The sequence below is a fragment of the Rhinoraja longicauda genome, chromosome 33, assembly GCF_053455715.1.
Source record: "Rhinoraja longicauda isolate Sanriku21f chromosome 33, sRhiLon1.1, whole genome shotgun sequence".
Taxonomy (NCBI): domain Eukaryota; kingdom Metazoa; phylum Chordata; class Chondrichthyes; order Rajiformes; family Arhynchobatidae; genus Rhinoraja; species Rhinoraja longicauda.
The window spans coordinates 13,146,384-13,414,859 of record NC_135985.1 but is presented as its reverse complement, the minus strand read 5'-3'; the positions used below and the strand labels follow the sequence as shown (position 1 = coordinate 13,414,859).

The 268,476-nt window shown below is 42.4% G+C and overlaps 2 protein-coding genes and 1 non-coding gene across 6 annotated transcripts in view; all 3 read left to right on the top strand.

Annotated features, from left to right (window-relative positions):
- The first annotated feature begins 54,117 nt into the window (after positions 1-54,117).
- On the top strand, positions 54,118-174,102 carry LOC144609059 (uncharacterized). Of its 2 annotated transcripts, none has more exons than XM_078427405.1 (12): positions 54,118-54,153; positions 67,322-67,351; positions 80,086-80,185; positions 84,493-84,610; positions 90,725-90,848; positions 92,978-93,045; positions 100,358-100,433; positions 110,035-110,179; positions 135,066-135,191; positions 145,712-145,993; positions 170,525-170,588; positions 174,007-174,102. In XM_078427405.1, exons 1-12 carry the CDS (start codon positions 54,132-54,134, stop codon positions 174,010-174,012), a joined length of 1,161 nt encoding a protein of 386 aa, XP_078283531.1. In that variant the 5' UTR covers positions 54,118-54,131; the 3' UTR covers positions 174,013-174,102. The 2 variants fall into 2 exon arrangements, with proteins under 2 accessions (XP_078283531.1, XP_078283530.1); XM_078427404.1 differs by lacking the exon at positions 174,007-174,102 and adding an exon at positions 172,345-172,453.
- A 789-nt stretch (positions 174,103-174,891) lies between these two features.
- On the top strand, positions 174,892-175,055 carry LOC144609164 (U1 spliceosomal RNA). Its single transcript, XR_013549294.1, has one exon. It is a non-coding gene; the product is annotated as a U1 spliceosomal RNA (small nuclear RNA).
- A 54,206-nt stretch (positions 175,056-229,261) lies between these two features.
- unc13c (unc-13 homolog C (C. elegans)) overlaps positions 229,262-268,476 on the top strand; it is a 247,857-nt gene continuing 208,642 nt past the window's right edge. For 2 of the 3 annotated variants that reach the window (XM_078427403.1, XM_078427401.1), the window contains exons 1-2: positions 229,262-229,971; positions 237,888-241,121. In XM_078427403.1, the coding sequence (XP_078283529.1) occupies positions 238,145-241,121 (2,977 nt within the window). In that variant the 5' untranslated portion in view covers positions 229,262-229,971; positions 237,888-238,144. Of the gene's footprint in view, positions 229,972-230,142; positions 230,161-237,887; positions 241,122-268,476 lie in introns of all 3 variants that reach the window. The other variant, XM_078427402.1, reaches the window with a different exon arrangement.

Genomic DNA, 268,476 nt, shown 5'->3' with positions numbered 1-268,476 from the left:
CATTGTTATATCTTGTTGTATGGTCTCTGCCATTCTTGTTATTTAGTTGAAGACCCCTACCATCACGAAACACTTTGTTTATTTAATGGCACGTGTCACAGTGAGTTTCCATAACCACAGTTATCCTTTCTTCAGGATAGCCTTGGACATGAGGATGATTTGCTTCCACTCCAGCTCATTGGGTTCTGAGGACACTCGTGAAGCCAATATCAGGCCCGAAATGCTGCCACGGACAGATGGAGCAGGAACTGTTTGAGGGTAATATGAGAGGTTGTGCACACTTTCCACTGTTGATCTGGACACCAACTTGCTCCTGATGATGGTTGTAGGTGCCATTCCAGATGTTTTGCCATTATGACCAACCATGGGCCAGCAATTCTATCAAACTATCCTTGAAGTATTTCCAAAGTTATCCAGGCAACTTCTTCGTGTGACTTGTCATGGGGGCTTAGTATTAGGTTTGTAAATGTTGTTGTGTGTCCAGGTAGGCTGGAAGAGTGGGATCAACATAGAACAGCACAGTACAGGGACAGGCCCTACTGCCTACAATGTCTGTGCTCAACATGATGCCAAATTAATCTAATCTCCTCTGTCTGTACTGAATTCATATCCCTCTATTCCCTACATATCCGTACATATCTAAAAGCCTCTCAAATGCCCCCACCAACACCCCAGGCATCGCTTTCCAGGTACTTGCTACTCTCTGATAGGGTGCAATTAAGTTGACAGTTTAAGAGTCAAGAATGTTTCAATCCAAAATCAAGAGCCCCAACAATATTTTATTGTCAAGTGCACTGGGACCAGAACAATGAAATTGTTTCATGCTGCAGTTTTACAGGCACATTAAATGCAACATAACAAATAAATATACAATAGATTATCAGTTACATCATGTGAACTAGACCATAATAGTGCAAGCTAAACTACGCAGTGCAACCTTCAGTACTACAAACTCCATAGTTGTTTGGTGCTGAGGTAGGATTGTGGTTTGGATTGTGGAGGGTGGTTCAAGAGCCTGATGGGAAGAAGCTGTTCTTGAACCTGAAGGTAATAGTTCTTGCACTCCTGTGATTCCCCTACTGTGGGGAAAAAGACTATGTCGGTGGCTAATTAGTAAGTTTGCAGACAACATGAAATCAGCATAGTTGTGGATACTGAGGAAGATTATCAAATGATAAGCAGGATATCGATCAGTTGCTAATATGGTAGATGGCGTTTAATCTGGAAACAATGTGAGGTGTTGCATTTTGGGAGTTAAAATGTAAGAGGAAAGTATACAGTAAATGGCAAGACCTTTAAGAGTGTTGATGTACAGAGTTTCGCATAAACACAATAACATAAATGTCATGTTCTGTGCCTGAGAATTATATTTCAAATTTTTCATTAGCTTAGCGTTAACTGATTTTAACATTGCTACAACATACACAATATTACATCCAAGAAGGATTCCTTTCCTTCAGACATATCAAAGGAAACATCATCGATAAATCAGCTACAGAGCATGGGAGAGCTCAGGGATGCTGGATGTCTGCAATATATTAGTTTGCAAAGAAAGATCAGTTCATTTATCAGTTCACACATGGATCATTTGGGACAATACCAGGTGATTGATGTTGTGGAAAAAGTTGGTGCTTATCTGGTGATCGCCTGTAACCTTGCCCCGACTTTCTCCGTTGTTTGGCCATCTACAATATAGGAAGTATGTAAGCTATGAGCCACTGCAATTACACTGCAATTTAAGAGAAATTGCTGGAATGCGGAGGAAGGGAGGGCAGATATCATGTTGAACAGAAAGCTTTGCATCAGCAGGTTCAGGAAAGGGAATATTCCATGTCCCAAAGATGGTAGAATTCTTGAGGAAATATATTTTCTCCAGTTCAGGGTGGGTAGCATTTAACTGATCATTGACTGCAGAGTCCAGACTATTAAAAGAGTGTTGTTCAAGAATGTTAAAAAAGAATTTCAAGAATGTTTTGGCATTTGCTATGATTTATCCTCAGCCATCCCTAACTTTTTGGGAGGAGTTTTGTTTTATCATTTCATCCAAGGTGTAATGGCAGTTTCTATACCTTCTCAAAGTCCAACTCTGATAGCCATTACTGCTCGGGGATGGAATGGAGGTATAGCTTACGCACACACCGCACTCTGAGATAACAAAAACAAATCTTCCAAACGCTGTTTCTTGATTAATTGGTCTTTATTAAAGTAGCACAAATCAAAAGAGTAATTCTAAACTTTTCGTTCTTATCAACTGTTTCTTCTTCAAACAATACAATAAAGATCGTGAAGTCATTACCGTGTGGTCGTGGTTGTTGTGGCTGTGGCTGGCGTGAGTGACTGGTGTGGTAAAAAACTGTATTCTCTCCATCCTCCGAGACTAAACTGACCCACAATCTCTGTGGCTACGTGAGCCTCCTCAGATGTAGATACTTCCCATTACGTATCAAATCACACCTGCAAGCATGCAAAAAAGGCAGAAACTAGAAATATTAAACATAGCCATAATACAATGACAGTAACTAATTTAAGCATAAATGGCTCCTACACAAGGTAAGTTCCAAGATTTATTCCAGAGTTTTTTTGTTTTCTATTTCTGCATCACTAACTGCTTCTTGCATGGTTTGTGCAGATACGATTTTTATCAATAACGTGGAAAATAAAAATCGGGAACTTTTGGCAATGTGTCAGTTAATAGATGCTTAATTTGGACTTCCTGGAAAACTGCATTTGGTTTTCCAAGTTTCATCAGGATTGAAGATAGACACAAAAAGCTGGAGTAACTCGGCTGGTCAGGCAGCATCGCTGGAGAAAAGGAATAGGTGATGTTTCGGGTCAAGCCCCTTCTTCTCGATCCGAAACATCACCTTGTAGGGACATGGGGATTGGCTGGAAGAGTTCGAACCCTCGGATTGGCTAGCGATGTCACCAGGTGTGCCAGCGCGGGAGGGACAAGCAGTCTAGTGTTGAACTCCGTTTAGAGAAGACGTTTTGTTAGTTGTCTATAGTTTTGGGTGTTGCGATTGTCACGGAGGTTTTTGCCCATGCAATAAACTCTGTCTGCAACACTAATCCGCTTCCAGACCTGCTACATTGGTGACCCCGACGTGATCAACGTTCACAAGAACATGTCGCAAGAAGGAGCGAGCAGCGGGCAGCCGAACGCGGTCGGCGTTCACCTGCCTCCGTTCTGGGCCCATCAGCCGCACCTGTGGTTCGTGCAGGCAGAGTCCCAGTTCCACATCAAGAAGGTCTCGGGGGACCAAGAGAAGTTCCACCACCTGGTAAGCTGCCTACAGCCCGAGGTGGCCGCGCGGGTGGGACGGTACCTGACCAGCCCCCCCCAAACCGAGAAATACGAGGGACTCAAGAAGCTCCTGCTGAGGACTTTTGGGCTCAGCCAAAACCAGCGGGCTCTGAAGCTCCTGCATTTACCGGAGCTAGGGGACCGGCTACCGTCTGTCCTGATGACCGAAATGCTAACCTTAATCGGCGACCACCAACCTTGCATGATGTTTGAGGCGGCATTCCGGGAGAAATTGCCTCGGGACGTCAGGTTTGTTTTGGCGGACGTCTCCTTCGAAGACCCGGTGGCGTTCGCGGAGAAGGCTGACGCGCTCGTAACAGAGGACTCGGCGGCAGACGATTCGGTAAATCGGATTTCAAGGCCTAGGAGAGACCGGCCTCGCGGCCAAGATGGCGGCGCATTGGCTGCCATTTTACAAAAAGCCCGCCAAGACGGAGCGGCAGCGCCTGCCATTTTGCAGCGGGCCCAGGCAACAGAGCCGCACAGGCGCGGCTGGTGTTTTTTCCACAAGCGGTGGGGCAGTGAAGCCCGAAATTGCAGGGCCCCGTGCACCTTTTCGGGAAATGCCTTGGCCGATCAAATATAGAGGCAGTCTCGGTCGGCCGCAATTGCCGCTTCTACGTCACGGATCAAGATACCGGCACCGTTTTCCTGGTCGATACGGGAGCGGTCATTAGCATTGTGCCTCCGTACGGCTGCGAAGTTCGAGCAGGTAGGAAAGGCCCGTCCCTCATTGCGGTCAACGGCAGTTCCATCCGCACCTACGGCAAGAGGGCCATGTCCCTGTCCTTCGGGTCAGTGACCTACCATTGGGATTTCATCGTTGCCCGGATCATGCGCCCCCTTTTTCAATGCCTCGCGGGTAACCCCGCTGAGTTGGTCTGGACCACAGCTGCCGAGGCGGCCTTTGATGCGGTCAAGCTGACCCTGACCAACGCCACCATGCTCGTGCACCCCCGCCCCTCTGCCCCCACGGCCCTGACGGTGGACGCCTCAGACGTGGCTGTGGGTGGGGTCTTATAGCAACAGGTCAATGGTCACTGGCAGCCCCTGGCATTTTTCAGCCGGCAGCTCACTCGACCGGTGCTGAAATACAGTGCCTTCGACAGGGAACTCCTGGCCCTCTATTTAGCTGTTCGCCATTTCCGTTATTTTTTGGAGGGCTGCTCTTTTGTTGCCTACACGGATCACAAACCCCTCACGTTTGCTTTTTCTAAGGTTTCTGATCCGTGGTCGGCCCGCCAGCAACGGCACCTTACCCTCATTTCGGAGTTCACCACAGATGTTCGCCACATCGCGGGTAGGCTTAACGCCGTTGCTGACGCCCTGTCCCAGCCGTCCAGTTCCTCTGTAACTGCGGTGGGGGGGCGAGGTGGATTTTCGGGGGCAGGCGGAGGCTCAGCGCCTGGAAGATATTGCCTCAGCGTACGCCTCCACCGCCTCAGGGTTGCGGTTGGCCCAGGTGGCGTGCGGCCCTACAGGTACCACACTTTGGTGTGACGTTTCCCTTCCCCGCCCTCGCCCGGTTGTGCCGACAACCCTGCGGCGCAAGGTTTTTGAGGCCATTCATGGCCTGGCACACCCGTCCATTCGGGCGACCTCGGCCATGGTGGCCGCCCGATTTGTCTGGCACGGCCTGCGGAAGCAGGTGGCCGCCTGGGCCCGCGCCTGTGTCCCGTGCCAGACCTCCAAGGTCCACCGCCACGTCCAGCCTCCGTTCCAGAATTTTGTGGTTCCGCCCGCCCCTTTTTTCCACATTCACGTGGATTTGGTTGGTCCATTGCCTTACTCTAGGGGCTACGCTCATCTCCTGACGGTGGTCGACCGTTTTACTCGTTGGCCGGAGGCTTTTTTGTTGTCGGACACCTCGGCGGCCTCCTGTGCACGGGCCCTGGTGTTACATTGGGTTGCCCGTTTCGGCGTCCCGGCCATCATCACTACCGACCGGGGCACCCAGTTCACCTCATCCCTGTGGGTCGCGCTTGCGCAGCTGTATGGGTCTCGCTTGCATTAGACTACCGCCTATCATCCCCAGGCTGACGTTTCCACCGACAGCTGAAGGCGTTCCTCTGCGCCCGGCTGACCGGCCCTGATTGGGCTGACCAGCTGCCTTGGGTCCTCCTCGGCATTCGCACGGCCCCTAAGTCTGATCTGGGTACTTCCTCGGCGGAACTCGTCTACGGCTCGCCCCTGTGGGTGCCGGGTGACATTCTTCCCTTATCCTCCACCCTGCCGTCGTCTGTACCGTCAGTTTTGGCTTCTCTCCGGGCTCGGGTAGGTTCCCTGGCCCCAGTCCCGGCCTCCAGCCACAGGAGTCCCGCAGCGCACGTACCGGCAGACTTGCATGACTGCGAGTTCGTTTTCCTCCGGCGGGATTCCCATCGCCCCCCTCTGCAGCCGGTCTACCTGGGCCCGTTCCAGGTGCTGAAAAGGGGGACGGTCACCTTCACTTTACAAGTGGGCACCCGACAGGAGCTCGTCTCTGTCTCCCAGCTGAAACCGGCCCACTTGAACCAGGACCGTCCCGTGCTGGTGGGCCAACCTCCTCGCCGGGGCCGCCCTCTGGCCGGCCCACCTGCTTCCTCGGCTTCGTCTCTACTCCCACCGCTCGGGCCTCCGCTGCCCACGGCCTTGTTTCCTCTGCCCCCTCCAGCCGCGCCCCCAACGCCTTCACCTGCAGTGCCCTCCCTGCCTTCCCCTCCGGCGGCGCCCCCATCGTCTTCACCGGCAGGGCCCTCCCCGCCTCCTTCGTCGCTGGCAGTACCGGCCTCCCCTCTCCGTACTCGTTCAGGGCGGGCGGTCCGGGTGCCCGTTAGGTACGGTACCGAGGGTTCTGGGGGGGTCATGTAGAGACATAGGGATTGGCTGGAAGAGTTCAAACCCTCGGATCGGCTAGCGATGTCACCAGGTGTGCCAACACGGGAGGGACAAGCAGTCTAGTGTTGAACTCCGTTTAGAGAAGACGTTTTGTTAGTTGTCTACAGTTTTGGGTGTTGCGATTGTTACGGAGGTTTTTGCCCATGCAATAAACTCTGTCTGCAACACTCATCCGCTTCCAGACTCGCTACAACCTATTCCTTTTCTCCAGAGATGCTGCCAGGACTCCAGCTTTTTGAGTCTATCTTTGGTTTAAATCAGCATATCATATCATATCATATATATACAGCCGGAAACAGGCCCTTCGGCCCTCCAAGTCCGTGCCGCCCAGCGATCCCCGTTCATTAACACTATCCTACACCCACTAGGGACAATTTTTACATTTACCCAGCCAATTAACCTACATACCTACATACATACCTACATACCTACATACATCTGCAGTTCCTTCCTACACATTTCATCAGGATTGAAGTCCCTTTCTGAAGATGAAGTGTGTGGGTTCAGAAATCTTGCATGACAGAGCAATGGTAATGGGTATGTTTGAGGTCTTCGTTAATGGAGATTATTTTATTTTTTTCAATTGACTGGACCTCATTTGGAGTTGCTGCATTGTGGAGAAAGGATACAGGGGTTATGTGTGGACTGTGTTCAGCTAAGATGCCGGGCATACTTGAGGCTTCCAGTGACATACAACTGTGCGGTATTCAAAGTGATGTCAACAGGTCAAGTTAACCTATTGTTTTAATGGCCCTCAGCTATAGAGTACGCGGGCTGAACATTGATGTCCATAACACTGAAGCTGATGCTGATGCTCCTCATTATTTTTTGGATTAGGTTGATCTTTATCTCAGTCTTGGCAGCTTTGTCCGGTGGTTGCAACAAAGCACTATGTGATTTTGTCACTTTCCAAATCAGAGGTGTGTGTTCAGGGATAGACACAAAAAGCTGGAGTAACTTAGCAGGTCAGACAGCATCTCTGGAAAAAAGGGATCGGTGACATTTCGTGTTGTGACCCTTCTTCAGACAGGGATTCATCCCACCAATAATCATCAGCCTATCTAAAACAGAGATTGTGGACACATATGTGGGCAATGTGTGTTTAACACATGCATTGAAAAGCATTAGCACTTACAATCCTCTGCACAGCCCTGGGCAATGAGCAGTAATGACGTAGAAATTTGCTGCAATAAGTCCCATCGAGATAACTAACCAATGGTTGTTCATCAAGGTTTGACTTGTGTCTCAATTTCTGGAAATACCTCTCCATGAAACTTGACTATTAAAAGAATAGCAGATCTCGAAACAAATACAATAATTTCCATGTTAATTCAACTAGCAAAAACTCAATGTAGCTTTACCACGCAGCGCCTTAGGCCCACGTTTGTTTTTTGTCATGTGCTGTGTTTACTGATTTCAGCTGCAGTGGCTGCTACTAATTAGTGTACGTTGCTATTGCTATTACCCCTCATAGTTTAGATGCCAGCTGAGTCCTTGAACATGTTTGACAGTGGTGTCTTCCTCAAATGGAATGTCAGCACTTGTCACCTGAGGAGCATATGAAGATCATCCTCTTGTTAAAGACATTGGCTGTTTATGGAACTGATCCTCGTAAGAGAGAAAGGGACAAAAGAAAAATTGAAAAAGAAAATGCATTCCCTGAAATATTATCTTCACTGCTTCCAAAGAACCTGCACTGAAGTGCAATCTACAGTGATAAGCCAAAACATTATGACCACTGACAGGTGAAATGAATAACATTGATTATCTTGTTACAATGGCACCTCTCAAGGGGTGGGATATATTAGGCAGCAAGTGAACAGTCAGTTCTTGAAGTTGATGTGTTGGATGCAGGAGAAATGGGCAGGAGTAAAGACGTGAGCGACTTTGACAAGGGCCAAATTGTTATGGCCAGACGACTGGGTCAGAGCATCTCTGAAACGGCAAGGCTTGTAGGGTGTTCCCGGTCAACAGTGGTGAGTACTTACCGACAGTGGGCCGAGGAGGGACAAACAGGGTGTTGGGCGTCCAAGGCTCATCGATGTGCAAGGGCAACGAAGGCTATCCCGTCTGGTCCGAACCGACAGAAGGTCTACTATGGCACAAGTCACAGAAAATTTTAATGGTGGTCACAGAAGGAATGTGTCACAATACACAGCGCATCGCACCCTGCTGCGTGTGGGGCTGCGTAGCCGCAGACCGGTCAGAGTGCCCGTGAGGACATTATGTTTTGGCTCATCAGTGTATATCTCAAACATTATGATTAAACTCGAACAGAGCAAATGTTTTATTCCAATTGACCACAATGATCTTTGTTGGCAAATGAGAGTATGCACCCTCAACATTTTACAAAAGATGCATTTAAAGGGGTTTCATACACACACGCATGCACACGCACCCACACTCTCCCTCTCTCACTTACATACACACTCTCACACAAATGTTTACTGCAGTCCATTTACCAAAGGAACGGATACTTAAAAATACCTATAATGTGGTTAAATGTTTTTGCACATCTAAATGTTAATCTTGTAATTTCACCTGTTACCTGTTGATAGGTGAGCTATGCAGTACCTTTTTTGGGCCATTTTTTGCATTTCCGGTAACCTCAGTCTTTGCCTTTTAATCGTTGCTGTTCGATTTGTCTTCTCTCCTGGGAATGCTGCTCTTGAAATTCACCTTTTCCCTTCATCATTATTGTTGTTTGTTTTTTGCTCCCTTGTACTCTCACTGTTGTTGATTTCCAAGAACAATTATAGGGAAGGAGGCAGTCATTCAGCCCAGCATGTCCATACTAGTTCTCTACAAAACGACCCTGTACTTTTATCCCAAGCCCTTTGACCTTAGCCCTGAAAGAAATCCTTCAACACATATTCTTCGAATTCCCTCTCAAAAATGAAACTTGTCTCCATCACAACTGAAGACAGGGCATTCTGCATTTCCTTCTCCAATATTATCTTCTGACAGTTGCCCCTCATTCCAGCAACAATCGTCCTTTATTGGCCCTCTCTAATGCCTTCACACTCATCCTCCGAGGCAACAAGAATTGAGACATGGCTTTAAGCAGGACCAGTTTTTTAAATAAAGGTTCTGTATGACTTTCCTGCTTTTCTACTCTATGCTTCCTCTGATAAAGCACATTCACCATGATAATGTGGGTGTTACTAAGCCAACTTCGTATCCATGATATCAATATCCTTTTATGTCATGTGCTGCAACATTTCTGATAAAAACTGTTCTGCAGTACCCTATCCAGAGCCTTCTGATACACCACATGAGGGAACATAGAACAGTACAGCACACAAACAGGACCTTTGGCCCATGATGTTAAATTAAACTACAGCCACATCAACTGCATTATTTCATCAACTATATCTGTTACCTCATGGAAAAACTTCTATAAATTGGTTAAACATAATTTGCTCTTAACAAATCCTGTCTTGGGTCAATGTTTCTAAAAGCATTCCCTGCACTAGTCTTGAGCTTACCTCCTCTGTATCAAGATTTACCGTTGAACTACTGCCAGTGGTTTTGAGCAGAACATTAGCCCTTTTTGTCTCCTTGTAATTAGACTGAGTAAGTTGCTATTAATGAGCCCCAAGCAAAGGTTTCTGTGGCACTATCATTTTACACACCAAATCCCTCTCTCCAACCTACTTTTGTGCACCAAAATGGTACATTTGTAGACCCATTGTCTTGCGTCTTCACCTCCCTGTGCGTGATCCTGACCTCCATTGCTGTCTGTACGGGGTTTATATATTCTCCCTGCAACTGTGTGTGTTTCCTCCAAGTGCTCCCGTTTCCTCCCATATCCCAAGGATGTGCGGATTGGTTGGTTAATTGGATATGGAAATTTCCCTGGTGGGTATATGAGTGGTAGAATCTAGAGGGGTTGAAAGGAATGTGAGGAGAATTTTTAAAAATTAGATTAGTATAAATTATCACTTGCCAGTTGGCATAATGGCATTGGGCTAGAGGACCTATCTCTGTGCTGCATTTCTCCATGACTCCACAAGTATTATCTTGATTTATTTCTTCCATAATATCAGCTGGGTTTATTTCCCAGCTGGCTTTGTCCCCAGACTCAGATCATTGCCCATCCTGACTGTAACAAACAACTTCTGTCTTCCTTTAAGGTAGCGAGCTTATGAAACAAAAGCACCACTTGGTTCCAGCCATTTCCTAAAAATACCTTATTTGCACATTGATTTTTTTTCCTTTGAAAGTTTTCTTGGGTTCCACAACCTCCATCAAAGATCTACCAGGAGTAAGAGATATGGGTTCATTCCCATCCCCTCCACAGCAAACTACAATTGAGCATTGTTTTCCTGCTGTTTTCTTTTTGAGGCAATCTTCTTTTGTGATTCAGGGCACTTTGAACTTTAACTTTTCAGATCATGCTCTGGTTCCTTACCTTTGGGAACTACTGGAGAAACTTGTCCTCAAATAAATTTCCACCCATGAGATTATGATCGACCCTGCAATATTGGCATTCCTGAGTAGTTCAGACACCTTGATTTGACCACCAATTTTTTTTCAAAGTTGCTAACTGCAAATTACAGATTAATTCAGATATTCAAAATATCTTCCAGTTTTGTTTCATTGCAGATGATTATTTTGTATTATTGGATAATAAATACAATTTTTTGATGGAAGATTTCATCATAGATTTACTGACTATGTTGTATTTGAACCCACCACCCCACACTCCCATGAGGAAGCAGACCCAGCGCAGAATAGAAACATAGAATAATAGAAAATAGGTGCGGGAGGAGGCCATTCGACCCTTCGAGCCAGCACCGCCATTCATTGTGATCATGGCTGATCGTCCCCAATCAATAACCCGTGCCTGCCTTCTTCCCATTTCCCTTGATTCCACTAGGCCCTAGAGAATATAGAACATGGAACAGTACAGCATGGGAACAGACTTTTCAGCCCACCATGTCTGTACTGCTCAGAATGCCTATCTAAACTAATCCCACGTAGCTGCACACCTATATACTAAAACTCCTGTTTGTTTGTTTGTTTGTTTGTTTGTTTGTTTGTACCCGAACTGCAGCCAAAGCGGTACATGATAGCGCGCCAATTTTAAGCCCACTTTACTCACCGTTGTCCCTTTGGTGCTAATGGAAGAAGTTTCATTGAAATCGGTGTTATATTTTAAAAGTTATTCACATTTTTAAGTTTAAATCTATCTCCTAGAGAGGGAGGAGGAAGGGAGCGGGTGGAGGGAGGGAGGGGGAGGAGGGAGAAGGGGGGTTGAGGGGGGAAGGAAGGGGGATGGGGGGAGAGGGTGCTGCACCATTGCAGGAGAGGTTTGGGCCCAACGGGTCCACTTGGTCTAGTACTTTATATTCCTCTGTTAATGTGCCTATCTAAAAGGCTCTTCAACAATGTTTTCATATCTATTTCCACCACTTCCCCTGGCTATGCATTCCAGGCTCCCGACACTCTCTGTGTAAACAAAAACGTCTTACAAATTTGTTTTAAATGTTCATGCTCTCTCCTTTAATCTATCCCCCATTGTATTTGCCATTTCTATCCTAAGAGAAAGACTCTGACCATTTACTCTATTTATGCCTCCCATAACTTTATATATTTCTATCAGGTTACTCCTCTGCCTCCAGTGCTCACGAGAAAACTATACAAGTTTGTCAAAACTTTTCTGACAGCTGATACACTCCAATCCCTTCAGTCTTTGATATTCCAGAGAAAACAAACCCAATCGAGGCAACATTCTGGTGAACCTCTGCTGCAACTTTTTGAAGTCTCCATTACCTTCCGTGGTGACTGCTAGTCTACTTAAGAGAGCTGCCTTTTGTGCAGGGAATACCATGCAATAATTCTGATTGAAAACACAACTGGGCTAGTCATCCCTTCTCCCGTCCACTTTCTGCAGAAAATATCATACCCCTTGCCTGAATTATTTTGACAGAACCCTAAATGTCCCTTGAGGTGAGGCATCCAAAATAATTCCCACCCACCTAGTTATATTGGCAGTCTTTTCCATTTTGGGGGGGTTTAAATCCAGAGTGTGCTGACAGAACCTCGAGGATTCATTTGAGATTGTCTAAAAACATGACAGAAACTCGGTCAAAACAATTTTTTTTATGCTCTTAAAGTTTAAATCTCCTCAATTGCTTAGCCATATTAAATTTAATGAAAATGGCAATGTGGCAAATGGAACCATTGTTGTGAAACTTGCCAAATGGATCAGATCTGGACTTAACACTGCTCTCAGTCTTTGACTCCAGTGGCTCCATTCTCAAAACAGCTCAGTCTATGGCACAACTCTCCCTTATGTTATCATCCTGAGCTTTCTACAATGTTTCAACTCAAACCTTACAAATGACGGGTTTACATCTTAGATCGAAAATTCCCACCAATTGTCAAGGCTGTTAGCTGAGAAATTAAAGACAAAGTTTGAATGTGAGGAAAATTCTTGTGGTAAACTAGGAATGCATCGTATTTTTTAAAACATAATATATTATCTGTGTATATTGCATTTACAGGACTTTTTAAGATGCTGCAGTAAGAATTTCATTGTTCGATTGTCAGTACATATAACAATAAACATTCTTGATTTGAATCTTCACTCTTGAATTCTTAATCAGATGGGGAAAAGCAGCTGCACCAGTCGTTCCAGCAGCAACCCAGGAGCTACAGTGGTTGCCTGGCAACAGGCCGAGGAGAAGTAGTTCATCTATTGCACTTCAGGTTTATCAATTTGCAGCCCAGAGATCAAAATTATACAGATTTATCTAAAGCTGATATGTCGGGCTATCGCAATCGGATACAAGTTCTAAGTCCAATCTGTTACTTGGGTGGGATAGTGGCACAGCTATGTTTTAGGTATCATGTTAGATATCATGTCCACTACAAAATACCTACATTTCCTGAGCACTCTTTTTGCCACCTGGATGCGCTGACTTTGGTGAGTGTGTAAGGCAACCACTCTGCGACCGAATTGTAAAGAGCACTGCACCACCAGGTTGTTTAGCCAGCAATGCCCACAAGCCAAAGTTACATTTGACATCCAATCATCTATTTATGGACACAGCGCCACCTTGGGCCAGACCATCTAAACATCAGCCTGAGAATCTCAGTAAGAGATTCTGGCCATGGCTGATCAAAGATTCTGGACAATATCTTGTTAAGAAATTCCATTTGGACAACCATTTTTGTTCTTTGCATTTCTCAAGAGGCTGACTGCTGCTGAGCAGCAGTCAAAAACAACTGGAACAGGGAAGTCAGTTTTTCCATCCTGAGCCTGTGGCAATGAACCAAATAACAGAAATCTAACTTGTCAATAAACTCAGCAGAACCATAAATCTTTTTCTTATCTGACTTTGGCTCATTCAACAAATGGCACAGAGGGACACAACACTTCTGTTTTAATGATAATGAGACTACAATCTCAACATCCAGTGGTGGCTATCAGTTATTAATGGCAAAAGAAACAAAGTTAATGCATGCTTTGGGATTTTGTGGCTGTCCCACCCTTCAGTCAAGGTTAATGGAAAATAAGCTCTGCAGAACCATCCTTAGTAATATTTTGAATATACAATATTGAAAATGCACATTAGAAGTTGTATTTTTGCAAATACAGTGACAGGTTTTGAAAACTGCAATTACTTTAAATGCATTTAACAGTAGGTATTTTACTGTCTTATAAAGATATAGAGAGGGACAGCATGAAAAAGGGTCTTTTAACTCACCAAGTGGGCGGTACAGCGGCGCAGCGGTAGAGTGGCTGCCTTACAGTGCCAGAGACCCAGGTTCGATCCTTACTAAGGGTGCTTGTCTGTACGGAGTTTGTACGTTCTCCCTATGACTTGCGTGAATTTTCTCCGGGATCTCCAGTTTCTCCCACACTCCAAAGATGTGCAGGTTTATAGGCTAATTGGCTTGGTACAATGTGTGTAGGAAAATAACTGCAGATGCTCGTACAAATCGAAGGTATCATAAAATGCTGGAGTAACTCTGCAGCTGAGGCAGCATCTAGGAGAGAAGGAATGGGTGATGTTTCGGGTCGAGACCCTTCTTCAGTCTGATCTGTATTGTCAATTGTAAATTGTCCCGTGTGTGTGTAGGATAGTGATAGTGTGCGGGGATCAGCACTGACTCAATGGGCCAAAGGGCCTGTCTCCACGCTGTATCTCTAAACTAAACTGAACTAAAAGTCCATGCTGACCATCAAGGACCATTTTTTCACAAAATGCACTCAAACCCATTTTATTCTCCCCACGTTCCCATCAATGTGCTCTCAGATCTTACCATTCATCCACATCCTAAGGATAATTTGCCGTGGCTAATTGACATATCAACCTTCATCTTTGCGATGTGTGAGGAAAATGGAGCACCTGGAGGAAATACACATGGTCACAGGAAGAATGCAAACTGCACACAAACAGCATCTGAAGTCAGGATCAAACCTAGGTCATTCTTCCTTTGTTTCAACTTCATATTAAGTCCACTGTATAATACTTTGAAGGTAAGATTAACTTTGCAAGTCAAACTGTCATGAAAGATTTATCCTGAGAAATGAGGAATCTGTATCTTGTTAAAGGGAATGCCTGTGGCCTACGTATTGTATACTTCAGCATTCCAACAAATCTGCTTGTTCATTCGGAAAGATGTACTTATGGCGAGTCGTAGGCGAAGTACGTTGAGGTAGACGTTTATTATAACATTAACAACCGTGACAATCAACGCATCAAACGACAGACAACCATAAATCTTACTGTCTCCGCTGGAGGACTAAACAAGACTGCCCCGTTCCCTTTACCTGCGTACCACCTCACCTGGTCTACCAATCAGAGGGTTCGATGGTCTGGACCAATCCCTGTGTCCCTACATGACCCCCCCCCAGAACCCTCGGTGCGGTACCGGGCAGGTGCCCGGACCACCCGACCGGAGCGGGTGCGGAGAGGAGAGGGGGGCCCTGCCGGGGGTGGGGACGGGGAAACCGGCACCGCGGGAGGAGGGGAAACTGCCGGAGCCTGAGGGGGCAGTGGCAAGGAGACCGGGGGAAGCGGGGTCCCGAACGGGGGCAGCGAGGGGGAAAACTGCTGTACAGGAGCCACGGCCGGAGGGCGGCCTCTGCGAGGAGGTTGAGCCGCTGTGACGGGCTGGTCTGGGTCCAAATAGGCAGGCTTAAGGCGGGATACCGAGACGACCTCTTGTCTTGTAGCCACTTCTAATGTGAAGGTGACTGTGCCTCTCTTCACTACCCTGAACGGACCCTGGTAAACTGGTCGGAATGGGGGGCGGTGAGCATCTATGCGCCGGAAAACGAACTCGCAGTCGCCCAAAGCTGGCGGGACGTGTGAAGGGGGATCCCCGTGACGAGAAGCAGGGACCGGGGCCAGGGACCCCACCCGCGCTCGGAGTGCAGCCAAGAGTGCTGTCATGGAGGGAGGGGGGGTGGAACATTGGGGGAGAACGTCGCCTGGTACCCGCAGGGGCGAGCCATAGACCAGGTCTGCCGAGGAAGCTCCGAGATCGTGCTTTGGAGCCGTGCGGATACCCAGGAGACCCATGGGAGCTGGTCGGCCCAGTCGGGGCCGGACAGGCGGGCAGTGAGTGAGGCTTTAAGCTGCCTGTGGAACCGTTCCACCATCCCGTTGGCCTGGGGGTGATATGCGGTGGTTTGTTGTAACCCGGACCCGCACAGCTGGGTCAGAGCCACCCACAGGGATGAGGTGAATTGGGCGCCCCGGTCGGTAGTGATGACGTCCGGGACGCCGAAACGGGCAATCCAATTTAGTGCCAGAGCCCGCACGCAGGAGGCTGCTGAGATGTCGGACAACGGGAGCGCTTCTGGCCACCGGGTGAACCGCTCGACTACCGTGAGCAGGTGGGTGTAGCCCCTGGAGTGGGGTAACGGGCCGACGAGATCTACATGGATGTGGAGGAATCGGACTGCGGGGATCATGAACTGCTGGACGGGGGGCCGAGTGTGTCGGTGGACCTTGGAGGTTTGGCACGGAATGCAGGAGCGGGCCCAGGAGGCCACCTGCTTCCGCAGCCCGTGCCAGACAAATCGAGCCGCAATCAGAACCGAAGTGGCCCGTATGGACGGGTGTGCCAGGCCGTGAATAGTGTCGAAAACCTGGCGCCGCATGGAAGTGGGTACTACCGGGCGGGTGCGCGGCAGGGAAACGTCGCACCAGAGTTTAGTACGCGTGGGACCACAGGCTACCTGTGCCAACCGCAACCCCGAGGTGGTGTGGGGGTACAGGGATGGGGTGTCTTCCAGGCGCTGAGCCTCCGCGAGCTCCTGGAAATCCACCCCGGAACTTACCTCGGCAACCGTGGAAACCGCCGGTCTGGACAGGGCATCCGCGACGGCGTTTAGTTTTCCCGCAATGTGCCGAACGTCGGTGGTAAATTCCGAAACGTAAGTGAGGTGTCGCTGCTGGCGGGCCGACCACGGATCGGAAACCTTCGAAAAAGCAAACTTCAGTGGCTTGTGGTCAGTGAAAGCCACGAAAAAGCGACCCTCTAAGAAATAGCGAAAATGACGGATCGCCAGGTAGAGGGCCAGGAGCTCCCGATCGAAGGCACTGTAAGCTATCTCGGGGCGAGTAAGCTGGCGGCTGAAAAAGGCCAAAGGGTGCCAGAGGCCGTTAACCTGCTGTTCTAAGACGCCCCCCACCGCCACGCCAGAGGCATCGACGGTGAGGGCAGTGGGGGCAGAGGTGCGCGGGTGGACGAGCATGGTGGCGTTCGCGAGGGCCAGCTTGGTTGCTGCGAAAGCCGCGTCGGCAGCAGGGGACCACACGAGCTCGGTGGGGTTACCCGCGAGGCATTGGAATAGGGGGCGCATGATCCGGGCTGCTGCCGGGACGAAGCGGTTGTAAAAGTTTACCATCCCTACAAACTCTTGTAACCCTTTGATTGTGTCGGGGCGGGGGAAGGAGCGGATAGCAGCCACCTTCTCGGGCAAGGGAACGGCACCTGCCTGTGTGATCCGATGGCCCAGGAAATCTACTGAGGATAGTCCGAATTGGCATTTGGACGGGTGTAGGATCAGACCGTGGTCCTGCAACCTTTGGAATATGGAGCGCAGGTGGGACCGGTGTTCGTGAGCCGACCGACTTGCCACGAGAATATCGTCGAGATATATGAATACAAAAGGCATACCCCGACCCACATGATCCATAAGGCGTTGGAACGCCTGGGCGGCGTTTTTGAGGCCGAAAGGCATCCGCAGCCACTCGAAAAGCCCGAACGGGGTGATTGTGGCAGTCTTAGGAATGTCTGCGGGGCGAACCGGGATCTGGTGATACCCTCGGATTAAGTCCAGTTTTGAGAAAACCGTGGCACCCTCTAGGCTGGCCGAAAAATCCTGAATATGCGGGATCGGGTATCGGTCAGCCGTGGTGATGGCGTTCAGGCGTCGGTAATCGCCACATGGTCTCCACCCCCCCAGATGCTTTTGGGACCATGTGTAACGGTGAGGCCCACGGGCTGTCTGACGGGCGTATGATCCCCAGTCGTTCCAAAGTGAGGAACTCTTCGCGAGCGACTGCCAGCTTATCGGGGGGTAGGCGTCGGGCTCGGGCAAAAACAGGCGGTCCCTCCGTGGGGATGAAGTGTACGACTCCGTGCTTGGCAGCAGGTGTGTCGAATCGCTGGACTATGAGCTCCGGGAAATCAGCGAGTATCGCAGCAAATGGGTCGGAGGTCGTAGTGACGGCCTGGACGGTCGGGGTGGATGACACGGAAACCGAAGGAGCGGGGGGGTCAACGCTACTGGACGACGGCTGCAGGGTCTTCCCGTGGACGTCAGGGATTAACGAGAAAGCCCAAAGGAAATCCGCGCCCAGGATTGCCTGGCCTACATCTGCGATGATGAAAGTCCAGTTGTAGGTCCTGGAACCAAAGGACAGGGACATGTCCCGTGTTCCGTAGGTACGGACAGGGCTGCCGTTGACCGCAATGAGTGGGGGGGCCGGTCTTACCTGATCGCGCTTCTTGGCAGGATGGAGGCACAATGCTGACGATCGTCCCGGTGTCCACGAGGAAAACGGTACCCGTATGTTGCTCCGCGATGGTTCTGGCCGATCGAGATTGCCTCTACATTTGATCGGCCGAGGCATTTCCCGAGAACATGCAGGGGCTTCTACAGTTGCGTGCCGCTGCTCCCCATTTTCTATGAAAGAAACACCAGCAGCGCTGGTGTGTTTCTGTGTCGCGGGCCTGTTTCAAAATGGCCGCCGTCGACGTAGCGTCTTGGCGGGCTTTTTGATAAGTGGCGGGCGGATGGGCGCCATCTTGGCCGCGCGGTCGGTCGCTCACCTGTGTTGAAACCCAATTTACTGACCCGGGGCGCCTCGCCTTTGCCGCGACCAGTGCATCCACCTTTTCTGCAAAATCCATCGGGTCCCCGAAAGTAACGTCTGCTAGGACTACGCGGACGTCCTCTGGCATCTTTTCGCGGAATGCCTCCTCGAACATGAGGCATTTGGTGTGTTCTCCCGCTAGAGTCATCATCTCCGTCATGAGGACCGACGGCGGTCGGTCCCCAAGCTCAGGTAAGAGCAGGAGTGTGCTGGCCCGCTGTTGTTGGCTGCGCCCGAAGGTTTTCAGCAGCAGCGACTTGAGGCCCGCATACTTATCGGTTTCTGGCGGGTCGGTGACGTACTGCGCGACCCGTGCAGACGTTTCTGACGGCAGGACGCTCAGTAGGTGGTAGAACCGGGTCGCGTCCTCCTGTATTCCCCGGAGGTGGAACTGTGCCTCCGCTTGGGCGAACCACAGGCGTGGTTGGTGGGCCCAGAATGGGGGCAGATGAAAGCCGACTGCGTTTGGGGTCGATGCCTCCCGTTGGGACATCTTGGTGATCTGTGATCACGTCGGGGTCACCACTATGGCGAGTCGTAGGCGAAGTACGTTGAGGTAGACGTTTATTATAACATTAACAACCGTGACAATCAACGCATCAAACGACAGACAACCATAAATCTTACTGTCTCCGCTGGAGGACTAAACGAGACTGCCCTGTTCCCTTTACCTGCGTACCACCTCACCTGGTCTACCAATCAGAGGGTTTGATGGCCTGGACCAATCCCTGTGTCCCTACATACTGTTCATTCAGTCTGATTTTACCGTCATTCTTTTACTTCTGGGATCTTGAATTGAAGTTCAGTTTTGATTTAGATTGTATGATAATTTGAATCTTGTAAAACAAATGTATCAAAATGGCTTAAAACATTTGATCTAGATGAAAAACTTGACTATTTGGAATGTATGTAATTAATGTATCATTCGTTTTAGAAAATCTGAACTGACTTTTATTCAATTCTTTCTTTGGAGCTCCTCTCAATGGTTTTAGTAAGTAAGTGCAAAGTGTGGTGTGATGTTAAATCATTTCATAACAAGTCAGCGTTAATGTAGCAAAATATTCCAAAGTGCAGTGCAAGAAGAAAAATATAATAACTGAGCAACATGGGGAAATAGAAGACAAAATACAGTTGAAAATTTGGGTCTTAAGGAACATTTTACAGATATCCACTTAATTGTGCCTTGGAATTGCTAATGTGCTTTCATACCAGTGAAAACTTTTGAAGGACAGCCAATTTACACACAGCAAATTTCAATAAACAGTATTGAGACATTGATCTGATAGCTGCTACCTTTTTAGCTGTGCCGATTAAGGAATACAGTCAGAGCATTGAGGATTGATGTCCTGATATCTCCTTCTTCCCCTTCTCCACCTTTCTCTGCACCATAGAATTTGACATCTCATTCTTCCGGCTCTAATGAACAGTCATTTAATAATAATAATAATAATAATAATAATAATAATAATAATAATAATAATAATAATAATAATAATAATAATAATAATAATAATAATAATAATAATAATAATAATAATAATAATAATAAATTCCTTTATTCGTCCCACACCGGGGATATTTACCTGAAGTATTAACTGTTTCTTTTCATAGATTTTGATGCTAATCAGCATTTTTTGCTTTTATTTGTAATTACATCCCCAAAGTCCCATAATGATGAGGCAAAGGGAAACGGGAACCTATGATATATAAGTCAAGTCAAGTCAAGTCAAGTCAATTTTATTTGTATAGCACATTTAAAAACAACCCACGTTGACCAAAGTGCTGTACATTTGATTAGGTTCCAATAGAAAAAAAAATGAAAACATACAGTAGCACGCAAACAGTTCACAGCGCCTCCTCAATGAGCCTCAAACGCTAGGGAGTAGAAATATGTTTTGAGCCTGGACTTAAAGGAGTCGATGGAGGGGGCAGTTCTGATCGGGAGAGGGATGCTGTTCCACAGTCTAGGAGCTGCAACCGCAAAAGCGCGGTCACCCCTGAGTTTAAGCCTAGACCGTGGGATAGTGAATAGCCCCAAGTCGGCCGATCTGAGGGACCTGGAGTTAGAGAGGGGGGTTAGAAGATTTTTGATGTAGGGGGGGGAGTGTCCATTTAGGGCTTTATACGTGAATAGGAGGAGCTTGAAGTTGATTCTGTACCGTACAGGGAGCCAGTGGAGAGAGGCCAGAATCGGGGTGATGTGGTCCCTTTTACGGGTACCCGTCAGGAGTCTCGCTGCGGCGTTTTGGACCAGTTGCAGGCGGGACAGGGAAGATTGGCTGATCCCAGTGTATAGGGAGTTGCAGTAGTCTAGGCGGGAGGAAATGAAAGCGTGAATGATTTTTTCTGTGTCGTCGAATTTGAGGAAAGGTTTGATTTTAGCTATGGTTCGAAGTTGGAAGAAGCTGGCTTTTACCACAGCGTTGACTTGCTTATCAAATTTTAATGCAGAGTCAAATATCATGCCGAGGTTTTTGACATGCGGTTTGACTAGGCAGGATAGGCTTCCAAGACTGCCTGTTATCAATTTGATGGAGTCGGGGGGGCCGAATAGGATGCCCTCAGACTTGCTCTCATTTAATTGGAGGAAGTTCTGTGCCATCCAACATTTTATGTCCTCAAGGCAGTGTGAGAGGCTGTTTAAATTTGACTGGTTGTTGGGTTTCAGGGGGAGGTAAAGCTGAGTGTCATCGGCATAACAGTGGAAAGAAATGCCGTGCCTTTGAATGATTTGGCCAAGGGGGAGCATGTATAGAGAAAAGAGAATGGGGCCTAGGATTGAGCCTTGTGGAACTCCGCAGGAGAGGCTAGCTGGAGCAGAGGAATAACTGCCTATGTTGATGGCGAAACTCCTATCTTTGAGGTACGAAGCGAACCAGCTCAGGGCAGTGCCATCAATGCCAACCGCGTACCGGAGACGGTCAATAAGGATGGTGTGGTCCACTGTATCGAATGCTGCGCTGAGGTCGAGAAGGAGCAGGATTGCACAGTCGCCGGTGTCGATGGCGAGAAGCAGGTCGTTGTGTACCTTCAACAAGGCAGACTCTGTGCTGTGGTGGGCTCTGAAACCTGACTGGAAACTTTCCAGGATGGTGTTTTGGTGCAGGTAGGGCACTAATTGGTTAAGGATTGCCTTTTCAAGGACTTTTGACAGGAATGGCAGTTTGGAAATGGGTCTGTAGTTGCTAGGCAAGGTGGGGTCTAGGTTAGGTTTTTTCAGTAGGGGCTGGACCACTGCGTGCTTGAAACTGGTTGGAACAGTGCCAGTGGCCAGAGAACTGTTGATAATAGAGAGGAGTCTTAGGCATAATAGAGAGGAGTCTTAGGCATTCATAGAGCAACCAGCTGAGTGGTGCCACCTATTGGAAATCTAAAGCAAAAGAGAAAGTGGTTGAAGCATTCAGCAAATCAGGCCGCATCACTAGGGAGAGAAATAGAGTCAAGGATATGTCATAAAAACTGGAACCACAACAAATGTATGATGGAGAGCATATTGACTGGTTGCATCATGGTCTGGTTCTGAAATTTGAAGGAGGCTTCAGAAAGTGATGAACATTGGCTGGTCCATCACTGGTACTGACTTTTCTTTCTTCGAAGGGATCTACAGGAGGTGCAACACTTCATTTTCTGTCCAGGCACATTGCAGCATCTGGGACTCAAGATCCTTTTGAGAGCTTTGAGTTGCTATTCTACCTTTCTGTCAGTACTGGGAGTGGACAGTTCTGCTACATCTGCGATATTACCCCAGCCCTTATCTCCACAATCCTGCTTGAATTGCTGGGCTTTTCCCAGCATTCTTCTTTGTGTTTGGTGATGCAAATGCTCATCCAAATGCTTGTTATCTTTTGTGAGAGCACCTGTTTTCACCACCTCAGACAGTGTGTTCCAGATTTCAAACTCTGGGGGAAAAGAAATCTTCCCCTTGATCCCTCTCAACTTCTTACTCCTCACCTAAACCCTATGCCCTCTGGTCATAGATATCTCTTCCATCGGAATATTTTCTTATTAGCTACCCTATCTATTCATAATTTTGTACACCTCTTTTTGGTTTCCCTCAACCTCCTCTGCTCCAAGGAAAACCCACCTATCCAGCCTCTCTCCAGTGCAGTCACATCCTTTCAATAAATGGTGATCAGAACTTATACATAATATTCCAGCTGTGGGTTTCATAACGTTGTATCAAGACCTCCCTGCTCTTGTACTGTCTGCCTTAGTTAATGAAGGCCAGCATCCCTTTTGCCTTCTTCACAATCCTACATACCCATGCTGCCATCTTCAGGAATCTTTACACATGCACACTAAAATCTGTTTGTTGCTCAACACCCTTTCGGGCCCAACCATTCATGGTGCATGACCTACCCCTATTTGACCGTCAAAATGCAAACCTCACACCTGCCGTAATTAAATTCCATCTGCCAATGCTATGCCCATTTTACTAGCCTATCAGTGTCAATATATGACCAAAGATTGTCCTCTTCACTATCCACAACACCACCAATTGTCCTTGACATTGCTTTTAAAGCTTTAATCATTTCTATCGCCTGGCATTCATTTTTCAATAGAAATGACCCAATCATTTAAGACCTTTTAAAGTCCTAGAATAGAACTATATCCACAATCTTTACACTTGGAGGTAAAATTATTACCAGGCAAAAAATTGTAAATGTGCAAAGACGCCACCAGCTGGTTCTTTAATGGAGTTGGTAAAAGGAGTTTCTCCTGAATGCTCTTTGGATTTATGGTGACTGGTCTCCTACTATTCCTCACACTCACAAAGGCAAAGATCTCTGCACCTTCCTTATTAAACCTATTCACAATCTGGAGAAAAGAGCTGCATATCTCCTTCCTGACGGGTCGTAACTTCCTAGTTCTGCTGTTATTCTAGTGAATCCTTATTGTTCATTCTCCAGTATTTCTATTATGATCAGGATTGTTTAGACATCCCTTAATGTGATCTAACTATGATTTAATTAAAAAAATATATAATATCAGTGCTGCCGGCATTGAAATCTTTGGAATCTTTTAATCCTTTATCAGATAACTTCAGTATACTTAGTCCATCGTGTCATTCCCAGTGATCATGCAAATGACAATAGCCATGGACCTGTGTCAATAGTCAATAGTCAATAGTCGTTTATTTGTTACATACACATAAATGTGTAGTAAAATGAAACATTACCCGCAGTTGAACAATAAGACCAATAAGATTAATCAATAAAAATGCAATAACACATACAATCACAACTAACACCAAACAAAAAGAAACATCCATCACAGTGAGTCTCCTCCAGTCCCTCCTCACTGTGATGGAAGGCCAGAATGTCTTTTTCTCTTCCCTGCCGTCTTGTCTGTAATCTTGTGTTTAAGATCACAAAATACCAGTCAATCCAAGGGTGACAACTTTAACGAAGTATCAACATAAATAAATGGTGGAAATAGTGTAAGTTGCTCCTTTTAGCATTCTGTTATAAGAATAATTTCTATCTTTACAATATTTTTCTAAAGCTTGAATATAAGTTGTTATAAATCAGATTGTTTTGTCTTTGATGGCTTTACAATGCAGACAATCCAATAAGGGAAAAATGTCTTGAAAAGTCAAATTTTACGCTTGTGTTTCCCCCTGAAGGAGTAGAAGCAGAAATTCGGGTTTTGTTTCTCTCAGCTTGCTGTGCACTTATTTTTAATTCAAATGCCATATTGCTATCATTAATAGTTCTGTCAATCATTTCCACTCCATCGTGTCCACCTTGAATCCAATATGTGATTTACTAAACTTACAATTGGAGCATTAAAACATCCCACTCTGGTCACTTATCTGATCACCCTGGTCACTGTAAACGATGCTAGGTCTGCAGCCAGACTGATCTCAACTGAATGAATCCACCAAAGGGATTAGTAGCTTCAGTGAACAGCAGTAATTGAGCTCTTGATATCAAGCAGACCATCCTATTGGCTTCCTTTGCCAAGAACGGTAATACATTTTAACTAGTGTTAAAAACCATGTTTATATTTCTGCTAAAGTAACATATATTTGCAAAAAAGAGTAGCCACAATAAAATATAACTTATTGGCTTTAAAACAATTTGAGGCATAATAATAATAATAATAATAATAATGCATTACATTTATATAGCGCTTTTCTAAACACTCAAAGACGCTTTACAGGGTTTACTAAAACATAGAAAATAAAATAAATAGATGAATAAGTAAACGAACAGAAAAGGAAAAATAAGGTGAGGTGACGGTCAGTGGTTGAAGGCAGTGCTGAACAGGTGAGACTTCAGTGATGTTTTGAATGTGGTGAGTGAGGAGGAGTCTCTGATGGTCTGAGGTAGTGAGTTCCAGAGTGTGGGAGCAGCGATGGAGAAAGCCCTGTCCCCCCAGGATCTGAGTTTGGTCCGGATGGGGACGACGACAGGAGGTTAGCAGCAGCAGAGCGGAGGGTACGGGTGGGAGTGTGTCTGTGGAGGAGGTCAGTCAGGTAGGATGGGGCCAGGTTATGGAGGGCTTTGTAGGTCATGAGGAGGATTTTGTACTGGATTCTCTGGGGGATGGGGAGCCAATGGAGCTTGTAAATGACGGGGGTGATATGGTCACGGATCGGGGAGTGGGTGAGTAGACGGGCAGCGGAGTTCTGGATGTATTGGAGTTTATTGATGATTTTTGAGGGTGAACCATAGAGGAGGCTGTTGCAGTAGTCCAAACGGGAGGTGATGAAGGCGTGGATGAGGGTTTCTGCAGCTGTGGAGGAGAGGGACGGACGGAGATGGGCGATGTTTTTGAGGTGGAAGAAGGCTGTCTTGGTGATGTGTTTGATGTGTTTGTCGAAGGTGAGGGTTTGATCAAAGATGATTCCAACATTCCGGATGTGAGGGAAGGTGGATACTGGGAAACCATCAATATTGAGGGTGAAGTTGTGGGTGGATTTGGTGAGCGTTTTTGGTCCAATGATGATGATTTCAGATTTGTCGCAGTTGAGTTTGAGGAAATTGAATTGAAGCCAAGATTTTATTTCAGTGATGCAGTTTGTCAGGGTAGAGTGTGTGGCGGTGGAGATTGACTTGGCGGAGATGAGGAGCTGGATATCATCGGCGAAGCAGTGGAACTTGAGACCATGACGGCGGATTAATTGACCAAAGGGGAACAGGTACAGGATGAAGAGGAGGGGGCCGAGAACTGAACCTTGGGGGACACCTTGGGGGAGGGGAGCGGTGAGGGATTTGCAGTTATTAATGGAGATGAACTGGTGCCTGTCGGAGAGGTATGATTTGATCCAGGATAGGGCTGTGCCGGTGATGTTAAAGGTGGTTTCAAGTCGGGTGAGGAGGATGGAGTGATTTATGGTGTCAAAGGCGGCGCTGAGGTCGAGTAGGATGAGAATGTTGAGGTTGCCAGCGTCAATGACATTTTGGTGGCAAGCCGCTCAAGACAGGAGCATGCTACCCATCTCCGCCAGCTGTGCCTGCGCCTTAGCGATCATGGGCTGGCCATCAACATCGCCAAATGCCGTTTCGGGGTGTCGTCCATCAATTTCCTGGGCCACCAGGTGACCCCGCACGGGGCACTGCTGCTCCCGGACAAGGTGGACGTTGTGCACCAGTTTCCACGCCCGACCACCATGAGGGGCCTCCAAGAGTTCGTTGGGATGGTGGCCTTTTACCACCGATTTGTGCCGTCTTTAGCCCGGATCATGCGCCCGCTGTTCCACCTCATGGCGGGAAAGCGCAAGGAGGTCGAATGGACTGACGTTGCGGTGGCGGCGTTCCAACACGCCAAGGAAGCTCTGGCTACGGCCATGATGCTCGTGCACCCACGGGCGGATGCACCCACCAGCCTGACGGTCGACGCTTCGGATGTGGCGGTTGGGGCGGTGCTAGAACAGCAGATTAATGGGTGTTGGAAGCCTCTCGCTTTCTTCATCAGGCACCTCAGCGGCGCACAGCGAACTACAGTGCCTTTGACCACGAGCTCCTTGCCCTTTACCTTGCTGTCCGCCACTTACGCCATTTCCTTGAGGGGCGAACCTTCACCGCGTACACTGACCACAAGACCCTCACCTTTGCGTTCGCCAAGTTGTCCGACCCGTGGTCAGCTCGCCAGCAGCGGCAGTTGGCTTTCGTCTCGGAGTACACTACCTCCATCCGTTTCATCGGGGGCAAGGACAACAGAGTGGCCGACGCCTTGTTTCGACCCGCGGTCCACGCCGTCCTGCAAGTGGCCGATGGCATCGACTACTCAGCCCTGGCGGCGGCCCAGTTGACAGACGATGAGATGTCCGCCTATCGTACCGCCGTTTCGGGCCTGTGGTTGGAGGACGTTCCCTGTGGCACTGGGGGCGCAATGCTGCTGTGCGATGTGTCCACCGGGCAGCCGTGCCCCATCGTTCCCGTTGCCTGGCGGCGCCGGGTGTTCGAGGTGCTCCACGGGCTGGCCCACTCTTCCATTCGGGTGACGACGACCCTCGTGGCTTCCCGTTTCGTGTGGCACGGGTTACGTAAGCAGGTTGGACATTGGGCGCGCACCTGCATCCCGTGCCAAACTGCAAAAGTACAGCGGCATGTGCGAGCGCCGCTCCAGGAGTTCCCCGTCCCTCAACAGCGATTCGACCACATCCACGTGGACATCGTGGGGCCGCTGCCGCCTTCTCGGGGTTTCACCCACCTCCTGACTATGGTGGACCGTTTCACGCGGTGGCCGGAATCAGTTCCAGCCGCGGCCTATACTTGTGCCCGTGCGTTGGCGGCACACTGGATTGCCCGATTTGGGGTGCCACTCGACATCACGTCCGACCGGGGGCCGCAATTCACCTCCGAACTGTGGTTGGCCATGGCTCAGTTACTGGGGGTTAACCTGCACCGCACCACAGCGTACCATCCGCAGGCGAACGGCCTGGTGGAGCAATTCCACCGCCAGCTCAAGGCTGCCCTGAAAGCCCGGCTCGTTGGCCCGGATTGGGTCGACGCATTGCCGTGGGTTTTACTGGGCGTCCGTACTGCGCCCAAAGAGGACTTAGCCACCTCCTCGGCTGAGTTGATGTATGGGGCCCTGCTGACAGTGCCCAGTGAGTTTATTCCATCAGCCCAGGGTCAGGCAGAACAACCGTCGGCCGCCCTGCAACGCCTTCGGGAGACGGTGGGCAAGCTGGCACCGGTACCGACGTCTCGCCATGGTTCGGTTCAGTCGCATGTCCCTTCCGCTCTGCAGGACTGTCCGTTTGTTTTCCTGCGCCAGGATGCACACCGGACGCCCCTTCAGCGTCCGTATGAAGGACCGTTCAAGGTGCTCGAGCGTGGCTCTGCCACCTTCGTTTTGGACATGGAGGGTCGTCCTGAGACTGTCTCTATTTCGCGGCTGAAGCCGGCGCACGTGGACATTAGCCAGCCGGTCCTACTGGGTCGTCCTGCGTCCCGGCCCTTACCCCCAGTGTCCCCGCGGTTGTCTTCCCGTGGCGGGGTGGTTCCGGTTCCTGCGACCGCCGTGGTGCGCGCACGGGCTGGTCGTCTCATACGTCCCCCTGTCCGTTTCGTGCCTCCGGTTCTTGGGGGGGGGGGTCCTGTGGCGGTGCCCGGGGGTTAGGCCACTCTCTGGGTCATTCCCCTCAGCACTGAGTGGACAGGGCTGTAGAGGGGTCTGGTGCTACGGGGTTTGCTTGAAGGGGCTAGAGTTTACTCGTGCGGGAGACTGAAGAGAGTGGATGTTCTGATGCTGCATTAAAGTTATTGTTAATTCTTACCTGGCGTCTTCCCTGATTCCTGCCGCGTCCAGACCCACTACACTGGGACTGTTATAGTGCCAAGGACTTAGACAGGGTGGAATTTGTCAAATGTGTTCAGGAAAGTTTCCTCAGGCAATATGTAGAGGGCCCAACAAGGAAGAGTGCAAAGCTCGATGTACTCTTAGGAAATTGAGAAGGGAAAGTGACTGAAATGTCCGTGGGCTAGCCTTTTGGGAACAGCGACAACTATTCTATTAGCTATAATATAGTTACGGATAAAGACAGGGTGGGCCCATAAGTTAAAATTCTGAATTGGGGCAAGGCCAACTTTGATGATATTAGACAGGAACGTGGAGTAGGTTATTTGCGACAAAGGAACATCCAGGAAATGGGATACTTTTAAAAATATGGCAACAAGAGTTCAGGGCATGCATGTTCCTGTTCGAGTGAAAGGCATGGCAGGTGGGAGTAAGGAAGCTTAGTGATGAGAGAAATTGAGGCTCTGGTCAGGAAAAAGGAGGTAGAGGGCAATTATAGGCAGCTGGGATCAAGTGTATCGCTGGAGGAGTTTTGGTAACTGAAGATCCTACTTAAGAAGTATACAGTTGTATAAGATGTTGGTGAGGCCTCATTAGGAGTATTGTGTTCAGTTTTGGTCACCTTGCTATAGGAAAGATGTTGTTAAGTTGGAAAGGGTGCAGAAAAGATTGATGAGGATGTTCCCAGGACTTGAGGGCCTGAGCTGTAGGGAGAGGCAGGGAGGGCTAGGACTTTATTCTATGAAGCTTAAGAGACCGAAGGGTAATCCTATAGAGGTGTATAAAATCCCGAGGAGAATAGTTAGGGTGAACGCACAGTCTTTTACCCAGAGTAGAGGAACCAAGAACCAGAGAACATAGGCTTAAGATGAGAGGATAAAGATTTAATAGGAACCCGAGGGGCAACTTTTTCACACTGAGACTGGTGGGTATATGGAACGATCTGCTAGAGGAGGTAGTTGAGGCAGATACTATAACATTTATAAGACGTTTGGACAGGTACATGGATCTCAAAAGGTTTAGAGGGATATGGGCCTACTGCAGGCAGGCAGAATTAGGGCAGATGGGACAAATTGGGCCAAAGGGACTGTTTCTGTGCTGTATGACTCAATGACTCTAACTGTCACAGCCTGTTAGATGAGACATGAAGAGAGGTCCCTATCTACCCTTGCAGGGGAACTTAAAAGTTCTTGCATGTTAATGAAGAATGATGTCAGTATCCCAGGCAAAAATTGGTGGTGTTGTGGATAGTGAGGAGGATAGATTTAGGTCACAGAATGATATTGATCAGCTGATAAATTGGATAGGGCATTTGCAGGTGTAATTCAATCGTGATAGGTGTGAACTGATGTATTTGGTTGGATGGGGATGGGATTTGGAATCTAATAACGGTTGGATATATACAGCATGATGAATAGATGAATGCCTAGGAGCATTGAGCAGTAAACAAACCTTGGTGTACCAGACCAGAGTTCCCTGAAGGTGGCAGTACAGGTAATAGGATGGTGAAGAACACATATAGAATACTTGCATTAATTTGCCAGGGCCTAGAGTATAAGAGCACAGAGGTCATGACCTGATTCATTATTAGGCCACAGCTGGTCACCACACTATTAGAAGAATGTGATTGCAAGAACACCCTTCTTCAGAGGAGCATCATGACCCCAAGTACTTTAATTGTACACAATAATCTCTTTGAAACTCTTCTGATTCTTTAAATCCACTGGTTCTCTGTCAACTATACTAATTACACCCTTAAATTTTCCAGTGTATTTGTTAAACTTGATTTTCTTTTCTTAAAACCACATTATCTTTGCAAGTTGCTAACTATTTTCCCTTCCCATTCCCATACTGACTTTCTGTCCTGGACCTCCTCCCTTGCCAGAGTGAGGCCACAGGCAAACTAGAGGAACAACACCTCATATTCTGCTTGGTATCTTACAACCCAATGGTGTGAACATTGAATTCCCAAAATTTAGGTAACTGACCTACAAACACCCCCCATTTTCCCCTCCCTCTCTTCCCTGTGTCCCACTTGAATGTGCACCCACTTCTCCCTTGCCACTTTACCCTGTCCCATTCCTTCTTCATTCCTTCTTCTGGCTTCAATTTTGTGCCTCTTCTACTCTTATCTCACACTTTTTGACTTTTCATTTCTGGTCTTTGTCCAACCATCTACCAATCAACCTACCCCTCCTCACCCATATCCACCTATTATTTACCAGACTTTGTTCCACCCATACCCCCTCAACAATCAGTCTGAAAAAGGGTCCCGATCCAAAACATTGCATATCCATGTTCTCCAGAGATGCTGTCTGACCCACTGAGTTACTCCCCTACGTTGTGTCCTTTTTGTAATACCAGCATCTGCAGTTCCCTGTGTCTTCAAGCAATACGGTGTAGCAGAGGCACTGAATGATTGTTCTCTAAAAACTGGGCATGAGAGAAAACTATATAATCAATATGTATCTTTAACACACTCTACTTTGCTGCAGATTCTGCATTTGTTTATTTCAAAGGTCTTTTATTGTCACGTGTACCAATTAAGGTACAGTGATATGCGAATTACCATACAGCCATACCAAAAAAAGCAACAAGACACACAACTACATACAAGTTAACATAAGCATCCACCGCAGTGGACTCCCCACATTCCTCACTGTAATGGAAGGCAATAAAGTCCAATCTTCTTGCCTCATTCTTCTCCCACAGTCGGGGCAGTCAAACCATCCCTCGGGGAGATCGAAGCTCCCGCAGCCGGCAGTCGAAGCCTTCGCATCAGGGCGATCGAAGCTCTGGCAGTCGAAGCCTCTGCGTCAGGGCGATAGAAGCTCTGGCAGTCGAAGCCTTCGCGTCAGGGCGATCGAAGCTCTGGCAGTCGAAGCCTCCGTGTCAGGGCGATAGAAGCTCCTGCGTCGGGGTGATTGAAGCTCCTGAAGCTTGGAGTTCGTGAAATTAGTCTCTGACCAGAAACTGCGGACTCCACGATGTTAAAGTCCGCAGGCTCCCGCGGTGGAGCTCAGAGGTCAATCCCTGGCAAAAGGGATCGCGGGCTCCACGATGATGTCCACAGGCACCCGCGGTGAAGCTCTTGAAGTCGGTCTCCAGCAAAGGCTGCCAACTCCTCCATGTTAGGTTGCAGTGCGACGGAGATACAATACGGAAAAAATCGCATCTCCGTCGAGATAAGAGATTAGAAAAAGTTTCCTCCAACCCCCTCCCCCACCCCCCCCCATATAAAACGAGCTAAAGATCACTAAAAACATACATTTAACACACTGAAAAAATAACGAAGAAGAAAGGGACAAACTGACTGTTGGCGAGGCAACCATTGCTGGCGCCACCCGGTGGTAATTTTGCAGCTGTTTTCAGCAAAGCAATAATGTAACTACAATATTCATTGTCATCAAAGTTCATTTTAATTTTGCAGATTGTATACATTCATTGTTGCTACACAGCACTAAACCCTTCGGGCTTTCTACTACTTTCATTCTAGTCTGCTTTTTATTCCGACTTCGACTTCTCTGCCTCTGCCTGTCACACCTTCCTGGCACCTTGACTTGTGACTGTCTCAGTGCTCATGTCCTTGTGCATCAATCTTTCCTAGCCAGAAACACTGCTTCTTTTAATCATGTTTTAGCTTTATGTTGTGTAGTATAGATGTGGCTAGCAATCCAATGAACTAGACCAGTGATCATAAACCACCCTTCACCACCACTGATGACGTGTGAAATTTAACTTCTGTTAATAATCTGAAATTTGAAAACAAAAATAGCATTGGAACTGCAAAACTGCAGACCGTTGTGATAAAAACATTTGGTTTCTCTAATGCCCATCAGGAAGGATCTTGCCATTCTTACCTGATCCGTCACAGGTGTGACTCCAAACCTATGAGTGTGCTTGGCCTAACAAGCATTTCATTTTTAAGGAAGGTAACTAGCCAACACATCATCAAGGGACGTTAGGCTATAAATAACGCCTTGCCGGCAATGACCCAATCCTGAAAATTTAATGAACAAATAATTAGATGCTTTTCCCTCATGGCACCTACTACTGGATGTCTCATAGACTCATCTCATTTCTCACCACTGTCCCTTCACCGATAGTTGTTGTAAGTAATTTATTGTCTGATCACTCCTTCGACTTCTATCGACAGAACAAAACTCGGAGCTTGCTGCAGTGTGTTATGTACTGAGAATTCTCTGTGTAAAATTATTTTATTTAACTTCTTTAAATGTTAACTTTTCTCAATGGGACCTGTGGAAAGCAGCACTTAGACCTTTCTTCTCCAATCTCTTCTTCAATACACAAAGAAATAAACACTGGTGCAAAGACCTACAAGCAGGGCCCTAAAGACTGTGCTGGTGCAATAGATGATGGGACACCTATCATCAACATCACAAACTAATTGGTCGCCTTGTCCAAATTAGATACATGAAGAGGCCAAAATGAAACAAGAAAAAAAGATTGTGTTTACAAAGCAATTTATATGATCTGAAGATATCCCAAAGCAGTTCCTACTGATTAGAGAGTAACGATTTATAAAAAGAGTGAGAAAAAAACAAGGAATAGCTGACCCATAGGTATAACATCAATGAGAGCAAAATGCTGGAATCTTTGATAAAATGTGTACTAACAGAACAATTAGAAAGTCTTTTTACACCACAGAGTTTCCTATATTGTCTGTCACCGAAAAGTCGCTGTAATCTATTTTTATATCATACATGAATGTTTCCTTTGAACAAACATTCTCTCAAAAAGTCGAAATATCCTCTCTGAGATTTTCCATCTGTTAATGGTGTACCCATGATTTCTCAATAAATCATCAGTTGTGGGAAAGTTTTGGGATATTTCACCTCTTGTCTCTATACATGTTGCAAAACAACAAGAAAAATCCAAGTAATTAATGTTCACTGCTCCCTTTGGTACATTATGTAATCTGCAGCAGTCTAAACATTAAGGCCTTTGTTTCAACAACCCATATGTCTGCTCTAAATGGCTCTTGCCTCCCTCATGTGTCTCATTACATGCAGTTTCCTCTGGGGAACAAGACTAGCAAAGTGGTGTCAACAACCAAAGTTTCAGCATGTATGTCTTGTCTCCCAGGAATCAACTTAGTAAACAATTGGCACCTTCAAAATCTATGGACAGGGTGTAGAAGGGTTGGAGAGCAATCAAGGGAAGGAAAAGAACTGTCATAAAAGCACTTACACAATATTTTTGAATTCATCTATGACTATTTGTTTTGGTTGGATAGCAGTTCAATGTGAATCAAGTAATATTTATTTCTATTTATGAACAAAAATTGCTATCTGCATAGGTGCACAAAATGACATGTAAATGCCAGTGAGGCCCTGCCCCCAGGGGATGTCATGGTTGTTAGAGCAAAATGTTTTTGACTCCAAAAACATAGCAGATTGACTGAAAGTAAGGGACTGCTGAATTAAGGGAGGCAGCCTTGGTAAATGCAAAGAACTGAGTTAAAATGGGTGCTAAGGTTGTGAGCATTATGTTTCAGCTTGAGACAATGGCAGGGAAGGGAACTGGATTGGAGTTTAGACTTTAGAGATACAGCGCAGAAACAGGCCCTTATGCCCACCGAGTCCGTACCAACCAGCGATCACCCACTACACTAGCACTATCCTACACACTAGGGACAATTTTACCAAAGCCTATTAACCTATAAGCCTGTACATCTTTGGCGTGTGGGAGGAAACCGGAGCACCCGGAGAAAACCCACGTGGTCACAGGGAGAACATACAAATCCGTACATCACGTGTAGTCGGGATTGAACCAGTGTCCCTGGCTTGGTTGGGCACTAAATCTACCACAGCGCCACTGTGCCTCACCAAAGTTGAGGGAATAGAATTTGTGGTTGAACAATGGCATTGATGTGATTGGCCATAGCAGACATGCTGTGACTGCCCCATCTCCCACTTGCTTCTCCAGGGCAAATCTGCCCCAAATTGACCCCACTATTTGAAACAACTGTCTTATTGGAAACTATCTCTTTTAAGAGATTATGTTTCAATGTTCATAATTCTTGCATGAGTCATGAAATATGAGGGTTTCTGTTTGTGGTGGCATAGAAAGTCTGAGATTCACAAGACTTATTCAATCTTGCATGCTGTGAATGTCAGTAAATTACTGCCCTGCTACCTCACAACGAGCCATTTAGCACATGTTTGAAAGCACTAAAGAATATTTGGACTATTATTGCTGCATAAGTTTTCAGCAATAAGAATCATCTTCCCTAAACAATCTATGTCATATCAGACGGATGATGAGATGAATGAGTGCTCATTATGCGATAAATCAACACCTTTTCCAATATGTACTTGTTTCTTTATCTTCTTCAAATTCCTGCTGACACTATTTCATAATCACTTTACCACTAACCAGCGATTGTGTAATTATTAGGTGTTTTTTCCTGTTTCTTCCCCTGTTCAGGGTCAGCTCACCAAGCTGTGTCAAACTTTTTCAGTCAGAGAGTTGTGAATCTGCGGAATTCTCTGCCTCAGAAGGCAGTGGAGGCCAATTCTCTGAATGCATTAAAGAGAGAGCTAGATAGAGCTCTTAAGGATAGCATAGTCAGGGGGTATGGGGAGAAGGCAGGAACAGGGTACTGATTGAGAATGATCAGCCATGATCACATTGAATGGCGGTGCTGGCATGAAGGGCCGAATGGCCTCCTCCTGCACCTATTGTCTGTGTCGGCATAACTCTGCTTTCTCACATTGATACTATCTAGACGTTTAGGTGTTGATCCCTTGCTTCAATTGTTCTGCTACTCACTACAATATTAACCTGTAATGTGCATAAGGTAAGCATGTTAACAAAATCTTCCATTCAATTTTGTATTTGTCACTCCTTATGAAATTATTTACAACACATCTCCCCATGCAAATGACATTTCATTGTTTATAATGTGAAGCCATGTCATATTTGTTATCTTCCAGCAATATCAGGATGGGCTAGATATGAGAGCATAACCCGTTGAGGAAAACATAACTATTATGTTTTACTGGCGTAAAACACCCACTTCTTAAAGTAGAGCTAGGATTAAAATCAGTCATATCAGCTGTGCATTTGGTGGTCAAACCCTTCATACATTACATGGTGGTGCAAAAGCAGCAACAGAAGAGTTGGGGACAGCATGGTTAAAGAGGAGGAGTACTTAGACAGCAGAGCAACATTGAATAAAAACATTCCTGACTCCATGATAGTATAATAATAATAATAATAATAATAATAATAATAATACTACTAATAATAATAATACTACTAATAATAATAATATTACTAATAATAATAATAATAAATTCCTTTATTTGTCACACTGGGGAAATTTGCAGTGTTGCAGCAGCAAAGTGGTTAGCAAGAGACATTCATTATAAATAAAAATAAAGATAAGGATAATTGTCATCACTTACTGTGTTTTTTTTAACTGTTACTGTTACTGTTAACTGGTCTGTTGACTGGTCTGCTGGGAGTAGCGCTGGTTGTGCAGTCTCACAGCAGCAGGAAGGAAGGACCTCCGATATCTCTCCTTCACACACTTGGGGTGAAGGGGTCTGTCACTGAAGGAGCTACTCAGTGCAGTGACAGTGTCCTGCATGGGGTGGGAGTCATTGTCCAGCAGCGATGTTATCAGACAGAGGAAAATATTCCATTGACAGAGGTCAGAATAAAGTGTTTCAGGAATCTGTTTTGGGCATGTGACCAGAACCCACTCAACGTCCTTAAATGAGAATAACTCGAGGCTTAATGCTTGGAAGTTGGGCCAGGAGAGGATGTTGACATTGATTCACTTTTCCTTCCTTTGAATTTGGAGGATTTTACAGAGAAAACATTGATGATATTTTTCCAGTGTCTTGAGTTGCCTGATATAGACTATTTTTTGAAAGAATGCAGGAGGGCTGAAATCATTGTTGCCTGGTAGACTGTGAATTTTGCACCAGGTTTAAGTTTTTGATCTTAAAATATCCTAGTCCTCAACTAACCAAGAATCCTCAGTGATGACTTTCCTTGAGGACAATAGATTATTTGTACTGAATGCAATCTATTTAATGAATCTGTGCATATGAACAATATACCTGTATCCATTGTGTTTTGTTGTGCTCACAAACAATTATTTTCAGTTAAGTTAAATCTTGAAATAAAAATTTACAAAATGCCAAATCACATTCATTGTTATTGCTGTGACCGCATATTTCACATGCTAAATTTAATTATGAGACAAATAAGTCTACACAATCTATTACATACTTATCTGTGCGACATTTCATTGGAACATCAATTGGGACCTAACATGTTGACCACTAAAGTCTGCTATATTTCCTCTGGAACCTTCAAGCAACAGGAAACAGAGTCATACAGCATGGAAACAGACTCTCCGTCCCAACTTGTCTATTCTAATGAAAGTCCCACATGTCTACATCCGGTCCATATCCTTTCAATCCTTTCCTCTCCAAATATCCTTGTATCTCTCCAAATATTTTAAATTCCATAATTGTACCCACCTCTACTACTTGCTCTGACAGCTTGTTCCATATACGCACCATGTTCGTCACCACGTGAAAAAACTGGTCCTCAGATCCCTTTTAAATCTTTCCCTTTCAACTTAAACTTATGCCCTATAGTTTTAGATTTGCCAATCCTGGGGAAAAGATTTGGTTACTCACCTTTTCTACGCCCCTTGTGATTTTATATACCTCTATAAGTTCACCGCTCAGCCAGTGAAATTAGAACCTCTTTTTTTAACTCAAAGCCTTCAGACCTGGTAACGCACTCATGAATGGCATCCTCCCTTTCACAGGACAACTCGGACTATACACTGAACTCTAAATGTGGCCTGAGGAACGTTTTTACAGTTGTAACATGATGTTCCAACTTCTTTACTCAATATCATGACCTATAAAGTCAAGCAAGCCTTCATCTCAGCCTTGTCTGCCTATGTCGCTACTTTCATGGAACTATGCACCTGCACCCCTTGGTCTATCTGTTCTATAGCACTCCACAGGGCCCTACCAATTAGTGTCTTACAAAAATGCAATACCTTGCATTTATCTGAATTAAACTCCATCCATCATTCTTCAGATCATTGGCCCAATTGATCAAGATCTCATTGGAATCGTAGATAACATTCTTTATCGTCCTCTGAACCATTAATTTTAGTGTAATCCACAAAATAAATATTTATTGGCCCACTCCACATTTAGTGGGTATTTTCAGAAGGTCGGTATAACCTTTGATGGTCTGTGGGAACTCAGTGAGTTGAAGGGTCTTTCTGTGTTATATGATTCTCTGGCTTCTAATTATTAGGCTGGAGAACCACTATTTTACCTGTTGGTAGCCAGCATGCTTTCTAAATCTTTATATATCACCAATAAGATCAGGCTGTGTGGTATCTGTCTTTACATTTACACCCAAAATAATATTTTTTTAAATGTGCCAGACTATCCATTTTACAAAATGCTGTGCAGTTTTTTCACAATTTTCAATATCTAAAGTGGCCAGATAGGAATACACTCACTGTTGTTTCATATGAAACATAGGCATATCTGTTTTCATTATTACTCTATATAAATTATAAGCTTTTACTGGAATATTTATCTAATAAAGATCCTTCCTGCCATTACCACTACTTCTCAACATGAGGGCTTATTTAAGTTATGTTCATGAAAAACAATGTATTAAAATGTCATTTATCAATATATGAGACAATGTATTATGATGGTTAAACTGGGCAATAAATATAATCATCCTGTTTCAACCAGGTCCTGCTGAAAATGGACGATGGTGTGACTACAACTAGTGCACTCCTTTTATACCCAATTAACATATATCAATATTTCATGGATCATAGAACTGCACAGAATCATAGCACAGGAACAGGTGCTTCTGCTCATGATGTCTGTGCCAACTATAATGCTAATCTAAACTAATCCCATGTGCCTGCATCTCCCTCTATTCCTGCATGTTGATGTGTCTGTATAAATGGCTCTTAAATGTTGCTATTGTATCTGCTTCCACCACCACCCCTGACATTGCATTTTAGGCATCTACCACTCTATGTAAAAAAACACGCCTCACAACTATCCTTTGAAGTTTCCCCTTCTCACCTTAAACCTTTGCCATCTAATATTTGACATTTCCACTTGGTCCTTTATTTTTCATACAATTGGAATTCAATGCTGAATTAGAAAATAGGGTATTGAAGCGCATCAAATAATCACACAATCTGAGTTTAGGGCATTACTCGTCTTATGAAAATGAACATGTAATAGCAAGGGTAAATGCACCTGTTAAAATAGCTGCCAATTACACTGACTCAAACCACTGACCAATCGTCTTAGGGATTTTTTTAACCAATGATTGAACCCATTTAGTGTCTTCCATATTTTGATATTTATTTCAATGATAACACAAAAATAACTAATTCTAATCAATGTGCACGCTACTAATACAAAAAAAGTATATATGTAGGAAAAAATCTGCAGATGCTGATTTAAATCAAAGGTAGACACAAAATGCTGGAGTAACTCAGCGGGTCAGGCAGCATCGTTGGAGAGAAGGAATGGGTGATGTTTCGGGTCGAGACCCTTCTTCAAAAAGCATTTTTGTTAACTGGTATATTTTAGGTTAGATTTTCACCTCTATCACATCAAGTATATATTTAGAATCATAAAAATGGATGAACATATAGTGAAATCTAGTTTAGAGTCCCTGTACAACATTGGGAAATCATAATGCTTTGAAATGATTTTTTAAAATATTTCACTGGAATAGCATGGAATAGTAATATGTATATTATAGTATACATATAACTGCACGCATTTCCAGTAAAATCGATTAATATTATAATACACATATTACACAGATGTTAGTAAATAACTTCCTTTATATGTTTAACTGAAACCATGTACATCGTTGGAATATATTTATTTTCTATGTATCCTTTTCCCAATTATACAATATTATGACCTGGACCTAAACTCAATATAAGCACTGCTAACTCGATGCATACGCTAATGGGGAAAACTCAAAGTAGAGTGCAAACTTAATTTTTGTAATATTTTATGTTGTACAAGCTTGCAACCTACATTTATGACTGCTTCTTGGCTTCCAAAATATCAACATAGACCATATAATACAATTAGTTCTATCAGAAGAAAAAATACATTTTTAGATAGGCTATTCCTTAAATATTTCCATTTTGTGAAAGTATTTTTTGAAATCAAGATATTCATTATGCTTAACAAACTAATATTCAGTTCATTAATCATAATTTCCTCTTTATTAGTTTAAATCTTACTTGTTGTAATTCTAGTATTACAAAATAATTTAAAGATATTAATTAGAATGGATATTTTTACAATAATGTACTAATTATTCTGATTCTTTTCTATGGAAACTATGTCCAATTCATCTTAAATAATTAACTTTCCCAAAAGCTTTTGATTCCATTTATAAAACAAACTTCTTCACATTGAGCAGGAGACTTCTTGCCTCACAAAACTTCTTCTACCCTTGAACAGTGTCATCTAGAAGTTTCCCCTCTTTTTTGATGCATATTACTGGGAAAATTTAACACCATTTATAGATGAAAATGAGTTTCATAATCACTAATTTTATTACTGTTAAAATGTAATTACTGTCAGCTGCCAAAGCAAGTACACTCTCTTGTGTCAATAATAATAGTCTGGTAGAAACTAACCATACCACTACAATGGAAAAACCAGAGGAAGGATCAATGATTAATGTGTTGATATCTTCTGAAAAATGCATGAGTTACCAATACAATCCAGAAAGTTAACAATTATTAACACGGTGGAATGCTATATATAGTTCAGAGCTAGAACAGATTCAACTCTCCTGCCTTGAGCTAGAATAGTTTCAATACAATACAATACAATACAATATATCTTTATTGTCATTGTACAGGGGTACAACGAGATTGGGAATGCGCCTCCCATAAGATGCAATAAATGAATTAGCTGGTCAGTATTAATTTAAACAACCCAATGAAACAAATTAGAACAGTTTAAAAACAGAATAAAGTGCAAGTAGATCTGTGCCGGTTCACTGTGCGATGTGACCATCCGGCTCAGCAGGACCGGTTCATAGCAGCTATGGCCCTGGGGATGAAGCTGTTCCTGAGTCTGGAGGTGCGGGCGTAGAAGGCCTTGTATCGTTTGCCCGATGGTAGAAGTTCGAACAGACTGTTGCAGGGGTGTGAAGAGTCTTTGTGGATGCTGGTGGCTTTTCTGTGGCATCGTGTGTTCTAGATGCCCTCCAAGGCTGGTAGCTGTGTTCCGACAGTCCTCTGAGCTCTATGGACTACCCGCTGAAGAGCTTTCCTCTCTGCCTCCGTGCAGCTGAGATACCACACAGGGATGCCATGTGTTAGGATGCTTTCTATGGTGCAGTGGTAGAAGGTCGTCAGCAGCTGTTGGGTAGACCAGACTTTTTCAGTGTTCTTCGGTAGAACAGTCATTGCAGTGCCTTCTTGACCAGCGCAACAGTGTTAGTGGACCATGTTAGGTCCTCCGAAATGTGAGTGCCCAGAAACGTGAAGCTGGACACTCTCTCCACACTGTCACCGTTGATAAAGATCGGGGCGTATTCCCCGTTGTGTGACCTATGGAAGTTGATGATCAGCTCCTTGGTCTTGGTGGTATTTAGGGACAGGTTGTTATCCGAGCACCAGTCCGCCAGGTTCTGCACCTCCGCTCTGTAGTTTGTTTCATCACCGTTGGTGATCAGCCCGATCACCATTGTGTCATCTGCAAACTTGACAATGGTGTTGATGTCGAATGCAGGAACGCAGTCGTGTGTGAATAGGGAGTAGAGCATGGGGCTCAGAACACAGCCCTGTGGTGTGCCGGTACTCAGGGTGATAGTGGATGACAGGTGTGGGCCCATTCTCACTGCCTGCAGTCGCTCCAGCCTTGATGTAGATAGTTGCTGATGTGAATAGGAATAGTGAATATCTTTCTATGCCTTGCTTATTTAAATGTCTGCCTGAATGCCTCTTAAACATTTAGGGCCACTAAACAATGGTGCTTGTATTTGATTCATACATCTCCTTTGGCAGCACACTCCAGAGATCCACCACTCTTTGTTTAAAAGATTGATTGCGTGTTCAACTCCCATTTAAAACTCCATTCTCTCACCTTAAACCTATGCTTCATCTATATATTAAAACTCCCGTTTGTTTGTTCCTGAACTACAGCCAAAACAGTACACAATAGCGTGACAATTTTAGGCCCACCTTACTCACCGTCGTCCCTTTGGTGCTAATGGAAGAAGTTTCATTGAAATCGGTGTTATATTTTTTGTTATTCACATTTTAAAGTTTAAATCTATCTCTTAGGGAGGGGAGGGAGGTAGGGGGAGGGGGGGGGGGGAGGGAGGGTGGAGGGGGAAAGGGAGGGAGGAGGGAGGAAGATAAGGGGGGTTGAGGGGGATGGAGTGGGTGGGAGAGGAAGGGGGGAGGGGGTTGAAGGGGGAGGAGAGAAGGGAGGGGGCAAGGGGAGGGGGACAGGGAGGGGGAGGGAGGGAAGGGGGGAGGGGGTGAGGGGGTAAGGGGGTGGGAGGGGGGGAGGAGAGGGTGCTGCATCAATGCAGGATAGGTTTGGGCCCAACTTGATCTAGTGTTTTTTTATACCCCTAACGTGGGAAAAGGATTTTGACTATCTACCCTATCTATGACTCTCATAATCATGTACACTTCTATTAATAATAATAATAAGCATTTATTTTATATAGCGCCTTATCAGGTGCTCAAAGCGCTTTACATAAACAATCAAACATAAAAACAAACAGACAAACTATCCTAACGGAGAAGCGGCGAATAAACAACGCCAGCGTCCTCTCACGTCACGGTACGGCAGTAGAGAACAAAAAGCACAGGACACACAGATACAATTTTTACACAATTTTTTACACAAACAGCCATCACAGTGATTGCTCTAGGCAATTAGATCACCTCTTGGCCACCTCTCCCCATAACTAAAATATTTTTCATGCAGTATGCATGTGTAATGATCCTGATCTGATAAGGGGACTAGAGGTAAAAGAGCCATTAGGAGGCAGTGATCACAACATGATAAGTTTTACTCTGCAAATGGAAAGGCAGAAGGGAAAATCGGAAGTGTCAGTATTACAGTATAGCAAAGGGGATTACAGAGGCATGAGGCAGGAGCTGGCCAAAATTGACTGGAAGGAGGCCCGAGCAGGGAAGACGGTAGAACAGCAATGGCAGGTGTTCCTGGGAATAATGCAGAGGTTGCAGGATCAATTTATCCCAAAGAGGCGGAAAGACTCTAAGGAGAGTAAGAGACACATGTGGCTGGCAAGGGAAGTCAAGGACAGCATAAAAATTAAGGAGAGGAAGTATAACATAGCAAAGAGAAGTGGGAAGACAGAGGATTGGGACTCTTTTAAAGAGCAACAAAAGTTAACTAAAAAGGCAATACGGGGAGAAAAGATGAGGTACGAGGGTAAACTAGCCAATAATATAAAGGAGGATAGCAAAAGTTTTTTTAGGTACGTGAAGAGGAAAAAAATAGTCAAGGCAAATGTGGGTCCCTTGAAGACAGAAGCAGGGGAATTTATTATGGGGAACAAAGAAATGGCACGCGAGTTAAACCGTTACTTTGGATCTGTCTTCACTGAGGAAGATACACACAATCTCCCAAATGTTCTAGGGGCCGGAGAACCTAGGGTGATGGAGGAACTGAAGGAAATCCACATTAGGCAGGAAATGGTTTTGGGTAGACTGATGGGACTGAAGGCTGATAAATCCCCAGGGCCCGATGGTCTGCATCCCAGGGTACTTAAGGAGGTGGCTCTAGAAATAGTGGAAGCATTGGAGATCATTTTTCAATGTTCTATAGATTCAGGATCAGTTCCTGTGGATTGGAGGATAGCAAATGTTATCCCACTTTTTAAGAAAGGAGGGAGAGAGAAAACGGGTAATTATAGACCAGTTAGTCTGACATCAGTGGTGGGGAAGATGCTGGAGTCAATTATAAAAGACGAAATTGCTGAGCATTTGGATAGCAGTAACAGGATCATTCCGAGTCAGCATGGATTTACGAAGGGGAAATCATGCTTGACAAATCTACTGGAATTTTTTGAGGATGTAACTAGGAAAATTGACAGGGGAGAGTCAGTGGATGTGGTGTACCTCGACTTTCAGAAAGCCTTCGACAAGGTCCCACATAGGAGATTAGTGGGCAAAATTAGAGCACATGGTATTAGGTGTAGGGTTCTGACATGGATAGAAAATTGGTTGACAGACAGAAAGCAAAGAGTGGGGATAAATGGGTCCCTTTCGGAATGGCAGGCAGTGACCAGTGGGGTACCGCAAGGTTCGGTGCTGGGACCCCAGCTATTTACGATATACATTAATGACTTAGACGAAGGGATTAAAAGTACCATTAGCAAATTTGCAGATGATACTAAGCTGGGGGGTAGTGTGAATTGTGAGGAAGATGCAATAAGGCTGCAGGGTGACTTGGACAGGTTGTGTGAGTGGGCGGATACATGGCAGATGCAGTTTAATGTAGATAAGTGTGAGGTTATTCACTTTGGAAGTAAGAATAGAAAGGCAGATTATTATCTGAATGGTGTCAAGTTAGGAGGAGGGGGAGTTCAACGAGATCTGGGTGTCCTAGTGCATCAGTCAATGAAAGGAAGCATGCAGGTACAGCAGGCAGTGAAGAAAGCCAATGGAATGTTGGCCTTCGTAACAAGAGGAGTTGAGTATAGGAGCAAAGAGGTCCTTCTACAGTTGTACCGGGCCCTGGTGAGACCGCACCTGGAGTACTGTGTGCAGTACTTGCTATTGAGGGCGTGCAGCATAGGTTCACTAGGTTAATTCCCGGAATGGTGGGACTGTCGTATGTTGAAAGGCTGGAGCAATTAGGCTTGTATACACTGGAATTTAGAAGGATGAGGCGGGATCTTATTGAAACATATAAGATAATTAGGGGATTGGACACATTAGAGGCAGGAAACATGTTCCCAATGTTGGGGGAGTCCAGAACAAGGGGCCACAGTTTAAGAATAAGGGGTAGGCCATTTAGAACGGAGATGAGGAAGAACTTTTTCAGTCAGAGAGTGGTGAAGGTGTGGAATTCTCTGCCTCAGAAGGCAGTGGAGGCCAGTTCGTTGGATGCTTTCAAGAGAGAGCTGGATAGAGCTCTTAAGGATAGCGGAGTGAGGGGGTATGGGGAGAAGGCAGGAACGTGGTACTGATTGAGAGTGATCAGCCATGATCGCATTGAATGGCGGTGCTGGCTCGAAGGGCTGAATGGCCTACTCCTGCACCTATTGTCTATTGTCTATTGTCTATTGTCTATTGTATGTACTGTACATAAATCCTATCCCTCAGAATTTTCTTCAATAATTTTCCTACTGCCTTATATTTGCTGCCCTTTTGTAAAGGAATTATATTAACTTTCCTTCAGTCTTCTGGGACCTTGCTTGTGTCTAAAGAAGATACAAGATTATCCACCAGGGGCCCAGTAATCTCCTTCCTTGTTACCCATAATGTTCTAGGATAGACCGGCCTCTGAGTGTATTGCCCATTGAACTTCCTTGACTTATCCTCTACAATTGGGTCAATCACTCCATCTGCCAGGCTGTCACTGAGTTTCCTACTCACATACCAAATTAGTTTAAACCCTCATGAGTAGTGTGAGCGATGGTCCCTGTGGGGATATTGGTCTGCTTCCAGTTTAGGTGCAAATTGTCCTTCTTGTATAGGTCTCTCATGCCCAACCAAGATGCCAATCTAATTAATACTATCTGCCTATTTGTTTTACATGGGCTGTATCCCTCTATTCCTTGTCACGTATCTGTCAAAAAGCCTTTTAAACATTGCTATTATATGTGCTTTTACCACCTCCCGTGGCAGAATGTTCCAGGCAACTAACAAAGTTTCCTGTTTATTGTTTTAAATCTTACTCATTGTAATCCCAGTATTAAAAAGTCATCCTAAAATATTAATAGGAATGTGTTTTTTTAAAATTTGTTTTGAATTATTTTGATTCTTTTTCTATAGAAATTGTGGTGTGGTTAATCTCAAAGACTTCACTTTTTTGTTTCCAGTTAGAAATTAATTGTCTTCACCCTAAACTTCACCCTGACATTTCTGGTTTCATTTGCTGAACTCCTTTTGCACTCAAACTGCGTCACCTAGACTCTCACCTCTTTTTGAATGCATATTACTGGGAACATTTAGTTTGGATAAATTTGCACCTTCATAATCACTAATTTTATCTATATACTAAAACTCTCGTTTGTTTGTTTGTTTGTTCCTGAACTACAGCCAAAACGGTACACGATAGCGCAACAATTTTAGGCCCACCTTACTCACCGTCGTTCCTTTGGTGCTAATGGAAGAAGTTTCATTGAAATCGGTGTTATATTTTTAGTTGCTCACATTTTAAAGTTTAAATCTATCTTCTAGGGAGGGAGGGGGGAGGGAGGGAGGATAAGGGTGGTTGAGGGGGATGGCGTGGCGGGAGGGGAAGGGTGGTGGGGAGGGGGGAGTGGAGGGGGGATGGGGAGGAGGGAGGGGGAGGCGGATGAAGAGAGGGGAGGGGTGAGGTGAGGAGGGAGGGGGACGGGGGAGGGAGGGGGAGGGGGGGAAGGGGGGAGGGAGAAAGGGGAGGGTGGGGGTGGGGGGGGGGGGGTGGAGAGAGGAGGGGGAGAGAGGAGGGGGAGGAGAGTGTGCTGCACCAATGCTGGAGAGGTTTGGGCCCAACGGGTCCACTTGGTCTAGTTACTATTAAAATTTAATCAGTGTCAGCTAAGAAAACAATAAGTTCTCCTGTGTCAATAATAGTGTAGCCTTGTAGCTGACTAACCACGCCAGTCAATGGAAAATCAAGAGGAAGGAACAATGATTGATGTGTTGATAGCTTCAGAAAAATTAATGTTACCAATAAAATTCAGAAAGTTAACAGTTATTAACAGGATGGAATCCAGGCACCCAACATTCTCTGTGTAATAAAACTTGCCTTGCTTAAGGTTGTCTTGGCAAAACCTTCCAAATCCACTGCCAAGATAAGCAAACTTACATCAACATCTTTATCAACAATTAAGGCCTTAGTTAAATTCAGTAGCCTTTGATGGGCAGGCCACAATGTTTGCATGCCTAACATCAGAGTTTGAAAATAGTTCCATCATGGCAAGAGTTTACCAGGACGAAGAAGGAATTGATTCAAGGATGTTCTTTGTCTCCTTGGAAAAAATGTAACACTGGGATTTCTTGTCCATGATGGTTCAGAATGAAAGAGAATCAAACAAAGTGTGTGTCTCCAGTAAAAGCTGAAAATGAGTGCTCCCCCTTCTATACTTTCTACAAATCAGCATTCCTCCCAGTTATTATCATGTGCCTCCTGCTTCACCCATGGCACAGACTGCAGTCTGCAAATCTCACATCGGCCAGTACTGGAGTGCAAGCAAGTCAACAACTTCTGCTTAAAAAGAAAAGAAAGCCTATTTCTTCAGTCATCCTCTGCTTAAAAAGAAAGGATTGCTGAGCACAGTTTCAGGATTTCTGCATTAAACTATGCGTTGCTCTTCTGACCAGGGGAGAGATTAACATAATTAAATTGCACATGCCAGTGAAACTAAGTGGGACAGACAACATATGTGGAAGGAAATAGACTGATGACATTTAAAGGTGACCTGCTCAGATCTTCCAGCATTTTATTTTTTGCTCACAATTCGCGCATTTGCAGTCTCTCAAGTCTCAATTTCATTCAATTGCCAATTTTTTTTTGTGTTCACACATGGAATACAGTGCAAGACAGTTGCATTTTATTCTTCAACGTGATATACAATTCACCACAGATTTTCCGGCAACTGATTTTCTGGAAGGTCTCACGAAAATGTAGCACCTAGGCTGGGTAAGGTGACCGATCTCGACCTCATCGGGACTTCCACGGTTGGACTATTGATCAGCGGGTTGAATTTGCTCCTTCCGGCCCGTGCTCTGGAACTCCGACCCGACTGGAGCCAGCAGTTCTATTGTATAGCCGATTTCCGAACCCAACCTTGCGGGCTGGTATCTTGGCCACCCGGCTGTCGAGGCAGACTGTTCCAGTACCATTCAACATCTCTCGGAGATCGTGTTGGTCTGGCAAGATGGATAATCCGACAAAGCTCTGGAACCAAGGGTGCCTGAAAATCAGTGGTGGGGCTGTACTATCTATCACATGACCGACTGCGCCCACTGTGTGCTCACAAGGGAGTATAATGTTGAACATCAAAAAAATATTGAATGGATTGCCACTTCTTTATTCAATTATAACTTGTTCAGCATCTCTGGACAACTGGTTTATTTGCTACATTTCAATTTACCCATCTGTATTTTACAGGTGCCAGCTCATAGTTCTAGCATCTAATGAATTTGCAGGTTTACAATACACAAAGGAAAGAAAACAATTACAGATTTTCCATGAAATCAGTATTATTTTGCTTAAATATTATGATGAGAATTTAAGCTAAAGGCGGTTGGACATCCAGCACCTTTATTAAACAATCCATAAAGTTTAATCATATGAACATGTGATAGCTCTCTCACCTGGAGAAGTAGGTCTCCATATGTTTTTTTTTCCAGAGTTAATGAGTAATAATGGAAAACAGGGATGAAATTGCATTTCATAACCTGCTTTTTCATCTCTTTAGAACTAGTTGTCTGATAATAATGTAAATAAGTACATGGTGTAATTTAGTTTTGAAAACAGCAAGGGTTGTACTGTGAAGTGAGCAGATAGTCTGTAACCCACTCAATAACATCAGGCATGCAATTCTTAATTCCCTAGGATTCACTGGTATACTTTTCCGTCCCAAGTGACTGTTTTCCCAAATGATTTTAAACACATAACAGCTTGCGTGCGGCTGTGCTTTGCTTCTATGGATTGTAAGATGTAGAAATGTACTTTTAAGGTACCTTTTTCCAATTTAGCAATTATTATCCAACCAATCATAGTTTTCACCTTCAGTATACTTTATAACGTCTTTCCACGGTTTGAAGTTAAGGTATGAAAGCTAGACTCCAGTATTAACTTCTTCAGGTGAAGAATACAAGAGGCACAGGGATCTGAACTCAACCAACCTTAATGAAGGGTCCAGACCTGAAATGTGACCTATTCGTGTTCTCCAGAGATGCTGCCTGACCCGCTGAGTTACTCCAGCACTTTGTGTCCTCTAATGAAACACTTAATTGGTCGTCAAGATCCAAATTATTTTAACATAGTTAATCAGTTATTGCAGGACATATTACTACTTGAAAGGTTTATTGCTTGTAGATATTTTGTATCTAATGCTACACAACACAAGATGGGGATTGCAAGCTGAGGATTAAATTGCAGCATTCAATTATTACAGTACACATTTCTTCTTTAAAGGTTTATTGCTTTTAGGTATTTTGTATCTAATATCACACAATACCAGGAAGCGGATTGCGATCTGAGGATTAAATTGCAGCATTTTGTACAAGAGTAGGAATTTCAAAATGCAATTGCAGATTTATCAAATCTGCTAACATCAAGACCTCTTTAATGCAACAATGTTCCAAAATTTTACACGTTTCTAAATTCTGAAGAACACCACGCATTCTGAACACAACGCAATTGCGCCTACAATGTTTAACAATGGCTTCAAATGAACATGTGGAACATTGGTGAACAACAAACTGAAACTTTTCTAATACTGGTTGTGATTTACTATATTTCATAATACAATGCAAATGATACAAATTAAATTTGAACTACTCAGCATGAACTACAACAAGAAACAGCAATTATTTTTTTTTAAATTACCAAAAAAAAAATAAAAAAATTAGATCTGCATGTGTATATTTTAATAAACCTGATTGAGTCATAAAAAGCATATTTGCACAATGCACGTGTTTTCTCAGCTGAATGTTGTTGAATTTACAATATGTTCATTTCTAGAAAGAAACTAAATAGAATGCAATAAAGCAGTTAATGAACTTTTACCAAAACCAGTGCTGCTGTTAATAGTGAAGATTTATCCTTATTTTTGGACCATTTCTTGTACTACCAGAGCAAAATGCTGCATACCTCAGAAATCTGAAATAAGAAATAGTGGAAACACTCACTGCTGGGCTTCCCATGTTTTCTGCATTTACTGTAATTTTATATTGGTTGGTTGCTTCATAGGTTGATGGGTCCATGTTAAAAATCCCACCTGAATCAATAACTAATTCTCCCTGGAAAAAGAAGAAACGTGAACCGATGCTGATAAATTCTTTGTGCATAAACAGGGAGTTTGGGGAATATGATTAAACGGAGAATGAGCCAAAAACAATACAAGGAGTGACAAACTCTTAAATTCTCTTGATTGTCTGCAGTATCTTGTGGATGGCAAATTTATCTTTTATCATCAAAAATACAGTGACTGAGAAATGCATTAAACATTACTTGATGTTAAATTCACACAGGTCATGATTTTAGGACATGTAATGGTAAATGTTTTGTTCAGTGTATTGTCATTCTTGCAGGGCACCATGGAATGCTCATCTACATGCTCATACATTATACATAATCCAATGAATGATCGGGAATTGTGGAAATGAGCTGGGACTTAATGTACCTCATCCAATTTCCATATCTTTTAATTGCAATTTATAATTGAGCCATAGAATCATATGGCTCGGAAACAGCCCATTTGGCCCGAGTTGTCTATGCTGACTTGTGGGTACCCTTCATGTCATCATCCTGCACAGTTCATAGTCCTCCATGCCCAAGCAATTCAAGTGTTTTTCTTAAATGCTGACCCAGTTTCATCAACTCTCTCAGCGAGTGCATTCCAGGTGCTCACCTCTCTGGGTGAAGAAGGTCCTTTCATATCCCTTTTAAATCTCTTCCCTCTGATCATAAACTATAAACCTATGTTTTCGCTAGTTTAATCCATTTCTGATAAGGGGAAAAGCTTCCTGCAGTCTACCTATCTATACACCTCATAATTTTATATACCTCAATAATGTTCCCTCTTAATATCCTCTACTCTGCGAAAAGACATAGCTTCTACTGTCTCTCCTCATAACTGAACTGTCCTGTCCTAGGCAATATCCTGATGATTTTTTTCTACACCCTCTCCAGTGATATCCCATCTTTCCTACACCTAGATGACCTGAACTTCACACAGCGCACCCGCTGAGGTCTGACCAAAGATTTATAAAGTAGGAGATTAACCTCCCTACTTTTATATCTTGTGCTCTGATGAATGAAGGCCAATATCCCAAATGTCTTCTTAACCCCATTGCTGTATTGCCACCTACGAGGATATTTGGACGTACTCTATAGTCCCTCTGTCCCTCAGTAATCCCCAGGACCCTACCATGCATGGTGTATATCCTGGCCTCCACAGTGCTGTCAAAATGCATCACATCACACCTGTCTGGATTAAACTCCATCTGCCATTTTTCAGCCCATTTCACCAACACATCAATATCTCTCCACAGCCGGACTACTCTCCCCACTATCAAGAATTCTGCCAATCTCCATGTCATTTGCAAACTCACTGATTTTCCCACCCATATCCACACCCAAATCATTCATGTATATTATAAACAGCAATATTTCCAGCACCAATCTTTGTGGGTCATCACTCTCACAGACATTCAATCACATAAACAATCCTCTACCATCACCCTCAGTCTCCAATTGCTATGTCAATTTTTTATCTAGTTTGCCAACTTGGCCTGGATCTCATAGTCCTAACTTTTGAGTCAGTTTCGCATGTGGGACCTTGTGAAAGGCTTCACTAAACTCATATAAATCACTTCTACTACATGCCCTCATTGATACAGCTTGATACCTCTTCAAAAAATTCAATCGGATTGGTCAGACAAGGTATCCTGTTGACAAAACTATATTGGCTGTCACTGCTTGTCTGTATTAACTATATTGGCTGTCACTGCTTCCAAGTGATCATTTATGCACTTCCTCATACTTTTCTTGGACATTACAAGGCAATTACACGTCTGTATGAAATAGAACAACATACCACAATAAAAGGTTTAACCATGTTGTAAGTTAGTTGCATTTAGCTTCTTCAGGGGGAATTCCCTCAGGATCAAGGATAACTTACTTCCTATCCTGTTTTGTGAGCTCCGATGGGGTTCATGAGCCCAATGTGGGAACCACAGACGCTTTCACAGAGAGAGAAGGAGGTGCATCGCTAGGCAAAGTTATGGATAGTTTTTGTGATACAAGGAACTGCAGACACTGCAAAATACAAAGTGGAGGCAGTATATGTGGATGAAATGGTTAGGCGATCTTTTGGTTTGGGATCCTTCTTCAGACTGATCATAGTGCGGGCGAGGGAGAAAGCTGGAAAAGAGGTGGAGGCCGACAGAGCCTGGCAAATAGACAATAGACAATAGGTGCAGGAGTAGGCCATTCAGCCCTTCAAGCCAGCATCGCCATTCAATGCGATCATGGCTGATCACTCTCAATCAGTACCCCGTTCCTGCCTTCTCCCCATACCCCCTCACTCCGCTATCCTTAAGAGCTCTATCCAGCTCTCTCTTGAAAGCATCCAACGAACTACCTCCACTGCCTTCTGAGGCAGAGAATTCCACACCTTCACCACTCTCTGACTGAAAAAGTTCTTCCTCATCTCCGTTCTAAATGGCCTACCCCTTATTCTTAAACTGTGGCCCCTTGTTCTGGACTCCCCCAACATTGGGAACATGTTTCCTGCCTCTAATGTGTCCAATCCCCTAATTATCTTATATGTTTCAATAAGATCCCCCCTCATCCTTCTAAATTCCAGTGTATACAAGCCCAATCGCTCCAGCCTTTCAACATAACAATTGAATATGAGTAACAGGGAGGTTTAACCCCCTATCTCTTTTCAAGCTTTCTTCCACCTACTACAATCAGTCTGAAGAAGGGTTCTGACCCAAATGTTGTCCATCCAGCCCCTCCACTGTTGCTGCTTGACCTGCCGAGATATTTCAGCACTTTGTGTTTTTGGGTAACGTTTGAGATGGTGTACTCCTTCTGCTATTTTACATGACTCCGGTGCGCTCCTAATATTTTCAATTGCGGTTCTCAACACCATCCTAAATGGTTCTTCTTCGTTGTGAGTGGTTAAGAGGCAGATATTCCCATGAATCACGGGGATATCACACTTTTTTCAAGGTGACTTTGAGCACATCCTTATGTCTTGTTCACTTACTGGCCTAGCCCAAATAAGCCGGCTAGGCAGATGCAGAGGGGGGTGGTTCTGGGACGCCAGAATGCACTGCTGAGCCTACTGGAGACGTCGTGGGTTCAATCAGCGAAACGTCGATGAAAGTAGGTGCCCACTTGATAACCCCAATGACGTGTCTGCCTAGCCTTTCTCAACATCGGAGGAGCATAGGTGAGTGCATAAGCCTCCCATCACCACCGGGAGCAAATTGACATTTGGCACTTTGGATTTCTAACATCTTGTCCTGTGTATTTGGAAACATTCCGACAACAGAAGAGCGAATAGAGTGTGTTTCAAGTGTTAGGCATGCGAAAAAATGTGGTCTGCTTAATGAGAGAAGCGAGAGTTACTAGGTTATGTTGGTCTGGGAGACAAAGCTGATGTTGGTTCACTTATCATTCAGATGAATTTGGAGCCTTTTTTTGGAAATAACATTGATACTACTTTATCTCAGATTTCAAATCACTACGTTGCAATTGCCAGTAAGTTAGTTGATGTAGACGGTAATCTTTTCCGCCCAGAACATCTTTGATCTGTTTGCCTTGGCAGTGACACCCAGATCCTGTACTAAATTTTAAAAACAAACGAATTTCGCAATGTTGTGCAACTAGGTGTCTTCGTGTTGTAAACAGATTTGAATTGGGCAATCGGCATTGCCTTGAAGATGCAATATAGCTCCTCTCCGGTTCACGACAAGGATCCTTCCTGAGAACTGTTCCCATCCCGAACAGTTCACAATTCAGAAAAGCGACCATCCTGTAATATTTTAAATAGAAACGTAGACTAACTGCGGGAAACCTATTGCTAAATTGGAAGGGGGGGGGGGGGGGGGGGTTAATTGGACCATTCAGAGTTCCCACCCGGTAGTGTCAGGCGTTGTCATCCGTGGAACACCTTTAAACGAATTTTCTGCGTCAGTTCGGTATGAACTTGTATGCCATTCATATAAACAAGTTAATGGTGCGAGTTCCCCAGTCTTTGAATGCGAGTCTTTGACAAAACCCACAGCAACAATGTTTGGGCAAAAGCATTACAGAGGGAGCGCCCTCAGAAAAGTTGCAACTAAATCTTGTACGACCAGTCACATTGTACAGATCAGTAAGTGGAAAAGACGTAAGGATGTGCTCATTGTACCACATTGTACCAAACTACCTGATCTTCCCTTCTTTTAATTTGGCCGGTCATGGTTTACAGCAGAGACCAATTACAGGTGGAAGAGCGGTCGTTGGTGTAAACCCTTTATGTGGTGTTCAACAGAAAGATTCACGATTACACCTCATTGTAAGTGTTCTTTGAAAATAAACCTCCTCTACTCACTGCCTTGCATTTATTGAAACGTTTGGAGCTTCAGGAACACAATTTCCAAGTTTAAAGGGTTGAAAGCAACACAAGACGCTTCCTTGCCAGTGAGGCGACCGGCCGGACCCCGGGGTCTCGGAGCCCCGCCTACAGATGGAGGTGATTGGTGAAGGGCGGCACCATCTGCCCAGAGACAAGGCCGATTGGCTACAGCGCCTGTCAATCACGGAGCGGCCGCTCCCGCGCGGAGGTCGGGCAGTTGGGCGCGCGCGGCGCGAGACGAGGTCGTCAACATGTCCCTGCTCTGCGTTAAAGGTAATGCTTCAATGTGCCGTCGAGTGTCTGCTGTCAACTCTTGTTATTTATCTATTTAAATGTGCTGTGCAACATGTATTTGCTGAAATGTACACCACACATCCCAAGTTGCTGAACGAAACTTACTTTGGTTGAGTTTATAGTGAGGCGAGGTGGAATCCCTCGCAGTTTAAATGTTCATGTTCAAGGGGGAGCCGCCTGGAGCTTCTCGCCCCTCAGCTCCAGCCCAGTTTAAGTTACCGGCAGCTGAGGCAATGCCAGGGTCCCGTCGCACTCCCACCGCGAACGGATTAGGGACCCCATGGCACGGCCAGCGCGTCAAGCACACCCGGAATTACAATACAGAAAACAGGACATTTAGTCTGTGTTATCTCAGTCATAGAATTATCCAACATGGAAACAAAGCTCTTCAGTCCAACGTCTTTGATGATCAAAGTACCTTGAGCTCGTCCCAATTTACTTCAATTGGCCCATATCCCTTTAAATCTTTCCGATTGATGTTCCTGTTCAGATGAGTTTTAAACATTGTAATTGTTCCTCGATAACTTCCTCATATATATCCATGCCCCTAGGTGTGAAAAAGTTGTCCATCAGGTCCTTTCTAAATCTTTCCATTCTCGCCTTAAACCTACGCCCTAGTTTTAGACTCGCCTACCCAGGAAAAAGACTGTGATCATTCAATTTATCTATGTACAGTGTGCTCCATAATGTTTGGGACAAAGACCCATCATTTATTTATTTGCCTCTGTACTCCACAATTTGAGATTTGTAATAGAAGAAATCACATGTGGTTAAAGTGCACATTGTCAGATTTTAGTAAATGCCATTTTTATACATTTTGGTTACATTGTAGAAATTACAGCAGTGTTTATACATTGTCCCCCATTTCAGGGCACCATAATGTTTGGGACACAACAATGTCATGTACATGAAAGTAGTCATGTTTAGAATTTTGTTGCATATCCTTTGCATGTAATAACTGCTTGAAGTCTGCAATTCATGGACATCACCAGTTGCTGGGTGTCTTCTCTGGTGATGTTCTGCCAGGCCTGTATTGCAGCCATCTTTAGCTTATGCTTGTTTTGGGGACTAGTCCACTTACGTTTTCTCTTCAACATTTAAAAGGCATGTTCAATTGGGTTCCAATCGAGTGATTGACTTGGCCACTCAAGAATTGACCATTTTTTAGCTTTGAAAAACTCCTTTGTTGCTTTAACAGTATGTTTGGGATCATTGTCTTGCTCCAGAATGAACTGCTTGCCAATGAGTTTTGATGCATTTGTTTGAACTTGAGCAGATAGGATGTGTCTATACACTTCAGAATTCATTATGCTACTACCATCAGCAGTTGTATCATCATCAATGAAGATAAGTGAACCAGTACCTTCAGCAGCCATACATGCCCAGGCCATAACACCCCCACCACCATGTTTCACACATCCCTCCCAACCCTTCCGAATTTGGCCTGGGCATGTATGTTCCACGAGAAGTCCCCCCGCCCTGGAGGTCTCCCCTAAAATGTGGCACCTAGGCTGGCAAGGCAGCCAATCTCAACCTCATCGGGACTTCCATGGCCGATCGGTGGGTTGAATTTGCAACCTGCGGCCGGGGCTCTGGAACTCCAGCCCAGCTGGAGCCAGCACATCTATCCCCTTAGCCGACTTCCTTGGCCGGCTGGATAAACCAGCAATGTTCTGGAACGAAGAGTGCCAGAAAATTAGTGGTGGAACTGTAATGAGTAAATATTAAATTTAAGTGCAAGATTATATAACTAAATTAATTAATTAAGACAAGGTTAAAATATAAAACACAGCTGAAAAGCCAATAATCACCTTTTTGGGCTGATTATCAATTAATGTGTGAATTTACTTTATCAAGTACTTCCGTTTGTTTAGTCGAGTCGCATATATCAACTCTTTCTTCATAACTTAGTCATACATTTTATGACCATTGTTCTTTTATTCAATACCAAGAGAAATGGGATGTGTAAGGAAAAAGCAAAATAGAAAAAACAAAACAAAACAACTTTTTCATTGTGTTGCAAAAAGTATCTCTGTTCATAACCTTTCTATAAATAGCAGAATATACTCATGATAGGCCTAACATTGTACATGTAGTCCAAGAACTATAGACTATTGGAAATAATAGTAATTTTTCACACATGAACGTGTATGCACATTTGGCGTGCATACCTTTTTTTTGCTGAAAAGTTGCATTACGTGCCATATTATGAATTTTGATATAAAATTCTGAATTTTGGACATCAAAATTATGAATTTGTAAAATCAAATGTTGGGAGGTCTGTTCACAGATGAGGTGGTATGCTTTGGATCTTGGGCATTTTAAATATGATTTGATACTGGGGCATTTTAGAGTCAACCTGTAGTTGGGATAATGGACTTGTGGGATGACTTGTTCTCCAGCTACTGTTTTTAAATGGACATGCTGGTTACTCACAAATTACCATATTTTTTAAGTCACTTTCACAACTTGTCTTGATGCTGTGGTCAGGTTTCAATACCAAAATCTTTTGTCTATTGTTTCCAAGCAGTGGTCAAATAAAAGGGGCAGAGTGATGATAATAAAATAAAGGTAAAGAGCAGCATCGAAGATTGCTTGCTAACAAATCACTTTGGATCTACAAAATTAACTAAGCGGAAACATTTTGGAAATGCTGAGAGCTAAACATAAGCATGGAATGTGAAAGAGTTGGAATGTTTGTTAATCTCCTCAGGCAATTAAATAAATCAGTTGGCAGAATCTGTGGCCAGGAATGTGAAATTGGTAGTAAGATGCGAGCCTTCCACTGACTTCCTTATCCTTTTGTTATTTGTTAGGGAATCTTTGGTGCCAAGCAACAGTGATGTTTTTAGAAAGGCTGAACAACTATTCATATTGAAAAATTGACACAAAACAAACCAGGAAACAAGTGCAAACTTATGGAAAGTTAACCAGAAAACCTTTTATATTGCAAAGCATTAGCATGAAAGGAATTACTGTGCATTGCCATACATTTTAGTTTATTTATGGCCAAATAGTTGACTTGCCACCAATAATTACTCTTTTTACTGCCAACTTTGGAGGTTATTTGAATTTTTGTCAGCATTCAGACGATCACCACAAGTCTCATTCTCTTACTTATTTCCCTATAAACTCTTCTCTTGCATGTCTAACAACTCTCCCAAAACTTCTGCCACCAATTTACAGTGGGGGGAATTTACAGTTGCTCACTAAGTTATTGGGACATCTTTGGGATGTGGGAGTTAAATTTCAGTACATGTGGGAAACCCACAAGCTGACAGAGAGATTATACAACTACTCAAGACCAAGGTTGAACCCAGATTGGAGCTGTCTGGCAGCAGTACAAACTGCTGTACTTCTATTTTGATGTAGTAACTCTATGGAAAAGTACTGATATTTGGGCACTTATTCACAAAATGCTGGAATAACTCAGCAGGTCAGGCAACATCTCAGGAGAGAAGGAAATTGTACCAGCATCTGCAGTTATTTTCTTACACTACTTGATATTTGGGAATCAAATAATTTCCTGTAGTTCTTTTGGAGAAAACTGCAAGCAGATCAGCCAATCGTGAGTGCTATATCATTGAGAGCAATTTCGGAAATAGGCGCATACAGATATCTTGCTGTCATTTTGGCAATGTAACTACTGAACAGCATTACCATAGGGTAAACTTTTAATTTAAATATCAGAGGTTAGTAATGTTCTATAAATAATATATAAATAACAAACCAAAATACCTCCACTGTGATTTTAGAGGAGACTAGAAAAGAGGGCCCGTTGGGCCCGTCCCCACACCCCCCATTCTCACTCCCCCAGCCCCACTCTTACTCTCCAAGTGTGCCCGTTGGGCCCGGAAAAGAGGGCCCGTTGGGCCCGTCCCCACACCCCCCATTCTCACTCCCCCAGCCCCACTCTTACTCTCCAAGTGTGCCCATTGGGCCCGTCCTCCTGATCTGTGTATGTCAAGTGACCACTATAGCCTTCTTTTTTTTTTTTTTTTCCTAATCAGATGTTTGTTTGTTTTTTCCTAATCAGATGTGCAGCACTTTGGTCAACGTGGGTTGTTTTTAAATGTGCTATACAAATAAAACTGACTTGACTTGACTTGACTTGACTTGCAATAACAAAAAAGACTACTTGGAAGCTTTTCGAAACAATGTAGCCGTCACAATCTGAAAACTAAATCCTTGCTGAAAACTAAATCCTTTTCTGGAAACTTTTGGAAACAAATGTAGCCCCTTGAAGAAAAGGGTTAGAAATGAAAATTTAAACTTTAATATCTCTCTAGCATTAAAAAGGTAGCTTCAATTTGAACGAAAGTACTTACAATAGTTGCCCAGGTTAATGGTGAATACGGCGGTACAAAAATCGTAGCGCTTTGGTGTAGCGTCTTGGAGGAGTAGGGTTTGTAAGTTAACTTCCGTACATACACACATACATCCCTACATACGAACGCAGAGTTTTAGTATTATACTAGAAAAGAGGGCCCGTTGGGCCCGTCCCCACACCCCCCATTCTCTCCTCCCCCAGCCCCACTCTTACTCTCCAAGTGTGCCCGTTGGGGAGGGCCCGTTGGGCCCGTCCCCACACCCCCCATTCTCTCCTTCCCCAGCCCCACTCTTACTCTCCAAGTGTGCCCGTTTTTTTTTTTTCCTAATCAGATGTTTGTTTTTTTTTTCCTAATCAGATGTGCAGTACTTTGGTCAACGTGGGTTGTTTTTAAATGTGCTATACAAATAAAATTGACTTGACTTGACTTGACTTGCAATAACAAAAAAGACTTCTTGGAAGCTTTTCGAAACAATGTAGCCGTCACAAGCTGAAAACTAAATCCTTGCTGAAAACTAAATCCTTTTCTGTAAACTTTTGGAAACAAATGTAGCCCCTTGAAGAAAAGGGTTGGAAATGAAAATTTAAACTTTAATATCTCTCTAGCTTTAAAAAGGTAGCTTCAATTTGAACGAAAGTACTTACAATAGTTGCCCAGGTTAATTGTGAATACGGCGGTACAAGAATCGTAGCGCTTTGGTGTACCGTCTTGGAGGAGTAGGGTTTGTAAGTTAAATTTCCGTACATACACACATACATCCCTACATACGAACGCAGAGTTTTAGTATTATACTAGAAAAGAGGGCCCGTTGGGCCCGTCCCCACACCCCCCATTCTCTCCTCCCCCAGCCCCACCCTTACTCTCCAAGTGTGCCCGTTGGGGAGGGCCCGTTGGGCCCGTCCCCACACCCCCCATTCTCTCCTCCCCCAGCCCCACTCTTACTCTCCAAGATGTTTTGTTTTTTTTTCCTAATCAGATGTGCAGTACTTTGGTCAACGTGGGTTGTTTTTAAATGTGCTATACAAATAAAAGTGACTTGACTTGACTTGACTTGACTTGCAATAACAAAAAAGACTTCTTGGAAGCTTTTCGAAACAATGTAGCCGTCACAAGCTGAAAACTTAATCCTTGCTGAAAACTAAATCCTTTTCTGGAAACTTTTGGAAACAAATGTAGCCCCTTGAAGAAAAGGGTTAGAAATGAAAATTTAAACTTTAATATCTCTCTAGCTTTAAAAAGGTAGCTTCAATTTGAACGAAAGTACTTACAATAGTTGCCCAGGTTAATGGTGAATACGGCGGTACAAAAATCGTAGCGCTTTGGTGTACCGTCTAGGAGGAGTAGGGTTTGTAAGTAATCTTCCGTACATACACATATACATACATACATACGGAATGTTGGACCGCAGAGTTTTAGTATTATACTAGAAAAGAGGGCCCGTTGGGCCCGTCCCCACACCCCCCATTCTCACTCCCCCAGCCCCACTCTTACTCTCCAAGTGTGCCCGTTGGGCCCGGAAAAGAGGGCCCGTTGGGCCCGTCCCCACACCCCCCATTCTCTCCTCCCCCAGCCCCACTCTTACTCTCCAAGTGTGCCCGTTGGGGAGGGCCCGTTGGGCCCGTCCCCACACCCCCCATTCTCTCCTCCCCCAGCCCCACTCTTACTCTGTCCTCCTGATCTGTGTATGTCAAGTGACCACTATAGCCTTCTTTTTTTTTTTTTTTTCCTAATCAGATGTTTTGGGTTTTTTTCCTAATCAGATGTGCAGTACTTTGGTCAACGTGGGTTGTTTTTAAATGTGCTATACAAATAAAAGTGACTTGACTTGACTTGACTTGACTTGCAATAACAAAAAAGACTTCTTGGAAGCTTTTCGAAACAATGTAGCCGCCGTCACAAGCTGAAAACTAAATCCTTGCTGAAAACTAAATCCTTTTCTGTAAACTTTTGGAAACAAATGTAGCCCCTTGAAGAAAAGGGTTAGAAATGAAAATTTAAACTTTAATATCTCTCTAGCTTTAAAAAGGTAGCTTCAATTTGAACGAAAGTACTTACAATAGTTGCCCAGGTTAATGGTGAATACGGCGGTACAAAAATCGTAGCGCTTTGGTGTACCGTCTAGGAGGAGTAGGGTTTGTAAGTAATCTTCCGTACATACACATATACATACATACATACGGAATGTTGGACCGCAGAGTTTTAGTATTATATAGATAGAATATAGAAGATAGATACTAGAAAAGAGGGCCCGTTGGGCCCGTCCCCACACCCCCCATTCTCACTCCCCCAGCCCCACTCTTACTCTCCAAGTGTGCCCGTTGGGCCCGGAAAAGAGGGCCCGTTGGGCCCGTCCCCACACCCCCCATTCTCTCCTCCCCCAGCCCCACTCTTACTCTCCAAGTGTGCCCGTTGGGCCCGTCCTCCTGATCTGTGTATGTCAAGTGACCACTATAGCCTTAATTTTTATTTTTTTTTCCTAATCAGATGTTTTTGTTTTTTTTCCTAATCAGATGTGCAGTACTTTGGTCAACGTGGGTTGTTTTTAAATGTGCTATACAAATAAAACTGACTTGACTTGACTTGACTTGACTTGCAATAACAAAAAAGACTTCTTGGAAGCTTTTCGAAACAATGTAGCCGTCACAAGCTGAAAACTAAATCCTTGCTGAAAACTAAATGCTTTTCTGGAAACTTTTGGAAACAAATGTAGCCCCTTGAAGAAAAGGGTTAGAAATGAAAAATTTAAACTTTAATATCTCTCTAGCTTTAAAAAGGTAGCTTCAATTTGAACGAAAGTACTTACAATAGTTGCCCAGGTTAATGGTGAATACGGCGGTACAAAAATCGTAGCGCTTTGGTGTACCGTCTAGGAGGAGTAGGGTTTGTAAGTAATCTTCCGTACATACACATATACATACATACATACGGAATGTTGGACCGCAGAGTTTTAGTATTATACTAGAAAAGAGGGCCCGTTGGGCCCGTCCCCACACCCCCCATTCTCACTCCCCCAGCCCCACTCTTACTCTCCAAGTGTGCCCGTTGGGCCCGGAAAAGAGGGCCCGTTGGGCCCGTCCCCACACCCCCCATTCTCTCCTCCCCCAGCCCCACTCTTACTCTCCAAGTGTGCCCGTTGGGCCCGTCCTCCTGATCTGTGTATGTCAAGTGACCACTATAGCCTTCATTCTTTTTTTTTTTCCCTAATCAGATGTTTGTTTGTTTTTTCCTAATCAGATGTGCAGTACTTTGGTCAACGTGGGTTGTTTTTAAATGTGCTATACAAATAAAACTGACTTGACTTGACTTGACTTGCAATAACAAAAAAGACTTCTTGGAAGCTTTTCGAAACAATGTAGCCGTCACAAGCTGAAAACTAAATCCTTGCTGAAAACTAAATCCTTTTCTGGAAACTTTTGGAAACAAATGTAGCCCCTTGAAGAAAAGGGTTAGAAATGAAAAATTTAAACTTTAATATCTCTCTAGCTTTAAAAAGGTAGCTTCAATTTGAACGAAAGTACTTACAATAGTTGCCCAGGTTAATGGTGAATACGGCGGTACAAAAATCGTAGCGCTTTGGTGTACCGTCTAGGAGGAGTAGGGTTTGTAAGTAATCTTCCGTACATACACATATACATACATACATACGGAATGTTGGACCGCAGAGTTTTAGTATTATATAGATAGAAGATATAGATATATAGATATAGATAGATATAGATATTTATACAGAATGGAATGAAGAATAACTTGTTAGACTTTGAGACAGCCTTGCAGCAGACTGGTTTGTGTTGCATTTGAAATTGCTGCCCATTTCACCCGAGTAGTGTAAATGCTCATGCTGACATAAGGACAACATTCTAATTATGGTCATCCCAATTGTTTATAATTCAGGGATATAAACGATGGAAAGTTATAAATCTGTGAATTCCTAATATCCACTCTATATATAGAGTGCAAATATATTGCTCCACCTGTCACACTGATGCCCAAAATTATATTGTGCATGATTTTTTTCATAGACTGAATTTATACTCTGAAGATTATACTCTCAAGAGCGTGATTACCTAAAATATTCAATAGTACACTTTTATTATGGTTGAAACAAATTGTTCCTAGGTTCTTGGGTTATGGTCGTACAGAACAGAAATTGTTCCTTTAGCCCGCCATTGCCATGCAGACCTTTTTGCCCAACTACACTTATCCCATTTATCCACGTTAGATCCCTAACTTTATGCCTTGCCTGTTAAATTACCTACCTAAATGTCTGTTGAAGGTTGGGATTATATAGAATCGTACAAGTGTACAACAGTGAAATGAACTCTTTTGGACACCCTTGTTCATGCTGAAAGTAATGGCTGTTAACACCAATCCCATTTGTCTGCATCCCTCCATGCCTTTCCTATTCAAATACCTGTCTAAGAGTATTTTGAATGTTATTTGCTCCTACCACATCCTCAAGCATTGATTTCCCGATTTTAACTACTCTCTATGTATAAAGAAAACCTTTTCCCTTAAAATCCCATTAAAATTCTTTCCTTTCCCCTAAAGCCTTGTCCCTCTTGCTTTTGATATCCCTTCCATGGGGAAAACATCCTAACCATCTATCCTGTCAATGCTTTATAAACCTTGATCGGGTCACTTCAGCTTGTGAGTGGTCTGAAGAAAGGTCTCGACCCGAAACATCGCCAGAGATGCTGCCTGACCCGCTGAGTTACGCCAGCACTTTGGTATAAACCAGCATCTACAATTCTTGTTTCTCCATTTTGTCTGCTCCGCTGCGAAATCTCCTCGAGGTATGCCTATTTTGAAGAAGTTCCTTTCCCTGAAGGGAGCTCTGCAAGACCCTTTCTCACTTCTCCCCCTCTGTGATTCCCACTGCTGTCCGGCTCTATGACCATGCTTTAACCCGGACTCGCTACCATAGCCACTTGTGCTTCCTCGGCACTTGCCTTGCCTGTAAGGGGGACAGTGAGGGTCGGGGAGAGTGGGGGAAGGAAAGGGGGTAAGGTGGGTGGGGTGGAAGGGGACAGTGAGAGTGAAAGGAGGGGGAGAGTGGGGGAGGAGAGAGGGGGTGTGGGGGTAAGGAGGATGGTGGTGGGGGGAAGAGAGTGGGGGAAGGGGGACAGTGGGGGTCAGGGGAAGAGGGGGTGGGGGAGAATGGGGTGGGGGAGAATGGGGAGGGGGACAGTGAGAATGCGAGTGGGGCGAGTGGGTGGAGGGTAGGGGTGGGAGAGGGGTGAGGGTGGGGGAGGCGGGGGTGGGTGAGGAGGGGTGGAGGAGAGAGGGTGTGGAGGAGAGAGGGTGTGGCTGGGGGAGAGTGAGAGGGGCTGGGGGAGGAGAGAATGTGGGGGATGGCGGGGAGGAGAGAGTGGGGGAAAGGGGGGGTGGGGAGAGGAGAGTGGGGGAAAGGGGGGGTAGGGGAGAGTGAGAGTGGAGCTGGGGGAGGAGAGAATGAGGGGGTGGGGGGAGGAGAGAGTGGTGGGGTGGGGGAGAAGGGGGTGGAGGAGTGGGGAGAAGGGCAGTGTGGGGTGGGGAGGAGGGAAGAGTGGGGGTGGAATGGAGGGGTGGGGGGAAGGGGACAGCAGGGGTGGGGGGAGGAGGGGGTGATGGTGGGGGAGGAGGAGTGGGTGTGGGGGAGAAGGGGAAAGTGGGGGGCAGGGAAGAGGGGAGATTTGGGGGTAGGGAGGGGGGGATAAGGAGGATTGAGTAGGGGGTTGAGGGTTTCCCCGTTTGTTTGTTCCCCGTTTGTTTGTTCCCCCGTTTCTTTGTTCCCCGTTTCTTTGTTCCCCCGTTTGTTTGTTCCCCCGTTTGTTTGTTCCCCCGTTTGTTCCCCCGTTTGTTCCCCCGTTTGTTTGTTCCCCCGTGTGTTTGTTCCCCCGTTTGTTTGTTCCCCCGTTTGTTTGTTCCCCCGTTTGTTTGTTCCCCCGTTTGTTTGTTCCCCCGTTTGTTTGTTCCCCCGTTTGTTTGTTCCCCCGTTTGTTTGTTCCCCCGTTTGTTTGTTCCCACGTTTGTTTTTTTCCCGTTTGTTTGTTCCCCGTTGATCCCCCAATCAAAACGGTACATGATAGCATGACAATTTTAGGCCCCCATTATTCACCATTGTCCTGGGGTCTGTGTTACCCAGGTTTCATTTAAATTAGTCTTGTATTTTTAAAGTTATTGCCATTTTAAAGTGGGTGAGGGGGAGGGGGAGATAAGAGGGGTTGAGGGAGGATGGAGTAGGTGAGTGGGTGAGGGAGGGGGATGGAGTGGGTGAGGGGAGGAAGGGGGTTGAGGGGTGTGGAGTGGGTGAGGGGGAGGAGCGGGGTTGAGGGGGGATGGAGTGAGTGAGTGGGGGAGGAGTGGGAATAAGGGGGTTCAGGGGGGATGGAGTGGATGAGTGGGGGGAGGAGAGGGGGATAAGGGGCGGTGAGTGCGGGGGAGGGGAGGAGGCGGGGATAAGGGGGGTTGAGGGGGGATGGAGAGGGTGAGTGGGGAGGAGGGCAAGGGGGAGTGGGGGAGGGAAGGGTGCTAGACCAATTCAAGAGAGGTTTGGGGGGTTGAGGGAGGATTGAGTGGCTGGGGGGGGTGAGGACAGGAGGGGGGTTGAGGGGTGATGGAGTGGGGGAGTGTGTGAGTGGAGGGGGGAGTGGGGGAGGAGAGGGTGCTGGACCAATGCAGGAGAGATTTGGACCCAAGGGGTCCACTCGGTCTAGTTCCTTATTAAAAGCTTAAAGTGCTATGATCACTGTTGAAACTAGAATTTTTAGAAAATTAGTATTACACAGGTTACTATGTATCTGTGCATTAGATGAAATGTTTGAAATATATAATGCTTTTTTTTTGTTTCATTGATTACATTTGTTTCTGCATCTTTTCCAGAAGATGCTGACTTCTAGCCTGGTGCTTAATTGGGTTAATTGACCCAACTTAATTGGGTTAATTGACATGAGCCATATACCTTTGCTGACGGGCTGTTTGTGTATAGGACATATTAAGGTAATCTCCATTCAGTCCTCAGGCAAACCTCCATTAATGGTGGATAATGAAATCAAAGCATTTGCTTTTTGATCTTAATTATTTTTTCTTCATTTGATTTTGAACCAAAGAAATGAAGAGAGTTGTGGATGTGGCCCATGTGGCAGGGGACAGATGCTGGGTCGACAATGACTACATCAACATACTTGTGGTAGCGTGAACTCGCATGAAAAAGGTTTATTTATAGTGAAGAGTTAAGGGGACAATAGTGACAAGAAAAGAATGCCAATGAAATGCCAATTTGATTAGTATGGGTGTCAGGGATTATGGGGAATAGACAGGAGAATAGGGTTAGGTGGGAGAGATGGATCAGCTATGATTGAATGGCGGAGTAGACTTGATGGGCCAAATGGCCTAATTCTGCTTCTCTCTCTTATTTGGGATGATCCGCTAGACTTGTTCTATTCACTTACTGGTGACCCAAATCTTTTCACTTTCTGCAAGTCAACGGGTCAGAAGTTTGACATTTGTAATAGATTTCATGCAAGTGTACTACACCACAGACACTTGCAGAATTGGTGAAGACTTCAGATATCATTGTCTGGCTGCCTACCAATTCACGTTATGCTATAGGTATGAGTTCTCCACAATGAATCAAAGGTAGCTGAAGTTTTTACTTTCTTTCCACTAATGGTGAAATCAAAAGCATTTGTATTTTATCTGAACATGGTGCCAGCGTTTTCTGGCAGGCACTGTCCATGGTGCTGGTCTTTAGCTGCTCCTGCTGACATGTCTGCCCTTAATGGGATCAGAACGATATTTAGGGAGGAGGCTTTGTTATACCATTTCATCACATAGTCCAGACTCCATCTACACTTCCTACTGCCTTGGCAAAGCAGCCAACACAGTCAAAGATCTTTCCTATCCCAGTCATTCCTGTTCCTTGTTCTCATCGGGCAGAAGCTTGAAAGCGTGCGCCATCTGACTTAGAAACAGCTGTTCCCCTCGGTTAGCAGACTTCTGAACAGTCCTTCCATAAGCTGGGGAGCAGTCTGATTCTCCTCTACTTATTTGTGAACATTGGTCTTTTAGAACTGGTACGCTATAATGTTGAAAACTATATTCTGCACTCTGTATATTTCTGTTCACTCCACCTCTGGTACTTGAGTCTGGCTTGATTGTATTCATGTTCAGTATCTGATTTGATTGGAAGGTGTACAAAACAATGTTTTTCACTGAATCTCTGTAGATGTGACAATTATAAACTGTACACCAAATCTGTGTGCTCAGTGGTCTTTAGAAGTAACCTCAAAATATTGATAACTGATCCACATCTTAGCTTCTATCATGATCTTAAATGTGGAAAGGACAAGATTGTAGCAATTTTGTCATTGCAATCACAACTACCTTAATTTTTTGAGTGCCTTCAACTTGCGGACGTCAATAATCCATTTCATTTTTTCTTTTATATACTTCTAATTTGAATTCAGCTATTAGAGTTTTCGTTTATTTATAATTAACATTTAAAATAACTGACATTTTTTTGGAATATCTTTTGCAATTGTATTACACTTGAGGCCAACTCGAAATGAATTTTGTATGTGGTGTCCCAAGCTATGGATGATGTGTTGAATGAAATACCTATAAAACTGGGCAAAACTGAATTCCATTCTAATTTACCAAAAAGCTTACCGATTTTGTAAATTACTTTATCCTATCAATATACAATTTCTAACTAAATTATAATGGAAAACTATGACTCGTGGAAATTGCAGCCTTTTGTTTCATTGGAATGAATAAATCAGCATGTATATTATGTGCATTTTTAAATGCTAACATTTCTGTTTATTTTTGTCTAGTTAAACAAGGAAAACTGCATGGAGCATCAGGTAAGATGTTTATTTTGTCAAGTGTTACTTTCTATTTAAATACAGCACATTACCAATTTTTTCAAATATATTGATTTTTAATCAAGATTAGTTTAAAGAAATTCTACTGAAAAAGCCTGGGCTTAGGAAAAAGAGACTAAAATATGGAAACCAAAAATTAGATGACTGAAAGTTTAATGAATTTGACTAGAAAACATGTACCGAACTTGCTTGATTTGAACTTTGGCTTGAATTTACCAATATTGGCCATGCGACAGGAGGCATACATGCTGATTTCTTGATTTTTTTTTAGCCAAGACCTGTTTGAAGCCATAACACACAGAATATAATCTGTTTTTCTTCTTGGCTTTATTTTGTTGCTTGTCTGTATTAATATGGTGATTGAGAAATATCTAAAGTAACTGCTAGCATCCTATTTTCAGGATTAGGTTTGCTGTATTGATAATGGTCAAGATCTATAGTAATAATTTTTTGAAAATTTGGATCTTTTGTTTTAGAACTGGCAGATCCACTCAGAGCAACAAACAATATGCTGAAGGAACTCAATGGTTATGTCTAGATCGGCTTAGATGTGCTGACCTTTAAACACCAAGTGAAAGTCAAGAACTCCCCCTCTCTCTGGACTTGTGAAAATGATTAAGTCTCTTGAGTTTGCACCACAATGCAAAAGTGAACAGTAAACCGTGAGGTGTGACAAAGATAGGTCATCAACATGTGCTCAGGAAGTCAGCAAGTTGATCGTGATTCCTATTTCCATGGTTAAAGCAGTGCAGATCTACAAGTCAGGGTGCATTGGAGACACAAGACGGCAAGTGAAAATAAATAATGCAGTTTGAATCTTGGCCCTTAAACAGCACAATTTCTGAGGAAAACAGGAGTTAGTAAAAAAAAAAGTGTATTTGTGGGTGAGTTAAAACAAATATTTGTCACGACATTGACAATCACATTGCAGGTGAACTCTGCATGCTGCAATGAAAAATATATAATTTAAGTATAGGGCTGAAATGGCGGTAGGCTCGACTTGCCAGCTGTGGACCAAGAACTTGCTCACCGAGGATGGAGGACCTGCCCGGTAGCCCCGGCTCGCCCATCATGGTCTTCTAACTCTGCCCCGAGCCACCAGTGTTGACAGGACCCGTGTTGCCTGAGGAGGGACATGTGTGCAACCAGAGCGTAGAAGTGCCATGGAGAGCAAGGAGGGCCATAGAGTGCTACCCGGCGGGGGGCCGCTGAGAGCGTAGGAGGGACCTGGTGAGGGGGCCGCTAAGAACAAAGGGGGTCCAGGGGGCGGGGGGGTTGTCTGATGCCATGTGTGGCGGCAGGCAGAAGATAGGAGTGTTCGGTGAACCTTTGTACCTTTGTCAGCGCCATAAACGTGGTGACACTTGTGTACTGCCTAGGTGAAGTCTGCTGTATGATTTTACATGGTTATATGCAAAACAAAGCATTTCACTGTAACTAGGTACATGTGACATAAAGTATCATTGAATCACTGGATGTGCATGAAATAATATTTTGAGATGGATTTACCTAAACCACATTGAAACTACCATAAATCACATTGTACCTGGATTATAATCTACAGTTCAATTTTTATGATTTAGTATAAGTCGGCAGAGAATCAATTGGTTTAGATATTCTTTGATGTTTATTATAAAGCTACACTGTGGAGAATGAGTTAGTTGATTGAGCAATGCTTATGTCTGCATAAACTGCAACAATTTCAAATTCAAACTTACTTTGTCGATGAGTATGTTTGTGTAGGACAGATCCTCCCCAGCTTACAGATGCCTAACTTGTGTGCATCTGTACATACGCTCAAGTGTTTGGGAAACCAGCAGGATGGACTTGCTGGCTGCTGCGGGGCTGCAGGCATCTTCTGCTGTGTAGGAACTCTTTTCGCAGTTGGATTTCTGACTTGTGAACTCTTTGGGTTTTGAATATTTCTTGGGAATAGAACCATGTCGTAACCTGGGGAGGACCTGTCATATGTTGCTGTAGCCACCAGAAGAAAATGTAAATATTATTTAATGTATATGTTTATTACCCTTTTTTTTATAGCATTAATACCCTAACTGAAAATAACATTCATCTTTGTAAATGTTCGTAAACAACTTAAAAAATATATATAAATTGCTAGTGCTGGAAATATTTGGCAACTTGGATAGAATTCATTATTTTAACAGTATTTTCTGTTCATAGCAAAGACTTCAAATACTGAAAATAGTTTATTTTGTAATATATTAATATTTTGGTGTATGCGCTGTTGATTGTGAGAGCAGTAGCTATTGTGGTAATCAGAAAAATAAAAGTTTTTAAATTAACCTTGGACTCCTGATCTTGAAAAATATAATTAACTGTTAACAGTGGAAGATCGACAACATGAAGATAATTCACATGTTCCAGTACTCTGTTTTAAAAAATGGCACTTTATGGTGATTTGATTGACCAGGCAATCCATTTTGACCCAAACATTTTCTATTTTCCTGGTCTCAAACGTGTAGATGCATTTTAAAAATAAATATATAATCATTCTCCTTTGTAACTAAAGTTTCATTGGATGGAAATAACTACCAGTGATCCCCACATGCCAAAATTAAAAGTTACAAAAAAAAACTTTTTTGGGGAACGTTGTATTAATTTCTCTGGGATAAGGAACTGACCCAGTCAGATAGGTGTGTTGCATACTCGACATTTATGACTTGTTATGCATTTTGACATTCTAGTGCTTGATATGCCTTTTTCATGTTCGAGAGAAATGCTAATTTCAGGGAATTGTGCAGATAAATTTTGGTTTGGCTAACTACCTCATTCAGACTTTTCTCTTCCCATATTCTGCTTTAACTTTTCTGTTTTATTTATTGAATTGTCATTACCTATTTTCTTCACATATTTCTTAATTTTTCACTTCTCGCTCCGTTAGCTTCCTCCTTTATCCTTTTTCTCTCTTCCATCATAATTGTGAGCTCCTTTAAATTCACCAATCATTTTTTTTTTCTTCCTTTTTTCTTGTACTCCAAGGGAAATCCAAATGGCTCCCTTGAAATTCTCTCTGTTTACACCACCCTTCTCCCTCATGAATAGTTCCCATCAAGCAAGGTTTTTTCAAAGATGTGCAATGATGCCACATTGGGAATTCTGCAAGTAAGCGTCAGCATTTAAGTCAGTTTTATTTTTTGGTTTCTTAAATATCACTGAAAATAATCAAAGTGGTGGCAGACCCTTATTTTGGAATAACTTTAATTTTATGTTGTTTGGCAAACAATTGACATTTCCTGCTGCCCCTAGTTCATGACTGTTAAATATTAGTTGAACTAATTTTAGTTCTGATAGAATAGGGTGAACCCGTTGAGCCCAAAGCTGCATTGGTCTAGCATCCTCCATTCCACCCCCCTCCTCTTCCCCCTTCCCCTCCCCCCCCCCCCACTCACCCACTCCTTCCCTCCTCAACCGTCCTTATCCCCCTCCCCACCCCCCTCACCCATTCCATCCATATTCAACCCGGGCATCAGTCAGATCCCCCACATCCCCCTCCCCTTGCAAGAGATGAATATAAATAGATATACAATGTAACATTTTATATTCTTACATTAAATTTTATGTATTATTATTATAATATATCTTTATTATTACCCTGGAGGTGTGTGTGTGCCCTGCTGCTCGCTGGGGGTTGTAGTCCGGTTATGGTCTGGGGTGCTGGGGCTGGACGGGAGCATGGACTACACCTCCCTGTGGGCAGCATGGCGGCCGGAGACGTGCACAAGATGGCAGAACGGGAGGAGGAGGGGAAGGAGAGCAGCCGACATTGTTGTTGGAGTCATCAACGATGCCGTCGGTTGAAGCGGGCGCTGGAGGAGACGCTAGAGGAGGAGGAGAAGAAGCTGCTATTACTCTGGAGGTGTGAGTGTGTGCTGCGCTACCTGCTGGGGGTTGTAGTCCGGTGATGGTCCGGGGAGCTGGGGCCGGGTGGGAGCGTGGACTACACATCCCAGCGGGCAGCACTGCGGTGGGTGGCACGCACAAGATGGCGGAGCGGGAGGAGGAGGAGAAGAAGGAGACCGGCCGCCATTATTGTTGGAGTCGTCAATGACGCCATCGGTTGAAGCGGGCACTGGAGGAGACGCGGAAGGAGGAGGAGAAGAAGGTGCATGCTGGGAGTTGTAGTCCGGTGATGGTTTGGGGCGCTGGTGCCGGGCGGGAGCGGGGACTCAACAATGCTGTCGGTTGAAGCGGGCGCTGGAGGAAACGGAGGGGGAATTGGAGCGGGTCCCGCCTCCCTCCGAGCTCCCATTGGTCAGATCCCATCCTGCCCTCGACCCTCATTGGCCGGACGGCTGTTGGATTCCCATTGTGACGTCGAACTTAGCTGACGGGCAGGGCAAGTTGAAAAGGGATTTATTCAAGTTTAACAAGTGATTTTTAAAGTTTAAAAAGTGAAAAACTTTTAAAATATAACAATCATTTGAACCCCAGGACAATGGTGAGTAGGGAGGGCCTAAAATTGTCACGCTATCGTGTACCGTTTTGGCTGTGTTTCGGGAACAAATATATCCACAAACACACAAGCCCACAACTCACAAACATACAAATATGCAAGATGAGAGTTTTAATAATATATAGATAGATTTACTTTGATGAAGCCTTGTCCCTGTGGATGAAGCTTTGTGTAAACTATCAACAATCCATGCATCTTTGGAGACGTAAAAGGCTGCAGATGCGGGATTCTTGAGCATAGCATCAGAGTGCTAGAGGAACTCGGATCAAGCCACATCTGTGGAGGGAATGGACAGACGATGTTTGGGGTCGAAAATTAATTTGACGAAGTGTCTCAACCTGAAACGTCCTCTGTCCAGTTCCTCCATAAATGGTGCTTGGCCCGTTGAGTCCCTGCAGCATTTTCTATTTTGCCCGTGACTGATTATTTATAAATGTCTTAAAACTCTGCATATATTTATCTAGCAGGAACAAAAGAATGAGTTATTCTGTCGAGGTAAACCATTTCCAGCAAAACCAAAATCATCACCCTTATTTGTTTTGCTTGTACCATCACTATTTGCTGCCATTTCGATTCCTTTAATCTTTCTGACTTCAGTATGTTTGTTGTATTTCATTGATGGTGAGCTCATAATGGCCGGAAACTACATTCCAAGCCCTGAATTATTTCTTAGATAAGATCCTAAGAGCCAATTTCTATTTCCTTATCATAAACAGTCACGTCCTGAGGTAGGCTTACATTGCATCACAGCTATTGGCAATGGATGAATGAAAGATTGGAATTGTTTTATAGTAAGGGGTTGTCTATTCTTACTATACACTCCCGACTATGCATTACCAGTTGTTGACTCCAACAACAACATTACACTCCCAATTCTGTATTACCAGTTTTTCGTTGACACCACTAGAGTAGGTTTGATCTCAATAATGGGATGGAGTACTTGAAGAAGATGGAGAACTTATTAGCATAGTGTCAAGGCTACTTGATCTCTCCCTCAATGTCAGCAAAATGAAGGATTTGTTCATCGACTTTGGGAAGCGGGAAGGAGTGCTTGGCCCAATTTGCTTCAATGGTGCTGAAGTGGAGATAGTTGAAAACTTCACATTCCCAAGTGCAAGTATCAACAGCAATTTGTCCTGGTCCAACTACATTGATTCGACTGTCAAGAAAGCACACAAAAGCTTCTACCTCGTTACAAGCTAAGGAAGTCTCCAATGACTCTTAATTATTTCTGTAGATGCCCCATAAAAAGCATCCTATCCTGATGATTTATATCTTGATAAGACAACTGCTCTTCCCCAGATGACAAAATTCAGGGAATTGTGAACACAGCCCAATCCATCATATAAACATTCTCCCCCCTCATCAATTCCATCTGTATCAAGGACCACTTGTACCTCAGTCAATCGCTCCTCTCCCCTCTCCTATTGAACAGAAGATACAGAAGCTTGAAAGCATGTACCACTATATTTAAGAACAATTTCTTCCCCCCCGTTGAATGGACCTCTTATATGCTCGTGTTGAATTTCAGATCTTCTAATCTACCTCATTGCAGCCATTGCATTTTTTGATCTACAGTTTCTCTGTAGCTGTAACTGTAGCTGGAATTGTAAAGTAAGAGGACATTTCTGGTTATAGAGAACTACTTTTTTTGAGGATTTGATGATGAAAAATAACTTTAATGCCATACCATTTCACTCATGTTGTAATATAATATTTTGAAAAGGATTAGGAGGACATTTCTTACCGAGGAAGAAATTACTGAAGGATTAGGAGGACATTTCTTACTTGCCAACCTTCTGTCAGGACAGGTGACAATATCAGTATCTTTATCTTAACTACAGGAAATCAGGACAAAGGGTCTATGACCTAAAACTTTAACTCTGTTTCTCTTTCCAAAGATACTGCCTGACTTGCTAAGTTTCCTCAGTATTTTCCGTTTTATAGATTTCCAGCATTTTTCTTACTATTGTCAAGACCCAGTATGTCACTAGCTGCCACAAAAATGAATTTTGTAGAGAATTTTTAAAATGCATCATTAATACGGAATGCAGGAAAATAACTGCAGATGCTGGTACAAATCGAAGGTATCACAAAATGCTGGAGTAACTTCTTGAAGAAGGACCTCGGCCCGAAACATCACACATTCCTTCTCTCCAGAGATGCTGCCTGACCCGCTGAGTTACTCCAGCAGTTTGTGATATCATTAATAAGGAACATGACTTTGGTGACATCTTGTGGTGATAAAGTGTATATATCGCCTGCAACGTCAAATTTCTGCGAAACACAGCAGGCCAGGCTCTATCTGTGGAGGGAAAAGGACAAGACTTTATTGCTTGGACCCTTCCTCAGACATAGATTGGTAGCCAAGATTTGTTAATGGCAATCTGTCTGTAGGAGGTTTGCAGGGAGGAAGATCAAACTAGAGAAAGAAACAATACTACATGTTGAACTCTGAGATTTGGAAGATAGCAATGGATGCCAATTTAAAATAGAGAATTATACCGGGAAAGGCCAGAAGACCAGGCAACATCAGTGGAGATTGAAAATCCGAGTTTAATCAGAATTGGCTGGAAAGATCACTTGCCATGAAATATCTAAAATGGCAATCTTGCCAACCTGTCCACAGCCATCTCCCAATTGATTATAGCACCCCTTGTTCCTTTCACCCTAACAGACCAATACCAACTTAAATTGGAAAATCTGATAATCTGAAATTATGAATTTGTTGTTACACTTCACAGAGTTAAGTGTACTCCATGCAGACGTTGATGATGTTAAGGCAAATAAAACAATCAAAGAATTGTTTAACCTATGCTCTTCTGGTCGTCAAAGCTTTATCACTGGGGGAGTAGGGTACTGAATATCCTGGGCAACATCTCCACTGAAGAAAGGAAATTGTGCAGTTTTATTGTAATTTTTATACACTACAAATCCATGGCCTAATTAAATACATATCTGACCACATTAATAATTAGGCATCATGTGACTACTTTATCAGTTCATGGATACCTCAAGCCATGCCACGTAGTTTACTAGACCCATCACCAATTGTTTTGGGGTCCATAGGAGTAGACAATAGACAATAGGTGCAGGAGAACATGATAAGTTTTACTCTGCAAATGGAAAGGCAGAAGGGAAAATCGGAAGTGTCAGTATTACAGTATAGCAAAGGGGATTACAGAGGCATGAGGCAGGAGCTGGCCAAAATTGACTGGAAGGAGGCCCTAGCAGGGAAGACGGTAGAACAGCAATGGCAGGTATTCCTGGGAATAATGCAGAGGTTGCAGGATCAATTTATTCCAAAGAGGTGGAAAGACTCTAAGGGGAGTAAGAGACACCTGTGGCTGACAAGGGAAGTCAGGGACAGCATAAAAATTAAGGAGAGGAAGTATAACATAGCAAAGAAGAGTGGGAAGACAGAGGATTGGGACTCTTTTAAAGAGCAACAAAAGTTAACTAAAAAGGCAATACGGGGAGAAAAGATGAGGTACGAGGGTAAACTAGCCAATAATATAAAGGAGGATAGCAAAGGTTTTTTTAGGTACGTGAAGAGGAAAAAAATAATCAAGGCAAATGTGGGTCCCTTGAAGACAGAAGCAGGGGAATTTATTATGGGGAACAAAGAAATGGCAGACGAGTTAAACCGTTACTTTGGATCTGTCTTCACTGAGGAAGATACACACAATCTCCCAAATGTTCTAGGGGCCGGAGAACCTAGGGTGATGGAGGAACTGAAGGAAATCCACATTAGGCAGGAAATGGTTTGGGTCGACTGATGGGACTGAAGGCTGATAAATCCCCAGGGCCTGATGGTCTGCATCCCAGGGTACTTAAGGAGGTGGCTCTAGAAATAGTGGAAGCATTGGAGATCATTTTTCAATGTTCTATAGATTCAGGATCAGTTCCTGTGGATTGGGGGATAGCAAATGTTATCCCACTTTTTAAGAAAGGAGGGAGAGAGAAAACGGGTAATTATAGACCAGTTAGTCTGACATCAGTGGTGGGGAAGATGCTGGAGTCAATTATAAAAGACGAAATTGCTGAGCATTTGGATAGCAGTAACAGGATCATTCCGAGTCAGCATGGATTTACGAAGGGGAAATCATGCTTGACAAATCTACTGGAATTTTTTGAGGATGTAACTAGGAAAATTGACAGGGGAGAGTCAGTGGATGTGGTGTACCTCGACTTTCAGAAAGCCTTCGACAAGGTCCCACATAGGAGATTAGTGGGCAAAATTAGGGCACATGGTATTGGGGGTAGGGTACTGACATGGATAGAAAATTGGTTGACAGACAGAAAGCAAAGAGTGGGGATAAATGGGTCCCTTTCGGAATGGCAGGCAGTGACCAGTGGGGTACCGCAAGGTTCGGTGCTGGGACCCCAGCTATTTACGATATACATTAATGACTTAGACGAAGGGATTAAAAGTACCATTAGCAAATTTGCAGATGATACTAAGCTGGGGGGTAGTGTGAATTGTGAGGAAGATGCAATAAGGCTGCAGGGTGACTTGGACAGGTTGTGTGAGTGGGCAGATACATGGCAGATGCAGTTTAATGTAGATAAGTGTGAGGTGATTCACTTTGGAAGTAAGAATAGAAAGGCAGATTATTATCTGAATGGTGTCAAGTTAGGAGGAGGGGGAGTTCAACGAGATCTGGGTGTCCTAGTGCATCAGTCAATGAAAGGAAGCATGCAGGTACAGCAGGCAGTGAATAAAGCCAATGGAATGTTGGCCTTCATAACAAGAGGAGTTGAGTATAGGAGCAAAGAGGTCCTTCTACAGTTGTACCGGGCCCTGGTGAGACCGCACCTGGAGTACTGTGCTATGGAGGGCGTGCAGCGTAGGTTCACTAGGTTAATTCCCGGAATGGCGGGACTGTCGTATGTTGAAAGGCTGGAGCGATTGGGCTTGTATACACTGGAATTTAGAAGGATGAGGGGGGATCTTATTGAAACATATAAGATAATTAGGGGATTGGACACGTTAGAGGCAGGAAACATGTTCCCAATGTTGGGGGAGTCCAGAACAAGGGGCCACAGTTTAAGAATAAGGGGTAGGCCATTTGGAACGGAGATGAGGAAGAACTTTTTCAGTCAGAGAGTGGTGAAGGTGTGGAATTCTCTGCCTCAGAAGGCAGTGGAGGCCACTGCCTCCTAATGGCTCTTTTACCTCTAGTCTCCTTATCAGATCAGGATCATTACACAACACTAAATCCAGAATTGCCTTCTCCCTGGTAGGCTCCAGTACAAGCTGTTCTAAGAATCCATCTCGAAGGCACTCTACAAACTCTCTTTCCTGGGGTCCATTTCCAACTTGATTTTCCCAGTCTACCTGCATGTTGAAATCTCCCATAACCACCGTAGCATTACATTTTTGACACGCCAATTTTATCTCCTGATTCAACTTGCACCCTATGTCGAGGCTACTGTTTGGGGGCCTATAGATAACTCCCATTAGGGTTTTTTTACCCTTACAATTTCTAATTTCTATCCATACTGATTCAACATCTCCTGATTCTATGTCACCCCTTGCAAGGGAATGAATATCATTCCTTACCATCAGAGCAACCCCACCCCCTCTGCCCACCTGTCTGTCTTTTCTATACGTTGTGTACCCCTGAATATTCAGTTCCCAGCCCTGGTCCTCTTGTAGCCATGTCTCAGTGATCCCTACAACATCATACTTGCCCATGACTAACTGAGCCTCAAGCTCATCCACTTTATTTTTTATACTACGCGCATTTAAGTACAACACTTTAACTTCTGTATTTACCTCCCCTCTCACATCGGTCACAAATGGCCCTGCCCTTAATTTCTTTTCCCCTCTAGAACTTCTGTTCCCATTCTTCCGAGAGTCTTTTGCAATATCTCCTGTATTCCCTTTTACCTCATCTTCATATTCACAATTTATTAACCCTTCCCCCCCACTACTTAGTTTAAAGCCACAGGTGTCGCACTAGCAAACCTGCCTGCCAGAATGTTTGTCCCCCTGCTGTTAAGATGTAACCCGTCCCTTTTGTACAAGTCACCCCTAGCCCAGAAGAGATCCCAGTGGTCCAGAAATCTAAATCCCTGCTCTCTGCACCAGCCCCTGGTGATTTCTCTGAGCAGACAAGAGGGATCTTGTCTTGTGGTCTGCATCTGTAGTGACCACAAGAATGTCACGGAATTCTACATATGTTGCATTCGTTCCACAATTTTCCATTTTGCAACATGATATACAGCTATAACAACATATGATTATGTGTAGCTGCTTATGCAATGACTTTCTCTATCAATCCTTACCTTCCAAGAATTGTCAATCAGTAGTCCCATTACCTAAGCTGAAAATGTAATGTACATATGTTTTAAACTGCTCAGCATTTCCTGCTCTCAACATGCTAATCATGCTCTGATTTGTTATGTACCTTTTCATACCTCTCGTTTCTCTCTCCCCTGACTCTCAGTCTGAAGAAGGGTCTCGACCCGAAACATCGCCAATACCTTTTCTCCAGAGATGCAGCCTGAGCCGCTGAGTTGCTCCAGTATTTTGTGTCTAATTTCGGTGTAAACCAGCATTTGCAGATCCTTCCTACACTTAATTTCAGGAATTTTGTTTATCTTCTCTTGTTCCTGATTTGGATTTTACACATAGTATATCTTTTGAATAATGGAAACCATTATTCCCCATGTCAGAGCCTGTATCTATTGTCCTAATGTTATTGTCATCCAGGGATGGTTCGTAACATGCATTTCTCTCATTATTCTCTCCCACCATCTCTGGCCTTGATGCTCCCTTCAGTATATCCTTTGAGTTTAAAAAAAATCTGCTGGAGGAACTCAGTGCGTCAGGAAACATTTTGTGGAGGGAAATGGACACATGTTACAGATCTGAAGAAGGGTTCTGCTTGAAAAGTCATTTGTTCGTTATCCTCCACAGATACTACCTGACATGCCGAGTTCCTCAAGTAGTTTGGTTTGCTCAAGATTCCAACATTTCAGTCTCTTGACCTCTTTCCTTTGAGGTTGTTGTTACATCCTGCAACCGGTGATAAAGTTTTATTTACCTCCTACCTCAATACTTAACTAAGTGTGGGACAGGGGCTTGTTCTGCCTTTTCATAGTCTTGGGGATGATAATGAAGTTGATCTATAACATTAACAATTTCTAATCCTCATTGCTGGATCAAATTGTTTGGTTATGATGTTTGAATTCATGATTTGCCTAATTTTTCATCCAAATAAGATAAAACATAGAACCATACAGCACAGAAACAGACCCATCGGCCCACAATGTCTGTGCCGAACATGATGCCAAGTTACTCTCATCTGCCTGCACATGATCCATATCCCTCCATTCTCTGCATATCTGTGTGTCTGACACTGCAGAAGAAATAATGCAAGTTTGTCCAACCTCTCTGCGCTAACAGCTGATAATCCAGGCAGAATTCTGGTGAACCTCTCCAAAGTCTCCACATCCTTTAATATGGTGACCAGAACTACACACAATACACCAAACATGTCCTATCAATGTTTTATAAAGCTGCATCAAGACCTCTTGACTCTAATGCTCTATGGGCCGACCGGTGAAGACAGGCATACCATATGCCTTCTTTACCATTCTACTTGATTTACCACTTGCAATGAGCTGTGGACTTGGACCCCAAAGTTCCTCTGTCTACTGTTTTTTTACCATTAATGATATACCTTCTCTTTGCATTCATCCTTCCAAAATGCAGCATTCACACTTGCTTGGATTAAATTCCGTCTGTTATTTCTCTGCCCTTATCTGTAACTGATCTATATCCTGTTGTATCCTTTGACAGCCTTCCTCACTGTCCATCAATTTTGGTATTGTCTACAAATTACTAACCAATTCATTTAGTCCATGTCATGTGTTTATGCTTGTGTATATATCAAACAGCAGAGGTTCTAGCACAGATCCCTATGGAACACCACTGATCAAAGACCTCCAGCCAGAATAAAACACTTTGACCACTAGAATCTGTCTTCTATGGGTAAGCTAGTTCTGAATCCAAACTTCCAAGTCATTGTACATTCTGTGCATCCTAATCTTCTGGATCAGTCTACCATGAAGGACTTTATCAAATTCTCCTCTAGAATCTAGATAGATAACTTCCACTGCCTTACCCGCATCAGGAAGTTTGATATATATTTTAAACGCCATGCAATATCATACTTGAGAATATTTTTTGCAATAAGCTGCAGCTAACTTTTTTTTTTTTTTGCAGATAAATTTAATACATATGTAACTCTAAAAGTTCAAAATGTAAGAAGTACTACAGTGACAAGACAAGGAAATGAGCCCAGTTGGAAACAAGATTATATGTTGTAAGTTCAAAATGTTTGTGGTTGTTGTTCTTTATATCAGAATGTAACATTGACACAGCTATACCATGCACATAGTAATTGACCAGTGAGAATACAACAGATGAGCCTGTAATGATATGACATGCTGCACGTTGCATTATGTCTACAAGTGGTTGCTCTCTCGTAGCATTTGCTTCCATTTCATCTTCAAAAGTTGAGAAGTGGTCTGACAGACATTGATGACCAGACCAATTTGTAACTGGCTCCTCGGATTTTTGCTAGCCAACATTGCTATATCACAATGGCTATGCTGGATCTGAACATAGTTAAAAAGGTAAGTGGGGCAAAACTTGTTTCAAGTTTTCAGTTAAATACACAGTAGTTTAACATGTCATTTTAAAAATCTAAATTATTTTAATGGTTTCCAGCTTTTCTTTTTCTCCTATTATCTTTTGATGAATTATTAGTTTCCATCTGAGCAGTTCTGGGAGTGGGATGATTGTATAAATGAGGCCTCAAGGTTGTTGGTAGCCAAGAGTGTGCAACCTGGAGTTGGGATGAGAGTTAGCAGGTGGTGCCAGGATGGATCTAGTGTGATTTGATATGTTGAGTTCAATTAAGTGAGACGATCATACCAAAATGTATGAAGACCTTCAGTAACACTATTACACTGAATCTAGTAAGCTAAAAATGTATGATATGTCTCCACACGTTTGAACCCCACTTGGCATTAATATGTAATGGAATTATATTGGGAGAGACTCCTGAGTTCGATTTCCATTTGGAACATTAATTTGTACACAAATTATTGAAAATAGTAGTTGGATGGTAGGTTGGAAAGTTAGATCACATGGGATGCAGGGAGAGCTAGCTGACTGGATAGAGAATTGGCTTCATGGAAAGAAGTAGAGGGTAATGGTGGAAGGTTTCTTTTTGGACTGGAGGCCTGTGATTAGTGGTGCACCTCAGAGATTGGTGTTTGTGGTTTATATCAATAATTTGGGTGAGAATATAGAAGGCATGATTGGTAAGTTTGCAGATGACACTAAAGTGGGTGGTATTGTAGATAGCGAGAATGGTTGTTAAAAATAAGAGCAGGATCTTGATCAGTTGGGCAAGTGCGCTGAGGAATGATTAATGCAGATAGGCACAAGGTGTTGCATTTTGGAAAGTTGAACCAGGGCATAGTGAATGGGAATATTGTAGAGCAGAGTGATCTGGGAGTGCTAGTACATAGTTCCTTGAAAGAGGCGTCACAGGTAGATAGATTATTTTTTTTAAAAGGAAGATGTTGAAGTGTGAATTTATATCCAGCAAAGAAGGATGTGCGCTGTGATCTGTTTCGATCTACCAGTGATAAATATGGTTGGTGAATTTAAACAAGGGTCTGAAAATGGACTCTGTTGATTAGAGATATCTTGACACCTTGCTTTCAAATATGTTGCCAGGACTTGAGGGCCTGAACTATAGGGAGAAGTTGGGCCGGCTAGGAGTTTATTTCTTGGAGTGCAGGGTAATAGATAAGGTGAATGCACAAAATCTTTTATCTTTATCTTTAATCTTTAGGGGAATCAAGAACCAGGGGACATAGATTTAAGCTGAGAGGGGAAAGATTTAATGGGAACCTGAGGGGTAGCTTTTTCACCTAGAGGGTGGTGGGTATATGGAACGAATTGCCAGAGGAGATACTTGAGGCAATTATTATGACACGATTTAAAAGGCACTTGGATAGGTACATGGATAGGAAAGTTTTAGAGCGATATGAACCTAAACGCAGGCAGGAGGGACGAGTGTGGATAGGGCATATTGGTTGGCATGGCTAAGTTGAGTACAAGGGCCTGTTTCCTTGCTGAATAACTATATGATTCTAGTGAAGCTAGAAGAATAACTGCCTTAAATTGCTTTTAAGTGATATTATAAATGTGTTCCGATAGAATTTTACCTGATAATGTTTACCAAGAGAATAGCTAAAGGTTAGTTTTAAAAATTCGTTTGTGGTACATTTTCCATTGTATTTTTGTTAATCTAAGTTTCATTGTGTCTTTGGTCAGTATAAAATATATTCATGCTGCAAAAGTTCGGTCCAGCTATCTTCATTGGGTTTTAGCTGATAGAACTATAATTGAACTTTGATTAGTTAGCACCCATGGGTATTCCACATTTCATTGGCATTGTTCACCATCTCCGAGCCTGGGAGACAGTAACTTCATAAAAGATAAGAACCACCACCGATTAAAGAGATTTTGTGGATAAAGAGATGATAGGAATCTTTTTGTGCATCATTTTTTTGCAAAGATAGTTTGTGTTTGTGTAGTTGGTGTTCTGTTCATTGGGTTGCAGGGTCCAGTGTTAAAACCTGTGGAATGCAGAGTCAGCTGTTGCCAGAATTTTGGGTTTTGTGGATTTTAAGCTCTAACAAGGTTTCAGTTGACTTGTTTTTTAAGATGTTTTATAATTAATGTCATTCCTGGAAGCCTCCAGAAAAACAGGAAATGTTTCCTGGAATCATATCAGTGATGATTCAATAATTCGCAATAATCTAGTTAGGCACTTGCAGCATCCTGTTGAATTTGCAACTGCACAACACAAACTAAATAAAATTTCTTCTTACTAAGTTGAGGAAGATCATTATATAGTAGTGGTTTATCTGGTTAGATGCTACCTGCCAAGAAACTATTCAGTCTGAAGAAGGATCTCGACCCAAAACGTCACTCATTCCGTCTCTCCCGAGATGCTGCCTGTCCCGCTGAGTTACTCCAGCAGTTTGTGTCTATCTTCGATTTAAACCAGCATCTGCAGTTCTTTCCTACACAAGAAATTATTGAGGATCTATTGCAAGTTCCAGCTCTGCAATTGCAGTCCTTGAGAACAGAGTAGATATATAAAATTATATTGCATGGAAACAGGCCCTTCGGTACAACTTATTCATGCTGTCCAAGGTATCTACCTCAGCTAGTCCAATTTGCCAGGGTTTGGCCCTTATCTCTCAAAAGTTTTCTAATTGTTACAATTGTATCTGCCTCTGTCACCACCTCTGACAGCTTATTCCATACCCCCACCACAGATTATATGGACATAAATTTGCCTTTTAGCCCCCCTTTAAATCTGCCCACTCTCACTTTAAACCCATGTACTCTAGTTTTAGATTCCTCTATCTTGGGAAAAGACTGTGATCATCAATCATCTATATTGGACACATTATTTTATGCACATCTATTAGGTCATCTATCAATTTCCTTTATTCAATGAAAAGTAGACCCCGACTATCTAATCTCTTCTTTTAACCCAAACTCTCTGATCCCAGCGATATCCTCTCTATGACAAACAGAACTAAACTTGGTACTCCAAGTGCAGCCTCACCAATATCTTGTACTGCTATAGCATGAACATTCCAACTCTTGTACTCAATGCCCTGACCATTCAAGGTGGTGTGCCAGACACCTTCTTCAACACTGAGCTACTCACAGCATAGTTGTGGTACTGAGGTCTGATAAGATCTCAGGGTGTTGTGTGGTGACAAAAGGTTAGCCCAGAAGTCATGAGATTAAATATAGGTGACGTTAGATAAATACAATCTACCTCATTCTCTTGGGCACAAGATACCATAAATAATTGGTTGAGATCTATGCTAAGGAAACTACTTTATCAGTTTGACATTCTATCTGGGTCCTTCAATTCAATACATTAGTACAGGTCACAGAAAGGATGAATGCATATTTCAGTTCATCACAGTCCCCGTCTATTTCCTGATATCAACCTGAGCTGAACTAAGCACACAAAGTGGGATCTTTTTGGGATGGGGAAGTGACTCCTCCCATTCAGAAAAATCAAAGGGACTTTTTTCTATTTAAAATTTTGAAATTGGCCAATTGTGGTTAGAATGTTATGGCACAATGCTGTACAGATAAGCTTTTTGACTATAATTTATTTATTTACATTTTCTGAGAAAATATATGAGCAAGTCCTCTGTTGATTTTTGTTGTCAAATGGGGGATATGGCAGATTAGTTTTGTCTGTGCTTTTTGCTACAATTATAAACATCAAAGGTGTTGTTGTTGTAGTGAAGAAGAAAGCAGATATAGAAGGCAGTGTACTAGTGGGGTAATTTGTGAGGCTGACTTCAGTGGAACCAAATATTCAAGCGGTGAGCCTATTTGACAGCTAATATCTTTGCATGTATTTGGTTGGTAGATGAATGAAAAACTGAACCAAAGACAAATTTCTTCCCTGAGGTATTCCAAAGGAATCTGGTCAATTAATACTTGATAATTACAAATGTGATTTGCTGATGTGCTCAATATATATAAAAATTAATATTTCTCTTACAGTGAAATTAATAATTTAGGAAAGGGTCTTGTTGTTGAAGTGTGGAACAAAGGCTTGCTATGGGATGCTCTTCTGGGCACTGTGTGGATTCCTCTCAGAACAGTTGAACATGCAACTGAGGTAAGTGACTAAAATCTAAGTGAGGAATGTATTATTTGAATTTTGAAACAAGACATTACTACTTTAACCATTGTCAGGTGTTCAGTAAAGCTACTGTGCTGCATCTGATTTGTAAAGGAATTTGGTAATTTATTCTGAAATTTACAATTTAAGTAAAAGGATCACAATTTTACTATCACAACCAATTTTACTCTTTCTATAAGATGAACCTGGCATTAATTTATTGCATAAGATTCAAAGCTGTTTTTACTGTGGTACCATGCAGTAGTTGGAAAATTCAAGACAAAATTCAGACTTAATTCTAACTGTGTGCTAACCATTGTTATGCATAAAAATCATCAGAATATTTTTCCATGTGTGCATCTATTTATAAAAACCCAAATTTTCATTTATATGAAACCCCATATTCTTCAATGACATATCTTTCTCTCTCTTTCTCTCTTTTTGTCCCCTTCAAGTTTTTGTGTGTTTGTACTGTAATCCTTAATGCAAAAGTGAATCAGATTCAGATTTGTTTATTGTCATAGATATTAGGTGGCAATTAAATTTCTACTTTGCATGAAGCTCATCGAATAAACAGTCGATGCAATGAGTACACCATGAATACAATGACAAATCCAAAAACAGTAGAATGAATGGGGACGGCAGCCGTAGCATTGCTGCCTTAACAGCGCCAGAGACTCGGGTTTGATCCTGACTCTGGGTGCTGTCTGTACAGTTTGTACATTTTCCCTATGACTATGTGGGGTTTCTCCAGGTGCTTTGGTTTCCTCCCACATTCCAAAGACGTGCAGGTTTGTAGGTTAATTGGTTTCTGGAAAAAAATATTCAGAGTGTGCAGCATAGAACTAGTCCATGGGTGATCGTTGGTCATCGTGGACATGGTGGGCCAAAGAGCCTGTTTCCACGCTGTATCTCAAGGTTTCAAGGTTTTAAGGTCAGTTTATTGTCACATGTTCCAATTAAGGTACAGTGAAATTTGAGTTGCCATACTAAGTGAAAAGAACAAGACACACAACCACATAAAAGTTAACATTAACATTTATCAAAGTGGATTCCACATTCCTCACTGTGATGGAAGGCAATAAAGTTCAATCTTCTTCCTCTTGTTCTCTCGCGGTCGGGGTAGTTAAACCATCCGCAGTCGGGACGATCAAAGCCCCCGCAGCTGACGATCGAAGCCCCCGTCAGGGTGATCGAAATTCCCGCGTCGGGGCGGTTGAAACTCTCTCCGTGGCTTGGAGTTCCCGAGTCGGCCTCTTCTTACCAGAGACCGTGAGCTTCACGATGTTAGTCCACAGGCTCCGCAGTTGGAGCTTTGATCCCCGGCAAAGAGATCGCAAGCTCCACAGTGTTAAAGTCCCGCAGACTCCCGCTGCTTGGAGCGCCTGTCGGTCTCCAGGAAAGGCTGCTAACTCCACGATGTTAGGCCGCAGTGGGGACGGAGATACGATACGAAAAAAAATTGCATCTCCGTCGAGGTTGAAATGCCACCTGGTGTTGTATAGTAAACTGGAGAAATATTGTGAACAGGTGATTGATGGAATGCAAACACAGCAAGTTCAATAATGGAATAACTGAATAAGGTAGAGTTAACAGGGAAATGCTTTTTCCCTGTTTCTTAGTTCAGCAAGTGGCTTTTCCACCTTGCTGACATTAAGAGCTAGGTTGTTATTCTGGCACCATGACTCAAGATGGTTGATCACTTTGCTGTACTCCGTATCATTGTTGTTCTTGATCTGGCCGACAACAGTGGTATAATTGAAGAATTTAAAGATTGAGTTGGTGCTGTACTTGGTGATACAGTCCATTGGTGTACAGGGAGAAGAGCAAAGGATTAAGCACACAACCCTGATGAGTACCTGTGTTGAGGATAAAGCTGGAGAAAACATTACAACCAATTCTAACTGCCTGAGGTATGCCAGTCGAGAAGTACAGAAGCCAGTTGCATGTGATGGCTCCACACTCGAGGTCTAGAAGTTTAGTCATCAGCTTATTTGGTATTATCGTATTGAAGGCTGAGCTGTAGTCAGTGAAAGACAACCTGACATAGGTGATTTATTTTTGTCAAGGTGATCCACAGATCAATGTAATGCATGGGAGATGGCGTCCTCAGTAAATCTATTTTCTCTTGTATACAAATTACAAGGGGTCTAGATTGTCTGGAAGAATGGTGCCGATGTGGGCCATAAGCAGTTTTTCAAAGCTTTTTATTATGGTTGATGTTAGCTATTGAGTGGTAGTCATTATAAAAGGTCACTTCATTTTTCTTGGGGACTTGAATGATGGAGGCTTCCTGCTTGGGCTGATGAAAATGTATGATGTGGCAAGCCTCAGCAGCAGGGACAGCAGTGTTGATTTTCACAGGTATCAAGTCTAGTTGTGTCAATGCTGAATAGGATAGGGCTAACGCGGTTGCTCCAGCTGGCCATATTGGGAGCTTTGCCAGTTCTGACCAAGTCTATGATCCAGTCAGCTTGACTATCTGTGGAATGGACATGATTTGTTGAAGTGAACAATTTCATGAAGATTAAAGGGAAAGTGATAATGTGAAATTTCCCCAAAATGTGGCATGTTGGTGTTTTAAAAAAATAAATTAAGACTCTTGGCATGGATTGAGCCAGAAGCATATGGCATAAGAGATTCAACCAAGATTGTCAACTGGAGTTGACCATGAACATGCACAATGGGCTCTGCTCATAGAGCAAGTAATTTGAGGTCGTCTTCACCCAAAATCTCCATGGATAAAAGCTTGCGAGGAATGATTGTTGCTCTTATAACCAAAACGAGCTGTTAATTACACAAAAATAAAATACTTGATTTTGAAGGAAGTTTTTGAGAGATTACATGAGCATAACATGAAGATGAAGTTAAGCAGATGAGCAATGCTGTATCTTGATTTACGATTGATCCCCTGTGGTTTACAGCCAGTAAAGAAAATGCAGAGGCTACTACATATGGGCTGCAATGTGAACATATAGCAGAGCTGAAAATGGTTTTGCAGGGTGGATTATTATTATGTTCAATTCCTTCTTAAAAACCTGGATTTGCTATTCTTTCAGTATCCATGTATGTGTCCATACTGAGATTCTGATTAGACAGAAGCATCATGTGGTAGGCTGGCTATGCAGATCTGTAAGATCATCACAGCTGGTCTGGAACATTCAGTCTAGCAATTTTTGTAAATAGTTTCAATGTGCCATTGCCACCTTTCAACATCACCACCTCTTTGGAATATTTTACTACATGTTTGTGAAGACACTGCAGCTTTGAATCATTAGGAACAATTAAAATTGAGGCATTGTGGTGTCTGTTTCTGTCCTTTTGTCTTTTTGTAATATTAAACATATTCTGCAATATATCATGAACATTTACAATTAGAAAACAGAGAAACCGGTTCTGCAGTTTGAAGAATGTCAGAATGTTCCTGTGCTGCTAATCTACAAGAAACTGAAATTGTATTTGTCTTTGGATCTACCTACATTTACCTGCTTCTTAAATCTATTAAATGCTAAGTAGTGGGGGCCTGAGTAGTGGAGGGGCCTGGAGCATAAGATGAGTGGCTTCAAACAAGCCTTACTTGTGAATCAGTGTTTTTTTTTTGTTTATAGCCAACTCATTCATGTTTGCAGCGTTTGGCAGCTGTCAGAATGATTCAAGAATTATTTAAAAAATCAATTAAAATTTAAAACAAATAGAAACATACTTAACCTCAAAATATATAAATTAACAAATAATATTTTCCCTCAAAGCAGTTCCTCTCTTTTAAATTTAATAGACTTGATCTTCTCATGCCTTGACTTCCACGTTTATGTGGAAATTCTGGACTTGGCAACAAGTATGTGATGATCTGATTTTGTTCTCTGCTTCCCTTCCCAGAAATTCTTCCAACTTTTAATTCCCCAAGGGATGCAAAATCTGTATGTTCTTGGCCTCTGTGTTTTTGCCTGTCTGGTGTTTGTATCTTTAAGATTTGGCCATTGCTGGCAAGGCCAGTATTTATTTCACCTCCATAATAGCCCTTGAGAAAGTTGAGCTGAAATGCCTTCTTGAACTGCTGCAGTCCTTCTGGTAAAGATGCTTCCACAGTGCTGTTGGGTGGAGAATTTCAGGATTTAGATCCACTGAGGAAGAAGGACCAATGATATAAGTAAGGATGGTGTAAAACTTGGTTGTGTGAGGTCTACTGAAAGGACCTCTCATAAGCTAAATATGTCACCCTTATCTCCCAATTCATCTCACTGTGACCTTTACATTTGTTCATCCCACCGGGTGGCGCCGTCAGCGATGGCAGCCTCACCAACGGTCTGTTTGTCTTTTCGTAATTTTTATTATTTTTAGTGTGTTTTAAAAGTTTGTGTTAATGTTCTCTGGTTTGCTCTATGTGGGGGGTGGGGGAGGGGGTCAGGGGGAAACTTTTTTTGCAATCTCTTACCTTGCCGGAGATGCGATTGTTTTCCGGATCGTATCTCTGGTCGCTCTGCGGCCTAACGTCATGGAGCTGGTGGCCTTGCTCGAGACTGACTTTGAGCCCCACCGCGGGGCCATGGACTTGCCATCGGAACCTGCAATCCCTTGCCTGGGATCAATGCTCCAACCGCGACCTGTGGATTTCACCATCGAGGAGCTTGCAGTCTCGGGTAGAGACCGATGTCGGGAAGCTCTTAATCGCAGAAGGTTCGACCAGCCCCGACCGGGGTCAGATCACCCGGCGCGGGGGAGCTGAGATTCCCCCCGTTGCAGAAGCTTGATTGCCCCGATGTGGAGGGCCCAAACGCCGCCGGCTACATGAGTCAAGATCGTCCCGTCAACGAAAGGCTCAAGGCCCCCGACCGCGGGAGAACAAAGAAGGGAAGAAGATTGAACTTTTTTCGCCTTCCATCACAGTGAGGAATGTGGAGGAGTCGCTGTGGTGGATGTTTATGTTAAAATGTATTTTGTGTGTTCTGTTGCTTTTGATTGGTATGACTGTATGGCAAATCGAATTCCTCATATGTTGTAAAACATACTTGGCTAATAAAGTATGATTATGATGTCTACATTTTTTCTATAGGTGTAAAACTATATTCTGCACTCTTTGCTTTCTCTTTTTTGCAATATCCGTTGTACTTATGCATGGTTTGATTGTGCACGTGTATGGTAGGATTTGCATGGTTAGCACACAAAGAAAAGGTTTTTCACTCTATCTCTGTACACGTGACAATAATAAACTAGTACCAATATTGTCGAGAGCTTTTTTATCATAGGCACCAGGACGGGAACTACGAGATTTTTACTTGCTGCAGCTTAACAGGTCCATTAAACACATAGCAAAGCAAATAAATATACAATAAATGATCAGTTATTGTAGGTAAACCAGACCATGATAGCGCAAGCAAGGATTTTGTATGCAGTACAAAATCGATAGTAGTTCCGTACTAAGGTAGTGTTGTGGTCTTGCAGGGTGGTTCAAGAGCCTGGTGGTTTATGGCAGAAGCTGTTTTTGAACCTGGAGGTACCGGTTCTCGGGCTCCTGTATCTTTTTACTGACGATAAAAATGAGATGAAAGCATTTCCAGGATGTTGTAGATCTGTGATGGGATTAGCAGTCTTCTTAAGCAGTGCTCCTGTGGAACCCTATCATTGAATGCAGCTTTTGCCATTTCACACATGTTGCAGTTTTGTTGGGAATTCATTTTTAGGAATGCCTGGTTCTGCTCCTGGTAAGAGATTCTGCATTTCTCATTGAACCAGAGTTGATCCTTTGGTTTGACAGTATTGGTAAAGTGTGGGAAGTGCTGGGCCATGAGCTTCCAGCACAAGGAAAAAGTTATCATTTTACATTGACCAAAACAAGCATAAGTGCACAAATCGTTCCCTCAAAGAACACATTGCAAATTTCTTTAATACTTTACATATATTTGTAAAGATGCATTTATAACTTCTAGACTGACAGAAGATTTATATTTGTGGATTTGTACTATTGGGATAATGTGTACAGATGGTATTTTGTGTACTTGCAGCACTGTACTATATGTCTGGTTTCTTGTGCTCTTGATGAAATGTCTTGTTTTATTAAAACACTTGCCAATAATCCATTGATTTGTCTAGTTGATGTGTATATATTTTTATTAGGAAGGAGTTGGAATTTGGTGGAACTTAAATTCTGAAGTTCTGACAAATGGGAATGAAATTTGTGGTGCTAAAAATCCCACGATTCATGAAATTTTATTGGATACCTACTTTGAACTACCTGCTGGTAAGTGAACGTTTGTGTTTTATTCGTTATGAAATAACTTTTATGCTGAGAGCTTACTTAGGTTGACACAAAATGCACGAGAGGGTAACAAGGGGACAAGGTATGCTGGGTGGGAGAGTTCAATACCATTACAGTGAGTGACTCAGCAGATGCAATGGTTTCAAGTGCTTTAATGCATAGTGACAATGTTCTAATCCACAATATTGCCAAATTGGGCTTGCAGCAAGTGTTGAGGAGGCTAATCTGGGTAAAGTTTACTAAATGTTATCCTCACCTGTCAAAGATTAATGAAAGTATTGGGAACAATGTTAACTACACACTCCTTGTCCCAAGATCTATCAAAATGTCCACTGTTTTATGAACAATGCAATTCTATTAATGGGAGAAATGTGGAACCCGATCATGCTAATGATACCTTTCTCCAGTCTACAGCTTTATTTTTTACTGTTACCTTGATTGTTTTGATTTGTATCATTATTCAAAGCTTCTTGATTATCTGTGATTAGCTGCTGTGCTACATTGCTGAGAACTGGATTCTGTACTCAGTATCTTTCCATTTGCTCAACTTATTATATTTGAGTTTGACATGATTGTATTGAAGTATAATATCTGATCTGATTGAATAGCATGCACTGTACCTCGATACACATGACAATAATAAACCTACACCTAAGCCAAATCTCTTGGTAAGCCTGATGTTCCTCAGTAACATTCAACTGCTAATTGTGTAGTAGTGCATTTTCCACATTTTAATACTCTGCATCATGGATTTATTTAATTGGGTGTGACTTTATCTAACCCAAGTAGTTGCTGATACTATTTGTTACAGATTAATTGTATTTTTAAATGGTTATAGAAATTAAGTTCCATGCTATGACTAACTTCCTCCATGTTGGAGTGAAAATCAATCTGTTCAAGAAATTAATTCCAGGTGAAGCAGTTTAATCTAAACTACTTGTTCAATTTCCATTTTCTTGGGGGCAACATTACCCATAAATCATCTGAAAAACATGTATTTAAACATCGGTTTAATAATAATCGAACTGAAATTTGCGTGAAGTTGTAAGCCCCAGTATTCATTGAAGGAATTAGTATTGGTTTATTGGTTTATTATTGTCACTTGTACTAGGGTACAGTGAACATACTCTGTGTGCTATCCAGTCAAATCATGCTGTACATGAATACAATTATGTCATAAACAAGTCCAACAGAGAAAATACCAAGGTGCAAAATATAGTGTTACAACATTATAAAATTCAAAGTTTATGTTGATCCAATGAGGAGATGTATATTGAAGTGTTTCATTAAAATTAACTTAATTAACCAAAATGGCTTAAGAACAGAGTTGGTAAACAGAATACCGTAACTATTAACTTTTTGATGAAGGAGGATCAAGTACCAAAGGAGGTTAAATATCCAGAACTGGTATTTAATATTTTATTAATACCAAAAAGACATTTGATTAATTGTAGTTTTAGACACTACACAGTAATGTAATACATTTTGAGTTAACCTGATGAGTTTAAGGGAGCATGTGAAATGGGGATTCTATAACAGTATAATAACAGTATAACAACACTTTATTGTCACTCGGCACAAACACCGAGCGAAATTTCAGCAGTCACAAGACACAAGACACAACAAAAAAGAAAAGAACACAGGACACCCGACCCCAACACAAACATCCATCACAGTGACTCCAAACACCCCCTCACTGTGATGGAGGCAACAAAACTTCCCCTCTCTTCCCCCCGCACCCACGGACAGGTGGGTTTAAAGAGAGTGGGGGAAATGGGGCACCAGTTAATTTAAACAGAACATAAGGAACGGTGCATGTTGAGCCACATGCAGAACTGTTGGGATTTCAGAATGGTGGGACAGCAGATTATCAGAGTTTCACTGTATAGTTTAAAATGACTAAATTCAATTAACTGTGGATACAATGAAAAGTAATAAACTCTCCAAATGACCACTACTTGAAATCCTTTAAAGAATGTCCAATGGTAGGATTTTGGTGTTGCTATTTGCCATCAATTAAAAGATTTCAGATTTACCTCAATGGCTTTTAATAACTAATTTAGCAGTTTGTGATTTTTCCATAAATAAATGATTTATGTTTTATTTTGCAGAAATACCAGAAGATGAGGCACAGTACTTAATAGAACATCTTCGTAGTATAAATGCTCAACTTGAACAGGTAAATATCATCTACTATATATGGCAACTCCATTATTTAGAACGCATAATTTGAATTTGTAAATTTCCTCATATCTATGTTTACAGATGTTATGTTATATTTATTAATATTAGTACTGGGGATTTTGTAAAATTGAAAAATCTGCATTTACATTAAAGATTCAGACAAATGTATAGCTGTATTTGTATATGACTGTCCACATGAAGTTACTTGAAATTACATTTTTGAAAAATTGATTGTTGGACCTTTGCCAGGATGGAGGAAAGTTTGTAAATGGGAATCTCTCCTTCCAGTACTGTTTACATAGAAACATAGAAAAATAAGTGCAGGAGTAGGCCATTCGGTCCTTTGAGCCAGTACCGCCATTCAATATGATCATGGCTGATCATTGAAAATCAGTACCTCGTTCCTGCATTTGGTAAAATATCATTAATGTAGTAAAATTACAATAATCTGACTGAAAGATAACCTGGCTGAAAGAAAGTAAGTGTTAATTGCAGGTAAAAGTTCGTTTAAAAGGAGCGCCAAAAAAACGCTAGCAGGCAATCAGTGAAGCGCATACCTCCAAGCTCGTCAGAGGAAGGCAGGATAGGAGTGAGTACGTGGATTGGCTGATCAATTCAATTAGAAGTTTGGTAAATTGGCCAATTAGTCAATTTAGTGACTGATATAAGCAAGGCTTGCACAAGGGGTGCGGCCCTGTCTGGGTGAAGTCCTGTCGAGGGAAGTGCCCTGTGAGAAAAGTGCGAGTCTTTGGCAAGGAGGCCGAGGTGAGAAGGTTACATTTGTTTTTGAGCCTGATTTTTTTTTCGACACTAAAGTAATGGCAGATAAGTTGGTGCAGTGTGTTTCCTGCAGGATGTGGGAAGGTAGGGACACCGCTGGAGCTTCTGGGAGCTACACCTGCAAGAATTGTGTCCAGGTGCAGCTTCTGAATGGATGTGTTGTCGAGTTGGAAAAGCAGCTGGATAACCTCGGGACCATTCGGGAATGCGAGAGTTTCCTGGACAGAACCTACTGTGAGGATGTCATGCCAAGGGTCCAGGTCGAGCGAAGGTGGGGGACCGTTTCAAAGGGGAGTGAACGTGGACTACAGGAGACCCCGGTGGCTGTGCCTATTGCAAACATGTACACCCTCTTGGGAGCTGTCGGAGCAGAAGACTCTTCAAGTCCGAGCGGCAGACAGGTTGGTGGCTCTAATCCAGGCAAGGAGTCTCGACCGGGGAGAACGAAGTCAGGAAGAGCCATAGTAGTGGGTGACTCCATTGTCCGAGGTATGGACAGTAGATTCTGTGGCAGCAGGCAGGACTCGAGGATGGTGCATTGCCTCCCTCGTGCCAGGGTTCAAGACATCACGGAGCGGCTTCAGAACATCCTAGTGAGGGAAAGCGATCAACCAAAAGTAGTTGTGCACGTGGGCATGAACCACGTCGGGAGGAAGAGGAAGGAGATACTGCAATGTGAGTTTAGAGAGTTGGGAAGAAGACTGAGAAGTAGGACGTTGAGGGTGGTTATCTCTGGACTGCTACCTGTACCTCGTGCTGATCAACAGAATTGATCAACAGACATAACTAAAGGCCTAAGTTAATAGTTCTCTGAAAGTGGCAACTTAGATAGAAAAAGGCGTACAGCAATCCTTCATTAGTCGGGCATATAGAATATAAAAGTTGGTTCCGACACTGCAGGGCGGATGTGATTGTGCTGGAGAGAGTGCAGAAGAGATGTTGCACATATTGAAGTAATTTTATTATGAGGAGAGATAAAAGCTTGTTTACCTTAGAATGAAGATGGCCTTCCTTGCGATTGACTTTGAGAGGGTTCTGGATTTGCACTAGGGAAATTGTTGAGAATGAAGTGGAGCCAATTTGGCAGCTATCTTTTTCAGGGCATAACCAGAATGGTTAATTACTATTATGCTATCCGTTGTTGGTGACAGACAGTGAAGAACCCTGTCTATAGCATTTATCTTGTTTTGCAGAGACATCAAATTTCTTCCGAGTGTGCTTGAACATGGAGGGAAACTAATCCAGTTGCTAAGTGACTGATAATCATAAAGTTTCTTTGCCCATGAGCCCATAGATACACAGTCCCTACTGCTGTTCAGTCTGTCCACTTGGTGGGACAGGTTATGTTTGGGGGTGTCTGCGATACGAGTGGGGAAAAAAATGATGCTCCTAGTTTTGTATAAGTCCATAAATGCCTATGAGGAGGAATTTATCTTTGCCTTAATTAATTTCAATACATAACAGTGTTTGTAATGATTTGATGTATTAAGTGTCATGCTACAGAGCTGTTAATGGTAAAGCATGTTGTATGATGGCCATTATGTGAGGAAAGTAACATTGTATTCATGGCCAGAAAGCCAAATTGGGATATTTCAGTATTCCTCTGATCATTTAAACTGATACCTGCTTTTTGTTCCAGACTTATTTTGTTTACTTGAATTTAAGTTTCTCACCTCAATTCTGGGATTTGATCTCCTGTTGGTAAATTATTGGTCTTTACTTTACAAACCTGCTGAGATAACCACTATGCTACCTTGTGTGTAATCAGTGATAACCACTATGCTACCTTGTGTGTAATCAGTGATAACCACTATGCTACCTTGTGTGTAATCAGTGATAATATGCTTCCCTGATATCTTTCTAATTATGCATTTCTGTTATTTCTGGTCTCATAGAGATTTAGTGATGCCATGATCATGAGCAAATGACTGCAGCTTTAACAACATTTAATTATTTGTTGATCTGCTTCAGAATAGCAATTGGAAATCTTTGTGTGCAGAGTCTTAAGTGTTTGATAGACATCGTTTCATATTGCTTAGTCGTATTTCTCATTTATCTGATGGGTATTGGTTTATGCTTGTGGTCCTGAGGCAATTGCCTACAGGTACTTCAGGATATTTAAATTTGTTTTTTTTTAGATTGTGACTTGTTCAAAACCAACAATTTTCATTATCAGTCTGTGACTTTGTTATAAGAAAGTTTCAGCATTTATTTTGTACTGGACTGCATTCTCAGTTGTTTTTACTTGTTATCCGTAACTACTGACTGCACAACCAACAATGCAAGATCAGATATTTAATGAGGCACCATATTCTTGATTCCTTTTCAAGTATTAGGATACAGTGAATATCTTACTCTTCTGTATGTGTAATATAACTGATGGAAATATAGATGTAAGAAACTAGCTTGATAATAAAGATCAATCTTGCAAAGTACAGTTCATAATATCATTTTGTCATCTCGTGACCATCGTTATGTTGCCTTCTTAAGATATTTCCATTCCCCATTGTCGTAAGTGACAAGGCTAACTACTTAAGGCCATTAGAAAATGAGAGACTTTCACACACTCAGTCACCATCCGTTTCTTTAAACATCATCATTAGATATTTGCAATCTTATGCTCATTTGAAAGCTATTCTAACTCGTTATGCACTGATCCCATGGGCTGAACTGCATGTTGAAGTTCTTAGCTAATGCAGAATCTTATTTCCAAAGGTACAAAATATGAAGCCAGGTTCCGTTTTATGTTTTAGTTATGCAATGATAAATTATATTTTGTTGCAAAAACATATATCTTGTTTGCTCTGCTTCATGGCATTAGAATCAATGATTGCAGTGGTACATGGTAAATTAGTTTGTATTTGCAATGGATGTGTGTGTGAATGGACAGATTAGGAGTATGTTACAACATTTATTTTGTTCAATATTGCACTGCTTTCTCATTTGGTTTTGTCTTGTTACCCTGAACAACTGACTGCACGTGTAGGCAATTGTGACCAAAATGGCGGCGCTGCCCTAGCAGCTGCGGCTCACCTGCGGTCCATTTGTCTTTGTGTTTTTGTTGTTTTTTTTTTTGTCTTAATTGTAGTTGTGATGTGGTGTTTTTGTGTTTGTGTACTATGTGTGTATGTGGGGGGGAGGGGGGGAACTGTAACATTGTAAATATGTGTCCCTTCCGAACGGAGACCCGACCTTTGTTTTCTGGGCCGTGTCTCCGTTCCTGCTGCGGCCAACCATCGGCCCAACTCCTGGAGCTGTGGGCCTCCAGGGCTCTGGTTCGCAGAGCCCGCGGATCGGACTTACCATCACCGGAGCCAGCCGTCTTCGGAGGCTGCGGGTGCGGCTGCGACTCGCCTTAGGCTCGGGCCGCGTGGATGCCGACATCGGGAGCTCCGGCAGCGGCAGTGTGTTCACCCGCCCCGGGTCGCGGGGCTTGGGTCGCGGACATTTCACCATCCGGTGCGGTCTAAGATATGCCGCGGGATATTTCTCTGCTGGGCGGGGGCTTCAATGTCGGGAGCCACGACCGCCCCGACGTGCAACAACAGCGGCAGCGACAGCGTGTTCGCCCGCCCCCGGATCGGACTTATCATCGGCGGAGCCGGCCGTCTTCGGAGGCTGCGGGAGCGGCTGCGACGCGCCTTAGGCTTGGCCCGCTGTGGACCGTCCGGTGCGGCCTGCAACCACAACAACCTGACCGCGGGAGAGGACAGCAGGAGAAGGGAAAGACATTGTGGCCTTCCATCACAGTGAGGAGAGGACTGGAGGAGACTCACTATGATGGATGTTTCTTTGATGGATGTTTCTTTTTTTGTGTGTTTTTGGGGTTGGGTAATTTGAATGCCTATTTAATGCTTTTATTGTTGGACTGTGTTTTTGGGGGTATTGGGGTTGTGTAATTTGAATGCATATTTAATGCTTTTATTGTTGGGCTGTGTTTTGGGGGTTTTTGGGGTTGTGTAATTTGAATGCCTATTTAATGCTTTTATTGTTGGACTGTGTTTTGGGGGTTTTTTGGGGTTGTGTAATTTTAATGCTTATTTAATGCTTTTATTGTTGGACTGTGGGTGACTGAATTTCGTCCTATATTGGATGACAAATAAAGCTATCTTGAATCTTGAATCATACCTTTATTGCAACATCATTTCTTGACTCTTATACAAGTGTTACTACACTGACTCTTTCACCCATAATTTATTATCAGGCTGTGTTTATTCCTTGCACTATTATCATAGATGTAGTTACTGATTACATTTCAGCAATTCCAATCAATCGTAGTTATGCAGCAGGGAAAAAGCCCTTTAATCCAATTAATCCGTGCCGACCAAAGTGTTCTCTTAATGTAATGCTATTTGCCTGTATTTGGCCCATAGCCCTCTAAAATATTCATAGTCATGAACAGTCTAATGTCGTTTACAAATTTGTATTTATATTTGCCTCCACTACTTCTTTGGCAGCTCGTTTCATATACACACCAATGTCAATATGAAAACCTGTTCCTCACGTCGCCTTTCAATCTTTCACCCCTCACTTCAAACCCAAGGCCTTTCGTTTAGACTCTACCCTGGGGAAAAAGACTGTGGCCATCCATGTTATATATTCTTATTTTATAAACCTTTGTATGGGCACTCCTTAACATCCAACATTGCAGGGAAACAGTCCCATCCTATCCAGTGTCTCTTTATAATCCATGCCCAGCAACATCCTTGTGAATCTTTTGTGAACCCTCTCAAGATTAATCACATCTTTCCCCATAGTATGGTAACAAGAACTGCACACAGTTTCCCCAGTGTTGCATCACCAACACCTTGTGCAGCTGTAACACGCTTTCCTTTTCTTTGTACTCAGTATTGTACTCAGTATTTTATTTGATAAAGGCAAGCATGCAATACACCTTTTTGACCATCTTATTTACCTGCATCACAACTCTCAGAGAACTGTGCTTGTACCCTTTGGTCCCACTGTTTTTCAACACTCCACAAGGCCCTGTCATTCACTGAATGAGTCATAGCTTAGCATTAAACAATGGAGAAATGTATTTTATTCATTCCAGTACTGAAAGATAGTTTAACCAGTCAGTGAAATAAAATAGCTGCTATTCTTTGAATGGATCTCAAATCAATAAAACAGTCCTGTCTGTACTAGTTAGTCCTGGAATAAAGCTGAGGTGTGAATGCAAAAGGGCAAGTAATTTGCATTTCAAGCATTTCACAGATGAGGAAATCAGAAATAGAACATAGAGGCAGAGTGACAAAGAGCTACGCATGGAAATAGGACCTTTGGCCATTTCTTGTCTAAGCTGACCAAGTTGGCATTCAGAGCTAGTCCTATTTGCCTGCATTTGGCCCATATCCCTCTGAACCCATCCTAGCCATATGTCTGACCAGGTATCTAGGTTTAGATTTACTTTTGGGTTTATGTCTTTTGAAAGTTGTAATAGTGTCCTGCTTCTATACTTTCCTTTGACATCTCATTCTAGATATGGACTATACTCTGAGTGTAAATGTTAACCCTAAGGTCCCTGATAAATCTCTACATGCTCACCTTAAGCCTATGCTTTCTAGTTTTGGAATCCTCTACTCTGGGGAAAAAGACTGAGCGTTCACTTTAACCATACCCCTCATTATCTTGTACATCACAATAACGTCACCCAGTTTAGTTTATTGTCATGTGTCCCGAGGTACAGTGAAAAGCTTTTTGTTCCGCCTCCTATGCTCCAAATAGGAAAGTCCCTGGCTGCCCAGCCCTTAAATCAAGCCTGCAAAGTAACATCCTGGTGAAACTTTTCTGCACCGCTTCTAACTTAATGATATCCCTCCTTTAGCTGGATGACCAAAATTGTACACAGTACCCCAAATGTGGTCTCACCAGTGACTTATACAGCTGCATCATGATATGCCAATAGAGGCCCTGACCTCCAACTCGTCATTACCCTGCCTACTTTGGATTTGGATAATTTGGATAAAGTGTAGGACACTTCTTATAAAAACTGATGTTATGCACAAATTTTAGTGTAGTCCGCTCCATTTCCCGGACTATGAAGATATTTCAGTCACACGCACCAAAGGAGATGATTAATTCATTGTCATGTTACAGCCACCACTTCTGTGAATGTTAGCCTACCTGCATGAATTTATCCAATTTGTTTGAATACTCTGAGCTCGGTAATACATTTCTCGGCTTGTTTGACGGTTATAGTTGACAAAGGAAAACCTTGCTGTGAAAGACCTGCCTAAGTTGTTCTCATCAACCTTGAAATTACATTGAGAACAGACATGCTTTTAACAACTTATTCTGAAATTAGCATATTTATTATTAAAGAGAAGCTGCTCAAAATTAGCATGAGGGATTTAAGATAAATGCATTATGTGCGCAGCATGGTGTCATTCCATCCACAAGGCACTTCACATCTGAGCACATGTATATTGAAAGAAGATTTAACAGAGACTAAGTTTCATTTGTGGTTGGTGTGTGTATGGAGATAGTTTAACTGAGGATATTTTTGATTTACTCTTTTCCATTTCCAGGAGGCCAAAGAAGATGTAATGCATTCTAAAAGTTATCCGAACCAGGTTGAATCATCGTTGTCTGTTCTACAAAATTGTAAGTATACTCTGGTTACTTCAGTCAATTTGCTACCAAGTTTCTCTGCATAACCATAGTGTAGAAATTGTGGCAGAAAATCTCGTTCTCATTCATTTCAGTTTTTCTATATATATTGAAATCTGAAACTGAAATGTTTATTAGTGTCGTGGATGCTTTATTGACCCAGAACACGTGATCGGTGTCAAGTCATTTAACCCAAGGAAACCTACATAACTTGCAGTATGCATTTCCCTGAGTGTCAATAAGCTGGAAGAAGATGGACCTAACCGTAGAGCTTAGCTTAGTTTAGAGATACAGTGCGGAAACAGGCCCTTGGGCCCACCGAGTCCGCACTGACCAGCGATCCTTGCACAATAACACTATTCCACACACACACAAGGAACAATTTACATTGATGCCAAGCCAATTAACCGACAAACCTGTACGTCTGGAGTGTTGAAGGAAACCGAAGATCGCGGAGAAAACCCACACGGAGAGAATGTATAAACTCTGAACAGATAACACCCGTAGTCAGGATTGAACCCGGGTCTCTGGCACGAAAAGGCATCAACTCTACTGCTGCGCCACTGTGCCACCCTACAGCAAGGAAATTATTCTTGAGTAAAGCATCCTAATTTTCTCATATATTGAGTATATGTTAAACACACGAAGTAAAGAAATAGTAACATTTATAATGTCTTTCATATCCCAGGAGCTGTGAACATACAAATATGGAACAGGAGTAGACCACTTGGTCTACATACAAATATACAAATATAGGCAAACATGCAAATTTGGAGTTGAGTAGACCCCTCTGCCATTTAACAACATCATGGCTGATCTGTTTATAACCTCCACTCTGCATTTGTCTCTGTTAACAGTGAATCCCTAGTTCTTGATACTTCACCAGAGGATACATTCGCTCCACATCCGAGTAGACCCTTAAGGGTCAAAAGTACGTCGTCCCCCCAATCCTGGTTACCTCCTTCCTACACGTTTGAGCCACTGGATTCCACCCACCACTGGTTCTGTTTTCTTCTGCCCTTCACTTCTCCCTTAATGGTTCCCATTATCACTTTTCTTATCAGATTCCAGCACTGGTAGCTTTTGTGCTGATCACCCGCTTATCACTCTCCAGCAACTGACTCCATATTTATTCTCACCTGGCTCCATCTACCTCTTTTGGTCTTCCTTTACATGCCTCTGTCTCCCAATTCTACCTCTCTCCCCCCTCCTCCATCTGCTTTCCTCAGTTATCAATCAGCTACTGGAAACTGCCTCACCATTCTCCCTCCTCTTTATACTGGCTATCTCCCTTCTCCACTCTCGGTTCTGTTGCAGAGTTTTGAGTTTGACTGGAAACGTCAACAATTCTTTACCATCCCTACGGATGTGGTTTGATTCGTTGAGTTGCTCCGGCAGTTTTTGTTTCAGCATCTGTGGTCTCTTATGTCGTACTGTGAAGCTCACATCCCTTAAATGAATAATGAAAAAATATAAAATTGAAGCCTCAACACCAGTCCCTTCCTTTCACCACTCACACCTTTCCAACCAGATAAAGAGCTGTTTATATCTACTTTGTTTGCTGTTAGCCAGACAATCTTCTATTCCACACCAATTTGTTGCCTTCTATCTTCTCAAAGCCTCTGCCTCTGCAAAAATAGAGGCTTTTGAGAGAGAACTTGGCACCTCGCGTCCTGTAGACTCTGCAACAGAGAAGTGTTCCCACTCTGCGGGACACCATGCACCAGGCCGTATTCCAAAACATCTGGGATGATAACCATCGGCCTCCCCCAGCTACATTACAAGGATGTCTGCAAGAGAGATTTGAAGGCGCTTGACATCGATGTGGAGTCCTGGGAGAGCCTTGCAGCTGACCGCACGTGGTGGAGAGGTACCCCGAACCAACATCTCAAAACAAGGGAAAAGAAACTGATGAACGCAGCAACAGAAAAGCAGGCACGCAGAAAGGAGCGCAGCAACTTTAACAAACCAGAGACCACACACACAAATGTGACCCTTGCGATAGAGTCTGTCACTCCCGCATTGGTCTCTTCAGCCACAAGCAACGCTCTGGTGTGGAGCCAAGGTGTGGAGCAAGCAGCCAACTAGGATGCATCACCCATGATCAGCCATGACTGAGGGGGCCTAAGATCTTCTCTTGCATGCTCTTTTTATTTTTCTTGAATCTACATTGTGTTTACTTCTCTCCTACTATTTTTTACTCTTCCCCATTCTTTGCTCTCTTATGTCTATTGATACTAATTAAGGTATTTTTCTTTATCACAGCTGGCATAATATTGTTCTATGGCTTGGTTGTCATGATGATATGGTCTCTATGAAGGCAATTGTCTCATAATGTTCATTTCAAATGGTTTCAACTACAGGAATGAAACACTTTATAACATAACATAACATAACAACACTTTATTGTCACTCGGCTTTTTACACCGAACGAAATTTCAGCAGTCACACAAAACACAGCAAAAAAGAAAAGAACACAGGACACCCGACCCCAACACAAACATCCATCACAGTGACTCCAAACACCCCCTCACTGTGATGGAGGCAACAAAACTTCCCCTCTCTTCCCCCCGCACCCACGGACAGGCAGCTCGACCCCTACCGAGGCAAACGACACGCACAGCCCCCGCAAGGGGATCGAAGGCCCCGCGGCCGAGCCGCCCTGGGCACCGAAACGTCCCGCGGCCGAGCCGCACCGGGCGATGTTAAGTCCAACGGCCAAGCCGCACCGGGCACTGAAACGTCCCGCGGCCGCACCGGGCGATGTTAAGTCCAGCGGCCGAGCCGCACCGGGCACCGAAACGTCCCGCGGCCGAGCCGCACCGGGCGATGTTAAGTCCAGCGGCCGAGCCGCACCGGGCACTGAAACGTCCCGCGGCTGAGCCGCGCTGGCGATGTTAAGTCCAGCGGCCAAGCCGCGCCGGGCACCGAAACGTCCCGCGGCCGAGCCGCGCTGGCGATGTTAAGTCCAGTGGCCGAGCAGCACCGGGCACTGAAACGTCCCGCGGCCGAGCCGTGCTGGCGATGTTAAGTCCAGCGGCCGAGCCGCACCGGGCACTGAAGCGTCCCACAGCCGAGCCGCACCGGCGATGGAAGGCCCCGCGGGCGAGCTGCGCCCCGGGGAAGAGACCTAATAAAATAAAGGTTTCCCCCGCCCCACCCTACACCCACACCCCACCCCCCACCCCCCCACCCCACCCCCCCACCACACATACACAGCCAAAAACAGAAACAAAAACCATCCCAACACCGACACAAACAAAAAAAAAAGAAAAAAAGACAAACAGACTGCCAGAGAGCCGCAGCCGTTAGGCACAGCCAACTCCTCCCATGGTTAGGTACTACTATGTAATTATCTGATATTTTGTAATACAGTAAACCCCCGTTATATCGGATCATAGGGGTAGGGGAATGATGTCCGTTATTACTAATAACGATATAACCGAGTACGGTATAACAATTGTATGTAGTTGGAACAAAGAACTGCATGTGATAGTTAATATACAGAAGGACACAGAGTGATGGAGTAACTCAGTGGGTCAGGAAAACATGGATAGGTGACATAGGCTCATTCAGTGTGCTGAGTTACTTCAGCACTTTGTGTCGTTTTACCTTAAAACGAGGGCCGATGCCACCAGTCTGCACCAGCGAGCCTTTCTTCACCGGTTGAAGCGGCTGTTGTTGCGACTCACGTTGTAGATATCAACATTACGCGCATAGTCTCCGTGGGGCTCCCTCCCCTTTCGCTTGACGCTTTGTCTATCGATGGCTGAATTGTTTGTGCTGTTATCTGTTATAGAACACCAGTTAAGTATTTTTAACAAGTATAAGAAGTTACCAATATGGAGAAAAAAAGTTACGCATCTTTTAATATTTTGTGGAATTGGAAGAAGTTCTTCATTAAACCTCCAGAGGTCGTAGCAGTATTATAAATAGTTCAACTGCTAACAATGCTGTCACCATTTTTATTGGATTTGTACCACAGTCAATAGTCGAAGGGCCATTTTTCAGAAGTTTCAGTGCACCTCTGAATAAATGCCTATGACATTAGATTTTGTGGTTTTTATGCTATCTGCTAGTTCAATCACCCTTTGCAGGTCTGCCTGAATTTTTTTTAGAGCTAAAAATACAAAGCTGTGTATTTGAAGATGAGCTTAATCCAGAGTAGAACAGTGAGCCCATTTCTGGGTGACGGTGCTCACTGGAGATTTGACCCCTGGCATTTTGGTTGCATTTTAATTTGTTGTCTTTCTTTTCCACCCCTCTCACCCCCAAAGTATTGCTAATAATAGTGTTCTGGCCAGAATTTGTCTCCAGTAAAACTTGTTTTTAAAAAAAAAAAATATCTTATTTACTCACAGAGCAACCAGCTTTTACAAATTTTGTTTCTCTTGAGACTCTGGTGTTTAAAGGGCAAGCTTTCAACCCGCATTATATGTTCTCACTGAGGTCTGTGCCTCCCGTGACTGAAATGCAGCCCTATTTATTTATTTCTGTTTATTTTTATACATATTTATTCCATTTTGGGATATTTTGGGCACGCAACAATGCCTTTAAATCTGGTGACACTTCAGCATACAGTGTTGCCAGATCACACCTGAGCAAAGGTATTAAAAGGGCCAAAGACACCCATAGGCAACGGGTGGAAGACCACTTCAACACCACGGACACCAGAAGCATGTGGCAGGGTGTCAGGGACGTCACTGGCTACAAGAGCAGCCCTGCCTGCCCCCACAGCGATATGGCACTGACCAACGAGCTTAACACCTTCTTTGCCCGCTTTGAAACTGGCAAAACCACCTTGAGTGAAAGAACCCCAGCCGAGGCGGTGGGACAGGTCTTGCAACTGAGCACACAGGAGGTACAACGCGCTCTGCAAAGGGTCAACCCACGCAAGGCTGCAGGACCGGATGGAGTTCAAGGAAGGGTACTGAAGGACTGTGCTGAACAGCTGGCTGAGGTATTCACCAGGATCTTTAACCTGTCATTATCTCTGGCTACGGTCCCCAAGTGCCTGAAGTCGGCTATCATAGTTCCGGTGCCGAAAAAAGCAAAGATCTCCAACCTGAACGACTACCGCCCGGTTGCCCTAACGCCGATAGTCATGAAGTGCTTTGAGAGGCTGGTCCTCTCACACATCAAATCCAGCATCCCTGACTCACTGGACCCACATCAATTTGCATACAGGGCAAATAGATCCACAGAGGACGCCATCTCTCTGGCTCTTCACACTGTCCTGACTCACCTAGAGAGACAGGGCACGTACGTGAGGATGCTATTCATAGACTATAGCTCCGCCTTCAACACGGTCATCCCCACCAAGCTCATCACCAAACTCCAGCAGCTAGGCCTCAGCTCGTCATTATGTGACTGGATCCTGGACTTCCTGCGGGAACGACCGCAGGCAGTGAGAATGGGCCCGCACCTGTCCTCCACTATCACCCTGAGTACCTGCACACCACAGGGCTGTGTTTTGAGCCCCATGCTCTACTCCCTCTTCACACACGACTGTGATCCTGCATTCGACACCAACACCATTGTCAAGTTTGCAGATGACACAACGGTGATCGGGCTGATCACCAACGGGGATGAAACAAACTATAGAGCGGAGGTGCAGAACCTGGCGGACTGGTGCTCGGATAACAACCTGTCCCTAAATACCACCAAGACCAAGGAGCTGATCATCAACTTCTGTAGGTCACATAACGGGGAATATGCCCCGATCTCTATCAACGGGGACAGTGTGGAGAGAGTGTCCAGCTTCAAGTTTCTGGGCACTCACATTTCGGAGGACCTAACATGGTCCAATAACACTGCTGCGCTGGTCAAGAAGGCACAACAAAGACTGTTCTACTTAAGAACACTGAAAAAGTCTGGTCTACCCCAACAGCTGCTGACGACCTTCTACCGCTGCACCATAGAGAGCATCCTAAAGCATGGCATCCCTGTGTGGTACCTCAGCTGCACGGAGGCAGAAAGGAAAGCTCTACGGTGGGTAGTCCATAGAGCTCAGAGGGCCATCGGAACACAGCTACCAGACTTGGAGGGCATCTACAACACACGATGCCTCAGAAAAGCCACCAGCATCCACAAAGACTCTTCACACCCCTGCAACAGTCTGTTCGAACTCCTTCCATCGGGCAGACGATACAAGGCCTTCTATGCCCGCACCTCCAGACTCAGGAACAGCTTCATCCCCAGGGCCATAGCTGCTATGAACCGGTCCTGCTGAGCCGGATGGCCACAACGCATAGATCAACTTGCACTTTACCGTGTCCAAAACTGTTACAACTGTTTCGTTTCGTTGGGTTGCTGCTGTCTAAATTACCTAAATTATTGCATCGTATGGGAGGCGCATTCCCAATCTCGTTGTACCCCTGGGTACAATGACAATAAAGATATATTGTATTGTATTGTATATGACAATAAAATAATTCTTGACTTTATGTGTCTGCTTGGATTGATTTTCCTGTGGAGGCTGTCACAGTCATTTTCTACTTCCAAACAGGATAATACCCGGTTGAAATCTGACATATCCTACAGTTTGCTGCTCACTACTGCATCATGGAGTGCACCTAGACTCTTCAAGTCTAGTTTGTTGCTCAGATGCATATACAGTGAGGTATGGAACAATGAAAATCTTGCTTACAGCAGCATCACAGGAACAGTGACTCAGTGAACATACAAATAGCATATATTGCACGTAAATTCTACAAGACAATGAGAGGAAAAAGACTGCAAAAAACAAGACATTAGTGTAGAAATATGTGATTAGAAAACAAGTTCATGATAGTATAAGAGATGGTCCATTGTGCTCTGTTGCTAAAGTAGGATTACGATTGCTCAGGTTGGTTTAAGAACCTGATATTTGCATTTCAGTAACTGTTCCTGAACTAGAATTCTGTAGTTTCCGCCTATAGATAGCAGCGAGAAGGGGGTATGACCCCCTTCAGGGGAAACATGATTGATAGATCAATGCCTTCTTGAGGCAATGCCTTGTGCAGGTGGGCTGGGCTGAGTACATTACTCTGTAGCCTCATGCATTTCTGTGCAATGGAATTGCCATACCAGGCCATGATGCAACCAATCAGGATACTTTCTGGAGTATGGCAAAAACCACCACAACGGCCTTTTACCTGAACAACAAGGAAGCTCAACGCCAGCTAACCGTCACCCTCAATGGACCCTACAACCCATTTCCTACATATCTCGGGGTGCAACTAGATCGGCAGCTGACCTACAAGCAACACCTTGAAGCTCTCCGTGCTAAAGTCTCGGCACGGAACAACCTCCTGCGTTGCTTGGCCGGATCGTCATGGGGCGCCAGGACATCTACTCTTCGAACCAGTGCTCTTGCACTCGTGTACAGCGCCGCTGAGTACGCCGCCCCAGCAAGCTAGACGCCACTCTCAATGACACCATGCGGATCATCACTGGCTGCCTACGCCTTACTCCGCCGGATCTCCTGCCGGTGCTCACAGGTATCGCACCCGCCAAGCTTTGCAGAGAGTTCTTCACTCATAGGCTGGTGTGCAAGGCCCCATCGGATGCCAAACATCCTTTGCACCACCTCGCCCAGGATTCACAGCAACTGCGACCTCAACGCCTGTCGTCTCGTCACCCTTTCTCCCGTCATGCAGCGACCCTCTGTGGCTCCGGTTTCAACATACTAGGAGCATGGAGAACCAGCTGGGAACGGACATCGCGACCTCCTCAATTCACTGTCGCACTGAATACCACAGCCCCACCCGGCTCGGACATGCCCCGCAAAGAGTGGGTCGCCCTGAATCGGCTCCGCACAGGGGTCAGCCGGTTCAGCGCCAACATGCATCATTGGGGGTTGCGTTCATCAGCAGCCTGCGTGTGTGGAGCAGGCCAGCAAACAGCGCATCACGTCATTTTTGACTGCACTGTCCTCCGTCTCCCTGGTGGAGGGGTAGACCTCACGGCCCTTGACAACAGCACATTGCACTGGCTACAGCGCCTGGAGGGCGTTACATAATTTCTGCTGCCTCAAACGCAAGAAGAGGATACTTTCTACAGTACATTTGTAGAAATTTGTTAGAGTATTCGGTGACATGCCTTAGCTCTTTAAACTTCTAAGAAAGTAGAGGTGCTGGCATCTTTTTTCACAATTGCATCTATGTGCTAGGCCCAGGACAGGTTATTGGAGATGTTAAATGCTGTTAACTCATCTGCCAACACACCAATGAAAACTGGCACATGGTTTCCTGACTTCCCCTTTCTGATGCCAACGATTGGTTCCTTGGTTTTGGTGATGCTCAGTGAAAAGTTGTTCTTTGGTTCCACTCAACCTCGTGTTTTATTTCTCTCTAGTATGCTGACTCATCTCCACCAACTAGTAGTGTCGTTGATGATTTTATAAAATGATTTTGTACAGTGCAGACCAGTGCCTTTTGGTCCACCCATTTATAATAATCCCACTTGCCTGCATTAATTTAATTTCCTTATTTATCTTGCTCATTAAAGTACCTGTCTGGATGCCTTTTAACTGTTGCTACTGTTCCTGCCTCCATCACTTCTTATGGCAGCTCATTCTGGGTCAACTCAAATCTGTCAATCCAGTTAATGTTCTTGTTAACCTTTTCTGCAGCCTCTCTAGCTTAATCACTTCTTCCCTGTAGTGTGGTGACCAGAACTTCACAATTCACATTCCAAATGTAGTCCAACTAACATTTTGTACAAAGTCATAGAGTTGACAGGCGGAATCTATTTCCCAGTGTGAACATGTTAAAGACTAGATGGAATAGGTTTAACGTCAGAGGGGATAAATTCAAGATGTGAGGGATTTAAAAAAAAATGCAGAGTTATGGGTGGCTGGAATGCGATGCAAGGCCTGAAGGATGAAGCGTGTAAGATGGTGGTGTTCAAGAGGCTTTTAGACAGACATACGGATATACAGGAAATGGATAACCTGGTGGCAGTGGAGATTTGTTTAATTTGGCATCCCATTTGACACCGACATTGTAGGGCAAAGGGCCTGTTCCAGTTCCCCCTTGCCAAATGCTCCTTTACCTGCAAACAGGCTTTCTCAGTTCATCTTCTGGGAGTTCCTCCTCTTGTTAATGTAGCCTCGTGCATGGCACAGGGAGTAATCCTGAGATTACAATAATAGTGGTTCTGCATTTTATCCTTCTGGATGTCACCCGGTTATTCATTTTTCATCTATTTCTTGCCTGTGTCATTGGTACAACTATGGACCATGACCTGTAGCTGCTCCCCCCATCACTTTACCAAATGTTCAGAATTTTTCAGCCAAATATATTAAGAGATAATGTGCATAGCGTATTATATGGAGTAGGTACCAGATCAGCTATTATCTTTCTGAATGGTCAGACTGGTTCAAGGGGCAAATAGCTTCCACTATATTAATTGAACACAATTAATATTGTGGAAGCTATTTGCCCCTTAAACCAATCTAACCATTCAGAAAGATAATAGCTGATTTGGTACCTACTCCATATTTATTTGTGTTCAATTAATATTTCTTCCTGCAGGAATTCGAAACAATTTTCAATATTTGTGGTAATATTTCACTTTTACTCTTCTAATTATTTTATTATGTTGCCTGCAGACAGCACTTGTGAAGACTTAGATTGTGACTTTACACATGATCATAATAGTCCTTCAATAAAAGATGGAAATAGACAAGTGAAGCAACTTTCTCGGTTGACTGACTTGAACATCAAGACCAAAGGGACACAGGGGAAAGGATTAAGGTAGAATATACATTTATAAGTACATCTGTTTTTTTTAAAAAAAGAGATTTTATATTGACGCTGAAAGTTTGTTTTGCACGGCCTGTGGCTGATTCTTGAATTTTCCAAAGATACCTATTTCAAAATGTAATTTAAAAAAATGAACACAGAGCTTATTTTATTTGTGAGGTATCTTGAAGTAATTTCAAGATGATTGTACTAATATTTAAAGAATGTCTGTTAATATGTGGAAACATCTGTGCATATGTAAATGAAAGTCCAAACCTGTGTTCAAAGAACACTATGTAAGATCAATATATCTTGAGGCAGCCAACACCATTCCACGTTTACAGACAATCCTGATTACTGGCGAGCCTGAATCCTCATTTTCTTTTCCAACGATACTTGCCTGGTCCCAACCTCTTGAACTTCTGAGTTTCCAGACATTGCAGCAAGTTATCAACCCTAGCACTCGCTCACCCCAGAGCCCCGGCGATGCAAGCACATTAAACTTCTGCTATTCTTGCTGAATTACTGTGTCAGGTTTTGTGCTTTAAGAACTATAAAAAAAGTTTACAACTACTAGACATTTCTTTCTTGTGACCTGGAAACATCACACACTTTAATTCTCAATGCCTTGCCACTGTAAAAGAAATTGAAGTTGCAATTGGGGGTAAGGAGTCCTTATTTTGTGGATGTGAGGAGGAGTATAGCAGGCTGAGGGGCATGGATATCATGAATGGTCACGGTCTTTGTCCAGCGTTGGGGAATTTAAAACTAGATAGAGCGTGTTGGTTTAAGGTAAGAGGGAAAGATTTAAAGGGGATTTGAGAGGCAACATTTCATACAGAAGCTGATCAGTATGTGGAATGATCTGCCAGAGGATGTTGTAGAGGAGTGTACAGTACAATTTCAAAAAGACATTTGAATAGGTACATGGATGGAAATGATTGAGAGGGATATAGGGCAGATGTACGCAAATGAGACCAGTTCAGGTAAATACCTTAGTCAGCATATACAAGTTGTGCCAAAGGCCTGCTTCCATGTTGAATAACTCTGTGGTTCAATAGTTTTCATATAAGAGATGAGTTAAATGTTCATCTTCAACTATTGCTCTAACCTTTCTTTGTAACTTGGCACTCTTATACCAGTAATCTTCTCTGCATGACCTTTTGCATTTAAATCACTTTCCATTCTGAGCAACAAAGATTGACTTACTATGCAGGTATTATCTAACCAGAGAACTGTCCCATTTCATTATGAACATTTCTTTGGTGTTGATCTACGTGGTACTATTTGTGGTTCTTCCACATGATGCTATGCCTGACATTATCAATACCATTATAAATGCTCTCTTTCCACCTGGTGTGGTTGAGCACCAGTGATTGCCCAGAATCAATGTTGTGATTTTTACATTTTATTCCACAAAGGCATTGATCAAATCAGGATTAACTTGTAATGAGATCCGATGAAACATCTGATGTCAGAGTGAATTTTAGTAAGCCATGGCAGTATTTTATGGAACTACATGCAGTACACATGATAAGTGTAATGGGTGATGTGGTTTACATTAATCGTTATTAAATATATGACTTAGACGAAGGGATTAAAAGTACCATTAGCAAATTTGCAGATGATACTAAGTTGGGGGGTAGTGTGAATTGTGAGGAAGATGCAATAAGGCTGCAGGGTGACTTGGACAGGTTGTGTGAGTGGGCGGATACATGGCAGATGCAGTTTAATGTAGATAAGTGTGAGGTTATTCACTTTGGAAGTAAGAATAGAAAGGCAGATTATTATCTGAATGGTGTCAAGTTAGGAGGAGGGGGAGTTCAACGAGATCTGGGTGTCCTGGTGCATCAGTCAATGAAAGGAAGCATGCAGGTTCAGCAGGCAGTGAAGAAAGCCAATGGAATGTTGGCCTTCGTAACAAGAGGAGTTGAGTATAGGAGCAAAGAGTTCCTTCTACAGTTGTACCGGGCCCTGGTGAGACCGCACCTGGAGTACTGTGTGCAGTTTTGGTCTCCAAATTTGAGGAAGGATATTCTTGCTATGGAGGGTGTGCAGCGTAGGTTCACTAGGTTAATTCCCGGAATGGCGGGACTGTCGTATGTTGAAAGGCTGGAGCGATTGGGCTTGTATACACTGGAATTTAGAAGGATGAGGGGGGATCTTATTGAAACATATAAGATAATTAGGGGATTGGACACATTAGAGGCAGATAACATGTTCCCAATGTTGGGGGAGTCCAGAACAAGGGGCCACAGTTTGAGAATAAGGGGTAGGCCATTTAGAACGGAGATGAGGAAGAACTTTTTCAGTTAGAGGGTGGTGAAGGTGTGGAATTCTCTGCCTCAGAAGGCAGTGGAGGCCAGTTCGTTGGATGCTTTCAAGAGAGAGCTGGATAGAGCTCTTAAGGATAGCGGAGTGAGGGGGTATGGGGAGAAGGCAGGAACGGGGTACTGATTGAGAGTGATCAGCCATGATCGCATTGAATGGCGGTGCTGGCTCGAAGGGCTGAATGGCCTACTCCTGCACCTATTGTAAAAAAAAAAAAAAAAAAAAAAAAGGTTGTAGTTCATCAGCTGGATCATCATTTTTTCTAGGAATGAATAGGATTGTTGTTTAACTGCCATTTCATTGATGATGAGCATTCATAGTCCACAGAGGGAAGAGTGGACTGCAATCAAATTATTGGCAGCACCACCTTGTACAGCTTATACACCTTATACAGCTGGTACCAAATATCAACTTTATTTTTCATGATTCGTTTTGGCTGTCATATCAATGAAAACATTGAGGCATGATTGCGCATTGAGAGGATGTTGTTGCAGTAAAAGTTAATAGAAACTTTGGTGGAATAAGACATCTTCACGATTGTTTACAGTCATGACGGGCCCGAAATATTTCAGGGTTGTGCTCTGCTGTTATAATTGAAATGGGAGAAAGGGAAAGCGTACAGTAGTAAAGACAGCCGCAGTTAATAATGGAACGTTCTTGTTAGAGTAACTGCCAAGTATTTTAATTGGATCTTTCAGCCAGAGGCAGGTGTCTAGTTGATGACAGTCAAGTTGGTTTGATGGTAAGTTTTAAAGTGGATGAACTGTACTGCCAAACAAAATCAGATTGGGTTTTGTTGTCAGGAACTGTGATGATTTGTTTTTATATTTAGCAGGGCAGCCTTGCCCAGAATGGGGTTGCTCTTGAGCAAGAATGTTTTGCTGCCAAGCAGGAATGATTTGTTTGTGAGCTTGGGAGTTGCTGTGCCAGCTGGGAACGATTGGTTTTCTTTGTGTTGGGGAGTTGTATAGGCAACAGGGATTAATGTATTGTTGTGTCTGAAAATGGTGATGTCAAATGAGAGTGATTTTTGTTTAGTGCTAAGGAATTGCTTTCAAAAGTACCATTAAATTATATCATGTGGAATGAAAAACATGGTTAAAACAGCTGCAAGAAAATGTGGCAGGACCACAAAACAGAATGAAACACAAAAAACAGATTGCTCAGGCCAGTTTTGTGCCGTACAGCATCATATAACCCTAATTAACCAATGTTTACACTTAGCTGTGTCCTGAGACTTTAATGGAATAATGCTATAGGAAATGTACTCGAATAGGGGAGATTAGTCATTATTTATGATGTCGGGCCATGTGAATGCTCAAAATACTATGTTTTTAGATAATGATTGAGCGCAGTTGTGATTGCAAATTCCATAGATTCAGTAAAGGTTTTTCTTTCCATCGCAATATTAAGTGGTTGTCTCTAACCTGAGACTGTACCCCCTTTCCTAAACACTCCTGCTGGAAGAAACGGCTTGTCAGCATTTAATCTGTCAATTCCTCTAAGAATCAGAGATGATTTAATAAAACCATCATTCATTGTTACAAATTTCATTGTGTGTCAGAGAATCTTATTAGAGAATAGTCCTCTCATCCCAGGAGCCAATCTAGTGAGTCTCTGGTATAATACTAACATACCCTTCTTTGTGTATTAAGACCAAAACTGTACATAGTACAATGTAGGAAGGAACTGCAAATGCTGGTTTGCACCGAAGAAAGACACAAAATGCTGGAGTAACTCAGCGGAACAGGCAGCATCTCTCTATAGACGGGATGAGTTTCGTTTCGGGTCAAGACACCTGCGAGTCAGGGGAGAGGGTGACACAGTACTCCAGGGAGGTCTTGTCAAAGTCCCACCCACCTGTAGCAAGGCTTGTTTACTCTTGCACTCCAACAGACCTGTATTGACGGCAAAAAAGCTCATACCTTCCTAATTGCTTGCAATACCTGCATATTGAGTTTGTGTTTTATGCACTGGTAAACCCAGATGCAACAACACTTGCAGTTTTTCCCCCATTAAAATTATTCAGTTTTTGCTGTTCTCCCTTAAACTCGATGGGTTGAATGCCCTCCATCATTTCCAGCTTCTGCTTACTTTCCTGCATTTTATTTCCTCTTGCTTGCCCATCAAAAGGGGATGGAGGAGGGGGAGGGGAGGGAGGGGAAGAGGCGGGGAAGGGGAGGGGGAAGGGGAGGGGGAAGAGGAGAGGGGAGGAGGGAGGGAGGGGGAGGGGGTTGGTAGGGACAGGGAGGGGAGGGGGTGGAAGGAGGGGAGGAGGGGGAGGAGGAGGGAGGGGAGGAGGGGGGGGGAGGAGGGGGGGGAGGAGGGAGGGGGGTATGGGGAGGGAGGTATGGGGAGGGGGCAGAGGGGGGAGGGGGGGGAGGAGAGGGTGCTGCACCAATGTAGGAGGGGTTTGGGCCCAACGGGTCTACTTAGTCTGGTTTGCAATAAAGTTTGATTTCTTAATTTTGTTTTGACTGAAATACTGCAAATTTGTTAAAACATTGCTTAGCACTTCATTCATTAAATGAAAGGTGAGCATTTGAAGTAAAAACAACAGATTAAATGACCAGTCAAGGTAGTTTACATTGATCCAGCACGACCTAAAGTTTTAAAACAATTTGTATTAAATAGAATTTGTATTTTGATGGGATACACCTCAGCCTGGTATGGCAACTGCTCTGCTCTTGATTGCCTGAACTTGCAGAGAGTGGTGAACACAGCCCGGTCCATCGTCACTTCCTTTCATTTAGTTAATCTTCAAGAGAGAGAGCTAGATTTAGCTCTTGGGGCTAAGGGAATCAAGGAATATGGGGGAAAAGCCAGAACAGTGTACTGATTTTGGATTTATTCACAAAATGCTGGAGTAACTCAGCAGGTCAGGCAGCATCTCGGGAGAGAAGGAATGGGTGACGTTTCGGGTTGAGACCCTTCTTCAGACTGATTTTGGATGATCAGCCATGATCATATTGAATGGCGGTGCTGGCGCGAAGGGCCGAATGGCCTACTCATGCACCTATTTTCTACGTTTCTAAGTTTAATATTGTGTTGCATCAGGAAGGCTGGTAGTATCATCAAGGATGCCTGCCACTCTGGCTGTTCCCTTATCTCTCTTCCATGTTCTGGGAGAGGACACAGGAGCTTGAAAGCCAGAACACTCAGACTTAAGAACAGCTTCTTCCCTACTGCTTTCTGACTCCTGAATTAATCACCTCTTTCACACCCTCTTCCACAGGTGCGACCACGCATTCTGATGCTGAATTCTACCTCATTTGGTTATTCTGTTATTGCATCTTTGCATTATTTAGACTGCACTGCTATCTTTGCACCATTCTGCACCGTTTTGTATCTGTTATATTTATTGTTGTATCTATCATTCGTGCGTACTGGTTACTCTGAACTTCCTCTGTCCATTTCAAACATAAACAGCCTGAATATGATCACATTGTCTGTTCTGTACTACTTCAAGCTATCTGTCAGTTTTGAGCCCTACCTGAGAAGAGTGTCAAGGTCAGCTTATTCAGAGACATACGGTATTTTATGAATGTTGTTCAACTTGGTTAATTCTATTACTATCTTTTATTTCTAGTTTAAACTAATGTTTCTGATTCACTTCAATGTTCTGCATTTAAATAGAAAGCACTGGAACTTTTTGAATGAAAAAATATTCTTTCATACTTCTAGATCTGAATGAAATAAATGATGGAAACCAAAATAAAAACAGAAAATGCTGGAAACACTCAGCATGTCAGGCAATGTGATTATGTAACAAAAACAAGTTGTTTTCCTTTCCACAGATGTTGCCTAACTTGTTGAATGTTGCTAGTATTTTCTGTTTTTCGCCTCAGATTTGCAGCATCTGTAGTTTTTTAAATTTCCCAATGATGGAGCAATGAACATGAGTAAATTCTCGACAAGTTATGGATTGAGTTGTACCCTTGCATAATGTATAATTCTCCCATGTTCATCTTTCCCATACCTATCTGCAGTAGGGGTAATGAGAGCACTGTGTGGGCTGAGCTATCAGGTGGAGCATGAGGTGGAGCATGAGGTGGAGCATGAGGTAATGAGAGTACTGTGTGGGCGGGCTGAGCTATCAGGTAGAGCATGCGACATATTGGTGGAGTAATATGACCGTTTTTTACCATATTTTCCCGCCCTCACATTGCAAGACCCTGCATGTTGTTGTTTGAGTACTAGGCAAAATCGCAACGTGTACAGATATTGATGGCTAGACTGGGAATGTCTCACTTCAGAAATTAGCAAACCCACATGTATTGCTTAAAATCAAATATTGCATCAAGATGAAAATTCTTTTGATGTGGCTGCAAACTATTTAAGCAACCATATTGTGGCATCCTTCACTTTTGATGGATGCTGTGACATGTTGCACAGTTAAATGCTTTTTGGGTGATAATGGTGTTCAGCATTCAGTGTATGCCTCATTTTTCAGCTGTCAGTTTCTGCTGCCTCTGTTACGGCTTTCCAATATTGAGTTCAACCCAGGCCATCAGTGCATCAAAACAGGACAACAACAATCCTAAAAACATTTTTTTTCCTGTCAGTTGTGGAATGGGTAAATTTAATAAAAGGATCCATTCAAAAATATTTATATTTGTATTTGTATACATGCAAAAATATTTTGCAACAGGATTGGGAAAAGTGATTATTTCACATAGTCAGGAACAACCTTATTGGTTCTATTGCCTCATCCTACTGGCTTTAAAACAGCATTGTTTATCATACTAAGGCCCCCCTTGGTCATGGCTGACCATGGGTGATGCATCCTGGTTGTTGGCTGCTTGCTCCAAACCTCGGCTAGAGCAGCATCAATGTGTGGTTGGATGCAAGCCTGGGCGATGTCATATGAAGGACAGGCTGTTGCCCATGCAGCACGTCCCCCTGCTCCACGTCGCTGATCGATCCAAAGGAACAGCAGAGCCATTATATTTTGGCACCAGCGCTGTCGCGGGAGCCGCCAGAACGAGGTTGTAGACAACGACAAACTGCCTTAGGGACTCCAACTCCGGATTTTTCGTGAGGTTTACTCCTGGAGCCTTTTCTATGACTGGATATGGCCACAAGGCAGTTTCTACCTTCCATCTATAGCACCTGCCCACTGCAGCCTTCATCCGCCTTCCCAGCCGTTGTGACACTCCACTAAAGTCAGCCATCATCCTCCGCCTGTTTCACCGTTGAGGTCTTGGTTGGATTGCTCTTTGTCACGGACCTCCCCCTCGACCTTACTGCCATGGGTGACCCTACCAGGAGCATAGCTCCAGACGGCATCGCTCTCGGGACCTCTGGACCACACAAGCTTCTCCACCACGGCAAGGTAACAATCCACGGATAAGTTATCATACTAATACTGTTTTTAAAAGACTTATAAATAGCAGTTTTCAGTTGCAAGGGTTCCAGAGCAGCATTTACAGGATTCCCGGTCTTTTACCATGCTGTGTTAGTTTCAGCATTTGCTGTGACTATGATCTATTGCATGTTAGGATAGGGAGTCAATATCTTTTTCTCATTGTTTTGGTATCAAAAACATGCGGGCATAGGTTTAAGGTGAAAACAAGGAATTTGAAGGGGGATATGAGGTTTAAGTAATTTATTCATAGAGTGCTTAATACTGGGAATGTTCTGCAAGGAAGATGTTGGAATCGGATACAATCACCATGTTGAAGAAACATTTTGGACTGACACTTGAATTTATTCAATTCCAAGAGAATTGGGATGTGTAAGGAAAAAGCAAAATAGAAAAAACAAAACAACAATTTTTTCTTTGTGTTGCAAAAAGCATCTCTGTTCAATAACCTTTCTATAAATAGCAGAATATACTCATGATAGGCCTGACATTGTACATGTGACTGTTGGAAATAATAGTAGTTTTTTCATACATGAATGTAGCACAACGCGTATGCGCATTTGGCGTGCATACTTTTTTTTTGCTGAAAAGTTGCATTATGCGCCATATTATGAATTCTGATGTAAAATTCTGCATTTTGGACATCAAAATTATGAATTTGTAAAATCAAATTTTGGGAGGTCTGGATTAGTGGGCAAAATTAGAGCACATGGTATTGGGGGTAGGGTATTGACATGGATAGAAAATTGGTTGGCAGACAGGAAACAAAGAGTAGGATTTAACGGGTCCCTTTCAGAATGGCAGGTAGTGACTGGTGGGGTGCCGCAAGGCTATTTACTGTATACAGTATGTTAATGATTTAGATGAAGGAATTAAAAGTAACATTGGCAAATTTGCAGATGACACAAAGCTGGGTGGCAGTATGAACTGTGAATAGGATGCTATGATGATGCAAGGTGATTTGGATAGGTTGGATGAGTGGGCAGATGCAGTATTATATGGATAAATGTGAGGTTATCCACATTGGTGGCAAGAACAAGAAAGCAGATTATTATCTGACTGGTGTCAGATTAGGAAAAGGGGAAGTGCAACGAGACTTAGGTGTCCTTGTACATCAGTCACTGAAAATAAGCATGCAAGTACAGCAGGCAGTGAAGAAAGCTAATGGCATGTTGGCCTTCATAATGAGAGGATTTAAGTATAGGAGCAAAGAGGTCCTTCTGCAGTTGTACAGGGTCCTGGTGAGACCACACCTCGAGTATTGTGTGCAATTTTGGTCTCCTAATGTGAGGAAGGACATTCTTGCTATTGAGGGAATGCAGCGCAGGTTCACAAGGTTAATTCCCAGAATGGCAGGACTGTCATATGAAGAAAGAATGGATTGACTGGTCTTGTATTCACTGGAATTTAGATGAGAGGGCATCTTGTAGAAACATATAAAATTATTATGGGGTTGGACACGCTAGATGCAGGAAACATTTTCCCGATGTTGGGGGAGTCTAGAACAAGGGGCCACAGTTTATGAACAAGTGGTAAGTCATAGAGAACTGAGATGAGGAAAAACATTTTCACCTAGAGAGTTGTGAATTTGTGGAATTCTCTGCCTCAGAAGGCAGTGGAGGCCGATTCACTGAATGCATTCAAGAGAGAGTTAGATAGAGTTCTTAGGGCTAGCAGAATCAAGGGATATGGGGAGAAGGCAGGAACGGGGTATTGATTGTGGATGATCAGCCACGATCACATTGAATGGCAGTGCTGGTTCGAAGGACCGAATGCCCTACTCCTGCACCTATTTTCTATGTATCTATCCTGTTTGTGTGAGCTACCCCATCCTCTGCTGATATCAAAATAAATCAAACCTAATTTAATAAAGTTTCCTGCAGTTCAGTGGAATTATGCTTAAGGCGTCTGAAATTCTGCAGCACCTTGAGGTTGATTTGCTGTGGCATGTTGAGAATAATTTGTGCAGAAATCATAACTGCATTCTGTGACCTGGAAATGAGGCTTTTGTGTAAATCTGAACATATTGATGCGACTATTTTGAAAATAGAAAAGAAAATTGCTGCAAGGTGTCCTGAACTGCTACTGCCCTCAGGTAAAAACCTGGCACCCCAATAGGCAGGAGGTGTCCAACATGTTCAGTTTTCAGTTGTTTGTATTTGTTCATGAATTTCATCACACTTGGGGGTATGGGTGGATTGAGGGGTTGTTTTTTTGCACAGGATAATCTTGCACTCTGAACTGTTGATAAGTTGATAAGATATTGTCTCTGTGATGGTCAACTGTTTTTAGTAGAGTCATACAACTTGGTAACAGGCTATTCGGCCCATCTTGTCCAAGCTGACCAAGATACTCCATCATGATTGGGCCATATCCCTTTGAAACCTATCCTCTCCATGTACCTGTCCAAGTGTCTTTTAAATGCTGTTATCGTACCTGCCTTAGCTACCTCCTCTGGCAGCTCATTCCATATACTCACCACAATCTGCCTCTTAGATTCCTGTTAAATCTTGTCCCTCTCACCTTAAACACGTCCTCTGGTTCTTGATTCCCCTATCCTTTGTAAAAGACACATTCACCTTATCTATTCTCATCACGATTTTGTACACCTCCATAAGATCCACCCTCGGCCATCTGTGCTTTGGGGAATAGTTCTAGAAAAGTCCTATACTTCCCAATTGCTCATTGTCGCCCTTGAGCCCTGGCACCAGCCTCATAATAATAAGTCCTACGTCATAGTTACTTGATTCATGTATTCATTTAACAGTCGGAGTCTTGATTGGTACTAAATCTGGCAGTGAGTTGAGGTGGAGTAGATTGTGTGGGAGCAAACAAGTTAATTAGCTCTAAAAAGTCTGCATGAAGAGCAGAGGAAATGAAACTACAGGAACATGCCCCAATCAAGGCAGTCATTTCTGTGAGTAGAGATTAGATGTATTTCAATAAATACAATTCTTCTCAGTTGCTTACACCAGAGTGGTCACCTAACATGATTAGCAGAGATATAACCAATCATCTTCACTTTGTCTGGCACTGACATTGTCCCTTGAAGCAGCCTCTAACTTTGTACACAACTGCACAAAACTCCAAGCTGTTAAAGAGGAGACTAAATGTTAAAAGTATGTACCTGGACTTTTCAACATGTGATATTTCAAATTGACAGTTGTCATTTTAATAGCATTTAATTACAGCTTGTGCAATAGCATTTTTCTCAGTCAAGATGTTGCATCCATGTCTTCCTGCAGTACCAATGGTAATTGATCATAATGAACTGGTCGTAGATTTGCATTTAGTTTTGAAGTCTATACGAGGTTGGCAGAATTGTTTTCTGTACAGCAATCTGCAAGGTGCTCTCTGGAGCTTTCACTAGAACAATGCTTTATCATTGTCACTATATTGCTAAAACCGATGATGTTATTGAGGATGCTTTGTCTACATTCCACAAATTCAATATTTTGTGGCTATTAAAACTGAAAATGAAAATATAATAACATGAAAATGGAATAAGATGGTGCCACCTGTAACTGAGTGAGCCATGTGTTTCTCATAGGAAACCACCTTAGCACTAAATTTTGCTTATCTTCTTTAGGCGCTGAAGTAGATAAGAGAAATGATATGCTGCTATTGATAGTGGTTCTCTCCAAAACAGGGCTCATTGCGTATTGTACGCCAGGATTGATAGATTTCTATGGTAATAGATTACTTACAACCTAGAAGATGAAGTGTAAATTTCACTGAGGTATGCTGTGAAATTGAGTTCTATATTTCTGGTAGTTTTGGGGCTAGTACAGACATGAAATTGAAAGTTGCAAATTGCAATACAAAGCCCAACTAGATTTTTAATCCATTTATGAATTTAGTTGTCATAAAAAGGCAAGCAATCACCACCATTATTTTCAGTGGGCAAATAGGAAACACCAAGGATGTGTAATAGAAATGGAGTTGTAGTTTGTTGAACCACTTTAAAATAATAAAATATTAGCTGATTGATATGGATGCTTCTTTAAATCACATACATTATGTTGCATTTAAAAAAAATAGAAAATGTTCTTCACAGTGTGGAGACTTCACTGACAGCACCAGCGTTCGTGGGATGCCTGTTTGAACTCTGCAGTTCATATGGCATAGGCACTTCCATTTTAATAAAAATGAACATAGTGGCAGACGCCGGAAATCTGAATTACAAACAAAGTGTTTGATTTACACAGCATGTCAGGCCGAACGTGTAGAAGGAGAAACAGTTAATATTTCACATCCAAGCCACTTCATCATGAAAATGATGAATGATGAGCTGAATTTAGATAATGACAATGAAGAATATCAATTCATTTATAAGCCAGGATGGTATGCAACTTGGGGAATTTTCAGATGGTAATTGTCTGGCGTAACTGCTGCCCTTGTCCTCTTTGGTGATGTGGTCATGGATGTGGAAGGTGCTACTAAACTGGCTGGGAAAAGATGTATTACATATCTTGCAGTTAGCACGCATTGTACTACTTGCAGATATCAGAAGTACTGATTTGAAATGCTTCAGCACTTTTTCTTCGTGGTCTATTGGTTTAGTAATTTAGTTATTAGGAGTTTAAAGACTGTGTATAATATTTAACCACAGTTTTACTGTGTACTGCGTCATGCAGTCCAATATAGCCAGATGCCAGAGCAAAAAAAATCCCCTGCACTATCTGGTAAATTAACTTGGTGATTCAGCATTTAGAATATTATTTTTTATCCTAAATCAATATAACATGTGTTAATGATCAGCCATGTGATTGAGCTATGCAATAGGGAGCCCATGGCATGAACCAGTTATTGCCAATCTATGCCAACATACACTATAATTCTTTGGGCAATCTTATTTTTGAAAAAAATGTTGATGCAGTTTCAATTGAAATTAGTAGTTGATTTTGTTGACAGCACTGTAAAAATTGCATGCTGCATCAGACAATTTACTGAGTATGAAATTAGCCTTCTGAAAACCAGGCAAAATGTAGCCAGATCTGACATAATCTGACACTGTACATTTAAAATCAACTGGTGTTAACAAAGCACTAAGATGAATGTTATTGCAGAAATGACAGCAGCAATGGTTGGCAAATGACTGACGTTGGTCATCAAGAACAGTTATCCGTCAATTTGCATCACTCTTTAAACTATAGAGGCACTCCAACAAGCAGAATTGTCTGCACTCTCATCCTTGTTTTGATCATCTGCTTGCTAGAAGTGGAATAGGAGTGATGTACTTACTCTTTCATTGCTCATGTTCAGTACCTAATAAGAAGTCTGGAACTTTTCTGAATGTTCACATGGTTTGTGTATAATTCAGCCTTTCAGCCTATGTTCCTTGTAGGGACATAGGGATTGGCGGGGAGAGTTCGAACCCTCGGATTGGCCAGCGATGTCACGGGGTGTGCTAGCGTGGGAGGGACAAGCAGTCTAGTGTTGAACTCCGTCTGATGAAGACGTTTTGTTGGTTGTCTACAGTTTTGAGTGTTGCGATTGTCACGGAGGTTTGCCCATGCAAATAAACTCCGTCTGCAACACACATCCGCTTCCAGACTCGCCACATTGGTGACCCCAACGTGATCAACGACCACAAGAACATGTCGCAAGAAGAAGCGAGCAGTGGGCAGCCGAATGCGGTCGGCGTTCACCTGCCCCCGTTCTGGGCCCACCAACCGCACCTGTGGTTCGTGCAGGCAGAGGCCTAGTTTCACCTCAAAAAAGTCTCGGAGGACCAAGATAAGTTCTACCACTTGGTAAGCGGCCTACAGCCCGAGGTGGATGTACCTGACCAGCCCCCCCCAATCCGAGAAATACGAGGGGCTCAAGAAGCTCCTGCTGAGGACTTTTGGTTTTAGCCAAAACCAGCGGGCTCTGAAGCTCCCATTGTCCTGATGACCGAAATGCTAACCTTGATCGGTGAGCAGCAACCTTGCATGATGTTCGAAGCGGCATTCTGGGAGAAATTGCCCCGGGACGTCAGGTTAGTTTTGGCGGACGTCTCCTTCGAAGACCCGGTGGCGTTCGCGGAGAAGGCTGACGCGCTCGTAACGGAGGATTCGACGGGAGACGACTCGGTAAATCGGGTTTCAAGGCCTAGGAGCGACCGGCCGTGTGGCCAAGATGGTGGCGCATCGGCCACCATTTTACAAAAAGCCCGCCAAGACGGAGCTGCAGCGCCTGCCATTTTGCAGCGGGCCCACGCAACAGAGCCGCACAGGCGCGGCTGGTGTTTTTTCCACAAGCGGTGGGGCGGTGAAGCCCGAAATTGCAGGGCCCCGTGTACCTTTTCGGGAAATGCCTCGGCCGATCGAATATAGAGGCAGTCTCGATCGGCCGCAATCGCCGCCTCTACGTCACGGATCGAGGTACCGGCACCGTTTTCCTGGTCGATACGGGAGCTGTCGTTAGCATTGTGCCTCCCTAAGGCTGCGAAGTTTGAGCAGGTAGGAAAGGTCCCTCATTGCGGTCAACGGCAGTCCCATCCGCACCTACGGCAAGAGGGCCATGTCCCTGTCCTTCGGGTCCGAGACCTACCATTGGGATTTCATCGTTGCCGACGTGGGCCAGGCCATCCTGGGCGCGGATTTCTTCTGGGCTTTTTCGTTTGTCGCAGACGTCTGCGGGAAGGGCCTGCAACCCTCGGCTAGCAGCGTGGAGCCTGCTACTCCTCCCCCTGCCACCCTACCCCGCCCATCGATCCGGGCCATCACCACGGCTCCCGATCAGTTTGCTGCGGTCCTCGCCGACTTCCCGGAACTCCTCATACAACGGTTCGATGCCCCTTCCGCTAAGCACGGTGTCGTCCACTTCATCCCTACTGAGGGGCCGCCTGTATTCGCCCGGGCTCGGCGCCTGCCTCCCGACAAGCTGGCCATGGCTCGGGAGGAGTTCCTGAATTTGGAATGGCTGGGGATTGTTCGTCCTTCAGACAGCCCGTGGGCCTCCCCCTTGCATATGGTCTCCAAAGCATCTGGGGGGTGGAGACCATGTGGGGATTACCGGCATCTTAACGCTGCCACCACGGCTGACCGCTATCCGATTCCTCACATACAGGACTTCTCAGCCAGCCTCGAGGGCGCTACGGTGTTCTCGAAGATCGATTTGGTGCGGGGTTATCATCAGATCCCCGTCCACCCACCGGACATTCCCAAGACGGCTACGATTACTCCGTTTGGTTTATTTGAGTGGTTACGCATGCCGTTCGGTCTCAAAAACGCGGCTCAGGCATTCCAACGTCTCATGGATCATGTGGGTCGCGGATTGTCTTTTGTGTTTATTTATCTCGACGACATCCTGGTTGCTAGTCGTTCGGTCCCAGAGCACCTGGTCCACCTTCGCACTGTGTTCCAGAGGCTGCAGGACCACGGCCTGATCCTCCACCCGTCCAAATGCCAGTTCGGCCTGTCCTCGGTGGATTTCCTGGGTCACCGGGTCACACCGGCCGGTGCCACTCCCTTGCCCGCTAAGGTGGACGCCGTCCGCTCTTTTCCCCGCCCTACCACCATCAAGGGCTTGCAGGAATTCGTGGGCATGGTGAACTTTTTTCACCGGTTCGTGCCTGCGGCAGCCCCCTTTTTCAATGTCTCGCAGGTAATCCCGCTGAGTTGGTCTGGTCCACAGCTGCCGAGGCGGCCTTTGATGTGGTCAAGCTGGCCCTCGCCAACGCCACCATGCTCGTGCACCCCCGCTCCTCTGCCCCCACGGCCCTGACGGTGGACGCCTCAGACGTGGCGGTGGGTGGGGTCTTAGAGCAACAGGTCAATGGTCACTGGCAGCCTCTGCCATTTTTCAGCCGGCAGCTTACTCGACCTGAGCTGAAATACAGTGCTTTCGACAGGGAGCTCCTGGCCCTCTATTTAGCTGTTCGTCATTTTTGCTATTTTTTGGAGGGCCGCTCTTTTGTTGCCTATACGGATCACAAGCCCCTCACGTTTGCTTTTTCTAAGGTTTCTGATCCGTGGTCGGCCCGCCAGCAACGGCACCTCACCCTCATTTCGGAGTTCACCACGGACGTTCACCACATCGCGGGAAGGCTTAACGCCGTTGCTGACGCCTGTCCCGGCCGGCCAGTTCCTCTGTTGCTGCGGTGGGGGGCGAGGTGGATTTTCGGGGGCAGGCGGAGGCTCAGCGCCTGGAAGACATTGCCTCAGCGTACGCCTCCACCGCCTCAGGGTTGCGGTTGGCCCAGGTGGCGTGCGGCCCCACAGGTACCACACTTTGGTGTGACGTTTCCCTTCCCCGCCCTCGCCCGGTTGTGCCGACAACCCTGCGGCGCAAGGTTTTTGAGGCCATTCATGGCCTGGCACACCCATCCATTCGGGTGACCTCGGCTATGGTGGCCGCCCGATTTGTCTGGCACGGCCTGCGGAAGGAGGTGGCCGCCTGGGCCCACGCCTGTGTCCCGTGCCAGACCTCCAAGGTCCACCGCCATGTCCAGCCTCCGTTCCAGAATTTCGTGGTTCCGCCCGTCCTTTTTTTCCACATTCACGTGGATTTGGTTGGTCCATTGCCTTCCTCTAGGGGCTACACTCATCTCCTGACGGTGGTCGACTGTTTTACTCGTTGGCCGGAGGCTTTTCTGTTGTCGGACACCTCGGCGGCCTCCTGTGCACGGGCCCTGGCGTTACATTGGGTTGCCCGTTTCGGCGTCCCGGCCATCATCACTACCGACCGGGGCACCCAGTTCACCTCGTCCCTGTGGGTCGCGCTTGCGCAGCTGTATGGGTCTCGCTTGCAGCAGACTACCGCCTATCATCCCCAGGCTAACGGGATGGTAGAACGCTTCCACCGACAGCTGAAGGTGTCCCTTTGTGCCCGCCTGACCGGCCCTGACTGGGCTGACCAGCTGCCTTTGGTCCTCCTCGGCATTCGCACGGCCCCTAAGTCCGACCTGGGTACTTCCTCGGCGGAACTCGTCTATGGCTCGCCCCTGCGGGTGCCGGGTGACATTTTTCCTCCATCCTCCGCCCTGCCGCCTTCCGTGCCGTCAGTTTTGGCTTCTCTCCGGGCCCGGGTAGGTTCCCTGGCCCCAGTCCCGGCCTCCGTCACGGGAGTACCGCAGCGCACGTACCGGCGGACTTGCATGACTGCGAGTTCGTTTTCCTCCGGCGGGATTCCCATCGCCCCCCTCTGCAGCCGGTCTACCAGGGCCCGTTCCAGGTGCTGAAAAGAGGGACGGTCACCTTCACTTTGCAAGTGGGCACCCGACAGGAGCTTGTCTCTGTCTCCCGGCTTAAACCTGCCCACTTGGACCAGGACCGTCCCGTTCTGGTGGGTCAACCTCCTTGCCGGGGCCGCCCTCTGGCCGGTCCACCTGGTTTCCCAGCTGCGTCTCTTCTCCCGCCGCTTGGACCTCCGCTGCCCCCGGTCGTGTTTCCTCTGCCCCCTCCAGCTGCACCCCCACTGCCTCCACGTGCAGGGCCCTCCCCGCCTCCTTCGTCGCCGGGGGTACCGGCCTCCCCTCTCCGTACTCGTTCAGGTCGGGCGGTCCGGCTGCCCGTTAGGTGCCGTACCGAGGGTTCTGGGGGGGGGTCATGTAGGGACATAGGGATTGGCTGGGAGAGTTTGAACCCTCGGATTGGCTAGCGATGTCACGGGGTGTGCCAGCGCGGGAGGGACAAGCAGTCTAGTGTTGAGCTCCGTCTGATGAAGACGTTTTGTTGGTTGTCTACAGTTTTGAGTGTTGCGATTGTCACGGAGGTTTGCCCATGCAAATAAACTCCGTCTGCAACACACATCCGCTTCCAGACTCGCCACATCCTTATATTTGTTGTTTAGTGGTCAAGTTATTTGGTCTTGCTTTCCATTAGAATTGGGAACTATCTGATCCTCCACAGAGACAACAAAGTGTTCTTGGTGACTTTATTTTTGTAATCTGCAAGTCCAGCTTTACCTAAATTTATATCCAAGCGGTTGCCAAGGTTGATACTATTTGTGCAGAAGCAGATTTTGACAATGCCTGTAATGTAAGGGTAACTCAGTCGTTTTCATATGATGCTGGGAGCCTCACTTGTAGGTCTTAAGTCATGTATTTATCTGACATCTCTGATAACGCCCTCCACCACTTTTAATCCTCCCACCAATCTCCTCAGGCACGTGGTGCGCACCTGACCAGCCCCACCTACCATTTTCAATGTTTCAAGATCAGTTTATTGCCACATATACCAGTTAAGGTACATTGAAATTTGAGTTATCATACAGCCATATTTAGTGAAAAGCAACAAGGCACACAACCACATAAAAGTTAACATAAACATCCATCACATTGTGTTCCACATTCCTCACTATGATGGAAGGCAATAAAATTCAATTCTCTTCCTTTTGTTCTCCCGCGGTTGGGGCAGTCAAACCATTCACAGTCAGGGCCATCAAAGCCCCCGCAGCCGACGATCGAAGCTACCGTCGGGGTGATCGAACCTCCCACATCGGGGCAGTTGAAACTCTCTCTGCGGCATGGAGCTCCCGAGTCGACCTCTTCTTACCAGAGACCACGGGCTTCACGATGTTAAAGTCCACAGGCCCCGCGGTTGGAGCTTCGACCCCCGGCAAAGGGATCGCAAGCTCCGTGATGTTAAAGTCCCGCAGTCTGAGTTGGTGGCCTTTCCTGGAGACCGACGGGCACTCAAAGCTTGGAGCGCCCGTCGGTCTCCAGGAAAGGCCACCAACTCCACGATGTTAGGCCGCAGCAGGGATGGAGATACGATACGGAAATAAATTGCATCTCCGTCGAGGTAAGGGATTGAAAAAAATGTTTCCTCCAACTCCCGCTCCCATCCCCCACTTAAAACAACCCAAGGAACAATAAAACATACTGTTTAACACATACTAAAAATGTAGGAGCCATTTACACTTAATTAGTTACTGTTATTATGGCCATGTATAATATTTCTAGTTTCTATCTGTCTGTCTACTTTGGAAGGTGGGATTTGATATGTAGAGGGGTTTGTCTACATCTGAGGAGGTTAGCGTAACCACAGAGATTGGGGGTCAGTTTAGTCTTGGAGGATGGAGAGAAAGTTTTTTTTACCACACGGTAATGACCACACGTAACGACTTTTGTTTGAAGAGGAAACAGTTGATAAGAACGATAAGCTATGAATTATTCTTTTGATTTGTGCTACTTTAATAAAGACCAATTAATCAAGAAACAGCATTTGGAAGATTCGTTTTTGTTATCTTAGAGTGCGGTGTGTGCGTAAACTATATCTCCACCACATCCCCGAGCAGTGATGGCTATCGAAGTTGGACTTTGAGAAGGTATAGAAACTGCCATTACAAAAAATAACAAAAAGAAGAAAGGACAGACAGACTTTTGGCAAGGCAGCTGTGGCAGACTGCTGGTGGTGCCACCCGGTGGAACTATTTTCTATTTTTGCGATGGTTTCATGGCAGATGTGGAGAAGTGGTTGTCTGAATTCGTAGCCCGAACATTGCGCTCTGAAATGGGAGAAGCAATGCAACAAGGTGTTGAAGTGGGAGAAGAAATTACACCTCAGGATAGTGTCTCGAACGTTTCAACACAAAGATCAAGACATAAATCTTGTTCCGTAGCCAGTTCAACTACAAGGGTCTCTGCCCAAATGGAAGCCGAAGCTGAGATGGCTGCTCTCTCGCTAGAAGCTGCCGCCTTGGAGAAAAAAATTGAGATTGAGGAACAAGAAGAACAGCTGAAGAGGGAGGCTGAAGAACGAGATGAACAGCTGAAGAGAGAGGCTGAGGAACAAAAGTGGCAGTTGAGGAAGGAGAAGAAACGGTTTGAAATAGCCACGAAGCTGGCAGTTGCCGGAGCAAGGAGGGACACGCTGGAAGGCCAAAGATCAAAATGCGACTCAAGAGTATCTCAGAAGAAGAGTTCCTTAGTCCAAGAAGGAGGTACTAAGCTGGAAATGGCAGCTAAAGTCAACCCACAGCCAGAGCCAGTCTGGTCTCGTGATGCAGAACTGGCACTGAGTAAGTGGATGGGTGACAAAACTTCACCAAAGCAACCGGGTGCCAGACCAAAGCAACCGGATGCTAGACTAAAGCAATTGGATGCTAGACCAAAGCAATCAACTTTTGGGCTGTCTGTTGAGGCTCGTAATAAGCCAGCGACCCAGCACTCTTTTCAAAGGCCTGTTCATCATTCATCTGCGCCCAGCCATGGACCTCAAAATGAATTCTATGAATTGGTGAGGAATCAAACGAAAATCAGCGAGCTCCTAGCTCAACAAAATCTCTCTTCCACCTTACCTTCAATTGAAATTCCTAAGTATGACGGTGATCCTTTGCAATATGAAACTTTCATAATAGCTTTCCAGAAGAAGTGACAAACACTTTCCAGAAGAAGTGACAAAGTGACGAGCAATTTCTATGTGGACGATTGTTTAAAATCCATGTCTACGGATCAGGAAGCAATCTAAATGGTAAAACATCTGACTTCCCTCTGCAACAAGTTAGCACAAAGGAAAATCCTGCAGGTGAAGTTTCAAGAGGACTGACAGTAAACCGCTTCTTAAGCTGGAAGAGAAGAAGACTGAAGAAGATTCTGTCTATTGGGCAGAATATTGGAGACTGTACCAGAAGCACAAGGTTTTGTGCGTACTGTACGACTTCAGATTAAGAACCGATAAGGCCGATAACCAAGATATGTCTGCTTCTAGAAGGTGAAGGAGAAGATTGAAGAATTACTAAAGAAGTCTGAACGTTAACATATAATGCATATTACTTTTGTTTTTGATATATGTTAAGCTTTTATAGCTCCTTTTAATATCTATTGATAATTGCTTCGTTATGTACGCAGAACAATTTTTACAGTAATGACCACACTGTAACGACCACACGGTAACGACCACACGGTAACGACCACACGGTAACGACTGTTGTTTGAAGAGGAATAGTTGATAAGAACGATAAGCTATGAATTATTCTTTTGATTTGTGCTACTTTAATAAAGACCAATTAATGAAGAAGCAGCATCTGGAAGATTCGTTTTTGCTATCTTAGAGTGCGGTGTGTGCGTAAACTATATCTCCACCACATCGCCGAGCAGTAATGGCTATCGAAGTTGGACTTTGAGAAGGTATAGAAACTGCCATTACAAAAAATAACAAAAAGAAGAAAGGACAGACAGACTGTTGGCAAGGCGGCCACTGCTGGTGGTGCCACCCGGTAGAACTATTTTCCACTCCGCACCAGAATTCCAATCAAAATGCTCCAACTGGTAGTCAGACCACTTGACTCAACTAATTTTGCCCTTATGCTTGCGTATTACAACCCCCCTTACCAATCCCCTAGAGCTGATCCTCCCACATTTTCCATTCCTAGCTTCCCAATCCCTCTACCCAGCCCCAAACACTCAACTTCAGATTTCTCCTGAGCAGCAGCTCTTGGCTTTGGTAGAACCTCTGAAGAAAAGCCTTACCTTGTGTGCAGCTAATTCGCTTGCTCACTAATACTAGCTCCAGGGGGAAAAGAAATCAGCTCTTCGTTTGTTCTGGACAGGTGTATCAGACAAAAGATCTGCAATCTTTGCAGTGCTGGCAGTCCTAATGTCAGAGTTACAGTTAACAATTATTTATATTTAAGTTAAATATTATCCTTTGCCAGGACTGCTATTTTCTCCACGAAGGCAAACTTTAAATTTTCTATTGCGTTGATGCGGTTTAAAAAACTAGAACTGGATATGATTCCGGCAGCAGTGATGCAAGGAAGTGGATAGGCCCAAGGACCAAAGTTAGATCTTTTTTGAGCATCATCAAATGGATGACTTACACGAAGGGATTAAAAGCACCATTAGCAAATTTGCAGATGATACTAAGCTGGGGGGTAGTGTGAATTGTGAGGAAGATGCAATAAGGCTGCAGGGTGACTTGGACAGGTTGTGTGAGTCGGCGGATACATGGCAGATGCAGTTTAATGTAGATAAGTGTGAGGTTATTCACTTTGGAAGTAAGAATAGAAAGGCAGATTATTATCTGAATGGTGTCAAGTTAGGAGGAGGGGGAGTTCAACGAGATTTGGGTGTCGTAGTGCATCAGTCAATGAAAGGAAGCATGCAGGTACAGCAGGCAATGAAGAAAGCCAATGGAATGTTGGCCTTCGTAACAAGAGGAGTTGAGTATAGGAGCAAAGAGGTCCTTCTACAGTTGTACCGGGCCCTGGTGAGACCGCACCTGGAGTACTGTGTGCAGTTTTGGTCTCCAAATTTGAGGAAGGATATTCTTGCTATGGAGGGCGTGCAGCGTAGGTTCACTAGGTTAATTCCCGGAATGGCGGGACTGTCGTATGTTGAAAGGCTGGAGCGATTGGGCTTGTATACACTGGAATTTAGAAGGATGAGGGGGGATCTTATTGAAACATATAAGATAATTAGGGGATTGGACACATTAGAGGCAGGAAACATGTTCCCAATGTTGGGGGAGTCCAGAACAAGGGGCCACAGTTTAAGAATAAGGGGTAGGCCATTTAGAACGGAGATGAGGAAGAACTTTTTCAGTCAGAGAGTGGTGAAGGTGTGGAATTCTCTGCCTCAGAAGGCAGTGGAGGCCAGTTCGTTGGATGCTTTCAAGAGAGAGCTGGATAGAGCTCTTAAGGATAGCGGAGTGAGGGGGTACGGGGAGAAGGCAGGAACGGGGTACTGATTGAGAGTGATCAGCCATGATCGCATTGAATGGCGGTGCTGGCTCGAAGGGCTGAATGGCCTACTCCTGCACCTATTGTTTATTGTCTATTGTCAGTCACCAGGGAGATAACCTGTCACAGCTCATTTACTAGCCTGGATTTGAAACTGGTAGTGGGAGGCGGAATGGATTTAAATACTGCTATTTAGAATGAGTAACACCAAGAATGCTATTCAGAGTTTGCATGTAGCAATAATAACCAATATAAATGAATTTGAGATGATATAAGGATTGTGGTCGCTTCAAGCAATAACCTGGTTTATCTATATAAAGGCTATGACTAATTTACCAATGGCCCAATATATGTGCAAATAAGCCACTTACTTCCACACTGTAACTGGTCACCTTGCACCCAATTCAGCCTTGAAATACGAGTGCAGCAACTAGTATCAACTATCTTACCTCCAGGACATCACAACAGGAGTTTCACACAACAGTGCAGCATCCCCAACTATTATTAGATCCTTTTAAAATAATCGTCCTTCCATCATAAATAGTGATGTCCGTTGATGATTGATTGCACAATATTCAATTCCATTTACAATTCCTCAGCAAATGAAGCTGTTCATGCCTGAATGCTGCCAAACCTAGACAACATTCAGGCATGGGCTTCATGTTCTCCTTCAAGTCGCACATTATCCTGACTTTGCATGTCCTTCATTGCTGTTTAACTTTTGGAGCTCCACGTGGACTACACTAGTTCAAAAAGGCAGCTCATTGCTATCCTCTCAAGGAAAATTAGGGATGATCAATGAATGCTGACTCGCTAGTGACATTTAGATCATGAGATATTTATTCACAAAATGCTGGAGTAACTCAGCAGGTCAGGCAGCATCTCTGGAGAGAAGGAATGGGTGACGTTTCGCGTCGAGACCCTTCTTCAGACTGATGTCAGGGGGGCAGGACAAAGGAAGGATATAGGTGGAAACAGGAAGATAGAGGGAGATCTGGGAAGGAGGAGGGGAAGAGAGGGACAGAGGAACTATCTAAAGTTGGAGAAGTCGATGTTCATACCATTGGGCTGCAAGCTGCCCAGGCGAAATATGAGGTACTGTTCCTCCAATTTCCGGTGGGCCTCACTATGGCACTGGAGGAGGCCCATGACAGAAAGGTCAGACTGGGAATGGGAGGGGGAGTTGAAGTGCTCGGCCACCGGGAGATCAGTTTGGCCAATGCGGACCGAGCGCAGGTGTTAAGCGGTGATCGCCGAGCCTGCGCTTGGTTTCGTCGATGTAAATGAGTTGACATCTAGAGCAGCGGATGCAATAGATGAGGTTGGAGGAGGTGCAGGTGAACCTTTGTCTCACTTGAAAAGACTGGGTCCTTGGATGGAGTTGAGGGGGGAGGTAAAGGGACAGGTGTTGCATCTCGTGAGGTTGCAGGGGAAAGTGCCCGGGGATGGGGTGGTTTGGATAGGAAGGGACGAGTGGACCAGGGAGTTACGGAGGGAATGGTCTCTGCGGAACGCAGAGAGGGGAGGGGATGGGAAGATATGGCCAGTGGTGGGGTCCCGTTGTCGGTGACGGAAATGTTGGTGGATGGTTTGTTGAATCCGCTGGCTGGTGGGGTGGAAGGTGAGAACGAGAGGAATTCTGTCCTTGTTGCGAGTGGGGGGAGAGGGAGCAAGAGCGGAGCTGCGGGATGTAGAAGAGACCCTTGTGAGAGCCTCATCTATAATGGAAGAGGGGAAGCCCCGTTTCCTGAAGAATGAGGACGTCTCTGACGCCCTAGTGTGAAACACCTCATCCCGGGCGCAGATGCGGCGTAGACGGAGGAATTGGGAGTAGGGGATAGAATTTTTGCAGGGGACTGGGTCATGAGAAATAAATAAAATAAACAATTAGAAGCTATTGTTCTGGAGCTCATGATTCTATAAATGTTTCTTGGAGCGAACTACCCTATTTGCATATATATCCCTGTGGTCATTTATGAGAAACTATAGCAGATTATCTGTGTTGCTAGTGTTGGTATTTGTGGAAATCTGCTGGACAAAACTTGAATGCCATATTTTTCTACATCGCAATGGTGACCACACATTGAAAGTACAAAATTAATGTACTTTGCAAATTCCTGATGTTGTGAAGGGTGCTTATGAATGTAAGTTCATTCTTTGTCTTAGTTTCTGCCTGACTGCACTGAACATCATCCACCCATTTTCACAGAACATGTTTTTATGAGAGTGTCCCGTCCAAAAGTACTTACATTTTCTCCTTTAGTTATTTTGGCTGATGTATTCTGGCTCTAGTTTGACCATTATGAAAATCTGATTGTAAATTGTTGGAAGAGTGTGCAAATTTGTTTAGAAGCAATTAGTTGGCAGAATGATTGCTGTATAAGGCTGGCTTCGCTATTTTTTTTTGCTCATAGTCTATATATTGAATTTGTTTATTATTGGCAGTATTTCTTGCAGTATTCCATTTATTAATATGTGTTAAGCTGTTAAGATCTTATTCTTTAATGTGTTTGGGATTTGAATTGTCCCATTGATTGGAGAGAATTTTATTAAAGTTGTGCTGTTTTAAATAAGTATTTTTATTAACAGAAAACAAGATGACAAAGACACTCCTTTTGTCAGCAAAAGCGATTTAGAGTCTTTTTCAAGTTGCAGCCGATTATCCAGTCAACAGCATTCACTGGAGAGCAAAACTTCATTAGAATTATCTACCAAGTGAGTTTTTTGAACCTTTATAAATCTTTAAATTACCCTTCTTTTATTTTATGCATATTAATAATGCAACATAAAAAATTTATGTTTTGAAAAATGTTTTTAAGCTTACTAAAAGGAGGCAGTGGTATCGGAAAAGGCCAGCACTGCAGTAAAGCCAGTGGCACAGCCACTGATAGATACACCACAGAAACAGGCCCTTTGGCCTGAATCTGTGCCAAACATCAGCCACCCATTTTCACAAAGACAATATTAATCACATTTTTTATTCTCCTGAGATTTCCTTTATACAAATACTGAAGTGATTTCAACTGGGATATATTCAGTGAGTACAGGGAGTTGTAGGTTTAACGAATATTAGCAGTAGGAAGGAGCAAAACATTGGAATGATTTAAGGAAAAAGATGGGATTTATTAAATCCTGGTGGTGGTGATGAACTTGGAGCCAGTATTTTGGTCAGTTGGTCCCTGTATTTCGTGTGAATTAGGAATTGAAGGCAGAGTTTTGGGGTTTACAAATGGGTAAACTTTGGGTTTACAAATGGGTAGAAAGGTAATAAAGTTAAATGTGAGGATTTCAACAGCAGTCAAAATGAGGTAGGGAGTAGACGGACAACATCTGAGGTGAACAAAATTCAGTCTTCATGATGTTCTGTAAGTGTGACTCGGGGCTTATCTTTGGAGCTGGATCTGATATCAAAATTGTGAATATGTTGCGTTATTTTCAGGTGGCTGTCCCAGATGAATGGATAAGGAAAGGATCATTTGACTGGTCCTGTACTTCTTAATAATTTAATTGGAGGAAATTTTGCTTAATCCTTTACTAAATATTAAGCAAAGTGCTATTTTGGGAAAAGTGAGGATTACTGATCCAGAGACAAATGCACCCAGAGGTGGATACGATTTACAACATTTAAAAGACATGTGTACAGGTACCTAAAAAATGTTTGGAGGAAAATGGGCCAACAAGTGGGCAATTGGGACTTCCTCATTTGGTTGGCATAGCCAACCTGTTTTTGTGCTAACCAATTCTCAGTAGATCTGATATTTTGAATTTCTTAGTCGTACAAAGGTTATCAATGGTATCTGGATCATAAGGATTTATAACTCAAGCACAACAAATTAAGTTGTGCTCACTTTACAGTCAACAGAGTTGTCACTGTGTTTGTGTGTGTGTGTTATAGGTTTGTTACATTAGTTAATATGAGGATGATTATGGGTTATTTACTTTTGCTAGAGGTTTAAAAATTACTTGAATCCTAATGTTTGCATGTGCTTGATTAGAAGTGACCATCAGCTTGACCTGTTTACAAGCAAGTTGCCAATGCTCTGTCAATCGCAGGGAGATTTGGGAATTTAGTTTCAAGATGCAGTGCAGAAACAAGCCCTTCAGCTCACTTCCGCGCCGGCCAACGATCCCCGTACACTAGCACTATCCTACATACTAGGGCCAATTTACAATCTTTCCTGAAGCCAATTAACTCACAAACCTGTATGTCTTTGGAGTGTGGGTGGAGACTGGAGCACCCGGGGAAAAACCATGTGGGAGAATGTACAAACTCCGTACAGACAGCACCTGCAGTCAGGATCGAACCCGAGTCCTGGTGCTATAAGGCAGCAACTCTACCACTCCACCACCAAGGTGGACAGGAAACTTAAGTTTGTGATTGTAAAGTCTGTTCCAGTCTTTAGTGTGTGAGATAAGCTGAATCTTCAGAAGGGTATTAATTTTCTGATGAATGTTTCACTAGCCCAGAGTCTCCTTTTATAGTGTATTTCAATGACCCTTTATTGCTGTTTGTAATTGACTAGGTAATATATATTGCAGATGCTGGAAATAGCAAGTAAAGCACCATCTGTGTACGGAAGGCAGCCCCCAGTTTCATGTTGAAGACCCTTCATCAGAAAATTATATTTTTATCTTAATGAACATCATTAAAGTTATTATCTGCTCATTACTTTTTGTGGGATATGGCTGTATTCAAATTGGATAGTAGTGCTTCCTACTTTACAACAATCATTTAAGATTATAGGCACAAGAGACTACAGATGCTGGAATCTGCAACAAAATGAAGAACTGCTGGAGAAACTCAGCAGGTCATGTGGAGGGAAATAGACAATTGATTTTTCGGCTCAAGATCCTTCAACTAGATTGAAACTCACTGCCCTCAAATTCACTTGGACTATTTCCAAAACCTCTTTTCCCTTTCTTGGTCTCTCAGTCTCCATTTCAGGAGATACACTATCCACTGATACCTACTACAAACCTACTAACTCCAAAGTCAAATAATCTTACTCTCTACTCTTTCAGTCTAGATGAAGGGTCTTGACCTGAAACATTGACGGTCCATTTCTCTCCACAGATGCTGCTGAACCCATGGGAGGCCATGAGTTTCTCCAGCAGTATTCATTTTTTTACAACATTTTAAACTTGACAAAAAAAAAGATGAAGATGGGTATAAGACTCTTGTTTAGTGAAAGTGGAGTGTGGAGATGTTGGGCCAAATAAGTTGTTTCCGCATATTGTACGCTCTGTGTAATAGAAGGCGTTCCCTACATTTAGCCTCACTCCCAGGAAATGTGAGGCTAAATGTAGAGATTCAAGGTTTCAAGGTCAGTTTATTGTCACATGTACCAATTAAGGTACAGTGAAATTTGAGTTATCATACTGCCATACTAGGTGAAAAGCAACAAGACACACAACCACATAAAAGTTAGCAAAAATATCCATCACAGTGGATTCTACATTCCACACTCTGATGGAAGGCAATAAAGTTCAAACTTCTTCCTCTTGTTCTCCCGCGGTCGGGGCAGTCCAACGATCCGCAGTTGGGCCGATCAAAATCCCCGCAGCTAACGATCGAAGCCCCCGACTGGGTGATCAAAACTCCCACATCGGGACGGTTGAAACTCTCTCCACGGCATGGAGCTCACGAGTCGGCCTATTCTTACCTGAGACCACGGGCTTCACGATGTTAAATCCACAGACCCCGCGGTTGGAGCTTCGATCCCCGGCAAAGGGATTGCAAGCTCCGCGATATTAAAGTCCCGCAGACTCCCACGGCTTGGAGCGCCTGTTGGTCTGCAGGAAAGGCCGCTAATTCCGCGATGTTAGGCCGCATTGGGGACGGAGGTATGATATGGAGAAAAATTGCATCTCCATCGAGGTAAGAGATTGAAAAAAAGTTTTCCCCAACCCCCTCCCCCCCACCCCAGCCCCCACATACAACAAACCAAGGAACACTAAAACATACTCTTTAACACATACTAAAAATAACAAAAAGAAGAAAGGACAGACAGACTGTTGGTGAGGCAGCCACTGCAGGTGGCGCCACCGGGTGGATTCCATTGCTAATTCAAAATAGAGTTTTTAATGCAGCCTTTTTCAGTTCATATGGAAGGTAATTTAAACATCTGAATATCGAGTCACTCTCTCACTGGGATGGTGTGGTTTTGCTTGAGAGGGTGCAGAGGATGTTGCCATAAAATGGTACAGTACAAGTATAGAACACATAGAATAGTACAGCATAAGTACAGCACTTTGGTTCACAATGACTATTACGATCATAATGCCAATTTAAATTGCCTCCAAATGATCCATATACCTCCATCCCCAGCCAGTTCATGTAGCTGTCTAAATAGCCCTTTAAAATTGTGATTGTATTTGGCAGCATGTTCCAGGCACCTACCACTTTCTGGGTAAAAGAAAATTGCCTCAATAGACTCGTCGCCTCAACTGATGAAGATGAGTATGTGGTATGCCATCTCTACCCTCTTCCTACTTGTTTCGCCGCTTTCAGGGAATTATGAACTTGTATTCCAAGAACCCTCTGTTCTTCAGTACACCCAAGGGACCTGCCATTAACTGTAGACTTTGCCTTTACATTTGACCTCCCAAGTGCAAAACATCTGGATTTAACTCCATTGTCATTTCTCTGCCCATATTTCCAACTGGTCTGTATTATGCTGAACCCTTTAATAGCCTTCCTGATTATCAAAAACATTGCCATTTTTGTGTCCACTGTAAACTTACTAATCAGCTTATGTATATTTTCACCCAAATCAAATAATTTAAGAGGTCCCTGAAGAATATCACATTCACAGACCCCCCGTCAGAAAAACACCTCTCCACAGTATCCTTTGGACACAAAATTGACTTGGTTATTAACAATCTACAGTCACCTTGAACCCCATCTATCCTAATCAAAGGCTTTTCTGAAGTCAATGTCTACAACATCCACTGTCCTCATCAATCATCTTCCTCACCTCCTCAAAATGCCAGAGGAGGTGGTGGAATCAGATACAATCACTAGGTTTGAGGCATTTAGACAGATACTTCAGTAGATGATGCATGCGCACCTAATGTGTGGGATGGAATTAGTGTAGATGGGCGAAAAGATTGGCATGCGGCGTGATAGATTGAAGGGCCCATTTCGGTGTTGTACATCTGTAATTATAACCCTTGCATCTGATATGATTAATTGACTTTGGAAGGTCCGATTCTGGTATTTTCCAGAAAAGTGAATAGAAGTTTATGAATTAACAATTAACCTATTTAAAGTGCCAAATTAAGAGTAATTATACCTTCAGGTTTAACTACAAACACCTAATTTTTGTTATAAAATATCTGAGAACTGGTCAGACAGAATAAAATTGCTTTGTTTAAAAAAGATCTAATCCTTGTTTCTTTCTATTTTAAATATTTGCTGTGCGTGCGTGCGTATTCTCTGGCAGTCGTATTTAATTTACGTTTGTCACTCATCTGTTCTTAATGCCCACATATGACTCCCACTTCCAAAAGTGCAAAAAATTATTTCTTCTGCCAATGGTATTCTGTTGCATTAGTTTTCTCAAAGTGTAATCCACATTGAACTACTTTAACTTAGTGAGATAGTTATACGGGAACAAAAAACACCAATTTTCTGCGATTGTCACCATTCCACTATGCCAACTGTACTTTGTTTGGCACCACCTCACTGCCCTGACTCATGGACAGGTCTACTTTTACCATCAGCATACCCACCATTTGTAACCTTTCTAATAAAGGTGGGCAACTGCATTAAAATTAATGGGGTTAAGTTATTAACTGAGGTTGTCTAAAATATTGTTTAAATATTGCAATTGTACCCGTCTCTACCACTTTTCCTGGCAGCTCATTTCAAATACCCACCACACGCTGTGTGGAAAAAGCTGCAACTCGAGTTCCTTCTAAATCTTCCTCCACTCACTTTAGATGTACGTTACAGTGACAGTTTACTGCAATATTTTAAATTTGACAAATGATTCCATTGGTATATTTTTACAACGTAAGTACACTAGCACTGACAAGACACATCTGAATTTTCAAACATCTTTGCTGGAACAGAGTAATTTGCATGAATGGTCTAAAAGCTGCTGAGGAGAGAGAACCAGACACCTTAAGTTAGTGTAATGAGGGCTGACTCTCTTGGAGTGCACAAATATCCTAGTTATTGGAAGACTGTGCAAATGTGGTCATGGCCATGTTTGATGTGATGAAAGTCTGGTGTGGAAGTTTCCTTGATCTACATCAAAATCATGCAAAATGTCTTAAGGTGAAGATGCTTGATGTAGGCAAGATAATGTAACCCCATTGTCTTAAATTTGGCTGATGCATCTGCAAACATCTCCTGATTATGTTAGTTTTAAAAGGACTGGAAACTATCTTCTCAGCAGCCGTCTGTGCTCTATTGACCATACTGTTTGTTTACAAAGCTACCCTTTAAATTTCAAGCTGATGATTGCTTGCAATATCATGAGACCATTCAGCTTACCTATGCCCATCATGATTTTGCTACCTCCATAACTTCACTCCTGAGCCTTCTACAATCCAGGGGAGAAAAGCACCAGACTATCCAGTCACTTTTTTATATCTCAAGCCCTCCAGTCCCGGTCCTTGTGAATCTTTCTTGCACCCTTTCCAGCTTAATGAGATTCTCCCAGTAGCTTGGTAAACGGAACTCGGCACTATGTGTAGTTAGATTTTATTGCTAATTCAAAGTGGAATTTTTAAATGGAGGTACAACCTTTTGCAGGTCATCTGCAAGTCTGTTTATGTATTTGAATGTTCATCCTTTTTGGAGATTGATTGCTCTCTCATAAGAAGGACGCACTTGAGTGCTAAAAAGAGTGCAGAGGATATTGCCTGGATTGGAGGACATTAGTTATGAGGAGAGATTGGATAGGTTGTGCTCAACGTAAAACTTGTAAAAAAGCCAATTACACAAGTGGAATTGCAATTTTGAACTTGGGTTTGCTCCATGCTTTGTGTTTTGAAGGACAGATACAGTGCTCATTTTGTGGTCCTGGGAAAGAATAGTTCCATGCAGGAAGTGGCATTGATAGTGAAGAAGGTTGCTAAAGGATAGAGCAGAATATAGATCAGTTGGAAATATAGGTAGAGAAATGGCAAATTGAGTTCAATCCAGACAGGTGAGAGGTATCGCACGTCGGCAGGTTAGATGCAAGAGGAATGTATATAGTAAATAGCATTGTCCTTGGATGCATTGATGTACTGAGGGATACTGGGAATCAAATTGATAGCTAGTGGATACAAGTGGAGAGGGTGGTAAAGAAATGGTGCAGCATGCTTGCCTTCATCTTTCGAGACATTGTATATTGAAGTTGGAAAGTCATATTGCAACTGCATTAAACTTTGGTTAAGTCACATTTGGAGCAATGTGTGCAGTTCTGGTTGCCCAGTTACAGGAAGGATGTGTAGGCTTTGTAGAAGAATAAAAAAAGCTGTACTAGAATGCTGTCTGAATTTGACAGTATTGCCGAAAAGGAGAAATAGGACAAACTTGGATTGTGTAGGAAGGAACTGCAGATGCTGGTTTAAACCGAAAATAGACACAAAAAGCTGGAGTAACTCAGCAGGCCAGGCAGCATCTCTGGAGAGAAGGAATGGGTGATGTTTAGGGTCGAGAGCCTTCTTCAGACTGTTCAGATTGTTTTCTCTGGAGCATCGGGGGTTGAGGGTTGACCTGATAGAAGTATATAGAGTCACAATCATACAGTGTAGAACCATGCCCTTCGGCCCAACTGCCCCTGCCGTCCAACATGCCCCATCTACACTAGTCCCACCTGCCTGTATTTCTATACTCATTACTCAGACCAATGAAGGCCAATGTGCTGAAAGCTGCCTTGATCATCCTATCTACCTGTGACGTCATTTTCAAGGAACTATGTACCTGTACTCCTAGATGGCTCTGCTCTATAGCACTCCCCAGAGCCCTGGCTTTTAGTGTATGTCCTGCCCTGGTTTGACTTCCCAAAATGCAACACGTCGCGCTTATCTGTATTAAACACCATTAACTATTCCTCAGCCCACCTGCCCAACTGATCAAAATCCTGGTGCAATTTTTGATATCCATCTTCGCTATCTACGATGCTACCCTCTTTCATGTCATCTGCAAATTTACTAATCAGGTCTTGTACATTCACATCCAAATAAAATTATGAAGCTTAAATATAGGTTAGGTAGTTATAGGTTTAAGGTGACGATAGTACGTTTAAAAGAGGTTGATGAGGCAACTGTTTTCTACATGGTAGGTGTCTGAGATGTCCTGCTAGGGAAGGTGGTGGAAGCAAATATGATAGCAACTTCCAAGAGGCATTTAGACAGGCATGTGAACAGGCAGGCTCTACCTCTACTGACCCTGTCTCTTCCCACTTAAGTACTATGATTTGATATTCCCTCCTTAAATCTATCTATGCTTCTTCTTTACCATTCTGTGTAAAACTAAACTGGGACTAAACCTTACACTTGCAAGCTCCAAACAATCTCCTGTCCTATCCCCAAGCTCAGAATGCGATATCCCCTTGCTGGGCATAACGTCAATTGTTATCACAGAGATGCAAAACATAAATAAATCCCTTGGTCCTTGGAAATGGCACTGAACATCAACGATTCATTTAAACTAAATCCACATAAATCTCATATTCCCCCCCAAGATATTACCATTTCTGTAGACACCAGGGTCAATTTGCAATAGCCAATTAATTTACCATCCTTTATATCTTTTTATAGCGGAATGGTAATTTAGATTGAGTTGGACCTGTGTGTAGAATACTGTGATTTATTGACCAAGCTGACCATGTTGTGAATCTCTACCTCAACGAAGCATGGTGCTGCTAGTGCTATTTGAAATGTTGAACTGTATTATATGATTTTTTTGTGTTGGTAATGTTTTTTTTGAAAATATAGTCTAGTCAGGGTGCTTTGTTCAAATTTTGTTTCGTAATTGTTTTATAATTAAATCTCTGACTTGTTATTTGCCACACAGTTTACAATGCCCAGAGTTATTTATCACTTTCTCAGTAGCAAAACATCTGTGAATATGTATTTAGAAAAATCTTGTGTTATTTTGTATGACCACACTAATTAGAAGGTGAACTATATAATGTGTGATTCAAAGGATCATAGTATCGTACAGTACAGAAATTGCCCTGTCAGTCCACCTTGGATTGTCAACTGTGGTGCCTTTCTTGGCCAATCCCATTTACCTGCATGAGACCCATGTCCTCTATGCCATTCAAATTAAATAACTGTTCAAATATCTTTTAAAAATATAATTTAAATTGGCTCTACCAGATAACCAACATCCTCTGTGTAGAAAAATTTGCCCTCAGATTTCCTTTAAATTTCTTCCCTCTCACCTTAAATCTACGCTCTCTAGTTCTAGACTGCGCTACCCTGTGAAAAAGAGTTTGACCATTCAACCTATGCTCTTCATAATATCATAAACATCTATCAAGTCACCCCTCAGCTTCCTCTGTTCCTATAATAAAACCAGCCTATCCTATCTCTCCTTATAACTCCAACCATCCATTCCAGGAAACATCAAGAATGTTGTTCTGCACACTCCATTGCCATCACATCCATCCTGTAGTGTGGCGACTAGAACTGTGCACAACACTCTAAATGTGGTCCAACTAAGGTTTTGTATAGCTGAATCATGATATTCTACTCTAATACTCATTGCCTCAGCCTAAGGATGCCAAATACCTTCTTCACCATCCTCTCCACCTATGATTTCATTTCTCAGAAGCTATGAACTTGCACACCAAGGTCCTTCTGTACATCAACACTCCTAAGCTCCTTGCCGTTTAAATGTCTGCCCAGAATTTGACTAACCCATGTGCATTACCTCATACTTGGCTGGATTTAATTCCATCTACCACAGATCCACCCAACTTCTCAGCTGATCTATGTCCTGCTGTATCCTCTGGTAACCTCCTTTACTAGATTCGACTTCACTAATTTTCATGTCAAATTCAAACTAATCAGACCACCTACATTTGCATCCAAATAAAGTATATGTACAAGCAACAAAGATCCCAGTACTGATACCTGTGGTACATCACCTGTTACAGACTTCCTGTCAGAAAATCACCCCCCCCCCCTCCCAGCACTACTCACTGCCATTTATCACCCTGGGTCCAGTTTGCCAACATGCCTCGGGGCCCTTGTGTCTTATCCTTCTGTACCAGTCTACCATGTGGGGCCTTGTCAAAAGCCACACTAAAGTCCATGTAAACCATGTCTACAGCTGTGCCTTAATTTCCTCCTCAAAAAGACATTTGTGAGACATGATTTCCACTGTACAAAACCATATTGACTCTTCCTATTTTGTCCCTGCTTTTTCAAATTAACATGAATCCTGTCCCTCAGAATCTTCTCCAACAACCTCCCTGCATTGATGTAAGGCTTACTTGTCTGCGGTTTCCAGGCTTATTCTCCTTTTTGAGCAAGGGGTCAAATTTTTACATATTCTCCAATCTCCTGATGGATCACCCACGGCTAACGAAGATGCCTCAGTATCTCAACCCTTCCATTAGTATTCTGTAATAGACTGCGTTAGGCCTTGGAGATTTCGCCACAGTAATGTACATTGCTAACACTTCCTTCTAGGTTTCGCAGACATGTTCCAGAATAATAGTATACCTAATAATGTGAAAGTTAAAATCCCCTACTGCCACAACTGTATTGTTTTTAAATCCTTTTGCAATCTGCTTACATATCTGTTTTTCTAATTCATGCTGACTATTGAAAGGCCCAAAATAGATCCCCATTAAAGTAACCATCCTTTTACTATTACTGAGTTCTGCCAATGCACCCTCACTGTTGAATCCCTCCAGGATATCCTCCTCCTGCTGTCATGCTCTCCTTATACAGCAGTACGATATTTGATTTGCCTTCTATCATTCCTGAAAATTCTATACCCTGTATATAGATGAATATTTGAAAGTATAATTTGTATTTTTATCATTAAAATTAAAATTTCTTAAGTTCCCATCAACTTAATTGCAAATAGTAAGCATTTAGTTTTTGTGTCCAATTCTGTCATCATCGTCATCTCTATAATGAAGTGAAGATGTTTAACTTCAGAATCAAATAAATATTTTATTTGTAATAATGTAGTTTGTTTATGGGGAGGAAAGACGTCAGCAGAGTGTATAATGCCAAATATGACATGGTAGATATATTTGTCATTTCTGCAGTGGATCAGTGGAAAGCAGGCTACCGCCATCTCCAACCTCCCGTCATGGCAATTCCTTGACAAGTTACTCAGAAGGAAGTGAGAGTGATGCTGTATATGACTCTACTATGGAGAGTGACTTTGAATCCCACACAACTGTATTCAGCCAACAGCAGAATTCGCATGGAGATAGCCCGTGCTGCAGTCAGAGCAATTCCAGCTGTAGCTGCGCTTTTCAGGATGATCTGAAAATGGAGTTGGAGCCTGATGGATCCTATAACCATACTTCTGAAAGAGAATACATGTATGTATGTGTACAGGCTTTATTGCTGCAACAGTAAGCAATCAAGTTTACCTTAAATTTCATATATTTTTATTATGTATTCCATACTGCTTTTCTCCAATTAATTGTTGCTTTCAATATTTTGCAATAAAGACTAGTCTTTTTTAATTTAAGATTATAGTAACATTAAATTATTTCATTGAGTATGCATTCTGTAAAGCATTTGATTAATTATGGATAGGAAAGGTTCAGGTACGGACAAAAGGAACTAGCTTGAATGAGGTATCTTGGTCGGCATGGACGAGTTGGGTTGAAGGGCCTGTTTCCGTGCTGTATGACTTGATGACTCCATGGCTCTATGATTCTAATTGAAATATAATGTTAGCATGATGAAGTCTTCCAAGAGAGATAAGGAGAAAAATATATTTCTACTGCTTATTACCCACGAGCACTTCTTTACTTTACTCTTATTTTTGCCGGTGTTGTGGTTACAAAAGTAAGCTGGGATAAAGTAGGACCACAACAAGAAATGTGAGGGGGTTAGACAAATCCATAAAGTTGTTTTGTAACACTATTCAAGCACGCATGTGTCTAGTTCCTCATTCATTTCCATTCTTCAAATGAGCTTCAAGTGTTAATGTTAACAGGTTGTATGAGCAAAGGGACAACATGACTGGATCGAATTTTAAACACTTTTAGCAGACATTAGTGGTTAACAACAGCAAGAACACTGAGGTTAATTAAAACATTAGCCAATTCAGTATAGACTTGACATGCTGGTTTGGATGGTTGAGTATCACTACAATGCCTCATTCAACCACAACACTAGATTTAATTTGTGGAGCTCAGTCACAGTAGAAAATCATCCCAATGTAGAGGACAAAAGTAATTTTGCTACTGAGCCACAAAAAGCTATAGCAATACAGATGATCAAAGATTTGGCCAACGATTGGTTATTAGCGTAATCTTGAAGGAAATAGTGAGATCTCGAGACGAGCATAAGAATCCCAGAGCTTGGAACCAAAGCTGTGAGCATTGGCCAGTAATGGTGATGGGATTGATTCTCTGGATTTCCAAATGAGCAGAATTGGAAGAATATGGAAATCATGAGGGCTTGTGGAGTTGGGAGAGGTTACAAAGATGCAGAGGGATGAGGCTGTGCAATAATAAGGGAGATTTATTAAATATAAGGCAATAATGAACTGGATGAGACCGGTGTGGAGATAACAAAGATATTATTCATTGCTTCAGCAGCAAAGTTGCAGTCAGGCAGTGTTAGACAGGTCGAGGTAGGTAAGTTTGGCATTGGAATATTTATATGGTCAGAAAGTCATAGAAACATAGAAACAGAGAAAATACGTGGGGGAGGAGGCCATTTAGTCCTTCGAGGCAGCACAACAATTCATTGTGATAATGGGTGATCATCCTCAATCAGTAACCCGTCCCTGCCTTCTCCCCATACCCCTTGATTCTGCTAGCCCCTGGAGCTCTATCTAACTCTCTTTTAACTTCTTCCAGTGAATTGGCCTCCACTGCCTTCTGTGGCAGAGAATTCCACTAATTCACAACTCTCTGGGTGAAAAAGTTTTTTCTCATCTCAGTTTTAAATGCCTCCCCCCCTTTATTCTTAGACTGTGGCCCCTGGTTGTGGACTCCCCAACATTGGGAACATTTTTCCTGCATCTAGCTTGTCCAGTCATTTTATAATTTTATACGTTTCTGTAAGATCTCCTCTCATCCTTCTAAATTCCAGTGAATACAAGCCCAGTCTTTCCGATCTTTCCCCATAGGCCAGTCCCTCCATCCCAGGGATTAATCTCATGAACCTACGCTGCACTGCCTTAATAGCAAGGATGTCCTTCCTCAAAATTAGGATGTCCTTCCTCAAATTATTTTCATTTTTGGATAAAATTAAGGTCATTTTTGGATAAAATTAAGGTCATTTTTGGATCAAATTTAAAACAAGGCCGTGAATAATTTGGTTGGATGGATAGCTTGAAAACAGAGCTTCCGGGAGGGAGTATAGTCAATGGCTTGATTACCCAATGTTTAAGCAAAGGAAAATTCTGCTGGCACTGCAATGTGCAACTGACAAATCCGAAGTGGTGGTGAGCAAGAGTTGAATGTTGTTAGTGTATATACTACATATATAGTGTTTTCTTCTGAAAATATATCCATTGAGTTGAGAAAGAAGTCCCATATCCATTGTGTTTCTTTAACTCTTTTATCTATGTGTACATATCATAAATTAGAAATCCAAAGCGCAGCAACTTTTGTAACTCACATCAAAGTGTTCAAATAGATAATGGGACTTTTGTAGAGAGTAGAATCAATTAGTGACACCTAGTTCAGGGAATAAAAATAAAGAAGAAATAATTTAACTACTGTAACTGAGACTGGGGATGATGGACAATTTTATGAGCCATTGCTTTGAAGGCTAGTCTGTGGTTTGATAAATGTGTGGTAAGGCACATTGGGCTTGATATTATTAATTCTCCAGTTGCAGTTCAATATTGAACTGTTGGTTAGCAACATTTTGCTGGTGGGTATGTTCCTGATTTCCATGACTGCATCTGCACTCCCTTTCCACTCCTGGCCATAGATAATACAAATTGTTGGAAAAAAATGGTATGCATCTTTTCACCCTTTAGAAGCCTCCCAAACTAATCTTATAGGATTTGTCATTTTATTTGGACAAACAAAATAACTTTTATGTTCATTATATGATTTATGTTCACGTTCCATGGATACATTCTTTAAGGATCATGGGATGTTTAAATTCAATCGACATTTGTACTGAACAAAATTGATTCGAAGAACAACCATTTATGATTTCTCTGAAAGAAGTAATTACTCTTTTTGTTTCTCTTCACAATAAATTTAATAAAAAATTCAGATTCCATTGTGGCCTAAACAAACTCTCAAAACTAATTTCATAGTTTATTTTCTCATCAGAAATCTTCTTTAAACACGAGGGGAAGGATGCTTTTGTCATTACTGACAAAAGCAACGTGTACTCAGGGGCAGTCATTATTCATGTTCAAATTCCTGACATTAATTTTTTCTATTGCAATGGGAAAATAAATGGTATTGAAATGTTATTGAGTGATTTAATTGAATTTTAGCTTGGCAGAATCCATGAGTTTTTATAGTTATAAATTGGCCTGTTTATTAAACTTTCATCTAATATAGACAATAGGTGCAGGAGTAGGCCATTCAGCCCTTCGAGCCAGCACCGCCATTCAATGCGATCATGGCTGATCACTCTCAATCAGTACCCCGTTCCTGCCTTCTCCCCATACCCCCTCACTCCGCTATCCTTAAGAGCTCTATCCAGCTCTCTCTTGAAAGCATCCAACGAACTGGCCTCCACTGCCTTCTGAGGCAGAGAATTCCACACCTTCACCACTCTCTGACTGAAAAAGTTCTTCCTCATCTCCGTTCTAAATGGCCTACCCCTTATTCTTAAACTGTGGCCCCTTGTTCTGGACTCCCCCAACATTGGGAACATGTTTCCTGCCTCTAATGTGTCCAATACCCTAATTATCTTATATGTTTCAATAAGATCCCCCCTCATCCTTCTAAATTCCAGTGTATACAAGCCCAATCGCTCCAGCCTTTCAACTGCAGCCCAATCGCTCCAGCCAATAAAAGGAATGTGATTCAAAATACAACACAGGAAGAGTTACACCCATGAAATATTCACTATTACACTATTGTTGATATATAGGGGCGCTTTAAAAATAAGTTTAGTGAAGTTTTCATTGCACATGTCTAACGAAGAGCACCATTAAAATTAGATGCGTCCTGGATTTGCATGTGTGCAACTGTGCACAAGTTCTTTCTGCTGATTTAAAACTACTTCAGTTCTGCAGGACTTGTGCTCAGGGGCTGTCCTTGTTCTTTTTGTGAAGCTCTGTCATAGTTAATGGTCATCACACATGTGCCCTGTTCTAAGGATGGGAAAGGTTTAAAGGGATATGGACCAAACGTGGGCAGGTGGGAGTAATGTAGATGGGGCAACTTGGTCGGCATTGGCAAACTGGGCCAAAGGGTCTGTTTCCTTGCTGTATAACTCTATAATGCTGATACAGAACCAGTGATAATAGCACTTGCATTGTTGGGTATTTGAATGGCTCTGGGCTTAATGCTCAAAGTTAAGTATTATCTTTTTTTTTAACTGTATTCTGGAAAACGCCTACTTTATCCTTGGTTTTGAATTTCAAATTTGAAAAGTTCACTTGCCTCCTCTCCCCAAAAATGTAAATTGATCTTCTGCTTAACTCTAGTGTTCTCTATTCTAGCATCATATTAATGATGCAGCATTGCAGGCCTATTAGCAGAAACAACAATAATATATATACAATAAATTATCAGTTATTCTCAGAAAACCAAATCATGTCTATATGAAAAACAAAGTACGTAGAGCAATCAAGGAAATGCAAAGGCCACAGTGGTTCAGTGCTGTGTTTGGGATGTGCAGGGTGATTTGAGACTTGATGGTTGTCGGGAGGAAACTGTTCTTGAATTTGGAGGTAGCGGCTCTCAGGCTTCTGTAAAACCCTGATAGTAGAAGCGAGAAGAGAGTGTTGCCAGGGTGGTGCGCGTCTGTGCTGATATCAGCTGCCTTCTTGAGATCACCTCCTATAGATTCCTTCGATGGTGGGGAGGTCAATACCCTGATTGACAGGGCAATGTGCACCACTTTCTGCAATCTCCTTCATTCTTCAGCATTCGAGTTACTAAACCGGGTTGTACAGGCCTCAGGTCTGTTGGCTCTCCATTGTAGAAGTTCAATGACATACTGAATTTCCTCAAACTTCTGAGGAAGTGGAGGAGTTGGTGAACATTCTTTGTGATTGCATCAATGTACTTGGCCCAGGACACCCCATCAGAGGGGTATACACCCAGGAGCTTGAAGCTCTAGACTCTCTCCACTGCTGTCCTGTCAATGAAGAAATGTGCATGGTCCGTTGGCTTTCTCTTCCAGAAGTCACCTATGAGCCCCTTGGTAACACTGAGAACAAGATGGTTGTTCTGGCACCACTCAACCAGATTGTCGATCTTCTGCCTGTATCCTGACACATTACCCGTTATTCAATGGCATTGTCGGTAAATTTAAAGATGGTGCTGAAGCTGAGTCTGGCTACACAGTCAAGGGACTCGAGAGAGTAGAGAAGAGGAATGAACACACAGCCCTATTAAAATGCTAATGACTTACATCAGCAGGGGGCCTGACCAGATTCCTTTGAAAATTCATCAGCTATCTGTTGTTAATTTGCTATGTGTTTAAATATCTTCAGTGGGACAACTTTACATCGTGCATTGGCAGACATCTGTGGTTCACTGCTGTAGTCTGCATGGGCAGTAAAAATGGTTTCAATAAGAACTTGGAAGTAACTTATTCTGTCCCTGCTGTAATTTAATCTCTTAAAGCAGCAGTTTCCACTGTAATCTCATTACAAAAACAAAAGGCACATGGTTTCAAGGTGAGAGTTAAGACCCTGGCCCAGTTAGGCATTTTTTAAGGCGACTGCCGGTGACTCATAGTCGTAGCAGGTCACCGAAAAACCGGCGACTGGACTCCCCCTACAACAATGTCTACGACAAGCTACAACAACCTACCACCTTGTCGATGTCAAGCTACGGCAAGCTACCGAAAACCGGCGACCCAATCGTCGCAAGTAGAACGTCCACCTATGACCGCACCTGCAACAACCTACAACGACACCTACGACAACCTACCACCACAGAGGCGACAACGTACGACAACCGAAGTCAACCTACGTCCACCTGCAACAAGCTATGACCCTGAAGAAAACCGAAGACCATTCACATTTCACCCACTTTCCTATAAAAGGGGGTGTACGGTCGGGTTTCAAATCATTCTGCATCATGACTATTTGATAGTGATGCCATGAGAAACTACTCTGAAATACAATAACTTCATACAGCAATTTTCCGTCAAAATGTCAAGAATTTCCTTTATTGATATTCAAACAAATTTTTTTAAAAGGTTGATAAGAACATCCAACAGTGCATACAAAAATATTGTAATAAACTTCAATAAATGTCAATAAACTTCAAACTTCAAACTTTAAAATTCAAACTTTAAACAGAATACAAGTTTGCAAAAACATACAAAACCTAACATTATTTATGGACACATTACATTGATGGATGATCAGATCAAGACCACACTTGGAATTCGCCGAAGTCAGCACCGGCGACAACCTACGCCACCTGCCGACAACCTACATCACCTGGCGACAACCTATGACAGCGCCCACGTCAGGAGACGTCAAGCTATGCTCATTGGCGTCAAACCAACAGTCGCCGAAATTTTTTAAGGCTTTGCAAAATCCAGCGGCAACCAGAAAAACGCTACAACTCTTTGGAGACTACACACGACCATGCACGCGACACCCCGGCGACCGTGTGGCGACAGCCTAGTTGCCTGTAGTCGCCTAAAAAATCGACGAACTGGGACAGGGCCTTTAGGAGATTTCTAGGAGATTGGAGAGGTAAGATTTTTTTTTACAGAAAAGTTGATATCTGGAACATGCTGCCAGAGGAGCTGGTGGAGTCAGTTTTAATTCTTATGTTTAAAAGGCATTTAGACAAATACATAAAAAGGCAAGGCATAGAAGGATAAGGTCCTAATGCGCTCAGATGGGGTTAGTGTCATTTGTCAAAAAGATCAGTACACACATGGTGGGCTGAAGGGCCCTTTTCTGTGCTGTACAATTCTATGACTGAAGTGTAAACCTTGGACAGAAAATAGTAATGGCTCAGTGCAAATAATTAGAGTTTCCATTTTGATTCCTGTTGTGTGTTGTAGTGATTGAAATTGGCTATAATTATTGGAGGACTGGTACATTTAATCCCAGGTTGCTGCACAGTGATATCTGTTGTAGTTCTGAATTCATGAGGTCCTTCTGCAAGGGCAAAGGATGACATTGCACTAAGCACTATGTACCTTTGAAGGCTAGAAAGCTTGATGCAATAATTAGATATTTTGACATCTGTTTGAAAGAAGTGCCTGAAGCCTTAATTAAAAGCGACATATTGGAGCATCCAATGAAATGTTTAATAAGGAAAAACATGTTTTTTAAAAGATGTTCATGTACAGGACTAAAGGGCATGATCCATTTACTTCAGGAGCTTGTTTTAACATTAGATCAATTTGATAGAATTAAACTGTGCAAAATACTAGCTAGTGGAAATCAAAAGTAAAGACAAATCACTTAGCAGAAAGGGCTGGAGAACTGATTCAACATTTCAATGGCATTTAATCACTCTCGCTCAGCAGCCTGCCACTGTGCCTCCATGGATTGTTTCTGATCCAGTATTCCTTGGCTGCTGGTGCTTGATAAATTGCTGTTTCTTTCCAACATCTTGTTTTGATGAAGGTTCGTGTGATAGCTATTTTCCTTCTACTTCGGATACTGTTGGATATTTCTAGCGTTTTCTGCTTTTATTTTCAGACCAAGTAATATTTTCTCAGCCAGAGGTCCGATGTGAATTGATTTTCTCAGTGACAAACTAGTCATATATTAAATGTGCACAAGTTTCATCAAGCACTCCTGATCTATGCTGGAAGGGCATAGTACCTTTGAGAATACATAATGATGACTGATGGGAAAATTCACAATATAAGGTTCTGTATAAGACATTTAGTTGAAAAAGAGAAGATAGCAGTTTGCAGACCCTCCAACTCCTGCAGCACCTAATATAAATGTCTGTATAGTCATTCAGCACTTATACATGCTCTTTGGCTCACCATGTCCATCAAGTACCATCTGACTAATCCTATTTACCAGCACTTGGTCTGTATAAGAAAATAACTGCAGATGCTGGTACAAATCGAAGGTATTTATTCACAAAATGCTGGAGTAACTCAGCAGGCCAGGCAGCATCTCGGGAGAGAAGGAATGGGTGATGTTTCGGGTCGAGACCCTTCTTCAGACTGATCTGTACAGACCCTTCACTTGGTCTGTAATCTTCTATGCTTAGCTAAATCAAGGGTTGGCCTAAATACTACTTAAATATGTGAAAGTACCTGCCTTCAACATCCATCCATGCAGTGCATTCCAGAGTGCAACTACTCTCTGTGGGAAATGATGCATCCTCAGATACCTCTTGTTCATTATCTTAAACCTATGACCTCTAGTCTTAAACACCTCTGCCAAAGGGAAAGTTTCTTTTAACTTTCTTAAATTTGTGCACCTCCAATAGGTCCCCCTCCCTCTCCCCAATCTCCTCTGTTCCAAGGAAAATAAATCAGCCTATCCAGTCTCTCCTCATAACCGAAATTCTTCATCCCAAGGAACATCCTGGTGTACTTAGACACAAAATGCTTGAGGAACTCAGCAGGTCAGGCAGCATCTCCGGAGAGATACCTGTCTGAAGAAGGGTCTCGACCTGAAACGTCACCCATTCCTTCTCTCCAGAGATGCTGCTTATCCCGCTGAGCTACTCCAGCATTTTATGTCTATCTTCGGTTTAAACCAGCATCTGTAGTTCCTCCCTACACATCCTGGTGTATTTTACCTGCATCTCTTGTGGAATCTCATCTTTCCATCTTTCCCCATAGTGTGTCAAACAGAACTGCACATAGTTGATCTCCCAAAATACATCACCTCAAACTTATGAGGATTAAATTCCATCTACCATTGGGCTGCCCAACGTTCCATTCTGTAGCAAAAGATAACATAAATTCATATTACAGCCATAACACCAAGCTGCAATCTATTTGATACAAAGCACTTTTCTTAGAAGCATTTTTGACCATTGGAGAGAATGGACGTGACCTCATTTTGACGTCACATTTGAATGTTATTCTGGGAGTTCCACAGTAGCTCACTGGAGAAGCAACATATGGGGCTAGATCATACTGATAGTTCCAAAGGGAATTGCTGGTTTTAGCTGATTCCACTCGAGTCATTTCTGGTCAGATATAGGTGCTTCTGCCACTTTGCTCCATCGCCAAATTCCACATGGGAAATTTACGTCTTGGGTTCTACATCAGTGAGACCTGGTGTCTACAATAGAAACCCATTTATTTGAACATGTATTCCTGTTCTGAAGATTAGGTGGAAAAAAGGTGTTATTTTTTTAATTACTAAGAAACATTTTTTTTCTTAAAAAAATTGTTATCTTTATGTACAGCAATTTCATGGATTTTAAATTACTTTTTTCTCAGCCTGACCTGCATTTAATGGTTGTGAGGGAGTTATGAGGTGGGTCAACATATTCCTGGATGTGTAGGCCAGAACTGTGGCTCTCCTGTAGTAGGCTGAGGTAAGTGCAGATGGTAGGCAAATCTGAAAAATGGACCCAACCCAGCATAGTCCATGATCTTACGACTCTGAGATAAGAGGCTGACTTCTCTGTATCATCTCTCAAAGGAAGATTCCACACTGATTAGGACTGATAGCTGTATATTTCTAGTTATTGCAGCCACGGAAATTGCACTTGGAAAATGTAATGTACAGTTTTACTTGTAGAAAAGAGACTGTTGAAGGTGATCAGCACTCTCTCTCTGCTTTGGTAAGTCATATTATGGTCATCCTCCAAGCAAGTAAAGTGTCTGGATCTGTGATGTCAGATGGAATACAATGCATGCTGGGCATTTCTGTTGCAACATTATATTGGATGTATACACAGAGGAATGTGAACGCCTATTCAAGTGATTCTTATCTAAGCCGCTGTAAGGACTTTGTCAGTGAAGCCAAAGGTGAAATCTTCACAGAGGGTCAGGATTTCATCTGTGACACATTGACCAGTGTGGCAACCAATCAGTCCTAGTCCCATCATTCACTCGGGATGGGTGGCACTCAGATTTTCAACACCTCCACCCCCCATTCAAAAGAAAACAGCAATACAGGAGGTCATGTTTTAAAGTTTGAGATTCTCAAACTTAAAAGTCTGAAGGTTTAAATTTTTCAGAAGGCATAAAACAAAAGGAAATAGCTCCCATGACACCAAATGGAACTGGCTGTTCCTGGCTTAGCACCATGTTTTCTAAACCATCAGCACTTTCAGTTCATTTTGAATTTATATCTGTCCACCAGTTGTAGTATTATTGTACATTAAACCTCAACTTTGTTTCAACTGCTCCCTGTTTATTCAAGTTCTTGTGTTACAGTTTTCAGCATTCATTGATGATAGTATGGCGAGTCCGGAAACTTGTTCTTTGTTGAAGAAGTTTATTGCGACAGCAATATTCGATTACAAAGTTTCTTTAACAAGATAACGGACAACCATTAAAACTCACTGTCTTCTTCGAAGACCTCTCCTAACTAACTCTTTTCGGGCGCCAAAAGCGCCCATGACAACGCTGTCCAATCAGCGATGTCGCTCTCTGGACCAATCCCTACAGTCGCGCCCACACGTGACCTTGCTGGCCAATCTGAGGGTTCGACGACTAGGACCACTCTCTATGGTCGCTACATGACCCCCCCCAGAACCCGAGGTACAGAACCTAGCAGGGAGCCGGATTTCGCGACCAGCACGAGTAAGGAGAGGGGCAGCCTGAACCACAGGAGCAGGGGATTCCGGACTTGGTGGAACTGCCGGAGCGGGGGATCCTGGACTGATCGGAACTGCCGGAGGCCGGCCTCTCCTAGGTGGTTGGCCGACCAGGACTGGGCGGTCCGGATCCAAATGCGCAGGTTTAAGCCTGGACACCGAGACGAGCTCACTCCTGCCGCCCACGTCTAAGGTGAAGGTGACCGTCCCCTTACGCAAAACCCGGAACGGCCCTTCATAGACCCTCTGCAACGGGGCACAATGGGCATCCTTGCGCAAAAATACCAACTCACAGTCCTTCAGGGCAGGCGGTTCGTGGACCATGGGACACCCATGACGTGAAGTCGGAACTGGGGCCAGGGAACCCACACGTGCCCGGAGCGATGCTAAGACTGATGGGACTGGAGGCAGCTGGCCGGAGGGGTCCGGAAGCAAATCCCCGGGCACTCTAAGTGGCGAGCCATATACTAGCTCCGTGGACGAAGCACCGAGATCCTGCTTAGGAGCAGTCCGAATGCCCAGAAGGACCCAGGGGAGTTGGTCCACCCAGTCCGGGCCTTCTAGACTCGCACTGAGGGCCGCCTTAAGTTGACGGTGGAACCTCTCCACAAGTCCATTTGCCTGGGGGTGGTATGCTGTAGTGTGTTGTAACCGGGAACCGTACAGCTCTGCTAGCGTGGCCCAGAGGGACGAAGTGAACTGAGGCCCCCTGTCGGTGGTAATAACCGCCGGAACCCCGAAACGTGCTACCCAATGGAGGGCCAAAGTCCTGGCACAAGAGGCAGCAGAGGTATCGGACAGTGGGAAAGCCTCTGGCCACCGGGTGAACCTATCCACCACCGTGAGGAGATGGGTGTAGCCCCGGGAGGAAGGCAAGGGCCCGACTAAATCCACGTGAATGTGGAAAAAACAGACTGCTGGGACCTCGAACTCCTGTACGGGGGGCTGGACATGGCGCTGGACTTTAGCGGTCTGGCAGGGAACGCAGGAACGGGCCCAAACAGCTACCTGTTTACGCAGGCCATGCCGGACAAACCGAGCGGCTACTAAAGCAGAGGTGGAGCGGATGGACGGGTGTGCCAGCCCGTGAATGGCATCGAAAACCCGGCGCTGAAGGGTGGGCGGCACTACCGGCCTGGGACGGGGAAGGGAAACATCACACCAGACTTTTATGCCTTCCGACCCGCAGGCTACCTGAGCCAACTTCAACCCCGAAGTGGTGGACTGGTATGCCGAGGCGGTATCCGCCAGAAGTTGTGCTTCCGCAAGCTCCTGGGGATCCACCTCGCAGTCCACCGTCGAAACGGGGGAAAAAGCAGGCCGAGACAGGGCGTCAGCAACGGCATTAAGCTTACCCGCGATATGACGGACATCGGTGGTAAATTCGGAGATGGCAGTCAGGTGCCGCTGCTGGCGGGCCGACCATAGGTCGGACAATTTGGAAAATGCAAAATTTAATGGTTTATGGTCCGTAAAGGCCACAAATGGGCGGCCTTCAAGGAAATACCTGAAATGACGAACAGCTAAATAGAGAGCCAGAAGCTCTCGGTCAAATGCGCTATACTTCAGCTCAGCCGAACTCAGTTGCCGGCTGAAAAATGCCAAAGGCTGCCAAAGGCCACCGACCTGCTGCTCCAAAACCCCACCCACCGCCACGTCAGACGCATCAACCGTCAGGGCCGTGGGGGCGGAGGGGCTCGGGTGGACCAACATGGTGGCATCTGCCAAAGCTGCCTTAGCTGCTGCAAAAGCCAACTCCGCGGCCGGGGACCATATCAACTCTACAGGTTTATCCGCAAGGCACTGGAAAAGCGGGCGCATGACCCGTGCAGCTGCCGGGACGAACCTATGGTAGAAGTTAACCATACCTACGAACTCCTGCAGCCCTTTCACTGTGGTGGGCCTGGGAAATGCCCGGATAGCCTCCACCTTCTCGGGCAAAGGGGTGGCGCCGGCAGGGGTGATTCTGTGCCCTAAAAAATCGAGAGAAGGGAGGCCGAATTGACACTTGGAGGGTTGGATAATGAGCCCGTGGTCTTGGAGCCGCTGGAATACAGTCCGCAAGTGGACCTGGTGTTCCTGCACTGAGGGGCTGGCGACCAGGATGTCGTCTAAATAAATAAACACAAAGGGTAAACCCCGACCCACACGGTCCATCAGTCGCTGGAAAGCCTGTGCCGCGTTCTTTAAACCGAAAGGCATGCGCAACCATTCGAACAACCCGAACGGAGTAATCGTGGCAGTTTTTGGTATGTCCTTCGGCCGCACAGGAATCTGGTGGTATCCTCGTACCAAGTCGATCTTGGAAAACACCACCGCACCTTCCAGCCCAGACGAGAAGTCCTGCAGGTGCGGTATGGGGTAGCGATCAGCCGTAGTGACAGCATTGAGACGCCGATAATCGCCACATGGTCTCCACCCCCCAGATGCCTTGGAGACCATATGCAACGGCGAGGCCCACGGGCTGTCAGACTGACGGACAATGCCCATTTCCTCCATCTTCCTAAATTCCGCTCGCGCCACCACCAGTTTGTCGGGCGGTAGCCTCCGGGCCCGAGCGAAAACGGGAGGGCCCTCAGTGCGGATGTGGTGGACCACGCCGTGCTTGGCCGAAGGGGTGTCAAAACGCTGGATGAGCAGCTCTGGAAACTCCGCCAGGACCTCAGCATACGAGTCAGGGGCCGCGACGACGGCCTGGACAGTTGGGCTGGGCGGGGAGGCGATTGTCGGAGCGACGGGCTCCTCGCTGGCGGAGGGTCGGAGGTCGTTACCGCGGACATCGGGGACAATGTGAAAAGGCCCAGAGAAAATCTGCGCCTAGGATCGCTTGTCTGACGTCTGCTATAATGAATGGCCATTCGTACGTGCGGAGGCCTAAAACAAGTGACATCTTCCGCGTACCGAACGTGCGGATGGGGCTGCCATTAACCGCTATGAGGGTAGGACCTGTCTTACCCGATCTGGTCTCAAGGTCGGTCGGCGGCACTATACTGACAATGGCTCCCGTGTCCACCAAAAATTCTGTGTCCGTGAATCGGTCTCGGACGTAGAGGCGTCGGTTCTGGCCAATCGCAAATGCCCCTATGTACGATCGGCCGAGGCATTTCCCGCGAAAGTACAAGGTGAGCGGCAGTTGCGGGATTCTCCACCCCATCGTAGATGGTAGTAGCACCAGCCGCGCATGTGCGGATCCTTTTGGCGGGCTTTTGGAGGACTGGCGGGAGACGCGGCGCCATCTTGATGTCGCTGTGGCGTGGTCACTGATGTCGAGACCTTGTTGATCGAACCGCTTCCTTTCGATTTGGACGCCATGAGCGCATCAGCTTTTTCTGCATATGCCTCGGGGTCCTTAAAAGAACAATCCGTGAGCATAAGTCTGACATCTTCAGGAAGCTTCTCTTGGAATGCCTGCTCGAACATGAGGCAATCCGTATGTTCACCGGCTAGCATCATCATCTCGGCCATGAGAACGGACGGCAGCCGATCTCCGAGATCCGGTAGATGCAGAAGTTTTTTAGCCCGATCATGCCTATGGAACCCGAAGGTTCGTAGTAACAGTGCCTTCATGGCCTCGTACTTGTCTTCCGCAGGAGGGTTGACGATGAACCGCATCACGCGTGTGGTCGTCTCCTGCGACAGAGCACTGACGAGGTAGTAGTATTTCGTCGCATCTGTCGATATGTTTCTTAAATGAAACTGGGCTTCGGTGTGGACAAACCAAGATTGCGGTTGATGTGTCCAAAACGACGGAAGGTGAACGCTGACTGCGCTTAGCTCCGGTGTGCCAGGCGCAGCAGTCAACAACGGGGCGTCGTGTTCGCTCATGGTCGGTGATCGCCCAGATCACGTCGGGGTCACCAATATGGCGAGTCCGGAAACTTGTTCTTTGTTGAAGAAGTTTATTGCGACAGCAATATTCGATTACAAAGTTTCTTTAACAAGATAACGGACAACCATTAAAACTCACTGTCTTCTTCGAAGACGTCTCCTAACTAACTCTTTTCGGGCGCCAAAAGCGCACATGACAACGCTGTCCAATCAGCGATGTCGCTCTCTGGACCAATCCCTACGGTTGCGCCCGCACGTGACCTTGCTGGCCAATCTGAGGGTTCGACGACTAGGACCACTCTCTATGGTCGCTACAATAGCTTCTAAACTCGCATAAATTTGGACATATACATATTCATCTGGTATCTGAAAGCATAAAGTGTCTGGGAGTTTTTTTCTGAAGAAGGGTCACAACCCATGGTGGGACGGCGGGTGGCCAAGGTGGTGCAGCGGTAGTTGCTGCCTTACAGCGCTTGCAGTGCCAGAGACCCAGGTTTGATCCCGACTATGGGTGCTGTCTGTATGGAGTTTTACGTTCTCCCCGTGACCGCGTGGGCTTTCTCTGAAATCTTCGGTTTCCTCCTGCACTCCAAAGACATACAGGTATGTAAGTTAATTGGCTTGGTGTATGTGTAAATTGTCCCTAGTGTGTGTAAGATAGTGTTAATGTACGGGGATCGCTGGTCAGTGCAGACTTGGTGGGCCGAATGGCCTGTTTCCACACTGTCACTAAACTAAACTGAAAACTAAACCTGAAACATCACCTATCAATGTTCTCCAGAGATGCTGCCTGACTCACTGAGTTTGTGCCTTTGCTTTTTTTCTCCAACACTTTGTGTCTTCGCTTTTGAATCACCTTAGTTCGGGATGGATTCTTGTCTGTATCCTCATCTATTGAATTATCTTGGTGGTCGGGTGAAGTGGGAGAGGGTCTAATGGGGAGAATCAATGTTGGTACCAGAAGCTGCCTGATATAACATTTCTTTGGTGTGACTGGAAAGATTCTATAAAATATAAAGTTGTATCAATTTTCATGTCTGTTTTCCATTTGTTCAATCCATCTAGTGGTTTGTTTTACTTCCTCTCAGCACCTATCTAGCTTTGGTGAGTAAGATTGGGTTGCTCATTGACCGTGTCTGCACTGAACAACAGCACTCAATAAATCCATAAAATTGTTTCAATTATTATTCAATTGGGAGTGAAAATGGCATCTATATTTTACCAGCTGGTACAAACCTGATGAAGTGAATGCTGTAACAATTCTATGATTTTGTCCACCCTTTGTATCTAGAGCATTTTGATGAAGAACTCATGAAACAAACTTTAAAAATGTCAAATCATCCATTGCAGATTTCTTAAAATGATCACAGTATGACATGCTACTGAAATATTTAAAGTATTGAGTATGGAAATTGTGATGTTAGGTTACAGTTGTACAAGATATTGGTGAGGCTGCATTTGGAGTATTGTGTTCAGTTTTGGTCATTATGTGAAGGATGTTGTTAAGTTGAAAAGTATGTAGAGAAGATTTATGAGGATGTTGCCAGGACTTGAGGGCGTGTGCTAGACGGAAAGGCTGGGCAGACTAGGACTTTATTCCTTGGAGCGCAGGAAGCTGAGGGGTTATCTTATAGAGGTGCATCAGATCATGAGGGGAGTAGATAGGGTGAATGCAGTCTTTTACCCAGGGTAGGGAAATCAAGAACCAGAGGGCATAGGTAAGGTGAGTGGAGAAAGATTTAATAAGAACTTGAGGGGCAACCTTTTCAAAGAGGGTGGTGGGTATACAGAATGAGCTGCCAGAGGAGGTAGTTGAGGCAGGTACTATAACAACATTTAAAAGACATTTGGACAGGTACATGGATGGGAAGGGCTTGGAGGAATATATGGGCCAAATGCAGGCAGGTGGGACTAGCGTAGTTGGGGCATTTTGGTCAGTGTGGGCAAGTTGGGCAGAATGGCCTGTTTCTGTGCTGTATGACACTTTGACCCTAAATATACCGAATTGTATAAAAGTAAATTGGTAAGTTTCAGTTTGCTTTATTCAGAAACACTTGTGCAAAAGGCACTCTCTTTTCATTGAAAGTTGATTTAGCCAGATGGTAACCTGAAAAACTACTTTCCTCTGTGTAAGAGACAGGTGTGCATTCCAAGCATTTACATTGTGGATGAATAACATCGTAATAACTATTGTGTAGATGCAACTTTGTTAATAAGATGAACTCAGCCTTGTTTCAATAAAATATTTCTACAGAGGGATAATTTTTGTCCATGCTTTGGAAATCACTTTGTCTTGTTTTCAATGTGGCTGCGACCAATGTTGTTGAGGTCTTGCCTGTCCTTGGTTGGAGACCTGTTGCTAACGTGCAGATGAGTGTCCTTTGTCAATTGTAGCATGCCAGTGCATTCTTGAGACACCTGTAGGGGTTTCAGTTTGGGAAGGATAGGATATTGTATTGTTTTTTAATGTGTTGATAAATTGGATTTTTTTGAAGAATATTGGGTTGATTATTTTTCTGTGCATTTTTTCAAGCATAACCTTAATGCTGTTACAATTAATGTTGTGAAGATGGGCAGTTCATGTATTTTTATTAGAATGCTGACCCAAATTTATTTGCCAGTGGTTGTGCATCTCAGTGTCAGGATATTGTTCCTAGAACAATGCCTCTCTCTTTCTGTGATACACACAGTTTAGATTAATGTTTACTTGAAGTGCCAATGTGTTTGAAGTCTGTGAAATATGTAGTGAATACAAATATTTTGCTGTCCTTTATTGGTTTATCATTGCTTGTATGATCCAAATACGCATTCAATAATTTTGCCATTTGATGTTTATGGTGGTAATTATGCTTGAGTTCATTTTAAGAGGTCATTGATTATTAACAATCACAGGATCATATGTAGATTCAAAGAACCTAGCTTGAGTCAGCAGAATGCATGAGTAGAATTAATATTAAACATTTAATATTCTTGTAGTGGTATGCATATGCAGTTTCTTTCGTGGTTGAGCAGGTGTAGATAATTTCTTCTACTTTCACAGAAGGTTTCATGCACTGGAAAAATTTACTGACGATTGCACATGTAAAATCTTCAGTTGATTACGACATGTTTACGGTTTGCATTCTGCTTCACTCTGTAATGATAAAATATTGCCAGTCTTGGAAAACTCCACACATTCCTGCCATCTTCAGTTCAGAGCACAACCTCTTCAGAAAAACAGTTAACCAAGGCAAAATAATTGTAACTTCTCTGGAGTAGGAGAGTGAGATTTACAGAAATTCTCTTTCAATCCGAACCAGTTAGAATCTAGTTTAGTTGATGTGATTCATGGTGCTGAAACTATTGGAAACCTTTATGGTTTTGCAACCTTCTCAGGAAAAAAATATTGTCTACCGTATGAAAAAGCATTCACCTTACTGCAAGCAGTCTAGTATGGAATTGATGTTACAACTCTGATGCTAGGCAAGGGTGTGTTCTCAGCCCCTTACTGTACCCCTATATACTCATGACTGTGGAGCCAAACTTCGCAGTAACTCAATTTACAAGTTTGCAGATGACACCACTGTAGTGGAATGGATCTCGAACAATGACACAATACTGAATACAGGAAGGAGATAGAGCTCTTAATAACATAGTGTCAAGCCAACAACCTCTCCCTCAATCTTAGCAAGATGAAGGAGCTTGTTATTAACTTCAGGAATCGTGATGGTGTACACAATTCAGTGAGCATTAATGGTTCTGAAGTGGAGATGCTTCTCGGCATAAATATCACCAATCATTTGTTCTGGATGAACCACATTGAAGCTAGAGAAGAAAGCACACCATGTCTCTATTTCCTCAGTCTCCTGCATGTCTCAAATGATGCTTAAAAATGACTAGATACACTGCACCATCGGGATGCATCTGCTCTGCCCAAGAACCTGCCCAAGATATTGCAAAAAGTTGTGGAATTATGGGCAAAAGATACAAAAACCAAAGCACGTGCCACCAGATCCACGAACAGCTTCTCATCAGACTACTGAATGGACCTTTTACAATCTAAGGGTATTTGTCATAATGATGTAACATTATATTCTGCAGTCTGGTATTTTTCTCTTTGAATTACCTTCTGAACTTGTGTGTGGCTGCATTTACTTGTGTATCATACGGTTTGACTGGATAGCATGCACAGCAAAATTTTCACTGTATCTTGGTACACATAACAAAAATAAACCAGAACCAGACAAATAACTGAACTGGTTAATCCCACCATCAACAACATTTGTGAAATTGCACCGATATCATGACATATGCATTGATCCACACCTTCAGCTCATTCATCATTCCTGTGAGACTCCTTACATTATGGTAAATACATTTAAACTGACACTCATGCTTTCCTTCCTGTCTCTGCCTTCTCATTGGCCTGCCTGTAAAATGTTCTACATATGTTCAGCCTTGGAGTCATAAAGTCATGGAGTGATATATTATAGAAGTAGACAATTTGGTCCAACTTTTTAATGCTGACCAAGTTGCCTACCTGAGTTAGTCCCATTTGCCTGCATTTGGCCCATATTCCATTAAAACCTGTTCTCTCCCTGTACCTGTCCAAATGTCTTTGAATTGATGTAATTGTATGTACCTCTATGCACCACTTCCATTGGTAGCTTCCGCTTAACTACTATCTTCTATGCGAAAAAACATAGCCCAAAGTTCCCTTTAAATCCTTGCCCTCTCACCGTAAACCTCTACGTTTCAAGTTCCCCATCATACTGTGACCATATCTATGACCCTCATAATGAGATCTACTTTACAAACTTACTTTACAGCCTTCTACATGCCAGGGAAAAAGTCCATGCCTATCCAGACTCTTTATAACTCTTTATAACTCAAATCCCCCGTTTGAATCTTTCGTGCATGCTCTCCAACTTCATGTCATCCTTCTTAAAGCTGGGTGACCAAACTGCACACAGTACTCATTCATGGTGTAACCAATGCCTTGTACAATTGTAACACGACATCCCACCCCTTGTATTCCATGTCCTAACCCATGGAGGTCAGTCTGTCAAGATCCTTATTCTGCACTCTGCACCTGTGTCGGCACTGCCAGGGAATTATTTACTTGTACCTCCAGGGGTCTCTCTGTTCTATAGTACTCTGTAGGTGCCTGCATTTACATGCCCTGGTTTAACTTCCCAAAATGTAATACTTTACGTTGATCCACGTTAAATTCTATCTGTCAATCTTTGGCCCACTTTCCCAGTTGATCTGGATCATATTGGGGGTAGGGTACTGACATGGATAGAAAAGACGTACAGGTTTGTAGGTTAATTGACTGGGTAAATGTAAAAATTGTCCCTAGTGTGTGTAGGATAGTGTTAATGTGCGGGGATCGCTGGGCGGCGCGGACTCGGTGGGCCGAAGGGTCTGTTTTCGCGCTGTATCTCTAAATCTAAATCTAAATCTAAAAATTGGTTGGCAGACAGAAGGCAAAGAGTGGGGATACATGGGTCCCTTTCAGAATGGCAGGCAGTGACTAGTGGGCTCGGTGCTGCGACCATAGCTATTTACAATATACATTAATGACTTGGATGAAGGGATTAAAAGTAACATTAGTACATTTGCAGATGATACAAAGCTGGGTGGCAGTGTGAACTGTGAGGAAGATGCTATGAGGTTGCAGGGTGACTTGGACAGGTTGAGTGAGTGGGTGGATGTATGGCAGATGCAGTTTAATGTGGATAAATGTGAGGTTATCCACTTTGGTGGTAAGAATAGGAAGGCAGATTATTATCTGAATGGTGTCAAGTTAGGAAAAGGGGACATACAACGAGATCTGGGTGTCCTAGTGCATCAGTCACTGAAAGGAAGCATGCAGGTACAGCAGGCAGTGAAGAAAGCCAATGGAATGTTGGCCTTCATAACAAGAGGATTTGAGTATAGGAGTAAAGTGGGCCTTCTGCAGTTGTACAGGGCCCTAGTGAGACCACACCTGGAGTATTGTATGCAGTTTTGGTCTCCAAGCTTGAGGAAGGACATTCTTGCTATTGAAGGAGTGCAGCATAGGTTCACGAGGTTAATTCCCGGAATGGCGGGACTGTCGTACGTTGAAAGACTGGAGCGACTGGGCTTGTATACTCTGGAATTTAGAAGGATGAGAGGGGATCTTATTGAAACATAAGATTATTAAGGGATTGGACATGCTAGAGGCAGGAAACATGTTCCCAATGTTGGGGGAGTCCCGAACCAGGGGCCACAGTTTAAGAATAAGGGGTAGGCCATTTAGAATGGAAATGAGGAAGAACTTTTTCAGTCAGAGTTGTGAAGCTGTGGAATTCTCTGCCTCAGAAGGCAGTGCTCTGGATGCTTTCAAGAGTGAGTTAGATAGAGCTCTTAATGATAACGGAGTCAGGGGATATGGGGAGAAGGCAGGAACGGGTTACTGTGCATGATCAGCCATGATCACGGTGAATGGCGATGCTGGCTCAAAGAGCCGAATGGCCTCCTCCTGCACCTATTGTCTAGATAACCTTCTTTATTGACCACTGTACCATCAATTTTGGTGTCTTGACGTTCTGGATCCTGCTCCCCCACCTTATTTGTTGAAACCTTCCTGAGGAGTACCAGCAAACGCTCCTGCAAAGATATTGGTCCCCCTCTAGTTCAGGTATTCTTGTACAGGTCTACCTCAGAAGAGATACCAGTAATCTAAAAATGTGAAGCCCTTCCCCTTGCTCGAGCTCTTTATCCATACATTCATCTGACCTATCTTCCTTTTTCTATAACCATTCACATGTGGCACAAATTTATCCTGAGATAATATCTCTGCTATGCAACTTTCGTCTAACATCCTGAATTCCCTTTGCTGGACTGTATCTCGCTTCTTACCTATGTTGTTAGCACTCTGACCTCTTGCGGGTTGTTTTGTATCAGGTGCCAGGGCCAATTATATTCTTGACCCTGGGACCTAAGGAAGCAATACATCATCTTGGAGTCTCGCTCATGGCCACAGAAACACTTGTCAGTTCCCTTGTTTATTGAGTACCTTATCACTGCTGTTATTTGGACTTCGTCCTTCCCTGCTGTATAGCAGAGCCAGTCGCAGGGCCACCTATTGGCTGCAGCTGCTTTCCCCTGAAAGGCTATTCTCATCAACTGTATCCAAAATAATATATACCTGGTAGAGAGAGGAATACCCCAGGAACTGCTGCATCACCTGCCCGCCCTCCTGGTGGTCACCCATCTACTATCCAGCTCATACTGCAGTGTTACCGAAGCTCCTATTTATCTGTAACACTTTCTGTCTCCAATATGTTCCTCAATATGTCCAACTGCTGCTCCAACCTATCTGTGGGGTCTGAAAGGAGCTGTATGTAGCTGGACATAGTTGTCGAGGAAACTTAACTTTCCCCTCACTCCCCACACCTCACAGAAGGAGCATTCCACTCTGCTGACTGCACTTCGATCTCAGCAACAGCACTTTGATCTCTAAAGCAGCAGTTCTCAAAAAGGCTGCTCAATATGTGGTATTTTTCACCCTTGAAAGGTATTGATCCATTTAAACTGATGTCTTCTCAATCATTTTGATAATAATTTGAGTGGTGGTACAGCCATCTCTTTTGGCATACTCCACTTCCTTGAACATCTTTCCATTTTAAGCAAAACTAGCCATAAAAGAAAGAGCAAAAATCGTTTGTGCTCTTTAGATACTGAATGGAGAATTGAAGTGCTTTCTGCAACTGATTCTAATGTCAAGCATGATGCAGTATGTTCTCTGGTTTGTGATTTGTGGTCATAACTGCCCTTTCAGTCACTCAGTATTCTTCCTTTGGGGAGGGAGCAGCTAGCCGCATTGTTCCCAGCCTGATTAGTCTTTGCACCGTTGCTCCACATAGCTTTCCTGTGGTATCTGTGATGTATTACCTGCACCATTGCGTTCTCATTAAATTTTAGTGGCACATTTTCACTGTTGACCAAAGGTGGGAAATGTGTTTTGTTGATAAATAAATAATTGGAGTAGTACTTATTTGATCGCTAATATGTCAACCAATTGTAGGAGAGTACAGACAGTGCCTTTATAAGATGGGAATAATATACCAGCACTCCCTGACTTATGCAACAGGCGACTTATGTAAACTCGCACTTGCGTTAGCAATTCTTTAAGCCAACTGCTTTACTTCAGAGTTGCAGGTCTCGGTAGCAGTCCGCTACTGCCATTTCATGTGGCCATTCCCACAAGCTAATCAGCTGTTCTTGTGGTCTCTGCGTCGAATAGTAAATTTACGAGCGTGTAGTAGCACTTCTGTTTCTGACTTGCGTAACATCTGATTTATACGAGGGTCCAGGGGAAAAGACCCCTTACGAAAGTCCGTGAGTGTCTGTAATATGGAAGAGATGTACTACCTCAGAATTCTGTTTTTTTTATTGATAAAATAATAATCATTAGTTACTCATTCTTGCCTTGATTTCAACTGGCTCCCAGATCTATATATCCTTTGAACAAAACTCAATTTTATTATTCTGATTTAAACTGTGCATTGAAATAGATGGAATATACAGCATTGGAGCAAGTGTCTCGCCCATCCAGACAGCATCAATGTTTTCTCTCAGTGCTACAAAGAGTGTAAATCTGATTCACACAGCTCATACACCCCTTCATCTCCATTTTTATATTTCCTTCAACAAGCAATCCAATCTTGAAGGTTGAAGTAATTCCATCCTCGGCCCGTTCTGCTTAAGATTTACAAGCCCCTGTGAAATTATTCTTCCCCTTCTAAATCTCTTCCTTTCATTTTGTTTCATTCTGGACCTGGTGACTATCAGACAAAGATTACTGCTACATGTCAGTCCCATCATCTTATAGATTTAGGCATGTAGAACATGCATATCGTTCATTCATTTCTATCAATTAGAAAGAGTGCAGAGAAGATTTATGAGGATTTTGCCAGGACTGAAGGGATCTACAGGAAAAGGTTGGGCAGGCTAGGAGTTCATTCCTTAATGGAGGAGGCTGAGGGGTGATCTTAAAGTGGTATATAAAATCATGAGGGAAACAAATGGGGTGAAAGCACAGTCTTTTTCCTAAGGTTGGTGAATCAAGAACTAGAGGGCATAGGGTTAAGGTAAGAGGAGCAAGATTTAATTAGGAACTCATATTGTGGAATGGAATATGGGTATATGGAATCAGCTGCCATAGGAGATAGTTGAGGCATGTACTATTACAGCATGTGAAATACACTTGGACAGGTACATGATAGGAAAGGCATAGAGTGTAATGGGCCAAAAATGGGCAAATAGGATGAGCTAAGATGGGGCATATTGGTTGGGATGTACGAACTGGGCCGACGGGCCTGTTTTCGTCTGTATGACTGACTCAGTTTTCTACTGTTTCAAATGGGAGGGAAAAAGATGATGTATTTGAGTTTCTCACATTTAAAAAAACTAATATCTTAACATTTGTGAAGGTTTATGATGTGTTCTTAATAGATGTTTATAACTTTAGCAATTTTATCACGAGAATAATGCAGAATCTTGTTATTTTATTTTATAACATTAAAGGAAGTCATTCAGCCCAATGAACAATTTAGAACCATGCTAACTGTTTGAGCAATACCCACAAAGTTATCGCTGTAGCCTCTTCTCCCACACATTCCCATTTACCCCTTGACTCTCCTTCGACCTATCTATACCTGGGATAATTTACAATACCCAATAAGCCTATAAACCAGGATCCAAGAGGCCTCGGGGGAAATTTATGCTGTCACAGGGTGAACCTGTAACTCCATACTGACAGCAATGAAGAGCAGGATCAAACCCAAAATGGCTCACAAAATGCTGGAGTAACTCAGCGGGTCAGGCAGCATCTTGAGAGAGAAGGAATGGGTGACATTTCGGGTCGAGACCCTTCTTCAGACCATCAGTTTGAAGAAGGGTCTCGACCTGAAACGTCACCCATTCCTTCTCTCCCGAGATGCTGCCTGACCCGCTGAGTTACTCCAACATTTTGTGTCTACCTTCTATTTAAACCAGCATCTGCAGTTTTTTCCCTACACAAGCCACCATGTTATCCTTAATAAGGTGGTTAATTTGTTTACTAACCCATTTGTATATTGAATGCTCATTGTCGGTGTCTTGAATGTCAAAGGCTCAAGCATGTTTCTCAAACTCTTGTGAATAATTCTTGTAACAGAAAAAAATGTAATTTTCTTTCAGGGATGAAGAGGTAGTTTGTACCAAAAGTATTTCAAGGTCGAGATGGAGAAGAGTCGTTGAAAAAGTAAGACTGAATCTTTTGAAATCTTTTAAATGCAGTATATTGTATATTTTGGGATCTTTGAGGATTATTAAGTTTATAGTTCACTCTCATATTAATAATATACTATAAACTTAATATTAATATTATAGTTCATAAACTGTAAACAATAATAATTGAAAATAAAATGGCAGAGTTTCTTTGAATAAGAGTAGGAATGTTCAGTATGCATTGAGAGGAAAAAGTGAGGTTCATTTTTGGTCAAAATATTAAAAGAGAAACTTTAATGGAAAATTAAAACAAAATTGCGGCACTTTTTTAAATGTGCAGGGTTAGGTTAGGATGGATTTGAAATGCAAAGTTTAAATTTGCATCAGTTTCAGCAGAATTAAGTTGTGAATATTTTGTGTGGATGTTTTCTCAATCCACTGCTCGTCCATTAAACTGGTCACATCCAGTATTGGAGCTGCCCAGTACTTTATATCCACTTAAAAAAGAACATTGAGTGGATTCAGTAGCAGGTGCCTAACTGTTAGCATTGATTTTGCAGCATGGTAAGTTCAAAATTTAATCCATAATAATCTTGTAAAAGATCTTGTAATGTTAACAACTGCCGTTTGTTTGGATGTTAAGCAGATCAAATGTATAAGATAGCTCTGCGCAAAAGGCTTAGGCGGGGCAGAATTTGTTAGGTGTATCTAGGAGGAATTTTTGAAGCAGAATGTCGATAGTCCAACTTTATTCGTCCCACACCAGGGAAATTTATCATACTGGACCTGAAATTGTGAAACAAGCCTGGTCTGGTGACTAGTGTTGCAATGGAAGGGCATTTTGGGAACAGTGATTATATCTACACATGTTTTAAGTTAGTTATCAATAAGGAAAAATATGGACCTTGGAAGGGAAAGTATGAAATTGCAGTCAGTCTGATAACAACATTATTAGAAAGGAACAAGGGTGAGGGTGCAGAAGAGCTTACCAGACACTACCTTGATTAAGGAGTCCTAGCTGCACAGAAAGGTTGGACAAACTTGGATTGTTTTCTTTGGGGTATTGGAGGTTCAGGGGAGACTTGAAAATAGTATATAAAATTGGCAGAAGCGTAGATGGGGTTGAAGGTCAGAACCTTTTTCCCATGATCGAAATGTCAGAGAGGGAAAGCTCTAACGTTAGAGAAGGAAAGTTTAAAGGAAATGTGCAGGGCAACTTTCTTACACAGAGAATGGTGGGTGCCTGGAACATGTTGTCAGGGATGGTGGTTGAAGTAGATATGATAATGGCATTTAAAAGACTTTTATGGTTGTGTTTAACCACATGGTTATGACTTTTATGTTTAGGGGGCACATGGTTATGGAAGGATATCAATTACATGCAGGCAGAGGAGATTAGTTTCACTTGGCATCATGTTTGGCACAGACATTGTGGGTTGAAGGGCTGTACTAAAACCGGTAGGAATTTTAGGTTGTGAACATTAATCAATGGCTTCACGAATAATGAGGCTAAAAGTCAAATAGTTTTCAGATATATTCTGAATCCAAAGATTTTATTACATAAATTGCTCCCTGACATATGATGTTTTGGCATCTTTTTACAGTTAAGTAATAAGAATGGAACATATTCTTGATTGCCATATTATTTCCTTTCAAGACGTTATGAATGCTTTAGTTGACCAAATGCTGAAATGGAAGATGTTAAAGCACAGACCTCATACGCTGAAATTTACTGAGAAATGTCTGCAGTTCTGTGGTGATATCTTGCCATTTAACCATGTGAATGCCAGCAGATTAGGCACTACTGGAAGATTCCAGCCAGCAAGGAAGATGGTACTTTCTGCTAGGAGTATAGAATCCACTGGTGGTGGGCAAACCTCTTCAGCATTTGCAGTGGGATATCTGCTCATGGGTCCTGCAGAAGGTGAGATCATTCGTTTCAGTGGATGTTTACAAATTGAGATTGGTTGGCTGAGAAGATGAACAAATCAAGACGATGCCAATCCAAGGCTATATTTGTCGAGCTGACTCTTTAAAAACCTTCTTTCTTGATAAGCTGAGCCTAACATTATTCAATACCTTCCCTATAACAGAGAAATAACAGGGTTGTATCATTGCTGTAAAATTATTTGGCATAGGACATTTGAGCCTCAATTCATTGTGTAAACAAACGGCCATAATTTTTTTTATTTAGATTGTCTGATTGGACCACTTTGTTTATTTGATCTTTAAAACATTCCAAATGCATATTCTTGGGGCAATTTGTCCCACTGAAGTTCTAAATATGATTGCTGGCGGAATCATATTTAGGGAAATTGGACAGCATTATACTCAATATTACGAGTGACTATTATTGCTTTTCTAAATGCACAGTCTGAACACTTCTTCGTGCTTGTGTAAATCTGTAGCATTATTACTTATTGGTTAAATTACATGGTAGTTAGTAAAAAACATTGAACATTTCTATTGAACATTATTATTTAAGAGAGTAAATGTTTTTAAAAGTGCAGAGATGAAGGTAGTATGTACATTAAAAGAGTATGCAGTTGAGTTTATTAGTAGAGGTTTTAATTATGACATTTGTAAAGTTTATTTGCTTCTCTTGTCTGATGATGAACTGCAAATCTGACTCATTTTACTGAAGGAATTAATTTTACCTATCAGCATTAACAATACACCATTTTTCAGAATACTGCAACAATTGTAAAATTATTTTTGCATGAAAGGTCTTTCTAATTAACAACTCTTGCCTATTACTGATGATTTATGTTGTGTACAGATACAAAACAGTGTGTAATTTGTTGAGAATAGATGCTGCTTGCATTTTTACATAAGTATATTAAACTGGACCAGGCCTCAAGATAAATAAAATTTAAGTGATCATGCTACACCGGGTTCATATGAAGTTTGTTGCATGGTTACAAACTCCTGTTTCCAAATGCATATTAATTTAATATGAAGTGTAGGAAAGAACTGCAGATGCTGGTTTAAATCGAAGGTAGACACAAAATGCTGGAATGCTGGGTTAGGCAGCATTTCTGGAGAGAAGGAATGGGTGATTTTTCAGGTCGAGACCCTTCTTCAGACTGATGTCAGGGGAGTGGGCGGGACAGAGATAGAATGTAGTCGGAGACAGTAAGACTGGTGGGAGAACTGGGAAGGGGGAGGGGATGGAGACAGAGGGAAAGCAAGGGCTATTTGAAGTTAGAGAAGTCAATGTTCATACCGCTGGGGTGTAAGCTACCCAAGCGAAATATGAGGTGCTGTTCCTTCAATTTGAGCTGGGCCTCACTTTGACAATGGAGGAGGTCCAGGACAGAAAGGTCAGATTGGGAATGGGAGGGGGAGTTAAAGTGCTGAGCAACCAGGAGATCAGGTAGGTTGAGGCGGACTGAGCGGAGGTGTTCAGCAAAACAATCACCGAGTCTGAACTTGGTCTCACCGATCTCCAGAAGTAGACACCTGGAACAGCGGAAACAGTAGATGAGGTTGGAGGAGGTACAAGTGAACCTCTGCTCACCTGAAAAGACTGTCGGGGCCTTGGATGGAGTCGAGATGGGAGGTAATTTAACATGTTCACTTAAGATATGTGTGATACACTATTTGTGCCACGTAAAATTGTCATTAAATTTTAATCATCCTAGTGATTTATTTTACAAAAAGATATCTTTCTTAATCATGTTTCATATTGGGCCAACCTAATTCTATGAATGCATTTTTCCAAGCAACCATAGAATAAATTGTCTTCGTGTTTGGGTGTAATGTTTTGAATGAGTTTCCAAAGCCTTGAGCCAATTAAAACAAATACATTTTTCAAGATTAAAATGCCTCTATGTAAAGTTAAAATTAAATAGTTTAGCAAATGGCAATTCTTTGCCAAACATTTTTGTGCTATGATCTGCTGTGTCAGTACAATTTAACAATGAACTTTGTTAAAGTGATACAGAATTATAAATATATGCATGTTCTCGATAATCTATGTGATTATTTTTTCCAGACCATGTCTTTGAAGGAAAATCGTAAGCTTACTATGATAAACTAATTCTGGTTATTGTACATTGCTCACATATTTGGTCTTTTTTCATCTATTGGTGGCTTTAGTTGCAGTGTTTTCCCTGCTTTGATCTTCCTTTTTTCCCACCTGGTTTTGCTTAGATGTTAAAAGTTTCTTAATTTTGAACATAACTGCTCAAAGCCCAAATTTAACATATTTTGTATATAATTTAATATATAGGGTCTGCTCAAGCATCTGAATTTTGAATTCTGCCACTAAAGCATCTTTGCAAATTACATTTGAAACTCATTGGTGTGGGGTTGGCAGCTAAGGTAGGTTAACTATACTTACCTGACAGGTTAGAAACCATGAACAAAAAGGCGGTGCTCCCAGGTCAGGGCAATCCCATTGCATTTCGGGTGTATTGACGCATGTGATGCCCCCAAATGCGGAATACTCGACTGTAAAATTTGTGGTAGTGGGGGATTGCGTTAGCGCCAATTTTGTTTTGGGCGGCACAATGGAGCTGCGGTAGAGTTGCTGCCTTACAGCGCCAGAGACTCGAGTTTGATCCTGACTACTAGTGCTGTCTGTACGGAGTTTGTACATTCTCTTTGTGATCTGTGTAGGTTTTCTCTGGGACCTCCGGTTTCCTTCCACACTCCAAAGATCTACAGGTTTGTAGGTTAATTGCCTTGGTATAATTGTAAATTGTCCCTAATGCGTGTAGGATAGTGTTAGTGTTGGGGGATTGCTGGTTGGCGTGGACTCGGTGGGCCGAAGGGCTGTATCTCTCAACTAAGCCAAACTAAACTAATAACTTTGGAAATACATTCAAAACATTGTACCAAACAGGAAGACAATTATTCTTCTATTGCTGGGAAAAAGGCATGCACAGGATCAGGTTGCCTTAATTATGAAACATGATTAAGAAAAAAGGTTTCAGGGGACACTGCTTAAATCACTGCTGGGCTAGTTTGTCAGAAGCAGTATAAATAAATAAATGACCATTTCAAACAAACCTTTTGTTACCAGAAGTGAAATGCATTGTAATTAGATTTGTTAAATCTCCCTCAAATGTTGTATTCAAATGTTATAAACTGTTAATATTGTACATCTCGCATACTTATATAAACGTGTAACTTCTCAGTGATTACGGATTAAAATATAAATGATATTTTCTCAAATGGTGCAAAATGCAAATATTGAGCTTCTTTGCTTACAGCCAAGTCACAATAACAATATTCTTGATTTCTTGATTGCTTGATTGCAGATTTTTTTTCCTGCCTGCCTTAACTGTTATGTCCCAGGGATTGTGTATATAATCCCATTTTTAAATAACAAACCACAAAATAATTTACATTGTTTCAGAAGCAATCAAATGGAAGATCCTATTTGGGGAAAGAGAAACAATGAAATGTGTTGAAATTCTTGTTGTGCGATATAACTTCTTCAGTCACATTGTTGGCTGTGAACAGGTCACCTCACTACCCATCAGCATGACTTAATGTATCAAATAGGAAGGAGTAAGGTGGGAGGACTATACCATTGGCTCCATTGATGCTGCAACTTTTTCTGAGTCTTGGAGTCTTGGAGTCATTAAACAACAGGCTATTCGGCCCAACTTGTCCACACCGACCAACATCCCCCATCTACACTAGTCCCACCTGCCTGCGTTTGGCCCTTATCCCACTAAATTGATTCTATCCATGTACCTGTCTAAATGTTTCTTAAATGTTGCGATAGTACCTGCCTCAACTACTTTTTCCGGTAGCTCATTCCATACACCCACCACCGTTTGTGTAAAATAGTTACCTCTCTAGTTTCAATTAAATCATTCCCCCTTCACCTTAAACCTATGTCCTCTGGTTCTCGTTTGCCCTACTCTGGGCTAGAGACTGTGCGTTTTCCTCTCATGATTTTGTATATCTCTATAAGATCACCCCTCATCCTCCTGCACTCCAAGGAATAGAGTGGCCCCCGCTTCTGTGCTCCCTTTCATTCACTGGGGCCCCTCTCCCATCCTCCCTTCCCACTCGCTTGGCCTGTCTCCCTTTCCATTCACTGGGGCCCACGCTCCCTTCCCTCTCACCCAGCTCCTCTCCCTCCCTTTCCATTCACGGGCCCACGCTCCCTTCCCTCTCACCAAGCTCCTCTCCCTCCCTTTCCATTCAATGGGGCCCCGCTCCCACACTACCTTTCCTCTCATTGGGCCCTTATCCCTTCCCTCGCACTGGGGCCCCTCTCCCATTCTCCCATCCTTCACACAGGGGCCCCTCTCCCATGCTCCCCACTCACTGGTGCTCTGGCTCGCACTCTCTTCTCACTCGGTCTCCAGCTCCCACCCCACTCACTGGAATCCTGGTTCTTTTACTCCCTTACAAATTTACCTAGTTTATTGGAATATTTATAATCATACTGTGCAAGATTTAAAAGTATAAATTGGAAGCGTATTGGCCTATAAATGAAAATAATATCCAATGGTTTGGAAAATCTGCCAGTCCGCCACCACCAAAGTCTTGAGTGTGACAGATTATCAAATGTTTACCGAAAGTTAATACCTGAAAATTATTGTGCAATATTTCTTGATTCAGTTGCAAGTTTTTAAATAGAAAAATGACATATTGAATGTGCAATACAGAAAATGGGATAGTCTCCAACTAAGTACTGGCATGGGTGTGATGGACAGAGTGGTCTCCTCCTTTGCTCAGATCAATTGTGTTATTGGTAGGAATTGAACTGCAGATGCTGGTTTACACCAAAGATAGAAACAAAATACTAGAGTAATATTTTGCTTGGGCAACTTACGCCACAGCGGTATGAATATTGACTTCTCTAACTTCAAGTAACCCTTGCTTTTTCTTCCCTCTCCATCCCTCCCCCTTACCAGTAATCCGACCAGTCTGACTGAGCCCTTGTTTACATTGTATCTCTATTTGCATTGTTGTCACCTTTTTATAGCTAACAATGGTCTATTCTACATTTTCCTTGATCTCCAGCTCTTTTGATCTCTTATACTTCCTTATTTCTGTAACTCCCTCTCCCCTGACGCTCAGTCTGAAGAAGGATCTTGACCCAAAATGTCATCCATTCTTTCTATCCAGTGATGCTGACTGTCCCGCTGAGTTACTCCAGCATTTTGTGTCTATCAATGGTGTTATTGGGTTTGTTTCTCAGAATCATGTAATTCAGAACGTCTGGTTGAGGAATGCATTTAACAGTAAAATATTGACTCTCAGTAATGATTGAATTTGTCTTTAACCTGATTGTTTCCTTACACATTTTCACATCCCACCTTGATGCTACTTTTCCTGGGTATCTCTGAGCATTAGGATTACAAGATTAATGAGGAGAGCCTGTAACTGATGACACTGTCAGAGATAATTATCTGCACACTTATGAAACAGTAGGGGCACGACCTAGATCAAAACTCGTTCAAATCTCTCTACTGGAAACATCTGCACAAGTTTATGTGTTGATATTGTTCTTTTGCTGCTAATTAGCTGTGAAGTACCATATATTTAAGATTATGTATTATTTAAAAAATGTTTCTCAGTTGCAGTCTTTTTCTGTGTAGATAGTATTCTGCCTTTGCATTTCTCTTCCCAGAAGTGAATGGCCTCACACTCCCCTAGAATAAATTTTATGTGCCAAATTTTCACCTATGCAATCTATCTGTATCCTGTCCAATATCCTTGTCATAACTTGCCCTTTCACCTATTTTTGTGCTAACAGTAAACAGGGATACCTTGCATTCCACATCATCCACCAGGTAATTGATTTAAAATGGTACATATCTGAGGATCAAGAACTGATCCCTGGATTAGTCCATGAGTTACATCCTTCCATTCTGCAAAAGGTCCATTTATTCCATAGTTTTCCACCCGATAACAAGTTTTCAATCCTTGTGAGTGCACTTCCTCCAATACCATAATAATAATAATAATAATAATAATGTATTTTATTTATATAGCGCTTTTCATATACTCAAAGACGCTTTACAGAGATTTAGAGAGCATAGGGAAATGAATAAATAGATAAATAAGTAAATAAATAAACGAACAGAGAAAGGAGACAGAAGGTGAGGTGACCATGAGCTCTTCTGTACCAGAAGTTTATGTGGCACTGTGAAATGTCTTCAAGAAGACCAAACGCACCATGTCAAGAAGTTCCCTCCTGTTGACTGCATTATTACAGACTCCTGCACTTGTGCAAAGCTCATCAATTTTGTTACCTTTGTTACAAACTTCTACCATGCCCTCAAAATCTCTTGGACGTTTCTGACACCTCTCTCTCTTTTCTGGATTTCTCTCTCTGTCACAGGAGTCAAACTATACACTGCCATTTACATCAAACTCACCTACTCCCACAACTACCTTGATGATACCTCTTCCCAATCTGTCTCTTTGAAAGACTCCATCCTTTTTCCTTGGCTTTTTCTTTCTCTGTGTCACCTGTTGTCAACATGTTCCAGAAGATTTGAAATGTACTCCTTCGACACAGTAGAGGGTTCCCCTCTACTGCGGTTGATGGAATACTAACCAGCATCTCCTCCTTTTTCCGGACTTCCGTGTTTGCCCAATCTCCACCCATACAGCAGAGATAAAGTTCCCTTGGTCTTCACTTTTCACCCCATCAGCCTCCACATCCAGCACATCATCCTTTGCCAGTTGCAATGGAATCCCACCACCAGTCACATATTCACCCCCTTTCCTGCTTCCCACATCCCCCTTTCCAACCATAAACCTGGTGTGGTTTTTGTTTACCCCTTGCACTTTCCCTGCAACTGTAGAGATGCAACACATGTTCATACACCCTCTCCCTCACCAACATCCAGCGTCCCAAACAGCCCTTTCAAGTCAAACAAAGATTCAAAAGCACCACCTGCAAATTCACCTACTGCATCCGGTACTCTTTGTGGCCATTTCCACATCATTGAGATCAAGTGTATACTTGTGAACCATTTTGAGGAAGAACTTTGCTCTGTTTACAGTGACAATCATGACTTCATGGTCGCATGCAATTTCAGCTTTCCTTCCCATTTCCATACTGCAATGTCAGTCTTCAACCTCCCCTACTGACAGGGTGAGGCCAAAAGCAAACTCGAAGAACAGTACCTCGTATTCTGCCTGGGTCGTCTACCCAGGTATGAACATTGAATTTTCCAATTTCAGGTAACCCACACTCCCTGTGGATCTTTCTCTTTCCATCTGGTTTCCCACCCTCTCCATCACTGAGTTTTATTTCCCTCCCCCACTTGTTTCCACATGCCTGTCATCCCTCCCTAATCAAATTCCACATTTGTAGCCTTTGTTTTTCACCTCCTCCCACTCTTCCCTCTACTTGTCTCCAGCTGCCCCTTTTTTCTATTTCCTTATCTAACTTTACCTATCACCCACCAACCACTGTCTACCCACCCCTCCCTCCCTCTCTCCCATCTGCCTCCACCTATCCATCTGGTTCCATCAATCACCTGCCAGCATCTGCCTATCCCTCTTTTTCACTTCTTTATACATTAGTCACTATCTCCCCTCTGCACTTTGTCCTGATGCATAGCCTGACCTGAAATGTTGATTATCCCTTTGCCTCCACAGATGCTATCCCACCATCAGTTCCTCTATCAGTTTGTTTTTTGCTCCACTTTCCAGCATCTGCAATCTCTTGTGTCCCTTCTATAAACTCTGTTTGATGCGTCCTCATAGAATTCAAGCAAATTTGTCAATCATGATTTGTCTCTCATGCAAACATGTTGATTTGATTTAGTTTGTGTAGATTAAACTTTCCTCAATGCTTAGCAATTTCTTTCATTATTAATTTCAGTTTCTTGCCAACAATAGTGTAATGGCAGTTTCTATACCATCTCGAAATCCCACTTCGATAGCCATTACTTCTCGGGGATGAAATGTAGTTATAGCTTACGCACACATCGCACCCTGATATGACAAAACGAATCTTCCAAACTCCTTTTCTTCATTAATTGGTTTTATTAAAGTAGCACAAATCATAGAGTAATTAATCAGTTTCCGTACTTTATCAACTGTTTCTTCTTCAAACAATATCTGGAAATTCTCGCAGTTATTACCGTATGGTTCTTACAAATATAACCGGTGCGAGCGCATGGTACGAGCGCGTGGTAAAGAACTGTATGCTCACCATCCTCCGAGTCTAAACTGACCCACAACCTCTGTCACCACGCTAGCCACCTCCCATCTAGACACTCCCAATTACGCATTAAGTCACACCCACAAGCAGGCAAAAAAGACATAAACTAGAAATATTAAAACATAGCCATAACACAATGACAATAACTGAATTAAGCATAAATGGCTCCTACAAATAGTTTCCTGCTGGTGGTCCTCCCCTCTTCATAAACAAGAGAGCTACATTTGCTATTTTCCAATCCTCTGTTCCATCCTGCAACAAACTTGAATAGGTATGTTATCTCCTCAGCTAATTCCTTGGGTGCAGGCCATTGGAACCTGGTGATTTGTCTACTTTTAGTCTCATGAGGTTTTTTTCTAGTACCAGGTCCTTTTTGATAGGATTTTTTGCAAGTTATTCCATGTGCTTGGAAATCAGCCCATCTGTTAACATCAAAGGGCTCGTTTCTTCGCTGTACTGTTCATATTTGTCACTTACTTCTTTCCAGATATTAATTCCCCTGTCCCATTCTCTGAAGGTCCCACACTGATCTGAGCTACCAACTTAAAAAATATATATCCTGTTCAATTTGAAATTATTTGCAGATGAAACTCAGTATAGCAAAGTGCGGAGTCATGCATTGTGGTAATAAGAATAAAGGCGTAGATTATTTTCTAAATGGAGAGAGAATCCAGAAATTGGAGGTGTAAAGTGACTTGGGAGTGCTGGTGCAGGACTTCCAAAAAGTTAATTTGCAAGTCAAATCAGTAGTAAGGAAGGCAAATCCAATGCTAGCATTTATATCAAGAGGACTGGAATACAAAAACAGAGAAGTAATGCTGAGGCTCTATAAGGTGCTTGTCAGGCCGCTTTTGGAGTACTGTGAGCAAATTTGGGCCCCATATCTGAGGAAGGATGTACTGGCTTTGGAGAGTTTCCAGAGGAGGTTTACGGGAATGATTCCAAGAATGAGTGGGTTAGCATACGATGAGTGTTTGACAGCACTGGGCCTCTACTCGCTGGAGTTTGAAGGTTGAGGGGGGACCTTCTTGAAACTTACAGAATAATGAAAGGCATAGATCAAGTGGATGTGGAAAGCATGTTTCCACGAGTGGGACAGTCTAGGACCAGAGGTCATAGTCTCAGAATTAAATAGCACTCTTTTAAAAAGGTGAGGAGGAACTTTAGTCAGAGGATAGTTAATCTGTGGAACTCATTGCCACAGAAGGCTGTGGAGGCCAAATCAGTAGATATTTTTAAGGCAGAAATAGACAAGGTATTGATTAGAACGGGTGTTAAGGGTTACGGGGAGAAGGCCGGAAAATGGGATTAGGTAGCAGAGATCAGTCATGATTGAATGGCGCAGTAGATTTGATGGGCCAAATGGACTAATTCTACTCCTATAACTTGTGTACTTGTAAATGCAAATTTTCTTTTTTTCCTCTCTTGTGAGCTTTTTAGTCGTTTGCAGTTGGTCCCTAAAATATTCTCAATCTTCTGATCTACCACAAGCATTTACTACATATTAAGCTCTACTGTTCAATTTCGCATTATCTATGACCTTTATTAATCATGAATGGTCCCACTTTCTCATGGAATTCCTCTTTCTAGTTTGGATACATTTCTGCTGAGGTTAATTGATGAGACAGAGGATGACGGGATGAGGGGTGGGAGGAGTGGTGGGAGGGAGAGGGCTGGAAGGTCAGGGAAGGGTGAAACTGGAAGTGTCGTTAGGTTGGGCGGGAGGTGTTTGTGAGGGGGAGGGGGTGTTGCTCCATCTGAAGGGGTGAAAGGATTACGTCTTGGATATGAACATAGGAGATCTGGTTGGTTAATTTGAAACCATCACAAGCTCACACTTAATGTGCATTGATCCTGGTCCTTATGGCTTCAAATGATATTTTAAACACACTTGCTGGCCCTCTTACACCAGATTGTGCTGAGCTGAATTGCATGGTTCACCCACTGAGCCACCAGAATGGAATTGGGTCATAGACATATTATCGGGTAATTTATAGGGAATATGAAGTTTCCAACCATATACCTAGTGCGGTTTATGATTTTTTTGCATATTGCTGTCCATGATTATCACTTCTTTCCAGTAATATTTGGCTTTAAAACAAATTTTACTGGAGCTCAGAATGAATCAAAATTGTTGTATGTTTTCCTTTGGACTTACCCCAAATTCGGTCCGAGTAATTAAGTATGACATCAGCATTATGATGTTGAATCAAAAACTAAATACGGTAAATGCAGCATATCGGAGTTAAACATAGAAAATGTAGGAAATAATCAACAAGAGAATACTGCAGACATGTTTTCAGGTTGATTAACATGTTGATTTTTCCCATGAATAGCTTTCAAATCAAGCAATCTAATTTCACCCACTTAGGTGTGTTATTTTCTTTAGAATGGATCTGAATATTTTTTTTTAATTAATTATATTTCAATAAAAAAATTTCAACCTGTGTTTACATCGTTTTCCTCTTAAAACAGAAGTGAGGTTATAGTGATAATCTGGAATTTAAGTTTAACCTGGAAGGAAGGAATATTATCACCTTGAAGGTTGTCTTTTAGGGGCTGATGTGATCCTTTCAAACCCACATGACCCTATCATGTTGTACATCACCTGAAGTTCACATGGAGTGGCATAAATTATTTCTATTGCCAAACCAACTTTCCTGAATTTAAAAAGCTGTGGACACTGGAAACCTGAAATAAAAATGGCAAATGATGGAGATGCTTAGCAGGTTAGGCAGCATCCATGGAGAGAGTAACAGAGTTAACATATCAAGTTGATGATCTTTCATCGGAACTGGAAAATGAGAAAAACAAGCATGTTCATAGTTGTAGAGTAGGGAGAGGAGTGAAAAGGATGAAGGGAATGTCTGTGATCGTGTGGAGATCAAGAGAATCTTGATGACACATATGTTGTTGTGTCTTGTCATCGAGGGCGGTGAATGCTTTGTTAATCATAGCCTTTCAGGAGGAATGTGGAGACTGCAGCCTGCGCCAGCAAACATTTACATTTAAATTGCTGTTATCATTCTACAAATGTATGCAAGCACATCTAGGCAGAGCTCCATCCTGAGGAAGAGAATTATAGTTTAGTGGGGAACGCAGATATTGCATTTGGCGTAAGAACAATAAGCTGTAATATAAATGCACCATAATTCACTCAGCAGATTTGAATACATAGAAACATAGAAAATATGTGCAGGAGGAGGCCATTTGGCCCTTCGAGCCAACACTGCCATTCATTGTGATCATGGCAGATCAACCACAATCAGTAACCTGTGCCTGCCTTTTCCCCATATCCCATGATTTCACTAGCCCCTAGAGCTCTATCTAACTCTCTTTTAAATTCATCCAGTGAATTGGCCTCCACTGCCTTCCGTGGCAGAGAATTCCACAAATTCACCACTCTGGGTGAAAAAGTTTCTTCTCACCTCAGTTTTAAATGGCTTCCCCTTTATTCTTAGACTGTGGCCCCTGATTCTGGATGCCCCCAACATTGGGAACATTTTTCCTGCATCTAGCTTGTCCAGTCCTTTTATAATTTTATACGTCTCTATAAGATCCCCTGTCATCCTTCTAAACTCCAGTGAAAACAAGCCCAGTCTTTCCAATCTTTCCTCATATGACAGTCCCTCCATCCCAGGGATTAACCTCGTGAACCTATGCTGCACTGCCTCAATAGCAAGGACGTCCTTCGTCAAATTAGGAGACCAAAACAGCACACACTACTCCAGATGTGGTCTCACCAGGGCCCTGTACAACTGCAGAAGGACCTCTTTGCTCCTATACCCAAATCCTCTCGATATGAAGGCCCACATACCATTAGCTTTCTTCACTGCTTGCTGTACCTGCACGCTTACTTTCAGTGACTGGTGTACAAGGACACCAAGGTCTCGTTGCACTTTCCCTTTACCTAATCGGCCACCATTGACAGTAGTAGGCCGGATCTTGATCAATGACGAGACAGAGTACAGGCAGGAGATCGAGTGCATAATAACATGGTGTCAAATACAACAATCTTTCCCTCAGTGTCAGCAAGTTGAAGGAGCTTGTTATTCATTTCTTAAGTAATTCATAGGAGCAGAAGTAGGCCATTTGGCCCACTGAGTCTACTTCACCATTCAATCATGGCTAATCGATCTTTCCTTCTCAATCCTATTCTCCTGTCTTTTTCCCATAACCCTTGACACCCTTACTAATCAAGTATCTGTTAATCTCCACCTTAAAAATACCCAATGATTTGGCCTCCAAAGCCATCTGTGGCAACGAATTCCACAAATTCACCACCTTCTGACCGAAGAAATCCTTCCTCATCTCCTTGCTAAAGATTTGTCCTTTTATTCTGAGGCTATGCCTTCTGGTAGTAGACTCTCCCACTAGTGGAAACATCCTCTCCACATCCATTCTATCCAGGCCTTTCACTATTCAGGTAAGTTTAAATGAGGTCCCCCTCATCCTTTTAAACTCCAGCAAGTACAGGCTCAGTTCCGTCAAACACTTATCATACCCAATCATCCCCTGGATCATTCTTGTGATCCACCACTGGAGCCTCTGAAATGCCAGCACATCCTTCCTCAGATATGGGGCCCGAAACTGCTCACAATATTCCAAATGCGGTCCGACCAGTGCCATATAAAGCCTCAGCATTACATCCCTGTTTTGATTTTCTAGTCCTCTTGAAATAAATGTTAACATTGCATTTGCCTTCCTTGCTACTGATTTAACTTACAAATGAACCTTTTGGGAATCCTACACCAGCATTTCCAAGCTCCTTTGTAGCTCTGATTTCGGAAACTTCTCCCCATTTACTAAAAAATCTACGCCTTTATTCCTACTATTTTCACTGTATCTCGATAGATGTGATAAAAATAAATTGATTCCAATGGAATCTCTTTGTATTTTCCTTTACCTCACTTGCATTTCATGTCCTCTTTTATTTCTCCCTTCCGATTGCCTTTGTAAGTGTACTCCCACACTGCCTATTCCCGCAAAGGGATTCGCTTCATCCTGACTGCCTAAATCTGTCATATACCTCCATTTTACTGATCAAAGCCTTGACTTCTCTCGTCAACCAGAATTTCCTAAACTTGCCAGCCTTCTACTCGCTCTAGCAGGTACTTGCTGCCCCTTCACTCTTGCTATCTCATTTTTCAAATCCTCGTACTTGTTAATGATCCTCTTGCCTGCAAACAGACTCACCCAGTCAAACTCTGCAAGTTCTCTCCTAATGCCTCCAAAATGGACCTTGTCCAAATTGAGGTTCTTAACTTATGGACCAGTCCTATCTCTTTTAATATCCAAATTAAACCAATAGAATGTGTAGGAAAGAACTGCAGATGCTGGTTTAAATCAAATGTAGACACAAAATGCTGAGACAGGCAGCATCTCTGGAGAGAAGGAATGGGTGACGTTTCGACCCGAAACGTCACCCATTTCTTCTCTCCGGAGATGCTGCAAGTCCCGCTGAATTACTCCAGCATTTTGTGTCTACCTTCGATTTAAACCAATAGAGTTATAGTCACTGGTCCCAAAATGCTCCCCAACTAAGACCTCAGTTGGATATATTTTGGTATTTCCTTATTTCCCCACAATATTTACCAGTTTTCTTTGCAGGTTTGTAGTTTATCCTCCCTCAAATAAAATATGGAATGTGACAGTTATTCAACAGTTATTCAAAAGGCCAGGCAGCATTTATGAATGACATTTTCCATGATTACTTGATCATCTTTTACTTGTTTTTAAAATCCTCCCCATGGTCCAATTTGTAGGCTTCTTTAATTGTAATACTTTGCTTAATTTCACTGTCAAATGAATTTTTACAGTTTAGTTTTTATTTGTTGTATTGATTAATTTTCTCATCTAACTTAGCCACTAAGCAAAATCTTAACTACTTGTAAATAAAACCTTTGCATTTGGCTATATGTGATTTATTCTCTGTGAGCTATACCATTCCTGGCTGGCTGAAAATAAATATTTTGCAGAATTAATGATGCAAATATAGACAATAGACAATAGACAATAGACAATAGGTGCAGGAGTAGGCCATTCAGCCCTTCGAGCCAGCACCGCCATTCAATGCGATCATGGCTGATCACTCTCAATCAGTACCCCGTTCCTGCCTTCTCCCCATACCCCCTCACTCCGCTATCCTTAAGAGCTCTATCCAGCTCTCTCTTGAAAGCATCCAACGAACTGGCCTCCACTGCCTTCTGAGGCAGAGAATTCCACACCTTCACCACCCTCTGACTGAAAAAGTTCTTCCTCATCTCCGTTCTAAATGGCCTACCCCTTATTCTCAAACTGTGGCCCCTTGTTCTGGACTCCCCCAACATTGGGAACATGTTATCTGCCTCTAATGTGTCCAATCCCCTAATTATCTTATATGTTTCAATAAGATCCCCCCTCATCCTTCTAAATTCCAGTGTATACAAGCCCAATCGCTCCAGCCTTTCAACATACGACAGTCCCGCCATTCCGGGAATTAACCTAGTGAACCTACGCTGCACGCCCTCCATAGCAAGAATATCCTTCCTCAAATTTGGAGACCAAAACTGCACACAGTACTCCAGGTGCGGTCTCACCAGGGCCCGGTACAACTGTAGAAGGACCTCTTTGCTCCTATACTCAACTCCTCTTGTTACGAAGGCCAACATTCCATTGGCTTTCTTCACTGCCTGCTGAACCTGCATGCTTCCTTTCATTGACTGATGCACTAGGACACCCAGATCTCGTTGAACTCCCCCTCCTCCTAACTTGACACCATTCAGATAATAATCTGCCTTTCTATTCTTACTTCCAAAGTGAATAACCTCACACTTACCTACATTAAACTGCATCTGCCATGTATCCGCCCACTCACACAACCTGTCCAAGTCACCCTGCAGCGTTATTGCATCTTCCTCACAATTCACACTACCCCCCAACTTAGTATCATCTGCATACATTTTTTTATTTCATCCATTGATCCTTGCAAACTAATGCTTAATTTTTTTTATTGGCAAAATGCAAGCTTTTGTTTTTGCCATGACCTGCATGTTAATTATTCAAATAAAATAAAAAAATCTCAGGGCAAGTTTTCAATTCAGTAATGCCGAAAACTATTTTGTTAAAAAAACTTGTAGATTGAAGTAGATGAGTTCTGTTGTCTTGATATGTACAGGAATGCCATGTTTTCAAATATTTATCAAAGTTTCTGCATTCAGGAACTGTCCAGTCAGTGGATTGGAAGGTTGAAAATGCAACCACAATTTTTAGAGTGGAATAACAGAGGGGAAGTATAAACTAAGAGTAAACGAGTAATGGAGAAAATGCACAGCAAACATGATGCAATACATCAGATGCAAGAATAATATAGGAATTTGTGTCATAGAGCATGGAAACAGGCCCTTCAGCCTAAACCTGTCCCTTCCAACCAAGCTGCTCACCTCAGGGAGTCCCATTGCCCACAATTGGAACATTTCATATAAACCTTTCCCATTACATATACCCGTTCAAATGTCTTTTAAATATTGTTATTGTACTAGCTTCAACTACTTCCTCTGGCAGCTCGTTCCATATATCCACCATATTTGCATGGAATAGGTTGTCACCCCCCCCAGGTTCCTATAAAATCTTGCCCTTTCACCTCTGGTCTATGCCCACAAGTTCTTGATTCCCCTACCTTAAGGGAAAAGATTTTGTGCATTCACCCTTTCTATTTCTCTCATTATTTTATAACCCTCTATAAGATCATCCCCAGCCTCCTGTGCACAAAGGAATAAAGGCTGCCTGCCCAACCTCTCCATGTGGCTTCAGCCTCGAGTCATGTATTACACCACTTTTTGTGCAATTTGTTTGCGCAGTGAAGAGATTTTGGTTTTGTTAAAAAAATTATTGTAGTTTTTAGGTTCTGCTGAGTACGCCTGAGTAACAATTCCATTTATTGAACACGCGTTTGTTTGGAAAAAGATTTAGTATTGTATAATTTATATTTCTGTCTGCAGTTAAATCCTATCCATTGGAAAGGTCAATTGTGCCATTCTTAAAATGATGCTTTCAATGTATATGCAGCAGAACCTGGTCTTAGTTGCCTTGACTCCCTTGTCACAGGATCAAGACCTTGCCCTGTGGAACTTGTATGAAAGCTGGAATGTAACCTCTTCTGCACATTGAAAAAAAATGACACGTAGGCAACATTTACTCTGCAACATGGCAGAGAAAATGTTGCACAGAAGGCTATAACTCTATAAATAGGTGCTAGTACAGCAATGAAAATTATGTTGTTTTATGGAATAGCACTGTCATGGTAGTTATTTGTTATTAGTTAATAATGTAGTGCATTTATATACATTGTCATTTTCTGTACTTGCTAGTGCTATGAAATAATCATGTACTTGTGCACAGATGATTCAAACATTCCAACCAAAGTCTAAAGACCTATCTACCTCATGTGTTCCCCATGTATACAATGCAAAACTAGTTTCCCATCAAAATGTTTACAGACTTTGTTTTCAGTTAATTTCCAATACAAAGTGCTATGGATCCCTTTTCTTGAGGAATATAGATCACATTTTCATGGAAAATACACATGTGTTATGTAAGAGCAATCTATTAATGGAGGTTGTCATTTTTGTTTCAAATTGATGTGAGTTGTCCTGGAAGCAATTTATAAAAAATAGTAGTAAATCTGGACTCTTAGAATTGCATCTGTTTTACAGAGAATGAACGGAACAATCTCTTATATGCAGGACATCGACAGATTTTGGAGATGATTAAGTAACACAATTAGCCAGCAAATACATTCTTGTTGACGAAGCAGGATGAGATGTGCAATTGAAGTGTTGCTTCGAGCCATCCATTTTATAAGACTTCTGATTAGTTTAGTGCAGAGATTTTCCGTCCCATTTCTTGATCCTTTATTTCAGTAATAAATGGTGGGAGAGATGGCTGGGAGGTGAGTTACACAGCCCATCAGTTTAACAGTTTAGACAAGATCTATACTCCCCCATTATAAGCAGAAAACCATTGCGATGTCTTTGTTTCCAACTGCTTATACTCAGTTCTCTCACTGTTGATCAGTTTACCAAATGGATTACTTAAGAGTTACTTAATCAATTTTTAATCAAAGTAAATGGGTTGTACTAAAATTGTTAAGGTTAATATCAAATCCTTAAAACGTTTCAAAGAAACAAAACTGTCTTTTCACCAAATTCAAAAGTGCTCTAGACAGGTATTGATTCTGCTTTTCAAAATATTACTACATGAGAAGAATCAAATGTTTAGTTTCGCTATAACTGCAAAAGAGTTTTAATGGCCTAACATTTCATCAAACACCGTTCTAAAATAAAATGTCTAAAAATGAATGTACTTTTATATAAACCTTCACATTTTACAGGGTAGTGAATGCAGGTTTTGGTTCTCTGTGTCAAGTCGTACCTCAGCTGTTCACTCTTGATGACCCCTCCTTTGTGCTGTCTGACTGCTTGCCCAAGCGCCACTTTTAGATAGATGTTAACCATGTGCAGCTAAATGTTGGAAATGCTGAACAGTTTATTTTGGCCCTCACTGTAAATTCTACCTTTAAGTTACTGATTCCAATCCCAACTACATTTTTTTCCTTTTCTTGCACCCCTTTATTTTCTGAAATGAGCGTCTGACATAATGTTCTGTGTAAAACTGCGACATGTTTTGCAACATCACCAACCTCTTCCCTTACATCCATCAAGTGCTAACATTTATCATGCATGCCTTTTCTCTTCCGGAAGCGGATAGGTTATCTGCACCAGATGGACTACACACTGGGTTTCTGAAAGATGTAGCTGCAGAGATTTTGGAGGCAATAGTTGTGATCTTTCAAGAATCACGAGAGCCAGAGGACTGGAAAATTGTAAATTCTTTAAGAAGGGAGTGTGGCAAAAGAAAGGTAGTTAGTTATAGGTTCAGTGCTTGATAAGATTTTAGAGTCCATTATTAAGGATAAGGTCATAAAGTTACACAGGGCCTTTGACAAGGTGCCACATGTGAGGCTGCTAAATTAGATAGGATAAGGGATAAGGCAGGAGAATGAGGTTTAGAGGGAAAAGTAGATCAGCCATTAGCAGACTCGATGGGCTGAATGCGTAATTCTGTTCCTATGTCTTGTATGATTATGATCTGCATTAAACTCCAACACCTTGCACTTATCTGCACTAAGTTTCTCAAACAAAAACAGTAAATACCTGGAAACACGAGACAGGTCAGGCAATATTGCATATCTGGCGAAGTGTCTTCGACATAGAACATTAACTCTTTCATCTTCATTTTGATGCCATTTTTTACAACAGTGTGAAGGTATGTTATACCCTATCAAGTGATTTTTGTGTATTTTCCAATTCATGGACAAAATTGACAAGGACTTCTGTAAAAATTGAATTGTCGTTACCTGGGGCTAGCCTCTAACATAGAGGAATTTGAGTGGAAACTTTGATGATAGAATCGGATCTGAAAATGTGAATTCTTGCACGCTTACTTTTTCCATCCCTCCATTTCCCAACCTCACAGCTGAACTATCCCTTCTCCTTGTAGATAAATGGTATTTCCCTTGCACTCAACTCCCCCACCATGCAATCCCTTATTCCCTTCCTCTTCGTTAAGGCCTTTCTTTCAGCTGCCTATGCACCAACTTCTTACCCTTCACCTGCCTGCCTTGTCACTTCTGACCCAAGGCATTCCATCTTTGTTGTCCATCCGCCACAACGAGCTTCATCGATTATTAATCAGGCCAATGCATGTAAAATGTTTTGGTAAGTTACATACTATGCCAAAGGGACAATCTGCAGTTTGGATGGATGGAAAAAGATTTCAGATAGATTTTTAAAATTAAGTTGTTTATTGCATTGCAAACACATGATTTATTTTTTTATTCTCAGGACATTATGATAATGTGTATATATTATCGATGTGTAGACGTTCTTTAAGAATGGCAGTGGTTCAATAGTTTCTTAAATATTTATGCAGCTAACTAGCTTCCCACCGTGGTTCCAGAATGTTAAAAATAAACTGTGTTGTGCGGATGCTGGCCACAGGTTGATCACACTAGGTAGAGACGGCAGGCTCATTCCCTGAAGAACGTTGATGATTACGTTAGGTTTTTGTTATATCCTGACTGCATGTTTCCTGGTTACCTATTTAATGCTTAATCATGTTTCCAGATACATTGATGTCACGAGCTGCTGTGGGGATAAGCACCAGTCAAGTGGCGAACTCTGCTTCAGTCTCAGTACCCTTCAGTTATTGTGATCTCGAGCAAAACTATGAAACTGTAGGAAACAAGATGGTTAAATACTGGTAGTGAGGATGTTAAACAAAACCCATACCATAATGCTGGTGGGTCTCGCGTATTGTGGAATTAAGGCAGGGTGATAAATGAGACAAAGGAGTATGACATTTGGAATGTTCTTGCAGGCACCAGAAGGCCATAATATTGGCCAATTTATAGTAAAAATAAAGTTCAATTAATCTTTGGGTCAGAACCGGAGACTATGCAAATCTGCCAAGGATTGCAACCCTTCTATTCACCGGAGAGCATCTTTTCCTCAAAATTCTTAATTTAAACTATACATTAAACATTGTCTTCCACTCCTATATAGGAGGAGCATGAAGACAACAGTCAGGGGATATTCTGTACAAATGTTTATTGCTGCAATGCATTGAAATGACCAAACTTACCTGAATTACAGAAGGCAAACCTATTTTTTTTGCCATTAATGAAATACTAAAATTACATATTAATGATAGGAATATCATTTCAAAATAGCTGTGAAATGAAACAAAAATCCAAACGCAAAATAAAGCAAGTGCTAACAATTCTCTCGAAGGAGAGAAAACCACCCCTCATTTGCAGAACATCCTTTGCAGAGTATCAGGGACAATGAGTTATGAGATTTGAGGTTTAACTAAGTTTGTCTCAAAGGAAAACATACCGCTGGAAGTGTCCTTCGGTATTAGCAGTGCTGCATTTCATTGTATATAATGATCATGTTAAATTGTCAGACAAAATCTCAAAGGAAGTAAAATTCAAATCATCAGGTGGAAATTATCTGCCAAAAGAGATATGTTAGTGGTTAACATGAATAGGTTTGCACAAAGTGAAACAAATAAATATGCTTGATGCCAATGTAATCTTCAGGTAAGATTACAACAAAGTAACGTATAATGTTGAGGAATGACTGGATTAATTAAAATTATCTTCTGGTATAGGTAATGGTATCCTTCATTGTGAATACGATAGAAACACAAGACCGGGAGCAGACCTCACATTGTCAGATCTATTCCACCAGTAATTCAATCGTGGCCCTTCTGTGGATCTTAACTCCAACTACCAGGCTTGTTACTATATCTCATGCTACTTTCGTCCAGAAAAATTATATTTTCAATAACAATATTTTGTGACATACTCATAAAATTAATCTTTCGGAATTTTTAGGTAACAATGTTACTGATTATTAAGGAGAAAATATATTTAATCTATTGAATAAGATCTAAGTTCCAAGATCTGAAATCGTCGTTTTAGTCATGCTTTCCAAACACTTTGTCAAGCTAGCGCCAAAGAACTGTGTAATGTATTAGAGTCGGGAAAATTACCTTGTATCGCCACCATTTATGCTTTGTAGATAATAAATTACCAGAATAAAAACATCTTTCAGTTATATACTCAAGATTTTCTGTGAATTGGGACACTTCATGTTTTGTTGAAATCCCAGAATGTAGGGAGGATTGGGGATTTTGTGCACATTAATGTTGGCTAAGGTTATGGGGGTGTTCTCATTATCCCATCACCGGTGAGTTATTATGACAATTGCCTTTAATGTGGTGAGAGGTCCGAGTGACATCAAGCAGAATCTCACAGTGAACAACATGCAGAAACAGTAGCACAGTGACAAAGAGTTTGGTCAAAGACTATATTTCAAGGGGCATCTTAAAGTATGGAGAGAGAGGTAGGGAGAATCAATGAGGGATTTCTAGAATATAGGGGCCAGGGGACTAAAACTGGAAACATTGAGATAATTAATTTAGCAATGACTAAGCGACCAGATTAGGTGGAGTACAGCAACCCCAAAGTGTTGTAGGAATAGTTGAGATATAGAGTGGTAAGTGGTGCAGCTGGTAGAGCCGCTGCCTCACAGCACCAGAGACCTGGGTTCGATCCTCGCGCAAAGGTGCTGTCTGTGTGGAGTTTGCCCTTGACCGCATGGGTTTCCTCTGGGTCTCCAGTTTCTTCCCACATCCCAAAGACATGCAGGGTTGTAGTTCAATTGCCCTCTGTAAATTACCCCGAGTGTGTTGGGAGTTGAAAAAATGAGATAACATAGAACTGGTATGAGGGGGTGATCTCTGGTCAGTGTGTCAATCAAAAGGATGTTCATCTTAAAATCAGTCTTGCTGCCCTGTGAGCCAGTGGTTTAATTTAGTTTAGAGATACAGCGCGGAAACAGGCCCTTCGGCCCACCGAGTCCGCACTGACCAGCGATCCCTGCACATTAACACTATCCTATAAATACTAGGGATAATTTACACATTCCCAAGCCAATTAACCTACTAACCTGTACATCTTTGGAGTGTGGGAGGAAACCTAAAGATCTCGGAGAAAACCCACGCGGTCACGGGGCGAACATTCAAACTCCATACAGACAAGCACCCATAGCCAGGATTGAATCCGCGTTTCCCGCACTGTAAGTGCTGTAAGGCAACAACTCTACTGCTGCGCCACCGTGCCGCCCATTAGGTTCATTAAGGCTGATGAATGATGGAAATTTGGTACAAGTCTCGATACAGCCCAGAGTTCTGGAGGAGCTCAACTGTTTGGAGGGTAGATACTGGTAATGGGATTTGTTTATTAGTGTCACGTGCACCGAGATACAGTGAAAATCTTTGATTAGCGTGCTATCCAGGCATATCATACGAAACACAAGTACAATCATATTATACATGAGTACGATAGGCAGTGGAAAAGAGAAAGGAACCAGACTGCAGAATATAGTGCACAGCTATGGAGAAAGTCTAAATAAAAAATATGCAAGTGTTGGAATGAGATGGATTGGGAGATCGAGAATGCATCCTTGGCCCATCAGAGGGTCTGTTCAAGAGCCTTTTGGGGAGCAAAGGATTGATATCTGTTGGTTACAAGGTCATGGATGAGGGTATCATACAGATGAAACCCCCAACTGTGACCTTGCTACCTATAGACATCAATCTTTACTGAGACATGGGGATGGGAGGGGAGGGGGGTGGCTGAATGATTTAAATATTGGCTGCTTTGAAGATGGAGAGGATATCGAGTTTGTTCTTTTAGGGGGGGGAGGGGGGGAAGGGGGGGAGGTGGAGGGAGGGAGGGGGGAAGGGGGGAGGGACGGGGACCTCCCATTTTCCCAGTACCCCTCTTTCACCGTTGGGCCCGTCCTCGTAGGGTTTCCATTGTAACCGGGAGGGGAGTGGGGGGAGGGAAGGGGGAGGGAGGGAGGAGGGAGGTGTGGAGGGGGGAGGGAGGGAGGGGGAAGTTGCCGTCTGGTTTGGCAGACTTTGAGAAATATGCTTCATTGCATGGGAATTTGTGATGGAGATTGAGGATAATGAGCTAGAAATCGCACCTGCCATGGAAAGGACACGATGAAATGGGGACGAAGGCCAGCATCCTCTCTGAGGCAACTTGCACAATGAAACAGGCCGCTAGCAGTGGCACACAAAGTCTTAACCAGGAGCCTGGGTTTGAGAGTTTGATAGGATGGGTATTGGTGTGCAAGCAGAGAGAATGTTAGGGAGAAAATAGCAAAAGCATTAAGTCAAGTCAAGTCAAGTCAATTTTATTTGTATAGCACATTTAAAAACAACCCACGTTGACCAAAGTGCTGTACATTTGAATTAGGTTCCAATAGAAAAAAAAATGAAAACATACAGTAGCACGCAAACAGTTCACAGCGCCTCCTCAATGAGCCTCAAACGCTAGGGAGTAGAAATATGTTTTGAGCCTGGACTTAAAGGAGTCGATGGAGGGGGCAGTTCTGATCGGGAGAGGGATGCTGTTCCACAGTCTAGGAGCTGCAACCGCAAAAGCGCGGTCACCCCTGAGTTTAAGCCTAGACCGTGGGATAGTGAATAGCCCCAAGTCGGCCGATCTGAGGGACCTGGAGTTAGAAAGGGGGGTTAGAAGATTTTTGATGTAGGGGGGGGAGTGTCCATTTAGGGCTTTATACGTGAATAGGAGGAGCTTGAAGTTGATTCTGTACCGTACAGGGAGCCAGTGGAGAGAGGCCAGAATCGGGGTGATGTGGTCCCTTTTACGGGTACCCGTCAGGAGTCTCGCTGCGGCGTTTTGGACCAGTTGCAGGCGGGACAGGGAAGATTGGCTGATCCCAGTGTATAGGGAGTTGCAGTAGTCTAGGCGGGAGGAAATGAAAGCGTGAATGATTTTTTCTGTGTCGTCGAATTTGAGGAAAGGTTTGATTTTAGCTATGGTTCGAAGTTGGAAGAAGCTGGCTTTTACCACAGCGTTGACTTGCTTATCAAATTTTAATGCAGAGTCAAATATCATGCCGAGGTTTTTGACATGCGGTTTGACTAGGCAGGATAGGCTTCCAAGACTGCCTGTTATCAATTTGATGGAGTCGGGGGGGCCGAATAGGATGACCTCAGACTTGCTCTCATTTAATTGGAGGAAGTTCTGTGCCATCCAACATTTTATGTCCTCAAGGCAGTGTGAGAGGCTGTTTAAATTTGACTGGTTGTTGGGTTTCAGGGGGAGGTAAAGCTGAGTGTCATCGGCATAGCAGTGGAAAGAAATGCCGTGCCTTTGAATGATTTGGCCAAGGGGGAGCATGTATAGAGAAAAGAGAATGGGGCCTAGGATTGAGCCTTGTGGAACTCCGCAGGAGAGGCTAGCTGGAGCAGAGGAATAACTGCCTATGTTGATGGCGAAACTCCTATCTTTGAGGTACGAAGCGAACCAGCTCAGGGCAGTGCCATCAATGCCAACCGCGTACCGGAGACGGTCAATAAGGATGGTGTGGTCCACTGTATCGAATGCTGCGCTGAGGTCGAGAAGGAGCAGGATTGCACAGTCGCCGGTGTCGATGGCGAGAAGCAGGTCGTTGTGTACCTTCAACAAGGCAGACTCTGTGCTGTGGTGGGCTCTGAAACCTGACTGGAAACTTTCCAGGATGGTGTTTTGGTGCAGGTAGGGCACTAATTGGTTAAGGATTGCCTTTTCAAGGACTTTTGACAGGAATGGCAGTTTGGAAATGGGTCTGTAGTTGCTAGGCAAGGTGGGGTCTAGGTTAGGTTTTTTCAGTAGGGGCTGGACCACCGCGTGCTTGAAACTGGTTGGAACAGTGCCAGTGGCCAGAGAACTGTTGATAATAGAGAGGATGCTGGGACCAGCTATTGCAATGACATCCTTCAGAAGGGCAGTGGGGGCAGGATCAAGGGGGCAGGTTGCAGGTTTCATAGCGGAGATAAGCTTTGCAAGGGAGGATAGAGTGACGGGTTGGAAGCAGTCCAATTTAGATGAACAGACTAGTGAGACAGCTAGGTCACGGGTGGGAGGGGAAATGTTCATTCTAATATTCTCAACTTTGTTGGTGAAAAATTTAGCGAATTCTTCGCACTTAGCAGGGGACCCAACTAAGCTGGTACTGGGGGCGGGACATATGACAGAGGTAATTGTTCTAAATAGGACCTTGGAGTTATGAGAGTTTTTGGAAATAAGGTCGGAGAAGTATTGTGCTCTAGCAGACTTTACTGCTTCCTGGTATTTGAGAAGATTGTTTCTCAGAATTTCGAAGGAAATTTGAAGCTTGTCACATTTCCATCTCCTTTCTGATTTTCTGCACTCCCTTCTTAGGGCTTTGGTGGTGTCATTGAGCCACGGCCGACCTTTGGGCTTAGGCTTTTTCATTTTAAGGGGAGCGATAGAATCCAGGATGGAAGAGCAAGTGATATTAAATAAAGAGGCGAGATCCTCAGTGCTGAGATGGGGGGGAGAGGCCTCAATAGTGCAGATGTTGGGGGCAGCTGTGAGAGCCTCGGAGAATTTACTGGCAGTCAATGAATTTATGTCGCGGGAGTAGCGAACAGGGAGATGAGATTTTGCGGGAGATAAAGGCAGAGATGCGTCAAAAATGATAGCGCTGTGGTCCGATAGACAGGCTTCAGTAGTTTCAATGTTGTTGATTGGGAATCCGGACGATAACACTAGGTCGAGAGTATGGGCTAACTTGTGAGTGGGTCCCGTGGTGTGAAGAGTCAGATTGAAGGACTCAACCAGGTGCATAAATTCACTCACAAGAGGCTTAGTGGGACAGCAAACATGAATATTAAAGTCACCAAGAATCATGATCCGGTCAAATTTGGGCAAAATGCTAGAAATCAGATCAGCAAATTGGGTGATGAAGTCCTTATGCATTTTTGGTGGGCGATACACAAGAACAATTAAGAGGGGGTAGGCTAGGCCTACTTTAATTAGTTGCACCTCGAAACTGGAGAAATGATCAGCGTTCAGGAGGCGGCAGTTGAAATGTTTCTTAAACACAGTGGCTAAGCCCCCACCGCGTCCGGAGAGCCTAGGTGAGGTGAAGAAGTGACAGTTATCAGGACAGAGTTCCACGAGTGGAGCAAGCTCACCAGGGTTAAGCCAGGATTCTGTGAGCAGTAGGAAGTCCAATCCACGGGTGATGAAGAGGTCGTTGAGGATGAAAGTCTTGTTTTGGAGGGATCTTACGTTGATCAGGGACACTTTAGTAGGGACAGTAGGGACAACAGGTGAGCTTCGGTCCGGTAGCGGCTCCCACACCAGCGGGCGGAGGTTCAGGGAGACCACGCCGCTGCGCTTCACAGATGGCCTTGCTGGGAGCCCACGGGCCGGCAGTCCAGGGACCGGGATGATCGGTCGAAGAGCGGCATACCTGAGCTCGAGGGAGCGCCGGTGGATGGAGCTGTAAGGTCGACCAGGTCCGACTTCGCAGTGCTGGGCGAGGTAGGCCGCTGTTGGATGAGCGCGGGCGAGGTTTTTTAAATTTTCGAAAGAATTAAGGAAAAGACCTGAAATGATTTCCCATTCATTTAATATGCATTTGGTAAAACTTGTTTGAACAGCACAAACGTTTTGCTGTGCATTTGAATTTCTAGGACGGTAGTTGTTGATGATACTCTGCGTTAATGAATTTGGCAGCAGTTTTTGGCACTGTATCAAACTAAAGGAATCAACATTTTTACTTAATTCAATTTCTATTGTTGTAAATCATTAACAAGAATTTTTGATTGCATGCAAACAGCACCTGTAATTTCAACCAAAGCTCTCAATTTTATTGTCTAATTGCAGCCGTGCATTAAATGTTATATCTGTGATCTGTGTCTATTATTCAGAGCTATTCTAAATACTCTGCATGATTGAGGGTTCCTTCATGTTTCTATAAAGGGCCAACAGTGAAATTAAAAGCAAAAGACAATTCTTAGAATATTTTCAGGGGGAAAGTCTGTTGCCTAGAACAGGTAAATTCATATCTACAGGGTAACATTTCATCCTTCCGCATGATATACTGACATGAGCTTCTTCAGGTAGAAACTTATTCTAAGTACTGTCTCATAAGTCTGCTTCATATTTTCCATGGAGAACAACTCGCAATTTGTTCTAGAATTAAAGTATGTGCTTTTGATTCGCCTCAAATCAGAAATGACCAAGTCAAGAAGCAAAATAACAATTCCTTATTTTGGGAAGTTAGCTCTTTAATGATCGCAATAGGCTTATTGAACAAGAAGATTAAAGGATAGTTGGATGACTTCAGGTGATCTGGGCATATTGTCAGTTTGGTGTAGAAGGCTGCTTTGACACACTTGCTTTGTGCTGAGATATCATCTGCTTGTTTGAATGCTGCACAGTTGTGTGGATGCACCTGTTTCTTCATGGGATGAGGTTGACAGAATTTAGTATTAAGTTTTAATGTCTATAATTGTATCTCCCGCTGCCTGCTCATACAGCAATTATGGTGGTTGCTTCCTTCGCACACTGAGGGTTGTGTGGGTCATCAGATCGGGAATTCCAACATGTATTAGTGGGTATGAATTAGTAGCATTGTGTTTCCTACAATTTGGTACAAAGTATCTAATCATTCAATCTTGATCCTTGCAAGTTAGGAAAAGAATAATGGTGTGGAAAGGTTGAAGGGAGTATGACTGCAAAGGAATCATTCTACAACAGTAGAGAGTCTTTTAAAGCTATGGTTCGGGCAAATGATATATATTTTGCATATATTTCTTTGCAATAGTGAATACATGTCATCTGGACTCCATAGTAGTGGCAGGAAGCAGAAGGTCATGATAATGGTGTACAATTTCCTTTTAGAACACAACAAAGAATTTAGACACAAATGTGGCATTGTTACTAACGTTGCTCATGTTATGTTCTCTCTGCTCCTCACCATGCTTTTTTCTCAGGATGTATTGTAAATTGTACTAATTTTACAGATAATTTGTTGGTAAAATATAATGACAACACAAGTACAGATTTGTTAAGCAGTATTCGGTATGTAAACATTGTTCAGAGTGGGCAGAAAGTAGGATATAATATATTTTGGTGGGAAACATAGGTTAAGTTTATTGTGCTCAAAGGAAGATACTGGTGAGTGTGGATCCTCAGGAATCTTCTGTTCCTCATAAGCTCAGATAGAAAAAGAACTGTAACATTTTGGATTCTACAAATATTCACAAAATACAAGAGCTAATAAGAAAGTTTAAAAGAACATTGAAAAGAGTGTAATCTTGGCAGCCTGCTCAAGAATGAGTAGGGAAGGCAGGCAGCATTGATCCACCAGGGGGATGTCAGAAATGAAAAACATAGTTACAAGTGGAAGCTTGAGATTCTCTGTTTACTTTCCCTGGAACAGAGAAGGGTAATGAGAGATTTATCGTGTTTGTTTGAAATTGTGACGGATCTGATGAAGTGAATGGGGAAATGCAATTTCTTGTGGTAGTTGAGTCAGCGCCATGAGATCATCAATTTAAACTTGCGTAGGCAGATGTTGTTGGAACCTGAATTCCTTTGTCATGGTAAATATTTCTGGCAGGGGCCATTGGATCTTGCAACAATAACTTGTATGCTTACAATAGATTTAAGGTCGAAATGTAAGAAATATCAAACTGGAAATCTTTTTTTGACAAAAACAAGGCTTTTATCGTTGCAACTAGCAAGGGGGAGAAGAGGAGATCAGTGGAAGTGATAAATCTGGATTTTCAATAATCAGACAGATTGGCATTTTTTGACGTTACCAGCTGCTGTACCAGGCACTGCTTGGGTTATTATGCTGGCAGTCATAATGCTTGCATTTATTTCCATGCAATTGGGTTTTATAACATTCCTTGTAAATTGAATGAAATCTAACTTGAATATATAATTATTCCATGAATAAAGGGATTAGAATGTTGTAATTTAATTAAAGTTATCAATAAAACATAAAAGAAATATATACACAAAAATCACATATATTTCTCTAAGTAGCTATGTACTGATGCACAATGTGCCAATTTATTTGGTTTCGACATTGAAGAGCTTCAGGTTACAGTAGTATCTTTTGAATCTGGTGTAAAAAAATGTTTTAATCTCTATTTGGAACATCCAACATATAGTTGTCCATTGGGAATGTTCATGTTAATCGTCATGGCGAAACAAAGTTGAACAGGGATCTGAAGTTACTTGAATTGAAAAGGTTGATCAGAATGATATCCGAAGGATGAAGACATTTTTCTCAATGGTATTACCAGTCATTGTTGCACCCTCAATTACATGTGGTCATAAGTTTTGAACTGATAATCTTGTGCTGTGTATGGTATTGGTGGAAACAAATTCCTCAATCACATGAATGGAGCTCCTCCTTTTAGTTCAAGATCATATGATGGCACACCAGGGATGACAAAGAGTTTTCTATTCAACAGGAAAAAAATGTGCAGCCTCAATAATGTCTGTCACAATGTCAATAGATTAATATTTTACAGGAAACTTTGAAAGAAGGTTTATATTTTACAGGAAGCTCTCATGGGTTGCACTGCTTTATTTTCTGATGTTAAAATTGCTCTTTGAGGGAACCATTGGTAATTCAAATAGTGTTAGGTAACATTTGGAAAAACAGCTTGAATCAGATCATGAAGTGATGTAACAATTTGGGCCAAGTTTTTCATTGAAAGCATTCCTGTTAGGTCTTTGTGTTTTTAATTCTCCATTTCCTAATTTCAGTAACTTTGACACAAATTCTCCCGCAATAATAATAATAATAATAATAATAATAATATTCATTTATTGTCATTGCAACGAGTACAACGAAATTAAAAAACAGCCAATCCTGACGGTGCGTACAAACATATATGCAATAAATGCAAAAACAAATAAATACATAAATACAATTAAATTAAGTACAAGATTTTTTAACGGTGTTGCCTAGTGCACAGGTAGTGTTCAGTTCTCGTATGGCCCTGGGGTAAAAACTGTTCTTAAGTCTGTTTGTTCGGGATTTGATTGACCTGAAACGTCGACCAGAGGGCAGATGAACAAACAGACGGTGGCCGGGGTGGGATGGATCTTTTATTATTTTGCCTGCTCTACTGAGGCAGCGCAGGCTGAACAGGTGCTCCAGGGAGGGCAGTGAGCAGCCGATGATTTTCTGGGCCGTCGTGATGACCCTCTGAAGGGCCTTCCTGTCCTTTTCTGAGCAGCTGGCATACCATGTGGTTATACAGTATGCCAGCACACTCTCGATGGAGCAGCGATAGAAGGACAACATGAGCTTCTCCTGCAGGTTGGTTTTCCTGAGGATCCTCAGGAAGTGGAGTCTCTGCTGTGCCTTCTTTACTGTGGTGATGGTGTTGGTAGACCAGGTGAGATCCTCTGCGATGTGCGTACCCAGGAACCTGAAAGCTGGTACCCTTTCCACGCAGACCCCATTGATGTAGAGTGGGTCGTAATCTCCACTGGTTTTTCTAAAGTCAATTATAAGTTCCTTTGTTTTGGAGGAGTTCAGGACCAGATTGTTCACTGAACACCATGCTGCCAGCCTTTGGATTTCATCCCTATAGGCTGTCTCATCTCCTTCTGAGATAAGTCCAACCACAGTCGTGTCATCCGCGAACTTGATGATGGTGTTGGTGGGATGGGTGGGGGCGCAGTCGTGAGTGTAGAGGGAGTAAAGGATGGGGCTCAACACACAGCCCTGTGGTGAGCCGGTGCTCAGTGTAATGGTGGAGGAGAGGTGAGGGCCTATTTTGACTGTCTGGGGGCGGTTGGTCAGGAAGTCCTTGATCCATTTGCAGATGGTTAGGGAAAATCCCAGGTCGGAAAGTTTGGTGACCAGTCTGCTCGGGATGACCGTGTTAAAGGCAGAGCTGAAGTCGAGAAAGAGCATCCTCACATAGCTCCCCTGGTGTTCAAGGTGGGTCAGTGCAGTGTGAAGAGCAGTGTCGATGGCATCCCCTGTAGACCTATTTGCTCTGTAGGCAAACTGGTATGGGTCGAAGGTGGGTGGGAGGCTGGCTTTGATGTGCTGCAGGACCAGTCTCTCGAAGCACTTTGTGATGACCGGTGTGAGTGCTACCGGACGGTAGTCGTTAAGACCGCTGATGACAGGCTTTTTCGGCAGTGGGATGATTATGGCGGACTTCAGGCAGGGAGGGATGGTGGATTTTAAAAGGGACAGGTTGAAGATTTTTGTGAAGACCTCAGATAATTGGTCTGCATATTCCCTCAGCACTCTGCCCGTCACACCATCGGGGCCTGCAGCTTTCCTGGGATTCACTGCTCTGAGCACTCGCTTAACGTCATACTCCTGCACAGTGAAGGTGTTGCTCTCAGGTGCTGGAGAGGGTGTAATGTCTGCCACTGTAGCTTTCACCTCGAAACGAGCAAAGAAACAGTTAAGTTCCTCAGCCAACGAGGCGTCGCCGTCGGCAGTCGTGCGGTTGCTGGTCTTGTAATTGGTGATGTGCTGGATGCCTTGCCATACCCGCCGTGGGTCATTGTTGGAAAAGTGGTCCTCAATCTTCCTCTTGTAGGACGCTTTGGCATCCTTGATGCCTCTCTTCAGGTTGGTTCTAGCAGCACTGTATAGAGCTCTGTCACTAGACCTGAAGGCGGTGTTACGGTCCTTGAGGAGAGACCTGACATCCTTTGTCATCCAGGGTTTTTGATTGGGGTACAACCGGATGCGTTTGTCGACGGTGACATTGTCAACGCAGTTTTTGATGTAGCAAAGTACAGTTGATGTGTACTCCTCCAAGTCCTGATCCTCAAAAATATCCCAGTTGGTCCTTTCGAAGCAATCCTGCAGCTGCGAGGAAGCTCCTTCAGGCCATGTCTTTACAGTCTTTATGGTGACTGGAGCTTTCCTCCTGAGTGGGGTGTATGCTGGGGTTAGGAATATGGACAGGTGATCTGACTGCCCCAGGTGTGGTAGTGGTGCTGACCTGAACCCCTTCTTAATATTTGAGTAAACCTTGTCTAGTGTGTTTTTCCCCCTGGTAGCACATCTTATGTGTTGTTCAAGTTTCGGGAGAACTGACTTTAGGTCTGCATGGTTGAAGTCCCCGGCTATGATGTGGGCTGCTTCTGGATATGTGCTCTGTTGTGAGTTTATTGCACCTAGCAGGTAGCCTAAAGCTGTGCTAGCGTTAGCATTCGGTGGGATGTAGACTGCTGTTACTATAACCCCTGTAAATTCGCGAGGAAGGTAAAAAGGCCTGCATTTAACTGTTAGGGACTCCAGATCAGGAGAACAGTGGCTATCTATGGTTTGGATATTAGTGCACCAGCTGTTGTGCACATAAATGCATAACCCCCCCCCCCTTGCTCTTACCGGAGTCGATGTTTCTGTCCCAACGAAACGCTGTGCGCCCGGCTAGCTCAATGGCTCCGTCTGGGATAAGTGGATGAAGCCATGTCTCTGTTACTAAGAGAATGCAACAGTCCTCCACGAGTTTGTTTGCTGATATCTGTAGTTTAAGTTCGTCCATTTTGTTGATGATGGATCTGGCGTTGGTGAGAAACATGCTGGGTAGCGGTGGTTTGTGTGGCTGTCTCTTTAGCTTGGCAAGTATACCGGACCGGCATCCTCGCTTTTGCTTCCTGTTTCTCCTCCGTCTGCGACGCCTGTTCGCGCCGACAACTATCCACGGAGCGCCCGGTGTCCTGGCAATCTCTTCCGGTATATTTCGCGGGTGTGGAAATTCGCGCACAAGGTCCCGATTGCACTGGAATCACCTGTCAAATGTGCTCGTATGCCAGTTCTCAAGTGAAATGTTTTAGTACTTTCCCAAACGTATATTGCTTTAATACAGACATTTTACTCATCTAAGCACCCCAAGGAAATACATGTAACATTTAATGAAAATCTCCAGACAGCACTAAATAACAGTTTCCTTTGATTGATTATTGTGTATAAGATCGTCCAATATTCGAGCTAATGCTTCACTGGCTGTTTTGTGAGTCACATGTGCATTCATCCCAGATGAATAGTTTACAATCTTTTAAAATGTTTTCCTTTGCAATTCCCCAACCAATGTCATATTTTAAAGTCTTCACATTTGTCAAATTTAAAGGGAGTTTAAGAACCAAATGTACATTTTATTCCCTGTCAAGTTTGTTGAAGTAATGCTTGATGGTGCCATGGTCATAACAATCATGTTTTGTCTTTAAACTTCAGCTAAAAGTGGATTAAGAAGGAAAGTTTTTCACATTTCACAGAAGCATCTAAAAAAAATAATATGCAGGTATAAAAGCAAATGGAAAGCAAATAACATATTCGCCAGTTAAACTCCACCATTTTGCAGTGGAACAAGGATGTGTATTCAAACTATTTAAAACTTTGCCCGAACCATTTATGAAACAATTTCTGGATATAGTTTAGAAAGACAAAGAAGTTGAGTTGGTGATAAAGGCGAAAGAGAATGTTTCAGCTTTCGGAATATTTAACAGAAGAACCTTTGCCTCACACAAATCTGTCAGCAGGCATTACACTTTGGGAGGTTGAATGTAAGGGGAAGTATAATGAGAAGACCTTTAACAGCATTGATGACCTTGGATCCAAGTTCACAGCTCACTGAAAGTGGCAACACCAGTAGATAGAGTGGTAAATAAAGCAAATGGTGTGCTTGTCTACATCAGTCAGAGCATTGAGTAGAAGAGTCAGGAAGTCATGTTGTAGCTTTTTCGGACTTTGGTTCGGCTGCATTTAGAGTATTGTGTGCAATTCTGGTTGCCCATTTAGAGGAACATGCTTTGGGAAAAGGTGTGTACGTGGTTTACCAGAATGCTGCCCCGGATTTTAAGGAATTAGCTATAAGGAGAGGTTGGACAACCTTGTACTGTTTTCTCTGCCATGTCAGAGATTAAGGGGAAACCTGATAGAAGTATATAATATTATGAGAGGCAAAGAGTAGCCAATGAGAACCTTTTTCTCAGCGTGGAAATGTCAAAAACTAGAGGGGATAACTTTGAGGTCAGAGGCGCTAAGATTAAAGGAGATGTGCAGGGCAAATGTTTTACATAGAGAATGGTGGATGCCAGGAATACGCTGCCAGGGGTGGTGGTGGTGGCAGATAAGGCAATTAATGCAGGAATATGGATCACGTGTAGGCAGAGGAAATGAGTTTAACTCAGCATCATGTTTGGCACGGACATGTGAAGGGTTCTGTTCCTGTGCTCTACTGTTCTATGTTCTAACATTCAGACCAAAGAGTGTTGAGAGACTTGGTATAAAGATGGAATGTATGTGCAGACCTTTGAAAGTTAAATGACATAATGCAGGCGAAGCATATGGGACTCCTAAGAACAGAAAAAATAGTAATGGCATGCCCTCAAGACAGCTCTGCCATTCAATAAATTATCATATTAGACTCATTATTGGCCTCAGCTCCACCTTTCTGCTTGACCCCAATAATTCGTCATTTGGCTTCAGCCCAAAATCTATCCTTAAATATATCCAAATACAATTCTCTGGGTCCTTTTTCCATTATATAGTGCTGTGTAGTTCCTGAATCCTCACCAGAGGAAATCCTCAGTAACTTGCATCTTTACTTAGTAATCTCCCATTCTTTTCATCTCCAGAGAAAATAAGTCCAATCTACTTGGTCCTACTTCATAAAACAATTCCTTAATTCCAGAAATAAATATAGTGCACAGTATCCAAGACAAGTATATCCTTCCTTAAATAAGAGAACAAAACTGTATGTAGCACCGTGCAATGTTATGGCCATTTTGTTTCCGTACTTAACTTCTCTTCAAATTTAGGATGATTCATTTGCTTTTGAGGCAATGATGCAGGAAAAGGAAGCTGAATGATTGCTGGAAATAATTTGATTACAATTGAATAGAAACATAGAAACATAGAAAATAGGTGCAGGAGTAGGCCATTCGGCCCTTCGAGCCTGCACCGCCATTCAATATGATCATGGCTGATCATCCAGCTCAGTAGCCTGTAGAAACATAGAAACATAGAAACGTAGAAAATAGGTGCAGGAGTAGGCCATTCGGCCCTTCGAGCCTGCACCGCCATTCAATATGATCATGGCTGATCATCCAGCTCAGTAGCCTGTACCTGCCATCTCTCCATACCCCCTGAGCCCTTTAGCAAAAAGGGCCACATCTAACTCCCTCTTAAATATAGCCAATGAACTGGCCTCAACTACCTTCTGTGGCAGAGAATTTCACAGACTCACCACTCTCTGTGTGAAGAAATGTTTTCTCATCTCGGTCCTAAAAGACTTCCCCCTTATCCTTAAGCTGTGACCCCTGGTTCTGGACTCCCCCAACATCGGGAACAATCTTCCCGCATCTAGCCTCTCCAACCCCTTAAGAATTTTATATGTTTCTATAAGATCCCCCCTCAGTCTTCTAAATTCCAGCGAGTACAAGCCCAGTCTATCCAGTCTTTCCTCATGAAAGTCCCGCCATCCCAGGGATCAATCTGGTGAACCTTCTCTGTACTCCCTCTAAGGGAAGAACGTCTTTCCTCAGGTTAGGAGACCAAAACTGCACACAATACTCCAGGTGCGGTCTCACCAAGGCCCTGTACAACTGCAGCAGAACCTCCCTGCTCCTAAACTCAAATCCTCTTGCTATGAATGCCAACATACCATTCGCTTTCTTCACTGCCTGCTGCACCTGCATGCTTGCTTTCAATGACTGGTGCACCATGACACCCAGGTCACGTTGCATCTCCCCTTCTCCCAATCGGTCACCATTCAGGTAATACTCTGCTTTCCTGTTCTTGCCGCCAAAGTGGATAACCTCACATTTATCCACATTATATTGCATCTGCCATGCATTTGCCCACTCGCCTAATCTATCCAAGTCACTCTGCAGCCTCCTAGCATCCTCCTCGCAGCTAACACTGCCACCCAGCTTCGTGTCATCCGCAAACTTAGAGATGTTGCATTCAATTCCCTCGTCCAAATCATTAATATACACTGTAAATAACTGGGGTCCCAGCACTGAGCCTTGTGGTACCCCACTAGTCACTGCTTGCCATTCCGAAAAGGACCCGTTTATTCCTACTCTTTGCTTCCTGTCCGCCAACCAATTTTCTATCCACCTCAACACTGAACCCTCAATACCGTGTGCTTAATATAAACAAGTGTGACAAAGTGAAGGCAACTAAATATCAAGTTTTGAAGAGATAATTCGATTTATATCAGATGGACACGGAGGGAGTGTGACCTCCAATACCTCCAGCACAGAGCTGGCTGAGACATGATAGATTATATAATTAACTGACATGCTTCAAGGTATACTGAGTCCAGGAGCTGTTGCTGGTATTTATCTTCCTAAACCCTTCAACAATTTGAGTTACATTGGATTTTCTGAAGGGAATATCCCCTAATGAAACCCGCTTCAGATTTTTTTGAAGATTATTTTGATCATCAGCTACACTTGTTCTTATTTTCTCTGGTTATATATTCTATTATTGCTTTTGTTGGTGTAAAAAGGCATTTTATGTAGCAGTTCCCATGGCATTATACGAAGCGGTTGTTGGATGCTGTGTCATTCAGTCTATGTTCAAGAGCTAGCCAGAGTTTGTCTTGTATTGATGAAAATCAATGCTTTGACTCATCTAAACGGTATTTGAACTTATGGAGAATGGAGGAGCCCAGAAATTATGTGAGTAAGACTAAGGATCCCGGAAACTTGGAGGGTGCTAGGATTGGCTTGAGAGATTAAATTGACTGAATATTTGATCACATCTTTGTAGGTTATTGGGTGTTGTAATCAGTGCCTACTCTAGCTAAGTTCTCAAAATAAGGATCTGAGCTGGAAAAAAGTTAGCTGGTCTATAGATCAAAACTGCTATAAATCGTCAAATTTGAGTGCAGATTCCTCTTCAGTTTGGATGTACAACTAAATGTAATCACTTGAGCTGGTAGGATTGTTAAAATTCCTTGTGCTTCTGGTTGCCATGGTGTTAAATGTTCAAAGAATAAATCAATATACATCATTAAAGAAGTCCTCTGACTATTTGCAGCATTTGAATTGAATGCACTTGAGCCTTCATGGATATAGCCATTTCTTTGTAAAAGATGAAAGAAATTAATTATAGAGCTATCCGGCATAAAATAGGCTCTTCGGTCTAACTCATTGTGCAGGAGGCCACAGACGGAAAGGTCAGAGTGGAGTGAGACAGAACAAGATGGGAGGCAACTAGAAATTCAGGGATGTTCCTGCAAACTCATTGCAGGTGCTCCTCAAAGCATTCACCCATTTTATGTTTGATTTTTTCATGGCTGAGGAGACTACTTTGTGAACACCGAATGCAGTCCACTAGATGGGAAGAGACACTGCTTCATCTGGAAAGACTGGGTCCCTGTCTTGTGGGGAAGGAGGAGGTGAAAGAACATGTGTTTTTCATTCTGTGATGAAATGGGAACTTGCTGTAAAATGGGGATGAGTGGTGAGGATGGTAGAGTAGAGTGCAGAACTATGAAGGAAATAGACCAACTAAATACTTTGTGGACTCCTTTTGTAGCTGGTAGAAAATGTGAAGGATGATCTGTTGAATGTGAAGGTTGGATGAGTGGAAAGTGAGGACCAGAGCAGAAGGGGTGAGAGCAAAGGTATGGGAAACAGGTAAGAAAGGGCTCTGTCCTTAATGGTAGAACAGAATCCATGGTTTGCGAGGAAGGAAAATTACCTTGAAGTATCTCAGGAGAAAATCGGTCCACTAGAGAAAATGCGATAGAGGCAGAGAAACTAGGAGAATGAAAGCCCATACATCAGACAGGATGGGATGAAGAGTAGTTATGATTGCTGTGAAAGTGATTGATGTGTAAAATGCACTGCATTATTATGAATAAATGAATGAATGAATGAATAAGTTTATTGGCCAAGTATGCATATACAAGGAATGTGCCTTGGTGCTCCGCTCACAAATGACAACACAAACATACAGTTAACAATTAAGAATAAAGCATAAACACATCAAAACAATGCACTGCATTATTATCTGCTTTATTTAAGTGGAGCATTGGGAAGGATGCATGGTAAAGGATGAGAAAAGCTAGGCAACTTCAGGAATATAGGTTTATCATAAGTCGACTTCTCCCACTTTAGATAGTTCCTCTGTCCCTCTCTTCCCCTCCCCTTTCTCAGATCTCCCTCTATCTTCCTGTCTCCACCTATATCCTTCCTTTGTCCCGCCCCCCTGACATCAGTCTGAAGAAGGGTCTTGACCCGAAACGTCACCCATTCCTTCTCTCCTGAGATGCTGCCTGACCTGCTGAGTTACTCCAGCATTTTGTGAATAAATACCTTCAATTTGTACCAGCATCTGCAGTTATTGTCTTATAGTACAAGAACATTGAGTGACTTGCTTGTTCAAAAATATTTCATGCTAGCCCAAAACACTGTCTGCTACCAACGTAGCTACTCATCGGAAATACTGCAACAGTTGCAAAAGTGAACTCTATCAAGATCTGGAGTGGGAATGGTGAGGGTGCCAATTGTTCAACTCTATAATTGTAGGCTTCAACTAAAACCTACATACAGAACAAGTATATCTTGAATGAAATTAGGTTTGTGCAGTTTTAAATGAAACTCTTTCTTCATAACTTAGTCATACATTTTATGACCATTGTTTTTTTAATTCAATACCAAGAGAAATTGGGATGTGTAAGGAAAAAGCAAAATAGAAAAAACAAAACAAAACATTTTTTTCTTTGTGTTGTAAAAAGCATTTCTGTTCAAAAACCTTTCTATAAATAGCAGAATATACTCATGATAGGCCTGACATTGGAAATGTAGTCCACGAACTACAGACTGTTGGAAATAATAGTTGTTTCTCACACATGAATGTAGCGCAACGCGTACGCGCATTTGGCGTGCATACTTTTTTTTTGCTGAAAAGTTGTATAACGTGCCATATTATGAATTTTGATGTAAAATTCTGAATTTTGGACATAAATTATGAATTTGTAAAATCAAATGTTGGGAGGCCTGGTGCTGTGCGTTTTCTGCTTAATATGGAACATATCAGAACCTTTTGTTATAATATTAGTTCACTCTTGCTCTCACATCTTCCCATCCATCGATCTAGAAAATGTATTGTGCACCTCCTGTTTTTTTCCTAAAAAACAAATAATGAAAAACTTTCAGCAGCATGTAAATTGGTATATTTGTTATCTTGAACATGTCTATGAAATTTTGGGTAACTTCCAGGAAAGATAAAAAGGACTGGCTGATATTAGATTTTCCAATTAAGCTCTATTACCTTTGAGACCAATCACCATCTGCTTTATGGACAGAGCTGTCAGTTGTCTCTTGAAATTATTTATTAATTTAACATTTTATGGAGGCTTGTTTTACTTTTCATGGAATAATAATGTATAATTTAGAAGGAAGCCATCCTATTTCATTGGTACTGACTGCATTGAATAGCAACTCAGAGAGCCCCAGTTACTCTTGTCTACCATATTCTGCTCTAACTCCATTTACAAGTTTGCAATTGGCACCACTATAGTGGGCCAGATCTCGAACAATGATGAGATGCAGTACAGGAAGAGATAGAGAGCTTGGTAACATGGTGTCAAGACAACAATCTCCCTCAATGTCAGTAAGACAAAGGAGCTAGTTATTGACTTCAGGAAGTGAGGTGGTGTACCTGCCCCAGTCAGTGCTGAATTGGAGATCGTTGAAAGTTGCAAGTTCCTGGGTGTAAATATCACAAAAAAATTGTCATGGACCAATCACATTGAAGCTACGGCTAAGAGAACACATAAACATGCCTTGAATCTGACTACCTTTTACATCAGATAAAGAATGCACCACAACTTGATTTGGCAACAACTCTGCCCAGGCTCACAAGAAATTGCAGAGTTATGGATGCACCCCAGTTCATCCGGCAAACTTGCACGTCGGGCAGAAGATACAAAAGCTTGAAAGTGCATACCACCAGAATCAACGAACAGCTGCTTTTTCATTAGCTATCAAACTATTGAATGAAGCTCTCATAAGCTAAGGGTGTATCCCGATTTCCAAACATACCATGTTGCGGCCTTTTGTGGAATGGGCAAGATAAACAAATCTGCCTGTTTGGATGGCCTACTAATGAGGATGAAATACATGGGCTCCTTATTGGGGAGTGAGAAAGGTACAGAAATTGAAGAAGCGTTAAAGGTGAAAGAAGCAACTGAATATTATTTTTGCTTTCTACGATAATCCTGGAATTTAGTTCCCAAAATATGGCCCCTGGCCCACTGAGTTCACGTTGATCATCAAACAACTGTTTTTACTGTAATCCTATCCAGCAACTCTCCCCAGAGTTCACTACTCAACTACTTGCTTGGGGCTATTTAAGGTGACCAAATAACCTACCTAGAAGTCTTTGGGATATTGAAGGAAACCAGAACACCCAGAGGTAACAGTTGCAATCATGTGGAGAATGTGCAATCTCTTCGCAGGCAGCATGAGAGGTCAGGATTGAATCAGGATTGCTGAAACTGTAAAGGATCATTCCAACTAATTGTACCACCACGCAGCCTGGAGAGCTGTTGGTATTGGAATGTAGTAATCAACATGGTCCCATGAAGCCTGGAATGATCAGGTAAAGTATGTGTTTGTCAGAGATGATTACATCTGCATTTCCAGTGCTGAGGAAGTAAGATGTGGTGCACAAAAATCAGCAGATGAAAGTGTGCAGATCTGTTAAGGACAAGAGTTTCAAGGCAGAGGTGAATGTCTGATTGCAACAATTGGAGTTTGTCGAAATATTGTGGCAAATGCAGATTTATAAGAAAGAAAATGAAAGTTTGATAGTACATTTTCAAATGATATGGAAAAAGTATTTTGAATGTGAGTGTAGGAGGTATGATGAGTAGGTTTGTGGATGACACAAAGGTGAGTGTGTTGTGAATATGGAAGAAGATTGTCTAAGGCTACAGCAGAAAATATATCAGAATGAAAGATGCACCTGGCAGATGGAATTTACTCCTGCAATGTAATCATCTCTGACAAACACATACTTTACCTGATCATTCCAGACTTCATGGGACCACGTTGATTACTACTTTCCAATACCAACAGTTCTCCAGGCTGTATGGTGGAACAATTAGTTGGAATTTACTCCTGACAAATGCAAGGTGATGCATTTAGGCAAGTCAAACAGGGAGAGGACATGTACACCAAACAGTTGGGCACCAAGGAATATTGATGAACAGAAGGATCTTGGTATTCAAGTTCATAGTTCTTGGAAAGTAACAACATGCATGGATGTTGCAACACAACATGCAAACCTTTATATTCTATGCCCGACAGATTCGAAACACTGGCTCAGCCAAACCTATGCCATTCTGGTCATTACACTTTTGGAAGGTTGAGGGAGAAAGTACATTGGAAATTCACCAAGCTGTTCCCTAGATTGGAGGACTTCAGTCAAAGGGAGAGATTAGATAACCTGGGCTTGCTTTCCCTGGAGCAAAGGAGGCCAAGGGGTGACCTGATAAAAATATATGAAATTTTGAGGAGCATAGATAGAGTAGATAGTCTACTATATAAAACATTTTGTTTGCTCATGGTAGAGGTATAAAAAACAAGAGGATTTGAGGGATAAGGTTTTTTTTTTAACAGAGAATGATGCTTAAAATATGGTGCTGGAGAATTAGTGGAATCAGATACAATAACTACATTTAAAAGACATTTAGACAGCTATGTAATAGGCAAGTGCAATAGATGGTAGAGCTGCCGCCTCACAGCACCAGAAACCTAGGTTTGATCCTGACCTTGGGTGCAGTCTGTATGGAGTTTGCAAATTCTCCCTGTGACCACGTACGTGTCTTCCGGCTGTTCCGTTTTCCTCCCTTATTCCAAAGATGTGCAGGTTTTGTAGGTTAATTGCCCTCTGTAAATTGCACCTTGTGTGCAGGAAGTGGATGCGAAAGTGGCACAACATAGAACAAGTGTGAACGGGTGAGTGATGGTCAGCGTGTGTTTGGAGGGTCCTAGGGGCTGTTTCTATGCTATATCTCTAAACTAAACGTAGAAGAATACATTTTTCAAGAGGGCAGATGGGATTAGCATGATATGAATAAGCTGGTCAAAGCACCTACTTTTGTATTGTGCAGCTTTATGACTCTATTCAAAAACACAATGCCTAAGCAGTACAGAACTGAAATAGGCCCTTTGACCCATAATATCTGCGAAGGTAACAAAGATGCTGCTCGATCTGCTGAATTCTTCCAGCAGTTTGTTTTTTTGCTCCCGATTTCAGCATTGCAGTCTTCCATATCTCTATGATGTGGCTGAGTAGGAATGGGGTAAGGTTGGTTACGAGGAATGCAGAGAAAGGTGGAAGATCGTAGTGATAAAAGACCACAAGAGACATTGAATGTCTGCATGGATGGAGAAGATGGAGGAAGCTACCAGTTTATATCCTAGCACAGCAGCTAGGAATGTAAATTCAAGTGATTAATAAATATAGAACAATAAGCTAACCTCAGTAATGATGACTGAAGCAACTGAATTGTGGTGAAAACCCATCTAATTCTACAATGTTTTAATGGGTATGAAATTTGCCATTCTTACTTAGCCTGATTCCACACCATGAAAGCAGCTGTCTCTTGTCTACCTTCTAAAATTGACTTTGAAGCCAGTCACTCAAGGGTAGTTAGGGAGGGACAATAAATGTCAGCAGTCAATGCCTAACATTATTCTTCAATAATTAGATTTTATTGCTGTGCTTGTCAGTAAGAAAAAATAAACTCCTATTCTGCTAGAAGAAGTAAGATCAACTTTGGTGAGATATGACAGACACTGTCTGATATAACCTGGGAAAATCTGTGAAATGGCAAAAGATAACGGGGAGATGGTCATAAAATAAAGTTATCTGAAAGCAGAATCAACCCTGATGGCCAAAGAAACAGCATGTGTAAACGGGTAGGTACAACATTCAACTACACATGCATAAACATCAGAACCCTGATAATGCAGTTAGGATGAAACAAGTGGCAGTAAAAGCCATACATTGGGGGCATTTTTAAAAATGTGCAATCCCTACCAAAACATACACAAAACATTGTTAAACATGGTTGTGAATGATCAACCTCTTAAACATTGATAGCGCTGAAACAAAAAAATGAAACAGAAATAGTATAGGAAGAGAGGATGGCATGCTAGATGCCCCAAGGAATAGGATTGTGAATCAGTTTTGTAGATTCAGTGGGCCAGAAATCTTAATGCCTTGTGTCCAAATACATTCTATACATTAGAATTTAATAAGATCAGTAATTACTGGACCAATAACATAAATTCAGATTTGTTTAGTGTCCTTTGTACCTACAATGCACACGCACAATAAATGCAGGCTAGGTATGTTCACCTATGTCAAAAGTGCCTAAATCATTTTCTTAGTAATATTTGGGCAAAATAATTCCACATAGGAGAGTGCTGTTGTTTGCTTAGGCCTCAGCTTCTGCAGCAGGTCTTAATGGGAGGATATGCTTGCATGTTCATGTCATACTTTGGCTCTTGCTTCACAATGTTAGAAAACAAGATGTTACAAATTATGCTGCAGCTACATGGTGCGAAGTCCTACTTGGATTACAGCTATAGAATGCTGTTTATTTCTGAGCATCTGAGCAATATAAAACACAAAGCAGTACAGAACTGAAATAGGCCCTTTGACCCATAATGTCTAGAAACATTCCCCTTATATTTGACCGTCTAAAATGCAAAACCTCACACCTGCATGGATTAGATTCCATCTGCCATACCTGTAACTGATCTCCAAACAGCTGTATTCTTTGATAGCCTCCTTCTCATTCTGCAACTCCACCAATTTTTGTATTGTCTGCAAACTTACGAACCAACTCATCTACATTTTCAAACAAACAGACAAAGGAGATCTCAGTACTAATCCCTGTGGAAGACCACTAATCACAGACTTCCAACCGGGATGGTATTCTCTCACCACTACACCCACCTTCTATGGGTAAGCCCATTCTGGATTCAAACTATCAAGTCACCATGCATCACATGAACCTTAATCATCTTGATCAGCCTACCACGAGGGACCTTGTCAAATGCTCAACTAAAATCCATGTAGATAACATCCACTGCTCTATCCTCATCAATCACCTTTGTCATCTCCTCAAAATAATTCAATCAAGTTTGTATGACATGCAGCAAATAAAGCCATACTGATGACCCCTAATTATCTAATTCTCTTCCAAATACATGTAAATCCTCTCCTTAAGAATTATCTTCAGTAGTTTCCCCAATTACTGACTTATCTTATGCTTACTGGTCTATTATTTCCTGGTTTACCCCTATTTTAGAGAAAAATATATTGAACTAGGAATGAGAGCAGTGTAGAATGACTCCAATGGTTACATGAAAGGTATAGGAAAGAACTGAGATGCTGTTTTAACTCGTAGACACAAAATGCTGGAGTACCTCAGCCGGCAGCATCTCTGGAGAGAAGGAATGGATGACGTTTTGGGTCGAGACCCTTCTTCAGGCTGATGTCAGGGGAGTGGGCGATACAGAGATAAAATGTAGTCGGAGACAGTAAGACTGGCCGGGGAACTGGGAAGGGGGAGGGGATGGAGAGAGAGGGGAAGCAAGGGCTATTTGAAGTTAGAGAAGTAAATGTTCATGCCGCTGGGCTGTAAGCTACCCAAGCGAAATATGAGGTGCTGTTCCTCCAATTTGCGCTGGGCCTCACTCTGACAGTGGAGGAGGCCCAGGACAGAAAGGTCAGTGTGGGAATGGGAGGGGGAGTTAAAGTGTTGAGCAACCGGAAGATCAGGTAGGTTTAGGCAGAGGGGATGTGTTCAGTGAAACGACCGCCGAACCTACGCTTGGTCTCGCCGAAATACAGGAGTCCGCACCTGGAACAGTGGATACAGTAGATGAGATTGGAGTAGGTGCAAGTGAACCTCTGCCTCACCTGAAAAGACTGTTGGGGTAAGGGACTGATTACATGAAATAAGTTATGATTTCAGACTGCTTGGGGTTAGAGTAATGGAAGCATTGCTTACAAATGATTGTAAACTCCTTCTGCAATGAATTTCAATATGGAACACTAGAAATTTGGACAGTTGATAATTTTAAGTCTAAATGTTTTTTATTGAGCTAAATGTATTAGGGATTGAGGTACAGAATAATTTTGTGCAAGTGATAGCAAGGTGATACCATGGTTTGTGCTGTTCAATCTTGTTTGTGTGGATTTTCATTCATTCGTACGTTAGTAAGAGAACAGAATTCAGGGAAATGAAGAGAAGAGAAGACTCAAAGTGGCCTCCTTTTGTGCAATTAAGCTGGCAGACAGAGTTGAGTCCAGGCACATGTGAGGTATTGCACTTTCAGAAGTCAACTGTAAAGGGAAAATATGTAGTTGAGGAGGGTGTTGCATGCTGTTTAACATTGGTATGTGACCCAGCTGTTGTGTATGTGTGTTATACACACAATGATATTAAAGATCCAGAGTATAAGGGAGTAAATAGAGTTCGGGCACTGCTTATCTGTGATCTCATTTCATGGCAGATGACGAGCGGGTGTGGGATGGGGTGAAACTGGCCTTCTCTTCCTCTAAACATTATCTGTCTCAGAGGTAATTTGGAAATGCAATAGTGAAAAAGGCCTCATTCATATCGTTATTTAACAATCTTTTTTGACAGGCTTTGTAGGATATTTTTGTACTTGTGTTAGTTTTGTCAGAACCGTTATTTGAAACTATTCCAATTAGATTTGGCGAAGTGTCAGTGTGCATATAATTAGGAGAATATTGTACGTTGCAGTGATATATTCTTATTGTAAAATCTTTTGCTAAATGTAATGCTGAGTTACAGGAAAATCCACCTGAGAACACTATGCTGTCTTTCTTGAAAAAAGAGCTGGGTATTGCTATAAATATATAATTTGTGGAATTCAGATTACAATAAAGAAGAAAATGCAATAGTGATTACTAAAAGTAAAATATTACATTAACAAGTTTAATTCGGTTCTGTATCATTTGATGCAATGGAGTTTCAAAATTTCCCCAAGTCCTTCGTGCTTAAATAGTTAACAATGAAGAACTATGTATACATGGCCATGCAATCTAATGAGCAGTAACTGTGTTCAAAGGTCAGAATTATTTTACAATTAAGCTAACTTAGCATGAACAAACAGATCAAAGTAATTTTATTAATTTAAAATGTAAAGATATACAACCAAATGCCCCCACAATAAAAACTCTAATTCCATTAGTTAATTAGTACCAATTTAATATGAGTAGTCGATAGCAATTTTATTGATCCTTATTAGCACAATGGAATTTTATTGCATTCTAATTTCTGTTAAGAGCACAATGTACATTTTATAGTCACAACTGCATTTCTCTGTGCTCTTTACCATCTCCCAGAATTAAACTAATTGTGAAATAGTTTGCAGCTCATCTTTAGTTTAAAAAAATGGCGTACAATTATAAGTAAACTACAAAGTAAAATATGTTTTTAAATAATATATCATCACTGTGCAGTTTGATTTTCTTGCCACTGGGGGGACACACCAGCTTTTCTTATGTTATGGTCAACAGTTTTATAGGCAAATAAGTAAATAATTTTCATTATTTGATCTGCAGAAAGTGGGCCCTTCCATTCTAGCCTGGTTTCATCAACCATAAGGGCAATCCTCAGGTTCCAGTCATTGGGTTTAACCAGAGTGGACAGGTGTAAAGCGTGCTGGCAATAGCAGTTAGACACTTCAACCTTACATATCGATCTAAAATTGGAGGTATCACAAAATGCTGGAGTAACTCAGCAGGTCAGGCAGCATCTCTGGAGAGAAGGAATGTGTGACGTTTCGGGTCAAGACCCTTCTTCAGACTGATATGTGGTAAATTATTAAGCTATAATATTTCAATTAAAAAATTTGGAGGATTAATTTAGGATATACTGGAAATTCTGTCTGTTATGGAGGATCATTATTGGTTTGGTATGCTTTGGACAAATTCAAAAATAATTTTAAAGAATCCAATGTCAAGAGAAGGTTAAAGGGATTATCAAATTCAGATTAATGCATTACTTTTGATGTGAATAAATCATAAAACATAGGGTTAAGAATAGGCTACATGGCCCTTCTCATCTATTCTGATCTTAAGTGGGTGACCTATCATTGTGAAACTAGCCTACTAGGAAGGAAAATATCCTCTCTCCATTTGTCTTGCCAAGCCGTCTTTGCATCCTGTAGTTCAATAATATCACTTCTCATTCCATAAAACTACAATGTGTAACTGTCTGACCTGCTCGACCTTTCCCCATCTCAGGATTCAATCTGGTCAACCTTCTCCGAAGTGCCCCCAATATAATCATATCTCTCCATAAATAAGGCCAAAGCTGCCTATACAATTCTGGTCTCACCTTCAATTGTAGTAATCGGGGTAACCTGGCTTCTCCTCATTCATCTACTGTGTGTACAACTACGAGATTAGTGGCAGCTTGAGAAAGGGCTAAAGGATTATGTTGTAGTTAGGTTAGTGACCAATTATTTTCCAAAGTTGTCAAATAAACAGATCAATAATTAAATGACCATTCTTGAAATGGTGTACTAAATTCAAGTCATGGTTTTGACACTATTTTTAGGTTGTTTCTGCAGCATAGCCAATTATAAGTCATGAACACCCAACTTATGTACAGCCTGTACATACGAACAAGCGTTTGGGAAAACAATGGGATGGGTTGCTGGCTGCTGTGGGGCTGCAGGCATCTTCTGCCCTGTGGAAACTTGGTTTGAATCAATATCTGAGTGATTGAGTTAAACACTCTGGTTGGACTATGTTTTTATTTTAAATTATTGCTGGGTAGCATATTTACGATCTGTGAACTGTATCGGTTACCAACACCCCTCAAGAATGAAAATGTGTTGTCACCCCGGGAGGAGCTGAATGATGTTGACTATAAAAAAATCCAACAGGATCTGACAGTAAATATGCAAAGATGTCTGATTTGACTGCTTCTGATGTCCATAAAGCCAAAGTGTTTAAATTGATATGTATCTTACCAGGAGTCTTTATGTGGAAATCATGGATTTGTTTCACAGTACTTACATTTTTTAAACTCAGTTACTAATGGATGATTATTTATCTATTTGGATAGCTGAATAAGGTTAATTGGTTCAAAACTGTTCATCTTGATCCACTAGATTAATAAGCCTATGGAGATTCTGTATAGCAATCTGAAGACAATGCTGAAATCCAAATGCCTGACATCAATTGCTAATTTAAATACCTTGAACAATGTTTAAATCTGATGCTGCAGCCAAATGGTGATCTCTAGCTGCCATCTGGTTACCCTGCATGGTTTTGAGTATTTTGCCCCTCTGGATCTTGTTTATTTATCCAAATAGATGAATAATCCATCTCCTGGATGATGGCAGCCAGGTGATCAGGTGAGTTACACAACATTTGTTCACAATATCTCGTCAGATCAATTCAAACCAGATAAATTTGCAAGGCACGGACATTAAGAATGGGTTCCAGGAAAAGTTGCCTATTGAAAATAAATTTCCAAGGTACTGTACACAGTTGACATTCTTATTGGCAAAATGCATTACAATTATGATGCAGGCAATGTGCCGGATAGGGTACATGCTTGACTGGCTGTGAAAAGAACTCGCCTTTCTGTTAAAGTTGATGGCTAAACAGAAGGAATAACAATTCACCAATTTCTACTTCTCTTTTCGGATGCCACCCATGCTGAATCTCTTTAAATAATTCAAAAACAAGCTAAAGCGCTCGGGTCTACAGTGTAGGATAAAAGGGCTAAAAAAGTAGAGGAGATGAAATAAATTGACACTTCATGGTTACATTGCACTGCCCTTGTCTCAAAAAGGTAAAATATGTGGAAGATCAAGAACCAAATGCCTGATGGTAATGGGTGGTAATGGGTGGTAATGGGTTTCATTGCTTTGCTATCTGAGATTTAGAATCAGAAACCATCAGTCTGTTATCAGGCATTTGAATTTTCCGCGTTTTTTGCATGATTTCGGCGTTTTCCACTTTCCCAAAATCGCGTTTACCAACGGAGAAATCGGATTGGAAAAAAAAAGGAAAATAAAGAATGTATAAACTTATAATGAACACTAGGGTTCCGCTAGAGGTTTCTGCGAGAAATCCCCCGCGCCCTGGAAGTCTCAACGAAAATGTGGCACCTAGGCTGGGCAAGCCAGCCAATCTCGACCTTATCGAGACTTCCACTGCCGATCGGTGGGTTGAATTTGCAACCTGTGGCCGGGGCTCTGGAACTCCAGCCCAGCCAGAGCCAGCAAATCTATCCCCATAGCCGACTTCCTTGGCTGGCTGGATAAACCAGCAAAGTCTGGAACCAAGAGTGGCAGAAAAACAGTGATGGAACTGTAATGAGTAAATATTAAATTTAAGTGCAAGATATATAACTAAATTAATTAAGACAGTTAAAATATAAAACACAGCAGAAAAGCCAATCACCACCTTTTTGGGCTGATTATTAATTTATGTGCGAATTTACTTCTAAATGTTATTAGTATACAGTGACATATTCACATTATTTTGCAATGTCCATTTTTACTTTGAAATGCACTGAAAGAGGCTTGAAACTGGTAATTTTGTGTCTAAATTTAAAAAAAAAACAAATTTTGACCCCCGCTGTAGGCCTCGTGCAAAAGCTCAGCCTTTTCCTCTTTGTTTTGACCTCACTCACATGGTTATAAGGATACAAGGATGAAAAGCACCATGCAACATTAAATAGTTGAAAAGAGAAATGGGCTCCGAGGAATATTAATCTGCTACTATCAGTCTAAAGGGAAGTATGGATAGGTCATAGGATAAACACTTTTTTCTGGGTCTGGAGTTGATTGGCATGAACATAGAAACATAGAAAATAGGTGCAGGAGGAGGCCATTTGGCCCTTCGAGCCAGAACCGCCATTCATTGTGATTATGGCTGATCATCCACAATCAGTAACCCGTGCCTGCCTTCTCCACATATCCCTTGATACCACCAGCCCCTAGAGCTCTATCTAACTCTCTTTTAAATTCATCCAGTGAATTGGCCTCCACTGCCTTCTGTGGCAGAGAATTCCACAAATTATTATAGTTCAGATCTGACTTTTGAGGTTCTTTAGTAAATCATGCTTTTTATTCAATTCCTTTTGCACTTCTAAAATAATATACAAGTTTCCCATTATGATATTCATATTGACGATGTGATTGTAATCTCTCAGTTAAAATATTTATATTTAATTGTATGCAATTATGGAATATGATGTTTTGATGTGGCAGTGGATAGGGGGAATTGTTCTGGCCTTTGTTCTGGTTTTGAGAACTGCCTTTTCCTCCTTGGAACAAGTGTGCACAAAAGGAATGGCTTGCTGACAATCTTATCAACGTTGCTTTCCTTGAGTTGCTCCTGCCTTGGATAATCCAGTTCCATGCTTCCTTGAATTCTTCTGTCAGAAGTGAAGTGCTTGTAAAAAGAACGTGTTTCAGGATAATGTGGAATGACCTTTGATTTTGAAGATCAGATGCAGTGAGGAAATTAACGTGCATCATTTCTTATTTGGAACTGAGAAACAGCAAGGGAGGAAAGGTCAAAGGATTATGGACCATGATTACTTTAAACAAGACTTTACTCATGCTTCTACCTGCCTAGGCATGAAAATAGAATTGGAGAAACTCTCCTAACTTCCAAGGGTGTTATTTTCATCATCAGACCATCCAGAGGTTCTGTCCCTTTGCCCCCACCTCTCTCGCCGCTCCGCCTACTGGCTATCTCCTCTTTACACTCTCAGTCCTGAGGCAGTGTTTTGACCTGAAGCTTTGACTGCCCGTTTGCCTTCACTATCCTGCCTGACCTGCATGTTTCTTGCTTCATATCTCGGCGTCCGCAGTCTCTTGTATCTCTATTTTCATCCAGAGATACGGCTTGTCTAGGGTGGGAACCATCTTCAAAATGTACTGCAGAAACTTACCAAGCCTTTTGCAACAATGTACCGAAACCTCCCATATCATGATGTTCATGGGAAGAAAAGACTAATGTATCCTGATTTACAAGTAAATTGCTATTTGAATAGATTATTTTACTAGAATCCTCTGTTCAACAGCATTGTGGCACTATTTTTACCTTCAGAATGGGGAGATTCAGGGAGGTTTCTACCCAGCACCCTCTCAAGGGCAATTAGAAATGGGCAATAAAATAATTGCACTGCCTGAAACACCTCAGTTATGGAAATGGCTTGATAGGCAGATGGGTGGACTAAGTGACAAAGATTAGAGATGAAAGAAGGTCTATCTGTCTCCTCAGATTCTGGTTAACTTCTACCGCTGCACTATCGAGAGCATCCTTACTAACTGTATCACAGTATGGTATGGCAACTGCTCTGTCTCCGACCGGAAAGCACTGCAGAGGGTGGTGAAAACTGCTCAACGCATCACCGGTTCCTCACTCCCCTCCATTGAGTCTATCCAGAGTAGGCGATGTCTGCGAAGGGCGCGCTGCATCGTCAAGGACAGCTCTCGCCCCAACCACAGATTGTTTACCCTCCTCCCATCTGGGAGGCGCTACAGGTCTCTCCGTTCCCGGACCTGCAGGTTCAGGAACAGCTTCTTTCCTGCGGTCGTTACCTTACTTAACTCTGCGTTTCGGTGATTGCTGCCATCCCCCCCCCCGTGCACTCCTCCCATATCAGTGACTGTTCTCGCTCATCGGAATTTCCACTACCGTTACTGAATTACTGTATATATTATATGTTTTACTATTCCATCGCATGCACTCTGGTTAAGATGCTAACTGCATTTCGTTGTCTCTGTACTTGTACACTGCACAATGACAATAAAGTTTGTATTGTATTGTATTGAAAAGGAGACAAATGGATGTCAGATTAGGAGAGAAGAGGAGGTGTGAAATGTAAAGCCAGAGGGAAGAATATGAGTAGAAGGGGATGGAGAGTAGAGGAAAGAGGGTGGATAAAAGTGAAATGTGGATTTGGGGATGGGAGATGAATGCATGAAGGAGGGTAAAGGAGAAGGGTGGCTGGGGGCATGGGAAATGGAAAAAGTATGTGTGCACTGGGGTGGGAGAGACGGCAGGCTGGGTCTTTATTCTTGAGACATAGGAGACTGAAGGGTGTGCTGACAGAGGGGTATAAAATCATGATGGGCATATATAGGGTAAACTCACACCATTTTCTCTGATTTAGGGAGTCAAGAACTAGAGGTCAAATGTTTAAGGTGAGAGAGGAAAGATTTCATAGGAACCTGAGGGGAACATTTTCTCCATAGAGGGTAGTACGTATATGGAATGTGCTGCCAGAGAAATAGTTGGAAGGTATATACAATAACAATATTTAAAAGTCATTTGGACAGGTATATGGATATTAATGGTTCAGAGGGATATGGTTCAAGCACAGGCAGATGGGGCTAGTGTAAATTTGCATTTTGGTCGGCATGGTCGAGTTGGGCTGAAGGGCCTGGTCCTGCACTGTATGACTCTATGGTTCTTGGTGGTATTCCCATATAGTTTTATACTAAATCCAAACCTTTGCTACATGCGCTGTTAGTATCAAATTCTTTGTTTTACTCAAATTCCTTCATCAGAACATTAATGATGCTCAAGGGGAGATTTACTCCGCTTCTCTCTGCTGTGGTTGCTTTTTGGCCAACTGCCAACATTCCCAAATATATGTTTTGCAGTCAGGTGAGACTTTTGCATCATTAACCTGTAATTTAGTATGATGACAATGTGATCTACATTTGGAATTTGACTGGTAAACATTCATTCGTGTTGCATTGTTTTCCCTAAAGAGATGTTTTTTGGTGTCCAATACACAAGAATACAGGTTTATGTTCACTTGAACACTTGCCAGTGAAATCAAGGCCTCTGATCCATTATTTTTTAGGTTCGTCATTTAGAGTAAGATCTTAATAATGAATCCCCAAGCTCTAACCAGGTTAAAATAGTTCCATATTCCTTTTATTTAAATTAGTTTGAAAGCATGGATCGCTATACACCTACTTTTCACGTGGGATTTGGTGTCACCGGAAAGGTTTACATTTGTCACCCATCCCTAAATGCCTCAGACATGGTGATGGTGAATCATCTATTTTCACCATTGTAGTCCATGCTAAAGTGCAAAAATCTGTTTTGATCTTGATATTTATGGTATTGAAAGGTCATTAAATGAAATAAAATGAAAAATAGATAGTTATTAACATGTGACAAAAGGAAAAATAACATAACAGAGAAATGTAGGAGAAGAATTAGAAACAATACACTGTGTTGAATGAATAAAAATATTCAAGTAAATATACGTCACTGAGGTAGTTGCTCATTTCAGGTGGGCAAAAAAAGCAGACGAACCAAAGCTGAGAAAACAGAACAATTCTGCACTGAGATTGTTGCTGGTTTTGTTTTGAGCAGTTCTAATTTTCCTTATCTTTATCAGTGTTTGACTGATTGTGTTCCTCACCTCGATAAGCAATAAAACCGTTATGAAGAGAAGCTGGAACCAACTGAAGTCTTCTTGGTAAATTCTTGCATAATAATCCAACTAAGTAGCTTTTTTTTCTTTTTATGATTGTCCAAGAAATGACGGTGTGTGATTTTGTTACTCAATTACTACGTAATCATTGTATACAATTCAAAATCCAGAACATGCAAAAGCTAGACATTTTGTAGGCCACAGAGAAGCATTCGAGTTGGCATTCCCTCTTGGATTTGGACTGTGATTATTTAGACAGACAGAGTGCTTATTTTTCACCTTCAGAAATTAGAGGCTAGAGGGAGGAAAGGGACGAGATTTATTCTGGGAGCAGACATCAAAGTACACCTAAACTGATGTTATGTTGCTTTAACTTGATAAATCACACCTAATAGTCTATTAACGTGTCCATGTGAGTGAAATAAATGTTTAAGTACACGTGCAGGAAGGATGACCAGGTAATGACTCTTATGGGAGAGCTGAGTGTGGTCAATTAGAAACTCAGTTTAATGTACTTAGAAATAGAAGTAGTATACCATTGTGATATACCTGCTAATTTGGTACCTCAGATGGATGTGTCTTCATTATTTTGGTTGAGGTATGTGGAATCTGACGTATTAACTTGTAACTAGCAGCGACAGTTCTTTTTATTGCAATCCAGAACATTTTAAAACAGCTAACTTGTCTTGGAGCAAACAACTTCAAGGCAAGTGAAGATTCATGTCAATGGGCATAATGGAAATCAATAGACATAAGAACAGATGGAAAAGTGAATTTGAGGTAAGGAATCAACTCAAATTCTGGAACGGTGAAACAGGTTCAAGGGTCTGCATGGCCAACACTTATATTCCGTGTGTTTGTGCAAAGGATGTAGCCTAATCAATCTCAAGGACACATGAGGAATGGATTGTGTTGGTTAATCACCTGAAAAACATTGCAAGAGTTAGAGGTTTCATGTCTAAACAAGACCTTGAAAAGCGAATCCACGGATTTATTTCAAATAGGCTTGATTATTGTAATTGTCTTCTGCCAGGCCTATCTAAAGGGGCTGTTCGCAAGTTGCAGCTCATCCAAAACGCCGCTGCTAGAGTCTTAACAAAAGCTAAAAAAATTGAACACATTACACCAATTCTCAGATCTCTACACTGGCTACCAGTCTGCCAGAGAAACAAATTCAAAGTACTCCTAATTGTCTACAAATCACTTAATGGTTTTGGACCAAAATACATATCAGACCTTCTCTCAACTTACATTCCAGCTAGACCCCTTAGGTCAGTTGGGACCAGTCTATTAAATACTCCAAGAGTAAAAACAAAGCATGGTGAATCAGCCTTTAGTCACTCTGCTTCGTGCATCTGAAATAAACTCCCCGCAGAACTCAAACAGGCCCAAACTCTAAATATATTCAAAACTAGGCTTAAAACCTTCATGTTCTGCAGTGTCTATGACTAGCACTTTGATTCTTGCTCCTCTATATTTCTTACTTTTAATACTATTCTTATTACTTTTTATATCTTATTATTTTTTATCTAATTTTATTACTCTATTGTTCGCTCGTGTGTCGGACGACGTTAGCTCGCTGTTGGCTTCTGTCGTCGTCCAACATGTTCACAGAATTGGTCGCCCGACGTGTCACAGAGTGCATCGTGTTGTCTTTTCTGGGGGATCGCCACGAGGAGGCTTCTGTCATAATCCCCCATTACTCTATTAAGCTTAGTTACAACTATTATTTATTTATCTTATTACTCTTATCATTTGTATTTTCCAACCTTTTCTCCTTGTTCTGTATTTTTTATGCTCTGTGTAAAGCACTTTGAATTGCCATTGCTGTGTGAAATGTGCTATATAAATAAACTTGCCTTGCCTTGCCTTCATCCAACACGAGGCCTGAGCCTGTACCCACTCTCCCTGGGTTGGGATAAATAAGATACTGTAATTCTTCACATCCCATTAAAATACAACACACTTTACACTCAATTTCGTACTCTTGAAATATTTTCATTGCTGAAATATATGCAAAATTATTTGCATTTGAGCATGGCCAGATTCCACAGATTGTAATAAGATAAATAATCTTGTTGTTGGTTATTGATGTTGGCTGAAGGATGATTGTTGGTCAAGGTAAGTCGCTTGTTCTTTGAAAAAGGCCCTGGTTTAATTTGGTATCAAAAGATGGCGTCAAGAGAGAGCTAGATAGAGCTCAAGGATAGCGGAGTCAGGGGGTATGGGGAGAAGGCAGGAACGGGGTACTGATTGAGAATGATCAGCCATGATCACATTGAATGGCAGTGCTGGCTCGAAGGGCTGAATGGCCTCCTCCTGTCTATTGTCTATTGTCTCCTTTGCCGATTTCAGCCCAGTTTACGTGTCTGCATCTCAGAAGAGGCTTTAACCAGCAACCTTCAGATTCAGATATGAGAATGTTGCCACTAATGCTATAGTAGAATGGGAATTCCTTGCATGCAGGCTGTGATTTCTCATTTGGAGATTTCTAAATGTAGTAATGGCTTTCTTTACGTGTCCTATTGACTAAAAGAGAGGTGGGGTATATGAAAAGAATCCTCTGCAGGGTCTTCTGGGTCCCAACTGTATTTTTCAAACATATAATTACTCGTTTAGAATGGATGCATTATAGTTGTTTTTGATTTATGGAATCAATTCAAAGGAAGCAATTTGAAATGATGTTCCCCAGGTGTATCTGATGTCAAAAATTTAATAAAGCAAGTGAACTTCAGATTTCTTTATTGATTAACAACGTTCTGATATGGACAGTATGTATTTCTCAATACAGCCACACAAAAAAAATTACGGTAGATCATAGAATATTTCATTCCTCAAAAAGTCATGGGTTAGTTGACATTGAGGTGAATGCTCTTATGACTAACATTTTCTCAAAATGGCATCTTTTAAATTGCGTAAGTTATATCATGACCCAAAGAGTTAAATCTGGAAATTAGGTTTGTAATTAAGAAGTTTTTGTCATCAACTGTTTTACTTAAAATTGCATGTTTTCGTGTCAAGGCATATTAAAAGTATACATGGTAAAACTTCCATTGTTAGAAGATGGATTTTACTGATATCTGTAAAGCAAAATTCTTGATGATTCTTTGGCCACATTCCATGTTGAAACTTTATGGGGGTATACATTTCTCAAAGAAATAATGCATTGGATACTCATTTAAAAAACACTAATCTTTTGAACCTAATTAATATATAGTTATGTTCAAACGATTATGTGTAAATTGCTATTTCATTGTTGTACATTTTAATTACTTCTTGTTGAATGGTTAATATCATTGGGAAAAAAATGAAACTGTAATCTGCTGTCATTTGATAACTTTAATTTTTTTGTGTCGATTAATTAAGACAGAGATATACTGGGATTTGAGTAGTTTTCAATGTAAGTGTTCTGACATTAAAGTAAAAAAATATTTAATTAAAAAAAATTATTCAAACATCCATCCAATCCCTAAACTATATGATAATTATCATAAACATTTCCCTAATATGGAAAATGGTTCTGTAGTTGTTACAATAGGTCACATTGAGCTGATAAATGAAAGGTCAGGTACAGCACAACCCTGACAAACAGATTTCCTTACCGAGCCTGAGGAGAGCTTCACACTGTTATCAGTATTGCAGCGAGCAATGCATCTGCTGTCGGCTGTGGGTCTCTTACAGCATTGCATGTGTAAAATCTGTGTGCGGGTTTTTGTTTTTTCTTCTGTGGTGAGCTCATTTCACACCATCTCTAAGCAGGAAGACACGTTACTATAGGAGAGAAAGACTGCTGGTCGTACTATTCAGAATGTGGGCAGAAGAGTGCAAAGCAGTGGCACAAAGCAGGCTGCTATGTGAAGTTAAAGCTGATGCACGCGATGATAGGATTGTCAGTCCGTAGTGGTTGTTGAAAGCTGTACCAATTCAATAGTTGTCAGGGGCACTGACTTAATCCCATGCTAAAGCTACGTCAAAGCAGCATGAAAGGAAGAGAAAAGGATTGTACTTCAGGTGATGCTTTGGAACAGTATCAATGTAGCAAGTTGTAAAGAATGCAGTTAATGCTGCTTAGAGAAAGCACTGGAATTTAGAGAAACAGATAACATTGCAGGGCACCAGTCTGCCTGATTGCACTTGAGTTGAAGCACTGTGGATCGGCTGTGCCGGAGCATTTCCCCTTTTGATTAAGCATGGGAGATCAAATGTGTGGTTTTTGCTCTGTGTTTCTGCACTGAAGGAAAATTCTCATGTGTCCCTTTGTTTGGTGGGTAGTTTCTTTAATTGCAAATCTGGAAAAATACAGGTATGTTCTTGCCAGTTTATTATGTCTCTGAAATGTGTAAGATATTTCATTTTGTATTTATATTTTATAATTCATTTTAAAATGCTTTAATTAATTTCCCTGACACTCAAGTTAATTCTATTATAGCTGTTGTTTTGTCTTTTTGTTCTGCTTAAATCAACTGTTATGCAGAAATCATGGACAAATAATGTAAGTAAATCCCATTTGATATATCAGTGCTGTAAATTCCATGTATATTACAGTTTCACTGCCTGGGGTTTAAGAATGTAGTTCAATACGTAGCTGAGGGAACCTATTATTTCTTTAGTGCAACCATGTTGTTACATTTTTGCTGTGTAATACAGCAATTTTAAGTCATTTCACAAATAGGAATAAAAATGTTGTACTCCATCTGTTTTGTGCATCCCCGTATCCTGATTAATCTTTCAGCATGAACAGCTTGCAAAATTGCCACACCACACAACCTGTTTAAAATATATACATGTTCTTTTTTTCAGTAGTGCTGTCAAGATAGCCAGCAATTGTTCTCACAGTTCTACCTGTTCTTTCAAATTGGTTCTGAAGGCTTCTTGGTTTTATATCTGAAATAATTTTAATTATCATTAACTCTGTCATTCTCAAGCAATTCATTAAATGAGGTTTAACCAATGCAGTGTGAGCTTTACAGAGGAAATTGAATCATAACCCTTGTGACAACCTCAAATCTTTAAGTTAAATAATATATGCACTTCATATTTAAATATCCTGCTACGGAGTTTAGGAACTAAAACCAGAGTTTACATTTAGACTGTTAAGTGTTGATTGCATGTGAAATACTAAGATGATCTAACTTTTAACAAAATGATAAATCTATTACATTACATAATTTCACAGTCATTTTTATCTGCTGATCTAAGAGGCTTCCCTCACTTCAGAGACTTTCCATTGTTTAAAGAGCCATTGTCAACTCAGTAAGGAAGTTTTCAGGCAGACCCATGCTACTATCAGCCACAGAAAGCTGGAGTATCTCAGCGGGTCAGGCAGCATATTCGTAGAAATGGAATAGGTGACGTTTTGGATCCAGACCATTCTTCAGACTCGAAATGTCTCCTATTCCTTTATTGCTTCAATTGGGATAATGGTCACATATGAAGGAAGCATGTTCTTTGCAAGGCAAAATGGCTCTTATCCAACCCTTTTAATGACATTTAGTATCTCCCATATAAATAAGAGAGAACAAAGAAAAGACACGAGATAGAAATCAATACATTGGTACACTTGAATTTCAGTGGACCTTAAGCTCCTAGCATTGGTGCTGTGAATTGAACTGGTCTACTGTGGGTAACTAAAACAAAAACGGAAAATTCTGGAAATACAGCAGGTCTAGCTGAATCTGTGGGAAGAGAAGAAAAGACAATGTTTCAGATCAGAGATCCTTCGTTAGAGTTGGGAAAGTGACAAAAGAAACTCGCTTAGCTACAGCAAGGGTGAAGGAGGTGGATGTCTCTAAAAGTGTAATTATTTACAGTTGATCTCCATTGTCACAACAGTTTTACCACATCAGAGACATTGCCCAAACTCACTCTTCCTGTAGCCCAAATTGATTCTTTAATCTCCAGTTCTGACACAGTCTCCGACCTGAAACTTTGACTGTGTTTCTCTTCCCACAGATACGGCCTGACCTGCTGAGTGTTTCCTGCATTTTCTATTTTTGTTTTTAATTTACAGCATCTCCAGTTTTTTTTGGATTTTTCATGTACCATGTTAGCCTGTTGCTTTACTTATGCTATGACATCCTGCCATGATAATGTACCTTATAAGAGACAGGTTTTTCAGCTGTAATTTGATAAAGGCAATAATATGGTTGGTGATTAAAGTAGAATTTGTTTTTATAAATTATATTGCTAGCTAAAATTATACAATGAGCTGGCAACACACAACATGCCCATTTTCAATGGATAATAATAATTTAAAGAATTGTAATAATAAAATAAAATAATGACAGCACATTGGTGTAGCGGCAGAGCTGCTACCTCACAGCGCCAGAGACCCGAGTGTGATCGTGACTAAGGGTTCTTGTCTGTACGGAGTTTGTACTTTCTCACATGACCTGCATGGCCTTTCTCCGAGATCGGTTTCCTCGCACACTCCACAGACGTACAGGTTTGTAGGTTAATTGGCTTGGTACAATTGTAAAATTGTCCCTAGTGTGTGTAGGGTAGTGCTAATGCGTGGAGTTAAGGGCCTGTTTCCACGCTGTATCTCTGAACTAAACAAAACTAAATAATCAGTTTTTAACTATGCATGGGATTGAAAATAAAAATCTTATGCCATATCTTATAATCAGCTCATGAAGATAAAAAAGACTGTAGATGCTAGAAATCTGAAATAAAAACAAAAAGTGCTGGAAGATCTCAGCAGATTAGGATGTATCCTGGAAAGATAAACAGTTATTGTTTCAGATCTGGGATCCTTCATCAGAATGGCATAGCGCTGATAACTCATAATTGTAATTATAAAGTTTAAATTTCCTTGATGCCAGAAACGTTCATAGCTGGACCTTAAATAAGATTAAATTGAGGGAGGTAAATCAAATTACAGCTTCATAACACAGAAGTTTGTTTTTCATTTATGTGCATTTATATGTTTAACTCAATGATGGATTATGGCTTTCAACATCAGCCAAATCTTAGCACATACTAGTTTTGCTTTAATATACTTTATAAAGTAGTTTAAATTCATTATATTCAAAAACTGTACAGTTGGTACAGTTTACTTAAATTGCAATGGAAGTTTTTTTTGTATGCGGCTTTTAAAGTGCATTAAAGCAATTGTAAAATGAATTTACTTATCATAAAAGCAGTTTAATTGAATTGGGACTTTTGTTCAAGGCTCCACAGGTATTTTTACAAAAGGCTGCAATTATTTAAAAATGCACAATATAGACATTTTTATATAAAAACAGTTTTTTCTTTTGCAATTGTTTCCTGATTTTATTAAGGACAACATGAACTTTCCAGTTTTTAAAGTTCTTTAAAAAACTTTCAACTCTAATGGGATTACCTGATATCCAACCTCGAGATATGTTCCTGGCTTTAGCCATCGCCTGCCTAAAGTAAGACGCAGCACGATGCAGTAGAAGAATCTGTCAATACTGATTCTGTAGCAGAGACGCAGTCTTTAGCATTGGCTGATCATACAGCAGAATAAACTGACTTCAAATAATTCTCCAATTTAGGTATAATTTGCTTCTCGCTGAAGAAATTAGCATTTTTTCGGAAGTTAGAAGTGAGGAGCGTTTTCCTTAAGGGTTTAATATAAGCATTTAACAGCTCATGTCTAATTGAATATTAACATCACAATATCAATTGCAATCATGTTGCATTGCCCATTTTCAACATGTCGATTGCACCAGGATCAAACGATTGACACATTTCCTACACATAAGCATCTGACTTTCATGTACCTGCACTCAATTGTCAATTGAATAGCTTACTGAAGTGCTACATTTATACAATAAAATCAGCCTATTAGCCTCATTTTCCCTGAATACAATTGCAAATAATGTCATATTCAAACTTGCACTTTCAACAAAGGAAAATTATATTTTTATCTGTTTTCCTGTTGTTGCTGGTGTTATTTCTACTAAATGCTAAATTGTTAAAATACTGTTATTTCTACTAAAGTGCCAACGAACAGGTAATATCTGTCATAGTTCATTAAGAGGAGCTGAATTCTTTGCTAAAGTTGCGAATAATTACCTTTTGGTTGTGAATTAACTATGGGATGAGACTACTAGCTCTTCTGTCAACGCTTTCTGAGGATTTACAATTAATTGTCATCAGACATTGAATATTTGACTCATAATTTGGACTGTTTTATAAAGCTAGTGGTAATATTTTGTCAAATATATTGCCAAATTTGCTAAACTCTAAATGTTAATAGGATTTCTGATAAAATACTATTATCAGATGAACACGCTATACTTTATTTTAAGGGAAGTCATTCTCTTACTTTATCACAGTAAGAGATTCTAGGAACACTTATTTCCTTTTAATATCAGTCAGTTTACCCTTCCAGTGTAGCGTCTAGCATTAAGAACTGAGATAAATTCAGTTATCGGAGGTGAACATGGTCACATCTGGAATGTGCGCAAGTCAAATGTTTGGGTTTATTGGACAAAACCTGTAACTCATTTATTTATCAGTCACTAATATACTTTCAGGAAGAATTTAAATCTTCAAAATTCAGATTGAGTGATGGACAAAAGGAAAAATTAAATAAAAGGGATTTCTATATTTTTTGTGAGGATTGTGCCTAGCAATGTCGCTAGTCAGTAGTGACTTAAATGGAATGAAATTCAGAGGCAGAGAGCAACATGCTGATGTTAAAATTAGTTGGTTTTTACGTAACTGATTGGAGCTAAATAACTGGGCAATCATGTTAAAATTAATGTTGACATAAATGGGATGGGAGAAGTGACAATTACAAAATACACTTAATTAAATTATGGAATGTTTAGTTTTGCAATTTAAAATGATCACCTTTACCATCTTGAACTTGATCATCAAATTGCCTTTTTACTGGGACATTACTGTTGGTTTTAGTATTAAATGAAAACAAAAGCACCAAATGTAACAAGGTTTTTAATACTTTATCCAATTTTGCCCACGTGAGACATTATCCATTTTGTAAGAGGAAAACCTTGAATTTCCATATGACTGAATAGATGGCAAAAACTCCACCAGCCAAAACATATTTATAATTCCTCCCCTCCCCCCCCCACTCCCACTGTGATTGTTCGAAACAGGATGCTGAATTACATACTTTTGTTAATAACTCATCACTTATAAGTCTAACCATAACTTGAATTTAACTCTTCAAATTCAACTCTTTGGCATTATATAATCAATATACAATCAATATCACTCATTAAAATAAAAATGATCTTGCATGATGAGGTACAAAAAATATACTCTTCAAAGTAAACAAAAAATGCATAAACATATCTCCACTGCCTGGTTTGATTTTAATGAAAAGAAACCTTAACTAGATATTGGAGGTTCGCTGTGCATTGGATGAAATCCACAATATTTCTTCCAGTTTAGCAATTTGCCTGGCTGACTAATGCCGGAGGAATCCATACAAGCAGAGCAGCATCCAGTGTTGTGCAGTGTGCAACTGGCTGGCAGTTTTATTTTATTTTTATTCACAAGATGCAGAACCTCCAAGTGCAAGGCCTGCTTGGATGTGTCTTAAAGTAGACCTGCATGAGCTGGTCCCACGCAGTTGAATTTTGCGTTGCAAAGCCATCGGCAGTTGTCTCCTTTGTCTATCTCTTCTAAGGTTCCCCAGTTCCTGGACAGGTGTCCAGTGCTTACACTGACCTCACTCCTAACCTTATATGTCCACCTCCCTACACGCCAGGCCCAATTCCAAACCCCTAAGCCTGTTATTCATGCAAAGCTCCAGGTTCAGCCATGACGAGGCCTTGTGTTATGGCTTTGGCATTAAGAGAAGGGCTTGGGTTGTCCAAGTGTTGCCCTGTGGCACACACCACCTTAGACTACTAAATTTGCCCATGCTATTGCCTGCAAACAAAACCTTCATTGATTTGCTGTGGAACTGACTGATTATGATCTCTGAACAAATGCCCATCAGGTACCAGGCCATAGAAACTTAAAGCATTTTACTGATTTTATTTTTGAGGAGAATATTGTTGGAACATTTTATGTGCAGTGCCCTCCATAATGTTTGGGACAAAGACCCATCATTTATTTATTTGTCCCTGTATTCTACAATTTGAGATTTGTAATAGAAAAAAAACCATGTGGCTAAAGTGCACATTGTCAGATTTTATTAAAGGGTATTTTGATACATTTTGGTTTCACCATGTAGAAATTACAGCTGTGTTTTATCATAGTCCCCCCCATTCCAGGGCACCATAATGTTTGGGATACATAACTTCACAGGTGTTTGCAGTTGCTCAGGTGTGTTTAAATGCTTCCTTAATGCAGGTATAAGAGAGCTCTTAGCACCTAGTCTTTCCATCACCTTTGGAAGCTTTTTTTGCTGTTTATCAACATGAGGACCAAAGTTGTGCCAATGAAAGTCAAAGAAGCCATTTTGAGACTGAGAAACAAGAATAAAACTGTTAGAGAGACATCAGCCAAACCTTAGACTTACAATAATCAACTGTTTGGAACATCATTAAGAAGAAAGAGAGCACTGGTGAGCTTACTAATCGCAAAGGGACTGGCAGGCCAAAGAAGACCTGCACAGCTGATGACTGAAGAATTCTCTCTATAATAAAGAAAAATCCCCAAACACCTGTCCGACAGATCGGAAACACTCTTCAGGAGTCAGATGTGGATTTATCAATGACCACTGTCCGCAGAAGACTTAATGAACAGAAATACAGAGGCTACACTGCAGGATGTAAACCACTGTTTAGCTGCAAAAATAGGATGGTCAGGTTACAGTTTGCCAAGAAGTACTTAAAAGAGCAACCACAGTTCTGGAAAAAGTCTTGTGGACAGATGAGAAGAAGATTATCTTATATCAGAGTGCTGGCAAGAGCAAAGTATGGAGGAGAGAAGGAACTGCCCAAGATCCAAAGCATACCACCTGATCTGTGAAACACGGTGGTGGGGGTGTTATGGCCTAGGCATGTATTGCTGCTGAAGGTACTGGCTCACTTATCTTGATACAACTGCTGATGGTAGTAGCATAATGAATTCTGAAGTGTATAGACACATCCTATCTGCTCAAGTGCAAACAAATGCCTCAAAATTAATTGGCCAGTGGTTCATTCTACAGCAAGACAATGATCCCAAACATGCTGCTAAAGCAACAAAGGAGTTCTTCAAAGCTAAAAAATGGTCAATTCTTGAGTGGCCAAGTCAATCACCTGATCTGAACCCAATTGAGCATGCCTTTTATATGCTGAAGAAAAAACTGAAGGGGGCTAGTCCTCTAAACAAGCATAAGCTAAAGATGGCTGAAAAGCAGGCTTGGCAGAGCATCACCAGAGAAGACACACAGCAACTTGTGATGTCCATGAATTACAGACTTCAAGCAGTCATTGCATGCAAAGGATATGCAAAAAAATACTAAACATGACTACTTTCATTTACATGACATTGCTGTGTCCCAAACATTATGGTGTTCTGAAATGGTGGGACTATGTATAAACACTGCTGCAATTTCTACATGGTGAGACCAAAATGTATAAAAATGGCCTTTATTATAATCTGACAATGTGCATCTTTAACCACATGTGATTTTTTTTCTATTACAAATCTCAAATTGTGGAGTACAGAGGCAAATAAATAAATGATGGGTCTGGACCAAACATTATGGAGGGCACTGTAAGACTGTAATAATGGAGCGATCAGGGGAAAAAGCCCTGGTGTTGAAAATATTGAAAGTTAAAATACACAACTAAAATAATAAAAATCGCTGAATCGCCTTTTGTGTTATGATATCATTTGCAAATTGCAATGGGAGTAAATAATTATTTTTGAATTCTGTGAGAGAACTTAACATAATGAATTCCTTATTTCTGCCAAAGTATTCTTACATTCAATGAGCCACAATGTTGGCATTGGTTTTAGTAAGTGCAGCCTGTGCATTTGACGTTATGTGGCAAAGGTGGAGAAGATCAATGAATGAAATTCCATCTGTTCACAGATGATTTCCTAACACAGAGAAAATTATTTTTTGTATAAATTATATCTCACTCATTTCTGCAAGCTTTTGGAGTTTGTTATTGCAAGATATAGCTAGAAATTTTATTTTGTCAATCATACGTATGTTTATGTATTCGACTTGTAATACATTGATGGTTTGTGAGCATAATATATTGACGCTCACTTTAACAAAAAAATGGAACATCACATGTAGTTCAATTCTAATGCCTTCTTTTTATGTCACAGAGGCAGACATGGGAGATCCAGCTGGTTCAGTGCTATTGCTCATCCCGCAGGACTTATAGATGCAAATGCATTATGATTTATTTCTGGCAGTTATCTGCTTAAATATTTAATATACTATAAATATCATCTACTTGCTGGAATATACGACATATGCTGTTGATGCCACTTGTGCAAAACGTTATGCGCAAGTGTGTGACTCGCTTGATCAAAGTTCCACAGAACTTGACTGGAATCGGTAACACCTGTTTCCCCTCCCTATGGTTTCTTGCCTTTTGAAGAATCTGCTCCAAGCTTACATTGCCAAGCTTTACAAAGGAATGTTTGCTAGGAAACAAGCAAATACAACAAGAAAAAGGGAGAGTAATAGTGACCACAAATTGCAAAGGCACTCGCAAGCAAATCAGGCTCAAAATCAAACATTTTCCACAAATTTGAAGACCACTGTCAAACGATTAGCAAAATGCCAATCTGCTCGTAATTTGTCCGTGGATGAAGAGGAAGGAAGGGCAGAGTATTCGCTTTCTCCCACATTGAGTTACAGGGTGGCCATAGCTAATGGACTGGAAAGAAAACTAAGTTCTACCAGTAATGATAAACTTTGTCCAGTGGTCTGGTCTGTTGGTAATGCTACCTCTGAATCATTGAATGAAGTCAGCATTTCTCAGAAGGTGAAGGAGCAGAAGTGTCACACTATGCCAGTCAGAAGAAATAGGAAAAGTGTCAGTAGCCTTGCTGCGTCAGATGGAAGCTCAGATACGGATCGTACAGTACTACGACTAGGTGCATTACGTAAACTTCGCAAATGGAAGAAAAGTCAAGAGTGTGTTTCCTCAGAGACAGAAATGAGTACTTGGAAAAAATCTCTTGGTTTCAGGAGCAAATCTTTGGACAGAACTGGGCGCTTGCAGCAGAAGAGTGGACTAGAACCAACATTCAGTTCAACTGGCTGCATCAGTCAGACTCACGATGTCATGGAAATGATATTTAAGGAACTCCAAGGAATAAGTCAAATAGAAACTGAGCTATGTGAACTACGTGGGCATGTGAATGCTCTGAAACAGTCCATTGATGAAATTTCCACAAGTGTGGAAGTGGTGCAAACCGAAATTGAACAGTTACGATCTGGATTTGTACAGTCCAGAAGAGAAACCAGAGATATCCATGACTATATTAGACAAATTAACTATCAAGGAAACTGTGTAAGCCTAAGATTTATTAATGTACCAGAAGAAGTGCACGAGAATACTGAAAATATAATTTATGCAATTATAGAAGACAAGTTAGGGCTTACGGATGCACGAAAAACTGTTCAGATTGAACTTGCCCATAGACTGGGGCAGCAGCGAGACTGTATCAGTGCTAAGCCCCGCCCTATTCTTGTGTATTTTGACAATCCACAGAATAGAGATTTAATTCTCAAAAAATGTTACAAATTGAAAGGTTCTGGCATTGGAATCTCCACAGAGATCTTTCATGACCCAAATGACCAAAAGGAATTTTCACTTCCGCCAAAATCTCAGACCTATGAAAGTATGAATATGAAGTTAACGATGGCTGATGAGGAGCCGAGATGCAGTGAGTGGGCATCGTCAGCATCCAGTGACAAAGACCTGGAGGAAGCCCTTCACAGCCGCAGTTTTGAAGTCAGTTCAAAAGCAGTTTTTGAGAAAGTACTCATCTCTTCAAAATTAGGTGCAGAATCTCACAATGTTGTTAACGTTGACAGAACTGTTGTTTGTAGCTCATATTCAAATTCAACGCAGTTATGTACTGCTGACAATTTTCATTCACCTCCACTTGAAGACGTCCAGAAACAGGCAGAACATTATGATGAGCTCTCACCCACGTGGCTGCAGAGTGATTGCTGCACAACTAAGCTCAGTCATTCAGAGTCTGATTTTTCTAAAATCTGTCAGTCAGTATCATACTCTGAAGATTTTTCAGACAATCAGTTCTTTCTCAGAGCAGATGGTGCCTCGGTTGTTTCATCTTCGGAAAAGGATATTTGGTTAAGAGGTAAAGAAGAAGGAGCATCCTCATGGATTAATACCAGTAATCAACCATATGACTATGAAGACCAACATTACATGCAACAAACAGAAGTGGAAAAGACAGAAACTGCTGATAGTGGCATGAGCAATGGGTTAATATGTGCATCTGGTGAGAGAAGCCATTACAGTGATTCTCAGTTGTCCTTGCAATGTGACCTCTCGCCATGGAAAGAATGGCAGCATCTGGAACAAGGCAGAGACTCTGGTCTAGACACTTCACAGCATGTCTTTGCTTCTGAAGTAAATAGCCCATCAGAGCAAAATGTCTTGAGCTATACAACAGATTTTGATGAAAGTTACCAGGCTGTTGGCCAAGACTATGAGGAGGAAATGTATGAGGCAACTTCAGAATGTATTGATTTTGATGGGGAACCTCAAAATCAGTGGGAAAATGCATATAACTCCTATCATGACTCATATTCTACTGATTGTTATCAGTATCAAAACAGATCTCCACTAAGATGTCACAGTCAGAGTGAGCTACCTAGTGATAATGACACAGCGGAGACACCTGCTAAATCCTGGCATAGTCGCCTAAGTATTGATCTCTCAGATACTGGATTCAGCTTTCAGAAATTTGGATCATCACTTCAACGTGCTAAATCTGCCTTGGAAGTTGTTTGGAATAAAATGGACTCTCGAAGTACCCAGAGTTTGAGTGAAGATGAAGTAAGGGGCAATTTTATGGGTCGTTTTAGGACCTTTTCTCAATCTACAGCAGATGAATCGAGCACTACCCTTGATTCTGATGTTTATTATGAGCCCTACTATTATAGAGCTGAGGAAGATGAGTCCAGTGAACAAACAGGAGAAAATGGAATGGATTATGTTGAGGTGATGGAGGAAGTTCTTGCAAAACTGGAAAATAAGACATTTCATAAAGAAAGTAATGAACAGAAATTATCACCGGAGCCTTTGGAAGAGTTTACTGTTCCAGCCGTCTCTGAAGACAGCGAAGAGGTCTCTTATGATGCCGGCAGTCTTAATGAAGAAAAGGAGCCTATAGCTGAAATCTTAGAAGAGGCAGAAGCAGATGAAAACGATGCTGTTCCAGAAGAATGTTCAGAAAGTCAAGAAAATCAGACTGCTCCAGAGGAACCGCCTCCTGAAACTGCAAAGAAAGTTAGAATAAAACCCACCTTCAGGCAAGCTGCTTTCAAAGCGCATAGACAACAAGTAGCAGGTACAAACATCATATCTATAGAAATAATGTTTTGGTGATGTTTGCTAAACAATATGAGGAAATATAATATCAGAAACTAAATATAATGTGCATGATATTGGCTATTGAATGTAATTCAGATTTGAACTCTTCTCTTGAGGTCTTAATTCAGGTATAATTTAACTTTAAGTGGGAATGAATTAATGAATTAGGACTGAAATCCTGCACGTATTTATTATAGTGTGGATTTGATTACAAACTTTTGCTTTTCCTGTAGGCTTTCTTTTCTTTTTATATTCATTTAGTGAAAGTTTTATGTTATTTCATGTCATTATGTTGAATACGTTAGCTTTGTGAAGGATGTAGGCGATAATTGTCACCCTGACTAAAACCAGCTCTTGGGTATGTTCACTTATGTTTGAGGTGACAGTTTCAAATATTTAATTACTCCGGAATGTTTTTCTTTGCTAAAGGAAGTTCACATAAACAAGTGAAGATTCTTACTCATTTATGCATCTAATACTTAATTGTAATTAGGTTTTGAGCAATCAATGATTTGTGGTTGTGAATATTGTTAGTTTCGTATACTATTCGATTTTATTTCAGTTTTGCAAATTAAATCTTAACTGATCAGAAATCCAAAGTATACTGATGATACTTAACATTGTTTGAAAAATATCAAACATGACATACTGTATTTCTTTTACTTAGTTGACTAGAATGAAACAAGTGATCCATTATTTGTCCCCGGACTACGTTATTTCTCTATAATGACAATTTCTCATTAGTTTCTTGCTTTGCTGGCCACTGATTTTCCATTTTCCCCCACTGATTCCCAATTCTTTCCATGCAAGCTGGTAAAGTGTATGCACAATTGGCTTCGGAATTGTGGACAGAAGCTGGTGGTGGAGGGATGTTTCTTTGGACAGAAGTCTGTGACTAGTGGATTAGCACAAGAATCCGTGCTGGGACCTATCATGTTTGTGATATGCATTAATAACTTATGTCAATGTAAAAAGTATTAATGGTGAATCGGAAAATGAGTTGAAAATTGGTGGTGTCGTAGCTGGTAGAGAGGGCATAGTTACAGAACAGCTAGAACGTTGGGCGGAGCGTTGGCAGATGGAATTGAATCCTAACAAATGTGAGTTAATTAGCATAGGACTTGAAGTTGACAAACAGAGGGACCTTGGTATAAAAGTCCACAAAACATTAAAAATGGCAATACAAGTAGATAGGATTGTGAAGAAGGCATGTGGGATGATTGCCTACATTAGCCGTGTCATAGTACATAAGAGTGGGGGTGTAATGTTATAACTTCACAGAGTATTAATTAGACCACACCTGGAGTATTGTATGCAGTTCTGCTCGACACACTGCAGGGAGGATGTGATTGTGCTGGAGGGGATGCAGAAATTTGTTTACGATACTGAGAATATTTTTCCCATGGTGGAGGTATTGAAAGGAAGACATAGTGAGATGTAGGAGGTGTAGAGTGGACCAAAGGGGTATTTTTGTTTGGATACAGATTGTGGTTGGAATCTGCAATACACTGTCCAAGGGGTGGTGGAGGCAGACAGAACATACATAGAACAGAACAGCACAGAAACAGGTCCTTCAGCCCACAATATCCATGCAGGTATCCAATATCCATCCACATATGATGCCAGGTTAAATTAATCTCGTCTACCTGCATGTGAATCACATTCCTCCATTACTTGCATATCTATTTGCCTGTCTAAAAGCCTCTTCAGTGCCTTTATCTTATCTACCTCCACCACCACCTCAGGTAGCGTGTTCCAGGTACCCACCACTCTCTGTGTTAAAACCCTTGCCCTGCACATCTCCTTTAAATTTCCCCCCTCTCATCTAAAAGCTGTACCGGATAGTCTTTGACATTTCTAGCCTGAGAAAATGGTTCTGACTGTCTACCTTATCTATGGCTCTCATGATTTTCTATATTTTATCAGGTCTCTCCTCAATCTCAAAAGTTCCAGAGAAAACAACCCACATTTGTCTAGAACCCTTCAGCACAGGAATATGCCCTTCGGCCCACAATGTATATAGCTAATACCCTCCAATTCAGGCAGCATTCTGGTTAACCACTTCTACACCCTCTCCAAAACCTCCACATCCTTACTGTAAAAGGGCAACCAGAACTGCACATAATGCTCCAAATGCGGCTGAATCAAAGTTCAAAAATCTGCAACATGACTTCCTGACTCTTATACTCAATGCCCCAACCGATGAATGCAAGCATACCATATGTCTTCTTTACCACTCTATCTCTGTTGTTGCCACTACAGAGAGCTCTTGACTTGAACCCATGATCCTTTTGTACTTTAATGCTGTTAAGAGGTTTGCCATTAACTGTATACTTTCTCCTTACATTCGACCTTCTAAAGTGTAACTCCTCACATCTCACACCTCATCAAAGTCCCTGTGTTTATCACACTCCGGGTCTGACCCTTCTTTGCTCTCTAGAATGCATCACCTTGCATTTGTTGGAATTCAATTCCATTTGTCATTGCCCCCCCCAGCTGATCTATATTTATATGCTCTCACTTAAGAAGCATCTAGACAAAGCACTTGAATCAAAATGCCATGGAGACTTTAAACCTCATCCGGATAAATGGAATTAGTCTGTTACAACAGTCAGCATGGGCATGGTGAGCCAAAGGGCCTGTTTCTTTGCTGTAACACCTTATGACTAATTATTGTCTCTGGTCCACTACTCAATGTTCTTTTCCTTTTACTGATCTTTGTTTTCCTGGCCTTATTAAAATTGATAATCCTGATCTCACTTTTGCACTCTGCGATATAACTTTCTTTTCTACTCCCAAAACTGTGAAGGTCATAGCACTGAATGCCTTCAAGAGAAGATGGGTTTATCCATTCAGTGCTAGGTTGTCCAGCATCCCATTGTTAACACCGGTTATTATTCTGATAATAATAATTATTGGTTATAATAATTATTATAACTGGTTTGCTGGTTTGCCATTCAATTAGATGATGTTGAATTTATACCTCAAATCTGTACTTTATTGTTTATTTTTTGGAATGGAACTCTCATGGCCAAGGTCAGCATTCATTGACCATCTCCAAATACCTAGTGAAAGTGGTGATGAGCTTCATATGACTGTGAACAACTCCTATTGTGATCTTACATTGGAAGCAACGTCATTGATGAAGGAGCTAAATGTTGGTCCCTGATCCCAGACTCAGGCAGTGCTCCACAGCAACCTGAGTCCCTATTGCAATATCCTGGACCTGGCACAATTGCCATTCCGCAGCGTCAACCATCTTCCTCTTATGCAAGGTATGATTCCAACCAATAGAGTACCCCTATCCAACCTTCCCCTTGACATCTTTGGTCTATGTTCAGAGGACTCCTTGATGCTACACTTGGTGAAAGGAACCGATATAAAGAGCAGTCGCTCTTGGCTCGCCAAACAAATTCACCTCTGAGGTCCATGTTTGGACTAATGCCGTGACTAGGTCTAGAAACAAGTGGTCCTGGTGAAACTCAAGATATGTATCTGTGAGCAACAGCTCATTAAAAGTACTGTCATCATTTTCCTGATGATGAAGAGCAGACTGATTGATCATTAATTAGCTGGATTGGATTTGTCTTTTTTGTGGATGAGACACGCCTGGGCAATTTTCCACGTTGTTGGACAGATGCCAGTGTTGTAACTGTGTGGATTGGTTTGGCTAGAGGTCACCTTTGATTGCAATCTCATTTTTTAAAAAATGTCAGTTGTTGCATTATCCAGTGTCTTGGGAGAGAGAATTAATAATTTCTTCTGTCTTTTAAATGGAAAATGTGTTTTGTCATTTTGTACATCAATTCAAGGTTATCGTCTCAACATAAGACCCTTTTATGTAATCTTTTGGCCACGTTCCTGACTCTGTGTTTTGGAGTTGGCAAGTTTCTGTACAGAAACTCCTTATTCTTAATGATTAGATGTAATTTTGAACACCACAGTTATCTTGCAAAAATGTTTGGCAATTCTATCATATGGGATGGTCCACTAATCGTGATGTTTTAAAGGTGTTCTTTCATGTGTGCTAAAAACAGTCACAGTTCCTACTTACCATTTATGACAGCCTGTTATATTGCAGTTTGAAATAGTGCAATTAATAATAATAATAATAAACATTTATTTTTTATAGCGCTTTTCCAAATGCTCAAAGACGCTTTACAAAAACAGTCAAGACATAAAAACAAACAGACAAACAGACAAACAAACAGACAAACTATCCTGTATCCTGTACAATTGTATAATGTATTCCGAAAGATGTACACGTGTGCTTTCTATCCACCGGCATAAAGAATACATGAGCTGCCCCATGAATATAACGCAAGATGGAATAGTATAGTTTTCCTTATAGAGCAATTAGACATTCTTTTGGAACTTCAAGTAAATATTAAACCGAACTGAATAAGATTCTGAATATCAGTGATTTTAATAAAAATATATCAGTGGATAAGGTTTTCTTTGTCGCTTATTACATGGTACAATAGAAGAATAAAAATATCACAAATATAGAGATGGTAATATATGTAAATACATGTATACAATAAACCCTCATTTTAACAGACCCCTTAATAACAGATGTCGGATACAGCGGACGGAACTGCTGACACACCCACGACCTGCACTATCTCTCCGGCCGCTTAGAGCCCCAGCCTTCAATACCACCCTTGGCTTTCAAGGTTCACCAGCAAGCCCTTCTTCACCCACTGCACAGTCTGTTGACACGGCTGTTGGTGCGGCTCACATTGTTGCCTCTGGGGACGGTGCTTTCTGCGGGCCACCAAGAGGATGTGCCCTGTCACTGTGGGACTCCCCCTCCCCGCCTCGCCTGCTGCTGCTTCTTGTCTGCTCCCACTCAACCGCCGTCTCCTCCTGTCACTGTCCTTTCCTCCCCCCCCACCCCTTACCTCTACCGCTGCCTCCTCCTCCTCCCCCGGAGTCACCGACATAGTCCACCTTGGAAGCGGCAGCATGTGAGAGGGGAGGGAGCCCCATGGTGACCGAACACGCCTTGTCGTTGGCAGCGGGCTGAAGAAAGCACTGCTCCAGGGGCATACAACGTGAGCCACAATAGCCAGTGGAGAAGTGCAGACCAGCTGCACCGGCACCTAGTTTTAAAGTGAAACAACAGAAAGTGCTGGAGTAACTCAGCAGACTGAATCAGTCTGAAGAAGGGTCCCGACGTCACCTATCCATGTTCTCCAGCGATGCTGCACGACCCCCCTGGGTTATTCCAGCACTTTGTGTCCTTTTCATCATCTTCTGCAGTTCTTTAATTCAACTACATTCAATGATAATACCTTACTCGGTTATAATGGACAATCGGCAATAATGGACACCATTCCCCCTCATGGTCTGTTACAACAAGAGTTTACTGGGTATAAATGTATACACTCATAACTCTTGGCAAAGATAACGTCTAATGATTAAAATACAAATAGGGTGATGCACACTTTTATATGTGGGAATGATTTGGTTGACAATCGGAATCATTTCTGAGGACCATGCACAAGTCCGGACCTTCTGATAGGTTCATGCCCACAGTCTTTCTGACCAGCATAGTGGAGTAACTGCTCCAATCGGCATCAGTGGTGCTGATGTGCAAATGGTTGAGAGCTTCCTTGGTGTTAATATTGCCAATGGCCTGTCGTGGACCAACATCATTGATGTGACAGCCAAGAAGGCACACCACACCTCTGCTTCCTAAGGAGACTGAGGAAATTCAGTATGTCTCCAGTGACTGTTCTACAGATGTACCGTAGAAAGCATACTGTTGAGTGGCATCATATCTTGGTTTGTGTCTACCGATGACTACAAGAAATTACAGAGTGTTGTAGATGTAACCCAGCCCATCCCACAGACCAGACTTCCAACCATTATCCTACTCCATCTATACATCACACGGCCTTGGAAAAGCAGCCAACATAATCAAAGACTTGTCCCAACTCAATCATTCCTCATCCTCCCTGCCATGGTCTGGCAGGTGGTACAGAAGCTTGAAAGCGTGCACCACCCACACTCGGAGCTTCTTTCCCTACATTATCAGGCTTCTGAATGGTCCTTCCATATGCTAGGGTACTGTTCAATTCACCACTACTCCATTGAGGATATTGAATTTTGTCTAAGCTACTGATGGGGTACAATGACGTCCAGTATTCTCCTGCAGTTGAATACTTTCATATTTCAGAAAGTAAAATTCTGCTTCAGCGCTGCTGGTGCCAGAAGCAGGCCTCGTGAAACCTTGGTTCTCCATCCATTGAAATAATTGTGACAGCAGAGAACCACAAATTGTTTATTTTACAAGTGCCTGCTGGTTTTGTATAACTAAAGTCAAGCCAAACTGAATCTCCAAATCTCCAATTGTGCAATGCTACTGTTTAAACAGTGCAGCAAATTCATTATTCCTGCCAGAATCCAAAGAATCAATAGCAGTTCCCTTGTTTGCCAATCTTACAGATGTAATCCAATGCAAAATCTTGATGATGTGAAATATTTGCAGAATTGGAAGCAAGGATTTAGCTTTTCTCCTGTTGGCATCTCCAGCAAGATGCAAGATGGCACAATGGGACAAAAGGGAGAAGTTTTAAATTTGTTTAGAAATTCCATTTTAATGAAATCAATACCAAACTTCAGCCCGGGCACAATAATCACTAGACAAAGTGGACCCGTTGGGCCCAAACCTCTCCTGCATTGGTGCAGCACCCTGTCCTCCCCTCCCTCCCCACTCTCCTCAACCCCCCTCTCCCTTCTCCCCCACTCCCCCTACCCCCCTCCCTCCTCCCTCCTCCCCTCCCCCTCCCCTCCTTTTAAACTTTAAAATGTGAATAAGTTTAAATATATAATACCGATTTCAATAAAACTACTTGCATTATCACTAAAGTGACAATGGTGAGTAAGGTGGGCCTAAAACTGTTGCACTTTCGTGTACCGTTTTGGCTGAAGTTCAGTCACAAACAAGATAACACACAAGAGTTTTAGTATATAGGTATAGAAACAGCAGACCTTCCCATTAAACCCTTGAGCAAATTCCGCCATTCATTTGGTAATCTGTACCAGTCTTGATTTCACAACCTTAACATTTGGTTTCACAAAGAAATGTAAAGGCTTGGAACTTCATCCACCCCAGTAAATGGTCCTTAAAATGTTCCTGATTGAGGAGTGGGGCTGATATTTTGCAAAGCCCACCAGTGGCCATATTCTGATAGAATAGACCTTACACACATTTGTTTCATATGTGCTAAGCAAGCAGAGGTGATCTAGAAGTGGAGCTGAGTTGCAGAGACGGGATAGGTGAGAAGGCAGGGACTGGGTTTGGTAAGGATAACTAAGCAATGGAAATGGAACACATCAGGTTGGGATTATGTGCCTTTGGATGTTGGGGCCAAAGTAGCAGAAATCTGTTGGCGTTGGGCAGGAATTAATTCATAAGATCGGGGATGGAAGGATCTGGCTCAACTGCTGCATTGTGAATAGGGCAGATGGTGGCAAGTGATTAAGCTAAGGTTGGTGGGTAATGTATCCTCTTGACAGTGGTAATAAGGTGGAGTCGTATGTAAATTGACAAATGCTCAGACTCCAATGCACCAGTCAGGTGGTGCATACCTTTAAATGCCACTGGTTTTACTTATTGTCATTCTTGTATACAGAATCAGATCAATTTTCTGGAAGTGTGCTTTTGGTGCATAAAAATTAGATAATTTGAGTGACCGGGTTTAAGATTGAATTGCACAAATAATTGGAAGCCCACAGATTGAGGTCCAGTGACAAGATATGCTCGGCCAACTCGACTGCAGGTAAAATTCAAGGCTGAATCTGTGCCTAATCGTCTTAAGATGAGGAGCCAAGGATGCTTTGCTGCAAAAAAACCTGCAGAAGTTGGGAGTCTGAAAAGAAAATCTTTGAAGTGCTCAGCAGGTAAAGCCGCATTTATGGGGCGAAAAACAAGTCAGAGACCCTTTAGAAGTGGAAAAGGAAGAAAATAAATGTGTGTTTAAATTGCAGAGGGAGAGTGGTAGAGAGGACAGAGGAATGTCTCTTATAGAAGGCATACTACATTTCTCAATAATAATAACTTTGTTTGGTATGTTTTGGTATTGTTGATGATGAGTAGGGTAGTCTTGGGCTTTAGGATAATTATTATGACCATTTAATAAAATGAGTAGAGCAAAAGACAGATGCAATTTAAATTTGGTATGTGTGAAGTGATGAATTTGGGGGGAATTAAATCTTCCAGTCACCTGGCACTTAATGGTCTGTCCCATTTTCACCTTGTCCTCACTCTCTCCTATGTTGCTCCAACAATGCAGAACGTAGAGTTGAAGAAAAGCACCACATCCGTGTATGTTGCATCCATCGGCACTCCATGTTGAATTTAACAATTGCAGGTTACCAACCTTTTTCGAATTGAGTCAAACGGCTTGTCATATTCACTATACAATGAGTTACAGGTACAATGAAAAGCTTGCTTGCAGCAGCAGCATCACAGGCACAGAGACTCAAGTAACACACAAAAACATAAATTACACGTAAATTATGCAAGACAGCGAAAATGAAAAAGACTGAGTAAGTTCAGACATTAGTACAAAAACACATTTAGAAAACAAGTTCATAATTATGCAGGAGGTGGTCCATTGTGTTCCATTCTGAGCTAAAGATTAGGTTTGTTCAGGTTGTTTCAAGAAAGTACCTGTTCTTGAACTTGGTAGTGTGGGACTTCAGACTTTTGTGCCTCCTGTCCGATGGTAGCAGCGAGAAGAAGGCTTGGCCTGGCTAGTAGGAATGATTGGTGTGGCTTGTCTCTGTTTCAGTTTCTTCCTTTCTTTCCTTTCTGTCTGCACCCCCTTTTTGAAAGTTATTTTTGGACCCAATCACAGATGTTCCCACTCTTCCCTCCATCTCTCCCACTCTTTACAAACTAAAATACACCCATTTTCTCATATCCCCAGTTCCGATCTTGATTATTTCTCTCCCGTTGATACTATTTGGCATGCTGAGTGCTGCCAGCATTTTCTGCAGGATGCTTTGGTATTCTGTTGGATTTCAAAGACTAATTGTTTTCTGAACACGAAGGTGAAGCTTTTATTGGTGTTTCCAGCCAATATTCTTGCTTAATCGATGATATTGATCACTTCTGCGAAGCACCTAGTTTGCATTTTCACGAAAGCACTATGTAGATGTGAGTTTATTGTAGACAGCCTGATGAAAATTTTGGATTTCTAATTTGGGGGAAAAAAATAAAGATGCACTCTTTTATTTGCTCTTAGTATCGTGGCCATTTTAGTGAGACTGTTTTTATTGCCAATCTCCAAACGTGATTATTCGTACAACATTGTAGCTTGTCTGTCAGAGGGCATTCAGAAATAATAATAATAAGAGTCTAGCACTGCATGTGGATCGTTGTATTTCAAGGTTGCATTTTTGGACAATCCAAAAGGTGTATTGATTGTTTTGATGCTAACTTTCAAATGTCCACATTTATTTAATCAATCATCTTTCACAAGTTTTGATGCTGAGATTTGACTTCATGGTTGATACCTTGATGGATGATGGGTACACTTGAACCCCTGGATCAAACATCAGTGTGTAGAACTGTTCAACACCAATCTACATGATGAAAATGTGGAGGTGTGCTCTTTAGTTCTTAAGACATTGAGTTATTTTTCATTGTTTTCCTTCCTTTCTCAAATCTTACAATTGGTATTACATCATCTATTTTGTATGAATGATGAGGCAAAAGTGTGCCTCAGTTCTGTTTGTTGGTATTAGCTTATTATTGTCATGTGTACCGAGATACAGTGAAAACCTTTGCGTGCTATCCAGTCAAATCAAACTATATGCAAGTCCAATGAAGCCCAACACATGCACAATAAATAGTGTAAAGAACAAAACACTAGAGTGTAGAATATAGTGTTGTCGCTACAGAGAAAGTGCAGATAGCAAAAAAAGTCCCAGGATGTAAATTGGGAGATTAGGACTTCACCCTTAGTAGTCAGATAACAGGGAGCTGTTCCTGAATCTGGTGGTGCATGTTTTCAAGTTGTTGAATGTGTTGCCCAATGGGAGAAGAGCTGCAAATATGTGTAAATAGATCACATTGTCGGTAATATAACAGCAACATTAATGACTTCTCAATGTCTTTTATTACTGGGATTGCATTGGATGAATTTAAGCCTATAATATATCCAAATGTTTTTCTTGAATGTTACTGTATGCCCATCCAATAAAGGAGTTTGAAATGTTCTCTTTAAACAGCCCCTTAAAATCGAGACTGACTTGGTTGCACTCCAGGAAACTGATGATAAAACATGGGAATTGCAGACCCTGCCAACAGTGGGGCAGGAGGGACTGGATAGTTAGTAGAGTGGTTTTGCTCCTGCTTTGTTCATGAGGCTTCTGTGTGCTCCTGATGCATTACCTTGAGGTTCTCAATACCATTCTAAATTCACCGATGCCATTATGATCAGTCATCAGCCAGAGATTCCCAGGAATGAATGGGGGTGTTGCATTTTGTTCAAGGGTGGCTTTAGGCATATCCTTGAAGCTTTCCACTGTCAGCCTGGTAATCTCCCGTGACTGGGTTCAGAACAGTGCATTGGTTTTGAGGGCATGTGAACGATATGGCCTGCACAATGTAGAAGACTGGATGTTGGCCTGGGGAAGCACACTGATGTTGGTTTGCTTGTCCTTCCAGTGAGTTTGGAGGATTCGCAGCAAAAGTATTTGTTTCTGTACTGAACTGCTTTACAATCTGATTTAGCAGGCAAATTAATGTTACAGTTGTATTTAACATTTGGCATTAATACATTGCTATATTTTTGTTGGAGCAATGCCAGTTGTTCAGCATAAATTTGTAGATTATAGCAGCACAGTGCACTTTGGTGTTCTTGCCAGGGATTGGTGGAAGGGTAATTTCATCCCTCTGGATTCATGCCCCTCAACATTCAATGAACAAAGTGTACTTCAGATAAAAAAATCTTCAGATTAAAAATAACAGAGTCCAGTATGATTCTCATTCCTTGCAGTACTTCTCTGGGCTTAAAAGTATCTCCATGCAAATGATTAAGTATGAAGTCTGACAGCTCTATATTTCCCAATTTGAGAATAGTTTTGGGAAACATTATTACTGCATTATTACTGCAACTGCTCTTGAAGGTCTTCAAGTTACTTGGTGTAGAATAAGTCGAGTAGAATAAGCCAGAACTGATCTAGTGTTTTATATTTAACTTGGATCATTACAGCCTTTTTCAACATCTTTAAAAATATAGAGGAGATCTAACACCGTTTAATAAGGATTTTGATGCATGTTGGTACCATGGGGTGAGCCTGCACATATATCCTTCCAAGGTTCCTGTTCCCATCAAGAGCTTTTAATATGCTTGACAATCTTCCTTTCTCAAGAGCCATAATGGTCTGAGGATCTGTTAGCTTTCAGGATGCAGATATTCGCTGCCAGTGTCGTGCCTCCATCTGTAGCGATATTGTGATGCAGAAGCTCAAACATCTACAGAGGAATTGAATCAACCAACTCTCTTTGCTGGCTTCAGCAGGGATTTTTGGTAGCTTAATATGCTGTTCATTTCAAATCTGACCATAAATAAGCTGAGCGCCTCTGGTTGAAATGGGAAATTAACTCTATGAGGTCCACATCGTACAGATGTTGTTGTTTTGCGGTTGATTACGTAAGGCCCTGCTTGTAAACTGAACATGCGTGCTTGATTCATTAAAAGTTATAATACATGGAATTAATAATTTCCCTCGGCTTTTAATACTTCCTCCTTTTTGCATTTAGCTGCATGGATTTATCTTTACATTTTTTGAGTTGAGTATTTAGCACATTTTGGAGGGGACAAAAAATCCAAGTGCTCTATATCTCTGAAAGTACTTGGGAAAGAAAATGTTAATTATATGTTGAATGCTGAGTGAGGTCCATCAGTACAACCCAGTTGGTGGGGGAGTGAAGGCCACAATGGGAATCTAGTGGACCCGGGTGAATTGCAGATAGTTATGGCAGAACGAAGATATTAGTTATTTATTTACTTAAGACAATTTATAGATTTATAGATTTGTAGATATAGATGGTGAGACCAAAAATGTATAAAAATGGCCTTTATTCAAATCTGACAATGTGCACTTTAACCACATGTGATTTTTTTCCTATTACAAATCTCAAATTGTGGAGTACAGAGGCAAATAAATAAATAATGGGTCTTTGTCCCAAACATTATGGAGGGCACTGTATGTACTGCACCTTTAGATCTCTCTATTCAACAATACTGCCCATGCATGTCCTAGCCTTGTTTAATTTTACAAAATTGTTCACTTTGCACTTGACTGAGTTAATTTTTATCTGCCATTCCTTTGCCCCCTTTCCCAGTTGATCACTATCCTGTTGCATCCTTACACAGCGTTTACCATCCTGCTAATTTTGGTGCTATCTGCAAATTTACATGATAACATGCCACCTACATTCGCAACAAAATGATTAATAAACATGGCATACATCAGGGGACCTAGCACTAATCCCTGTGGCATACCTCTGGCCACAGGCCTCCATATCGCTTGCCTTCTCCCTCGCTGTGCTCATGTCACTTATTTTTTCTCAGTGATTGAACCAGCCAAACTTTGCAGTAATTTCCAATGCTGATCGTTAAGTTCGTTGCAATATGACCTCTGAGGATGAATTTCTGTTGGCTTTCAGTTCCTGATGATGCCTGTCAGGCCCTTTGACTGCTCTGTTCACAATGCAGATCCCATTGACTGCATTATGCAGCTGCTTTTGTTTTACTTCCAAACTGGAGAACAACCTGGGGTTTCAAAAGTCGGGAGCCTCAATCGCCTCGAGGCAGCAGTTTGACTGCCTGACCGCGGGAGAAGAATGAGGAGGAGATAAGACTTTTTTTTGCCTTCCATCACAGTGAGGGTGTGCCTGGAGGAATCACTGTGATGGTTGTCTGTGTTAAACTGTAATTGTGTGTCTTGTGTTCTTTATTGTTTACTGTCAACCATTTTCTGTTTATTGTTTATTGTCAACCATTTGACATGGATAGAAAATTGGTTAACAGACAGAAAGCAAAGAGTGGGGATAAATGGGTCCCTTTCGGAATGGCAGGCAGTGACCAGTGGGGTACCGCAAGGTTCGGTGCTGGGACCCCAGCTATTTACGATATACATTAATGACTTAGACGAAGGGATTAAAAGTACCATTAGCAAATTTGCAGATGATACTAAGTTGGGGGGTAGTGTGAATTGTGAGGAAGATGCAATAAGGCTGCAGGGTGACCTGGACAGGTTGTGTGAGTGGGCGGATACATGGCAGATGCAGTTTAATGTAGATAAGTGTGAGGTTATTCACTTTGGAAGTAAGAATAGAAAGGCAGATTATTATCTGAATGGTGTCAAGTTAGGAGGAGGGGGAGTTCAACGAGATCTGGGTGTCCTAGTGCATCAGTCAATGAAAGGAAGCATGCAGGTTCAGCAGGCAGTGAAGAAAGCCAATGGAATGTTGGCCTTCGTAACAAGAGGAGTTGAGTATAGGAGCAAAGAGGTCCTTCTACAGTTGTACCGGGCCCTGGTGAGACCGCACCTGGAGTACTGTGTGCAGTTTTGGTCTCCAAATTTGAGGAAGGATATTCTTGCTATGGAGGGCGTGCAGCGTAGGTTCACTAGATTAATTCCCGGAATGGCGGGACTGTCGTATGTTGAAAGGCTGGAGCGATTGGGCTTGTATACACTGGAATTTAGAAGGATGAGGGGGGATCTTATTGAAACATATAAGATAATTAGGGGATTGGACACATTAGAGGCAGATAACATGTTCCCAATGTTGGGGGAGTCCAGAACAAGGGGCCACAGTTTGAGAATAAGGGGTAGGCCATTTAGAACGGAGATGAGGAAGAACTTTTTCAGTCAGAGGGTGGTGAAGGTGTGGAATTCTCTGCCTCAGAAGGCAGTGGAGGCCAGTTCGTTGGATGCTTTCAAGAGAGAGCTGGATAGAGCTCTTAAGGATAGCGGAGTGAGGGGGTATGGGGAGAAGGCAGGAACGGGGTACTGATTGATAGTGATCAGCCATGATCGCATTGAATGGCGGTGCTGGCTCGAAGGGCTGAATGGCCTACTCCTGCACCTATTGTCTATTGTCTATTGTCTATTGTCTATTTACGCCGGACCCTGACGTGAGAGGACGCTGGCGCTGTTTGTTCGCCGCTTCTCCGTCTGGATACATTTTTTGTTTATTTATTTATTTTTATGTTTTATTTACTCTGTAAAGCGTCTTTGAGTTTCCAGAAAAGCGCTATATAAATTAAATGTATTATTATTATTATTATTATTATTAACCTTTTTTTATGTGATTGTGAAGTTGACTGAAACAAACATGTGCCCTTATTGCAAAGGAAATTATGGAAGTCTTGCTGCAGTGTGCCACGGTGCTGCTGAGACCACATAGTGTCATAGAGTGATACAGCATGGAACAGGCCCTTCAGCCCAGCTTGCCCACACCGGCCAACATGTTCCAGCTACACTAATCCCACCTGCCTGTATTTGGCCCATATCTCTCCAAACCTGTCCCATCCATGTACCTGTCTAACTGCTTCTTAAACATTGTGATAGTCCCTGCCTCAACTACCTCCTCTGGCGGCTCGTTCCATACCCCCACCACCTTTTGAGTGAAAAAGTTACCCCTCAGATTCCTATTAAATCTTTTTCCCTTCACTTTAAACCTATGTCTTCGGGTCCTCGATTCCCCTACTCTGGGCAAGAGACTCTGTGCATCTATCCGATCTATTCCTCTCATGATTTTATACACATCGAAAGATCACCTCTCACCCTCCTGCGCTCCAAGGAATTCCCCGCCTACTCATCCTCTCCCTATAGCTCAGACTCTCGAGTCCTGGCTACATCCTTGTAAATCGTCTCTGTACCCTTTCCAGCTTGACAACATATTTCCGATAACATGGTGCCCAGAACTAAACACTATACTCTAAATCTACAGTACTGTATATGTTTGTCCTCTATTGGAAGCAGTTCACAGAAGGTTTACATCTGATTTATGGATTGAGGGAGTTGTCTTGTAAGGAAAGATCGATTAGGTGAGACTTATATACTCATTGCAGTTTAGAAGAACGAGAGGTGATCTAATTGAAACATCAAATTCTGAGCAGGCTTGGCAAGATGGATGCCGAGGGGATGTTTCTACTTGGGAAGGACTCTAGAGTTAAGGAGCATAGTTTAAAAATATGGAGTTACTCATTTACAACCAAGATGATGAGAAGCAGTTCATTTGAGAGCCAGTGTTTTTGAAGCATGCTTGCCCAAATGCCATAGAGGTCAAGTTATTCAAGTTATTGAGAGTCATGGTGGAGACAAGGCCAAGACCCAATGAGCATGATTTTAATGGACGACAGAGCAGGCCTGAGATGCCACATAGCTGATTACTGCTCCAATTTTTGTGTTTTTAACTCTTGAACACTGCTTTGATCTTGGATATTAACTAAATCAATTACTACCAGGATTATGTTGTTTGTTTATCAATTAAATATGCACTTAAGAAAAATGTTATTTGTACAGTTTTTCCTCAAAGAATCTTTAGTGAAGTAAAACAAATGCCAGGCATGTGGACATGGAGGCTTTGGAGATGGTGAAGTAAAGGACAGATTGCACAAACTTGGATTGTTTTCTCAGGAGTGTCGAAGGTTGATGGCAGACCTGATAGCAGTGTATAAAATAATGAGAGGTATAGATAGGGTGGACGGTCAAAACTTTTTTTCCCAGGCTGGAAATGCCAAAGACTAGAGGGTATAGCTTTATGTCAAGATGTTAATAAGAAAATTCAAAGGAGCTATTTGAGCCAAGTTATTTACAGAAAGGGAGTGGTAGGTGCCTGGAACGTGCTGCCAGGAGTAGTGGAAATAGACACAACGTTGTTGTTTAAGAGGCTTTTGAATAGGCCCATGAATATGCAGGAATGGAGGGATGTGGATGTGCAGGCAGAGGAGATTAGTTCAATTTGGCATCATATTCAACAAAGACATTGTGGGCTGAAGGGCCTGTCGCAGTGTTGTATTGTTCTACCTTTATGTTCTATGTGCAAACAAACTGGGGTAGCTCTTTCAGTGGTACATCTGTAGATCCATTTGAAGGATATTGTATGCAATCTTTCTCTGTCATCCATGTATCTAATATGGAACATTGTGCAACCAACTTTGGTATGACAGAATGACGGTATGATTAAGGACAAGGGTAGCGATATAAATTAAGGGCAGGTGGCTAAACAAAATTAGCGAGGTGAGGAAATTTCACTTGAGATCTTGCTTTCCAAAGTGGGCTGCATTAGTTAATCAAAATCAAAATATCACTCTTGACATTCGGACCAGCAGCAGAATCTCTCCTCATCCTGCATAATTCTTCCATCAGTTTAGATATTTTTACAAATCCTGTGATGAACTTTGGGTTCATAAATAGTAATGGCATTAAGATTCAGCAGGCACGAGGCAGGTAATAAATCATTCTTCATGAATGTTAAATCAATATAATCTTTATTTTATGCCCTTTATCTGTGTTGCATCAAGATTTATTAAATTATGAGAGACCTTGATATGATGAGTAGGAAGGACATCGAGCAGAGAAATCAACACCAATGTCAAGTTACGGCATTTGGCAGAAAGATTAAAAAAATAAAGATATTTAGATAACCTGTGGTAAGGGATTGAATCTTTTTGAAAAGGTGAATCAGGGCAGAAATACTGAGCACATTTTAGAAGTAACCAGAACAATGTGTCACAACCTGTAAAGCTAAGGCCAAGAACTGGGAAGTGGTGTGAGCCTGGATAGTTATTTCTCCACCAGTCTTTCCCCAACAAATTTTAACTTGGCCACATTCCCATAAATAACCCCCCTCCAGATTCTATCATCCACCTGCTTGGGGCAACTTGCAGCAGCCAAAATTAACCTAGCGACCTGAATGTCGCGAGAATATGGGAGCAAATAGGAGCACTCTGAAGAAGTCATGTGGTCATGGGGTGAATATGCAAAATCCGCACAGACAGAACTGAAGAGTCAGGACTGAATCTGGGCCACTGGAGCTGTGAGGCAGCGGCTCGACAGGCTGTACCACAACGTCCCCACACCTTGAATGGCATCACGCCTTCCCAATTTTAGTATATCTTTACAAATATATACTTCTACTTGCATCGCATCTTTCACCCAGAGAGTTGTGAATTTGTGGAATTCTCTGCCTCAGAAGGCAGTGGAGGCCGATTCACTGGATGCATTCAAAAGAGAGATAGATAGAGCTCTTCGGGCTAGTGGAATCAAGAGATATGGGGAGAAGGCAGGAACGGGGTACTGATTGTGGATGATCAGCCATGATCACATTGAATGGCGGTGCTGCCTCGAAGGGCCGAATGGCATACTCCTGCACCTATTGTCTATGTATTACGTATGTAACCTTGGTAAAATGGTCCAAGGCAATTCATAGGGGGAATTATAGGAAAAAAATGACTTTCAGCAAAATAAGATAATAAAAGGAGAAATTAAATGTTTGAAAGAATGCCTTACAGAAAGGCACTCCCACTTCCTCCAAACCCTCCTCCTCTCTTACCTTACAGAAAGGCGGACAGTGGTAAATATTTAGGAAGAAAATTCCAGAGAGTTGGTACTTGATAGCCAGGGCTATATCTACCAATGATTGTAACTTTAATTACTGCTCCTTTGGGTCTGGAGATGACTGAGGATTTGATGCAGCTTTCAACTTAGGAAAGAGGACCGTGCGGTAGGGAGGGTAGGAGAATGACAGGGGAGGAGATGGCAGTGAGCTAGACTAGGGAATTTTCAGTATTGACGTGGGAACAAGGTGACCTTTTGTCTGATGTTGCAGGAGGGTGATTAAAAATGGGCTCAGCGAAGGACAGGATTGAAGAACCAAAGGTAATAGTGGTAAGAGAAAGCCTTGTAAGAGATTCAGCGGGTCAGGCAGCATCTTGGGCGAGAAGGAGTGTGATTCCTTCTCTCCTGAGATGCTGCCTGACCCGCTGAGTTACTCCAGCATTTTGTGTCTACCTTCGATTTTAACCAGCATCTGCAGTTTTTTTCCTACACCTTGTAAGTGATTGTCTGGCTATGGCTGGACTAATACGAATGGAACTGGCTGTATGTGCAGTCCTCTCAACTAGACAGTTATGAAGAGGTATTTTGGTGTGCAATGTGTTCAAAGGCTGCAGATTAGGATTGATAATGCACATTTATCAGACATTTAACACATGGCGAGGGGAGGTGGGAGAAAACATAAAAGAAAGGTGTGAGTTTTGTGTTAAGGCAGCTGAGATCCTTTTAATCCAGCAGGCAAGAAGAAGGGAGGAAAGTGCATAGACATTTGATCTAATGTTACCACCATGAGTGATCGAAAGGTCCTTGTGTGCTGCATTCCAAATGAGGAGAGAGAAAAGGGAAATAAATGGGTTGTGGGAGAGAAAAGAAACCAAGCGTCACCTGTAATAGTAGTGGGCAGGTCCTCGGGCATGAGCGAGGCCAGTAGTAATTCAACCAGGTTTCATGGTCCAAAGGTCTCCTGTTATTTGTTGATCTTTTCAACACTTGGATGAAATGGCATGATGAGCAATGGTCATATGCCACTGAGGTCTGTTTGAGTTCATTGGATTCAAATGATTTGATGACTTGATTTCTGCTGGTACCGAAGCTCTTGGTCATCATGCACAGCCTGTGCTTGGATCTGTTGATCCTGGACCTCAAGATGGATAGGATAAATATTGTTTAAGTTACATTTTCATTGCAGTGTGTGTAATTCTACTACATACAGTATAGTAACAATATGTATCTGCTGGAAAATATAAACATGACCTTTCTTTCTAACTCAGGTTGTCATTTATAAGCTGGCTGGGAACGGCAGAGCCACAACATATTAAATATGGGGAACAGCTTCCGAAATGTCATCTGTCACGCAGTTTTAACATTGTGACACACGCACATAAGAGGCAGAGGCAGAAGACTGACTGTTTTTTAAACATTTCCATCTTCTTCCCCTCCTTCAACAACCTCTATTTCTACCCCTGAAAGAAACAGAGTGGCACCATCATCTGAAATGCTGATTAGCATTTGAACACATACGTACTGGGACATTAGAATAATCATTTCCTTTCTCGAGTAATCCAGACAGCAATTGCAGTGCCATACAGAGATGCAATATGTTCAATTTGTTAAACCTGTTATTCTTCACATCATGAAATGTTGCCTTTGAGTTCTTGCAGCTGCAGTGCAAGTTGCTTGTGGACCTTGAATATAATTGCATTAAAGTAGCTCATCTTATTTGTATGCATAAGATGGCACTTAAAAGTTGTAAAGCTTTAAGTTGCTAATATTTTAAAAGGAGCTATTGACTTTTAGAAGAGGATCACTCCAAGGAATGCAGTGAAGTTGTAAGAAAATTTGCAAAAGTGGACCCGTTTTGCAATGTATGTCAGAATGCTTTTGGGCTGATTTCAATCTCCTCTCCCCTGCGACCTGCATGGTGGGTGCTCAGTTAGCAGCGCAAGTGAAATACTTACTGTTCTCACTCAGCCCCTGCATCTGGCATTTTAACTCCCATGCTTGGTAAAATCTGACGTGGTTGGTGCATCAGGTTAGATTTAGCAAAACAAAGATTATTAGAAATGAAAAATCAGAGAAAGCTGAAGATGATTTTCTCCAGTTCACCTTGGGAGCCAGGAATTGACGAGCTCTTCATGTGACACAGGAGTGTCGTTAGTAGAGCCGCTGCCTCACAGCACCTGTGTTCAGTCCTGATCTCCGGCATTGGCTGTGTGGAATTTGCACATTCTCTGGGTATTAGAGTTTCCTTCCACATCTCAAAGACATCTTGGTTGGTAGATTAATTAACCACTGTAAATTACCCCCAATGTTTACATGAGTGATGGCATTTGGATGGAGTTGATGAAAAATGGGGAGAATGGATGTACGGTCAGCACGCACTCAGTGGGTCAAAGAATAACATTCAATGCATCTCTTTGACTCTGATTCCATGACTTTTTGGACCACTTTGGCGTCATAGTCTCCTGCGGGTAACTTTGACCATTATGGTCTCAATTCTGAATATGGGTTGGACAGAAGATGATTGGGCAGCATCAAACAATTGGAAAGCAGTACAGAAGCTGTCGGACCATTGAGTTCCTCCAGCACTTTGGTTTCTGTTCAGGATTCCAGCATCTGCAGTTTCTTGTGTTTCCAACACATTCTTTGCTTTGTTGAATTTATTTTTGTTCCCGTGTAACTGCTTTCTTTATTTTCTTTCCATTGTTCTCTTCTTTGTCCTTGATCTACATTAGCCTGGAGAATGACAAATGTACAAGCTTTAAAATTTTCATTCGTGCTTTCGTACATCTTCATGGCTCCCACTTCCTCCAGCCTTCAAGTCTCTGAAGACTGAGCATTCTGGCTTTCTCTATTAGTGTGTGCCTTTGATTTTTATCACTGCACGATATGCCGTCATGTCTTCAGCTGCCTATAGCTTAAGGCTTGGAATTCTGCCTCAAAACTCCTCTCCTCTTCCCCCTGCCCACACTCTCTTTCCTTCTAGCTCATTTGTTTCCATCCTTAACACTTTGGTGTCACATGTTCCATTAATGCCTGTGAAGTACCTTGAACATCGATACCAGTGTCTGCAATACTGTAGTGAAGGTGCCTCCATGGTTTTCCAGAATTTTGTAAATAGTTTAAAGATCTTTGAAGCTGGTCAGTGCTGTACACGCAATGAAAACCAGGTTGCCTCTTTTGCCTAAATATTGATAGCATTTACAAAAAATGCTTAATGTTAGACAAAATTCCATATTTTTGAATACTGGGATTATATTAAGGGCCTTGTGATTTTCTACGCAGTTTGTCTATTTGTGGAACTCATAAAAATACAAGTCTATCCTATTTCCTCACTCATTCCTGACAGAATCTGTAGTGTGCCATCTGGTCCAGGTGTCCTGTAGCTATTTAATTCCTAAGATTCTGACTGACACATGGTTTCATGACTTCTACATATGTTCCAATAAAGCAAGCCAAAAAAAGGACCTTTTATTAGTCCACTCCCTTCATTGGAAAGAGCTCAAGATTTCTATTGTTTATAGATGTAACCTTGCTTCTTGTTGTAACAGGTTGTTGTTTGAGTAGTAATCATTGTGATGATGAGGGCAACAAGCTTGCACTTTATGCATAATAAGATGCCACAGACAGCAGATGGGTGGATGATGAATTGAGCTGTTTTTCTTGCCATTGGAAGGGTGGAAATATTCAAGCCTTCCAATGATTTTGTACCATTGCAACGGACAATATTGTCCTAAATATTGCATCTCTCCTTGCGTGTTTCACATTTTGCTTTGACGCTTGGACTCTTTCTCATGACATACCTTCTGGCGGTTGACAAAGTTACAGCAGGTTTTCCATTCTTTTAACTTTCCATGAACCTTTCTTCCTTCACTTGGTGACCATTGGTTGCCAAACACTATTTTCTTGCCCTTTTCATTGTTAACTTCTGCAGCCTTCCTTCTGCTGCCCGATCTATCCTCGACAGCTGTTATATCTTTCTGTAGCAGCTTAGACATGCTTGCTTGTTGTCAGAACAGCTTAGTTTGGTATGAAGGGTACAATTAAAGAAGCAATTACTGAATGTTTCTACTTATGGAATTATCTAGCTAACAGTTTGATTCTGTTCTTATTTACAGCCAGCCTCTTAGCTTATTTTCTACCCTGTAGGTTCCTAATTTCTACTTCACAACACCACTATCATTCTGTGGCTTGGAGACAGTTTGGAGTAGTTGTATACTCAAACTAATAAATACTATGACAGAAAATGTGTGTGCCACTCGAGCTTGATCATTACCTGGGGTGTTCATCTAGAATGGCACTAAGAAAATATGATTTCAGCTGTAATCTGTATTGACAGAAGAATGGGTCATAAAAACTCAGTTGATTTGAGATAGCTTTTCCTTTGCTGAACACTCCAGTTCTGTAGCCATAAAGCTATTGCTGCCAGGTTCATTATTTTAGATTTTTTTTCTTCTTTAGACTGCATGTACTTGATTCTTTGTTTCAGGTGTTGTCATAAGGCTGCAGAATCCTTGTCGTTATGTTACCAGGCTGATAATACCAGAGGCCTAGACTAATGATCAGATGGGTTGCTGGAGAATTTAAATTGACATATTTCAAAGTATAGCCCAGCAAACGACTCAAATACAGCTGGGTAATAAATACGGGACTTGCCACTAATGCCCACATTTCATGAATGAACAAAAATATAATGACCTCACCGAATCACCCAATTCATGCCATTCTTTCAACACCAAACACATTGATACGAGTGTGGAAGCTGATGGGCTAAAACAAGAGTAATTTATTCAGAAACAGGTTGGCAATCAGTTCAACTTGACAAGCTGTTCCTTTCTAAAATTCTGTAATGTTCAAGGATTCTGCTGAACATATGATTTAGAACTGGGTCAGCAGTGGTTTCAGGGACAGTTTTAAACTTTTAGAGTTTTAGGATCTGAATGACCTTGGATATGAGCTGTGTATAAAGTCTGAGATATGTTCCATTCTTCTGACATTGAATTGTGTCTTTAAGCAGTGTTTAAAACGTGGTCAAACTCCCTCCTCACCTTTGTTGGACTTTGCATAACGGAGTGGCATAACCATATGTGCAGATATAGGACTGGAATGTTTTGACGTGGTCATTCGTTCATAGAGGAATCCCATTAATTTGCAACGGCTTTTCCTGAATATTTGAGTAATTAATAGGGAAAACAGAAGGGAGATTTAAAAGTCACTTTTTATTTGCTGTCAGGGAGATGATAACAGTAATGATGTCCTCTCAATGAATACAAATGTTATACGTATTAAATTGTTGAGTGCACAATGTAAATATGAATGGCGTTTGCCATTGTGAGGATAATTGCTCTGCAATGTGGATGTCATTGTAACACTCATGTAAAACAAAGGTTACTCAACAAAATCATTGTAAAATCTAAAGTTTGTTTGGAACTACAAATGCTTGCTTCCTCATGGAATAACCAGGATATTCAAAGACCAGTTGCTCAGTTGAAGAAAAGACAACGCTAAATTGGACTTTAACGTCTCATCCCTGATCCTGCCCATTCCTAGTTCTCCTCCTTCTGCACCATCCTTCCTTCCATCCACTGCTGTAAATCAAGAGCCCATTTCAGACTAACATTTTCTGGATTTACTCCTTGCTCATCACAATTAGCTTCACTTTATCGCCTGCAGATGTTTTCTGTAATAAGGGCGATGCGGTGGTTGAACTGGCAGCAGAGCTGCCTTCAGAGATGCAGGTTCATTCGTGACCTCTGGTCCTGTGTGGGTGGAGTTTGGACAACGTTCCTCCGGGTGTTTCAGTTTCCCCCCATATCTCAAAGACATGCAGTTTATTAGGTTAATTGGCCACTGCTAAATGTTTTGAGTGTGTGCTAGATTCAAGGCAGGGGGGAGAATAAAATGGGATTTGTGTAGGATAGTGTAAATGGGTGAATGATGGCAGCACAGACTCGGTGAACTGAAGGATCTGCCTCCACACTTTATGACTAGAACTGCGAGAGTGAGATGGGGAAGCAATAAGATGACACAACTTTTTTTAAAAGTTTATTTAAAATGTATGTCCCTGGAAATTAATCCCTGATTAAAATTGACATCAGCCTATCCTACACTATATCTGAAGTTATCTCCACTAAAGTACAATGTCCTGATGCTATTTCATAGCATGCTCAATGATGCTAACCAAGCATGGATTTCTTGGTGTAGAAATATATGTACAACAGCAGAAACATCCTATTAGTAAACTGCTTTGACTGTCAGTGGTACTTTTACCTTCATATCTGATGATTTCTTCATCCCATTTTATCTGTTCTGAAACATCTTTAAAAAAATAATGTAATAGCTGAACATTCCCTGAGGCTAATTTGCCATATGTCTTAGTGGCCATGGAGTATGAAGTCTTCGGAGAATGGGTACACCTCTTTTTACACATCATCTCATGTATTGTTAACATTTAATTGGTTTACACTGATAACTCTCCCTTACCTGTCCACACAGCGGTACACCGGCCCTCCTGATCCTCACCATATATCACCTAAATGAAGAATTTTGATTGTTGAGAAATACTTACCAAAGTATTTTGGCCAGCATTGACATTCATGGATCAGATTTCAACATGAAAGCTATTTAATAGCGCAATAACTGTTGGTGCTAGGAAAATGTCATGGAAATGTGTGCAGCATCAGCAGGAGCTTATGCAAAGTCATCGTAGACAGATGCATAAATAAACTAACTACCATGTTTATTATGAAATTTAATTAGCATTCATTATGAAGTGCAACAGCATTCGATTTTTCTCATTTCATCATTTACCATTGATTGCTAACTGTTTTTAAGAAGGTGGTAATGAACCACTTCTTTAAAGCACAAATTGTAGTCATTCCAGTGAAAATACTCTCACCGTGCAGTTGGATAGGGAATTCCTGGATTTAAATCAAGTGATATAAGCACAACAATATATCTGCAAGTTGTGTGACTGGAAGGCGACCTGCGATGTTGGTGCTTCCAAGCACATGCAACCCTTGCCCTGCTCGGTGATGGAGGTGCGTGCAGTGTAGCGCAAAAGATGCATCTTGTTGGTAGCACACACTGTAGTCCTCATCCACTGGCACTGAAGAAAGTAAATGTTTAGGTTGACTGTTTCCTTTATCCTCATGTTTGTAGCCACTTTTCTCCTGCTGGGTTAAAGTTCTGTGGACACCTCAAACGTTGGATTCCCCATCATGGGGCCTTTATGCGCATATTCAGATGTTGACAAGTGATTTGGTCCCTGCCTGCTCAACACTGTGACCAATCACAGGCTTCATCTCCCCAATATCCCGCATCAATCGTATAAGTTCTGTGCGGGTGATGGATAACAAATTTAATGAGGTTATTGGTGCCCAACTGTTTACTTAATCAAAGTCTTAGGTAGTAAAGTTGCTGGGGATTGTCCAAAGAGCTGTTGAGGACAGAAGATGCAAAAGGGTATGTGAAAGGGTATGTGAAAGATTGAATAGGAACCTGATGATACTGACAGGGCAAGTCTCCTTAGCTGTTTATATTTACTTATTGTTTAGATGGTGCACATTTTTCCTCCAGATATGACAAATAATATTTAGGCCCCAACCCATGCCCTCGGTATTCTCCTCCCCCAGTTGTAGTCCTACCAAACTCCCGCCCCAAGGTTTCACATGCCATATAATATATTTTATGTCCCAGCCACCTGTTACGAAATACCATCTCCCTCTTTAAACCCTCTCCAAAGCCTCCACATACTTCTGGTAATGAGGCGAACAGAATTGTAAACAATTCTACAAATGCAGCCAAACCAAAGTTTTATAAAACTGCCACAAGCCTTTCCAACTCCCATACTCAATGTCCCGACTGATGAAGGCAAGCAGACCATATGGTTTCTTTACTCCTCTATCTACTTGTGTCGCCACTTTTAGGGAGCTATGGACTTGGAAAGGAAAGGTTTGACTGGAGTTTGGGGGTCACTGACTCCCACAACCAAAGTGATTGTTGACACTTCACATAATGAAGATTAACCTCTACCCTATGGAAACCATGGATTTTAAAGGCAAAATTCATAAATCAACAGGTTCAAGTGAAGCAGGTATGGCTCTGAGCAAACAAAGAAATTAAATGATAGTACATTTAAAAAAAAAACCCCAGTGGAAAAAGAGAGCAAGTATATGAACTTGAGGGAGCATGGGGATGGAGTGGGTTTCAAGCAGCAATCAAAGGGGCATCAAAAGACTATACGACAATGATGATGAAGTTAAATGTAATCATTATAAATTCCTTCTATATTGCTCGAAGCATATTGTGAGGTGAAACTACAAAAGATGTAAATTGGCTTAAGAATGAGGTAGAGCATGAAATTTTAAATAAATTAGATGAATTAGATAGATTAATTATCACTAAATAAACACCCACCTCCACTCGGGCAAAGTATTCTTCAAAGAAAAATCAAGGAACATACTCTTACAAAACAGAATGGAACTCAAATTCCAGAACATTTCTTGAAATTAAGATAGAACAAGGAATGGAAATTTAGGACTGTTATCAGGGAATACTTTAATAATAAAAAAATATACAGTATATAGGGCAGTGCTGAAAAAAATCTCTGGAAACTCAGCTAGGGATACTGGGATGCTACATGAGATTTGAAATTGTTGTTAAATGGATGAACTTATAGAAACTGAATGGCTTCTTATCAGTATTTAGATTAGTTTAGAGATATAGCTTGGAAACTGGTCCTTCGGCCCATTGAGTCCCTGCTGACCAATAATTACCCATCCACTAGTTCTATCACATATCCATACAATAGTCCTAGTACATAAGGGCCAATTTACAGAAGCCAATTAATCGATAAACCTACACGCATTCGGAATTTAGGAAGAAACCGGAACACCCAGAGAAAGCCCACACAGTCACAGTGAGAACATACAAACTCTGTGCAGAAAACATCCATAGTCAGGTTCGAACCCAGGTCTCTGGATGTGCGTGACAGCAACTCCACAACTGCGACACTATGCCACCCCTGTAACTGTAACTATGTGTAACTATTTTGTGACATTTTGTTGAAATTAATGTGCACATGCATTTATGTAGTTCTGGAAAATGTGTCGAACAGCCTTTCATATCCAGCCTGTGAAGATAACAGTATGATGATCCTACTGCAACCAAATAGTTGGCTGATATCTAGTTATATGAAACATCCTCTCTTTGGCCCTCTACATTATTCCCATATTGTTAGGTTCAATGCATAATCCTCTCTCTTCACATTTGAGCTGACTGTGCATTACAGAATTAATGACTCCCTGGGGTGGCATCTCTCAGGGGAATTGTACGCTACTTTTGCCTGATATCAACAGAATGGGCAGCCTGAGGTCGGATGCTCATTGAGTGGGGGTTGCAGGTGCATAATAAGTACTACATCATAGATCATCTGTGCCCTGGCATCTACAAATAGATGGCTTTTTACTTCAGCAGGGCTTAGTGAACCTTTTTCATTTTCTTTACATATTTGACGTAACAAACAGTGGATAATTAAATGGATTTTGTACCGACTTCCAAGGAGACTAGTGGTAACTTAAAATGGGGGATAAAAACCCTTTTGAGAGAACCAGTTTGTTGGCCTGTGGCTGCACTAACATTGGAACGTGATGCAGATTATTGGATATAATTATTTGTTTGAAATTCCACGACAGTATTTGAAAGGAGCCTTCACATTAAGCCCGATTTGACTAGAT

Bases quoted from the DNA above. Each gene is read 5' to 3' on its own strand.
- LOC144609059 (XM_078427404.1), top strand. From the start codon at position 54,132: ATGTCCCTGCTCTGCGTTAAAG. The intron at 90,849-92,977 runs GTAAGTGAACGT...TTTATTTTGCAG, and splicing joins CTACTTTGAACTACCTGCTG to AAATACCAGAAGATGAGGCA. The intron at 135,192-145,711 runs GTGAGTTTTTTG...TCATTTCTGCAG, and splicing joins TCATTAGAATTATCTACCAA to TGGATCAGTGGAAAGCAGGC.